At 37.6% G+C, this 288,358-nt stretch overlaps 3 protein-coding genes and 1 long non-coding RNA gene across 5 annotated transcripts in view; 1 reads left to right on the forward strand and 3 right to left on the reverse strand.

Annotated features, from left to right (window-relative positions):
• The window catches only part of LOC119774413 (integumentary mucin C.1-like), a 1,978-nt gene extending 435 nt beyond the window's left edge, over positions 1-1,543 (reverse strand). Inside the window, exons 1-3 of the mRNA XM_038271927.1 lie at positions 1,301-1,543; positions 1,092-1,209; positions 1-734 (exon numbers count right to left, since the gene is read on the reverse strand). The exon at positions 1-734 is cut by the window's left edge and continues 435 nt beyond it. Coding sequence (XP_038127855.1) covers positions 1-734; positions 1,092-1,209; positions 1,301-1,367 — 919 coding nt within the window. The 5' untranslated portion in view covers positions 1,368-1,543. The remainder of the gene's footprint in view (positions 735-1,091; positions 1,210-1,300) is intronic.
• A 29,079-nt stretch (positions 1,544-30,622) lies between these two features.
• Positions 30,623-155,771, forward strand: epha4b (eph receptor A4b). 2 transcript variants are annotated; one of them, XM_038270944.1, is made up of 19 exons: positions 30,623-30,899; positions 55,696-55,760; positions 67,275-67,475; positions 68,476-68,583; positions 69,912-70,263; positions 93,522-93,677; positions 98,283-98,618; positions 100,221-100,333; positions 102,212-102,374; positions 105,056-105,164; positions 120,194-120,261; positions 120,862-120,987; positions 122,520-122,705; positions 134,416-134,477; positions 137,954-138,163; positions 148,672-148,821; positions 148,950-149,143; positions 154,701-154,841; positions 155,336-155,771. In XM_038270944.1, the coding sequence occupies exons 1-19, from the start codon at positions 30,638-30,640 to the stop codon at positions 155,433-155,435; spliced, it is 3,102 nt and encodes a 1,033-aa protein (XP_038126872.1). In that variant the 5' UTR covers positions 30,623-30,637; the 3' UTR covers positions 155,436-155,771. The 2 variants fall into 2 exon arrangements, with proteins under 2 accessions (XP_038126872.1, XP_038126882.1); XM_038270954.1 differs by having other exon boundaries at positions 154,704-154,841.
• LOC119773807 lies at positions 144,156-145,256 on the reverse strand. The gene is made up of 2 exons (XM_038270967.1): positions 144,987-145,256; positions 144,156-144,912 (listed from the first exon to the last, which is right to left on the reverse strand). Exons 1-2 carry the CDS (start codon positions 145,183-145,185, stop codon positions 144,422-144,424), a joined length of 690 nt encoding a protein of 229 aa, XP_038126895.1. The 5' UTR covers positions 145,186-145,256; the 3' UTR covers positions 144,156-144,421.
• Positions 155,772-277,399: 121,628 nt separating the features above from the next.
• LOC119773812 lies at positions 277,400-278,259 on the reverse strand. Its single transcript, XR_005279458.1, has 3 exons — positions 278,216-278,259; positions 278,047-278,133; positions 277,400-277,480 (listed from the first exon to the last, which is right to left on the reverse strand). It is a non-coding gene; the product is annotated as an uncharacterized LOC119773812 (long non-coding RNA).
• Between the last annotated feature and the right edge of the window lie 10,099 nt (positions 278,260-288,358).

Genomic DNA, 288,358 nt, shown 5'->3' on the forward strand with positions numbered 1-288,358 from the left:
AAGCTTTTCGTCTGGCCATGAACGTTGCTCGTATACGATCACTTACTGTCCTTGTACTAGGCACAGTAGCAAGGTTGTTTGGTCTTGATGTTAATGGTAATATTGCTGTTAAAGTTGTTGACGGTGCTGAGGTTGGTGTTGAGAATGTTAATGTTGATGGTGCTAATGTTGCTGTTGATTCAGATCCTGGGAATGATGATGATGAGCTCAATGTTATTGTTGATGACAGTGTTGATGTTGGTGTTGACGGTGGTTGGGATCTTGGTACTGTTGTCTTTGATGTTGATGTTGTTGATGTATGTTCTGAGCCTGGGAATGATGATGATGATGATGATGATGATGATGATGATGACGACGATGAGCTTAATCTTACTCTTGTTGATGACTCTGCTGATGTTGTTGTTGATGTTACTATTGTTGATGACTGTGCTGATGTTGGTGTTGATGGTGTTTGGGATCTTGGTGCTGTTGTCTTTGGTGTTGATGTTGGTTCTGATCCTGGGAATAATGTTTGGCTTGATAGTTCTGTTGCTGTCACTAATAGAGCGTCTGTTGGTGTGGATGATGGCTCAGTTTCTGGGGCTGATGTAGGTGTTGACAGTATTGAAGTTGGTGATGCTGGCGTTTTTGATCTTGGTGTTACTGTTGTTTTCTGCTGTCTTTTCTTCAGCACATTTATTGCCCACTTGTTATCAGGTTTCGAGCATATCAACTTTCTATTCGTTAACCAAAACCTGAAATGATTGTTAGGTGTTAAAATCAATATAATCTAGTTTTAAATAGATCTATATCTTTTTTAATGCAGTGTTCATCATTTTGGGTGAAAAAAATGCTTCTCTCTCCCCTGGTAACATATCTGATAGCCCACGCTGCTATAGTTGTGTTTTTTGTAATGTTGCAAGGACTTTAAGAATTGGAAGATCAAATAAAAAATACTGTCGTGCACTAAAACAAACTGAAGAGCTAAAATCAAAACTTTCTTCAACACAAAAATAATTTGTTTTCTTTTTTGCCCCAATGGAAAGAGATATTTCCATGAGATCAGGTATCATTGCTATGTTTAAGACAGTGTTAAAATGTTGATTACTTACGCAATTGCTTCAATAGTACAGATGCCTTCCTTCTGTATTACGTGCCTTTCAATTTTAGAATGATGGACTATTGTTTCAGAGACGAAAACACACGGACATGCATTTACAGGTCCCGTCACTGAAAAGATAACAGAGACAGATTAATAAGTATTGATATTCAGGCTAGTCAATTGATTAGCATTTTTCTATTAGTATTTTTTTGTACTTACTTGCTTGTACCAAGTTCATCCATGTTGTGAAAGAAAGAATAGAGAATAAAATCAGGCTGAACTCCATTTTGGGCAGAGTACTTTGATCCTAAGTGGTTATCCGTCGATTTTCAGTGAGCACCGTTTCTTTGTAAATTATCCCCCCGTTTGTTGAAATGTATACAAGTGAGAAGATTTCAACAAGTCTTACTCAAACAGCAAACACGTGGTGAATGTCTTTCAAGCTGCAGAGTTCTTTCACTCTCTGAAACCTCGGTTTTGATCTGAGCTCGTCTTATACTACCCCTCTCCCTCCCACCTTAACCATACCCCGCCACAAGAGGGGATCGTCACGGCAGCCGCATGGTGGGAAGGGGAAACAATGAGCTGACCTTTCACACGTCACTGAAGTGACATCGTCTGCATACCACTACTGTGGCCACACTACACATATATTAGCCGTAGTACTGCTAGCAATACATATCTAAACAAATAATCACCTCTTTCCACCACATGCACTGTGAAAATTTTGATATACTTCTAATTTGAAAACCCCTCGTACTTTGAAATAGCTTGTTCCCTTTAAACACAAAACTATTTATGTCAGTAATAGTAGTTTTTTTTTTAACATTGCAGATAGTAAGAACCAGTTGTAACATCTCACATTCTCACTTAGAAAGAATAGATGTGTAAATGTAATTTTAGTAAATGTCAGACAAACAGCATTGGCCCAGATATGTTTATTTCTAGAATGCATTTGAACTAATTTAAGGTTTCACAGTTTTGCAAACTATTCTGCATCAAAACAGAAAGTCATGTGGAACACTATGCTGTGTCTAAAACATATTTAAATATCATGAGGCTTGATACCAACATAAAAAGTTTCTATAGATTTTACCAAGTTATCTTGGCCCTGTTTGGCATTCAGAAAACATTAAAACTCCAACCACCCCAACAGCCACACCCACAACCACCTACACAAACATACACATGTTGTGTCACACTATCCTTGTGGGGACATTCAATGATTTGAATGGCCTAACCCATACTTTTAGCCTAACCATTACCAACACATACCTAACCCTAAACCTAAACTCAATTCAAACCTTAGTCCTAAACTTAACCCCCACCCCAAAAAGAGAAGTTCTCCTAATGGGAAGCCGTGACTGGTCCCTACAAGTATCTATAAGTTTCCTATAATGTCCCATATGACCACCGGTACTAGGCTCTCTCTTTTTTTAAAGGGGTCATTACCAGAAAAGAAAATGGGGGGGAGGGCATGGGGACTTTCAATTGTTCTATTAATACTGAATATAGCATCTATGAAGACCCGCAAACAAGATGTGTGAATCAGAACGGGAAAAGTGAGTCAAACTGAATCTTTGCTTGGCCATATCGTACCTCAACAGTTTCCCCATATAAAACCCAATTCACAATGAAAACACACTTTTAATATTAACAGTTGGCTCTACAGTTGTTTTGTTGTTCGCTTTTCTGTCATTGCACTGCATTTAAACATTTATTAAAATTATTTAATGTATTTAATATTACCTAAGAGTCAGGAATACACATTATGACTCTAACCAAAGGCCATGCTTAGTTATTGTGTCAACCATTTCGGATGTGATCAACTTTTAAAAGCTGTTATTAGTGGTTATCATTCCATTAGAATGGCTTCAGGTTGTACCTCCTCTAACTTTGAGTAGTTTTCTTATGGCTGATCATATGCAGCTTATATTTTATCTAAGGAAACCCAGCTGATGGAGCTGGCTTTCCTTAGATAAGGAACAATTACCCCCAAAAAAGGAAAAGATTTAATAATGTTTATTTTTAAATATCCAGAATTCTTCAATCCCTTGTGAACAATAGTTTTTAATTTTTTTTTTCATATTATCATCCCACACTTTTTGTTTTGATAGGATCATAAAATATTGGTTTCATGGCAGCATATATCTAAACGGGGGTTTGACCTTTTCGTATAGTTAAATTGATTTTGATTCGAATTAAGCTTAGTTTTTAAAGCGGATCAGTAACTTGTGATTTTGGTGCATGTTGTGGTGCTGATGTTGCTGATGGTGTTTGATATGATGCTGTAATCAGTGTTGCCATCTCCCCACACAGTCACTATCGCCTGCTAAAAGGCAATAGAAGATATCACCACCTACTCTACATTGTACAGGAGATAGCTTTGTTTTCTTTGGTTGTCATTCAAAGTACTGCAGAGAGATTTTATGATAGCTGGAAGGGAAAACCCCTGCACTCTTCCTCCTCCTTCCCCAGCTGCTAATCCTCCACTGCAATCTTCTTCCTCCGACTGTAGGTGGCGCTGCCAGAGGATTGCCACGACCTCCCCGAAAGGTCAGCCTGATGCTGCCACTTCTTCTATGGTCAGCCTGATGTCATCATTTCCCCTCCTGTGAGTCAGATCAGATTCCCCTGTCCTCCTCGTACCCTTTCACGTCTTCTCTGTTATCATTTTCAAGACCAACAGCTTCCCCAAATATAAGAAATTTAAAATCAGATCCTATCCACATAGCAGACCAACCTGGCCCAGATCTGGCATCAAGCTGGCATATCAGTCAACGTCTGTCATGGTAAATGGGATGTCAGCCAGAAACGGACCAATTCTGGCAGTGATGGTACAGTTCATATGTGGCGTGCCAGATGTGGGCCAGTTAATGGTTTAAGTTGCTGTCAGCTAGATGTGTTAATGCAAAATGCAGGACAGTTTTGGAAGTAGTTACCTCACTCATGTTAAAGCAATAATGCAGTAGATAAATAAATGTGTGCCTATATTCCCTAAATGAAAGGCCTTAGGGAATTAACCCCCTAAATGTCAAGTTTATGTAAGTTCCAAAGATGCACCATGAACCAGAGATTACAAAATCATCATGAACACCTCCAACTTTAGAATAAACATCAGTCTCATAATAAGACTTTGAATAATGATATAAATTTTGATACATTCTTGTTTTTTGTGTAAATACTTTTGTAAAAATCCCTCCAAGTTATAATTTATTAAAATCTATAGTCCTTTTTGATCGAATGATAATATTAATAATCAGCTCTATATTTCCTTTGTTTTAAAAATTTTTTTCGTTTTTACTCTTACTTTACATGAATCTATTTAACTACCATGCAACCTAATCCAATAGCCTGTTCAGCCAGATTGAAAATGTGTAACACACTCCTTTTTGCACATTTTTAATCTGGTTCTGATTCTATTGAAACCATTTAGGGAATGGAGCAGATCTCTCCAAGCTCCAATTTAAATAAATTTTTCTAACTTTTCGGCTGAGATCTGCACACCACATAACAGGAAAGACATATGCTTCTGGAAAAACCTGTTTGCCGGAGCGCAAATACTTCCAGCTCTGATATTATAAATTTTAAAACAATGCTGTTTGGTGCCGCTGTGATTGAGTTATCTTAAGATTCACTGCCCACACATCACTTTTCTAACATACAGTATAACTGTTTTCTCAATTCTAAAAAAAATCTTTTAGGGGCTTTTTGTTTTCAATTCAATTAAAAACTACTTTATTAATCCTAAAGAGATATTGAGAGCAGAAATGTTGTAGTAAGTCATATGTTTTTTTTTTTGTTTTTTTTTTAAACAGCTGGTGATAGCTGTAGGCAGCAAGAATCTTTGGTCTTGCACTGGCCTCTGACTGAAGACACTTTGTTGTTGTTCTTTCACAGTTTGGTGCAGATGATGCTCAATTCTGTCCATGACTCTCTTCACTTCACTTCATGAAGATTTGTGAAATCATCTCCACAGTTTCTATAACAGTTCCTAGAACAGAGCGGGTCTTCTTTACCAGCTTGTTGGGCTTTTTTAATTAATTTGCTGTGATGCTGTTACCTCAGCAGATGAGAGAGGAAGAGATCAAACTCTCCACAACAGGATATGTAGTATATTGCTGCAAATGCTGAAGGACATAATCTTCCTTTAAAATAGAAGTCCAGTGTGCTCTCTGTCCCTGTTTGTAAAGGGCTTCACAGTTGAACCAAGGTATTTAAAGGATTCATTTTGTTCTTGTTACTTTGGGAATCGACAATCATCTCCCTTGCCTGTCCTGTTTTCAGACTGTTACCTGGATTCCGCCTGTTATCGTTCTTGGACCAGTCTTCTGACCTTGGCTTGGATTTGTCCCTCTGGATCCTTCAATTCCTCTGCCTGTTTTGGCTGCTGCTGGTCGCTGTTCCTCTTCTCTGATGGATTTCTGGAATCGGCTCAGTTACACTGCTCTGGACTTCACTCCTTCTTCTGGGCTTCGACTGAACGTTTGAGCTCTGGAGTTACTGACCTGAGTCTGAGTATCTACAGAGAATCCAGTGAGCCCACCCCAGCTGACGAGCAGCCGCACCTTTGTTTAAATAAAAGTTTGTTTCAAATCTGTCTGCTTGAATTCTAGATCTAACATCCTGAGCTCCTGACATTTTCTATGCGATTATTAATTGATTCATCGAAAAAAAATAATCCACACATTAATCGATTAGCAAAATAATTTTTTATTGCAGCCCTAAACGACAGGAAACATTCCCTTCAGGCGGAAACCACAAGCAGACCATATCCACACAGCTGATTTACCTCATAAGCATTTGTAAGGGAACACAGGCATGGGGCCCTCTGAATTGAGAAGACAACTCACAATACAAATCCATTCTAGACATACAGACATTTTAATAGAATAGACAAACATTATTTTCTAAATTTTGACTACCCTTAATGATGTTTTATATTTTTATATTATGCCTAGGGAAAAATAACAGTTCAAGATATATTTAATCACATTTTAGAGAGTCACACCGTTGTAGGAAATCTTCAATTTCGTAGCAATTTCTCGCATGGAATAGCCTTCATTTCTAAGAACAAGAATAGACTGTCGACTTTCAGATGAAAGTTCTCTTTTTCTGGCCATTTTGACTGTTTAATTGACCCCACAATGAGATGCTCCAAAAACTCAATTCGCTCAAAGAAAGGTCAGTTTTGTAGCTTCTGTAATGAGCTAAACTGTTTTCAGATGTGTGAACATGATTGCACAAGGGTTTTCTAATCGTCAATTAACCCCACTGAGCCAATGAGCAAACACATTGTACCATTAGAACACTGGAGTGATAGTTGCTAGAAATGGGCCTCTGTACACCTATGTAGATATTGAACCAAAAACCAGACATTTGCAGCTAGAATAGTAATTTACCACATTAGCAATGTATAGTGTATTTCTTTAAAGGTAAGACTAGTTCAAAGTTATCTTCATTGAAAAGTACAGTGCTTTTCCTTCAAAAATAAGGACATTTCAATGTGACCCCAAACTTTTGAACGGTAGTGTGTGTATATACCTATATATATAGATATATACAGTATATATATCTATACATATATATCTATATATAGATCTATATATATAGATCTATATATAGATCTCTCTCTCTCTATATATATATATATATACACTCACCGGCCACTGTATTAGGTACACCTGTCCAACTGCTCGTCAACACTTAATCTCTAAGCAGCCAATCACATGGCGGCAACTCAGTGCATTTAGGCATGTAGACATGGTCAAGACAATCTCCTGCAGTTCAAACCGAGCATCGGTATGTGGAAGAAAGGTGATTTGAGTGACTTTGAACGTGGCATGATTGTTGGTGCCAGAAGGGCTGGTCTGAGTATTTCAGAAACTGCTGATCTACTGGGATTTTCACGCACAACCATGTCTAGGGTTTACAGAGAATGGTCCGAATAAAGAAAAAACATCCAGTGAGCGGCAGTTCTGTGGGCGGAAATGCCTTGTTGATGCCAGAGGTCAAAGGAGAATGGCCAGACTGGTTCGAGCTGATAGAAGGGCAACAGTGACTCAAATAAACACCTGTTACAACCAAGGTGGGCAGAAGAGCATCTCTGAACTCACAGTACGTCGAACTTTGAGGCAGATGGGCTACAGCAGCAGAAGACCACACCGGGTGCCCCTCCTTTCAGCTAAGAACAGGAAACTGAGGCTACAATTTGCACAAGCTTATCGAAATTGGACAATAGAAGATTGGAAAAACGTTGCCTGGTCTGATGAGTCTCGATTTCTGCTGCAACATTCGGATGGTAGGGTCAGAATTTGGCGTCTACAACATGAAAGCATGGATCCATCCTGCCTTGTATCAATGGTTCAGGCTGGTGGTGGTGGTGTCATGGTGTGGGGAATATTTTCTTGGCACTCTTTGGGCCCCTTGGTACCAATTGAGCATCGTTGCAACGCCACAGCCTACCTGAGTATTGTTGCTGACCATGTCCATCCCTTTATGACCACAATGTACCCAACTTCTGATGGGTACTTTCAGCAGGATAATGCACCATGTCATAAAGCTGGAATCATCTCAGACTGGTTTCTTGAACATGACAATGAGTTCACTGTACTCAAATGGCCTCCACAGTCACCAGATCTCAATCCAATAGAGCATTTTTGGGATGTGGTGGAACGGGAGATTCGCATCATGGATGTGCAGCCGACAAATCTGCAGCAACTGTGTGACGCCATCATGTCAATATGGACCAAACTCCCTGAGGAATGCTTCCAGCACCTTGTTGAATCTATGCCACGAAGAATTGAGGCAGTTCTAAAGGCAAAAGGGTGTCCAACCCGTTACTAGCATGGGGTACCTAATAAAGTGGCCGGTGAGTGTATGTGTGTGTGTATATTTTTATATATTCCACAAATGGAATGAGACGTAGTTTGTCAACCCCACAGACACATGGGCAGACTTGACAGCTAGACTGACTTATCACAGAGTTCCATTAAATGTGTTAGACACAAAATTCCTCCTTATCAACTTTATGTGAGAAACACTGTTTCTTCAAACCACAACTCATTGTGGCTTTGAACATTTCTACTCAAGCATGACTCACAGAAAAAAACTGGTTTAGCCCTCAATGGGGTCTTTTGAGCTACATTAGAACGGAAACCAATTTCTATTATTAGTCTGTAGCAGAGGAGTTGTACTATAATGTTTAGTTAGTTGCATGTTACAAAAAAGAATGTCAGTTAAAAAGCTGCCTGATTAGCAGAATATATTTGGCTGGCTTTGTCAACTGCTGCTTGGTAAAGAATAATCTCCACAATGACCAATGTTTCATTCTATCCAAAATTCATAATTTAGAAATATAATTAATTCAATTTTAGATTAAATTGTTAATGTCAGACATCCGTCCTTACAAAAGCTTTCCCTGAAGCCAGATGTTAAGAAGGTGTATGTCAGGACATATGTTTAGATGAAGATGGTGTTACAATTTAATGAGGAAAATGTACAGATGGAAGCAGCTCAGTTTTAGATGTGGAGAACTGTCAGTACAGCAACAAACACCAATCAATACGTCAACCCTAATAGTTATTACAAAGACACAGGCGCCGTGCAGTGGAGGAGGAGTTACATGACCAAGGGGAACCAAAAAGCAGTCATAACTTGTCCGAACGGTCAGCTATCTGAGTTAAATATAAATATTATAGATAATATATATATATAAATACAGGTGCTGGTCATAAAATTAGAATATCATGAAAAAGTAGATTGATTTCAGTAATTCCATTTAAAAAGTGAAACTTGTATATTATATTCATACATTACATACAAACTCATATATTTCAGATGTTTATTTTGTTTAATTTTGATGATTACAAATGACAACAAATGAAAATCTCAAATTCATCATATCAGAAAATTAGAATATTGTGAAAAGGTTCAAAATTGATGGCCCCTGGTGCCACACTCTAATCAGCTAATTAACTCAAACCACCTGCAAAAGCCTTTAAATGGTCTTTCAGTCTAGTTCTATAGGCTACACAATCATGGGGAAGACTGCTGACTTGACAGTTGTCCAAAAGACGACCATCGACACCTTGCACAAGGAGGGCAAGACAGAAAAGGTCATCGCTAAAGAGGCTGGCTGTTCACAGAGCTCAGTGTCCAAGCACATTAATAGAGAGGCGAAGGGAAGGAAAAGATGTGGTCGAAAAAAGTGTACAAGCAAGAGAGATAACCGCACCCTGGAGAGGATTGTGAAACAAAACCCATTCAAAAATGTGGGGGAGATTCACAAAGAGTGGACTGCAGCTGGAGTGAGTGCTTCAAGAACCACCACACACAGACGTATGAAAGACATGGGTTTCTGCTGTCGCATTCCTTGTGTCAAGCCACTCTTGAACCACAGACAGCGTCAGAAGCGTCTTGCCTGGGCTAAAGAGAAACAGGACTGGACTGCTGGTGAGTGGTCCAAAGTCATGTTCTCTGATGAAAGTAAATTTTGCATTTCCTTTGGAAATCAAGGTCCCAGAGTCTGGAGGAAAAGAAGAGAGGCACTTCATCCACGTTGCTTGAAGTCCAGTGTAAAGTTTCCACAGTCAGTGATGGTTTGGGGTGCCATGTCATCTGCTGGTGTTGGTCCATTGTGTTTTCTGAGGTCCAGGGTCAACGCAGCCACATACCAGGAAGTTTTAGAGCACTTCATGCTTCCTGCAGCTGACCAACTTTTTGGAGATGCAGATTTCCTTTTCCAACAGGACTTGGCACCTGCACACAGTGCCAAAGCTACCAGTACCTGGTTGAAGGACCATGGTATCCCTGTTCTTAATTGGCCAGCAAACTCTCCTGACCTTAACCCCATAGAAAATCTATGGGGTATTGTGAAGAAGAAGATGCAATACACCAGACCCAACAATTCAGAAGAGCTAAAAGCCACTATTAGAGCAACCTGGGCTATCATAACACCTGAGCAGTGCCACAGACTGATCGACTCCATGCCACGCCGCATTGCTGCAGTAATACAGGCCAAAGGAGGCCCAACTAAATACTGAGTGCTGTACATGCTCATACTTTTCATGTTCATACTTTTCAGTTGGCCAACATTTCTATAAATCCTTTGTTTTTATTGGTCTTCAGTAATATTCTAATTTTCTGATATGATGAATTTGAGATTTTCATTTGTTGTCATTTGTAATCATCAAAATTAAACAAAATAAACATCTGAAATATATGAGTTTGTATGTAATGTATGAATATAATATACAAGTTTCACTTTTTAAATGGAATTACTGAAATCAATCTACTTTTTCATGATATTCTAATTTTATGACCAGCACCTGTATATATATATATAGAGTACAATATATAGGGCGGGTCTTTTGAAAAAATCAATAAAAATCCTCCACAACACCTGTAATGCATGTAATACATTAAAAAAATGTAAGGACAGATGCTTTAGACCTTATGCTGGTTACTCCACTACCCTATTAAAGGAACATTTTTCTATAATTCTGGATTATAACGTTCTTATACTTTAACTTCTTAGTTTGATAACTAATGGCAACACTGTCAAATTTAACTTTGCTTCATCTTTTGGAATTATTTTGGTATGTGGCAGACAAAAAGTTGATGCAGTACCCTGTCCAACCACAAAGAAACTAATTATTTTGGATGATTTTTATTTATTTTTCTTTTTAACTAACAACAGTCCATAATTAAAATGATCTCAAATGAAACAAAACCAATGTTTTTATTGTTAAAATGTGAGGTGTAGAATGTAAAATTTTAAGAGTAGAAGTAAAAAGTTGTCTAAAAAATGATTACCGCAGTCAAGTATAGATAGTCACAATTTCTAACTAAGTAAGGTAAGGAAGTATATTTACTTTGTTACTTTACACCTGTGGATATGGTAAATTTAAAAGGGTCATCCCAAGAATTAAACTTCTCACAAACCAACTCTCATCTGCTATCTGAAATTGGAAGAGAATGATACAACTGAACAACTTAAACTGGTAGGATGGCTGGGAAAAAAAATCTCAGATGAACTTTGAGACCCAAGATATTAATAGAAACATTGGTGATGAACAATCAGATCTGCATTCATGTAAACTCCAAGTTACTCTGCTTGGGGCAAGCTAAGCTGTACCTCCACCCCGTGTCCATGGTGCATGAACGTGTAGAGTGGCAAGCCGTTATTCAAATATTCTGATCTGCATTTTTACATGACACATTTTTGGTACAATCGACTATGTCATTTTGATTACTTGTGTCTATACAAAAAGTACAGTCCAATGATTTTTCGCTTATTTTTCTAAATTCAGTTTAGTCTGATTGTGAGATTTTGTATATCTAAACAGACTGGTTCAGATTAAAGCATATTCGTGCAAGAAAAGAGTAATTCAATGCAAAATCTGTGGCAAGACAGAAATTTTGAGTTAGGTATAGATGAACACAGCGAATTTATCATTTTTATTTGTAGAATATACGAACAATTAAACAGTACATTGTATTGATCTGTCACACAAAATCCCTGTAAAAACTAAGTCTCTGAGAGCCTGTGCAAAAAGAAAATACTGTAGGTTAAAACAATATTTTTGTCCGGAACTTATGATAAATGCTGTTCTTTTCTCTCCATGATATGTCACACATATAACACAAGGTGTTAAAGTGGAACCAATGACTGGATGGTCATCACACAATAAGGGTCAGTGACCTTTTTTTCTAGGGGCCCCATGCATTGACCCGGTTTTTTTTTCTTCCATACCAAGGGATGAACTCAAATCCCAGATGGAGCTGAGAAATGTCATTTACTTTCCAATTAATATTTCAATTAGGCAAGTAATGCCCAATTCATTTCCTGAAACTGGTGTATTTCAAATGAAGCTGACCTCATGCCCTGGTATCAATCCCATATCAATGCCTTTCTATGAGGCTTGAATTGCGGATCAACCGTCTTTTTGGTGAGGGCGTCAATAATCGACCTAAACCGAGGGGAAACATTACCATATGCATTAGCATAGACATTGCTCTCGTGGTTCTGAGATGATTTCAATGTCTGTGAGAGTGACCGACTCACGGTTCAGGGAACACAGGAGCGCACAAAGTCTAATCAATAAGCACTTTAATTATGGCGGTCCTCAGCATGTGGCTCTTCACGGTTGGGAGACACTTGGTAGCACAGCTGATCCAGCATGATCATTTCAGATGGAGTCACTTTTTCACTGCTTCAGTAACCAGTCTTAGGCCAACATCATTATAGGCAGCAAATTGTCCACTCCTCTCCATGGATTTGGTAAAATAGGCCCATTAGTTGCAAGGTGGCAGTTTAGATTTCTTTTATTTTTTGTTTCTGTTATCGTCTGTGAAATGAAACTGAGTTCATACTATATTTTAGAGCCTCTATTTGTTATAAGAGTCAGTAATCAAACCTTTTGCAAAAGATCTGATTTTCAGTTCATGTCCTGACCTTAAATTATAAGTACTGTAGTCACTCATCTTTTATCAGACATCATTTCGTAACTACATTATTAGGTGAGTTAACAATAAGCAGGATTTTGGATGATGCATCTAACACTACAGTTATCAGTGTGAGACATTTGAATGAAGCAGCAATTAATTTAGGTTTACAAAACATCATGTTGTAATTTTTAATGAGCATCGTCTTTAAGGATACTGGATTGCCTTAGTTTTATTTCAGAATTGCCCTTTATTTGGCTGCTTTTTTCCAATTAACTATAACAAGCTTTTCACTAAAAGCATCAGAAGAGCATGATGCAACCAACACAATGCTTCAGGATTTGTGTTGTGTGTCCAGATGGATGAGTGGTGCTATTTTTCAACTGGGGGAATACTTTTAGAAAACACTGTACATTTAAATTAACAAAATTAAGTGGTCAAAGGTGATTGATGACAAAATAGAAAATGAGTAACAAGCTATTTTGCACACTTCAGTTGAACTATTTTCGTATCTTTTCATCTTAGTTATGAGATTGTAAAGCTTTTGATTATTTTTCAATGTAAAATAAACTAATAAACATGTTGCAATAAAAACAGAGCTTAAGATTAATTAGTGACTAATCGTTGTGTATGGTCCTGTATCTGACAGCTCTTTCTTAAAATCTTACTTGGAGATTTTTAGAAAAAAGTGGACCAAAAAAGTAACTAATTTTCCTTAATATTTTTAAAAGATTAGTTTCATTCAAGACTCTCTACTTTAGAAAGTAGTGCTACAAAGTTTTACCTGAACATTATTAGAGGTATTAAAACATGATCTGCTGCAGGCCCTTTTTCATTTCAATTCTTTGTGGGGTTGTATTTTTGAAGTTTAATTATAGATTTTTTCTCTACTTAGAAGTCAGATAGAAGAATAGGTAAGTGATCTTTTTGAAACCCTCTTCTCACGAATGGATTTAACACCACACTCTTTATGCTTCACTTATTTTTGGGGCACAATGACTAAAACCAAATTGCTGTATGTAGTTTATTTCTGGTGCACTAGATGGTGCACCTTTACTACAGTGAACAAACAAGGGCTAGCACTCTGACAGAAAGAAAATCCTTCAGTCTAAATGGGATAAAATGCAACCACTGAAACCCTAAGGCTAAAGCTGACATTATTCTGCACTTCATGGCAATAAAATGTCAATTGATCCTGACTAATTTAGACTTACTTGGCAAAACCGTTGACTTCTAGCTTAGCACTGTGCATTAAAATAAGCTGAAATAGGGCTAGCTAGCTTCATTAAAAAACTGTTGATGACTTGACTGTTTTATATCAGTTTGTCTGTCCCGTTAAAATGACGGGCAAATACGTCAGATGAGGTTCTAACTTAGAAAGGTCAAAAGAGGAAGGTCAAAAACCCTCTCAGCAAAACTCAGCAAAATCTACCTCTGATATGGTTTCAAAGGGAGTATTTGAGAAACTCCTTTTAATACATAATTACATTTAATACCACATCCAGAAAGTTACAACATTCCAAAAGAGAAAAAGACAGCAAGTTGAGACACAAATAGCAAAAGAAATCACCAAAAGTGACTGTAATGTTACCCTTATTTCTTACAGTAACAACAGATTGCAGCTTACAGATTTACACTTTTGTTTTTTACCTATAAGCATATCACTCTGTACCTATTTATTAGTAAGTCAAGTTAAACATTATAAAACAATATTAAACCAAAACCAGGCAAAACAACCAAAAACTAACAAAAGGGTGTAATTGTACTGTTACAAAGGTTTCGCCTATGTTACCCTTAGGGCAGAGAATTGAGAAGATAATACAGTAGCCATTCAAGAAATGTGAATACTTTTGAAAAGTTAACATATTAGTAATATACTGTAATACACTAATTAAACACTAAATAGATTTAATACAAACAGACTGTTTTCTAGCCTTTATTCCTGTTCATTCTAATGATTTTTAGGATTGGAATATTCCATGCACCAACAAAAACAGTTTAATACAAAAATGTAGAATCAGTGAAAAGAAAATTTGATACCTGCTTAAAGCTTATAATTTTCAAAAAGTAATTCTAATAAGAATTCATAATATGACTTATTGCATAGCTCTATATGTAAGGTAAAAGAGCTTGAAAACTATTTGCATTAAAAGTGTGGTTGAACAGTTGAGGCAGTGCAGGTTCTTAATCCAAATGCAGCGCTCGATATCATCTTGGAGGAAGTTCAGTTAATTTTCTTCTGAATAAAATGTCTGTTGTATACCACAGATTTTAACACTAAATCTAAAATTAAAACATCAGATATTAAATCCCTTTGAACAGCAATAAAAGCACACACACAAAAAGTTTTTGGATTGTTGTAATAATAAGTACCATGAAGTGTCTAACTATGTCTCTTTTCTAATGAAAACAGCAATTTATATCCCAAATATCAACCTTAGCCAAAGCAGATTCACATTTAAACTTCTAGTGATCATCTTAATACATTTCTGAAATACTTTGTTTAGACCAAATATCTAACAACTTAACGTAGACCAGCAGTTCTCCATCCTGGTCTATAGGCCCAACTGTTGTTCATGCTTTAGATGGGTTTCTGCTCTGGTAAACCTTATTCAAATGATGGCATTCAGCATGGAGACAAGTGCTACAGAGGTTTGTTACTTACTCATGCCCTTAGGTCATGTGCTTGGTGGCTGCAAAACATATTCTTTAGGGCTGGTGTTGTGTATTTTTTTGTGTCCCCTGCCCTAAACACCTTTACATCTAATATACCTTGTACTTTTATTTTATTGATTTTATTATGAAATATAGCTATTCTTAGCTAGTCTTACTTAGATAAAATTAATTGCAATCCTACTCATCACAAGTAACTTCGTGAAGTTAAGAACAAAATGATTTTAATTTACTCAAGACAGAAGTTTTTAATCCATCTTACTTGATTGTACATAAACAGTATTTATTTTATTTGGAAGTACTTTAACCTGTTCTAACATTTGGAATTCTGAAAATACCGGAAATGCATAATACATTTTGTCAGTTGGTCAAAATTTTACAAAATACCTTTCTCTCCTGCCTGGATATTTTTTGGAATGACTACTTTTCATTTTACTTAAACAAAAACATGTTGAAGTAGCGCTACTCTTACTAACCAACTCCATTGGTTCCTCTACCTACGGTACTGTATCCCTGGGAGTCCATCTCTGCTAAGTTTTGCTGATGAGCTGATATAAGAGCTATTTGGAGGAGAGATGCATCTTAATATTACAGGAATTAAAACATGCAGGACAGTGGGCCCTGAGGACCATGACTGGGAACCACTAACCTAGACCATTCATGCATTAGTTAGATGTATTTTCTACTAAAACAACACCCTGCATCCTACTTTTCATGTCTTTTTACTTAAAATGACCCTGTTAGTCCCAAAAAATATCCTCTTCGCCCCTCTATTACCTCTGTGAGACTTTGTCATTTGCTCTTCGGTTGGGTTAAGCGGGTCATATAATCCCTAAATGTATGTGTGCGTGTGGTTGTGTGAATTAGAAAGCCTTTTCCCTCCTGCTTTGGCGAGATTATTCCAAGTTCCTGACCTCTCGGAGGTAAAAGGGGCCTATGTTTGGTAACCCAGTCGCCTGTCTTTGTCTTTTGAACCCAAATGGCGGGGGCCCTCGCCCAGGGGGGCTCTATCTCCCTGAGAGCCTTCGGACCTTCTCAATCTGTCCCGGAGCTGCCATGTGTACTTTGAATTTTGCAACAGCCATTCTAATGTGTATACGCCTTGATTAAACTGCCAGCTGGTAGAACAAACCCAACAATCCCTCGACACACTTTAGCACACACAAAAAAAACAACAGCAAGAGTTTGGCTTGCAAGCAAAAACATTGATCCAGAGTCCCCTCACAGTGAGTCAATCTGCCCCCGATAGCCATTCAAGTGTATCTGCTTGATCTGATGTTTTCCGATAAGAGAAATTCCTCCTGGGTCTGAGTGTGTGAATAAGAGATATTGATTGCTGAGTGTCATGGTGGTATAAGTCTTGAGCAGCTGTAAAGGGGTTTAGATGAGGCCTGTGGCATATAATTAAAATGCTAAAATATTGTTAAATGAGATGCAAAGAAAGAGTTGGTCCTTTTTTAAAATATGATAAAGGGAGAAATTAAAAAATGATGTGAAGACTTACGCTCATTCTCATCACACTGTCATAGTGTTAACATCTCAAATCAAGTAAAATAGTCCTGATGATTGCTGTCAGAATACTCTGACACTATATTACATTACTTTATGCTCTTAGAGAATGATTTCAACGCACACACAAGATACATTATTATCCTTTCTTTATTTTCAATAATTTGTTAGTAGAGTTAAACCATCCATCCATCTTTTCTCACTTATTCTGTCAGGATAGTGGTATGCCCGATGCAATATCTTGAGCAGTCTATGGGTGAAAGGCAGGGGACACCCTGGACAGGTCACCAGTCTGTCACAGGGCAACACAAAGACACAGAAATACATACAATCATGCACACAAACTCACACCTAAGGACATTTGAGAGAAGCCAATTAACCCAAAAGTCATGTTTTTGGCCTGTGGAAGGAAGCCGGATTTCCCGAAGAGAACCTATGCATGCATGCAGGAATTAAACCCAGAACCTTCTTGCTGCAAGGCAACAGTGCTACAAACTGTTTCACAGTGCAGCCCAGAATTAAACCAAAAAACACAAAATTTTACGTTGTATAATGAGAAAAGGGAAAAGGAAAGGAAAACTGTTTCATACTGTTTTCTTTAAAGAGTGAGCTGAACAAGTGGCCTTGGCAAATGCTGCACTCTATGAGCGTCATACTTTTTTGTTTTTGTCAGTCGACTAGATTAAATGAAAAAAAAAAAACTACTAGAAATATACTGGTCAAAGTGTGAACATTTTATACAGGAGAATATCCAAGCAATGTTTTTATCTAAACCTCTAGTTTGATTGGTCCACTTATTTTTATCTAATATTGTTTTATCTAAAATTTTTAACACATTTTTGAAACAATCTGTGCTCACTGTTTTAAGTCATGTTTCAAAAAGGTATCTAATAAAATTAGTCAGGATATAAAAAATACCATTCAAAAATCTTTTAATCTCCCAGATAATCTTTCTATGCTGTTCTAAAACATTTTTCTTCTTCAATTATCCTCTTTAATAAAGAGTCTATAAAAAGTTTCCACCATGGTGTTGAGTGATACATTATATAAGTTTTTACTAAAAACTATCTTTAAAATAGCCTTTTTATTTCATCCTTTATGACTTAAACATCACTTGATGAGCAGACTGACGCCTCAGTAGTTTAACAGTGATGCATCAATAACCCTGTAGCCTATTTTTCTTAATCTACTTTGGGTTTAGAAGTTCCTGTGCTGTTTGGCAGATGTGACGTCAAGCGCGTCCACTTTAAAAGGGTCTGACCTAGTAAACAGTCGAAGTGTTATTATATATTGTGGATACTCAGAATCGACAGGCATCTAGCTCAACTCAGACACTAACTGCAATACTGGGTAAGGTGAAAAGGGTACGAGAACGAGCAGAAGAGTGCTGCAGTTCTGTGTTTCAGCCAAAGATGGCATATAATTTATAATTAGAAAACTCTGTAATGCCTCTTTAAGCTCTATTATAGAGTAATAATCAAAACATTTCTACTCTCTATAATCATACCAAAACACGTTTCAAGGTGCTGTGTGAGCACATTCTTCAGTGAGTTTGCCATTTCACCTAAATGGATTGTGACCAACTACACATAAGACACCTTGTTGCTGTCTTTCAACCAGCCCATCTTTTAAAAAGGACAGATATGTGAAGGGAAACTGGGATAGTTGTCAAATCATCTGATTCTTCCACCTTGAAAAAACTTCAATTCCTCCAGTTAGCATGGGCCTCTTGACATCTTCTCTAATCCATGCCACCTTTACTAAGTCAGTCCAATCAATTGGGTGATGAGTAGACTTGGACCTGTGCCATGCATTTGATATGACAGATTGAACAGAGCTCTGTGATATTATACAGAGCTTTGAACTAGCTTAACCAAACTCTGTTTTAAGCTTTTATACAAATTTGTCTCCAATCTGTCCAGTAATTTTCTTGGACTTCACGATGCACTTTGCTTACTACTGTTTTCCAGCAAATCCTTGAGGCATTCACATAACAGCTGGAGTTACACTGTTATTTAGAGTGATGGCAATTGGCTGAAAAGCTCTCCATACTTTTTTTTAAATCTTTCATAAAGAAATATTTTATTGATATGCCACTATGAGGCAGCATTCTCATCAATACAATGTCTTATAAGATGCAGGTTAAGTGCACTGTCTATACTTTCCATCCTCTGCCAAATGGGTAAATAGTTTTTTAATTCATTTCAGGCTTTTATTAGCCAGATAATGGCTGAGCTTAAATTAAATTGTGAAAAGACTCACTATGGAAACATTCTTGTCTTGATTCCATTTGTTGGAATATCACAGAATTTATATTAATAATATGCCACAGAGTATGCTTGAATCAATGCTTCTTTTACAGTATGAGAATATTATCATCCGAGAGATGCTAATAGACCTCAATGAGCACCAATGGAAACCATCTGAACTGTTTATACATCAGGTTTTGGTTTATCTGTGATCTATACTACATCTGTGTTGTAATCCAATGTGTTCTCAGCAAAAAGCAACAAGTTTCCCCTTTATACAACTCACTTTGACGATAGTAATTCCAGAGAGAACTGTCAAGGCTGCTACAGAAAGCCTCCATTCGCTTTGACCATTCAGACACATTTTTTTCAGCCTTGGGTATTTGAATGGCGGATCTTACACACTAACTCCCATTCTAGATGGCAGAGGTGTAAACTGTGTTAGCACAGGTAATGTGATCAGAATAATGTGTTTACATCATCAAGGGTGTGACAGGATGAGGAAAAGTGAGGGGAGGGCAAACAGCGTAGTGGAAGGACTTGAAGTTGTGGACCATGCAGAGATCAGAAGTGTGAAAGAAGCATCTGGGAGGAGGGACGTTAAGAAAAAACAAGGTAATGGATAAAAAACGATGAGAAAAAGAAAAAAAGACAGAGACCAGGAGGGAGTCTCCATGTCAATCAGATTATGAAACAATCATTTGACACAGAATTGCTTTGACCTGAAAACTGCCAGATCGCATTTGCTCCAGCGTGTACATACACACCACTTGATGCACTCAGGGTCATTTCCACACAGCTGCATGGAGATAAATGTGTCTCGCTCACATCCACTCTGGTGTTAAGTGCACGTATTAGGCCGTATCAGCATTCATGTATGGTCTTCGTTTGGGTGTGTGAGAGTCTGGGTGTAAGTAAGTGAATCAGTAATGAGTGAGTGATGGATGGACCATAATGCACATTTGGCCCCTCTATGAGGCGCACGGAGAGCTTAGATGTCTGGCCAAGCTCACACATTACTCTCACAGATTTGTGTCAGATAAGACAGCTTTCTCACTTTTTTACAGCAAACTGGGAAAAAAACACTACTCTCCTGCCTGCTTCTCTGCTTTTCTACGTTTATCTTTCACTACATGTATCTACTTTATCTCTTATTTCTGAGCTCTATTTTTCTGTTTCCATCTCACCCTAGCTGTCTGCTTCTTAGTAATGGAGCTAATTTATTTAGCTGGCAAAGAGTGTCTGTCCATTAGTGTAGGCTTGTTTGTGCCAATGGAGATGGTGACAAATCTAGCCAGCATGTGTATCTGATCTGTGTACATTATCATGAGTCAGTAAAGAAAGACGGAAGAAGCAAGACTTCAAAAAAAGAAACGTGTCTGTCTACCATTACAAAATGATTTATTTCTAACACTAAGTCAGCATACCTGTGCATTGAGCTCTCAGCTACTTAGAGCTCAGCTTTTAGGTTTCCAAGACTTAAAGTGATATTTACAGGTTGGCACACTCTTTCCACATCTGTTGGTTTACTCTATTGAGTTACCTTGAAACAGCAGGAAACCTTGTGTAATAATATTATGTAGCTCTGTGTTTTTGTACAAAGTAGACTGAACAGAGCTCTAACAGCTTAAAGACACCAAGCAGTTCAGCTTTCAGTGTTATACTGTGGGTCAAACAGTCAGGAAAAAAAGTGTAACACATAAATAAATCACAATCACCCTTTTACTGTAAAAACTCAGAAATAATTTCAAAAAAGATGTTTTTACTTTTGACATCCAAGGGCCTGTGATTCCACAACTCGTCAAAATTGAAAGTATGCTACTACACAAGGCATCATAACTTCCTCTCTGAAATAGCTAAGATAAACTGCATAATATTAAAAACAAAAAATGAAAGTAATTTATTCCATTATAATTATTGGAAAATCCTTAATTGGCATTGCATCCATCAAATCAATAAAGGCTTTGCAACATTTTGGATGTTCTTACAGGTATCTCGATTATGTCTTTTTGGTTATAAGCTTCAAGTCTTTACTGTTGGAAAGTCCCCTTAGGGCAGGGTGCAGGAGTTCCCCCTGCAACGTAAGGGTGACCAGTTCGAAACCTAGTTTAGTCTATCTCAGCTGTTGTGGCAAGACACGATATTTACCCGCACTGCCTACTGATGGTGATCAGAGGACCGGTGGCATTTGTATATGAAAGCCTAACCTTCTGTCAGTGAGCCCAGGGCAGCTGAGGCTACAATGTAGTTTGCCACCATCTGTAGGGGAACTACTGAATTTAGTGTAAATCGCTTTGGAGCCCCCTGACTTGAAAAGGGGCTGTATAGATTCAGTTTATTTACTATTTAAACCAATAAGAGCCATGGATATGAATAATTTTTGGTGCAACTACTGTATACCTACTACTGTATACATGGTAAAATGGATGTCTGAATATGTAATCAAAGCACACGAAGGCTCCTCTATGAAGGTAAAATTTAAGTTAAAAAAAAATCAAACAAATAAAGAGGATGGGTTTCTCCTCACCAGGCAAAAACTATCTGGATGAAACACCCTTTGACCTTTGATTATGAAACATGTTCCAGGTCTGCTTCAAGAGAAGGAAAAACAAAGGTGGGGAAAAAGGGACAAAACAAAGTTCCTAACAAAGAAGCTACTGCTATTTCTGCAGTAATCAGTAGCCAGACCATAGACTAGACCAGCGATGGATTGTTTTTTTCTGTCCATAAAAGACATCTGATAATATCAATGGATAATGGACATAATAAATTAAATCAATTACCACCATGCTGTTAAACAATACTTGTCTGCAGAGACAGCCAAATGAAGTTAAAATTTCATATCAGTTTTTTCTCTATTCCAATCTCAATGACATTTAGATCAACTTTCACAATTACTTATTATTGTGCAGTTAAACCCTCATGAGGAAAATACAAACTGTGTAAAATGGAGGCTTTAAGCTGGTATCATTCACTCCAGCTGTGTTTAGACATATCACAACACAGCTGGCTAATACACTATGTTGGTGACCGTTGCTGGGAGTAATTGGAAATGTATTATACATGCCTGTTATCATTCGCTCAACCTTACTTCTCCTAACTGAAGCAAGAAAGACGGACATAATCACAAGACATCAAATAGAAAATTACAGATTTGAACAAGTTCCATTCCTCATTGGATGCAGTTTCAAAACGATCAAGGATCCATCATCTGTTTCAACAGATTGTTTCAACAATATGCCAAGCATATATCAATCACAGAATAGCTCATTCTGATCAGGAAAGAGACATATCTGTTTCCCGGAGATAACCATGTTGTGGGTGTGATTTCTTTTCTTCTTTGGCTGTAGGCTGCAAAGAAAAGTAAAAGATGATATTAAAGATATTTGCTAAAACAATTAGGGAGTGTCATTATTTATGGAGAAAGTAATCCTTATTAACATGAGTGGAGATGACACTCAGTAAGGATGAAGCCATTACTCTGAAAGTAATATAAGCAGGCCCGATAGCAGTTGCCAATGCAGTCTGCAGTCTATGATTGATTGGTGGGAAAAACAACCTATCTAATCGGTAAAACCAGAATTGCTTAGATTAACAAATATACTGGTCAGAAATTGACTAAGTCATTGGTTTTGGATCAACGGATTGAATTGGTTAACCAAACAACCAACGAAAATCCTAAACAATTTGTTCAGAATAATTGTATGAATTTGGCCAAAATGACCATTTATACTAAAAAGTGGAAACTTGCAAACAACACCAAACCAGTACCATGGTGACAAGTTGGACCAACTTGTCACCAAAAAGATGTTATCAGAAACCGAAAAAAATAAAAGATTTGTAGAACGTTGTTGCAGCATCTCAAGTAAAAAAACAGGAATTTAAAGATGAGACAAATATAGTCATTCTTGATAGACAATGACCTGATACAAGTGAAGTATCATGCCTAAAAGATGGGAAAGCAAGAATTCCGGACTGTCAATCAGAAAAAAGAAAACGGTCTTTTTATACAGTTTATTTAAATATCTATTTTCAACTGTATATTTAAAAGTGAGTCTGACTTCATCTTCTACTTGATCTCTGCTATTGCCTTTGACACAAAACTCTCCTGGAGTGATAGATTTCCTAGCAGGGCATCTCTCCTACCCCTCTTTGCCAACAGACTGACACTGTTTGGGCATGCTCCAACTCATCATGATGACTACATTCTTCTTTCAATCCATCCATTCCTTTCTCCTGTAACACCTTTTAAATGATGTGACACTGGCTGAAGAAGATGAGAAGATAATAAAAGTGCCCTGTCTAGCCTCTGTTTCATTACGTTTGTTATGTTCAAAATTGATCTTGTGTGGAACATACAGAGCAAGGAGATAAGCCAAGAAGAATGTTTTCCTCGTGACCTGTTTTTATGGAGTACAAAACATTTTTTGCCTTTCCGCAGCAAGTAAATCTACATGTTTTCTATTTTTTTCATCATTAGATAATAGGTCAGCTCCACGGGGAATGTGATATGGGAAGGCAAGGTCAGTTGTCATTGATTGTTAAATCATTTTTTCTCTTTGAGCAGAAAAGACACTGACTGCTGCTCCACACTCAGATTAAAAATGCTCCCTTTCCTGTGTATGCCAGCCTATAATATCCATCCCTCTCAAATCAGCATTTTTGGACGTTAACTTGGGTGCTGGTGTGTTTCCATTTAAATATACAGCCCCAACGATTTAGCAGAACAATGAGCAGCAGTAAAACAGAAGACACTTGGAACGATGTGAATGTCCCCCTCTTTCACACTTTGTCAGTTTGTCTGTCTGCCTCTTTTGTTTGCTTCCCTGTCTACAAAGCTTGTGTCAGTCTCAAGGAGAGCCTCCTTCTCTTTCCTGGGCCTCGTTGTTTTGTGGGCAGAGCTGGCAGATACCAGCAGAATTTCCTCCTTGAATAGCCCTTTTTATAGCCCTTTTTATCTCTTTTTCACTCCTTCTATCCTACAGTATGTAGACAGTGAAAAGACAGTCTGGATAGAGTTTAAGTGTTGTTTTGAGTGCTGAAAAGGTCTGACGCTAAGATATGTCCACTACAGCAATTTATTTTAAAGAAACAGTCATTTAATCTAGGAGTGTAAATATGGAAACATATATCGAGGTTTAAGGAGACTGATTGTGTTTTTCCAGACGGGGACCATGTTGGCAACTGGATGGGCGATGCTGAAGGAACTCCTGGTGCGCGTATGCAATCGAGACGATGAGACAGACGGGGGCAGGGAGGGCTTTGTGCACCCGCCCTTTCCCACACTCCCTTTAACCTTCTGTTGTGAGGAAGGACCGGAGCTCTCTGACATGACAAATCACTCTCTGCCTGCCTAACTGAGTCAACAGTAGTTGGAAAGTAGGGATGATGTATAGAGTACTATGAATACAGTGGTTGGCAAAAACCCCTGGAACTTATCACATTTTGTGTCAAAATGTGATAAGTTCCAGGGAAAAAAATAAACCATAAACTATCATAAAGTTCAAAAGGTTTGAAATAACATTTCAGCACACTCTAAATACAGCCCTTTACTTTGAAACATGCTGAGGTTATCATCATGGTCTGGGAATCTACATCTGTAACAGGGACAGGAAAATAAATAAGTGGTGATTTTGAGATTAATTAAGCTAAACATAGATTAATCATGTCGCAGACTTGATACTGAGACAGAGCTTACACTTCGAACAGCACAAAAAAATCTAAATAATCCACGTGTACAATGGAATTGTTTAGATCAAAAGGTATTAATGGGTTACAATGGCCTAGTCCAGCGTTTCTCAATCCTGGGCCTCAAGTGCCACTGCCCTGTATGTTTTACATGTTTCTCTGTTGCATCACACCAGATTCAAAGGATTAAATAGACTCCTCAGCAGCCACCAAGTGCTACACATGGCATTCATTTAAGTCAGGTGTGTGGCTACAAGAAGACCAGGGCAGAGGTACTTAAGGAACAGGATTGAGAACCTTTGGCCTAGTCAAATTCTAGAACACAGAACACATTTGGCAAGTCCAAGGGATTGGTGACCAGAGATAATCCCTGTTTCTTTTAGCATTTTGAATAACAGTAAATGGATTTAGCCTGAGCAAGACAGGTCAAAAACTCCTAAACAGTTGCAGCTGTAGTTGCATTCTACAAAGTCCTGTTTTAAGTTGTTTGGAAATATATGCAGTACATGGGATACATTTGTATTATTTTTGTTTTTATTAAAAAAAAGAAGAATTATGCACGACTGTTTATTTTCTGTTTATTTTCTATGCAGTTATATATTTTGTCTATTTTTAGTAAATAACATCTGAGTTAAAAACTTTGTATATCTAGTGTGGAAAAAAAATAATTTAATGCATTGGTATTTTTGCAATCCTTTCTTTACTCTCATTAATCAGAGCGCTAACTTTCTTCCATTCAACATCCTGCAGATCTTAAAACCAGCCTCTGGTGGTAAACTTAGTGACTCAAAAAATTCAAAGTCTAAATGTGCAGATACTACAGAGGCCAAAGAAGTCTCAGGCTTAAACTCTAATGGAGATGCTCATATGCACACCCATGCCTCTGCCTAAATGCCAACACCAAGCTGTTGTCCATAAAGCGTTCAGGCTGTCACAATAGAGACATTACCACATGAGTGAGTGGTTCTGAATGGGCTCAGGGTGTGTGTGCATACAGAAAGGGTAGCTGAGGGGGAGCTCCTGGCAAGGCAGACAACCCTGTCATCACCTCTGCCCCATGTCAAACAACTGATCAGCATCAATGGTGCATGCATCAGGCACACGCATTTGAACAAACTCCTGCTGCACGGCCTGTTGCGCTTAAACAAGTTTGTAACTGCCTTTTTCCCTTGACTGAAACTCCCTACATTTACACTGTTGCATGTGATCAACTTACAAAGACAAACAGTTTAGCTAGTTTTTGAATAGCTGACCCAACCAGGCCAAGCAGGGTGAGGGGTGAGAGGGAGAGGTCAAAAGAAAAGGAACCGTTGAGAGAAAAGCTTGCAAAATAACTGAAAGGCTGAAGACACTTCAGCAGCAAGTTGAAATGAATTCCTTCTTGTTATGGAAAGGGAATGGTGCAAAAAAGCATAAATGCATAAGAAAGACCAACAATACAATGTTTATCAGGGAACTGCCGCTCTGCTCTGTCAGCACTCTGACATTTTCTGCAATGTGTTTGTATGAAGCCTAAAAAGTCATCATGCACAACAGGCCGTGGAAAATGTATGTTGGGGTGTGTGAATATGTAAGATCGAGGGGGGGGGGGGGGGGGGGGGGGGCAATGTGTTTTAGGCGCTGTGTTACCCCCTTCCCTGCAGAAGTGCATGATGCCAATGTTTTGTGATTGCTTGGATGAGCGCAGCATCATAAATCGAGAAGATGTAGGGAAAAAAAAGAGAAAACAGGAAGGTGCAGTAAAAGTTTTAAGGAAGAAATATGTTTAGGTGTTTTTGCTTAGTGAGCAAAATAAATCTATTGTAAAACCATTGCAAGCTACAAATCCTAATTATTATTATAATTGGAACTTTGACAGTCGTATCTAAGTGGTTCTCTTGCATGCACACACAAACAATTCTGCAGAAACACCCATGGCTTAGAAGGGTTAAAAGAGGATTTTGCCATAATTCAGAATGTCTGACAGGTTTATAGCTCTGTCAGGAGCCTCATTTGGGACTAAAGCGTGATAGAAGAACGTTACTCGTGGCAAATATAATTGTGGTCATGCTCTAACCATAAATCATGGCATGGATGGATCCCATTTGCCTAGTAGCTGCATGGGGGGTGGATTCCAATGCATTAGGTGACCTGTGGGATGTCAGTACACACACCTCCCCAACGTTCACAAGGAAGAGAAATGCCAAAGTGGATGTGAATGGTTGCTTTCTATTATCTATTTAGAGGTTTTGCAACAGTAATTTCTGTAAAGTTGCTAAGATGATAGATATCATGATACCGATTTTGTTATTTAACCTAAAATACCCTCCATAGCTACAGTGGGCTTTTACGAACAAGACTTGTCGCATTCAAGAAACATTTAACTTCAGTAAAAGCTCATGAATGAATCTCGTACACTTGATACACTCCATCTGTACGTAAGTTAGCGCGAGTTCCCAAAAAATTTAAATTTACATAGTTAGCACACAAATAATTTCATATAAGGCTACGAACACCTGTGTGTTCATTCATATGCCATTGAAGACCAAGAAAAATGTAAATCAAGGTCTGTTGACTGAAAGCATCACAATTAAAGGACCAATAAAAAGCCAAGCAGTGGGAAATAAATTGCAAAAGCTGTAAATGACGTGGTCGCATTGCTACAGCTGTAAAAATAAAATAAAAGCATAAAAATAATATAAAAATAAAAATCAGAAAACAGCAAGTGAAAACTACTAATGGAGGTAAGAGGTGCAACATGTTATGTTAATGCTTAATATGAGTTCGCCAAATAAAAAAACACATCAACATTCTGCTAAATCTTCTTTTAAGACAAACATGTGCTGTATATTTCAAGAGCACAACATATATATATTGTTGACAGTAAAACTCAAATTCAACAAAGTAAGACATACTAAACCCAAATATTCCACATATAGTGACAAAGCCAAGGTGCTGCAATGGAGTGAAATTAATGCAAGTCTAGATGTTATTTTCATAGTTGCTTAATCTTTGGTTGAATCGCTGTTCTTTATTTTGACTAGATGACAACTAATTTAACTAATTATGTCCTCTGATACTGAAATCCCAGCTGCAGGTGTAGTGACCAATAATTCTGTCATCGGCGATTAAAAATGTAATTTTTCATAATATATTCATGATATATAATGACGTAGCTTCATGAAATTGCTTCTAAGTAAAAAAAAATGTAATTTAGTGAAAAGCTAGGTTTGAATAACAACTGACTGAATAAGCAAGACTCCTACGTCAAGTCTGGAGCACTCATAAAATTTAGAAATTATTAGAAAGTAGATCTATAAGATTAGAAATAGGAGGAAAATTGTGGATGCGACATTTTCTCTTAAATCACTCATACGAACGATTTAGGAATGATTTTCTTTGTATGAATGGTTCTTGCACGAGGTCCATTATTCTTACTTGTTTAGGGACAGCTACATTCACTAAGACAATGCACATGCAGATGTGTTGGCCGACACTTCCATGTAGCATTGAATGAATAAATCTCCATAAAGCGACTGCATTCTCTGGGTTTCTGAGGAACAGCATCAACAGTTGGGCAAAGACCAGGAGAAGGATGAGGTAAACCAAGCAGTAATTGCCACAAGCTGTGTCACTCATCAAAATAATTGACAGCATTTTCTTTAAAATGAGAAGACTGTTTATCCTAGTGATTCCAGCCAAGTGGATTGGTAATAAGGCTCTGGTTTTGTCATGTTTGCTCTGGCAAGCATTGCTCTGGATCCGTGGGTGTGAATGGTTTTTCAGTTTTGTGAAGGGTTTAACAACACAATAGTAAAACTAATCTTATATTGTTAACTGTTCAGTTGTTCAGGCAACACTTTAATGTAATTCATAAAAAACGTTACTTTAAAAGCTACACCCTAGGAACATTTTTACAGTGTTTTATTACAGTAAATTATTTTTGTTTTTATGTTCCTATGTTATAGAGCAAAATAGATCAGCACATATTTGAGATATTAAAGAAAATGATAAATCATTTTTCAAAATGCTTTCAAAATTTAAAGTTAAAATTTAAAAAGTTTAATGTTTGATATTCATCATGTTGTTTTTTTTATGTAATATTGATAAATAATTTTCCTGAAGAAAGTCGGACAAACAGGGCAATGTAAGTGAGGTCTTTATCAATGTGTCTGGCCCTTTTTTTATCCTATGCAGCAGAAACCGAGTCCAGATCCTTTGAAAACATCCTACATTCTTGTACACCCTAAGTCCTTCCTCTCATGTGTCAGTTGTGGTCAAACAAGTTTGTGAGCAGTTGCGTAGAGATTAGAAAGTCCATTTTAGGCCGGTGAAATAAACAAGCATTTTTTGGGCCTTCTTCAGCAGGTGTGAAATGTTCTCGGGAGTGGTCAGAGGAATGTCATTAACATAATGCTGTCCACATGCTCTACCTGCTTCACTTGTTTGCAGAGAGGAGAGTGTCCAGTCTCTTGCTTTCCATTAAGGCCTCCTTGATTTTACTACTGTTCAATCTGCTTGCTACTGTTCAAGTTTTTTCCTTGAGCACCACTCTATCAGATTGTGAACCACTTATCTCTAGTTGGCCTTAACATTGTTAGGTTTGCAACCAACCACAGTGGTGTCACCCATAAACGCACATTTTGCAGATAGCAGAGCAGGGGGATGTAAATCGAGGGAAGAGGGCAGGACTGAGAACACCACCCTGCGGCATGCCAGTGTTAACGATAAGTGGGGAAGATGTGATTTACTGATCCAGGAGCAAAGTGACATCAATAACTAAAGTTGGGGAACTACACAGCTCAGCCAAAAAATAAATACATAAAAAGGAAAAAGGTAAAAAGATAACTAGGTCACATACTTAAAATCTGCCAAAGCTAAGAATTCCTGTTTACAGTTTTCTACAAGGCATTTAGGGAGCACAGCAGTCATGCAGGCTAATGTGCTCTGGTTGACCTGGCATAAGCCAGATTGATACATATAGTTCATTCAGAATTCTACACATTATCCATCTGGATGTCCTACTGTAGAAGGTGTTAGCAAAAGGGAGCGACATTTAGTATAACTAATGAAGCTGAATGAGTAAATCACAAATCTGGATCAAATCGGCGCAGCTATGATTATTTTACTTTAACCCCTTCTGGATTAAGCATCGATGTCATACATGTAACTGCATTTCATGGTCCGAAACATTTATATGCATCAGTTAGCAAGATATATATTTGGGAGTGATCTCACAAATGCCCTGCAATGGACTGCCGACCTGTCCAGGGTGTACCACACCTCTCCCCCGCTGGAGATGGGCATCAGTACCCCTCCTGACCCTGCCTTTTTGGATGGGTGGATGGATCTCATAAATCTTGCGACAATTCATCTTTCTTGCCAGGTAAGGCTCTGAATAGAAGAAAAAATGTACTACAGCTTTTCGGCCAATATGGTTTGTGGACAACTAACAATGAATATCATGATAAACAAACCATCCCTACAGTAGACATGTTGTGTCAGCATCATACTATGAGGGGGTTCCTATTGTTAACAGGGTTGGGTAAGCAGCTCAGAGATAGAGATCAAAGTTGGGGCTAAATAGGGGACAATCTTAGATGAAAATATGTTTTCCAACAAGACAATTAGATGGTTTAGATCTATTCCTTTGATTGAATGGCTCTGTCAGATTAATTTCCCAAATACAATTCAAAGTTTTGCTAAGGCTTAAAAACTGCTGCTTATATATTCCTTTCAATTTGACTGAGACTGGTCTATTATGCAAATTATGGGCAAAAATTAATTAAGATTTAACTAGCCGAAAGAAGATTTCATACAGAGTTTGGAGATGAATGGATGCCACACTTTCCAGATAGATTCTCACTTTACAGCCATATATAATATCATATATTTCATTATATATTTATCTTATTTTTTTTCCAATCTTTTTCTGTGTGTAAAACTGGCAGGTCCCCACAGGCCTTTGTATCACTTCTCAGGCAGGCGACTGATTGACAGGACCTTGCTGATGGTGGACCCTCCTTCCCAGCGTCTCCTCCTCTCTCTCCTCTCCTCTCCTCCGCTCTATCCTTTCCCTCTTCAATCGCAAAGCTTCGCTCAACGACTCGACACCGCGATCAGGGATGCAGCGAGGGCGCAGCGCAGCCTAGAAATGGCACCACCACGCGCACCGTGGATCTATCCATCCCTTTCCCTGCTGTCTTCCCTTCTCCTCTTTTTCCAAGCGTCTCCGCCGTGCACAGCCTTACGGAATTACCCGGAGAATGAAGGTGGGTGAGCGAGCCTTAGGGAAGGAGTGGAGTTTGGTGACCCGGGTGTTTGCGCTCTGTGTCAGCGGCGGATGGGAAGCCCCATCCAGCCGGTGGTTCCTCGGAGCGGAGCGGAGCCCTGCGCTCAGCCGCGGCGCAAAGTGCTCGTCCCTGTTATAAATCATGCATGGAGAAAACCCGGAGTGTTCGTCACGTTTTCCTTTCCCCGAGCATGCTGACATAAAATTTGTATTATATGTGCACAGAGACAGATAGAGCTCTGAGGTCATTTGACTTTCTGACACAGGGAAAGGCTTTTTTACGTTACAAATCTTCCCCTGACTTAACTTATAATGATTATACCAAAACAACATTGGCATCTTTCCCAAAGTCTGTCTTAATTATCAGTATCTTCATTTTTACATACTGATAAATGATGATTTTTTTTTGCTCCTCTTGCCTCAGTCTGCAAATGAGGAGCAGCAATTACATTAAATTTGTCACACGCTGCTGCTGAGCCTCTCCGGGTTATTGTATTAACATCGATGCTCAGTCTGTAATTTGCCCATACATTTACTCTCTAACTGTTCCTGACTGCTTGTTGGAATGAAACATGGGAGCTGGGCTGTTTTTAATGGAAGTTGAACTAAATGCAGAAGTTTTTTTTTTTTTCCCCCAAAACAATGAAGCAGTTATTTTCCCTAAGTGACTTGATAGAAACTGGAAGAGGCAGCCTGATTGAAGATGATACAGCTGTGAGTTGTCACTCTGTGAATCATTTCGTTTGACATTCTCTGAAAACTCCAGTCAGTCTTGATCTGTTTGCTCAACAAAGCATCCTCTCCTTGTGATGCTTCCTTTTCTCAACCACACAGAAATATCAACTCAGGACAGATATACCAGTCAAAGAACCTACATCACACAGTGGAAGGTGTAATGGGACCTTCTGATTTAGGCTGACTCAACAGCATAAAATGCTTTTTGCATACATTGTGCTGCCTAGCCTGGAACTCCACACACACAAAGCAAATACTCAGGAGGATATGTTGGTATGGAGGAGAAGGAGTGGTTAAGGCGCACGATAAAACACGTGAAGGAGACTATAAAAGATTGCTGAAATATTAATTGAGACGAGCATGCACGATGAAACCATCTGGAAGTCATAGGAAACTCCTGTTGATTTAGATAAAAGCTTTAAGCCGTGGGAGTCTCTGGGATGTTTGTTATTCTCAGTGTATGTGTGAACTTCTGAAAGGTGCCAAGGTTTGAAACAACAACAACAACAATAATAATAATAATAATAATAATAATAATACAGGTTTAAAGACCCTTTGATGAGTCAAAAAAGCATACCAGTGAGCTGTGTTATCTCTAATTTTAATGGAGCATAAGGTAATGCACCCTGCACTTGTTGTGTCCTTTCCCATTGTGAAACATGGCAGTGCCAGCAGCATCATGTTGCAGGGAAGGGTTTTTTTTTCTTACAAAATTATAGGCTTTAATAGTGCTGCAACAAATCAGGAAAATATGCAAATATACTGTTTAAGAAAATTGCAATGCCCCCTCTGCTACTTGAGCCATCAGTCGCTGAAGATGTACATAATGTGGGCATTAAAGACAGTTGCAGTTTAGTTGCTGGATTGTATGTAGGTAATTATCTGTCTGTAGTTTTTCCTAGGTCAGTTAATTGGCAAAAATTGCACCTCTAACCCCAAAGCACATCTTGTGTTTTTAAAAGTTTTAGTAAAGAAAGCATTTGTGTGATCCAAGGGGAGAATTATTCAATAAAACACATTTCAGTCACACCTTTTGGACTCCTAGTTATGGTTGTGACCACACCTTTATACCGTTTCCATCTTGTTCTTATGTTTGTATATTTTGCACTCATGCATCTCAGTGCATTTTGCATTCAAGAAAATCCTCCCTTTGAGTCTGTCTAGTCAAAAAAGAATGTCTTAGTAATAAAAGGGAGAGAGGAATATACTGCCTATTGATTCCATAGCTAGAGCACTATAAGAAAACTGTGATGCTTTTAAAAGCTTCCTTTAGTACCTGCAATTGATCTGCTCCAAAACTGTTGGCATTTACAAGGAATTTGTACCTAAAGGTGGATTTGGCTGAAGGAGGAGTTCTGACAGAATTACTCGAATGTAGGTGAGAAAATGGTGCAGCAGGAATGAATCATTTCAGAACTTGAGAGAGGGAGTGGTTTATAGTACTCTGAAATCTTTGTTTTGAATGTTGAAGAGAAGTGGAGGACGTCAGTAGCAGGGGTACACCAGCAGAGGGAGCCCTAGATACCCTCTGTCTGGACCCTGAGGGCTTGCTGATGTAATCAGAGGCAGGATACTCACAGGTCTTCCCTTTTTAGGAGTGTCCTCATCCCTTCGCTGTGTCCTTACTCCCTCAACCAAACAGGCTATTCTCTGACAGATGTTTTTGTGTGGAACCATCTTATTTTTGCTAAATATTTTTTCTTTTATTTCACCTTATGCAGCTAAGAAATAATAACTGTGTAAATTCATTAAAAGGAAATGAATAATTTAATTACTCAGATGTACAAAATTGCAATTGCATTAAAAACGGGAGGGTGGGGAAAAAATACAACACAGCATTTGAAAATTTTACATCGCAGCAGTTTAGAAAATACAGCTTTCCACCGAACTGACCTCAGGCTGTTCAGGGAAATTGCTTTATAGCCTCTTAGGGTCAACATGAAGGTGAGCAGTTTTAGTGCAAAGGCAAGCATGTTTTATGTTAAGCCTGTTCTGGTTTTTAGCCTAACACACACACAGGCACACACCTACACACACATCCAAACTCCATCTGATTCAAACAAGAACCTGACTACGGTATAATGCCGGGTCAAAGGTCTCATCTGCTTTAATTGCTTCAATCTATAATGGCTGCTTGTAGTTATCGGCAGAGCCATACCTCAGTGAGCACGTGTGCGTCTGTGTGAGTGAGGCCGAGAGATTGCTCTGCTCCCATGTAACAGCCATGACCTTGGACCGAGGAGGATATAGATCTCCCCTCTCATCAGAGAGCAGCAGACAGAAGCAGCAGGAAAGAGCATCCTCTAGTTCCTTTTTATTTCTCCATTTTCTCTCTAATACCCTCTTTTTATATCTCCCCTTCTCTGGTTTATTTATTTGCCCCTTTCATTCCTTCCATGTCTTACCTTTTACTTGCTTTTACCCTCTGTGATTGCCTTGCTGCATTTATTGTGACTTCGTACAGAGCCGTTATTCCGAACCTATGGTATGGCTTTTGAAATGAGACAGAGGATATAAATGGATCTAGACATGCTCAAATTTGAATTTTGTGACCAATTTTTATTATAATGATGTTTTAGACAATTAACAACAGTGAAACTAAGACTTTGTCACTTGAAGAGTTCTGGATAAAGAATATTGACAGATGAAAAAGTTGTTTTATATTACATGAAAAAAAAAATCTATATATATTTTTATACAATTTTGTTTTTTAACAATTTTGGTTTAATGTTTTCTCATAGTGTGTTGCTCTGTCAGCTAAAGGCGTGTTTTAGGTTCTCTATTCTCCAGTGGATGATTACTTGATTACTAAGTTATTTTAATATTATTTCAATAATAGATTAATCACAATTAATTTGGTTAATTGTTTCAGCCCTAAGTAATGCATAGAACTTATTGCATTTCAGATCATGAAGTAATGTATGACCTTAAGAAGATTATAGTGGTATGTGTATAGCAAAAAAATAGAAATCTTAGAGCTGCTCCACTGAAGCTAGGGACACACTTGGATGCTGCGAAACTTAAGAACTGTATGACAGGAAACTTTGGTGGTTTGGTAACCATAAAATTTTTTTCAAATCAGTATGCCATGAAATGGTTAACCAGCCCATTTCTTGTGGCATGTTTCAAAGTTGAAAACTAAGAAAAGATAGAACAGAAAAATATTATTTGTTCTAAACACTTTTACAATTTTTCCATCTCCTTATTATGAAGGTAGCTATTGACGTTGCTTAAAGTAGCCAGGAGTTGCTAAATGAACACCTAATTCTTATATGTATTCGTCACCCTTTCACTTTATAGAATGATGTAAGAGAGATCTGCATAGATGTGTACACATTTGCCATGTAGAAACAATGTCCTGGGCAAACTCCATGCAGAAAAGCCTTTATGAACTTAGCATGTTCCCACCATGCATGTATTTTCTCTGTCTGTATATGTCTGTAATCCCTCCTACAGGCCATGAAATTCACTCGAGGTTATCTGGCATCTCTAAGTTAGTCCTAGGAGTAAGGTGTCTGTTTGCTTGATTTTCCAAGAATTTTATCTTGAAATGCTTCAATATAGCGAAAGAGTTGCCTGCATCAAGTCTGGTCTCTCTCGCTCTCTCTCATCTGAAATGAAAAGCAGACACTTTAACACTGGGAGTTCCTTTCACATACATTCCTATGTGTCAGGGCATTTGTCATCTCTGAATTTATTTTCAAACCTTTAACTCACAATGAAATCTGCTAACTGTGGGCCTTTAGTATTTAGCCGCAGTTTCCAAACTGTGTTTGTTTGCATTCCATGGTAATTGTTCGGTATGTATGTATGGTGCTTTAACTATTGACAAAAAGATCTTGCTCTTAAGTTTTTTTTAATCAGCCATTCACCATTCAGGGCCGATAATTCTGGAACTGTTAAATCCTTGTCTACCACCAACGTTGTGACATTAGAGGGTGACATAGGCATGGATCTTCATTTTTCATTTTCCCATCCCACTTTCACAGAAAAAGAATCTTGTCTTATTGCAATGCCCGGGGACAGAAAAAAAAAAAAAAACTTGAATGAAATGGTTATCACTCCCAACAGAATCCTGAGTAAAAAAAAGTCCTAACAAGACAAAAAAAATGGCTTAACCTTTTCCAAGTTCTGTTTTTTTCTGTTTATGAAAAGGTATTTCCTCTGCCTAAATGTATCCTGTAATCATGCACATTTTTTGATAAAATTCTTAAAATTTTAGAAGCTGAACATAATTATATTTTTCTTCTTATATATTTGTCTGTCTGATTATCTAATGTTCAGGTATTAAATGCAACAATTATTACACCTGGTAGATCAGGCTTTACCAAAAAAATGTATTCCCCTCTTGAGTAACCTCTTGGATGACTGCTCCTACTTTTACTAGAAAAAAGTAGGGTTTAAGAATTTCTATTTTCACTTTCACACCATTGTGTTAAAAAACAACAAAAAAAGTATTAAAAGGTACCCAGCCTGACAGCTCTCCACCTTCTCTACATAATGTTACACATTGACACATGTTGTTTTCTTATAACAGTATGATTGTTAACTTTGATTTTATGGATATATATATTATTTATTACTGTATGTCAGTACCCAATCCCTATTCCTTTCCAAAGCTGCCTTAATGGTTCATTTTTTCTTGTGAGACAAATTAAGGTATTTGTGTTTCTTCATTTAATCTGCTAGTTCTCACATATTTGGCTGTTACTCTGTTGGAAGGAGCCATTCTGACCTCCTGCACGATCTGTCCCACTGGGTCCCTTCTCTCTCTCTCCTCCTCTAAATCTTTCTTCTTCTGTTACTGCTGCTGTTTATTACAGTGGCAGTAAAATTAACTGCTCACTTGTTGGACTGCTTTAACATCTGATCTTGACAGTCCCGTTGCTGCATTTGTTGTACCAAGCATGCCAACGGTGGTTTATCATGCATTTCCACATACTACATGATATGACTCCATGATATGACTGTTATTTCTGATAAAATATTCTGATAAATACTTTCATCAGAAAACACTGCTTCCTCCCACTCCTGACTCAGGTAACTTTTCATCCTGTACCATCCCAATGACATGATTATTAAAGGTATAGGGGAAGATTTTCCTGATTTTTAAAAAGAACCACTCCACTTAAAAAAAAAAAAAAATTGCACATGCACCCTGTGCCTTCTCCAGAAAGGAAATGCCTATTAAACGTGTTCAATACCATGCACAAGCCCATTTCTCCTTGTGCACACTGTTTAAATGTTGGTTTGCTTCGCTCATCCAAGCTTACTTGTACACTTTCTCATACGACCCTTCGCCATTTTCAAAGACGCGCATTGAGAAAGGTGAGCTTCAATGACTGGCTGAAACCGTAGCTCACCATACATATACAACTGAAAGTGCACATGCGCAGAAAAAGATAGCTACCTTGGGATGAGCATGTAGGATGTACTTATCTAAACAAATCACCAGAATGATTGACAATTAGGAGGACCACTTATTTTGAATAAGAAAAGCCAGAAAAAACACATCCTTCCCTATACCTTTAATAAAGTTCACTCCCAAATGTCAGTCTTTACTGGGCTAAACAAGTGCAAATGGATGTCTCTTCATAAGACAGACATACTGTTAGTATGGTGTATTTGCAACCAAACACAGACTTAGAAGCAAAGAAACTGCATTTAAAAAAGAACTGTAGAATCTGGGATGAAGTTTAGTTTGAAGGTGAGTCCAAAGTACTACGATACAGAAACAAAAGTGAATCTGGCATTTTCAGCACTAACATAAGCAACAAGAATCCAGAGGACAAAGTTACCCTGACATTTTTTCTAATGTCTAATTTTGTAAGTTAACTGAATAATGGTGTGCAGGAAGCTAGGAGCAAGACCATCTGGAAAATGCAGACAGTTAAAGTCAAACAAGGACACAAGCATAAAACCATAAAACCAATTCTAATGGAAAACAAAATACAGACAAAACAAGTAAATGAAAGCAAGAAGGGAAGAAGATAAAATCAAAAATACTACAAACCCCCACAAACCACAGAAGCAAGACACACATTCATAACTACACCCTCTCATCCTTTTTTAATGTATGGCCGGGGGGCCGTTAGGTGGTCAGAGAATAGTGTCACATAGTCCAGGGGCTGACTGATAGATAGGGTTATAAATATGAGCCAGTGACAGAAAATGTTTCTGCCACAAGGGCTTTGCCTCATCATGAATTCATTGTGCTATGTGAGCATGTTTGTGTGCTTCTGGGGCGGTACAATGCGGTGCTGAGGGGATGCAAATCAAAGAAGAGAAGGACACGAAGAACAAAGACTGACAGGTAGACCAAAATAAAATAAACAGTAAGGCTTCCTTACTGAGGCTTTATGTCTTAGTGTTTGCACAAATGTTTCTTTCACTGCTGTGATTTTAATGTGTAGATGTTTAAGACCATTTCTATTGGCATTCTTTGTAAACATTGCCTGGCAATGCTTCAAACGACATTACCTCCAAATCTGGACAACAAAACACAAAAACGCAATTAACTCATTAACTTAGCACATCAAACGGCTGCTCGCGGTTTTATTTGAAGTTTATGGTGGTATACCTCATTGTTGATGGGAAATAACTGCACTGAATTTGGTACGGCACATAAAACACCCCCATAAAGCATATATTGTAAAGATGCAACAAGTCATGCTCATTAGAACCTATTGAGGTGGCAGACTAGCAGTTGAACCTTCTTTTAGTGTTCATTTCTTCTTTGTTCATCTATAAGCTAATGATCAAAGTGCCTCGGGTCATTTAGGATGGAGAGCATGAGAACATTTCTGAGGAGTGTTCAGTTCACCTGCTGGTACTCTATTTTGAGAACTCTTGTTTTGTTTCAAATCAAGTAAAAATAGAGCAGAGGATTCATATGGTAAGCGAGTAAAATTAAGAATGTACCAATACAGAGATCGACAAATATGTTCATCAGCTGGCTGGTATTTTCAGTATTAACATTACTTTCAGGTATCTGCTCTCTGCCGATACATGAAGGTGTTCCCCTATTCATTAGTGCATTCACCTGCCATAGAAATCATTGAAGGAGGGATTTTTGCTGCTTGTATCTACTGTATTTGCAATCCATGTTAGTGTTTTCTTTGATTTGTTCCTTAATGCTTCTTTTTGTTTAATTTGAGACTTGTAAAAAAAATTTTAATAATTTTTATCATGTAAATGGGGGAAGAGAAAGTAATCAACAATAGGGATCCGTGAAACTGATATTCAAATAATCAGTAACTGCACGGGCCCTTAAAACCTGCATACTGCAGCTCTGCTTTTATAAGATTAGGCTCAGTAGACTCAGTATTCAAAAGTGCTCAATCACCTTGTTATAGTTATTTTCTAAGTGTTTTGATAAAGTTTTGCCCACATTTGTTATGATTCTCTTCTTTTGAACTTTGAGTTTTCCGTAAGTCATTCTATTTTGTTGATCTCTGCTTTATTTTCCATTTTGTATTATATTTAAGCTGTGCTCTCTCTTGCCCCCTTGTGACTGTCTCCTTTCACCTAGCTCCCTTCTAGTCACTCCTATCCACACCTGCTCCATACTGTATCAGCTGATTACCCCAGTCTTTGTTATGTCTCCCATATACACACTCCATGTGCAGTTCTTCATTGCTTGTTCCTTGTTGTTACGTGGCTCGTCATGTGTGTTTTCCGCTGAAGTCTCCTGGCTTTTTGGTTTGATACTTGGATTTGTTTCTGTTATCTTTTTATTTCATTAAACCTACAAGAATTCATTTCAGCCTCTCCCATCTCTGCATTTGGGTCCTCAACCAACCTCCACCCCCATGCTGACAAGATTTTATTATTGAGTTCCTTTTGTTCTATGCCGTTTTATGAGCACTTGTTTCTTGCCACACCATTTCAGCTTGCTGTCTGGACTAAGCAAGTTATCTCTTCCATTAGTCTGATTTCTTTGTCACTCTTAGAATATTGGTATATACAGGAATTTGTGATTAACTGTTCAACTGGCAGGTGTCCAAGCCATGACATTGCAACACAAGCCCACATCATCACACCTACATCATTAGAAGCAAAAACAACTGGGGCTTGAACTGTCAACCATCTGGTTGCAGGGCAAACTCTTTTCAGTCAACACCACTGTTGCCTCATAAAATGTGTAATGTTATGAGCCTGACACCCACATTAGTTTTACACTGTACTCTACACGTACTAATGATTAAATAATGAAATAGCTTTGGTCAGGAGGACCTAGCTGTGACTGTAATAGGACAATTAGCATCTTGGACAACTTTACCTTAAATATTCATAGTGGGCTGTATTTAATATAGTATTCTAGATACCGTTATATGTTGTGTTCTATGTTCTGATCCAAAAATATTCTATATAACATTAGTACTGTTGCACAAAATATGATAAGTTTGTCAGAGTAACCATTTGATATAAGAAGATTGGTATTTTATTGATTAAATGTGTAAATCATTTCAGCCTTAACTTAAAGGACCACTTCAATTCTCACAGTGAGGGAACTCAATGATGTCTTGACAGGTTTTTATGGTTGAATGATTCCTGTAGAATGCAGTGTTCATTAATGTCAGAAAAATGTTGTGTCCTTTTCTGATGTGTGATGGCTGTGCTGAGGTTTGATATAAGTGGGCTCCCACCTCTTCACTATCACCACACTTACGGACCCCTTCCCCCTCTCTGAACAAGCCCTTAACTGCTGCTCCAATCACTGATCAGTGGGCCTTGACCACTGTCAGGCATGCCTTCATCTATTTTTTTATTTATTTTTTTGTCTTGCTCCCAGTCCTGGACATTTTTCTTTGAATCAAATTTGTTTGCCTCCCTCCTTCAATTCTTTTGTTTTTCCTTCTTTTTGATAAATGGGCTTATCTTGACTCAGGCCGTGTGCCATGAACGTTGTGATTCTGATCATAGTTATAGTTTATAGTATGCCTTTTGGAAATCTGATAATTGAGGCAATCGTCTATATTCTGTTGAAATGGTTTCGCTGTCATTTTTATCAAGATTGAGCAGACTGTCTCTCTGGGGAGTGTTGGTGGTACACTGAGGGATGTGAGGCGGGTGGCTGTTTCTAGATATACACCATAACTTACCTTAGGATCAAAGTTCTTCTAATGTCCGTTCATGTTTTTGTCTCTATGCATTCTTTGACCGTCATCTGAATTCACAGGCACATTTTAGAAATACCACAGTGATACTAAATATGTATTGCTAACTCCAATTATAAAGTACAATAAACCCAAGGCTTAGAGGTAATCTGAGTCCTGGTGGTAAGAAAAAAAAACAGTTAAAAAATGCTAACCCTGCTGCTAACCTCTAAATTAAGTTGCTAACAAAAAAATATTTTGTCCCGTCTTTTTGTGACTGCTCTCTCACACATTTCTGCCTCCGCTGGCATTATAATTTTATATTAATTGATTAAAATAAAAATAAACAAGATTATTTAGAATGTTGTTTACCATAGCTTTCAAAGCAAAATGAGAATCAACATAAATCATTGTGGGGGCATCTGAGTGTGACAATGCCATGACCAAATGAATAGAAGACAAAGATACACATAATAAACTATTTAAAAACAACAACAGCAAAAACCTTAAGGTTAAATTGTAGAGTAGAGGAGGGGACAAAAAATACTTTTAAGATGACCAATATTCTAGTTAAAAGATAGAAAACAGTTCCATTTAAGAGAGAGATGCCAAAAAATGATCAATGGACACAATTGTAAAAAAAACAAAAACAAAACAGAGCATGTAAAATAATTCAATAGGGTTATAAACATAGGAAGTCTGCTCAAAACCTGTAAAAGGCATATTAATATAACATGGTACAAATTGAGTCCAAGAACCAGTGCAACTAGTATAATGTTTTTACCACTTATTTAGTTTGGTGGGAGCAGCAGAAACTATGAAGTGTCATAGCAGCTTGGAGAAAGAATTTACTTAAATTTTCCTGTGTGCAACTAATGCAACAGGCTGTCACTGAATCAACTCTCCAGCTCTACAGCAACTTCATACATGGGGTGGGAGACATCATCATACAGTGATTTTCTATTCTCCTTCCTCCACTGTGTCCAGAAGCATCCTAAGACAGAGAAGGCCCTACTAATGAGCTTATCCAATCACTCCCTCTCAGCTGAAGATAAGCTGCTCCAACATCCAGCCTCATTAAAGATGGCTGATGTCAACACTGAGTCAAAGAAGGTTTGTCGTCACCCTCATTGTACTCCAAAAGGTCTCAGTTGCCTCAGCATGTAGAGGCCGCTTATGGCCATTCTGTAAGAAGAATCAGTGTAGTCACTCAAGTCCAGCTTTTTGTTAAGATGAACACCAATGGTGCAACATAGTATATTAGAATATTAAGCAGCAACATTTCTCTTTAGGGTAAATGCTGATTTTGAGGTGAAATGGAACTGTAAGTAATAAGTACTGAGGTCAGCATACAGCACAGAAGCTGGCCTGAGCACACTTTTATTGGTCATGTTCGCCCATGCATCTAACCCTGTGGCTAACTGCAAAGACTCCAAGCCAATTGACCCTCTTGTGATCAACCACTGTGTGACAGCTCTCTGTGCCTTTGTGTGTCCTTTCACGTTTGTGTTATAGTGGGGGTGGGGGGGTATATATGCTCTTTCTGTAAGAATGAAATGTCTGAGGACAGAGCACCAAAAAGGTCAAGAAGAACTGAAAAAACACATTTAAGTAGAAGACATTAGAGACATTCCTGACTCATTAGAACTAAATCATACTATATTACCTCTTATTTTCTTCTCTAAGCTCTCAATGAGCTGTTTAGTTCAGCTGAGCAGAGATACCTCAGTGCCTGTATGTGTTGGTTTACATGGGAAGTTATTTCTGTATTCCCAAGGCCTTTCCTTTATGTGGCAATATTTTGTTCGTGGGCTTGTTTTTTTGTGTACCCTTGATGAGTCATTGACTCAAGGAAGAAGCTTATTAAGAAAAAAACAAGAGTTTGGATCTGACTGGGTGTCACAGCTCAGTATTGTAAGCATTCAACAAGCATGCCCACACAAACCAAAGACCCCTACACCCCTCCCCACACACTCCAGAGCCTCTTCAAGCGACAAACTAGTGCAGTGCTCCTGTCATTGTCTGTAAGAATATCCTCTTTTCAGTCCTGCGAGCGCTGTCAGCAGCACAGGCTAATATGCCTTCTGCTTCAGTGGTGCTCCAGTAGTGCAAACTTTTCTTATTTCCACTTATTTATTTATTTACTTAAGTAGATTTTACTTATGTAGATTTAAAATGAATATATTTAAGGTAAAAAAAAAAATGTAAAAGACGACCATCACTTGCAACTTTCCAACTATCCATTGTACAGGTGCTGGTCATAAAATTAGAATATCATGAAAAAGTAGATTGATTTCAGTAATTCCATTTAAAAAGTGAAACTTGTATATTATATTCATACATTACATACAAACTCATATATTTCAGATGTTTATTTTGTTTAATTTTGATGATTACAAATGACAACAAATGAAAATCTCAAATTCATCATATCAGAAAATTAGAATATTGTGAAAAGGTTCAAAATTGATGGCCCCTGGTGCCACACTCTAATCAGCTAATTAACTCAAACCACCTGCAAAAGCCTTTAAATGGTCTTTCAGTCTAGTTCTATAGGCTACACAATCATGGGGAAGACTGCTGACTTGACAGTTGTCCAAAAGACGACCATCGACACCTTGCACAAGGAGGGCAAGACACAAAAGGTCATCGCTAAAGAGGCTGGCTGTTCACAGAGCTCAGTGTCCAAGCACATTAATAGAGAGGCGAAGGGAAGGAAAAGATGTGGTCGAAAAAAGTGTACAAGCAAGAGAGATAACCGCACCCTGGAGAGGATTGTGAAACAAAACCCATTCAAAAATGTGGGGGAGATTCACAAAGAGTGGACTGCAGCTGGAGTGAGTGCTTCAAGAACCACCACACACAGACGTATGAAAGACATGGGTTTCTGCTGTCGCAATCCTTGTGTCAAGCCACTCTTGAACCACAGACAGCGTCAGAAGCGTCTTGCCTGGGCTAAAGAGAAACAGGACTGGACTGCTGGTGAGTGGTCCAAAGTCATGTTCTCTGATGAAAGTAAATTTTGCATTTCCTTTGGAAATCAAGGTCCCAGAGTCTGGAGGAAAAGAAGAGAGGCACTTCATCCACGTTGCTTGAAGTCCAGTGTAAAGTTTCCACAGTCAGTGATGGTTTGGGGTGCCATGTCATCTGCTGGTGTTGGTCCATTGTGTTTTCTGAGGTCCAGGGTCAACGCAGCCACATACCAGGAAGTTTTAGAGCACTTCATGCTTCCTGCAGCTGACCAACTTTTTGGAGATGCAGATTTCATTTTCCAACAGGACTTGGCACCTGCACACAGTGCCAAAGCTACCAGTACCTGGTTGAAGGACCATGGTATCCCTGTTCTTAATTGGCCAGCAAACTCTCCTGACCTTAACCCCATAGAAAATCTATGGGGTATTGTGAAGAAGAAGATGCAATACACCAGACCCAACAATTCAGAAGAGCTAAAAGCCACTATTAGAGCAACCTGGGCTATCATAACACCTGAGCAGTGCCACAGACTGATCGACTCCATGCCACGCCGCATTGCTGCAGTAATACAGGCCAAAGGAGGCCCAACTAAATACTGAGTGCTGTACATGCTCATACTTTTCATGTTCATACTTTTCAGTTGGCCAACATTTCTATAAATCCTTTGTTTTTATTGGTCTTCAGTAATATTCTAATTTTCTGATATGATGAATTTGAGATTTTCATTTGTTGTCATTTGTAATCATCAAAATTAAACAAAATAAACATCTGAAATATATGAGTTTGTATGTAATGTATGAATATAATATACAAGTTTCACTTTTTAAATGGAATTACTGAAATCAATCTACTTTTTCATGATATTCTAATTTTATGACCAGCACCTGTATTTTTAGGTCCACTTCACATTGTTAAAAGATCTGTGGTTTTAGCACAGACAGCAGAAGTGTACCAACATGGTGGGTGGATGAGGGTGTTTTTTTGTGGATGTGGTTTGATCCAGGGCTTCCCACAGATGTTTTGTCAGATTAGGATATGCACAGGAAATGTGTCTGGGTGAAATTTAACCAAATTATAGGCATTTTTTACTCAAATACAGATAACAAATTAGCTCGGAGTACAATTGACTGGAATTGACTGGAAAATCTACTCCTTGCCCAGCTGTTATTATTGTATGTGGTTTTTCAAACTTAATGCATGGAGATTTCTATGTAACCAATATGTTTTTTATTTATTTTCATGTTTTGCCTTCCTCCAGATACTCTCTTTAATATTTTGCTGAGTCCTGCATTTCGAAGTAGCATTTCTGATCCGCTTCAGATCATGACATTTTCCAAAGATTGGTAACATTTAGTCGAATTCTTGACCTAACTCAGGTTTTGGTCTCTGATGTTGGTTGTCAGATTATGAGGCGCATTAGAAGCATGAAAACGGCTCGATTATGTGTAATGTAGTTTTTTTTTAATTATGGTGTTTTGACTTATTAATAGCTTGCATAAATATATATTTGAACACACACATAACTGGCCAATCCAAGGAACAAATAGACTTCTGAAGCATTTTGTCTGTGCCTGCTGTTGACTTGTTCTTATACAACTATTAAAATGTTGTAGAACTGATTAAAGAGCAGCTGAAACGTTGCTCTGTAACTTTTACGATCTTCATTGTAGAACCAAAGTTACTGTTTCATACACTATAAAGCAGCAGCCATTTTTTCTGTATATTTTATCTGCATACAATTCACCCTTGCAGCAATACAGAAATAAGATAAACCCCAATTCATATGAGAAAGTCTTAAACTTGTTAGCATAAGAAATGTATGTATTAGCATTAAAAATCTGTTGCTCTGTGTTTACAATAACTTAAAAAGAAATACATGTATTATACTACTATAGAGCTATTTACGTTTTTTTTTTTTTACTACATATTGTACTGTTTAACCAAAGAGAAAAATAAATCTTATTTTTCATGTCTTTTCGCACATCTGCTGGGTGTTGTTTACATGCTGGGCTCCATTATCATTTAGACATTATAAATATTTATGTCCTCTACTTGTTTTTACTAATTGCGCTCATGCAACTTCGTACCTCTGGTCATATGATGTTTATCATGATTCATTCACACAAAACACCTTTGTTTACTAACAAATAAAGAAAATAATGCATGAAACACAAAAATCAAATATAAATATAAAAAACCCAAAAGGGTTTTTATATTTGTGTGTTAATTTAACTAAAACACCTTTGTAACCTGCACCTTTGCTAAGCTAATGGTGTAGAAAACCTATAAAATCGTATTATGTGAGTAGACTTCTTTGAGGAGAATTGAAGGTAATATCTTGTCTTAACAGAGGTTTTATTTTATGATTTGTAAGCTGTATGCCAGACAACTAATGATTGTGAAAGCTCACCCCCATTTATACGTGCAAGGTAAAAGTTAATTGAATTTTCTTCAGCAGAATCAGCTTTTACACTCCGTAATCTGCATGCGTCTTATGTAAATAGATATAAGCCCCTGTGATATTTCCCAGCACGATTCTTATTATAATTGATTTTAATTCTCTTAGTTTAGTCCTGGCCAAATTGAAATTTAATTTTCTTTCTTGCAAAGGTTTACAAAAACTCAGAGAACATATAAGAGGGAAAGCTGTGCACACTGTGGTAAATCAAAGCCAAAGCAGAATTAGAATTTAATTTCAGTTAATTAAATTATTCATAAATAGATTCAGTTAGCAAAAAGCCATTAGGCTGTAATAATATTTTTTCCTTTGAAATCAATCTAGATTCTGTTTTTCTCCTAAAAGAAAATATTCCCAATGAAAATGAAATGGGTATCAACGTTTTGGTGTGAAAATGTACTTAAGATATATTGAGAAACCACATCTTAAATACATATTTTTAAAAACTTAAATTTGAAATAAATGATAATCACTATCCAGTTAGGCTTATAACTGGAAAATCTTTTGATTTGCATCTGTTTATTTTCTCTGCAGGGATTCCCAAAGTGGGGTGTGTGTACTCCCAGGGCTGCACGAGACAAAAATGTAATGGCGATCTGAAAATTACACAATAACACATTTTCCTCACACAATAATGATGTTTAAACACACATTTTCCTGGTAAAAAATTTAATTAAAACTGTAATTTTATTAAACAAATAACAATTTATTCCCAGTATATGTGTTTAATTGGAAGAAGTACTTTTCTACTCCTCATATTAAGATGCATTATAGAGATCATTATCCCTTGATGCGTTGTAGCAGTCTGTGGCCTCTGCTTTAAACAAACAGCGATGCCTATGGTGCTGTGACTCTGATTCAGCTACATCGATGAGCACATCATGCCCACACTGCTGCTGTTGGTGGGAAAATTGGAGGTAGATGCAATTTCTTCACTATGTTCATGCACAGAGCTGTAATACGTTTCATTGGATAATGTGATTCGGATAGGTGCAGTTCATTACAAAGATGCAGTTTTACCCGTATTCAGACAGGAACAGGGAAACCAGCAACCGCTTGCAATGGGGGATGAGAGTATCTGAGAAGTGGGGCCAGGTCTTTCTGCTGAATATAACTTTGAAAAAATCTGAGAAATATTTTTTAATTTATCTGAGCAATAACAGCTTTATCAAGGCCGCCGCTTGCTCTTTGTTATTGTTAATCTATCGACCTCCACCAAAGTTCTATCTCTCTCTCCCCATATTGGACACAAAACAAGTTTAACTATTTATAGTTATTATTTGCTGTAACCTGGCAGAAGCCAGGTTGATATGTGTAGAAGTGAGTTGAGTTCAGTCTGTTCATGAAAATGAAGGATATTTTGTACAATACTTCGAGCTGATTTGGTGACGTGCCAGCTAGTACCCGCCTTCCACAATACACATTCAGGCCACCGTAGTCCAGAATTGTGAAGTTTCGTAAGCTTATAAATTAAACTTTTTCCAAATCCTGTCGGAAGAAAAGCGCAGACATCTTTGCCATCAACAAATGCACAAAGTTCTTTTCTTATCTCCTTTTTTTAAATGAGAAATAGTTGCTATTTTAGCTAAACCTGAAAATTGCAGTATCTACAAGTGAGCCCTCCAGAGTAGCCGTGTTGGTAATGCCACGGCAAGGCCCTTCTGACTGTTGTCATTCCTACATGTCCCGCCCCAATAAACAGTGCTGGCATGTCATTGGTCTGACTCGTTGGTTGTTCGGAGGCGGACTTATTAGCAGGAGTCTTTCAAGATGGAATCGTTATCAGACTGAAAACTCAGATCTCACGATAATTAAGCTTGCAGCGCAAAAATAGGTTATCTTTTTTGGTGTGTGAATCCACCTCCAGCAACATTTAAGGTTTTCTGAGGAGGTTTGACTGATCTAGTGTCTCTTTCCTTCTCTTGCTGGACCTGAAAATCCAATATTGTTGTGGATGCTGTGTGTAAATTTATTACAAATTAATTCAAATTTTGTTCTAATTTGATTTAACGACAGGGTTGTAATTTTAGCCATAATTTGTTTTGTTTTTTTCGTTTTTTTGATGTGTGAACTGGTTATATGATTGAACAGAGCATATTTAATATTGCTAGAAAAAAAAGGTTTGTTTTGTTTAAAAAGTATTTTGTTTTTTTTAAACTGGGGCAGATTGAGGGTGCATCAACCTAGTTACACAGCCTAGGGACACAGAAGAGGGTGCAAATCGAAAAAAGTTTAGGAACCGCTGCTCTAACACAATTGTCAATATTCTAAATTATTTCAAAACTTACTATATATGTTTTGTTACTTTTTTGGTTGAAAAAAAAGGATTAATTTTGACAAAATATCACATAAAGCAAAAGTCACTTGAGATTGGTGAGATATGCTGCAATACACGGCTTCAATAAGACGAGATGAAGAGAAGATGAGAGTGTGGACAGAATGAAAGAGCTTGAGGACTGATTGAGTGTCTCTAGTGGTTTTTGGATGAGTGGAGAGTGGACTGATGAAAAGACAGAGAGTATAGCTGTCTTGGTACGATGCCCATTTATTGCTAAAGTTCAGGGCTCAAGTCCTCCCACTTCTTCATCCTTCTCTCCATCCACTCATTTGTTGCCCTGACAACACAAGCGCCTGTTGAACTGCACTCACACTGGAAAGAAGCAGGGAGAAAGGTCTGTGTGTATCGTGGGAATATTCAGAGATATTAAAAATGTGTCTGAATGCTTACTGGGGCAGTTTCTTAACGGGTTTGAGGTGTTTAAGTCTTATGATTTTCTTGTGTTGTAAGGTGGTAAAATTGAGCAAGTGAAAGCATTATTCATTCTACTAAACACCCTAATAATCTCACCAAAAGCAATAAAACATGAGAAGACTAATTGATTTTGAACAGTTTAAGTAGTTTTATTGCCTGATATCACACATGGTTTTCAAATCACTGTATAACAATGTGAGAGTGGGATTTCATGCTAATCACAGAAGACTGGTCCAAAGGTTTATATTAACTTGTGTCATTACCAATCATGGTTCTAGTTTCAAGTGATTGGCTAATCACTGGACATTTAGTCTGTGTATGGGGGTGGGTGGGTGTCCTAATAAGACAAGCCCAATTGGTATCCTCAACCACCATGTTTCAAGTACCTTTATTTGTGCTCCTTCCTGTATTGAGATCATTAGCTCAACTTAAAATGTTATTTCTGTTTGAAAAATGTTTCATTTTGAAGATAAAATCCAGCTTTGTCTATAATATGAAAACATTAAATGATTCAGTCGAATTTAGTGCATCATAAAAATGATAACAGGGGTAGAAAGTTTGTAAGTTAAGTGAAATCTAAAGTAATATATGTTTTTTTTTATTTGAGAAAAACAGCACAAAATTGAAGACCATGATACACAAGCTAATGGAAATGACTTTACTCATGCTATTTGCAAAGCACACACTATTGTGTTGTTGTTTAACTCAAAATGAATACTCAGCAATGTGTTTACATTTCCGTTAAATCTTTCTGTTAGCAGAAGTTTTTCATTGCAGGACCTTGATTACTCCAAGTTCTCATTAGCATTTTCTTGCAGCAAAAGCAAGTTGTATTGAAGAAGGAGAAATTCTCCCTTTCATTTAAATGGAAACGATTAAAGTCTTGCATGATGAGCCTAGTATATTTTGCTTCTAAATTTCTACCTGCTTATGTTTAGTCCTTGCTTTAAATTAAAAAAAGATCTAATGAACTCATTATGCAGTCACATATTGTGCTCAGTGCCGCGGCTGTGTGGTGGTCTTATTGAGCTGTCTTTGTCTTTGTGGCCCTGGCACAGACTTAAGGTGTGTGTTCACCATGTTTTGTGTGTCTGAGTGTGTGTAAGCATCCTGGCTTTATTGTGTGCCAGTCTGGCTGTTGGCAGCTTTGTTTAATATCTGGCGGGTGGATTGCAGCTTCTCGTGGCCCAGCTGAATCCATGGAGGGTGTCCAGTGAGAGAGGCAGAGAGACGTAGAGTACAAAGAAAGAGAGAGCAAGAAAACTAAAATTGGAAGACACAGACACCCTAGAGAGAGGAAGATGCCGTGAGTAGAAATATAGACGCAGAGGGAGACGAGGAGACAAAAAGACACTTGGAAGTTGAGGTTTCAGATATTTAGAGCATTTGTAGAGGAATTCGTCATTCAAAGGTTCACACCATCCACCCCCACCTCCTCCTCATCTTTCACTCCCAGAATGTAAACCTCACAGTTTGATGCTGAAAATCGATCAGACAGCTTGTCTCTCTGTAACCAAACAGCCTTTGCAGTAAGCAGGTCACATGTGTACATCCACAGAGCTAAGTGTTTAGTTACTTTGGTAAAAGCCTGGGAAAATGCAAGTAATGTTTGTCCATGATTCAAAAGAAACTAAAGTGTGGACGTTACATGTAATATATGGCTGCTAAGCAAGTTTACTAGATGTTACTGATGTTTACTAGATGTTTTAGTGACAAAGCCAGTTGTAGTTGGGGATTATGTTTTAGATTTTTAGAGAGATATTCCGAAATCAGAAATTTTGCTGCAGATTTTTGATCTTGGTGTTTTGTTAATAAATTCATAAGCAAATTTTAGAACTTCTCTTTACGAATCAAAGCATATTGGATGTTAAGTAGTTGCCTTATATGACTGTGGTTATTTAAAGTCATATCTAAAGGGAATTTCAAGACCGTTTGCTAATGCTTCACAACTCTTCACACATACACTGGCATGTAGATATTGGTAGCTATTAAAAGGCTCTGAAACATTTTTGATGCTGTGAATAAAGCTGATAGCATCAGCCAGTCTTACTCTATAGTAGGGGGTTTCAGTTTGAGTTCTTTTAACCAGTTAAATGAAAAGTCAGATCAGCTTCTCTGAGGATTTCTTCACTTATCTAAAAACTCACTGCAAATCTGTCTCCCACATTTATTAAAACTGTTATTGAAAATATCCTCAGTTTGACCTTATGTAAAAAATAAAAAACCGAATCATCCCCTTAACTTAGAGATGTTGAAATGATTGCCAACATTTCCAAATCCATCAAGTTTCATGAGAGAATCTAAAAGCTCAAAGGGATAAAACAGCAGCTTTGTGGTAATACATCCAGCCTTCCTGTTATCAGCTAAAGTCCTATCTCTCACATTGTAAATGAAGTGTAACATGTTCTAACATTCCTCTGTGGAAAATCTGGTCTCATTTAAATGGCTTCTTGCATCATGTTTTTCATCTTTCTTATTTTTTTCAGTAACTCATTAAGGGCCTGATCTTCAGAGGGTTTTCTAGATTCAAAACACGTCCAAACTTGTTTTTGCCTAAATCAATGTGCAGATGACTGAAATTGAGTATTATGGCATGTTTTATTGAAATTAAAAATAGAATATTGAAAGCCAAATGAGAATATTCATCACAATATTTGTAAAGGTAGGGAACATGATGCTTAAATTGTGCATCACTTACTTGTAGCAAACATTTTTTTTCTCCTTCAATGTACACTGGGTCAAGCAGCTGTTGGGAAGAGTTGATGGAGATAAATCCAGATTATGCTCTAAATCTGACTGCGACTCTTTCTTGATCAGTGAGAGGTGATGAAGGGCGGTAGCGGGAGGAGGGCAATCAGCACACAGAGACAACTTTCTCATGTTTTATGTTTTTTTTTTTTTTATTTAACTGAACCTTTAATTATTTTGTTGTATTATTATTTTTTTTTGTTTTGTTTGAAGCATTTTGAGATGAGATACATTTGTAAAGTGCAATACAAGTAATATTTCATTTTAATATAATTATTGTTTAATTAATTAGTCTCATTATTACCTACATCCTAGGTGCTTAAAAATTCTTCCTTTTATGGACACTCTCAAACTGCCTAGACTACACACAATTTGCCCCTTTTAACAAGAAGGTACCAAATTGGCTTACAAATCCAAGCTCAGAATCACCAGCCGAATGCTCTGTGAATTTCAATGGAGTCTTCCATCACTGTCCAGGTTTACAGTTCCTATTTAATAGCTTTCCAACAAAAACACAGGAAATGAGAGAGAAAAATTAAAAGTAAACACTTTTGTTCAGGGCTTCTTTTATTTGTATGGCCTGAACCTAACTTTCACACCTAACTCCAAACCCAAGAAAAACCTTTAAGTCTCAACAAATTAGCATATTCCTGGGAAATTGGCCCTATACTGTCACCACAAGGTAGCAAACACAAAGCCACAAACAAAGGGTATATGCATACTGGCTGTGTCAGCAGACAGTAAACCATAGGTATTGCATTATTGATGAGTCCAATCATTGATTACAAGTAATAAGTGCTATTGATGATAGGTGTGAAGAGTAGAGAAAAAGTGTTGATGTGTAGGTTTATGTACAGCTGCATTTCCCAACAGGCTGCAAAATGGCTTTTGAATATGTAACGACTTTTGTAGCACTTAAGGTTAGCTGATGGATTTAAGATATGGCATTAGAGGAAAAAAAAGCTTTTCTAAAGAATTCACACTTAACTTGAAGGTGCAGATTGGATTTTAGTTTAGTAAAGTGTTATAATTATTAAATCTGCAGTTCAGTATATTATTGTCTCTTTTGCACGTGAAGTCCTTCCTAATGCATTTTGGTTATTCTTAATGGAGGCAGAATAAATAACCTGATTAATACATTTTATTACTAGACATAACTGCAAGGGAAGTAACAGACAGTACAGCACTTACTAGAAGAGTCAGACAGCAGTAGAGAGTTAATGAAAGATTTATACAGACTCAATTACTTTTTAAAACAGTTGCCAAAACAATGACTAGTTAAACAAAATCAAAACTTTCAGTCTTCAACATTTTGTTGCGTAATGAGGTACACACATATCAGATCCTCTTTTATTTCACTATTAGTGCGTAATCTACGAAATTAAATGTTGCTGCAATGGGGAAAGCAAGCAATGAATATCCTTATGTAACGACATGAACCTTAAAGATGAGAAAAAATGTGTTTAAAGTCGTTATATGAGCCATATACTGCAGATTCTTCTCTAATCAATTTAAATCTTAAATACACTTCCTGCAAGAATGAGTTGTAATCTGTAAAATTATTCAACAGCTTCATGAAAACCCGCTGACAAGCCTAAATTCTTTTAAGTGTATCCTCGACAGATTATTATACCAGGATCCCTCTTTAAAATCACATATGATTAGACTATTATTTCCCATTTTAGCAAGTCAATCTGAAGCCCCGAAACTGGAGAAAAACACTCTAAATGGTATTTAGCTGCTCTAATACATGCAGCGGCTGGAGGTCGACTCTGACCTTTCGCTGCACAGCATCTCTCCTCCACTATGATGGTTACATCCCTCTCATTTAATCTGTTGCTCTCTGGACTCAGTTTTACTGTGCAAGTCTGCTTCATTATACCAAGCATATGATTTTATGTGATTTTTATCGCGAGCACACGCAGACACATGCACAAATACGAAGTGACATTTTTACAACTAATAATGCACATGTACTTACAGTATATAATCCCAGCATCACAGCCTATCCTGCTGTCATGATGTGATGGACAAAAAAAAGCTACTGATGACAGCATGAGCTCAAGGAGCAGAGAAAATATAGCAAAAAGGTAATTAGATATATCAGCAGAACAATCTCACTTTTAAGTCTCTATCAATGCTTTGTCAGATCAGCAAAAGTGTTCTTTAGATTAGTGCTTGTCTGATAAATTGCATTACATCTTTGATCAAAGATCTGGGAGTTGAAGATATTGGCCCTCAGATTTTTAATGGAGAATAAATTACCGAGGAGAAATCAGAGTGTGTGCCATTGAGAGAAATACTGAGGTAAGAGGGAAGCAGCAGACTCTGCAGATGGATGCTGATTAAATATTGAAGGTCAAAGGTGTTGATTAGGAATGAGCCCATTCACCTTAACAGATAATAACAAGCTGCACACACAAGCCTTGACCCCCTCTCTACAATTTGACCAGAATTTCAAAATGCTTTCCACAGGTTTTTTGTGCTTCTTTGTTTCATGTTTTTTTTAACTTTTATGCTTTAGCAACTTTTTTCCTATTTGTGCTTTGTGTCACATTTGGTTCATGGATAAGTCTGTTCAGCTTAGTGAAGCAAAGAAATTAATTTAGCTTCTATTATAACATGAATTTTAATTTAGAAAGTGTCAAAATCAGCCAAGTAATTTATTTTGTCATTGAAATGTTTTTGTTTCTCTTACAAATAAAATTATAAATGCAGTTTGTAAATAGTTAATTGCTCTGTAAGAAAGTGCTATGCCTAAAAAAAAGAACCTGGCCTTATGTGAAACAGTAGACACCTAATTAATCGGTTTTCTGATTGTTGCTGTAAAGGGCTGTGGTGCAGTTTTAAGTTATTGTTGAGTCAGGAATTTTCCTTACTCCTTTTTGAATAATTATTTTAATTCAGTCATATTCCAAATGCATTAACAGCCTCTTTAAAGCCCTCCCATATCATTTCGATTGGACTTAAGCCGTGACTTTGACTAGGTTAATCCAAAATCTATCCCAAAGTTTGACCTGCTGTCGTGATGATTGGGTCATCGTACTTACGCTGGCTCCCACTAAATGTGGTGCTGCTGCAGTATGGGCAATCCAAGGAATAAATATCACTAAAATCAAAGTTTACACCCACATCTGCAACAGTGCAGTTTAAGTTTTGTGGCTGATCAACAACATAATTTCCCAAGAGGGAAGCTTGGCCGGATGCTGCCGAGGCCTCTCCATCAAGCTCCTGACTTTCATAAGCCAAACAGGAAAAGTTAAATAAATCCACCAACCTATGCAAAATTTAATAGCAAAAACAAACGGTCAAAAGAAAGCGTTTGGAAACATTGGAGGATAAAAATGGATGTGCACTTATAACGAGTTTTGCCCTTGAAAAAAAAAACCTAGATTATCAGTCTGTCTCTCCTTTAAACTCTTGTTTCATATAGTCTTTTTTTAACTTAATTTTCTTGTGGTTACCATAGTAGGCTGCCTTATGATGCAATGTCAGATGACTTTTAATCATCCATATGAGGTAGTGCCTTTACATTTAAAGAAGACTTAATACAAAAAAAAACCTTAATTGTTTTGAAAAATGTGTTCTAAATCTTTTTATGTGCTTTGAAGAATAATCGGTAGGCAATCTGCAAAAAGCCAATATTAACCACATATACTTCAAATATATTTTTTGTTGTTGGTTTTCTTGGCAGTATAATATGTTCTATTTACTGGTGAATAAAGCAGTTTTCTGTTTTTTAAGGTTTCTCATTCACTATCTTTTTTCCTCTCAAACTATAACAGCTGCTACACACTCACTTTAATATAGAAGTTAAAAATAAATGGCAAAACTACTTGTGATTCCACTGTAGCCATACTCCTACATACCCCTCATATGAAACATGGAAACATTCTAAAGCATTTGTGTAGATGGCAATGAAACCTTATTTTTTAACTAATGACAACATATATGTGTTTTTTCTTCATGAACATTACAGCTTATATGTTTGTTTTATCCCGTCTTGTTGCAGTTACGTTGCTAGACTCCATGTCAGCACTGGCCGACCTCGGCTGGGAGGCTTACCCTATTGAAGGGGTGAGTATCTGCTCTACACACACACACAAACACATCCTATTCTTTCTGCTGGAGCTGTTAGCAGAATTATGTCTGATAAAATCCATTATGTTGTGTTTTCCGTTTTGGGAAACTGGGGAGTAGTTCAGAGAGCAAAGGGGTCTAAGTGGCTGTTGCTAAATTTGGGCGCTGGTGGGGGGAATTTTTCATATTATTCTGCTATGCTGAAAACACGACGGCTGTGAAGCATCAATTCCTAATGGGGCTGTAACTTTTAGGATGGAGTAAACGGGACCAATATAAGGGGTGTAAATATTCTTACGTAAAAGAAGATGGTGTATAAAGGTTTCTGGTATTCAGAAGAGCAGCATGCTGGGGATGTTGCATAACTGGCCTTTTTCATGTACCAGGACCAGGGGAGTCTGATGTGCAAGCACCATGACTCAGAAAATGACAGCCAAAAAAGAGGAGAGCAATATACAGAGGAAAAATAGGGAGGACAACGTTAGGGCTATGCTCAATAGAGTTAAATCTCTATATCAGTATAATACCATAGCTTGTTGAATGACTATTCTGTTTCCTCCAGATTTTTGTGTTTCCTCCGTGTCTTCCACTTTTAGCATTAGTATGTTAAATTGCAAGATGTCACATGCGGTTACATGCTTTGGTGCTGCTGAGACTCCGCTTAAGTGAGCAGAGCTAAGTCATGTTGCTTTCTCAAGCAATCAGGTGTTTAAGGTTATCCTGAGTGTTTTTGGGTCATACAATGGATGTTTGTGCATGCATTCTTTAATATTCCCATGGCTCCATATTGACCAATATCTCTGATAAAAGATTCAGTATAATTTAGAAAACATAAAGGTGACCTATTTTTTTGTGGTGAGTCTGGACAAAAAATACATGATTTGATTAGTTTCCAACTAAAACCAAATATAAAAATAAAATAATTACATTTATTGTTACTATTTTTCCTCATGAAATGTCGACATTGAGGTCAATTCCTTTATGATTGTTCCATTAACATTTGTAAAGATATAGTTTCTATTGACACACCTCTTTTGTTAAACAGAAAAATACTTAAGAATGTCACCTGAAGGTTTTGTGATGTCCAAAATGTAAATTAGCAGCAGCAGTAGAAATTAAGTTATAGACTTCATAAATTTTAGTGTATACACTGAAAAACTGGACTTTTTGGTCCTGTAAATATTACCTTGTTTTTTATGTAAAATATACTGCGTGCCGCCATGTAAGTGCCTTTACTTCAAAATTACACCTTTTATTTAATGTGTTACTCAGAAATGATTTGTAAATCTACAGTACAGTATATCCACAAAAAGACAAGTAAATTAAATTAATTATACCAGGAAATACATCTTACTAGCAAAACAGAATTACATCATTTGTTGATAATTTTGTAGTAAAATTGACCTGATTTTGTTTGTTAAATCAACTCTTCTTAGTAAAATCTAATTTGATTTTATTGAATATAATTTATAAGGAATATTTTTTATGGAACAAGTTACCTAGTTTGTTCTAAGTAAATGGTACCCCAATTTTTTTCAGTGTAAAGTATAGACAAGTTTCACAGGCATTTCCGGTTTTCTTCCACCACTAAGCTGATTCTGCCTCTTATTTTGGTTGAATGAGGTCAGTGTTTATTTTCAATGGATAGCGATTGCTCCAAGTGGGTATACTATAATTATTTATTAAAGAAGGTGAATTATCAATTCCTCATCCTGCTGTGATATTAAACTGAGAGGATAATAAGTCAAAATGGCCTGATGTTACAACCAGCAAAATTTTTTTGTACCTTGTTGAGTCGATGGCGGTAGATGGGAATGCCAGACAATCTGAAAGACTTGGAAGCTTATTACTGTAATATTTACATATAAAGGTGTCTGCATGGTACCATGCATGATGGCACATGCTCAACCAAGCCAGTGTTTCCGTGATTCCTGTTTGTAATTCTGATTAAAGAGGATAGAAAGCTGGAGACTGTGGGCTGTAACCCTACAGACCCGACTGATCATGCAGCCCCACAGCAGCCATCCTGTGATCACAGAGTTCACCCTTTTGACCCAACATGGTTTGGAAAAAAAAAGAAAACAATCCTTCTGTTCATCCATGTAGACACATGCACACTTAAAAACACAAAGAAGGGTACGTTCTGTGAAACCCGTCAATAGGGAATCTCAATTAAATCTATAAATAATTAAAGTTTTATTCAGTTTATTATCTCACATGTCTGATAAGGCTCAACCCTCTGATAAAAAAATACAAAGCGTTAAGGTTGGTGTTAACCTCCTTTTCATTAATCCCACATTTTTGTATTAATTAGCAAAGAGAGAGTGATGTTAGTTCTGCCAATGCATGAAGGCAGTAAGTAGGGAATGCAATTAAGTACATCTGTGGTTATTTAGCTGGTTTTGGGCCTAGGGCAGGGTGCTGTATAATGGAGAAAACAGCATAATGGATTTTCTTGGTTAATAATCAGTTTTCCCTTCCAAAAATGTAGATGTAAAAAAGAAACAGCTTTCAATCCGCAGGTCCTATTAAAAAATGTAGAGGATTAATAAATATTATGGTGAGACGGACTGAGATTATGTGGATATTTTGGCAGTAAGAGGTTGGAAATAAGTGTTTAATTAAATATTATTTTTTGTAAAGAAGTGTATTACTAAAAATAATTTCTCAATACTAAAATTATTTCTTAGATTTCACACTCAAAATAATGTAAATGGGCTTTTAGAATAAACATGGATACAGTTTTAAATTTAGCCATTTTAGGTTTAATACTTTACATTTACAATGTGACACAATCATAGCATCTAAATAGTTCTATGCGGAACAAACTTTACCTTGTTAAGAAATTTTGTGGTTTTTTAACATTTTGGAATATTGTGCAGAAACAGTGACTTACATGCCTAGTTTTTTTTTCTTTTTGATAGGGCTATATTATTTTAAAGGCTTAAATAAAACATGCTTTTGTGGCTGATTTTTTACGGTATGAACAGTACAGGAAGAGTTAGACAGTTCAGCAGATCACAGGGACTTTTTCTTGATGCCTTCTCCAGTTTGCTTTGAGTAAAGTATTTCTATGGCTGTATGTTTTTTTGTTTTGTATCTTTATAGTGGGATGCATGTCTTAGTCCACTTTAATCCCATGGAAATAAGACATTAACATATCTCTACTGTAAAAAAAAAAGAAAAAAGAAAAAACAGCACAAGACAAGGAGAAATATGTGTTGGTCACAGGATTAGGGAGATATTTTGCTCAGCAGGGTAATGGAATTTCTTCAGAGCTGAAGAAATTGATGAAGAAGGATGGAGCTGTTAAGTTTGACTTAAATGTTTTACTTGTTTTAGACTGCACGACAGAAGGAGTCAGACTGAAGATCAGGCTTTCGTCTCTGCAATAGATTTTATAGATTGTCAGCACAAGTTTAGAGACTGCCTAAGTTTTAACACTGGGAGGACAATGTTCCTACTGCATGTTATTGATGGTGATTATCATAGTAAAATAAAGCATTTATGTCCTTTTAGAGTTGTCATAAGACCAATCTTTAAAACAAAGCACTAAAATACATGACCAGGAACACTATAAAACAGGATAAAAATTAATTATAAAAATCACATAAAACCAATTCTATTTAGTTGGGTTTGAATTTGTGATTTCAATGTGGATAAGTTTTTACAGCAACAGATTTGTTGTGGGAAGTTCCTTGCGGGGAGCAGCTAGAGAGGAAACTTAAATTCAAATTAAATTGTATATTGAGACATTTCAGTTGCTGTTTACAAAGGATTAAAATACAGATTAACCGATCTTGAGTTGTTTTGCAAATAATAATGGACAATGCATAGTACTGGATACAAATATAGTCCACTGTCTTTAGAAAAAAAGGTTTTAAACCAACTTTTGTTTTTCTTTACTTCCACTTTATATGTATGCATGCTCTACTTGCATATATCTATCACATGGACTAAAACAACACATCAGATTTTGCTTTTGTAACATGACTCAATATAAAACAGTTACAAGGGAAGATTAATGGTCTACAGTTTTGCCAACAAAGATATGAGGAGTTGCCATAACTGTGAGAAGCTTCTGTGTTTCATATCAGAGGATTATCTAGTTGACCTTTGAACCATAATCCTGGGGATTATTCCCAGTGAGAGCCAATTCCCACTAATATGTGACCAGTGTCTACCTGAATTAGTCCAAAAGGACACTTGACCCTCACAGGTCACTGTTAATCCAGGTTGTGGTGGACCGGATATGGCAGAGACTGAGCGGAGCGACCCACTTCTGTCACCGTTTGGCGGGGGTTGCTCCTCACGAGAGACATAAAACAGAGACGTCCTAATGATGTTGGAAAAAGGAGCCCCCCCAGCCTCTCAACTCCCCCAGAGGCTACTCAGCCTTTTTTTCCCTCTCATGCGCTATCTCTGTTTTTCCCAAACTCCTCATCCTCTGCTAAGCCAGAGTTTGTAGGCCAATTATGTCCACGTAGGTGTAGTCATCAGATGGATGCAGGAGGATGGATTTTAAATTAAGCTTGTGAGTGGGTGAACTGAAACCTCAATCTGACATCTGTGCCTCACTTCAAAGTAATCGGACAAGCTTCAGACTGATGGGGCGAGGGGAGCGATGTGTTTTTTTTGTTTTTAACTATTATTATGAAAGTTAATGATGTTTGGAGAGAATAAACACTGGATAGTCTGAAGAATTCATGAATGGTATGCTCTTGAGGAGGGGATCTAAAGTACAGAAGGAGTCTTAACTTTTGACCCTCTCCACACATTTCCCAGTTGTATTTTCAGCTCTCAGGTCTTCTGCCCAGGAGCTTTTGTGTCATTGGCAGATTTTGGGTGCGAAAAAGTTGATTCATACCCACCTGCGCTTTACACCAGGAATAAGTGATGATAAACAGACTCGCCAACTAGGGAAATAAGTCGCTCACCAGGAAATGGCAGTAATCCAGCCACTCCAAACTCTGCTTACAAAGAAATAAACAAAGACATTATTATAAAGCCCTCTTTATCCCTCAATGACTATTCCCATAAATGCTTTAATCACCAATCCCTAGGGGTTTAGCTCTGTGCGTTTGTGTGGGTGGATGTGTGTGACCGTCCTGTGATGTCCGACTGCTCTCAGCTCTGCACAGATGGGTCTGTTTAGCTGCCAGGCGCCTGTAATTTACCAACACTTATTCCACCCCCTTCTTTCTTCTATCCATTTTTCTTCCATTGTCTTGTGTGTGTTTTTTTTAATTGAATCAAGTTTTACAGATAACAATAGCTGTCAGTTTGTGTGCAAAAATAACTATTAGATGTTTATACTTTGTGTTCTCATTCAATTTAAAAGTTGGGTCCCTGTCTTTACTTCTTCATCTGTTTCTGGTGGAAAGCACTTGGATTAAGAAGAAGCTGGTTTTGTTTTGGCTCTTATTCATACACACAGTGGAGGTTGAGGAGATTTAAAACATCTGAACACATTTTAAAGCAAGAATGTGTTTCAGAGTTAGAGACTCAGAGGAAATTCATCAAATGTTTGTTGTGTTGCGAGCACTCACATTAGATTAACTTCAAACATTTTATCTCGGCTCAGACTTAAAACATTTAAGGTTTTCTTTGAAGCAGTGTTGCTGTTTCAATAATTGTTTTCTAATTTGATTTTTGTCATTGTAGGAAGTTTTTGAATTAATCTATAAATTATACATTTTCCACTCTCTTCCTTGATATTACATCAAACTTAATTTGAGATTTGATTGCGCCTTTGGCAAACTTTTCTTTAAAAAAAATTAGTTTGGAATTTAAGAACAGGGTTTTGTTAGAAGGTTAATCATACTTCCGTCAATAATTTAACTGCAGTGGGTTAACTTTTGTATTTTATATACAGTGCCTTCTAAAAGTATTCGCCCCCCTTGAACTTTTTGAACTTTTGCCACATAAAGATACAAAATTGTACTTTTATTTTTAATACTTTTTAGCGCCACCTTTTTCTGCGATTACAGCTGCAGGTCGCTTGGATATGTCTCTATTTGTTTTTCACATCAAGTGACTGAAATTTTTGCCCATTCTTCCTACAAAAACAGCTGAAGCAAAGTGAGGTTGGATGGAAGGCGTTTGTGAACAGCAGTTTTCAGTTCTTTCCACAGATTCTTAATTAGATTCAGGTTTGGACTTTGACTTTGCCATTCAAACACCTGGATATGTTTATTTGTGAACCATTACATTGTAGATTTTACTTCATGTTTTAGATTACTGTCTTATTAGAAGACAAATCTCTGTCCCAGTCTCAGGTCTTACAGACTCCAACAGGTTTTCTTCCAGAATGCTCCTGTATTTGACTCATTCCATCTTCCCATCAATTTTACCTGATGAAGAAAAGTAAGAAAACCGTGATGCTGCCACCACCTTGTTAGATACAGGGGATGGTGGGTTCAGGCTGAGGAGATGTGTTGCTTTTTCACCAAGCGTAACGTTTTTATTCACTGTTGCCAGAATCGTTCCATCTGACCAGAGCACCTTCAACCACAAATTTGCTCTGTCTACCAGGTGGCTTATGGCTGACTTTAAAGAAGACTTTTTAAGGATATCTTTGAGAAATGGCCTTCTTTCATAAAGGTCAGTTTGCGCAGTATATGACTAATTGTTGACCTATGGACAGAGTCTTCCACCTAAGCTTTAGATCTCTGTAGGTCATCCAGTGTTCATGGGACCTCTGGCTGCACGTCTGATCAGTCTTCTCCTTGTTTGAGCTGAAAAGTTTGAGGGACCGCCAGGTCTTTGTAGATTCACAGAGGTCTGATACTCGTTCCATTTCAATATTATCACTAGCACTGTGCTCCTTGGGAAAAGCTTGGGAAAATCTTTTTGTATCCAAATCTGTGGTTAAACTTCTCCACAACAGTATCGCCATCCTGCTTGGTGTATTCCTTGTTCTTCATGATGCAACAAACCTCTAATATTATCACAGAGAAGGTGCATTTATACTGAGGCTTGATTACACACAGGTGGATTCAATTCATCATTATTATTACTTAGTGATTGTGTCCAACTTATGTTTGATTCTTCACAAAGGCAGAACTAAATCTTTTGGTCAAAGCCTAAAATGTGGCAAAAGATTGAAAGAAACTTTCGCAAGACACTGTAATGCAAAGTTTATTTTAAGACAGTAGAAATCTGCTTGAGTGTCTTTTTTATATATTAGCCTTTAGTTTTCATCTTTCCAATCCATCCAATTTGTTTGGATTTATGCTAAATGCCAATACCAAGAAGGCTCTGCTGGTAAGATGCTAAATGCTAAAGCCTATTAAAAAGAACCTAACTGCAAATCCTGAAATGCTTTTAAGGGTACTGACATTAATTCTGGCTGTTTCCCCTTGTCTTCACCCTTTATAGAGCAAGTTACTCTTTTCGATCCCTTGCATACCCCTCACAAATGGAGTCCCCCCCGTCCCTCAGTGAGGTCTAGAAGCAAAAGATCTACATCAAGCCATTCAGCAAAGATACTGCTGCATGGCTGTACATCTTATTTTGGCATTTGACCAATTAGATAAACCCTTGAATAATTTATATTACCTACTGTAAATTAAGTTGAAAAAAAGCTAAGTCAAGAAAAAAAGGTAAAAAGCTAATTGAAAAATTATAAAGTAAAGTTCAAAAGTTAATAAGCCTAGTTAACAATTATATTTAGGTTTATAAACTAAAAAATCTAAGTGCCAGTATCAGAATTAATGCCTCTAAGGTAATGCTGTAGCACAAAAAATGTGTTTCTTTCACTCTCAGGATGTTTTTCGTGAATTTCTTATAGAAGCACTGTTGTTATTTGTCTGAATATGTTCGGGCAACTTGGTGTTTCTTGTTATTACATTATTTTTGCTATCAAAATATCCATATTTTTTTATGCTACAAATGTAACAAGGTCTTGTCCTGGATTACAATAACACTATTGGCTTGAAATTTTGATTTTCAAAGGATTTCACTGAGTACCCTATAAAGGGTTTTAATAGACATGTGTATTTGAGTACTTCAAGTGTGTTTATCAATCATGGCCCCAGTTAGCTAATGTGCAACAGACACTAATATGATTTTTTTTGTGCTTGTAATAGGTTAATAATGTATAATATACCAGATAGTTATATATTTTAAGCAAATACTTTCATTTGTGAGGTTGGTGATAGCTTTTTGTTTGAAATATTGTACTGAGGAATCTGTTCATTGGATCCTTGAGTCCAACTAGTTCAGTTTCATCATTAAAAACAGTTGTGATCTCTTTGATATTTTCAATCTATAGTAGTGTGACTTGGCTAAAACCTCCTTATATTGTTGCCATATGTATAAGTTTTTCTCCGTAGGTTTTGTCCTACTTTAACATTTTTTTGGCTGTTGTAGTGCTACCCCAGCTGAGAACGTTTTATTCTTATTCATGCCGCCAATTCAAGCTGTTGTTTGGATTTTTACTACACATGGCATTACAAGAATTACAAGAAAACTGTCAATATTGTGATGTCTTGGTATTCTGCTCAATCATTTATAGGTTAGGAGAGACCTGGGATAGATTGATATTTAAGCTCCTGCAGGTGCATGCATATATGCATGTGCATGGCAGATTTATTGTAAAGTTTCCAGCTGTAGGTTGAAGTGTGCCCATCACTTTAGGGGTCAAAGCTTCAGCCATAAAATGATGACAGAAGCTCAGAACAAAGATGGTGGTCCTCTCTTCTTGTTACCACAAACCAGGACTCGTCCAGATGGTGTCTAAGAGGTTTAATGTGTGCGTGTGTGTGTAGGGGAAAATTCATTTAGCTTGCACTTGTATGGATCATATAGCTAAAGTCACTGAAACCACATTGGTTTATTTTCGCCTTTCCTCTTGTTTTTTTTATAGAATAGAAATGTTCTCTTCGTGTGCGTGGATAGAAATGTTTTCCTGTTCATGCAAGAAGTGTTCTCAATTACAGCCTTAGTCAGAAGTGGAAACAGATGGTAGCAGATGACAGTAGACAAAGTAGCTCTGTCCTACCTACCCCTTCTCCTCTCTCTACCTCCTTCTCCAGGTTTCTCACAGTGCCTCTCACTCATTCAGACATTTTTGCCTTTCAAGCTTCAAACCACGTGCTCCCCATCTAGAAAAACATGCTCAGTCTGAGCACATGTGGAGCATGGACAAAGACTCCTTCAGTCATCTTGACACAGATCATCACTCATATTCATCCAGACATGAAAACAGAACATGCGGCCTCAGTGTTGGTTTACTCTAAACCACAGTTCAATGAGCTTTGGCCAAGTTTTCCCTGCAGCAGTGTCTGAATTACATTGTCTTTGTGTATTGAGCAATGATAAACAAGATTACAGTCGAGTGGTGCTGTTGTCAAGCAAGTCATGTGCATCTGAATGCAAATCTAGAATGCTTTAGCTTCATTGACTTGCTCTTTAATTAGAGATTTATGTTTTACTAAGATATTTCCACTTCGGCACATATGTTTCTCTGCAACGCTTCTGTTTGTATTCTGTTTCTACATCTCCTCATCCCTTACGCATTTAACTGAATCTTCCAAACCAAGTTTAGTCATATTTTCCATTCTTATTTTCAGTTTTTACATCCTACTTTTTTCTTTCTTGTCGCTCTTCTTTAAATTCCAATTTACAGCTCGATAAATTAAAATATCATTAAGGTGTTTTAACCTGTGCAGTGATTTATTGCACACAGTGTTATTTTGAGTGTTATTTTCTTCTTTAAATTGTTATGACCATAGCCTGCAGCCATGCATTAAAAAATGTTTTGCATGCAAACAATACAGTACCAAGTCCTGCTGGACTCTAAAATCATAAGTCATTAAACTTGCAAAAATATCTTTGCTTAAGGCTGTCTTGACTTTGAACCAGAATGACAAGTTTTCATCACAAGGCTGTGGTTATCCCTGTTGTTTTTTTGCCATATAGTATGTACCGCCACCCTCCCTTTCACTCAACTTTCCACTATGACGCTTACATATATCCATCTGTGAATTGCCAGATTTTTAAGGAGCTGCTTGTCACCAGCACATGATAAAAACGAACAAAATCATTGCTGATTTGTGGAGACATCTGGGATTCTAGTCCTCTTCACTCTACCTCCAGGCTCAGGGAGCTTCCTCTTCACATGAAATGCAAAAAAATTGCACAAATCAGAAATAGTCTTTTTCTTTTTCTCCTTTGCTAAGAAAGACATTTCCTACATTTTAGACGGTATAGGAGTAGGTTATCTTACGGCAAGCAACAGTCATAACCCATATCCTGGAAATGTCTGTGTGGTTACCCCTAAAGCACTGTCACCCCCTGCAGTTCATATCTTTTGAATCCCCACCCAACCTCTTAAATTTACTAGCTTTATAGTCCTCCCAAGGTTGTGATCATCCCTTTTGCATGTGCATTTTTGTTTACATTTTCCTTACACCTAACTTCCTATTGCTATGCATTATTTGAAGAAACTGCATCTTCAGCGCCAGCTTTTTTAGACTCTTTACTCTTTGTTGAAGATATCTTTGACTATCTGCTCTATAACTGTCAAGTGAGCACTAAAAACATCCACATAAAATAACACGTTGAAAATATATTGTCTCTGTAACGTGCCTTGAGATGACAAGTATTGTGAATTGGCGCTATATAAATAAATTGAATTGAATATTTGTTTTAATTGGTCTTATGTTATCAAGTTTGCTAAGAAATGTTGTATGTTGGGTTTTAATTACATTTAATTGAAATGAACATGACTTCGTCACTTGATGAGTAGTTTATCTACTATACAAAAAATTGGTTTCACTTGTTGAAAATAATTACTAGTGGTAAGTTGGGTTTGTTGTTACAGTAATTAAATAAGCTGCTTCGGATGTTATCAGGCAATTAAATGGCCACTACTATTTATCAGTTATATGCTTATCAGTCCCATATTTTGTGCCTCTTATCTCCCAGTAGGCTCAGTAGTTTTTTTACTGTATCACCCAATAAATCCTAACTCTAAAGCTTTGTTGTTGAATTAATTAATCTATTTATGTGTAATCTGAACATAATTTTAGTAATTCTTCATCTATTGTTAAAAAAAGGATCTGAGTATTGCTCATATTAAACAAACAGAAAAGAAAACAACTCATATCCCTTCAACTGAGTTGTTTTTAAACACCACCTTATACCCGTATGACAGAAACATGTGGAAATCAGTTGAATTAAAGCTTTAAAATGCAGCTTTAAAAAAGAATCTGTAATAGACAAAATGCATAAAGTAGGTAAATTGTTAATAAAACAATTTCAGACCCTACTGAAGTATCTGTTATCAATAATGAGCTGCATATTATCAGCCATAAGAAACCTACTAGAAGGTAGAGGAGGCACAGCCATGAAGCCATTTTATGGGATTGATAATGGCTAATAACGGCCATTTAATGGATGATCACATCCAAAACGGGACTCTAGATACACCTATCCCTGTAAAGGTCATCTGTGAGATGTAATTGGAACAATAAGAGAATATATCTCTCTATTTATCATTTTCAGTGGGAGGAGATAAGTGTGATGGATGAGAGGAACACTCCGATGAGGACCTACCAGGTGTGCCACGTAATGGAGGCCAATCAAAACAACTGGCTGCGGACGCGGCACATCAGCCGGGAGGGAGCGCAGCGAGTCTACATTGAGATCAAGTTCACCCTAAGAGACTGTAACAGCCTGCCTGGGGTCTCTGGTACCTGCAAAGAGGTCCGTATCATTCTGCAGCCTGACAATAACAAGGACACCAAGACAGCCTGATATACAAGAAATGAGTCTTGATCTTTCCCTTTTCTTACTTTTGTACTCTGTTGGTGTGATGAACTCTGGCCAGCTTCTTGGCTACCCTTTTGTAACTATTTGTTCTTAAGTGAACAATGCAAAAATAAAGGTTTAAATATCACTGCCAGATCAAAAGCAGAGTTAAAGACTACATGATTAGTGTTATTTGGCTTGTTTTTGACATTTCAAATGTGGGAGAGCATTTTATATTTACAAAGGACGTGTCATTTCTAAAACATTTAGAAATTAGAACAAATTAATCTCTAAACCCATGCAACACAAACTTCAGAGACAGAATATAAATTTTTATGTTGTGAACTAAATTGAGCCTCTCAACAGTAAACAAATATTTAATTCATTATACAGGCTCATTTCTACATCATTTTGCCTATTTACCTTCATGTAGGCAGCACATTAACATATTTATTCATGTCAGACTCGTGGAGAGTTGACTTGAATTGTTTGTAATTTAATTATCACTTGAATGAAATTAGTTTTTCTCTTCAGCGTACTTCAACATCACGCTGCAGAGCAGGAAAAGAGCATTCTTTTATTGTGTCAGCCTTTTATGTTAAAAAAAAAATGAAACAAACACATACAAGGTGATGGGAGTGATGTGCACTTTGAATAGATGAGTAATTGATAAAAGATGATGAAACAGCAAAGCAAATTACAAAGAAAAAAAAAACAAAACAAAAAAAGGCATTCCTGAAAACCGTCATGTATTTGAATGCTTCTTTCCTTTTGTCACTATAAAATTAAGGTGAGAGTTGTGATTAAGAACCTCAGAGGGCCGGGAGGTTATGTTCACTATTATTTTAACACATCAACGGACTTTTAGGAAGTCTGTCTAAAGCGTACAAGTCTGTACCAACCTGTTATTTATATGACCTAAATAACGACATGACATTTTTTTTTTTTTTTGCAGACTTTTAACATGTACTACTACGAGTCCAACAATGCCAACCTGTGGTTCATCAAGGAAAGCCAGTATGTTAAGATTGATACTATTGCTGCAGATGAAAGTTTTACACAGGTAAGCACACACACTGACTGACAACTGTAAGGAATTAATATGCATGAATGTAGAAGCTGTGGCATTATAGACGGCGCTGGGAAGACACAGATAAGAACATTTGGTATGTGATCCTTATCCAAAATAAATACTGTCTTTTGATCAATATTGCACCATGATAAATTGACCAAAGTGCTAAAATAATAATTAAATACCACAATCCTGCACTGTACCACTGCAATTGCCATACAACCAAAAAAATACCACATGACCAACCCCCTCCCCTCCTCCTCTTTAAACACAAATTGCTAGGAAATATTAATATTAAACACTGCTTCATTATACTGGCCCAATTTTGCTTCTTGTAATCACATGTCTGTGTTTAAAAAACGATCATTATTGTTCAATATTAATTACTTAATGCTGATATATAGCAAATCCTAAGCAGACAGACTGTATACTAACTTTTAACATAAAAAATGTGGTCATGTATTTACATATTTTTGAAAAAATTAGGCAATATCTCATGTAAAGGTGCATATTAAACCTTTTCATCTTTTAAAATATATTAAGGTAAATGTTTAGCCTTACGTTATTCTGTTTCAGTTGGCTGTAAAAAAAAAAAAAGAAAGAACCAATGCTTGTAGGACTTAAAATACATTTATTAGCCATTTTTCTTGGCAAATGAACTTTGTATAATTTTCCCAATTTAATGGAAATGTGCCGCCATACTTTTTGACGATTTGCATTCACCAATAGTGTTGACTAGTTTATACTAGGTTATACTCTTCTTTTAAAAGCTAGAGAAACTACACAGGCTTAAATAATTAAACAGCCTAAAAAAATCAATTAATTAAAAATAAGAGTTGCTTGTTGCTTTACAAAATCTACAAATTGACTGTCCTCAGATTATAGGACAGAGAAGTATGCCAACATAAAGCCTTGCTAAAATAAACAGCATCATATATCATTTCTCCTTAACAAAACAAAATGTAAGGTTATAATAAGTAATAGTATGCAGAAACAAGGAAAAGTACAACATCATTTTTTCCTATATAACCCAATCGAAATATATAAAAGCTGCATCCAAATTGACATTTGTGACAGAAAGCTCTTATTTTCAGTTATTTGTTAGGCTTTATATTTTTTTGTTGTTGTTGTGTCTGATTATGAGCCATTTATTTAAGACTAGACACAACATTTGCTTTAATGTAGATGAGAGGGCATTCATTGTTACATATGATTGTTTCTTGACCTTTGCTTGCTTTATATTTTATGGAGTTTTAGTGATGCAATAATCTTGTATGCATTTTAGAGAAACCATTTCGGTTTATGCTGCTCATCCACAGGTGGACGTTGGTGACCGAGTTCTGAAGCTGAACACAGAAGTGAGAGACATCAGTAACCTGAGTAAAAAGGGTTTCTACCTTGCCTTCCAAGACCTTGGAGCATGTATCGCCCTGGTCTCAGTCAGAGTCTTCTACAAGAAGTGTCCTCTGACAGTGCTCAACTTGGCCCAGTTCCCTGACACAATAACAGGAGGAGACACAGCTCTGGTGGAGGTCCATGGGGTTTGTGTGAATGCCTCGGAGGAGTTTGAGCCGCCCAAGATGTACTGCAGTGCGGACGGAGGCTGGCTAGTCCCCATTGGGAGATGTGTTTGCAAACCAGGGTTTGAGGAGAACAAGGACATCTGCCAACGTGAGTAGGGTGGGGCTGCTGAGAACTGAGCGGGTAGGAAAGAGAAGTGTGCAAATGTGTGAATTTCAGTAAAAAAAAAAAAAGATGAAAATATAATTACTGATAGTTTTGTATTGCAGCTAAGATTATACACTCATAGCTTTTATAAACGTAGGTTTGTCATTTACTGTACTCTGTCTGATGTGGTGGTATGAGCAATGGTCAATTATTGAAAAGTTTTTAACTTGTTTTTGCTTATTAATTCTTCTCACAGGGTTTAATACACATATATAGAATCATAGTTTATAAGTTTTCTTGTGATCTAATCTTACTGATATCTTACTGATATTAGCAGCTAAGGTGGGCTTTCATTGTGTTTTAGAAATCTATTAGAGTAAAAAAAATCTATCTATCTATCTATCTATCTATCTATCTATCTATCTATCTATCTATCTATCTATCTATCTATCTATCTATCTATCTATCTATCTATCTATCTATCTATCATCTATCTATCTATCTATCTATCTATCTATCTATCTATCTATCTATCTATCTATCTATCTATCTATCTATCTATCTATTCTAACTAGTTACTGTAGGCATCTCGTAGCCATTATAAAATACATTTTTTCAAACGATTTTTTCAACAATAACCTTTTTATCTGTAGGCCTTCTTTCACTTGATTTTAAAGACCTAACTGAAATTTGGAAAATCTAGATAATTTTTTTGTCAGTACAATCATCCACACTAAACAGTATTTTGATTTCTGTGATTGTAGAGCCTCTACTAATGTAATTGAGCCTCTGAACTGCCAATCAAGCTGAAAAATAGCAGGGCACACTAATATACTGAGAAGGAAGCGATGATACTTTGTGTGTCATCACACCAAACAATGCTTAGACAGCAAACAGAGAGGAGAGGTGCGGTTTGCTTTAAAGCATTTCAAAGCATTAAAGCATGTTTGTGGAAAAGAGAAGTGTGCATACTGTGAATGTTTTGTGTATGTGTGTTTGTCTGGATATGAATGAAGAACGGCTTACAGGTTTGTGTCATGGAGAAAAAGGTATGCCTTGTGGAGATGGATTATTGAGATGTAAAGCTCCCCCGCTTATTGCGTGGGGTATATGCGTTATGCAGTATGCGGTTTGTGCATGCAAGCGTACTGTGCATGCGTGCATTTGGAATTTAAGGAAACCGTATTATGCTCATGCTGTCACCTGTCCCTAAGGACTCACTTCCCTGGGAAAATTGGAGCACAGATATTCATCTCTGCAAACTAAAAATGGGTGAGCACGATGCAATTTCACTTGTTTTGGAGAAGCAGCCGCCAAGACACTCAGAAAAAGTTGGCAGTTGGTCCTTAGAGACAAGTGAATTAGAACAAAATGTGCTTTGCAGTTTGCAGACTGGTAATGCGCACAGATCGTGGCAGAATGCTGGCTGCATCTCAATCATGAGACAGACTGCTTAGCTGTCTGCCTGTCTGTCTGCCTGCTGTAGTTATATCACAGGTGATCCTACTGACAGGTTTTAAATGATTTCACCCGCTGTGCCAGTTTATCTCCCTTTCTAAATTGTCAGACTGGGGTGAAGCTTTATGGTCAACCATTTATCTGAAATGGTTGACCCTGATGAATTCATCAGCTGGATCCTTTAGGCTCATCACTAATGAGAATAAAGACAGGATTTAACAAGGTAGTTTTAACTTAATAGCAGATGAATAGCTCACGTTTGGCTTTTTGCTTGAAATATTAAAGATTCAATTATATATAATAGGACTTATTGGCATTTAGGTAGGGGGTTAGGCAATACATGTGGCCCCTGTAATCTGAGTTAATAGGCAGACTGACATGTTGGTTTGGAAGAAACGTGATGAGATTTGCAGGGAGACCTGTTAATAGAGTTTTTTTTGTAGAAAAAAAAAGATACACCATGTGCTAAGCAGACCTCGATGCTCCATATCATGGAAATGTACCTTCACAGTGTTGAAAAGGAGGCTTTGACTGGTTGTAACACCTCATCTACCAGAGACAGTTTGGCTTTTGATTTTTATTTTGATGAAGCTACTGACGGGGTGATGGCTGTTTGCATTTTGGATTTGTACTGTAGAACGTTAATGTTGTATTCCCTAATAAGGACATTTCTAAGGAGTTCTGCAACAGCATGTGGTACCTAGACAGTTTTTTGAGGTGGACCTGAAGAAGGATGACGTAGAGCCCCTGTGGCTCCTTATTGAAAGGTGTAATTAGTCCTTTTTTAAATGCCCCCTTGACATTCTCCATTAGTGAATTTTTAGGTCTGTGGCAGAACAGAACCAGGCCTGGCCTCCAGAATGAACTTTCAAGATGTGTCTTTGGAAAGAGATGTTTGTATATCTTCTTTCTTTTAACCTCATGATGTGATCTTGGTTTAGTAAAAAACATTGTGTGGTAAAGGTTGTAGGGTGGGTAGATGGATGGAAGTTCAAAGTAGTCAATATTGAGTCATTCACAGGCCCAGACATACTCAGACCCCATCACTCTCACTCCATTTTTAAACCATAAATCTCTTGCCCTGATACTCAACCTAACCCTTAACTTTGACACCTAGCTCTAGCATCTTAAGCCCTTCTCATACAGCTCTATAACCTATACGTTGCTATATGTTTAGTCCTGAAATGAAGGACAACTTTAAAAGGTTTCCTTTCTGGCATCCACTAACCTAAAAGAACATTGTGTATTGGACATATTGGACTGTGGCTCCTCAGCATAGTTGTAAGTCTTAGATAGGTGAGGAGATATTTCAGCTTTAAATAACTTAAATGTTTTGATTCTATCATTCTGGGAAAGATTTGGAACAGTGTTACAGTCTCACAATGATGCAATGGTTTGCTATCCTTCTTACAATATGCCAGCGAAGAAAGTAACATCTCACTGCCACATTAGAAACACAATTTGTATTGTTCTGAATCGCAATAGTGCTTGTACTTTTCTTCTAAAAATGTGTTGATATTTCTATTTTTTGGGGTTTTCTCCTTTTCCTGTCAAAACTCCCGAAGCCAGCTAAATGTAGCTGCATCCATAATCAGTTTTCTTTTTTACAAGCAGATTCATAAAAGACATAAGAGGGTGCAGAGCAGTAAGGCAGCCTGGTTAGTTGCACTTTAATGTGTCCCTGTGAGAAGGAAGCCTGTGCTTTTAAAGAGCTCCTCTCAATGCTAGGCATCGGCTCTGAACAAAAGGTTCCTGCCCTGACACAATCTAGGGGTCTACCACGGGACGACATGCGCCACTAATGCATTCAAATGATTCTCTCTAGTTTGCTTTCACACAAAGGGAAGAGTTTGTGAGTGAAAAACAAAGAAAGACCTGGACTTGCATATTTATAATCAACATGGAGGTGAACAAGCCACCTAATGGAGGGACAAGTTTTCTCTTGTTCTTTTGCTAGGGCCTGGTTTCTTTCTTTTTTGCCCTTTCGTTGCTCTGATACTCAACTTTGTCTTGAAATGTTTTTTGTGAATCTTGATCTCTCAGCATCCATCTCATTTACACCCCATCCCCTCCACTCCCTCCATCTCTCCCTCTGTTTCCCTGTCTTGGTCTGAAGCGCTAATGGAGTCATTACTGGCCTCTGTGTGTTAGATAAACACCAGACACCTCCTATTACAGCTTTTTTCCCCCCAAATCTCCTGCTCTTTCCCCTTTCTCTCTGTTGTTTTCTGGCTATGCTCAGATGTCTGCTTCTATAATTAGACTGTTCTCCACTTCTTGCTCTCTACAAGCCACCCATTTCACTTCTCACCCATCTTCTCTGGCATTGTCTTCCTTTTTCACCTCGCCATTCTTCTTTTCTCTGTTCTCCTTCAAGCACGTCTTATCTTCGTTGCCTTCTCTCGTTAAACATTTATGGATCATGGGTTCATCTTTTTCCTTTTGTCTTTTCCAATGTGATGTTTCATAATCTCTTTAGGGGAAGCATATATAACTGTGTGTGTTGATTGGATGAATGGCTGCATGGACAAAGATTAAATCCCATAAACTGGTACCATTTTTTCCTTATAAAATCAACTGACAGTTAAACAGGCAAAAGCAGGGTTTATTAAAACCTGATGAACGGATTCATGTCATGTAATTTACAAAGGTACTTTTGATAGATTTAATTAGTAATCTCCCATTTTCCGGTTGCTTTTCCAAGGCTTTTGGCGTTAGAGAATCCGGAAAATGTTAGGAGAGGACAAGGCCGCTGGAAATAAGCAGCCAGCTGGCAGGCTCAGAACAGTGGTTGACATTTGCTGAGCTGCTGTAAGTATTCACAGAAGGCCGATTTGTAAAGACTAAATTAACAAAAAATTACAATATAATCTTTGTTGGAAAAAAAAACAAAAAAACCCAGAAAAGTCATAGTTTTTTAATGTGTAGTTCTGAAGGCACGCTGTTCAGGCATTATAGTCTCAGTGTTCCATTGAAATCATGCTGCTCTGCTTTGTTTGCTGCCTCAGGAGCTTAGTAATTTATTTCTTCCTCTCACTCTAAATCAAAGACATCCCTTTCTTCTTTACATTCACACACACTTGTCACTTCTCCTCCATCTCTCTCCGCCCTGTGCTGGTGAAGCCCTCCGCCTTTTCCCCTCTCTGACTTTCTTTTCTCTCCATGTGTGTCACTTGTGCATTCTGTTCCCGTTTGCCCTCTCTGTGTCTGTCTGCCGCTGTTTCCTCCAGCACCTCCGTTTCCACTTGGTACTCCCATGCCCTCTCCTGCTGTCTGCATCTCTTACAGCTGGTAGAGAATGTAGTGAATACTTCTCTAGAACCTCTCTTTCTTTACGCCTCCAGGGGTTCGCGCTGAAAAGCTGGATTGTTTGTGTGTCTTTAAGCATCTTTAACCACGTGTATATTTGTGTGTTTTGTGTGCCTGATAGCTTCAATTACTTCCTCACATACCAAGGAGGTGGAGTAGAGCTTTTTTAAAGGATGGACACTCATCACTTTAACACTATTTTCCTTCTTTCATTTCCTCTTCCTTCTTCCAAGCAGGCAAACATAATGTGGGTCAGCATGACACGTCTATCTGTACTTGCTCCTACCGGCTACAGCTGTCTAATGGGTTCCCTTCTCTTTTTGTTATTATTCATTTGTCTTTTTGAAGCTGTCAGCATGAAGCACAAGCTTAGTTTTGGAGAGTATCCTTTCAAAGTTTGAAGTCACTAGTTCTACTTATGACTCCTGCTTTTCTTTTTACTACCTAAAGTTCAAACTACTCTCAGGAGTCCAGTGTGTATTTAGGTTTGTGTGAATGAAATGCTTAGCTGTAAATGTAATCAGAATGAAGTTCTATAGGTTTAAGAAATGTAAAATCTACGTTTGAATTCAAGCTTTGCAAACAAAACTTTTTTTTTTGCAATTTAATGCTAATAATTCCTTCTGCTAGCCTGAAGGCCTATTAGGGACATTGGTTGTCCGTCTTGACTGCTGCTAACATGTGCTTGTTCTCAATGAAAATTTGTCCTTTCTACCTTGATTTGCAACTTTGACTTCTGCTCACTGGTGGTTAAAGAAAAATCCACAGACAAACTACCTTCACATGGGTCAAAGCATGAGATAAAATAGCGGTTTATAGTCCGGATAAAATCCAGATGATACTACATAAAATCCTAGTTGTTCTATATTTTTAGATAAGTTAGGTAAAACTAAGCAAACAGCTGCCTTTCTTAAATTTGATTTCTCTTTAGCGAAAAAAAAACGTACATTTAGGATAGCAGCTGTTTTCTTCTGAGCATTTTCTGACTTAAATAAGTAAATTTACATCTGTTCACATATGTGTCACTTGTTGAAGAAATCAAAACTAAGCCAGCCATTCTGGCAAGAGACTTTTTTCATGTTTCCAAGGTTCTTTTCTGAACGATATTTTCTTTTATCTTTTGCATTTCCAAATGTGGCTAAATTGAAATAGCCTCTCTGACATCTCATATTCATTAGCCCTGAAAACACAAGTCACAAATTACATATTGACTGTTCCTAGACTTTGAGATAAACTTAAATGTTTTGCAAATTTCAACTAAATTTGTTTTGATTGAATTGTTGGTGGTGACACTAACCCTGTCTTTCATGATTTTACAAAACATTTTTTTTTTCAAATGAAATGCTACTAAATGTTTTATTTTGCTCATACACTAAAATGCATTAAATTATGTACTTTTTATAGGCTTCTATCAAGTATGCCAATAACAATGAAAGGCACAATACTTTATCAAAGCTCTACTAAATCACTTATTTCTTCATCTGGTCCTGTGTAACAAACCATAAGAGTCAGATTACTTCCTAACATCAGCTTTGTTTTATATCTTTGAACTTGTGTAAACTGTAATGTAACACATGTTAATGTTTTTGAGTGAATTTATGTGTGCATGTTTTTGTTTTCTGGAATACTAGTGGAAATCTAAACCAAATGATATGCTCAATTGAAACCTTGTGCCAAAGCAACACAGGAATTCTTTTATCGTATATAAAAAAAAAAAACATTGTTACATTCTGGCTTTAAGGCACAGACATGAAAAAAAAAACTGTCAAGCAGTACACAACACGCAGCAATCAAAGCTCCAGTACTCAGCTGCTCCATCAATCAGACCAAGGTCTGACGGCAGCCCAGCAGGAAAGGAGAGTTAAAACTTTTTTTTTGTTTGAGAGAAAACTTTCTCTGAAAAAACTGCTATAAGGTTTACATATTCAGAAATAAAGCAAAAAATTATTAATTTGACTAAAGATTCTTTTAATCAGGGTGTATTCCTGGGGCCATGCACACCATGCCATGATAAAACCCTCCATTTACTTCAACTAACAAAAAAAAAAAAACTTGCATCATTATACTATCAACTTCCTATTTCACACCTGTGCTTCAGTAACTCACTTCCTATCACTTGCAATATAAATCTAGTCTATGAATGCAAAACACCAATCATTTCAACTTTCAAATCTTCTCAAACTGAATGCAAGTTCATTTTCTCACTTTAGGTTCATCTCTCTATGATATATGTGTACAAGTACCTTGTAGCTGTTGCAACAGGTTAAAAGGTGATGTGGTTGGGTGCTACTGAAAAGTGTGTTACTAGTATCCACTTTGCAGAGAACCAACTTATTACTGGTCAATGTCATAGCTCTGCTAGGTTTGATTGGTTGAGAGCAGTCTCAGTATAATACATTAACTAAAGTCTTAATGTAACTGCTAAAACAATATCGAGTCGATCAATTGTTTACTCTCATTTTCAAACTGAAAATCTGCCGGCATTCAGACAGAAAACTTGAATCTGTTCGTATTTGCTACATATTTGCTAGCTTCAGCTTCATGATTTGAATTTCCTTCCTCGAGTGCATTAGATCTGGTCTGCAAATGAAATTCATGCTTACTGTAGCCTTGGTTTTTTCTTCTTAGTTGAAAGTTAAGGCGATGGGTTTGGTGACCTGCTGGTGTAATCCAGGTGCTTTGAGGATCAACATGTAGTTCATAGAAATGTCCTATCCTTTGGTAAAAAAATATGATTATTTGCATCACTTTTGCCTTTCTGTCATCTACCTATAATCCTCTTACCTCTGATATTAACAACCAATGTTTGTCTATGCGAATACCCTTAACTGAATACGTTTTATTTCAGACTGTTCGCTGAAACCCTCAGAGACAGCAAAACAGCAGTTTAAGACTAATCCATCTGAAATCAACAAATGTAGCAGTCAGAGTCATGTAAAACCAATGTTTTACACTCACTAATGTAGGGATGTGTATCTATTGTTTATTTAGGGTTGATGTGAAAAAATACTTAATAAACATTACTTTATCTAATGATGTTTAGATTATGGCTGCAACAAATGAATATTTTGGAAATCTAGTAATCTGTCGATTATTTTTTCAATCAATTGAATAATAATTGGATAAAGTGGCCTCTATTATCACTTTTATAGCTCTCAAAATGATTACCACAAAGTATGTTGATCAGACTTGAAGTTCACATTGCCCACTCATGTCCATTATTGAGTTTGAACTTCAGTCATCTTTAACACTTCCAGATAACTATACATACATACATTAATCTGCCTATTGCTGGTTAATTGGCTGAATACAAATACACCTGATAAATAGTCTGAAGAGTGCATTTCATCAATGATGCAATCATCAGAAAAACAAAAATTTAATTGTAATACCTATGTAAGGTGTGTTTGCAAAAATCAGCTGGGAGTCTCTTTTTTTAATGGCAAATGGGGTTGTAGCTGTGCTTGTATTGGTCTGCCTGTGTTTGCCCCAGTATGTAGATCAGAAACAGACAACTCTGTAATAAAAGCCACCCTCCAGTAGCACTTATCATGCAAAAAAAAAGAAAAAAGAAAAAACACAAGCATGCTTTTCTCATTTTGTCAGCTTAGAAAGCTTGAAAGCACATAGGTGTGTGTAGGAAAGTGGTGGGCAGCTAATAGAGGGATTTAGGGCGCTTGTCAGGACTTTTCTGTGGTGTATACAGTCTGTGCAGTGTGTGAATGCATGTGTATGAATGTACACTCCTGCAGGCTTTGGAGCATTAAGCTGTTGAGGTGTCAGGCAGGGTGGTGTAATAACAAGCCAGATGTACTTAAAGGACAAACGGATATATGGACCTTGTAAAGGCCAGTCATCTGTCCTCCACCTGTCTGTTAAAGTCTTTCTGCCCATCTGCTTGTCCAGATCCATTTATTTGCTTAACCATAAACACCCTTTCTCCTCATTCTCCTTTATATTCCCTCTTATCTCCTCTCTTTCACATGTCCCTTCCCAATTCCATCCCTTTTCCCACTTTTCTGCCTCATAGTCTCTCTTTTGTGTTTGAAAAAATTTAACAAAGCCACAAAAGGCTTAGGCTCTCACCATATCCTCCATACACACAAAGTCCAAGTCTACATACCCACACTGCACTGACCCAGATAATGTCAATTTACACTGACTTTCTACAAGCACAAGCTCCTCTTTTTCCATGGCCGATCACTTGCCACGCATAGAGTGAGCTGAGGTTGCCCCCTTAGCACCATGGGGGGTGTCTGCTTCATTGAGATGTTAGCTGAAACCAAACGTAAAGACAAAAAGGTTGGCTTTGGAGGGGAAGGGATACCATGAAGCTAAGCTGGGTCTGGTGCAGTGGTTTGAGCTGCGTGAACAACCCCTGGGAGAAAAGCAGGAAAAAGCAGGCCAAGGACTGAAGAACTGTTCATGCATGTTTCAGCTCTGCACGTCCTTATATAGCTCTACTCCCCACAGGCAGATGTGGTATGAGAGGAGAGAGGTGTAGAGGGTAGAGCGTGTTGCCTTTGGGTACACTTCTCATTAATTGGTTGTGTTCCATATGCTACTGAGCTCCAGTTATGAATAAATATCTACATACTGATGGGAAAGTTAATAATTTTCACATTGCTGCAGTGTTAAATCCATGTTAATTCAAATAGCAGAGGGGATTGCTAGTCAGTTTGGAGGGCAGGAAACAGAGGGACAGGAAGGCAGCCATTGACCCTTTACCCCTCCGTCTCTCTTCTCTCACTTTCTTTCTAGTTTACGGATGGCTTCCAGATGTATGACCAGCCCATTAGGCTGGATCTGCACAAAACAGACCGGTTTCTTTTTTGTTTTGTTTTTTTTTTGCAAACAGATGTGACAGTGTTTGAAATCCAATTTGTTACTGTTTTTGAGTAAATTACAGCCACTCCTTTGTTCTGCAGCCAAAAGAAATTATTCATTAATTGAAACAAAGAAATTGTTGAATCAAATGTTACTCAAAGACCAATGTGTCATTATTAATAAGAGTCTGTAGAACCCAGAGGCTTTGAGGCGCAAATATTTAGAGGTGCTTGAACTTGGGGCTAAGTTATGCTCTGGGTGTTTATGGCTGAGTTTTCTCTGCATAAGGCTTCATGATCTGCAAGGGAAACATTCCAAGGACCGGATATAACATAATCTGGCCAGCTCATTTATTTTTATGCAGCACCTTGCAAACTGATTTGTCCTTTATGAGTCTTTTCACATTTACAATTTGCTGTATCGGAATTTTAGGTGATGCATCTCTGAAGGCCTCTGAGGTTTTCTTGGCAAACATTCCTGGGAATCATGGAACATAGCAGACAGACCAGGGAAAAGGAGTTAGGTTAAAGAAATAGAATTCCACCTTTGAACATTTCCGGGAATACTTTAAAATCCAATGTATTAGAATCAAAATAGGATGGGACAAGTGAAAGCCTGTCAAAGTATGGCTGTGCACCTAAGCTGATAGATGGGAAGAGGAGGACGTTACTCAGAGAGTGGCCAAGTGACCCTGAAGAGGCTGCAGAGATCCACCTCTCACGTTGTAGAACCTCTTAACCATTAATCTCAGTTATGCATTTTACAAATCAACCATACATGGAAGCGTGGCTGAAAGAAGCCACTGATGACAGAGTTTACAGTTTGCTGAAAGCCATAAATGAACACAGCAATCATATTGAAGAGGGTGTGCTGGTCAAATGAAACCAAAATATAATATTTTTTCATAATGCATTATGGACAGTAACTATACATAATTAACCGTAACACCCCACGGCATGAGCATGTTTCTATCATGCTGTGATGCTACTTGAAAAAATGTAGTTGCACTTTACAGTTAAAACTGCCCTTAAATACTTTTGGGGTAATATCGGTTATATTCCTCAATTGTGTCACACTTCATGTAATTTAAACCAAATGTTACATCTTAAAATCCCAGGGTAATTAATAATCATCCATAGATATGGTTCTTAATCATTCTTTATTATTATTATTATTATTATTACTCATCAGTTGGTAAATAAAAAAAAAAAAAACAGTTATTTGCTCCAATAGTTTTACAAGTGGGTTTTACTGGAGACTAAGAAGTATGTACTATGTACATTTCAAAATGAAAGCGTTTTCAAATACAGCTTGTGCATAGCTGGATCATTTTGATTCTAAATGGGCTTATGAACTAAACAGAGACAATATTGTTTAAGGTACTGCCCTCTACTTAAAGGTATTGTGGAGGATTTTTGCAAATTTTTGAAAAGACCCACACTCTCCGCACATGCACAACCCTGTACCCGCTCCAGAGAGGGAAAGCCTATTAAATGTGTGCGAGAGCAGTAGTGAAATGGATATGTCAAAATAGCTTGCCAAACTTTACCTGTTAAGTAGATCTCCCAAAAACACTCTGGTCTAGTTTCTTTCTTCTGAGGCCTTTTTCTTCTTCTCATAAACTTGGTAGACACTTCTGCTCTTATGACTCTCGGCCATTTTCAAAGAACCGCAATGAGAAAGGCGAGCTTCAATGGCTGAAACCGTAGCTCACACATGTACACCTGAAAGTGAGCATGCACAAGAAAAAGATAGCTAACTTGGGATGAGCACTTAGGACGCCCTTACGTAAACATATCACCAGAATTATTGACAATTAGGAGGACCACTTATTTTGATGATCCACACTGAAAAAGAACATCCTCCAATATACCTTTAAGATGACATGTTTTCTTTACCCATTCTTTCATTCCTGCCTTGAAGTGTTAAGGGACTGCATCAAGCTCAGTGGGTTCTTTTACCTCCCAAGACTGCAATATCAACAGAATCATTTTGGATTTTAATAGATTTTCTAGGATGAAAAAAAACCTTAGCTGCACTTGGTTTATCACAAAGGCTACATGCAGTGGCAATTTTCCTCTTTTGTATCCAGCATCCTTGACTTCCAGCAAGCTGAATGAATGCACCCGGGTATGCTTCTCAAAGATGTATGTAAGAAGTTTTATTCATTTAATGCTTCATTCATTGAAAGGATGCTCTGCATTGGCTGGTTTAGGATAACTTTTGCGGCTTGCAGAGTCATTCATACTGATTCGTAGAGATAACCAGCTGGATATTTTCCCTTGATCTGTCCCTACCAAAGCTATCTGACACATTGACTCTCATTTGTTGCCTTAGTGTTAGTTACATCTGCTGGGGAGGTCATGTTTTGATTTTCTGTTTGTTTGCACTCTATGCTGACAGTTTCTGATATATTGAATTTTCAGCCTCAGTGGATTCCATGAAAAGCCTGATTCTTTATTTTTCTTTCATCTTCACCACTATTGGCCCAAATCTCTACACCAAGCCTCACAAGAGCAGCCATATGAAACTTTGCCTTTCAAAAGCATTTGTCCACCACAGCTAAATTAAATTGGCAGCCCAGCTACCATACAGGAAGTGAGATCATTCCTAAGTGTGGCTTTAATCACTAAGCTTGGTGAGCAGATGTTGAGCTGAATTTTAGGGGGAACACAAACAAATTTGCAGAATGTCATCACTTGGGGGTGCTGCAAGAGTCACACTTTGTCTAATGACAGTTGATGTTGTTCTGCTCTAACTTACTCAGGGGGTCTCCTAAACAAGACAAACTTTGAAAAGCAAGAGCACCAAATGCCAGTCTAATACTAATACAATTATATGAAATTTTACATTAAGTCACCATGATGTACATAGAAAGAACAACACTTTTGCCCACTGTTTTACAGTACAAATCCAGCCATCAAAACATGTCAGTTTTAGACCTTTTAGTCAATGGACCAAACATACAGGCTCCGTATGGAGAGAAAAAATGCCCTTATTGGACTCTACCCTTCACACAGACATGGTAATACATGATGCTGGCGAGATCATCCCTTAGTGGCTCATATTCATTAGTGACAACACAGCTCGTAAAAGTTAATGAGTAAATTAATAAAGCAAAATACAGCACTGTCTCCTTATAAAATCGGTTTTAGTCTGGAACTGAAAGCTCACTGTTAAGCCGGATAACAACCCCAAACATACAGTAGATGTTACAATAGAATTGTTTTGATAAAAGCATGCTAATGGCTCCCTTAAAGAACATACCTAATTGAGAGTCTTTGATAAGGGCCGACTCTCCCTTGAAGAACAGACAAACATTTAAGTGTCTACATGTGTTAAACTGATAGAAACATGCCAGGACTTGCAGCTATAACTGCAGAAGAAGCTGGTTCTAAAAAGCATTAAATCAGAGGCGTTAATTAAAAGTTCTTGCCACAGTTATCGGATTTGTATGTATTAAATATACTCTACTATATGTTATCTAATACACTAAAATGTGTCTTAGTTTATCACATAAAATTTAAGTGGATAAAATGTTTTTAGTGTTTAGTTGCATTGTGAAAAACGTAAACAGTTCAAATGGTTTGGATGCTTTAGCGAGGCCATGTAATTCTAATAACATTAAGTGAGATAATAAAAAATACATCGTATCACAATTATTGTTTTGATTCAGTTGGGTATTCCTTTAGCCTAAGGGCAACAAGAATATGGCTTCATGCATCCTATGCACCTCAGATACTGAGTGTGTGTGTGACAGAGAAAAGTAGCATGGAGCTCTCTGTTCCCTCTCTGCTTTAGAAGATGAATTATTGAGAGTGATGAACTGAAAATAACGTGGATGAGGAAAAGAGGTGCACTGCTCCTCGTGCACTCCAACAGTCACGTGTATGTAGGGAAACTCTGTCAATAACATACATTTAAACTGATTGGATATAGAGTTTCGGGTTTTTAATGCTATAAAAAACACATTCCTTTCATTCTGCTGGCCTTTTACCTTCAATGCGTTACAGAAAAAGAATAAGTTATTCCGCCTTCTAATTCCCAACAGACCTCTATAGGCCTGTCATGTTTTCTCCCTCCCTCCTTCTCTCCTTCGCCATCCATGACCCCTTGGCATAGACTCTAACAAACACATGCACCTGGTATCAATTTAATCTGTTTTTAGACTGCAAGGTAATCATCTGGACCTAAAATTAGTGAGCCATCAGCTTGGGTTACAGCTAGAAAAGTGTCTGTCTGTGTGGATGTGTGCTGCACATAATTGCAATGAAATTGAGCTTCCTCTCTTTCCCAGTGATTTTGTTCTTCCCTCAGAGGGGTTTATGTATGTGTGTGTCTGTCAGCACCAAAGTAAATATTTGTGCAGGAGCTCTGGGGAAGGTCAGGGTCAAAGTATGACGGACAGCCCAGTGGGAAATAAAGACACACACATTCAAAGGCAGACTCACGTGACACAACTAGAGATGATCAGGGGGTAAGTAAGACAAGGAAGGCCCAGACAATGGCCGAAAAAATTTAAAATTGACAAACATTTAGAAAAGCAGAGTGATAAGGGAAGACAGGGGCAGAGATAACATGGAGAAGAGACAGATATACACGAGGTTTGTAGACAAGAATGCCACATCCTTGTAGTTCCCCTTGGCTGCTCACAGTAATTGGCTGGTATGAAATAGACAGAGTGGATCAGAACGTAACCAGAATGAACTCATGTACTTCATATAGTGGTCATCATGAAGCATTTCATATGCAGTCTGACCCTATGTGCATGCACGTGTGTGTTACGGTATGTGTGTGAAGCAGTGGGTGACTGTCAATCATGGGAGGCTATAGTGTCCATGTAGTCATTGGTCATGTTCAATCTTTACACATGTGGAGCTAACCTGTTTGTCTCTGATTACTGTCTCCAAAGAAGAAGAGGCAATTCCTGTTGTACATCATGTGCCCGTAAGCTACTGTCACAATGTTTCAAATCTTGGCATGTGCTTGACAAACGTGAGGGAATCCAAGGGAATTTGTGGAACACCAAGTATCTATCTGTCCGTCGGTCCATCCAGCGATCCATCCATCTTAGTCTGAGAGTCTGAAAATTACATTTTAATTCTTTATGAGTGCCCTGGGCTGTTGGTTGAAATTACTTTCCGATTAAACATCTATTGGAAGCTGGGTTAAGGTAGGAAGGTCAGTAGGAGGTTATGCTGCAGTTTTATTTTCAAGCATCCAACTTGCTGATGTCTAGATGTCTGCAGAGCCTAGCAGAGTATCAGTTTTACTCTTGGATTAAAGTCAAATAGATTCTTTAGTTGTGTTGGACCAAAATCATTAATTAAGTAGATTAATTAAAAGTAATTTTCTATTAAGGCTAAATTAATATACATTTTCTTTTTGGGTGGTCCAGCAAAAGTACAAAGCTGGTAGAGATTCTCTGGAATTACCTAAAGATTTGAGTAATAGCAAGACAACCTTTAAGAATTCTATCCCATTGCTAGAAATTAATTCTCATATTAGCAGTAAACAATAAAAAAAGAAACAAAATAAATTACTATAATTCTTATGAATATATCTCTATTGATTAATGAGAATGGTGTAAATTGTTTATTTTAAGTAAAACCATTTGAGATCATTCTCTTTTACATTTCCTAATATCTGTTGAACAATGTTTGTCCTTTTTTCCTATCGGAAAACAAAGTTAGTTGAATGAATATCATCGATAGGAAAAGTTAGATTCCACTTTGCTGAACAAACACCAATTCAATCTGATGTTTATGTTGTTAATTACACATTAAATGGTTCACCGGCATGTTAATTTTCAACCCATACGGAACACTGCAACTTTTATCAGCATCTGTGCAAAGTTCATTCAGTACAATGTCAGTTCGATCCGAGGCATGTACACATGGGCACAGACGCACATAAACACATGCAGAGACGCGACCTCGGTGGCCGCAAAGGACGTCAGACTCAATCTTGTAAGATCTCTCCACTGACGCTTGATGTATCAATTTTTAAATAGCTTGCCTCAACTAACGCCTGTATACCCATACACACACACACACGCACGCTCATGCACAAGCTCACAGGCTGCTCTGTGCTCCAGGAGCTGTGCCACTCGAGGGGTACTCGAAGGGTTCCATCTTGAAAGCCTGTTGCCATAGTGACCATTATGGAGCTCATCTCCCATGGGCCAGCAGGCTTTACACAACTTCACTCTCTGAACACACACATACGTACACATAAACGACCTAACTATAGCCCACCACCTATTTACAAACACACATAGACATCCTTTCTTTGCCCTTTATGTTAAAGCCGGCACCAGACCAATGTTTGACTTGAACCGAGTGCCACAAAAAGCAGGAAAACAGATCAATCAGAGCCTAAACTAGGAATAACATTAGAAAGGGAAATGGAGGAGAGTGCTTTAGTTGTAAAACCAAGCAGCTGTTCTAAACATTGCATGCAAAGCAGCACAAAACTGATTAATTTTAAAGTAATTTGTGAACACTTACTTTTGAAAATACCAGATTTGTGTTTCTTAGGGTTATGTCTTTGTCTATATTGGCTTTATTGCTCTAACAGGTTGCACCTCTTGTGAAACATCTTATGGTTTTTGATTGTGTAGAACCCACCGGGGAGGTCATTATTGATATAAACTCATGGACTAATACGTTATAGCTTAGAATCTTCAAGCAATGATCACCTTTTAGGTTCAATAATCTTTCATTTCCCCTTAAGTAACTAATGGCTACATTTTGCAAAATTATTGTGCTTAATTGTCATTTGTTTCAATAGGGAGGAGGTGGTGAGGTGATCTGAAAAAGTTCAGAATGTCAGTTGCAGTAAACTCTATTGAATTTTCTGGTTTCCTCTTTAGAATAATTAGGAAGGTCATTTAAAATAAAACTGCATTGGCTACCCATAAATTGAAAGATACCAGTGTTACCATTAATTTATTTTATAGGTAATATTGCATAAATATACTTATTTTTACATTTAAGAGTGGAAAGAAGAAAATTTGTTGCCTTTTTTTTCTTTATCTAAAGAAGGATACATTCGGTGGGATTTTTTTCTGTATCAATTTCTGTATTGGTAGAGATGTTCATAATTTTGCGGATTTTAGTCAAATGAAAACAGTCAGATCAGCTTTAAAATTGAAATGTTCTTTAATAAAAATATTTTCCAATCCATATTGGGTTTAAAAATATTGGAGTATTTCCAAAAACACTAGATTGGTCTTTGTGTTGTGTTATTTATTCTTACATGAATAAATCAGTAGCACTATTAGTTATACTGCTTTTATTTTATAGCTTTAGTTCTATTTCATAGATTAACTTTCACATTACATTGCATTTGATTCTAAACTACTTATTGGAATGATGTCAGAACATATCTTTAAAAAAGGCTTTTGGGGGCTTTTGCTGTAACACCAAACAGTTGCCCAAAAATAGAGTTGCCTACTTTAGTAAATTAGGCATATGAATGGGACACATTTAACTACATTTGTCATTATTTCGTTTACATCCATTTTCAGGACTAAAAGCTTAATTATTTTACTCCCTCCTTGTTTTCTGGTCTATTATCTTATGGCATTAAATGCTGGACAGGCACTATCAATTCTTTCAAGAATGTCACAAACGAGACCCATTCTGTGAGATTTTCAGCACAAATATTTTTTTTTTGCAATAAAATCCTGCTTTAAAGCTATCCACAACTTTCTTTCTGGGCTCCCTGTTGTTGATCTTGATCTTCATGGCTTTATTTTCTAATAAACCTTTGAAACATTTAGAGAATAGCTGCATTCATGCAGAGATTGAATTACAGCTGAATCCAATTTACCAGTTAGGTAAAATCTTGAGGCAAATAGCGGTACTGGGTTTCATTTAGGACTATCAGAATAAAATGGGGTAATCTACATCAGGGTGTCCCAATCCATTATGAATTTCAGAAATCGGCCTGCATCTAAAATCTCTGAAATTGTCAGACTGGTAGAAACACTCTGCTTCTATTTGAGGTTTATTCAACTCATTGGTTAATATTACATGAATAACTTGTGCTCATTCCTATTGTTGATGACTATTATTCTCTCTTTTAATACCTAATATGAGTTGATAAAACCTTTACTAACATGCTGCATTACAAAATAAGTAATACAAGGTGGTACGATTAGTGCTGATATCGAATTGGGTCAATATTGGTATCGGTCAATTCTCTAAGCTGCAATATTAGTATTGTATCGGAAAGAATAAAGTTGTATTGGGACACCCCTTAAATCTCTATGTATGCAACAAAAACACAAAGCAATGTAACATTATCTTTCTTCCACTTTAAAATGTGCAAATATTTTCAATAAGTACAGTAATTCTATACCCTTCAAACTGTTCTTAAAATAGAACAGACCCAGTAGCAGTAACTCTTCTGATCTTTTAATACAGAATTCCACTTCCTGATTATATGAAAGGTTAATGGAAATATTTTCAGACTTATGAAGAGTAGAATATTTTAGAAATTAAATTAACAGACTCCAATCAGTTTGTAAAAGCAGTGTTTTCTCAAGGGAAGTAGTTGGTCTGTTCCCATCTCAATCCGTTTGGGGACTAAGGGTGTGTCTTCAACAGCAGCACTATATCATATCTAAGAGCTATCGATTGGCATAAATACACTTACTCTCCCTGGAGACTACATGAATAATTAATAGGACCCTGCATCTGAGGAAAATCTTTGTCAGGGCTATAAGAAAATAATTTATTTGGCAAATTTCCAACATGATCTTGGGGACAAAAAGGGCAGAAGCTTTCATTTAGGTGTTTTCCCAGGTATTGGAAAAGAATAGAAAAAGTATTTTGTTTATATTTAAGAAAATTTACTTTAAATTCATTGTCCATCCATCCATCCATCCATCCATCCAATGGAAAATTAGTAATTGGTTTTCACAATTAATAGAATTTTCTAAATGAAATGAAAAGCTTTAGGAAATAGTCCACTTACAGTTGTGATGACTGTTGTGATGAATTTAAGATGAGTATCAATTGCTGTAAATTTAAATATGTGCACCTTGGTCTTGTATTATTCACTTTTACATCCTTTTAATATCCATTCATTCTGACTTAACATATATCAAGTACCACGTATCATATTGTAAGGCAGTTTTACCAGAAGATTATGAGTATATCTGATAACTAAAACTGAGTTATAGTTATTTAATAGATCCTTCAAATTGAGGATATAGCCAATTGTTTGTTATTAGTTAAATGATTATAACTGTAATTTGCTTACTCACCAGTTCTTGGTCTTTTGAATAAGGTCGGACTCCTGGACCAGCTTATTAAAATCGAGTTCCCGTCAACAATTAAGTAATTTAGGCTATGGCTATCAGCAGAGTTATTGATCATCAACCAAAGAAATTGTCTCTGTTCATTCTAATGATACTCAAAGGAGGATGGATCTGACCCTGAGTGATAAATCGTCTACTGCATAAAATAACCATAGAATAAATCTGATGCAGAGATATTAAATGCAATCAAAACAGTGAAGTTTCACTCAGCTCAGGAATGCATTAAAATATGGTGATGCTGGAAAGAATAGGTTAGTTCAGCTGGTACCAGGCAGTCCAGTCCCAGGGCAGGCTTTCACTACCCAATCTGTCCCAAAAGTAGGATCCGGGATTCTGTGCAAACAGAATAACTTCCGGGTAGGCAATACTTTTTTTTTCTTACTTTTTTATTCTTTTGTCTTTTTTCCAGCGGGGGGTTCCTTTTTGTATATTGCATATTTTTGTATTTGCGTAAATGTTGCATATTCTAAAAATGAAAAAAAAAAAAGCAATAGCCTACACTGAAAAAGTCTTTCAAAGGTTACTGTGACTGCTCTGAGCATGTCCGATAAGGATGTCACGCAATACAATAGAGAGAATGTAAAATGTATCAATTTATTCCAGAAAAGTCTTCAATATTTTTTATACCATGTAGTTTAGCATTTTTTTTTTATGTTTAAAGTATATAAATAATTATTTTCAGTATGTTAGTATGTAGTTTTTCAGCCATCCGGATATTAATCTGTTCACGCATGTGCAGGACGGATTGTTCTTCTTGGATGGATCGGGTAGTGACAAGGCCAGGTAGAACAAAACTGGGATCAGAGGACTCACAAAATGGCTGTTACAATAGGGCTGGCAATGAGGTAGCTTGTAGCTGACGTTGTTAAACAGTCCAAACGTAGTAGCCCAACTTGTCAAACAAATGGAAAAAGAGGAAATAAGCAGACAGTAACACACAACATGGATTGTTCAGTCGGGCTCAGTGAGCATTAGCATTCAGTTTAGAACTCTTACTTAAAAACCAGCAGCAGTTAAATCAACACCACATGTAAAAAAAAAAATATCTATTCTACCTATATTTCACCCAAGCAGAGTATTTTAATAAGAGGGTATAAGATGAAAAGAGGTGAATGGAATGGAGGGGTTTGGTTCAGTTTGGGAGTCCGACTTGGTTCAGTTGGTTCCCTTCCAGGAACAGTTCGGGCCCCAAGTTCGTTTGTCCAACAGGTAGCTCTCAAAGAGACTTAAATTACTCTGATACCATCAACAGAATGAAACTTAGCAGGCTTAATTTTGTCTCTCACAGCAGCCTTAGCACAGCATCCTGTTAGGCAATGGGTAGCTTATCGCAGTGGCAGAACAACTCTGAACAGCACCCGAAACAAATGGGTCATAGTTCAGTTGTTTGGCGGTATTTGGCTCCTTGGCAGAACAGCAATTGGACCAGGCTGTTCCGTGGGTCATCCAGAACTGGATAGTTTTTCATCTGCTTCAGCAGGCGGGTTAAAACGAAACTGTGTTCAATCTGGTTTGAAACACTGTACAAACATAACACTATGTTTAGCTCCTTGAATTGTAGGCGAGATGCAGTCTGATTCGCCATCGAACACAGACTCTTCTACGGAGGGGTTTTGGTGGCTACGACGTAGCCTTAGCAGAAAAACAGCTTGTGTCTCCCCTTTGGAGGCCCGAGAGTCGCAGGCAAGAGGCAGTTGAATGGAGTCGGCTGCTTAAGTGGACTCTGTCGCAGGGATGTGACATCAGCGGGGAGCTGCTCCTGCTTACATCATTGACATTTGGTCCTCAACAATAACACGAACAGTAGCCAAAGAAGTGGCGTTAAAGACATTTTGAGGAAAAGAAGAAAAACTGCAGTGAGAGTCAGGTGGAACAGTAAAGCAGTGAGTAAAAGTTAAGTTGAACCCGGCTGCACTCTGCCAGTCAAACCACAGTTGTTCGGTGGCCAGCCCTGGCATGTGCTGCCCTGTAGTGAGCAGTGAGATTCTTTGTGCCTTTCTGGCTGGACAGCCTGGACTCTCCGGATGCATAACCTCTAGAGAAAAGCTGCTTTTTACGCCGTGCTTCTACAGCCCAGCCAACAGGAACACAAACACGGTCACCAGCACAGCACACAGGCACCAGCACAGCACACAGGCACCCCTATACCTAAGAACCCGACAGGAAGGAGGAAAGAGTTGAAAGCCCCTGAGAATTATCACTCCCTTTCTCCCTTCTTTTACTTTCTATTTCCTCTCCCCCCACACACACATACATTCACAGTTATTCTTTTTTTCCGTGTTCTTTTAGTTCTCCTGGGGATTGAACCAGTGGACTAGGCTCTAGTATGATGAATGATTTGCCTAAAAATACTGTCTGTAAAGCAAGTACATCATCCAGGTGGAAAAAGTTCCAGCAATAGGGACAAATCATTTTACTTTAAGTCCCCTTTCTCCTTTCTGCCATCCCTTGGTCAACAGCAACCTCGAGAAAATTTATGTAAGTGTGCGTGTTTGTGGATGGGTGGGTGTTTGTGCTAATGTGAGGATCTACAGCTTTCCTGCGAGAAACTGAAGTGTCGCTTGATTAAATCCATGACCTTCAACAGCAGCACAAGCAATCAGCAGGCATGTTCACACACCTGCTGCATGCTTAACATCTTCCTGGTACACAAACAAGTAATCAGTACCTGGTGGAATGTGTCACATTATCGATCCATGATCACATGAAAACTGTATACGCATATATATTTATATATATGTATATATATAATACTTGTGTAATCTGTAGTCATGATACTAGAAACTACAGACAGGAATTCCATGTCTATCCCTAGGATGCCACGGGGAAATAATTCCAGTCCTCAGGCTGCTCCCATTAACTGAAATCAGGGTTTTCCCTGTTCACTTTTATGACTCCGCATAATGACTACTGTGCAACCAATGTAACACCAAGCGACACAGTGATGCTATGTTGTTGTGAATGCTGCTCCACATTATTGTTTTCCTGTTTCTCAGAAATCTAATTCTTATATAGGAGGAGCTGAACTGCTGCTACATTGTACTATTGTAGTGTAGCGCCCTGAGGTTCTGCCAGCCTTTAGCCTGATGGAGAAAGATTTCTTGTAGACCTCATGTCACAATAAATTAAATCAAACATTGCTTTGTTTCTCTTTGCCGTGGGTATTGAATAGGCCTGTGTTTTTTCTTGTGGTCTTCTTTGTATTGCTTTTTTACCTCATGGACCTATTCTTCATTCTTCCCTACGCCTTGTTGTATTACTGCAAACAAAACCTCCCTTTATTTAAGAAATTTAGATCACCACTGTTTTTAATGATTTTTTGTTTTATTCATTCAATTTCAAGCTATTTTAATTTTACATTTTTAAATCTGTCACATGATTAACAGCAACACTGACCAAATGGGAAAGCTTTTAGATATCTGATTAGGCTAGAGATTTTTAGGATTCTCAGATATAAATGAATGAGCAATTTATGTTTTTTTGCAGCAATACACAACCTTAATCATTATTTTGTCCAGATTCGCTGGATCCAGGTGCTAGAGGGACCAACACTGAGCAGAATTGTACCATCCTAAAACAACTTCAATCTAAAGAACATCAAAACTTCTTATTAATAATAATCAGTCTCTTTGAAATAAACAATCCAATGCTAAAGTGGCAAGGCTTAAAATTATCTTAAAATAGTTTTCCATAAACTATTTTGACAGATTCTAGTTGTTTTGAGACACTAGAAATTTGGTCTAAGTTCCCCTAGCTAAAATGTTCCAATGAGTCCAAATAATCTATATTTATAACAAACAAAGATATTAGAATGTTATTTGTTGTTATAAATGAGCTTTTAATTACCTTTTTACGGGACTTGACTTTCTTGTTTTGTTTTTGCTTTTTTATTTAGTGAATCCTATTTTTTTTTTTATTATTATTAAAACATTGAAATACCCTTCAAATTAAATTATTTTGATTTTCTTCAGAGAACCTGTAATCGCTTTTTGGGGTAGCAGGATAAAAAAGGTTTCTATGCAGAATTACTGAGATTATTAATCAAATTATGAAGAATAATATTACTTCATTTGAGGCTGAGTGGAACAAAACTGCACCTGCAGCACTAAAAAAGGAGCAGTACTTATTTTAACTCGTAAACTAATGCATTGAGCCTCATAGTGTCTGGTGTATTGACCATCCAAAACAGCAGGGAAGCATTATAATTACATTTTTAATGGATGGAATAAAATTCTTGGACTGGTAGAGTTTAAATTCTTTAGCAGATGTTGCACTGCTGATATTTAATTTCTAATCAATAAAATCAATCATTGAATTCTTTTATTCTCTTTTGCAGCGTGCAGACCTGGAACATACAAAGCTTCAGCCACAGATGCCTACTGCACCAAATGTCCTCCGCACAGCTCGTCCCCACAGGAACAGGCCATCGAGTGCATTTGTGAAAAAGGCTTCTACCGCGCAGAGACCGACCCACGCTCAATGGCTTGTACACGTGAGTAAAACACTTTGTCACATGGACAACTTGTTTTTTTCGCAACAGTCCTAATACTCTTTGTTTAATGTGCTGAGGTTAAGATTTTTGCTTTCATTGAATTAATGGATTTCATCTTTTAATAGGTTGATGATATAAGATTTTATAAGATTTTACAGTGCATGACTCTTTGACCGTTCTTAATGTGTACTTTTTATAACCCATACTGCTTTTCACTTCATAAAACAGAGGCTCACATGATGATTGTATGTTTTGTGGTTACAGCAAATACATTTCTTGGTAAAATTCAAGCTTAAAGGAAAGATATTATTGTGTTGTATTCATCTATTTTGCTTGTTAAATTCTCATACCCCAAAGTAAGTTTTTTAGTCTTTCATTTCATAGATAAACACACTTAGTATATCTGTAAAGTGGATGAAAAATGATTGGATTTACAATTATTTTTGTATTCATGTTGCAATGTTTGTATCTGGCCTTAGACCTCTGGGCCATCTTATATAAGAGGCTAAATTTAACACAACATTTCCAAAGTCACAAACCATAATGGCAGCATTACGTCCTGAACAAATAGAAAATTACATTGTGAGACCGTGGCACTTAGAGCTCATTGAGAATGAAGTTAGATAAAACACCCGTTATGATTTTCTTCAAGTCGGCTAGTGTAGCTTTGACCACTATAGACCCCAAGGCAATTTTACCTGGAATATGCAGCTATTCAGCAACAGTTTCATTAGTGTGACAGGAAGAGAGATGCGGTTTCAAAGTAAAACACATTTGCTTTAGGGGTAACACAAAGAAAACATCTCTCAATTGCAAAGGAAAACGGTTTGCTTCCTTTAAAATCACACAGAGCGTACACTATATAGCACGTGCCTCAGTCTTAGCTGCAGAATACTTGGACTTAGGCTAAAATGAATAAAACATTTTAATAAACAGAATACCCATGAGAGGAGGACAGAAAACAGATAGACAAAATTTAGTGATCCGTTTTTAGTTCTCACAAACATAACGAGGGATAATGCAGGAGATGCGCGGCTTATCAATCTCTCCTGTTATAGTATATAAGTATATATAGTAGATTTTGTTAAATGCAAGGCCGAGTCCTGAGGAAAACCTGTTGAAGTCCTCAAGAGTTTGTGATAGAACTTTACCTCTGAGCAGAAAAACATAATAAATAGACAGCAAGGGTTATTGTAGAATGTTAGAAAAAAAGTTGTAAGTAAGATGGCAAAATTTCTGAGAATTTGTTATGTACAAGTAATCCGACTGAACTAATATTTTGTGATGTAGAATGAGATGAATTGGCCAAGAACAGTCTATCAGAGAAGCTGATAGACGCAACGTAGCACAGTGCTTTTGACTTTGATCTAAAGCTTGACTTGTATATTTACATAAAAATATATGAGAAATAAAAATTACATGGAAAGGATTTTGTTAATCACAGGTTTAGACATTTTTGAGAGAGAAAGTACAGCGGAATACAAAGGTATACCACCGGTACACGCAATCAAGCATGGAAAGCTATACACTAACGCATTATCAGGTTATTGTATATTATACTCATTAATTGTGGTGGCAGGTAGGCTATGACAGGTGTTATCAGTTAGAAATGAGTAGCTGTTTTATTCATTTATGGCCACCGCACACACACACACACACACACCTCTTACATACGCTCACACATGTGCTCTGCTGAATGGTTAGGAGGACATTTTTGAGGTTTTAGAGTGAAAAATTGGAAAAAAGGGAGAAAAGGTGAAATAATTATTCATAAAGAGATGGATAATGACACTCAAGACCAAGGAAAAGAATAGAACAGGAGGGGAAATAGCGGTCTATCAGAGTCACATAATCTAAGTGTCATAAAAGTGCCATAAAAGGCTGATCAGTAGCAATGGTGATGATTAACTGTCGGATCACATATCTCTGAGGGGAAGTTGGGGGACAGAATTAGCAGCGCACCCCTTTCGGTAAATTTATGACAGACAGTCTCAATTATGCCTGGTAACCACCCCAAACACACCCATTCTCATCTTGCTGATGAAATGAGGACCATGTATTGACTCCCATTGATTCTTTAGTTATTTTTAACCCTTTGTCTCCCCTAACCCTGAAAATAACCACTACAATACATACACTATAACCTAACCTGAACTTAATTCAGACCTTTGTCTCTAAACCCAACTGTTAGCAGAATAGGAAGTGAGGACCTGCAAAATATATTTGATTGTGACGTTGGAAAAGGGTCCTCAGCTTGATGCCAAAACAGGAACACAGACACACACAACGTCTGTACCATGGAGAAGCTCGCTATCAAGAGGACTAATCAGACAGAGTCCTGCACTGGTGACCCCCTGGGGCTCGCTGCTCAGTTGGGACCTGATGAGATGTCATGAGAAAATGGCATCTATGTCCAGCAGATTTTTTATGTGCCTGAAATTCCAGCACTGTAAGCAGCTAAAATCAATGAATACCTCATGAAAGGCTTTCTTACAATATTGTAGAATATCAGTTCTTAGCACAAAAAACATTAACAGTTAGATTCTGCTCTACAACAAATCTAGGACTGGAATGCTGAAATAAACAGAATAAACAGAAACATCTGTGATGAGAATTGTAAGATATTGATTTTTTTTTTTAATAATAGATTTAAATAGAAATTTATAATTTTACCATTTCTTACTTAGTAGTGTAAACCCAAAGTAGATGAGTATCAAAGGCTACGTTCAAACTGCAGCCTGAAGTGACCCAAATCCGATTTTTTTGCCCATATGTGATCTCTTCACTCTTTTGTCCATATCTGATCTTTTCTTTTCTGTCTGAACAACACAGATCCGATTTTTTCCAACCCAACCCAGGCCATATGGCTATGTGGTTCTGAATCAGATACGAATCTGATCTTTCCAAATGCGACCTGTGTCTGAACGGCCAGGTCGGATTCTGACCTGAACGTCATTAATACCCGACAAAGGTCACTATTCTGTGTCTTGCTATGAAGAAGCAGCAAGAAAAACAACCATGGCAGATGATGATGCGAAGAGCAGTATTTATGTTTAACCATATTGAAAAGATTGAGTTTTTATGGTTGGATAAGACCGCTAGATGTGCGCTGGCACTACTGTCAATGTTTACTTCCGTAAACATAGAGCACTCTGGCCTGTGACGTCATTGTGTCCTGACATTTGCGTTGTATGACTGCAGTTCACACAGGAGATCACATACATGTCGCATATATTTGGAAATTTGAACGGCAATGCAAGAGAAAAACGGATTTCACAAAAAAATTGGAATTGAGCATCAAAGCCTGCAGTGTGAATGTAGCCAAAATAAGTTTTTCTTCCAATGGTTACTAAAGCAGAGTTGGGATCATTTTCAAGGAGTTTTGTTGTTTTGTAATTTAAAAACATTCCTCATTGGTTTAATGCTTTGCACTTTTTGAAGTGCTAGAAGATACAATTGAATCACTTTTTTAGAAAATGTAAGATTTTTTTTACTCTTCTTTCATCCACCGCCTAGAAAGAGTACACATTACAATAGTAAACAGGGCTTTTAGTGTAGTGTTATATCCCTACCTGAGACAGCTATTTTTCACTCTCTGCTTTGCTTGCTTATATTGGAATCTCCAGGAGCATTGGCCTCCCTGGTGAAAATGACTTAAAAATAAATGCACCTTTAATGGATGCCAAATACTCTGGTCCTGATGCTTCCTTATTTGAGCACATTAATACAGTGGAGAATAAAATGCCACAGTAAGAATCATTGTTTTTTATTAAATAGAACTGAAGCATTTCTGTAGTTTCTCTTTAAAATACTGCATTCGATCAGATAGTTAATGGAAATTTATGGAGTAATCCATGACTTTTCTCAGTCCTGCATGGAAAACACAAGATGGTAAACCATTCAAGTAAGGTATATGTTTATTCTATTAATAGACTCTGTACTAGCAGACATGATAACATTGCAGTTATGTATTGATAGGGGAATAATGAGAACTCATGACATGAATTTAATGTAGTAATATAAGCCTAAAGTAGCTGTACCTAAGCAACAGCATCTGATTCTTGTAACTTTGTATGACTTAGTAGTGGATACACTGCAGCCTAGATAGTAGATGAGGAGGCTGTTTTTTAGCTCATTTTTCAGCAGTAAAGGGCAACATTTACTCTGTAGAAGATAAACACTCTTCTTCAAAATGAAGGAAATGAAATTTTCCAACATGTTGCTATTTGAACTGGTGTTGCAGAGGGAATGAGCTTTCAGTGTCTCTGTAGCTTACTGCTTATATCTGCTTAAGGCCAAAGGCTGGAGGCTACATCACATATCATAAACAGTGTCTGGTGGTTCTGTTATTGGAATTCACTTTAGGCTATTCTGATGTGTTGATTTGAAAATTCCGTTTTTGAATAATCTGAATAGCTAAAAAATAATGTGATGGGGAATAACAAATCAGCTGGTATAAAAGATAAGAGAGAAGAAAATTATTTTCTTTATCCACAGAGAAAAACTCAAATTTCCCACAAGGTTTTAAATTTTTTGTTTTCCAAGTTCAAACGCAATGCTTTTTTCCACATAAAGAAACCTATGTCCTCCCTTCTCTTTCATCAGGTCCTCCATCTGCTCCAGAAAACCCCATATCCACCGTGAATGAGACCTGTGTCTCGTTGGAATGGTCGCCGCCCCACGACACAGGGGGCAGAGGAGACATTACCTACAGCCTCCACTGCAGGAAGTGCTCCGGTGATGGTAAAAAGTGCGCACCATGTGGGAGCAGCGTCCATTTTGTCCCAAGACAGTTTGGACTCTTGACAGCCAGTGTTATGATCACCGACCTGCAACCAGATTCTAACTACAGTTTTACTGTTGAGAGCCAGAACGGCGTGTCAGACCTGAGTCCAACCCCCAGGGGTACGGTGGTGATAAATGTTACGACATCGCAGACAGGTGAGAACAAACTCATTCACTGGCTTAATTATGTCTTCATTTAAAAAATGGCATGATAAAGACTGTAGAAACACCTTTAATAAAAACTAGATTTTGCAGTATTCCAGTGATATTGCCTGAGCAAAAATGTTTAACCATTTACGAGAGACTTTACAGTGCCTTACAAAAGAGTTTATAGATTTTGATTTCAGAATCTACCTACATTTTAAATGGAACAATAATTTAGAACTGCAGCTAAGTTTCTGTAATTGCTCTTGAGTGCTCTTGAGGTTTTTAGAAGACCCAAGACAAGACGTAAGTTGAGGTGGTTTCTTGCTAATTTAATAAGTTGTGGCAATAGAAGCATGAATCCAGAAATAATTGATAAAGAAACACAGGAACCAGAAAAAAGGGGAAAACAAAGTAATGAAGAGAATCCAGCACTGATGAAGAATGGAGTAATCAACTGATTGGGAACAGGTGTGGACAGAAGGATCTAGAAGGGATCTAGGGGGAAGGAGATTGACACAAGATTGCAACAGAGAGTAAACAAGAAATACATGAGAACTTAAATACAACCAGCAAATAGAATGACATAATTGAAATGAAACCAATAAATTAGAAAACACAGAAAGACATAAATCAAAGTGTAACTGAAAACTCAAATAGAAAACTTAAACAGAACCAAAAGGTGCAGAATCATGACATTGAGCAGCTGCATAGAGCCAAAACTGGACAACTATGTCCTTTCAACAAATCTGGCCTTTATCAGGGAACTGAGACAAATACAAGTCTGACTTTCTAGATCTTGATATAAAAACCTAAAACCAGGTAACATTTTCTGTTTACAATTCTGCACTACTTTTTTATCAGTGTAGCTAAATGAATCCCATAAAGGTTCACTGACATTTGTGGTTGCAAAGTGACAAAATGCCAAACACTTTAAGGAGTTTGATGTTTTAAAAAAAAAACACATTACCATAGTTGCATCTTTATGACAAGCCCAGATTTTTTAGCAGTGGGGAAGTACACTGATATGATAGACTGGCACTCCAGCATCTCTGCTCACACGTGTACTTATAATAGAATGTGCATCTGCCACTAAGATTCTTGTAAGAGATAGGTGTACATGAGAAGGTGTTGATGAGTAATAGGACGCATATGACACGTGTGGACGTGTGTGTAGTGGAAAGTGAAAAGGGGTGTAGGAGGTTGTAAACCACATTACGTTCTACACATGCTTTTCACAGCTATGAGCCTGAGTTTCACACATCTACACAAATACAGTCGCGGACGAGTAAACCCACATCATCATCCCACAAGAGCAGGTGTCCCAGTGTGGAAACACTGCACAGGAAGTCACAGTTTTTGTGATTTTTGCATTGAAGAACAAGGGCAGAACACACAGTGTTCCAATGAAATGTACAAATGTATGCTTCATAAATTATATACATTATTTCCTTGTAGACTGATTAGCCTTAATGCATAACACAGTGAAATGTGCAAAGTTTTCTTCATCTAAACTGTCCACTTTCTTAGTACTTTATTTTCGTAAAAAAAAAAAAAAAATCAATTTGATGTATCCTCTTCCATGCTGTTGATCATGTTTCTTTTTCATTTTAGTGAGTGTAGTGTTAAAAGAAAGGCGAAGTAAGGACAGCGTAACTTTGGCCTGGCAGGGTCCGGAGAGACCTAATGGAGCGATTGTGGAGTATGAGGTCATCTACTATGAGAAGGTGAGAGAGACACTGACAGTCTATCTTCTCTGCTATTAGAGACAAAATGGTGGGAGTCTGTTGTTATGGTTAAAAGTTTTTGTAAATTTTTTTGTATAAATTTTTTTTTCCACCAAATAAAAGTGGTGAATCAACACATGATAGGCTCATCATTGCTTTGTTGCTCCCTCAAAACAGCCAAAGAAATCTGTTAATTTAGCACTTTCTGTGGCATCCCATTAGAATGTGTTCTTGCTGTGAAAATCATATCTAACATGATTCCATAACCCTGTAAACGTTTTTTATACCTTGGTATAAGTAATTAACCCACAACTAGTGCGAAGAGTTGATGATAAATGTCCATTAAAGAGATGCCTGATATATGTAATTATTTATGTCTCATGTTCATAAATGCATAAAAAAAATTATGTCTATGAGGTCACATTTGAAAATTACTGCAGCAGCCCTTTTTCAGATTTAATTAAGAATCCCTGTTTTCTTGCTATCCTCCTACATATTGGCAGGATATGGGTTTAGCCTAAGGCTACGACTCTAATGACTTTTTCATCACAAACATGTTGCTATCTCTCTGGTTCCTCTGCCTTTTTTCCTCACTTCAAACTAATTAACTACACATCTGTTCAACAAACCTTGTAAAACACAGCCAAGGTGATGAAATTAGATCTTGGTGTGTGTACTGGCATGTGTTAATGGTAAAATACTGTTAATCCGTATTGTAGAGTGTCTTTCATTAAGTGAAGTATCAGCATTTCTGCAGGGAATCAGCTCACTGGCAGACAGACTTGTTCTCTATTCATCCTTCTACACACGCAGTTATCAAAGTGTGCATACACACACCTAAAAGGTAATCAAGAACCAAAGTGGAACAGGTTTAGTAACCACACATTGCCCCAGAGTTCTGAGAAGATAGGATTTGGGACTTGGCTAATGCTCAGATACAAATGTGACCAAATGGTCCATTGTGGTGCAAATAAAAACGTCATAAGGATTGAATTAGATTCCTGGAGACTTCTAAATGTAACAATTTAAAGGTGTGCATTACCTTAAAGCAGGGCTTTAGGTGCAAAAAAAAGTGCTGGTAGTCCTCTTAATGCCATAGAAATGCAACAGAAACATGGACAATATTTTATAGAGATGTTTCCATCGATCTATAGATTAATAGTTTTATTTTAAAGAAATTGTATATCCACTTTCATTAACTTCAAACCTCATTATGTTAGCATGGAATGAGAGATATAAATATAAAAAAAAGAAAGACATAAAGAATTGATAAATATGTCTTGAGTTTTCAATAATCTCATTATTATATAGATTTTCTTTATCTCAGTATTAGGCCTTGCCTTAACACACCCATGCAACTTTAGCTATACTATCTCCCGTATCCCACTGTGGCAAGGGCATCAAGCACTGAGAGAGGCACCAAAAAAAATTGGCTTATCAGTGGCTTAATGAGTGGCGCAGTGGGTAGCACTACAATTCCCGTCTTTCTGAATGGAGTTTGCATGTTCTCCTTTTGCATGCATGGGTTCGCTCCGGGTACTCCGGCTTCCTCCCACAGTCCAAAAACATGACTGTTAGGTTGATTAGCTTCTCTAAATTCTCTTTAGGTGGGAGTGTGTGAATGAATGGTTGTTTGTCCTGTATGGCTCTGTGTTGCCCTGCGATAGACTGGCAACCTGTCCAGGGTGTACGCTGCCTCTCACCCATAGACAGCTGGAGATGGAAGGTTGGATCATAATAACCACATATTTAAAACTATTTTATTTACCCTGTCTCCCTTACCTTCACAGCTCAGATCTCCAGATGATTTTTTTAAATAGCTTTTTATGTCTCCCTTGCTTTGATTATTTATTTTATCTCCTTAATGCTCCTCGTTAGAACCAGCGGGAACAGAACTACACAGTTCTGAAGACTCGATCAAACATGATGACAGTGGACGGGCTGAAACCTGGGACCACCTACGTCTTCAGAGTCAGGGCTCGAACTGATGGGGGATACGGAACTTATGGGGGCGAGATTGAACTGGAAACCAGTCATGAAGGTAAAAATGAAAAAAAAAAAAAAAAAACCTTTTCAACTTGGAATTGTACCTAAATAGGCATCTTTCTAGTTCATACAGATTCCATAATAGTATAAAAAAACAATAAAGCCCCACACCCAAAAAAGGGGATAATTCAACCAAAACAAAAGTTTAATTCAGTAAAGCTTTTAGAAATCACCTACAGATTTTACATAACTGTACATATCGGAGTCAGAGACTAAAATATCACTTATTTAAGTCATTTAAATTTATATCAATATTTGAAAAAGGCTAAAGGGGATTAATTCAAAAATGTTTTTTTATGTTTATATTTTATTAGTTTCTACAAATGGAATTACACACATACTTAGAATGAACTTTTAAATGTATGCATTCTTCTAAAGTCTTCACAAGCAATAGTTTTCTGGAATTGTTACTCCTTATTGCTCTGAATTACACGGACTTTGCCTACAAATGTGGTAGCCACTGTAAAAGAAATTACTTTGTTTTCTATAAACCGTTTTTTTTACTGAAATACTTGAATGACATAATTGATAATTCAATTCAATTCAGTTTATTTATATAGCGCCAATTCACAACACATGTCATCTCAAGGCACTTTACAGTTCACCAGATCATACTAAATCATTGTTAATCAGATGTTAATAAACATTTCTATGTTAATAGACATAAGAATGCACACATCCTCAGACGGATGTATTACTCCTAGAGGGCTGCCATACCCTTTTTGATGTCTTTCCTGAGTACTTGCATTTTTGCCTGTTGCTTTTTATCCCCAGATGTTCCTGTTATGATGTTATGAACTTGCTCATTAGGAGCTGACCAAGGCATGACATCATCATCTGGTCAATCACATTTGTTTTTTAAAGACAGTAATCTTAGTCTATGTAAACATTTATTCTTATTAATTTATTTTACTATATTTTGGTAAAGAAATAATTTGGGTAAATTTGGAAAAAGTTGGACCTGATCTAATGTCAGACAAGGATGGAAATAAGATACATATGGCATTTTAAAGCCTTAATGTCTGACACACACTGATGGCTTGCATTGGATTTACCAATCAAAGTTCTGACGGATATTGATTCACTTTATGTCACCCTTTGGTTGGCGGTGATTTCGGTTATGTCAGATATGATGTTTTAATATTAAGCCACAAGATCTTTATACCTACATGCTTCCACAATAATCAGGATTAGATACAACCCATCCTTGCCAAAGTTCAAAGTTTGATGAATTAAAAAAGTTTACTGCTTTAAAGTTTATTGCTTTTATCCAAGCCCTGCTGTCAGGCAGAGATGCCTAAGCAGCTCCATGTTGTTGACAGTTTTCTAAACCACTGTCTAAAATACTTTTTAGGTAAAAGAAAAGACAAACCAGTCTGGCGAGAAAGGACAAAGTATGCAGATTGAAATAAGAAAATTTAAAACAGACTTTTACAACAAAATTTAATAAATGAAAAAGGTTTTGTCCAGCCAAAGTCAGAACTAGTTCAGAGGGCCTTTATTGTGAAATACAAGCACACATATTTCAGACTAAAGAAGACTCATACAGAGCTCTTGCATAACATGCCAATCTTCTATGATATAGTTTTCAAACTCTCTGTCACATATCCATTTCACCACCTTTAATATTGCTTCATCGTGTGCTCTTGGAATTTTTTTTCATTCCCTTTAATGTTCCTTTCAAAGTGATTATTGATTTCAGACAGGCAGGGAGAGTGAAGTGAATCAGTAAATGTGTAGCGCTGCAAAGTACATTGACTGTGCTGCACAGAAAAGGCATGCATTAGCCTATAAATCATTCAGCTGTCAATAAATGCATTTCAGAGCTTTATTTCTGCTCCTGTGCCGCAACAAATATCAGTAATTTGATGCCTCAACATGCTGCGTGAGTCTCTGTGGTTGATTAGCTCCTTACACAACAGGTTCTCATCAAAGTCAGACATTGCAAAATGCAAGAATGGAGGATTTTGTACCAGTCAGGTGAAGTTTATCTAATTAGATCTGTTGTTTTGATCGTTAAAGAATGATGTGCTTGTGTGAGCCTCCATCTCTAACAAGAGATCAATGCCTGGATTATTATGACTTCTCAAGATGCCCACCGATTAATAAGCTTATGTGCTGCATGCAACACTCTCACATAATTACAGAAAGACGTGGATATCCGCTCATGCTTAGCTAAGCCAGATAAACGGGGGTATTTGTTTTGAGTAATGGCTCGATTGGCTTGGCGTAAAAATCAATGCGTCTTCGCAGAAACTTCTCAGCAGTAGCCTTGTTATGTGCAATGTTAACATATCCATTTGGACAGCGCAGCTGAATGGGAATTGCTTTCACGTCTCCTCTTGTAGCCTCACAGGCGATACCAAGAGGGAGAAAGCTTTTCATCATTGGCCTTACTTACTATTCCATCAACCTCCCTTTTCTCTCTTGTGCCTTGTGCTCCCTCCCCCCCTACAGCCTCTATCTTTTATGTCTTTTCTAATGCTATCATTTTTCATGCTCTCTCCATCTTTCCTTCGCCACGTTCGCGGTATCATTTTCTGTCTTTTTACTCCCAGCCTGCCTTAATCTCACCTTAGCTCCTGCAGAAAATGCCCTGGGCTTCGTTCCATTCTCACTGAGGTTTGCTTTAATAAACTTTTATAACATTGGCTTTGTTTTGTTCTGGCTTTGCAGACGTCCTGGCCATCGGGGACCCAAACCAGTCTACTATTTTGGTTGTGTCCATTGCAGGAGGGATCGTTCTCCTCATCTTCTTGGTGACCTGCTTCGTCGTTAGCGGACGGTGAGGGCAGCACTCACACTAACACTAAATAAAGTACAGTTTTCATCTAGAGAACTTGACAGAGTATTTTATATGAAAGTTCAACACAAATTAGGTTCGTGTAAGATTGAAAAACTGGAAATTCATCTTTTTCAACCATAAATATGAATTGTATGTATTGGCTGGTTTTGTATTTTGCCTCTCTGATTAAATACATTTTAGATCCGACTTTTATTGTAATAGTAAGAACTTTGTGTGTGTGGGGGTGTGTGTGTGTCTTTTGCCTTCCATTTCTTTGCAAAAACACCTTTCATCTTACCACAGATTTGCAAGTTAATTTGGCTCTAAACTTTGACTGGGATATTTAGTGTATATTTGAGTTCTTTTATTTTGTCGGGAGGTGAGCCTACACTTTAGTATTAAGTCCTTTGTGTTAAGAATTTCTTTTAGTATTATTTTGTTTCACTCCATTCTTAGCATTCATGTATTATGATGCTGCCAGGTACTTTTATGAAGACTGAGGTGCCAAATAGGAGAGGGATAAAGCAAGGGAGGGAAGTCTGAAGCAGGGTTAGGTTGTGACACAACACAATGCCAAGCTTTGATTATCTCTGAGAGCTCCGTTCAATCTGACATCTGAAAATGAAAAGACTGAGCATTGTGTTTAAAGTACAGCTATTAGTCATGCTTGTTTGTCTCTATACTGAAGAAAAACACCTTCATAGTATCTACTATTTGCTACAATCCTTTAAAGGAGAACAGCAAACATGATAGAAATGTTGGTCAGATAAGCCCAGAATAGGAAAAAGGTTTTTTGCTTCATGGTCGAGGACTTTGACAGCTTATCATCCTGAACAAACCTTACCCACAGTTCAACATGGTGTTGGCAGTATCATGCTGTAGGATTTTGTTTTTGTTGAAGACATAGCAGCTTTAATAGTGTTATGTAAAGAGCTTAAATACCCAAACTGCAAACTTTTTGCTCCAAACTCATTACAATGTAGTATTGTTCATTGGTCTTAAACTTAGAAATCTAATGAACTAGATTTAAAGAGAAAATCTACTTATTGAAAATCACTTTTTGTTTGCAATGCTCTAAAACTCGCTGACCCTTGAGTGCAACTTTTACTGCCAAGAGCAACCATGTCTGCTAATATGAAAGCACATTTATCTATTTATAATCTGGTCTCTCCTCATATCTCTCTCCGTCTGTCTGCGAAGAGAATTACGCGTGGGTGTGAAAAGGGAACGCGTCCATCTCTGACATTTACAAAAAGTCTGATTAAAGGTTGAGTTACGCTGATGTTACGAACACGGGCGCTTTTTGGTCACTCACTTTGAAGGTTAGACGATTTGTTAATGCTTGGCTTCAATGCCAAAGAGGAGAAATGGATGAGAGGGAGGATAAAAAGGGCCCTGATTGCTAAGAGGTGACAAGATGAAAGCATCAGGTGTTAGGTGAAAGGCTCTTTGGAGAGGAAGAAACGGAGCAGAGAAGACCAGTTCCCACAGCAGCTGTAACCAAATGTTTATTCTCCATGACTTCGAACTAGATTACCCACATTTCAGGAACAACACACGGGCAAACATGCACATACTTATGTACACACGCTAAAAAGATTAGTATTGATTCATGTGATTGCTTATCAGGCTGAGTGCTCTATTCACTATTGACTTGAAGGGATGTAATCAGCAGAGACTGTTCTAGGTGCTGTTGAACACACACGTGTACACACACAGCACTTAGGGCATGCGGACGGGAAACCATCAACATGTTTTTAATCAGACATGGATTATAGGTCTGACCCCCCCTCCAAAAAAAAAAAAAAAAAACCTGTGAAACATTTCACGTTATGAACACATGTGATGACACAAACACAAACTCACACTCATCTAATCAGATTTCACAGGCTGCCGAGGTGTTAACTAGGTTTTACGGAGAGGTCGATGCAGTATCATCAATTTTGGGTCTTCCTCTCCTCCACCTCCTCCTCTCTCTCGTTTTCTATCTTCCATCAGGCAAGAGGTTTGGATGCACAGGAGGAAGGAACGATGATGGCTGCTTTCTATGAAAGTGCATCTGTCGAAATATGTGTGCTCACAGGTGGGAGCGTGTGCCTCATTTGTGACCAGAGAATAAAGATCAAAGCCGAATCTCAAGAGAGCCGACAAGCGTGTGTTTGTCCGTGTGTGTGTGTTTCAGGAGGTTCTGGGGTAAAGAAATTTGGCAGGATGGACAGAACCAAGAGGAAGGGAGAGACACAAGTGGAGAATAAACATATTAAAAAAGGTACTAGGATTGACGGATTGCATCCAAGGGGGAGGGAGAGGTACATCTGAGGCGTAATGGTGCCGCTGGAGAGCCACATTTTCAGATGATGTGAAAGATAGAGAGAAGGAAGTACAGGCCTGAAGGAAATTGATGGAGGAAAGCGAATAGCTAGGGGAAAGAAAGCAGAGGTGCAAGGAGGAGAAGATGAAAAGGCAGATTGCGAGATTGTTTGAAACAGGAGGAGAAAAGGGTAAGGGGAGATGATGGGTGGGCGATTGCGCTGTTAGGCGCAATAGGACTGTCATCCTTGAAGCTGGTGAGGAATTGGGGAAGAAATCAAAAACTAATCTCCTCTTCTGTTGTCTATTCCTCCCCTTTTTCATCTCTTTTCTCTCATGTGTCATTCAAATTCTCTCCCATTTTACCCCCTCTGACATTTTTTCCCATTCTTTTTTTGTTCTGACACTCCAGCTTTAATTTCCTGTTCTTTCCTTGAAATTTACATTTGGATGAATGTATCGACAATCAAATGTATTCAATGTGGCCGGCTTAATATGAACAATGATTGGGCTAAAATTGACATGGAGAGGCAGCCAGGTTTTAATTGATTTTTCCACCAGGCGTTTGTAAGGCTTGTCTCTGCCAAAATGTCAGCTGTTTAAAAAATCATTAAACTGAATAAAAGTGCAGAGGCTTTTTGTTCTTTTAAAGTTTTTGAACCGAATGATACAGTGCATCAAAAAAAGAGTCTGTCCTTAAAATGTAAATTCATTCTAGTGATTACATTTATATACTAAAACAAAATTTATATTTGCAAGTGTTTATTTTATCATTTATTATTGTATTTCTCATGGAGGACCAGCTCTACCATATTGAAAAAAATAAATACAGAAATAAATAAATGTTCTATAAATAAATAAGCATACAATTAATTCCCCCCAAAAATACAATTAACAAGTAAATGCAGGTAGAAATTAAATTATACAGTTAGTCAGAGACTAAATAAATATGCTAATTAAAAGATATATACATTTATTTCTCACTGTATAATTTAAGTTCTACCTTCATTTATTTGTTTATTGTATTTTGGGGGCAATTAATTGTATGCTTATTTATTTATTGAACATTTTTTTCTGTATTTATTTTAAATATGATAGAGCTGGTCCTCCATAATGTCTGTCAGTTTTGATGATTATAGTTTCTACCTTATAATGACCACACAATCAGTTTTCTTGTTTTATATGATTATTACACAAGCAGTTAAATTATAATATAACAAGAATTTTAAATATGTTATGGTATGGACAATACAATTATGGAAAAACACTGCTCCCTTTACAGTTGTTCAGCAAAAGCAATTGAGAAGTAGGGTAAACTATTAAAGGTGTGTCCTAAAATAGGCCCTTTTCAAAGAAATGCTCACCTTGTCCAAATAATAAGAAAGACTATTAAAATTATTTGAAGCTAAGCTTAATTTTTTTGGATTTGGAGATATTTGAAGTCCATTGACTGTAGCTGGTTTCAGAGCTTAAAGAGCCACTACAGAAAGGCTTGTCAGGACATAAGCTATTGTGCAACTTGATTCACTGACTTCTAAAGCATCAGCAATGTAAAAAGTGTCTTACATGGCAAAGTGACTTGACTCCTCCTTCTTTTAGTTTAGCTAAATTGAGCTTTTATTTATTTATTTCTGAAATCCTAGTCCCGAGTCTAGGAAGAAAAGGGGGTGAAGCTCAGCATCTAAGGTGTTTGAGGGAGTGTAGTATATATTGATGGAATATTTCAGGAGATTCATGATAATGAGCCAAACTGCCTTTATGCAGCAATTCATGCAAAGGGAGCCTTGATCAAAAAAAAGGAAAAATACTATATAGCCTACATGGACATATTTTTTTACTTCAAATTTTGCTGGAAGACATAATAATCAAAGTTTGCAGAAAGAGAAACTACGATATTTTACTCTGAAAATAATCTATGCAAAGCTTGAGTCTGTCTTTTTAAATTGAATTACTGATATAGATTCGTTTTCTTCAATATCATAATTTCATGAGCTCCCATATACTACACCAATCCAATCGTTCGCATTTAGACACTATGCATTTTTGCAACCTTTTCGCTGCCAGGGAAAGCGAACAACTACGCCTCATAAACAAGCTGATTTGCAGGCGATTCTGTTCTCTCCTGTTCTCATTTAATAAAACGCTGTTATGCTATTCTTACAGCGGGAGGGAAAACATGAAAAAACACCCAAAGCTACTCAGAAACAGCACGCTGCTGACAGATCACACCATTTATTGCTGTGTGAATGCCATTATTGCTCAGCCCAGCGAGCTTACATTTGTAAGCATGTCTTGTATCTGAAGTTTTGCGTATTTGTCCTCCTGAGGTTCCCTTGGCAGGCTGGCAGGTGCAAACGATAAGGAGCTACTAAAAAAATTGGCACTGCCATGGATTCACCAGATGGCCTTTCTCTCAGAAAGCATACCCCCCTTCGGTCTTTACTATCTCCCACTCCCTGTTAAACATGTTACAGCTCCTGCCTCCCAGCATCTGCAACTGTGTGTGTTTGAGTCCAGGTTTGGGCCCTAGTTTTGTTTAGACTCTAATGATCCTACGGCTGCTCAAACATCTCCTTTTCTTAGCTGCTGCAGGCTTCGGTTAAAAGCCAGATTCCGATGTTTTTTTCTGTCTGCATCTTTTCAATGTGGGAGTTTTGGAGACAAGTCGGCATAAATTTGTTCTTTCTTTGTCAAGGCACATTTTTTAAAATATTTTATCTACTTCCTTCAAGCCAGGTTTTACTGAATGATATATTTAGGTCGAACTGCTAATGATTCTGCAGGGGATGAAAGCTATCAAAGTTAATTGCTCCAAATGATATCGTCAGACTTTTTTATTTATATTTTTTTCAGACTGGCACTGTATTTACTAGCTAAATTTAATAACATTTAAAATCAAATTATACCTCCTTGAACTTTTCCACAAGTTTTCTCTAATGTATTAAAATAGGATTTTATGTGACACATCAGAGCAACCTAGCACAAAATAGTGAAATGGAACCAAAGGCATTGATTGATTTATTTATTTTTTTTCTGTCAAATAAAATCTTTGCATTTGTATTAAGCTCTCTGCACATGATGCAAAGCTTTGCTTTTATGGATTTGGTGTCTTTTGAATGCAACTGATTGCACTGGATTTTAGTTTAGAGCATCATAGTTACGAAGTCAGGATCCTAATAGAGATATTTTAATCCTCACTGGTGCAGAATTAAATCAGACTGGTTAGGCAAAACCTTAAACTTTACAACTTCAACTTTCAGGAGAACCAACAGCACTATTAAGGCATTTAGTTTTATCTAACTTGATATTTAAAACCTTTGATCATTTCCCCAATTTTTGTAGTTAGATTTTTTAAAACTAATGTGGAATGTGCCTTCATAGCTGTTGCCTTGCTCTATTATAGAAAATCCTAATAAAATACATTAAAAGCTGTGGTTACAAGGCACTGTATTTATTATGTAAATATATATCTACAACACAGACATATTTGTTTCACAATAGTAGAGAAAAAAAAGCAGCTCCTTTTAATGTCAGACTTCTGTCTCTCTAATAGACAGCGTGAACTGCGGTAGCTTCTTAACACATTAACAAGTGTTGTTTCCAAGCTTGTTTGTTTAAGCTCTTTTACCTCAGCAGCAGCTGCCGTGCAGCCCAGGGTTATTCTTAAAAATGTCAGGATACATCGTGGAAAGGGAGGGAAAAGAAAGGGAAGCTGTCTAATGAAAACATGCCTCTAAGAAGAGCGAGAAAGACGCATTAGGAGGTAAAGGTAAAAATCAGCCGATATATTTTCTTCTCTTTGGGTGGTGTCGCTGTGTTTGCCTCATAATAGAACTAATAATGACTTGGCAGCAAAAAGATCCCATGTTTACGGATTGAGAATAAAACAGGCCAGTGTTTAGTGGTATGTGTGTGCGCTTTTACTTAATGATGGCAAGGTGCGTGTAATGTCATTAGCCAGATTTTGTGTGTGCCGACTTGAACGATGGTGTTTTCAATTAATGCGACTAAGCTGCAGGGTGTAGCTAAATACAGCTTTGTCTGCAGAATGCCTGGGAAGTAGCTAGAGAACAGCACAATAATAGCAGGTGCAGAACTTTTCTCCACACACACTTTATGCAGATGAGCAGATGCTGAAGGGGGGAAAAAATGGTTCAAATGTCCAGTAAACATGACAGAAGGAGAAATTTGTCTGCGTCTTGTTAATGCATTTAAAGAGACAAACCAACATGCACAGACGGACATGTCACTTGGCCTAATCGAGTTGTGTGGGTGTTGTAGCATCTGTATCATTAGGAGAATTAGTTTCAAACGGACTTCCACGCATGGATCAGTTAGCAAATCGTAAGACACAATTCGATTAATGACACAGATCACATGCTCCTCTTTTATTCTCTCTACCTTCTACCATTTGACCTTTCAACCAGGTTGTTAAAACTTCTGCTACATTACACCAATTACCCCATCATAGCTCTTTTCCCAACCCCCTCACCCTCTCCTTCTGCCTTCCTTGCTTTACCACTCTCTTTAATGAGCGGCTTCCAAATGAAATGTTTCCAAACAGGGTGTTAATGAAACATGGACAGATTTATTAGTAATAAGTCTCCAGCTAATCATTTCCCCTTCCTAATAATTAGGCTGAGCAGAGTAAATCTTTTTACACTGTGGTCAGAAAGTGCTGAAAGTGCTGAACCATTGCCGTGGAGACAGAGAAGCTCACTTCTGATCCGCTTACTTACATCGCCTCGACTTTTTGTCTGTTTTTTCATTCCTATATTTTTCACGCTCCTCGGGTTTCCCTATCGGCTCTTAGCACCAAAGCAGCAAATGCACTTTGTTTTTCAGGTGATGAAAAGAGGCTTAATTTTTGCTGTGGAATAATGAGAATGAATTAAATCCATTGATTTCATCACTTGTAATTATTTTTTGATTCAATGGCTTGATATTAAATGAAATAACCATTTTCATGAGTAATGATGAGAGCAGATACCCACAGCAGGGTGTAGGTGTGAGCGCGGATGTGTGTGTGTGTGTGTGTGTGAGGGAGAGAGCCAGGCAAGATGGATGGAGCAAGTGAGGTAGATGTGTCCGTATTTTATGTCATGCTGGAAGGGTGACTAATGAGTTACTGATTTCATTTTTCCAGTTATTTTGATTAGTAGGGAGAAAATAATGTAGAAATACAGGAAATGAAGAGGAGAGGAGGTGATTTTAGAGGTGGGAATAAAAAGGAAAGTAGAGTAGGATATGAGAACAGAAGGAGGTAAAAAGAAGAACAGAAGAGTTGTGATCTTGATTCCCAGAGGATTTGCCAACAAGTCAAAGTTGGATGTGTTGTGTCTAACAAATTAGGCTGGAGATAAGTAAAGTTAAAGTCTATGGTCAACAGGTCACAGATAATCATTTACATTTAGGTTTTTCCTTTGACTGGGTTAAAGATACGCTTTAATCTCATCCATTCTGTTTTATCTATTGAACAACGGATCTCCCTCGCTGTTATTTAGCTTCAGGCATCTTTGCATCAACTGACCAGTTCCTGTTCTTGCACAACACAATCATTACCACAGCTTTATTGATGTTTTTTACTATTATTATTGGGATGGTACATTCAGTATTATATAGAGTATTTGATCTTCACTCCGTACGATGATTTGCATACAAGCCAAAAAGAAAAGATTTTCATTCAATGTGATGAACAAAGCAGCTCTTTAACAGAGCAATGGTATTTATAATATTATGTCCACAGTTCACTGCAGACTCTTCGTCCTTTTAGATAAAACATTTCAACCCTTATGTTGTTTTGTCTTTTCTTTTTCTTTTTCCACATTTTTTGGAGCTGGTAATATTGCTCAACTCTCATGCAGCTATCACCTGACCTGGTAAAGAGAAACAAACTTTCTTTTTTCACTACATGTTCACAAGGTTAACCTCACAGGGCTGGTGCTTCTTGCCAATGTCAAGATAACTGAATAATCTTTATTGTTATTTTTGAGGTAATCTGGTGCTCATCTTATGATGGACTGGCTAACTGCCCGGCATATTTCCATGACTTCTGGGTAGTGCTTGCTGGGACTGGATCCAGCAGCTTCCTGTTATCTTAAGCAGGATTAAGTGGACTGAGTGTTGCTGTTTTACGAGGGTAGAGTTAATGAAAGTGTAATGTTAAATGCTTGTTCTCTGGCTGGTTTTATGCTCCACAGTTTCTTGAAACACTGTGGGCTAATGTGCTGTACATTCAGTGATTTTCACAAGCAATATTGCTTTAGAAGTAATTGCTTTACTTTTACAAACTTTTATATATTTTAATGGGATGCTGTCTAATAGAAAGAAGAGTGCACTTGTAAAGCAAAAATAATTGTATTTGCTTGTATTTCCTTTTGTTTCTAAATTTAAACACAAAAGCATGGCTCATATTCACCCCCCTTTACTGTGTTCCCCCGAAAAAAGTCCAGTGCAACAAGCTGCCTTCAGAAGTCAAACATTTCTGTGTAACCTGAACTCAGTATTACCTCAACTGTTACGGAAAGATTTCAGAGTTTTCTCACAGAATACTGGTAATTTAAACAAGATCATGAAGACCATAGAACAAAACGGACAAGTCAGGAAGAAAGTTGTGGAAAAGATAAAACAGTGTTATGTTAAAGCTTTGGAGATCTCATACAGCTCTGTTTAATCAAAACAACAAAAATAGAAAGTGTATGTCACAACTGCAAACCAAACAATATATGGCTGTCCTTCCACATTGAAAGGTTGAGGCGGGAGAACATTAATCCGAGAATTAACTGACAATCCACTGGTAACACTGGACACCTTAAGTAGAGACTCTTCAAATCTAGTTGTTATGGAAAAGTAGTAAGAAAAATAAGCCACCGATGAAAGAATCATGCCAAGTCTTCCTTTGCGATGTATCAAAAGCCATATTTAGGACGATGCAAACATGTGGAAGAAGGTGCTTTGAGAAATCTTTTATTAATTTGGGACAGAGCAGCTGGTCATAGCTATTACTAAGATGGATAGAGTTAAACACCGAGGAAGAGCAACCACTAACTAGCAAAAATAGCAATAGGTGACTGCATGCCTAATTTAATCAGGAGGGTTGAATACAAGCTCCTCCTCCATGTTACGGTCATCAAGTATGCATTTTTGGTGTTTAACATGAACACTAAATACAGTGTAGAGAGTTTGCGTTTGTAAGCTGAGATAATGTGAATGAGTTTGAAGAATAGAAACACTTTCTCAGAACAGGGCATTACAGAAAGAAAGGTTTTTGGTGGGTTTCTATTAGAGCAGCTCTTCTTTACTTTTTTTTTCTTCTTTTTTTGCTCTACCTATTCAGGGCTGAGTTATGTACTGATTACATTCTGCTTGCCCTCTGTTCTTGTTAGTACTTGATTTACACAGCTCGCATTTGACTTCTACATCCTTCTTAGTCTCACTCTTCCCTATTAATAAGATTTAACATCTCTGCTTTTTTTTTTTGCTATGTATAAGTTTTTTCTTCTCAAACCCTGTTCTTGCTGTTCTTGTTGCCACAACACAAACACTACCTTGCCTTTCTTTCTGTCTACATCCCTTATGGTACCCTTGGAGTTTCTATGCCTATAGCTCTAACCCTCCCACCCCCGCTCTTCCCTCCATCTGATTGCTTGTTAGTTGGTATGCAGCCTCGAACCCCTACCGTGTGTTATGCCTGTCATCACTCTCTTTTTCCATCTCCCTCCCTCTCCTCATTCTTTTACCCAGCCACTCATGTCCACTCTTTAGAACAAATGGGAGGAAAGCACAGCTGCACAGCTGCAAAAGGGCAGCAGCGAGAGCTTCTTTAAAGAGGATATAAAGAGGAAAGAATTGTAGCAAAAATAAAAGGAGAATCAGTGTCTTTTTGCAAAAAACAACTTCATTGCCAAAAAGGAAAAGAATTTAGAGAGATAAGGAGCAGCAAGTCAGGATGTAAAGTAGTGGCAAAATGAAGGAGGGGTACAAGTGACGATAATATATGGATGGAAGCTTGGTAGTGGAATGACAAATGGGTCTCAAGCGACAGAGTATTATATTAAAAAGTAAATTGATATGCAAATTTGGAGCATGTGGCTTTGGAGGACAGGGATAGCCTGTTGTCCTCGCTGAAGTAGAACAGAGGCAGAGAGAAAGGTGAGAGCTGGGCTCTGATAGCGATACAGCAGCCCGTTCAAGTGTGTGCTTTTGATTAATCAATGCAAGACAGTGTAGTTCATATCTGGGTGGGATGTACAGCTAAACATTTGGATGTATTGGTGTACTTACAGTGCCAGCCTGCTACATATACTACAGCTGTATGATGGTTAAGTTGGATACCTTCACTCACTTCCGTAGGTGGTAGTGTAAATATCTTTGGAATAAAGCTATGATCACATCTCCCCTTATCCAGTTCATACCCATATTATACCTGTATTCATACCTACACCCTAACATTTCCTTTGTTTGTACTTCATTTTCCGTACAAATATGATCCATGTATTACAACTACGGTGTACCTGTTTATTTAAAAAATAAATAAAAGGTATGTAATTAAAATCTGCAGAAAAAACATGTATAAATGTTTTAAACTTTACTTATGATTTAATACTATCTGATAATGGATATTAACTGCTCCTATGGTGGTTAGCCATGGAAAACATGCACTGCGCATAAAAAACTGGTCTTAAGACAACCCAATATGGATTATTTTATGCACCACTTCTGATTTTATCTAACCCAACCCAACAAACAAGATGTCATAAACATCTTTTTTGCCCCAATATTTATTCAACTTTATATAGATTTACAGAAATGAAACAAATTTAGACTTTTAAGAATAAATCTTTAAACAAAAGAAAAAATACCCATTACAATGCACCCATTTCCACTGTAGAGGTATTTTTATTTTGTAATTATGTCTAGTATAGGAATTTATAAATAAGTTGCAAATAAATCCAGATTATTAAAAGTAGGTTTGAATCATATATATAACCCTATAATTCGTATCATTCATGTGATCTTTAGTCTTTGCTTGCACTGTTACTTTTTTTACTACCTAAATATTTTTTGTAAGTTTAAGGCAATTAGTTATAATTTGATTGCTAAAATTTGCTAAAAGTATCCATGATTATTTATCTATACTGCAAGAAGATATTGAATTAAAGCAGTGTATTCTCAAGTTATGCACAGTAATTTTGTACCTTTTTTTTCGTCGTATTTCGTCGTATTTTTAGGTCTTGCCTCGAGACAAGATATCCTTGCGCATGCGCATCTTATGCACCATTCAATAACATAGAATTTAACATACAATTAACCCTAACCCTGACCCTAACCCTAAGATACAAAACAGCAAGCAACCTAGTGAGACATCAAGAATTAATTATTGTACTGTTTTTCCCAGTTTTACGTCCGTCCGCGGATCTGCTTTTTTCGTCTGGCTGGCTGCGCATGCGCACTGATCTGTTTTTTCGCGGAAAAACGTCAAAAACGTACGAAATACTGTGCATAACTTTTCGTACGATTTCATACGAACTGATAATGACAATATGTTGATTAAAGGGCTGTGAAGACATCAACAGAAACCTAAAATTGGATGTTTTACCTTGCATAAGTTACACTTATACAACTTTTATTGTCATTTTGTATACACAGAGTGTATACAAAATGACAATTTCGTTTTGTACAGCTTTCAGAACATTTCCATTTCCATTCTATAAAGTGCAGCAGTGATCAAATGTAAACAGTGTGGGAGAAAAACATGGTGCAAAAACGCATTGATATGGAAGTTCAGACCATCAAATATAATATGGCACAAAATATGTAGTATTTTGGTTTGGTATTATTAGTGTGATGCAGAGTCTGTGCCATGATTTATAGTTTTCTCAACACTTAGGTAAGTTAATTGTAATTTAAGGCAAGTTAAATATAATTTAAAAAACGGATATGTTAACTTATTGGAAGGTGTTTTAGGTGTTTTATAAGATATGCAGATTGTATAATGGGTTTCAAAGTCTAATAAAAAGCAAAAGATTCGATTCACTGAAGCTTGCAGAAACCCTTTGTATGTGAGGAATAGAAATAAGAAAGGAAGTACCTATATTGGCGGAAAATGATCTTCATATTGTTCTCCTGAGTCCAATTGTAGTGTGTTTAACAGATGAACCAAAGGTCAGCTGCGTTCAGTTAAAGGTATTAAATAGCTGTTTGGAACATATATACCCAGAACACAGCTGTCGAGGGAAACAAAAAGCATGTCCATGTCAGATTTTGCGCCATGTTTAAGACTGCTGCGCTAATGAGTCATGACACTCCTAACTGGAGAGGAGGAATGAGCTGCTCTCTAATTACTATGGAAATGTGTTCATTTCCCATCAGACACACATATAAATATGCAGCCATGCACTCACTGAGTCACACACATACATTAACACACCAGGCAGTGAAGGAGGGGAGAGAAGGGGGGTGTTTCCAACATAGGTTTTGCAGAACATGCGCATTCATATGTGTGCGGGTGTGTCTTTGTGTCTGGGTTTGACTTTGCATCCTTGGGGGATTCACACAGTTGGAGCAGAGGTGTCACCTATATCCCCATTCCCCATATGTTTTAACACACATGCCCCAGAGCACTGAGTATATGAGACTGGGAGTCAAGGGGGTAATGATAGTCCCTTGGTGTTTAGCTGGGTTGAGCCATGCTGATAAGCAGGTGGGACCAAACAAACCCCTGTTAAGAACATTAACCCCACCCCCCATTCTCAGATACAAACCAGCAGTTTCAACCATTTTGCACATGTGCCTATGTGCCTGAGAGTTTGTATTCCCATAGCAGACTATTGATGTCAGTGTCACAGCAGACTCAGCTGTGTAAAGTCAACAGAAGGACTAACTAACTTAAGGACTTACTGAGCTTAGTTAGACCCCACCCTTTCCCCATCTTTGCTCCTCCATTGCATACTGCACTGCCTGCTCTGTTTTATTCTGTCCGTCTTCATTTCATTTCTCTACCCCTTTTCTTTATAAGATCTCTTTTCTCTGTCCCTTTCAGTCTCAGTTTCATTTCTGTCCTCCTCTCTACTGATTTTTTTAATCACATACCGCTTGAGCCACGTATTCCCAATTACTTCTCGTATTGAGCTCACTTCAATTTATCTTCTTAATGTACTGACGTACTGGCTAGATGCTTTGCTCATTGTACAAGGAGGCCTTTAGCCTTTAAGTAGTTCCTCTGTTGATAAGGTTTCAGAAAATTACCTTTAAGAAATTCAGAATAACCCGTCAAATGATCATATAGAACAATGCTCAAAAGAGAAATATATTTCAAAAATAAGAATAAGAAAATACAGAAATTACATATAATATAATCCACGTGTTTATATTTCATTATATTTGGTTTGAAGGTGTTTTGTTTACGAACTGAGTCTGAGCAAATATCTAGATTACTCTGAAACATTTTATTGAAGGAATTTATAAAATGTATTCTATAAAGTAATCATGATGTTTATGCCCAAATCTACAGCAGAATGAGCAATCTCCAGTGCAGTGAGACATTGTCAAATTTCTGAATGGAGATAACAGGAGTTGCTTTTATTTTACATCTAGCCAAACAAAAAAGACAATGGAGATTTTAATTTCCAGCCAAAACAGTTTCTTCTTCTCCTCTGTCACTGCATGCATGCTTAGTGTGAGGGATTGCTGCTAATTGATAACAAATGTGAATGTCTACTGTGGTTACATGCTCATCCCGTAGGAGTGAATTCTGCAAGTATGACTAAGGTTTTGGTAATATGCTTAATATTTCCCAAATGTACAAAAGTTTTATACAGCATTCAGTTGGAGACGTCAATGCATTCCCCATTATAAAGTTAGAGCAAATCTACAATTTTTATATTTCTTTTTAAAAGATGAATATGCCTCCTGGGTTTTTTTTTTTTCCAGGCAGGAGTTTCACAGAATCAAAAAGAAAAAAAAAAAAGATATCAGAAATGCTCAGGTCTCACACAAACACGCACATATCCTGGCAGTGGATTCCCGCTGTGAGGGCTGCAGAACACAACAAGTGAAATACTTCCTCACAGCTGCACTGCAGGATTCAGCTGATCAATTTGTCAATGTAGTTGTATTGATCTGGATTGACCCAGGCCTGAAGCCATGCTTAACTACCAGGAAGCAGAAAAGTAACAGAGTGGGTCTGTATTTGTGTATGAGATAACTGCTTCTATAAACAGTGTTTAAATATAGACGTTTGTGGTACAAACATTAAATCCAGATCAGGAAAAATGAATACAGGTTATTAAATGTGTGATATTACTTTTATATTTTACCAGAGCAGTCACATAAATTTAACTTTAACTTTAATGAATAGATTAAAACCTGTTCTGCTCTCAACAACATAGAAAAAGAAAACACACAAGACATTTCATTTACATCCACAGCACATCATGGTTATTATTTACGTTAGTTATTAACCTATTTACTAACATGTTACAAACACTTTTAGCTTATTACATCTATTATTATGGAGGGTTGTATTATGACCTCTAGCTGCATGGTTTTGAAAGGAAACCCTGTTAAGTGAACCTTCAATACAATGTGAAAAAAAGTGAACAGAAAAATCCTTAAGGGTTGAGAGTTTCAGTCTTTTCTAATGCTTTTCAAAAGGTTGGCCAGGTATTAGTATAATTGATCCAAGACTTGAAAAATAAAGCTATCCCTTTCTATTGCAGGCATTGTGGATACATAAAGGCCAAGCAAGACCCTGATGAAGAGAAGATGCAGTTCCAGCATGGTCGAGGTAAAGACACTCACATATTCATTTAGAAATCATTTCAGAGCGACATTTGTCTAATAACAGTCTTAACAGTCACTTATGACGTTAGTTCTTTATGTAGGGCAAGCAACTTAGTGAGGGAGAAATTGCCTGGTGTGACAACCCTGTGTAATGCAGCTTGACTGTGTTGTTTGTTTGCATACAAGAGTCTTACTTTCTTTGCTTGTCATCTGATTTGAAAACTTTGCAGCGCATAGACATTGTTTTTTCACAGACTCTTATATTAACGTCTCTTGGCAGAGTGCTGCTCTGTATTGGTTTCTGTTGAAATTGTGACTCATTTTAGTAATGCTTCTAACAAAATGTTTATTTGTGTGAAATATTGTTATGTCACATAGCGAGCTTCTACAATAGAGCTCCCATGTCAACACTATGATACAAGAGCTCTTGGAAATCACAGAGAAACCACAATTTTTTGAGGCATAAATATTTGTCCTTAAAAATCAAATATCAATTGAAAGTTTTATGAATTAAAGTAAAGGTTTGTTTTTATCTTAAAGATTTAAGGAATCATGTAAAAACATTGAATTCTAAGTTTTTCTTTCTCCTTTTCTGTTAATGTAGTGAAGCTTCCAGGCAGCAGAACGTACATCCATCCTCACACCTATGAAGACCCAAACCAGGCTGTCCGAGACTTTGCCAAAGAGATAGATGCTTCCAACATTCGCATAGAGAGAGTCATCGGAGCTGGTTAGTTGCCACGGAAGCATCAAAGAATTACAGAAAATCTGTTTAACATTAATATTGCATATATTTTTCTTTGTTTTACTGCTTTTTATGAACACATAGTGCAAAGCTTTTTTTTTTTCTTTGCACAATGTCGATTTGCCTTGAAGATTTCTCCATTTTGGTCACTAATAACCATAGATTTTAATGTATTTAAGGAGATTTTGAAACAACTCTAAACCTTCACTAATGTGGTCATCTACCTAAACTGACAGTACTGGCAAGGAGAACATTAATCAGACAAGCAGCCAGTAGGTCCCCAGGAAATTTGGAGAATCTGAATAGATAACTGGGGATCTGTTAACAGGACAAGTATTGGACTCTCAATCAAAATGTCTGGTCTATATTGACGTGTGGTGGTTTTCCTAAGATAGAAAACTTTGAACTGATCTGACTGTGTGACCTGGTTGAATTGTATTTGTAAAGTGCATTCCGATGACATGTGTTGTGAATTGGTGCTATATAAACTGGATTGAATTGAATTGGCAGAAGAGAGCTTTAAAAAGTTTAAAAACCCAGCATACATTGGAGTTTCAACTTGATATCTATATGATCTTTGCATTTAAGTCCACTATTTTTAACTGCATTCTTGGTAAATAAAGAATATAATTATCAAAACCATGTTTACAGGTATAGAAGAACATGCTCTTGTCAAATAGGCCCAAATTTTCATGTTTTAGCCAACATTAAAAATGCTACACTATCCACATGGTAAAACATGGTGGCAACATGATGCTGTGGAGATACTGGTCTTAAAGAGGGACATGGAAAGCATGTTAGAATTGGTGACGGATCAAGCTAAATATTTGGAATTACTGAAATAAAACCTGCTAGACAATAAAAAGAGTTTTGGGAGGGTTCACCCTACAGAGTTACAATAAAACTGTTCCTATATAAAAATAAATGTGTTACAAGGGTCCAGTTAAAACAAGTGCAACTAGTATGCTGCAGAACTTTTGTCCAAATACATTAAATCATCAGCAAATAATTTACTCGTGATAATAATCACCTTCATTTGTCATTGCATTATTTTACATACCAAAAGAAAATATGTTAAATAATCCATCCCTCAGGGAGCACTGTGCAGCTTGCAGCGTCTGGAGTGCATTTTGGGGTTAAGGGATTTGCTCAAGGACCCAGGGTGACAGATCTTATAACCTCTCCAGGATTTAAATTCCCTGTCCTGTAACCACTAGACTACATCCCCCACTCCTTAGACATGTTGGGAACATGTCCTGATAGATTTTATATTTCACTGTAATAACGTTATGGTCTTAGGGAGCTGATTATTGTCTTGCTTTATAAAATGTTTCAAATTTGAGAGTTTTCACAATTATGTGCTATTTTGTGTAGGATTTTTTTATGTTGTTGTTTTGCCTGAAATTGCAAAAAAATTGGTGTAGCAGGACAAATCTTTCAAGGACCAAAGTATCTAGGGAATTCTTATTAATTTTTATCAGTAATATTATACGCCTTTGTGTTTGTGTGTTTGTCAGGAGAGTTTGGGGAGGTGTGCAGCGGTCGTCTGCGTGTTCAGGGGAAGAGGGAGATCTATGTGGCCATCAAGAGTCTGAAGGCAGGATACTCTGACAAGCAGAGGAGAGACTTCCTCTCTGAGGCGTCCATCATGGGACAGTTCGACCATCCAAACATCATCAGGCTGGAGGGTGTGGTAACAAAATGTAAGTAACATTTTGCTTTTTTTTAATTACTGTAGATGTTGCACGAATCATGCCCTACTTTTAATCCATCTCCGCGTGAGTAGGTGTGAATGACTGTCTGTTGCATACCTGTTTGAAGCACAGCAGATGTGGCCTTGATGTGAATAAGAGCTGACCCTGGATCAGATAAAAGCTCCATTACCATGGTAACACAGCTGCGGTGCATTGCATGGCAGCGTAAATGTGATGTAACTGTCCACCACTCAAACGACCACTTGTTTACTTCACATGATTGTGTTTGAGCAATTAGAGTAAGCGTGTGTGTCTCTGAGGCAGGTGAGACACACGCAGGCCTGGTTCAACAAGATAGCTGATGTGTTATCACTGCTCTCCCCAGTTATACAGCCTTCCTTCGCCTATCTCATACTCCAGCTCTCTCTCCCAGTTAGTGTCCACATAATCGTCTTACTCAGTGGCTGGCTGTCTCTTGCCGTTTCTTGTAATTTTTTTCCATTCTTAGCTTATTGCTCTATTTTTTTCTTCATTTTCTATCAGTTTCAAGTATAAGTATGCTAAGCTGGGAAAATTTGAATTTCTTTTCACTTTTCTTGCTCTCTAATTCACCCAGTTAGAAGAACACAAGAAAAATGTTGATATATAACTTTATCTTCCTTTCAGTTGAATTAGGAAACAGCAAAAATCAGGTTTTCATATGATCATGAGATGCAAAGACAGGAAATAACAGATCTAACATTATAACTTTTATTTAGTTTACAAAAACAAGGAAACTTTCCACTGTGCAAAGTCATTTACGAGATACAAACTGAGAACAGTGCTAGAAAGAATCTAACAAGACGGCACCGCTCTGTGTTCGAGGCTGGAAATAATTAAATTTCTTAAAGAGCAAGGACTTTAAACACAAAGTTTTAGTTACTGTTTTTTTTTCCATGCATAATATTTTTGGAGAACTTTTGAAAAATAAAACTGTTAAATATTAAATGAAAGCGTCAACCTTTTTTGACAACATCAACTAATTTTAGCCATACACATGCGCCATTAATGAAACATACAGCACCCTCCACACAATTCACTCTTGCAGCAGGCAAAAGTGAAGTTATTGCCAAATTTGTAAACCCTGCAAATAACTGAATAAGATTTTTCTCATCTCAAATAAACAGCATTTGAAAAATAAAATAAGTATTTGGCTGATTATTCCATTGTTGGTAAAATTAAATATTTGAAAATATAATGCTGCATTTCTTGGAAATAAAATAATTTAAATTTAGCTTGACAAAAAGAGAGTGAATGGTATAGCCTGAAATATGCTCATTTAAGGATATGCTGAATTTATGTTTCTTACTTTCATAAAGGATAGAAAGTTTTTTGTTTTCTTAAATATTTAAATTAGTGCATCAGTTCTGTAGAATGACTTTACTCTTAGCTGTAAAGTGCACTTTAGAGCTAAAAAACAAAGCAGAATGTTTTAGAATTCAGAGAGACATCAATGTTTGAACTCTTTCTGTTAAAAAAGCAGATTTACTTTTCACACTCACTATATTTTCCCTTGAAAGAAGCATTGCTACTAAGTCAATTACTTGATGCAGTTAATTGGAATTTCTAAGATATTTTTTTGCCAAGTTCAATTGCTGTAATAAACTGAATATGACAGTAGGGCAGATGTTTCACTCCAGTGTTCATTGTTTCAATGTCCTTTAGTGATTGCTTGTTCAGAGTCCTTTGTTACTGTTATTTTTTGTGTGAAAGTGTTTATTTGCATCCAGCAGTGAGTAGATTACCTAAAGATTTTACTTAAGTAACACTAGACTCTAAACTCTACTGCTTACTGTGTATTTCCTAGCTCAAGTTACTCAGGGTTGATAGAGTAATCCGAAACTCTGCTCAAGTAATAGCAATACTATTTAAGCAATATTATTTAAGTTAAAGTAAAAAGTACACAAAGGTATTAGGTACTAAGTTGAATTACTCCTAAAGGTATTTTTTCCCCCAAAGTTCCTTAAAAGTATAGCGGAGGATGTTCTTTTTCCGGGTGAATCATCAAAATAAGTGCTAATAACTAGTTACTACCTACTGTACCCATGATTGCATTCATGGTTCTGACTTCTAGCTGCAACTATTTTTCCTTCTGTGGCAGCAAGTGTGTTATCAGCATCTTAAGGACTGGAGTAAGATAGTCCATGTCTTAAGCTTGCTAAATGTAAAATGTATGCAATTATTTGCCCAGTCTCACCGTATTGCACTCTATTATGACTACATTTAAATTTGAATATATGTAAATTAATCTATACCTGTAATTAGATTGATTGGGTTTAAGATTTATTAATATTAATTTGTTTTTTTCTCCTGTAAAGTTGCTCATTTTTTCAGACTTGTTGTTCTTCTCACTCCAAATAGCGTCAGTGACAAGAAATATGACATCAGTTCACAACATTGATAGCAACATTGACAATATGAACAAATAGGATTTTGCAAGTCGATTTTGAAAAGCAATGGAATTAGATTTAATCCATAACCTGTTTCCAAACTTAACCGCTCTACAGTACATGGGTATGCCCTCAAATCATTGCACTTTTTTCTTTACCTCTTTAGGTTTTCAATAAAAAAATAACTTCTTTTTTTATTTAAGGCCTTGAGTGCTTTGAGTTCCATTAAATTTAGAATGTTTTTGAACAGTTTTATTTGTTAATGAAGGACTTTGTTCCTTAAGAAATAAATATATCACAATTCTTATTTTTTTCTGCAAATATGCAACTACAATAAGAAATAAATGTATTTTGAAGGTTTGTTTTTCACATCTTTACCAGAGGGTTCCAGTTATTCTGGAGGACTCTGTATTTAACAACATGCAGAAAAGTCCACATTTAAAAAATTCTTGTTTTTCTCCTCCAAATTATTCCCATACTGAGGGTATAAAAGTACTACTTGTTTGAACACAACAAGTCTATTTAGATTAGAAAAGATGCTGTCAAGTACTGTACATTCCCCATCTCCTTTTACTCAGTCCCAAAGCTCTGTCATTCTTCTGATCTGACATCTTGTTATGCAGATGTTTGTGAGAGATCTAGATGATAACAAAGAAAGCCGGATGGAGAGAGGCGGTACAAAGAAGCTGAATTTTCAAACATCCATGCAGACAAACGAAGCTCCTTTGCCCTCGTCTCCCATCCTTCTGCCACACATGCTCAGATCTTCAGCCCTTCATGCAGGAGTGCCCAAACAACAAAAGAGAAAATGGATATACGCTTGCATCGACCATGAATATTTATATTTAGGGAAGTTAATTGGCTGTGTTTTTAGCCTCATGAATATTCAGCGGCATGTGTATTATGAATGACACCATACTGAGATTCTTATTAATTCCTTCCTATTGTTTCACTCCCTTTCTTCCTCTTCTTGGAGATATTAAAGAGACACGCAACACGTAGACATGTAATTATGGCAAAGTCGCTTGAATAGCTTACAAGTCAGATTTAAAAACACCAAAATAAATCCAATAATTACTGTGAAGTGCTTAAAAATCTTCGACAGCAATGACATGGTTGACAGCAGTAACGGCTAAATAACTGAAAAATGAATTGACAAGCAATTTATTTCAGCATAATTAAGTCCTCTGTTGTGTTCTTTGAATTTGATTATTTTGTTTGTGCTTTTCTTATTTCTTTTTATATATAATGAGTGCTTGTCTCCTCTTTGCATGCGTGTCTTTGTGTTTTCTTCTCACCTGCCTTCACGGGACATTGACGAGCTGATAAAGCCCTGCAGAAACAAATCTCACTAGCAGAGCAGTAATTTCACAGGTCACAGCTCAGAGTGTGCCTGTGCGAGCAAAAGGGGGTTAGAGTTGAGATGGGTCAATAATTCCTTCAGGCCCTTTTACTCTGGCCTCAGCTGGTCCTCTCACACTCCCCTCACTCTAATCAGACAGGCCGACCTGATTGCTCTGGACTCAGGTGTGCTGAATTGGTTTGTGTAGGTGTGAGTAGAAGTAGACACCATAGTAGTATTGGTTTAAGTTGTACTGGGAGTAATTGCTTTTCTGCTGCAGTGGGAGTAAGAGTTATGTTGAAGCCAGTTCAGCAAAAGTTGAAAAAGCTGAAGTAGCTCTGATATTATATCAAGCAAGATGAGCTAGAATACATCTGGCATTATAGGAGAGAATGGAAAATCCTTCAAATTCGAGCAAAAAAAAGGACAAAACATAATTTTGAATGAGAGGAATGGTATAACAAGTAAATACAATAAAACCCGAGGTAGAGCTTTGTCTGACAAATGTTTGGAAATGGGAATCAATAGAGCTGCATTTGCTCCAAGTCAGTTTGTCTCCTCATACATTCCCATTATAGCACCCACAGCTAGTCATTTTTTCCCTTCCTACTTCTAAGTCATGCCCAGAAATAAGCCATCTTTTTATTTGTAAGAAAGTATTTGCAAGATATATCTATATTTCTTTACATAAAAAATCTCAGTTTTAGATTTGCATATATTTTAAATATATTTCCAAGACTTTGTCCTACAATATTTATGTATTTTTTTTAAGATTTTGACCCCTCATCAAACAATGATAATTACGTAATCTGCTTCCAGGGGGTGTTTCCAGTGTTGGCCAAGTGGGTTAGAGCAGTGATGGGTGATGGGTCAAAATGCAGAGAATGAAGTTCCCCATTGTTGGACAATAAAGGTAGCCTGATAAACCAGACTAAATGTGAGATTAAATGTGTAATTTAGTCTGGCCCAGATGAATGAGACATCGGAAGATTTTTGATGAGAACAACCTGTTGTTTTTCAAACCATGTCTGTGCCTATTGGCCAACACGCTGACCAATGAGTGCAACAGACTGTGATGTAGTAAGCGAGACAGAAAGCTGGTGGGGGAGTGTGAACAAACAGCCTGTGGGTAAAACAGTGAATACGTCCTTCTTCTCACGTTTCAACCTAAACCCCAAGTCTAATCCTTCAAAAACTGATTCCAAAGCTGAGTCAAAAATCGCCATCACAGCCAGCGGTCCTTCACACACGACTATGCCGATAGTGGGCCACTGCAGACCTGCTGCGGTTAGCCCTGGCTGCCGTTAGCCTCGGAGTTCCGCTGGTTGCCGCGGTCCTCTCAACTTCGGTAATTGTTTTTTTAAATACGGGGACCATATAGTGACGCTTGAAAGTATATTATGCTTGCCTGAAATGATCTTAAAACGTACATTCATTGAACAACAGCAACAGAAAAGAGAACATTTAACTTTCAATGGAGCGCTCCATTGAAAGCTGCTGCTGCTGCAGTGCATGCTACTGTTCAATAGTTGTTGCCATCTTCCATGTTGTGCTTTCTCCAGCGTCGCGCAGCTTTGTCATCACGCCCTCAAAACCCCACCCACTTTGCACCCAAAAATTCAAAACACATCTCTGCGTTGTGATTGGCCCGCCAGTTCTAGGGCCTGGGGCATTGATCGAGGCTAGACCAAACTCGCAGGCAAGAATGATTTTGGCCGCTGGCGGGTGGGGCTAGTTTACTAGGCTACAAATAAAGGGATTTACACAATCAATAGGCAAAGCAGATAAAAATGCACATCACTTAATAGCCTCTCTTTGTCAGTTGAACCACATGATGATGTTCAGAAATGCAGATTTTTACTCCAGCCTCATGAAGGACTGTGATTCCCTCGTTTGTCAGTCGTCTTCTCCGAAAATATGACCAAAACAATTATTTCTCACCAGACATCCTAGTTAAAAATGTTTGTTTTATCCTTTACCTTGCAAGATAAAATATCCAGGCTAGCTGAAACATCTGGATCAGCATCACTGATGTTGTTCAGCTTTTAGTCTGGTTCTGCTCATAGATTGGCCATGGCTGTCAATCAGAAGAAGATTTATGGTTATAAAAAGATTAGTGCAAACTTGAAATGTGCTAGTGGTATGATTAGTATGTTTGTAAAAACTTTGTTCTGTTAAAAACATAAAACTGAGTTTCTCCAAGTACATGATAAAAAAATGTATCTTTTTATGAAACAATATCCTGTATCCTCTTTCCTCATCAACTTGGCAAGCTGCTACTTTTAATGGTACTGCAAATTATTTAATATAATTTAGATTATATTGAAATATTGGTGACTTTAAAACTAGAGGCAGCCCTTTTGGGAATGGTAATGTTACTGGTGCCTGTTGTAAAAAGATTTGGAAACACTCTGTAGCAGTTATTGGTGCAATAGTTGTGGCAAATGGTGTTCTGATGTTTCTTCTGTTCCTGCTCCATTGTGCAGGATTGTGTTAATGCATGAGTGTCTTTCTCATCTGAGTTATCCAGTTCCAGGCTCTGCTTGTCTAGGTGGGTGGGTGAATGTTTTCTGCTTAAAACCTCATAAGCCCCCAGCTGCTGCCATGTGTGGCTCTAATAACCTACTCTGCTGTCTGTCACCTGATTGTCGCCATTCTTATGGTAATTAGACCACTGCATGCAGAAAAACTCTATCTTTTCTCTATCAGGCTTTTTCTGCCCTCATCCCTGCCCATCCCATCCCTTTATCTCCCCTGTCCCTCATTTCATCCATCCGTCCTTTATGTGTCTTACAATCACTGCAACAATCGGCTCATTTAGAAAACCCTCAATTACAGAACTCAGTCTCTTCTGACACACAGACACATGCACACTCTCATTAAATAGCTGCTCTACAAAGGTGCTTTTAAAACTGTTAAACTTGTATTTTTTTAGGTGTCTTCTGTCTGAAAAAACTAGCGACTGGCTTTAACTTTGCCTTTTTGTCTGCTGAACAATGAGCATTTTAGTGTTTCCTGTCAGTGTTTTAAACCATTCATGCTAGAATACACATGTAGATTTGAAGATTGGAAAGCACAAGAGGAAATGGGACGGACATAAAAGGTGACGACAAGTGCGGGATTGTGGGAAGAAGGGGGCATGCGGGGATGAGATAAGGTATAAGAGTGAGGAGTTGAGCGAAGATGAGCCCTGAGTTTAAATTATGGTGGCATGGGAAGTGGGGAGATGCTGAAGAGACAAACAGGAGGAAATGAGAGGTAGAAGGAGAGGTGAAGAGAGGAGAGAAGATAAGGTTATTGAGTTTCTGTCTCTCTGCGTTCTCTACAGCCCCCACAGCAGTACATGGCCCTTCCCAGAACAGAGATCTGTCCTGTGTTAAAAGCTTTGTATCATTTAGTCCAGACCCTTAACATTAATCAATACAGCAGTTATTTCATTTTCTCGTTTGTACCTTGGGCCGCCTCATTCAATAAAGCAGTAATGTGGTCCAGTGGCACAAGCACAGATATCTACTTGTAATGTAATTGTCCGGATGTATACAGAGTCTATCACTTTCTATTACGCTCCCCCCAACACAAACTAAAACCACCTCTCATAATGTAATTTGCTAGACCGTATGCTTAGTCTGCAGACTTATAAACGCATTCACACATAGGTGCCACTCCTAAATGATTAGACCATTATCAGAGGAGGGCAGCCCTCTTTTACCCACACTAATAAAGTGCTGCGGCAAACTAAAAGTTCTTTGATGTCTATTAGTAAGTGAGACATCAAAATAAGAAAAGCAAGGATTAAAGCTGTGTGAGCTATTTCGAGTGTCCAGTTTTTGTAAAGTCTTGATTTTTTTTCACCCTTATTTTAGACAACTCAATTTAATTCTGTCAAATGTAATTAGCTTTAAAATTTCTTTATGCACAGCTCACTGCTGTTAGAGGTCAACAGATGTTTAGATAGGAAACAGAGGCGACTTCATGCTGTACTTGAATAAAATTGCTTTAAAAAAGGATCTTTACTATTTAAAAAAGGACATTTCAAACTATCTTTAGCCTTTTTTATTCCATCCATCCATTTTCTGTCACGCTTATCCCTGTTGGGGTCGCAAGGGGTGCTGGTGCCTATCTCCATCAGTCTATGGAAGAGAGGCGGGGTACACCCTGGACAGGTCTCCAGTCCAACGTCTGGCAACACAGAGACACACAGAACAAACAAACATTCATACACACACTCAAATCTCAGGAGAATTTAGAGAAGCCAGTTAACCTAACAGTCAGGTTTGGACTGTGGGAGGAGGCTGGAGTACCCAGAAAGAACCCATAGATGCACATAGAGAATATGCAAACTCCATGCATAAAGACCCTTCTTGCTGCAAGGTAGCATTCTTAGTTTGGAAAGTCGTCTCTATATCAGTCACCTTAAGGAACAGAAGGTTCTCCTGTATTTCTCTGATTTCATTTTGAACACCTTTGAGTCTATAATAACAACTATAACAACCTGCATAATAAAGAGTGTGTCCTGCTTGTGCTTAATTGTAGCACTTTCACCAACTGGGGAAAACAAAGGTTGGTTATTAGTTGCAGCTGGTCAAGCAGGAAACATGTCTGTTCTCCTTTCAGTCAGATTTATACCCACTGCTTCATTTGCATACAAAACAATCCAATTCCTGTCGCCAAGCAGTGTCCAGATGAATTCCTAACCAAAATCTCTTTTGGCTCCAGAGCCTGCACACACTGAGTGTCTTTTTTTAGAAGCAAAAATAGCAGCTTTATTTCCAAGCTGATGAAAGATAATAGACTGCAATGAATATCAATGTGATCAGTTAATTATATGCTTTCAGGAGGAAACTGAAATGTGCTTGTCTTTGGCAGAAGACAGCTCCATGACATTCTGAAGTGGGTGAAGTCCTGTCTGTGTTTCTGTGTGTGTGTGAGAGAGAATAGAGGCTTGTGTTGATGGTGCAAGATGTAAAAATAGGTAATTGTGGGCAGGAGACAGAAAAAGACAATCTTATATATTGGGCTAATTTCAAATGACAGATTATTGCTAAAAACATGTTTTTGTGAGGAACAAACTCAAATCTTGTGGCTCGTGAGCTCAGACAACAGATAAATGTGTTTCATTGTGCTTCTCTCTTGAGCGCAGCTAACACCTTGAACCTTGAAGGCAATATTCTTTGTCACCTCCAACATACATGCTTGCTCTAGCACACATAGTCACTCATAAATTGGTTTTAAGGGTATTTTTTACTGTCTCATTTATCATGATTTTAACTTTGTACAGTGTAATATTTACATGAACATTTACGATAGAAACACCAACAAGTGATGAAACGTACCAACAGAAAGCAGTGAGGAGTCTGTTCTCCTTTCACTCAGCATTAGACCCACTGCTTCATTTGCATACAGAACACACAAATGTTCTCCCTCTCTAAACAGAGCTTAAATCAGCCTGTCATTATAGCACCATCCGTCCCCACTCCTCATGGCCTGAAACCAGCTCTCCCCTGTATAAACACACACACACCCACACACACAGTGGCTCCGTGTGGAGATAAATGTGACCAGCAGTCCTCACCCCCAGCAGAAGAAAATCCAATTCTCTTTCACTTTTATCCCTGAGACTAATGTTACTGTCAAAGAAGACACCACCACTGGAGACCAGTTTGTGTTTGTGTGTGTATGAGGGTGTGTGTGTCTGTTTTCTGTGGTGAGATAGTGAATTCATTTAAGGTGATGTATTGCTGTCTTTACCTACAATCGTACTGTAGGCCTTGGTGGTGTTGTTGCATGCTGTCCATGACAGGCGTGTGACCGGCCTTCTCCCTCATGTCCACCCTCTCTCCTGTCTCCTATCTCTCACTTTTTCTCCCTTCTGTTTTTCTTTCATGTTTTTCTTCCAATTCTTTGTAATTGCATCTTCCTTTCACTTATTTGCTTTCTCATTTTAATCCTCTTCGTGTTGAATTCCGTAGTGTTTTATTACAGTTTACATTCATATGCATGATATATTTCCTGCAACGTTATTAGAAACTGAAGCTATACAATCTTGCTTCATGGAGACAAAATCTTGGTCCAAAGCAAAAAAATAATCTTAGAAAAATATATAAAATAAAATTTTTTATTATTATTTGATTGCATTGCTTGATTGATGTCGATATATGCTTGGGGAAGCCGAAGGAAATTCTCACTTGGTAACTGTTGCTTAATTGCACAAGTTGTCTTGTAAACTAAAAATGATTGTGTTAACTTAATCTTCTTTCCCCTCCCTAATGTTAAGGCGCTCTTGGGCAAAGCACTTAACCCTACCGATATGCATATCAGTGTTTGAATCTTTGTGTGAGCGCTATGTTGTTGAACATGGCTCTGCTGCAAAGCACTTTAAAGTAGTTATTATATAAAAAGCGGCATGCAAATACAGTCCATTTACTTGAACATTAGAAGCTGAATTGAATTTTTCAGATATCTGAGTTAGGAAAGTGGTCTACATTCTCTAGAGGATACACATCGAGGCTGATGCTTATAGTAAATAACATGATTAAATTATTAAGAAAAAATATAAGCAGCTAGGATAAATGTTGATTTTCCATACTTGCTTTTCCTTCTTCAATTGAAGGGTAAAAACTAAAATATGCTGTTAGATGCAGTTATTTTTTACATTTATTTATATTTATTTGTCATGATTTTTCTTTGATATGCCACACCACAAGTTGGTTTTAACATTTAAATCACACAAAATTAGGCTTTTGGTTTACGGATTTAATGTCTATTCAAAACCTTGAATAAAGGAAATTTGAGCTGAAACAGGACTTTGTTTTTCTATCTCTAGTTTATATTCAAATCAGTTCATTGGAATACTGTAGAAATACCTTTTGACTGAGAAAAAAATGCACTATTGTTTACTACAGCAGTTTCATTATTGTGTAAAAGGGAATAAGATCAGAGGAATAATCCTCCTCAAGGAGACCAGGAGGATTCCTGATTCTCAGTTATATTTTAAGTAAGTACATATATTACATTTACTGCTTGCTAAGACATGTTATAACACATTACCTCTAAGTATTTATCAGATAATACGATGACTATTACACATAGTTCTCTAAAAAAAGGGTCATATTAGAGCTTTGCAAAAACTTTTTGATCCATTTTATTTGCCAAATAATTTAAACTGTATCTATCCTTTGTCTTTGGTTAAAAACATTTATAACAGAACTCCTTGTCTAGACATGTTGGGTTATCTTTATCCCTCCCCCAGGACTTTCCCTGCCTCACAGAGGTCTGATTTGGAAAACGTGAACTATTCATTACCAGTGACATAGCCTGTGTGTTTACAACCCATGCTTCATCATTTGTAGCTGCACATCGAGTGTTTGTTTGGTGATTGGCAATGCCTGACTGCAGGGGGGTCAGGGTGTTTTCGGGGGAGGGGGGGCTGTAAAACAGGAACAACTGCTGTTTTTCATGTGTGTGGGTGCATACATGTGATTGCAGGTACTTTGTTAATCATTTGTAAGCCCCACCAGATGCCAAGCAGGGGATCATAGGGTGCAGGGGCTGTCAGTCAGCCTCCCCTTCATCACCCGCAAAGCTGCACATGAACACACACTTGTGCAGGTGCACAGCGATCAAACTAAAACCCCTCCCTTCCCTTGAGACTGATTAGTATTCATGAGATCTCAGGAGACCCCTCACACACACACATATATATGTATTGTGGTGGATTGGTCTATTCTAATTATCTCCTTGCGTTTATGGAGAGGGCTGATTAGAAGCTGTCAGTGTGACTGATGACGACATACCATGTTATCCCCCTGAGATAGGCGCAGAGACGAAAAGGGAGGATGGTCACAGCTGCAATCTCTGATTCTTCTCTGTCCTCATCTTTTATAGTTTGTGCATTTCTCCCTTGTAACTGTGCCCTATTAACGACTGCCTTATATTGTGCCTCATTTAGGTAAGCCTGTGATGATCATAACCGAGTTTATGGAAAATGGGTCTCTGGACACTTTCCTGAAGGTGAGTCATAGCTCAGTAAGACAGAACATTGCACTTCCAGGTCCTTCTTGGACTACACCACAATACTTTAGTGTTTATTATAACAAAATGCTTCCCTGAAAGACAGAGTTTCTTCAGTTTCTTTCATCATGTGACTTGAAAATTATTTAAACTATTAATTGCTGCATAAAAGAAAAAACTAAAGGTGAGTTGATAACAAGCATGTTAACACTATTTCCCTTAATTTCTGTAAATTGTAAAAACAAACATGTATTCCTGTTGAGGAATCAGTTAGAATGCTTGCATATATTTCCCTATAGGAATAACTGAAGTCACAGACAATTGAATCAAATCAGGGGCATATTAGTAAAACACGGTTACTCGGTACTTAAATCAAGATTTGTTGTAAACCTCAGACATTTCGTTTTTGGTATCCTCCTCACTGTATAGATGTGGACACCATGTTGATATAGTTTTCCTTCAGAAAAAGGATTGTAACAGTCTTTAAATCTGATATTTAAAAAAAAAATAGTTTCAGAAAAAAAATAAATCACCTCCAGACTCGTTTATACCACCATGAACAAGTTTGGCTGCTCCAGCTTGCTCACACTAAAGTAGTGCATAAAATGCTAAAAGAACTATAAAATGTCAGACAAAGTCTATCTGAAGGCTCTTGTTGTGAAAGTACATGTCTGTATAAGCAGGAAGGCACTGAAAAAGTTTAATTCCCATCAAAAGTATAGAGGGAGGAAATTTGTACTTTTGCTCCCTTGGGGAAAACAGCAGTAATTCCTCAATAATGTTCTTTGAAAAGATAAGTCCAACATCATTTTTGTTTTTCCATCACAAGAACAGAGAAAAGGTTTGATATCAACTAAGTACCGCATATCAAGAAAACAAGTTAATACTAAACTGTGTAGCATACAGTTAAAAGTGTTCAGCTTTTGGCATCATTTGCTACAGCAGGACCCAGTCAGATCGTTGTTACTGAATCAACAATTAATTATTATTTATCACTATTTATCAGAGGACCTTAAAAAAAATGGAGTCAAACAGAGCTGGACACAATGGTCCAAAACACAAAGGACTGACTGAGGATAGAATGGAAATGGAAAGTCCTGGGTTGAGTCAAATCACATATCAAATAAATAAAAATTGTAAAATAAAAAAATAAAAAAGTTTTGATAGTGAATCAGTGCATAAGTACAGTATTGTAAGGATGATTCTACATTTATTTGATCCATATAATCCAATGAATTACTTAAACTGGTGCTATAAATACACATTTCTCCAATCCTCTCACATACTGACCACAGGCCACCAAAATTAGATTTGAAATGTCCTGTTTTTGTTAAAGAATTAATTAAGACATGCACCCAAATGACACAACAGAGCCTTAGCAGGCCCACAGCATCACAGATCCCTCACAATGCTTAGAAATTGGAAGTGTTTCCACCTTTCATCTTTTGTTTTATACCAAAAAAAAACTGTTGTGCTTGTTACTGAATCTCACCTAACCAAAAAACACAATACTAGAAGCAATTACAAAACTTTACGTTTTGTGTTTGTGATGACAAAAAAGGCTTTTTTCTAGCATCATTCCCAAATGGTGAGCATGTAAATACCCCCTACTGGTCATTAAGGAGACCTCTGTGGCCCCAGTATCCAACTCTTTACCACAGTTCACACAGTAAGCTTTGAAGACCTTCCTTATTGTCTTCCTCCCTTCAGCTACCAGCCGCATAAACTTGATTATTTTCAAGTTTTGTGTCCAAGGTATAAAATAAACATGTCAGAACTTACTCCTAGGTCTTAGAAACTCTGATTGTCTTTGAAAAGGACAATAAAAAAATAGATCAGTTACATTTAATGTAAAGGGACCAATAGCTGTTCTTCAAAACATTTATTCCTCAACATCGGATTACCCTCCTCTTTAATAAATGTATACAAAAGGATGGATTCTTATCATTTTTTGCAGATGCAATACAAAAAAATAAATGTACTTATTATCAGGGGTGCAAATGAATATGCTCAGCTCTTTGTAGCGTTTGAAAATGTATATTATGTTTTCAGCTGTGATCATCAAAGATGCTGTATTGATTTAGCCGAAGAACCTTGAAAAAGATTTTGCATAAACCCAGATAAATGGCCCACAGCTCCTAGTGCGCTTCATGTTCGACATTCCCTTGATTCATATTCAGCCTTGTTTGTCAGCCAGTAAAATCACTGCACCGCTCCAGAGCCATTAAGGCTACAATGATGGCCCTGTTTCTAAGTAGGTGCAGATGCCATCTGCAGCACTGAAGCAAAATGAAGTGACAAGGTACAAAATGACTTAAGGATACTGTTACCAACCGTACCCACTGGTGAACACAATGTTAAATCAGTCAAATTACATGTTTTTTACATCACTGCCTGTGGAAAGGGAGGTTATAGGGTGTCCATAGAGCCCAGTTGTTATGGTTTAACAGCTCAACTGTGGTATCTTTACAGTTTGTCTTTAATTATGAACATTTATTAGGAAGAAATCCCTCTGAAGTAACAAAACCAGCTTCTGTCTTAGTAGTCTAACACCCGCTATCATCTCATGAAGGTTTTATCTAAATATATGTATAAAAAAATAAGCTTTTCTTTTTTTTAACCTTACCTCTCTACCTCTTTTCCTGTCATTCCTTTCTCCTTCCTGGCAGTACAGTGTGGTGGGCAGATTGATAGAGGAAGTTGGTAGATTTGTTAGACAGTTCAATCAATCAGCATCTCACAAAACCACCAGCTAATTAACTTACTGCACAGCTGCTGAGGGACAAGAGAAAGACAGGCTAAAGAAAAGGAGGAGAGAGGTGCACATAGGCAGAAAGATAAAGAGAGACAGATAGACAGAGGCTAAATTCAAGTGCAACTGAGCTCTTCCCCCTCTCTGAGACAGAGTGAGAGACAAGAAGGAGATGGATGGAGACTAGAAGGAGACAGAAGAAGGAGAAATGATATAAAGGAGAGAAGGTGACTGATAACACGAATGGCTCTTTAACAGGGATCCTTGGCCCAGGTCAAACATAATCAGCAGAGGAAAGTGAGCTGGACTATCATCGATCAACAGGCTGCTAAGTCTTTGCCAACCACAGCTGAAATATTAAATCCAAGGAAAGCTGGGCTTGCACGTGCTCGGTGTTTAAGAGGACAGTTTTGTCTGCCATGGCAGGTTCAGTCCTCTGTAGGTAGCAGTTCTTTGTTCCCGTGATCCTCCCATTGATCCCTAGGAGAAGAAATATATCTTGTCTCAGCCACCTCCCGGACTGAGGTCAGAGTGCAGGGTTAGCAGGAGCTTAAAGAATTGCAGGGACCCTTGGGGACTCTGTAATGATTCCAGTGCAACTGAAATCCTGGTCTAAACCTTAAATTACAGCTATACCTGTTATCTATGAACCAGCAGACTACAACTGTATGTCAGCCGAAAAAATGACGCAAATCAATTCAATTTAGTTTCTTTCTCGCTTTAGAAACATGACGGCCAGTTCACAGTGATCCAGCTGGTCGGCATGCTGCGTGGCATCGCCTCAGGTATGAAGTACCTCTCAGACATGAGCTACGTTCACAGAGACTTGGCAGCTCGAAACATACTGGTCAACAGCAACTTGGTGTGTAAAGTGTCTGACTTTGGCCTGAGCCGAGTTCTGGAGGACGACCCAGAGGCTGCCTACACTACAAGGGTAAGACCTACTCACATTTCGCAACTAATCAAAACTAATTGATACAAATGCTGATAAACTGGGTTTCATTAGCTATATATGCAATAGTGATAGATGTGCTGAAAAGTTAATATTGTGAATTTTTTCGTATCAAACTTTTCCTATAAATGGCACCATCCGAAGGTGGAACCAAATGTAAAACTGTGAGATTTAACAGATATGTTTTTATTAAAAAATATAGAAAATGAGCAGGAGTTTCCAGTCTGCTCAACACAGGATCATTCTTGTTATGTGTCACTGAGCAGTGTTGGGGGTGTGCCCCCATCACCTGACCGCTGCAAGCCTCTTAACGTCACATGTGTTGAGCTTCAAGGGAAGCTCAAATCATTTAAGTTGTTTCTGCTTGTCAATGTGATCAGAATCACGGCTTACCTGGTGAGTTTTTGCAAAGTTTCAACATAATTTCGTTTTACAGTTAGAATCAGAGCCAGGGAAAGTAAGAGTTTAAATTTAGGTACAGTTTAGAATTGATTTAGAATAGTAGTTTAGAATAATACATATGAGATCCAACATTGACGGACTCTGGCAGACACACAGTACACAAAAAAGAGGCATCCACTGATTCGCAACAGATATTATCAAAACACATCTAAATTCAACCTAATATCACTACAACTGTCGAAAAACAATCCTATGAGTTATGACATTGAATTTTCCAAGAGAATAAATGAAGTATTTTTTAATTGAATTTAATTCAAAATAGTTTCGGTCACCGATTATAGTTTAGGTAATAGACCTGAGATTGAGTTGAGTGACTGAAAGAGTAGTGTTACTGTGTTTTGTTGAAGGTAAAGATGCTTAACTAGTTTTCTGTCACACTGGACAATCCGTTGTTGTCAGGTTCGAGTGAGGCTTTAAGACTTTTTTTTTAATTTTTCATACAATATACTGCAAGTTTAGTCTGTTTAGTTTTAGTGAATATAAATAGTAGTCACATGTATTTTAAAATGGAGGGCTATATTTAAGGCATATTTTTTGTGAAAAGAGAGAAAGCCTGGTGCTGCAGGTAATTAGACACGAGTAGAGCATGCAATTCGCACATGAATGTTTCCCTGCCATTCTGATTAATTTCTCCAACCACCATCACTTGATTGAATTGGATGAGCTCAGAGTCAAGATAATGAAGTCCGTCCCGCAGCTGTGGAAGGGCAACAGATAGCACATCTGTCTGCTCAGCTACACCCTGCGAGTGACCTACAGGACATGCACACCTGGGTAGTTAATGCACGCTGTTTAGGCCACTGTACTTTGGTTTAACTATAGCATTCCTTATGTGCACAGTCAGTGGTGTGGGACAGACGGACTGCATTTAGTAGCAGTTATAGCAAATAAAATATATTATTTAGTGTTTTCTCAGTCTGTGGCCCAAAATCTAACTGTGTAAGCTGTTCTGTTATTCATTTTTGGGAAGGTCAATTATTTTGCACGAAAAGCCGAAATGAGTCAGACATTTTTTATTTATTGTTCTAATTTGTATTACTAATATGGAACAACCATTAATGTCAACATTGTTCAGGATAGCTGTTCAAAACTAGTTCTCATAGCAATCCAGAAAATATCCCCATTCAAAACAGTATCAAATGTGTTGAAGCAATACGTCAGGTTTTGATTATTTCTTTTGAAATTGTTCATTTTCCATGATATTTTGAATCTTCCATCACTAATTCTAGCACAGATGCATAAAAAACAATTTCTTAAATAATACTATGGAGAGAGAGAAAGAGGGGAAAGGCAGGCAGGTGAGGCAATCAGGAGGGAAGTGGACACAGCTGGGGAGGATCAAGCTAATTAGCTGAGGAAGATGAAGAATACTAAGCTGAAAAGGACTTGAAGGAAACCAAACAAGATAAATGTGTAGCTTGATCTAACAAAAAAAAAAAAAAAAAAACTAAAGATCACAACAGGAGATGTAAAACAAGAATAAAAAATAAAAAACCAAAAAATACCAAACAATACCATTATCCGATATTGCAGACATTAGAAATAACAAATAACTGCAAGAAATAATACACTAAACAATAACCCTACTTAAAGAGGAAAAAACAACTCCCTAACATTTTTTGCATATATGCAGTGATCAGTCTTTAAAGACTGCAGCATCTTCCCCAGCCCTTAGTGAGACAGAAGGAACTCAAACATCAATGAGGCAAACCACTGTGGAGCAGCTCATCAAAATTGTCCACAAGGAGATATCATTATTCATATTCATAAGAAAAGTTGGGGAAGTTATTCTTAATGTGGCATTAGCATTGCCCTAGGAGGAGTGGATCAGCCGCTGACAGCACTATAGCAATCACACACAAACTCTCACTGATGTCAATAGACCTAGATGAGGAGCTGCAGGCGCTGATGGAGGAGGGAAGAAAAGGCTGAGATGGGGATAAGAAAGACAGAGGAGACTGTGATCCATGGGGGAAGAAGAGAGAGAGGAGAAGGAAGGGGAAGAATAGTGATTCAAGGAGAGCTGTTAAGAGAAAAAAAGATGATATTGGGTAGGGGCGGACAGGATGGTTGTGGAAACAAAAGTACATTGCAGTGCAACTTGGCAGCTTTGTCTTTCATTTGACTTTCACCAAGCTGAGGTAGGGAATGCTAGGTGGTGCAGAGGCAGCTGCCGCATGTTAAAAAGCTGAGGCGAGCCTATAGAGGTATGATGTCTATGTGCGTCAGACTAAACACGGCAAGGGGGGGATGGGGGTAGGGGGGTCTATACATGGAGGTGTGTGTGTGTGTGTGGGGGGGGGGGGTATCCTTTTTGATCTCTGTGTCAACAACAAAAGCAGGGCGAGCTTGGGGAGTTTATCCCAAATACTGTTTACATACATCTGCTATCTCATCAACTCTCACTAGTCAGAACATTGTGGCTGTTAGCGCAAGGTTTAGCATTTTTGATACTCAGACATACCAAAAAAAAAAAATGCACTATTAGTACACATTACTACAGGAGTTTTATTTCTACAGTTTTAAACATGGTTTAAAACTCCATGTTTTACAACGTCTGAACCTCCTGCACCTTGAAATGTATGGTTTGTTTCTGACTATGTACATTCAGGGGCTGTTCTCAATTCTGGGTTGCTCATTATGCCACTGCTTTTAACAGTGCTAGATGTATTGCACTCACTTGTCATTTGGATTGTCAGACAAATGTAAAGGGCTGGTTCCACTCCCCGCAGTGTGTCGCAGTGAGCTTGTTTCAGATATTTTTTATTTACCGTATTTTCACGACTATAAGGCGCACTTAAACGTCTTTTTTTTCCCTCAAAATGTGCGGTGCGCCCTTTGGTGCGGTGCGCCTTATGTGTGTTGTAACTGCGACTTTTGAGACCACCTCATTGAGGAGATGATGAAAGAGTGGCTGAATGTAAGGAGACCAGGTGTTTTTTTTCCACTCATCACCATCGCTGTTAATATGTAACTCCATGCGTGCCCATCTCACAGCTGATGTGAAAAACATGGTGAAACAAATTAACGCTGTGCTCGCTGTTCAACCGCTCGACATCGGTGTGAACCAGACCCAGCAGGTGCAGCAGAAGCAGCGAGTTTACATGCAAAGTCAATGGTCGACGCGCGTATAGATGCAGCAAAAGGTCCTGCAGCGCGTTTTTGAGCAGCAGGCGCATCTCGAGCTGCTGCTCGAGATGGAAAAATTGAAGTTTTGCTGCTGGACGCGCCGCATCAACCAATCAGAGAAGCTGATCTGGGAGCTGGCAGCGAGACAGACACAGCGCTCTGATGACATATGATATTAACGCAAATGAAAAAGGCTGGATGAATGAGGAGATGATGCAGGCAGGTGTATGTGAGGAGACCAGGTGCTTTTTTCCACGCATCACCATTGCTGCGTGCCCATCTCACAGCCGCTGTGAAAAAAAGGTGAATCAAATGAACGCTGTGCTCACCGTTATCCCGGGGGGTCTGACAAAGGAACTTCCACCGCTCGACATCGGTGTGAAGCGGCCGTTCAAAGTAAGGCTGCGAGCTGCGTGGGAGCGATGGATGACGGACGGAGACCACAGTTTCAGGATAAGTGGAAGGCAGCGCCGGGCAAGTTACGCCACCGTTTGCGGATGGATTGTAGATGCTTGGACTAACGTGTCTGCTGGCTCTAGTTGTTCAAGCTTAGTTGTTCAAGCTCCCTTAGTTGTTCAAAGCCGGCATTATTTCTGAGGAGCTGCGCTGCACGGAAAATGACTCTCACAGCGAAGAAGGGGAAATTGGCACGTCTGATTTAGCGCAGCTGTTTAATTCAGAAACAGAGGATGATGACTTTGATGGGTTTGATTAATACTTTGTAATAAATACATGAATAAAGCACAATCATACTCAGTTTTGCTCCCGCTCTATTTTTCTACCTGAAAACTTAATTCAACAGCAGCCTCTGGGCGGGTCTCCTCCTCTTCAGCGCGGCGGCTGGCAGGTGTTTTTTCATCTAAATAATCTAAATCTTGCAGCTATATTTGCTGTGATCAGTGGGAATAAAGTAGTTTTAATATGTTTTTAAGTGAGAAAGTCCACCTGAAAACTTAATAATTGCAGTCAGTTCATCCAGATTATCTATTTCTGTCGGAGGCGCTCAGACCCCCACATACCAGCGGTGCACCGACAGTAAATCCCTTCAACAGCAGCCTCACCGCGGCGGCTGGCAGGTGTTTTTCATCTAAATAATTTTAACTGCAGGCACCAGGATACCGGCAATAAAAGCGAACATATTCCGTCGGCAGGTTTCAGGATTTTAAGTTAATTTAGGAGTGATCACAGCGCTGTGTCATCTGCGATGTGTCTGACTCACGGCCAGCTCCCAAGTTTGATTAATACTTTGTAATAAATACATGAATAAAGCACAATCATACTCAGTTTTGCCCCCGCTGTATTTTTAAATATGCAGTAGAGGTATTTAAAGGTAGTAGAGGACATGTACCTGTATATAAAAAACGCACCCTATAGTCCGGTGCGCCTTATGTGTGTGTTAAATACAGATATGGCACACATAACTGAGAGTGCGCCTTTTAGTACGGTGCGCCTTATGGTTGTGAAAATACGGTATGTCCAATTTTGAAGCTATGTTATTTCACGCCACAACGCAAGAGGGAAAATCATGAACTAGCTGTGGGTCTAGATACGGCCGAGGCGGTGAGGAAGTGGGGGGACATCAGGGCGAAAAAGGGCGGGGATCCAGGTGGAAAAAGGGTCCCATCGTTCTCGCCTACCTCGCTCTTCTCGCTGGTCCAACTTTACGAGTCGTTTTCCACAATGGCGGTCATACAAATAAAACAAGCCGGTAAGGTACCAAACATGAAATAAGGATTGTGTAGAGCGGATGTAGATTTGACCAATCAGAGGCCTCCTGTCTGCAGCACTGTCTGTGGTCACCTACAATTTTGGAGAGGTGCAGCAGAGTGTCTGAGTCAGGGGCGGAGGCACATTTGAATTCACTGTGACACACGCAGACGACCTTGTTTCTATAAATCAGTTTTAGGAGGGAAAAAAAAGGCTTTACTTTGCATATTGTACGAGGGCATTTACTGTCTATGTTATGGTCCGGTCATTTATGGACTTCTTTTTGAGTTTTCTGGGGGGGGTTCAGTTAAACTGTGATTTTGTGTTTTGTTGGTCATTAGTTTGTTTTCCATTTTGTGTCATTGTAGTTGTTTTCTAGTTATATTTAAGTAGTGTTGTGTTGTTTGTCTTGCTTTCTGTTGCCCCCTTGTGCCAGCCTCTTTTCCCCTAGCTCAGGATCGGCAACCCGTGGCCACGGAGTCCCCCTTGCAGCTCCCTGGAGCTTTTTCAGAAATTTATGAAAATGTATTTATTTTTTTTTTTTTTGGTCTGTTTTAACCCATTTAGGCCTAAAACGCCTGGAAAAAAGACCTTAAAACCTATGGCCGATTTTAAAAAAATACCCCTAAAACCTGAAGTTTTTCTGTACATTTAGCAACTGTGTCAACATCTAGTAAATTATTGATATCTCAGCTTCTGTAGCAGATAGAAACAAAATTCAAAAAGTATTTGAAAGCTTACACCTGTGGCTTTCCTGTGAAATTGAGTTTATTTAGATACTCCTTCACAAAAATAAACAATGTAAAAGTAAAGTGAACATTAATATTTTCAATCAAAAATAGTAAGAAAAAAATAATAAATAAGTAATATCAACTTGTGTCAGTGACTTGATGAACTGTTAAGAACAAGAACAGAACATACTGATGACTTAAACAGTCTGATTCACATGTAACGACGATAGTGCTTGCCGAAGCACTCAATGTGCAGTGGCAGGCTGCACTGTTTACAACCATACACAGTTGGCCCACCTACTTTTTCAGTGTCCGAGACAAGCAAACACTCCCTACACTGTTTGCGCTTGTCATAGACTTTTCCAAAGTCATGTTGTGGAGGAGGTGTGTCTACTCTGCTACCTGCAGATGGAGCTGGAGAGGGAGGAAGACTAGGAGATGGTGAGGCAGGAAGAGAAGATGGAGGAGTCACATTAACAGCCCTGGTCCTGTGCGGTGTGATGAGCTGCTCAGCCAGGTCCTCCAGCCAGGGTTTGTAGCCTCTGTACTTGTGTCTGAAGGCTGTTCCTCCAACAGACCTTGCAGCAATGTAGGCATTGTGGCAGGACATAGCCAAGAAAAAGAAAAACACCCTCCTCCACCACTTCTTTGATCGATGCTTGAATCCATAATAGCCAATCATTTGATCAAGCAGATCGACGCCTGGAACACACAGAACACTCAGTTGACACACATGAAACTCAGACATTTGCACTCCAAAGACCAACAAAACAAACCTTTCATGTGCTTCTGGTAGACTGCGAGGGAAGCTGGCACTTCCACCGGGACGTGGCTGGCTCCGTCTTTTTTTCGATTCACTGTCCCTGTCTGAGTTGGATCGTGATGGTTGGAGAGCACCATGACGGTTTTTGTGTCTTGCCAAATACAGAACGTGAGGTCGTCCTTCTGAGCTACCCTGAACTCGTGCTTTTCCATTGAGGTGTTTTTTCTAAGCCTCTCATTCTTTGGGAGTCCAGTCCGGTTGGCACGAACAGTGCCGCAAGCGTTCAACCAATGGATCTTCATCTCGTCAAACAGAGTTACCCCCGTGTAAAAATTGTCCATATAGATGGACAGGTAAGACCCATAATATGGTCTGACTAATTCCATCACCCCACGGTGTGCGAGACCCTTCTCTATAGCGCCTTCACGACCAGCATACACCTGGAAGTTGGTCACATATCCTGTGGAGCTCTCTGCCATTATCCATACCTTGACACCCCACTTTGTCGGCTTCATGGGGAGGTACTGCCTGAAGGAGAGGCGCCCTTTGAATTTGATCATGCTCTCATCTACAGACACGTTGCCATCTACCTCATACAGTGCCTGGAATCGGTCAAGGAGGTAATTCAGAAACCAGCGCATTTTCCATAGCTTGTCATCCTTGTTGATATCTGCTGCCTGGTTATTCTGAAGGTGTAAATACCTGAAAATGCAAACATAAGTTATGTTTTAGTTTTATGTGAAAGCATCACATAAAATATTGTCAAGCTTTTCTAACACATTTGGCATACAGTTGTTTATTTTTTTTATTTTCAACACTATTCACATTGTAGATTATGACTGAAGACACATGTAATTATGTGATGAACAAAAAGTCTAAGGTAACTCAAAATATATTTTATCTTTGAAATTCTTCCAAAAAAAAAGTGAAAAGCACTAATCAAAAAGAAAAAAAAAAAATTCAACCTTTTATTTTTTCCATATGTGATCATGTCTTCATTGAGAATGTGCAATATAAAACGTTTTTAAAATAAAGAACAAACATTACATAAATAACTATCTGATGATTACTTATTAACAGTATTAATATGCATAATAATGCATATGTCTGTGTTATAAATTGCAATACAACTTACCTCCAGATGGCCACAAATCTGTCCCGGGACATATTTTGGGGGAACTGCGTCCTGAAGAGAGGTTTACTCTGTCGCCAATAATCTCTTCGTACTGGCAACACAAGAAGTCCCATGCCCATACACAGCCCAATAAATGTCTTCATCTCCGTCACAGTCACGGGTGACCACTTTGCCATCTTTGCTCTTGTTGGAGTTTGGTTTGTTTGGTCACTGTACCTATTCGTCTCGGTAACAAGATGCATCCAAAGTTCTTCATTAAAAATATGCTCAAATGCCTGCAGCGGTGTGGCGTCTGCAGGCAAATCAACTTTCACTCCAGGTGTGCGGTTGAAAACACTCCGTGCATTGCGGTGGTAGTTCTCCGTCTTCCAGTCACTATCAAAACTTTCAAACTCATCGTCGCTAGCGTCCGGCTCGTCGTCTTCGAACATATGTCTTAACCACAAATCCCGGTCGATTTGTTCAGCGCGTTCAAAGTCATCATTTTCATCTATACCGTCATCAAAGCTGACACACTCCTCAAAATCACTGCCTTCCGACAACTCTTCTCTGTCAAACTCCTCCATGTTTGCTTGAAAAAAACTTCTTTCTTCTTGCTTGACTTATATGCTCTCCCGGCGTCAATGGTAGAATTATGCAACAGCGCCCCCGCCTTGAATGGTAGAAATGCGGTAATGCTTTCCCGGCCTAAATGGGTTAATATGGTGAGCACGAGGTTAAAGCAAAAAAATATTGTGATTTCCAATGCTGTAAACATTTGTATAATAAATAAGTTTAAACAATAATTTGCGTCATAGCCATAGAGATCAGTGGTCAGAACTTGCAACCAGTGTGGCACGTTGCCACGCTGCGGGTGTGTCTTGGACCATGGATTCCAAATGGAAAAAAAGATAGCTGATGAGAAAAGAGGATTCAAATCATTTGCTTTCATTATCAATGCGGAAGGATTTCCTGCATTTTTGCTTTGTAATGAGAGGTTGTTAAAAAATAAAAAATTTGGAAAGGCATTTCCAGGGAAGGCATGCTAAATATGCAGCCGACCACCAAGCTGGGAGTGAGAGAAAAAGCGCGATTGCAGAACATTCTTGATAAATTAGAGGAGCGCAAAGATAGATTTAAGAACTGGATTGCATCTCCAAACTCCACTACTGGTGCTAGTTTAGTTGCAAGGATGGAAAACTGTCCACAGATCAAACAGGTAGGGCTTTGATGCAAGGATGACTCAATCGACTCCTCCCAACAAACACCTCAATTCCTTTATCGTGTTTTTTATAATTTCATTGATGAAACAAAACTTAAACTGCGCAGTAAAGGGTGGTGAAGCAGCGCGCGGTGAGAGCATTAACTGCTCCTCCCTCATCTCCTGCTACTATGTGAAATTTGCTCCAGGATAAACATTTAATCATGAATACTTATAATACTGTATATTTAAGCCCACATAGTTCTTTTTTTATAGTGGGCTAATACACTTCCAGCCGTGTTGTCATACGAGGCTGATAGAAGACTTTTACATTTTTGCGGCTCCAGACAGATTTATTTTTTGTTTTTTTGGTCCAATATTGCTCTTTGAGCAGTTTGGGTTGCCGAACCCTACCCTAGCTTCTAGTTACTTCTATCCACCCCTGCTCCATGTCAGCTGATTACCCCAGTCTTTGTTCTGTCTCCCATATATATACAGTACACCTCCTTTGCTTTTCCTCAGTGCCGGTTTCTCTTCATTGCTTCAATCCTCTTGTGTGTTTTCCCCCTGCCGTCTTCTGGTTTGGATTTCTTGTTTTTTGATCCTGGATTTGGGTTTCTGTTGCCATCTGCATCCAAGTTAAATGTGCAAGAACTCTTCTTTGCATTCGGGTCCTCAACCAACCTCCACCCAGCCTTGACAGTCATTAATATCTCCTGTGGTTATAATCCACCAATGAATTTGACAATGGCTAAAGGGTACAAAAAGTGTGCAAATTCATGAATTTACAATAAATTCAAGAAATACTGCTGAAAATCTTTGTCAGACTGACACAGAATACATGAGAAGAAAAATACTGCAAATAATAAATGCTGCTATCACAGAAAACGGAGAGATGCAAAGTGTAGATGAGCAGCAACAACACATTTTAAGGCAACAAAAAAATTTCTGTTTTTTTATGACAATGGAGGTTGTAGTACAACGGCACGACAAACTTTTCAAATTGCAAAAAAACATGTTGCAAAAAATATAAAGACTAATTTCTTCTGTCCCATTGTAATTAACAGCCATTTGTGATCAAAGGGTTTGGTTTAAAAATACTAGGCTGTATGATTACATTTGTAATATATTCTATATGTAAATACAAAAAGAAGTAAAGGTTCTTGCTCAATGTTGGGATTGATTGTTGGGAAGGAGCTAAGATTGCTAAACCAACAAAAAAACAAAGAGAAAGTAAGGTTATGCTTAGAATCCCTGTCATCCATATCATGTTGATTCTGTATGTTCTTATTTTTCAAGTTAAATTTGGCCTAAAAAAAGTCAAGAGTAAACGTGGTTTTAGCACTCTAACCAGAGTATTTTGTTTATGTCTTTGCCTTCCAGGGAGGAAAGATCCCCATTAGATGGACAGCCCCAGAGGCCATCGCCTACAGGAAGTTTACTTCAGCCAGCGATGTTTGGAGTTACGGTATTGTCATGTGGGAGGTTATATCATACGGGGAGAGACCGTACTGGGAGATGTCCAACCAAGACGTGAGTCCATAACCTTCGAAATAGAAATAAAACTTTGCTGCATTTTTATCAGCATGTTTCTAAAATACAAAATGCACTCATCTTGAGTAATCCAATATCATAAAATGTATTTCTTCATCTCTGTACAGGTGATAAAAGCAATAGACGAGGGTTACCGTCTTCCTGCTCCTATGGACTGCCCAGTGGTGCTGCACCAGCTCATGTTGGATTGCTGGGAGAAGGGGCGCAGTGACCGGCCAAAGTTTGGACAGATTGTCACAATCCTGGACAAGCTCATCAGAAACCCAGCCAGTCTCAGAGAGCTGGCCAACAGCTCAGCATGGTCAGTAAAACAGACAGTTTCACAGATATAATTTTCTGGTGGGATTGGGGTATTGGACAATGTACACATTAAATATGCTAAAGAAATATTGGGAGATTTGTAAACAAGGAATTACATTTTTAAAATATATATTGCATTCTTTAAAGTTGTTTTTCTACATAATATCTAGTTCTGAAAGTTGCAAATGGAAGAATATAAGTTTGGGGGCTGGCATATCTTCCCTCTACTTGTTCAATTTAGACTTTCTGAATCCCCAGCTGAATTGCACGCTTTGAGAGAATATCATTATTTTTACATTTACATTTTACACCTCAGGCGCTTAGCTGATGCTCAGAATCAGTGCAGCATACAAAAAATATTTTTCACAGACAAACACTCTAAACATAAGGTGGGAAAAATACAAAGCTCAGCACAAGGTATCAGACAGAAAAGCTAAAAAAAAGGGTTAATCTCCGGGGAGTTTAGAAGAGACTAAATGAACTGAAGGACCAACAGCCTTAGATTAAAAATTATGTGATGGAATAATGCAGTACAGATAAAATATAAGATACAACCTCTAATTTAAACACGTTATGTTTATGTTATAATGCTATCCAGGTTTTGGAATGATATATATAAAAAAAAAATCTAATCCCAAGTTTAAGTCATTTGCAAACCACAGATTCCTGCATACGAATAAAAATGAAACTTTTCTTTTTTTTTTTTTTTTTTTTAACTCAGGATGCTTTCAAAGCACATAAACCCAATCTTTCTAAGGGTTGTATTCCCAATTAATGTGCTTCTGTTTGCACTCCATAAATAATTTTTCAAGGTTTTATATAAATTAATGAACTCTATGATAATTTTAAGAAATTTATAATTAATTAATCTAAGCAAGTAACTCAAAAGGTTGTGTAAGAAGCAAAGACTACAAATCGTAGATAATATTTATCCATTGATAGAAGTTTGATGCAGGATTTTGTTGGGGTTTTTTTTGTTGTTTTTATTTTTGTAGAGACAATAAAGATTTAAGTAAGCAGAATCAATAGTTACGTGTTTTTTGTTAGGAGCATAACATGAACATTTTTATAAAATAGAAAAGGGTAATATGCTATTTTTCTAATAAAAGAAAAAAAATTAAAACATTACACAGATTTTTACATGTCTGAAGCTTGTATTTCCTCTTAATCAGTTTCTCAGAAAATTAAATATGACATAAGACCCTTAAGAAAAAAATTACACAGAAATTAGGACCTACAAAAACTTAAAGTACTCCCATCTTCTGTGCAGAAGGGCCACCATTACCTATTTTCTGTGGGGTATGCAGAAACTTTTTAGGTCACCCGACCCCCTTAGATTTTATTTTATTTTTATGTTTACATGTGTATATATATCTCAGTCATTCATGGACTACTGAATACAAGACATTTATTAGACTTTCTGTATATCTTCTTTCTTATCTGCATTTCTCTGTCTGCTGCAAGCTGGCAAGTCTGCCGAGTTCCCTGTGACCTAAGATTTCAATTAGTCAAAAAGTATGCTTTTATTGGTCTAATGTAGGGATACATAATAACCAATATCAATACTTACACACACTGAATTGTTGTCCTCCTCCTTACCCGCAAAGTCCTTCAAAATAATCCTAAATTGGCCTGCTTCTGTGTTTAGCACGCACGTCTCATGTATAGAGAATAGAATAGAAAAGTTTTGTTGAAATATGATTTTCTATTAAAATGTGGTTAATTAGATACAGACGCTGTAATTAACTTTATCCAAACTTTGAATTGTGTCCTGCCACTAATAAAAATAAAACTTGCTATTAAGAAGCTGTAAATTTGTACCTATTATCAGATCAACCTGCTGCCTTCCTCTGTCCATCCCAATTCCTTCCTTTCCCAATTCCTTTCTCTCTTCTTCTCTTTCCTCCATTTGCTGTATGTAGCTACAGTAATTTGCTGTGGAGTATTTGTTAAATAAACCAGACACATATATAATAAAATGACATTTGAAGTTCAAATTTGATCTTTGTTGAATAACAGTTACCTTTTGGATACCGCCTTCACATGGTGCTGTATCTGAGTGAAGAGATTTAAATACTGAGTTACTACCAAGTTCACCAATGTATCTGCTTAATGTTTTCACTCTTCATCTAATAAATAAATAATAAAAAAAATACTAAAAATTAAATAAGCACAACAAGCTCCCCTATTTTTCTTGTTAAAGCCCCTGTTACACCTTGATGTTATGCCTGACATATGAAAAATCTGGCAGAAACGCTGGCATATGTTTGAAGTTATGGATGCATTTTGTATAAGTTCTAAGCAGGCTGAAGTACTCTGAAGTACGCTGGCACACGTCGATATTTGGCAAGTATGCCAAGACATATGCCAGCGTATGCCATGCATGCGGCATAAGTTACAGGTAAGTTATCTGATCGTTGACATATGTTAAGTGTAAGTTACTCATAAGTCTTTGTTGTCAAGCTTATCCAAAGCCTATGAGTAGCTTGTGCATAACTTACACGTAACTTCTTAAGATCTTATCTCCAACGCATATCAACGTATTTGACGTGTTCTAGATGACTTATAATGTCGTATTGGCAGCGTTTTGGTATAAAAGGGGGTTCGTAGGAGGAAACCGTCAGTTCAACTCCAGACTGTATCCCCATCGTAGGATGAGGGAAAAGGTGGGTGTGATGGATCCTCACTGCCTTCACGCCAACAGCCATGAGCAACAATCTTCCTAGCAGACATGACACTGACTCTGCTGCGACTGCAAACTTGCTTTCTTTCTTTTTCTTTTTATTTATTCTCTTTTTTGGGGGGCAGGCGGTAAACAGCAGCTAGGCTAATACCACGATCAAAGGCATGCTTTTATGCTGACCGGGCACCTGAGGGAAGCAGCTTTAACTGATGCTTTGTAATGCCCATATAATGATGTTTGTGGATAATTTCATGGGCATTGGCCTGCCATGCGTTATACATAAGTTAGGCTGTCAATGAAGTTCTGGATTCGTTATGAATACGGTATGTATATGCCCAAACTTGGAAAAAATACATAGAAAGCTGAGTGTATGCCAGCATTTTAGGAGATTTTTGGCAATGGGCATATGCTGCCTAAATCAGCAAGGTGTGACAGGGCCCTATGATGAGGTTTGAAAATTACTAATAAGGGTGACCAGTGACAGAGATAGAGTGTACCTGAAAAAAAAATCATAAAAATTAACTTCTGCTCATTGATTGTCAACCCCATCTAAACTGGTTAAAGAGACATTAACGATTTAGTCGCTGATTGCCAACAGTCAGATGTTGCAATTGATCCTGAACCTTTCAACCAAGTTGGCTTGAGCTTAATGACGAAAACTGACAAAAATGTGAAGAAAAAAACCCAAAGCAGAATAATATCCTGAAAACAGTATTTCTCCAGTAAATCCTGGAGCAGTTGTATAATCTGTTTTCTTTTTCTCTGGAAAGAACATCCCCCGTCTTCCCCTACAGAATTGCAAAGCAACAGTAACTTGTCACTTCCCCAGCAGTAGCTTTAGCTAATATTTACAAGAACTCTCCCCTGTCTTGCGCTCACTTTAAAATTTTCATTCATCCCTAAAATGTCTTTATCTTTCTTTCTATCCCCTTCTCTTTTTTTTCCGGCCATGAGAGCTTTCTTTATGTCTCTCCAGCTTTAGCTACCTGTCATTGGATGAAATCAAGAAGGGCGCATAAAGAAGGAAAGGTGAAGGATCATAGGGAGGTATATTCAGTGACATGCTCCTGTTACTGATCATACCACATTCAGAAAGCAGTTGTAAAATGCTATAATGGCTGTCCAAAAAGGATTGCCCTGTCATTGTTTTGGCAGCCCCTCTAGTTTGGTACCCCCTATGCTATGTGTATCATGCATACCCACTTTTTACATCACTGCTGTACAGTACGTATATGTCCTTATGTCCTTTTCCACAACTCACAGTATCAGTGTTTTGGATACTCCATCAATTCCTAAGATTTAGATCAGGCAAGCTTGGAGTTGTACCGTTACAGCAGGTAAGAGTCCTTGGACACTCTGGGTTCAGTTGCAAGTCCTGCTAGAAGTTGAAATAAGCATCTCCATAACGTGTTTCAGTGGAGTGAAGCATGAAGTTCTCTAAAATTTACGAATAGGCAGCTGTGTTTATTGTGTACTTAATAAAACACAATGATCCGCTACAAGCAGAAGACATAACTCCCCAAGCCACTGACTGTTGCAATTTTACATTAGCGCAGGAAAAAAACGCCTGGAACAAACACAACAGGTGCTTACTACAGTGTCACTGGAAAGTGTTGAATAATGTAAGGGGGATAGTGGCCTTAAGGTCAGAGCAGAGCACTTGCATTCAGAAGTAGGCTGAAGAAGCTGGTTTGATCCCAACACACTACCATTCTGGGCCCCTGAGCAAGACCTTTAATGCAACATTGCTCCCTGCTCCATCAAATGGAGAATATATGTTTTATTGCAATGAAGAATATAGTTAATAATTAGCAATATATAAATAGTTCTTAAAACCAACCAAAAACATCATAATTAATTTAGATAATTTTGGATTTTGTATCTTGTCTGTCTTTGTCCTGTTTTGAAAACTTTAATTTCCAAAAGATGTGCAAAATTTCACTTCCATATAAAAAGATAATTTTGGACCAAGACTATCAAGTTTTTCCCCTTTTCCCAATTTAAAACATTTCTGTTGTTGATTTGGTTCAGGAGAACTGGCACATTTTTAGCCCACATGCTGGTTACACCTGTGCTGACTCTTAAAGCTACATCTAGAGCTGCACTCTATAACTTGTTTCCCCCAAACCCTTCAATTGGCTTTGCTTCAAAATCCTGTCAAGGAGGCTGTAATCCCTGTTACTTGTTCACCTTTTTGTACCACACTGATTTGTTCTTTCTGTGAAGAACCAGATACTTTAGCAATGAGCTTCTGTGGCTTACCCTTCTTGTGGAGGGTGTCACTGACTGTCTGCTGCCCATTTGGCAAGTCTACAGACTTCCCTGTGACGATATAAGCCATAACCTCAGATTTTAATTAATCAAAAAGTATGTTTTTATTGGAGTTGTTTTCCTCCTCTTAACCTCCAAAGTCATTAAAAATAATCCTAAGTTGACATGTTTAGGTGGTGCATTGGTTAGTGCAGCAGGCCCATGTATGACAGCCTTAGTCCTCAACGTGGTTGGCTCGGTTTTAAATCTGGCCAGTGGTCTTTTGCCGCCTGTCTCCCCCCCCATCTCTTGTACCCCTTATCCTGTCTCTTTACAATAAACAAGCCACTAGTACTGAAAAAAATAAATAAATAAATAAACAATAATCCTAATGCCTTATATCAGTAAGTTATATTTCCAATATGCCCAACTCTTAATATTTGATTTTAAACCTAATACCGGTCAATGCCAATATCATGCCACTAATATAATGCATCCCTAGTTGGGTAAAAATTTTCAAATGTTCTGTAAACCTGCATTTTGGGTTATTTTGTATTTTCTCTAACTTCTAATAACATAAACTCTGTTTAGTCACAGCTATATTCAAGTTTGCTTACCATCTCAGCAGGGAGGACCCACCCACACCAGAGTTCAGCGTGAGCACTGTGGATGATTTGTTGGACACCATCAAAATGGGCCAGTACAAGGAGAACTTTTCCAGTGCTGGATATATCAGCTTGGACTCCATCCTATACATCAGTGTGAGGTACAATCACATGAGATCTTATCCTTTTTAAATTTAAGTAGAGTCATTTTATAATCCTATAATTCTCATTTTAAGTCTTAAACCTTGGTTTTAAATAAAATTCTCACCACCCAATTGCTCTGAGATGGATTTTCTTAATAGCATCTGATTGGTGACTGTTAGAATAATTGCAAAATTTCCTGTCTATAAATCTGTCAAGCAAAAACATGTCCTTTTATGGAGTAATGTCATTATTATTATTTATTCTATTATATATATTTTTTTTCATGTATTATATGTTTTAGTGATAAACATTTCAAACAGTGAAAATCTAAATGAGAAGATCAGACCTCAAACAAATCGTGAAACTGACAGTAAAAAAGCCTGAGCAGTGCACTCTAAGTTAAAACCAATATTAACTGCTGCTGTGCAGGATTTTCCCTGCATTATAAAACCTTTTTACTATTTATAGCATTATAATCCTTTTGCTTGCATTCTTTTAATCTTCCTTTTAGTGAGCTGACTAAGATGGGAGTGACGCTTGCTGGCCACCAGAAGAAGATTCTATCCAGTGTGCAAAGCCTGCAAGCCCAGGGGACACACGTCCAAGTATAACAGTGTCCACATAAACACAAAGAGAGACAGAGTGGAACTGGACGCTCTTGTAAGGAGTCTCCCCCCGCTGAAATGGAGCTGTAATGGATACTATGTGCTTGGGTCTCTATTGATTTTTTTGAGACACACTAAGATGGAGACAACATTGACGCTTGACTCATTCACCCTCCCCTAATTCCCAACCTGGACGGGCACTTCGACACTCGGACTCTGTCCGATGCCGCTCACCAAGATGGGGCAGCAGACAGACATCAAAGCTGCACACAAAGATCATTTCATGTCATGTCAACATAAACGAAAAAGAAGCAAAAAAAATAATAACATACTGACTAAAAACTGAATATAGTGCTCACCACCGTTTGTCAGGTGTATAGTTAGTTTTACCATCATTTTGTTTGTTTTACCGTTTTTTAATGAAGGGTTTAAAAGGGTCATAAGATGTGTAGATATATGTTTATACTGGCTATGTATGCCGCAAGCATAGAGATGGACCTAATGTTTGTATCGGTGGTTGCACTGTGTTAACAGCAATTGTCGTATATGTATGAACTCTTCCACTGGTGTCAGCTCACAGAAAGCTAAGAGATTATGGATGACATGAATGTGAGGGGAGTGGGGAGATAACTAAATGGACCTGTAGACATAAAGGGGGATGTAAATTATGCTAGCTTGTGTATGACGGAAGTATATTTTAATAGTCTATTTGGCCAGGACAAGGGCTTCCTTAGACAGTCTCTCAGACACACTTCCATAGAGAGTGGATCCAGAATACATAAGCCTGTTTATGTGCACTTACTGTATGATGTTACAGATCGCAAAGAAATTACAGAACATGATGAAATGCTACTCTTCCGATATCTTTTCCAGAATAAGCATAGTTTACAAAGCCTTGCAAAAGTATTCATACCAGTTTCTTCACATCAACCACAGCTTCATGTATTGTTTTGGGCTTTTATCTAACTACCTAATGAAAATTTGTGGACGGTTGTTAAGTGGAACGGGACAAAATATAAGGCTTTTTACATGTCTTTAAAAATAAAATAAAACGTCTGATAAGAATTTGTTTTTAGTCCTGCTAAGTCAATGCTTTGTTAAAACTGGGTTTTATGAATCATTGGGGAAAAAGAGGGACTAGTGTATTCAGGTTAATTTACAACATTTACATTTCTACCACAAAAAGCCTTTTTTTATGTTGGCAAAAAAGCTGGGTTCATCATCATTAGTGCTTTGTTCCACATGTTTGTTGTGTCCTGTACATGGCTTGTGGCAAACTGCAAACCTGACTTGAAACAGCTTTTTTTAGTCACTCTTTCATTAGGATTATATTTGAACATTGAGTGACTTATATATGTCCTCTAGATGGATTTCTCCATATAGGTAGGAAGTATTTTGGCTGATTTACAGTTCCTAGCCTTTACACAAAGCTTTCTTTATTCCTAAAGCAAATTATTAATGGCTGTCCCTATATTTCTAGCTACCAGGCATTTGAAAGATTACAGGAAACTATTTAAGACACTTAAAGCATAATACAGCTGCATCATATGGCCTGCTATGTTGTTCAGATTCTACTTGTGAAAAACAAATCGTAAAAAGCTTTTATTTTTCTCACACTGTGTGTCAGTCCTTTTAAATGCTGTTACAGGGTTCCTCATTTACAGTCATTAAGGTCCAACGTCCTGCACCTTTTAGACGTATCTCACACATCCAAGTCAAATAATCAGATCATTGAAAGGACTCTGGATAAGCTGGCTGCATGCCGAGGCGGTAATCCAGCCATTTCTTTCAGATGTGGAAGCAGAGACACAAATAAAAGGTACAGGAACCCTGTACTGAACCCTGAACTAGTTTGTGGCTGTGGGGTAACAAAATGTGAAAGATTTCAATGGATTGGTATGAATCCTTTTGCAAGGAATGCAAAGTATATATGTTTTACAACATAATGTAAGGAATAACTCAGTTTAGGATGAAGCCTTCCAATGTTTCAGGTGTTTTAAGACGAGTGTCTGTGAGGAGCGAAGGTGATGCAAGCCAGTGACACCTTTGAGAACGTCTAGCTTGATTTTACGGGTTTGTGCCATGTACAGAAATATGAAAAGTTAATCTCGAGGACATACCTTAATTCTAGCTCTGCACTTTTATTTTCTCTGTCCTTATGCCTGGATGCTTCACAGTACTGTCACAATGATTGTAGAGTTGTGTGTTTCTAACATCATTGCTTGATAGTATTGTCCCTTTATCGACCAGGTGAAGTGTTAAATATCTGATGTGCCACCATAAGAGGGTAAATCTTGGATAACAAATAAGCATTATTTGTGCATTGTGTACATTCTCACTCTAGTTACAGAGCTGTTTTTATCATTTAGCTTCAGTCACCGTCCAATGCTTACAAATTTACAATACAATGTTTACAAAAATAAGCAAATATGTCTGTTGATGTTTTCATTAATTACACAATTAGATGTTGAGGGACCCTCTTATGTGCACTAAATTAAAGGCACTGAATTTGCATTTAGTGTTCTCCAAAACCCAGTCCTAATTAATGTGGCGATCTTTAGGACCAACAGTGACATAAAGTACAGTATTCGATTGTATCATAGTGTAAAATATGTACAGTGTTAATTTCCAATATTAGAATGTTTGTAATGATAACAATGATGACTTTGATGTGCTTTTAATATGAAAAAGAGATTTTTGAAGTTTATGTTCAGGGGTGTGTCATACAGGTGAAGGTGAGGCGATTCATAGTTTGAACAAAGGAATGTAGCAAAGAGAAAAGCTTCAGCTTTGAAAGAGACAGTGACTGCAGTTTTTATGACAGTGTTAGAAGAATAGAATGAACTTTCTGGCTTGTTTCAAATGCATATCAACCTTAAACTGTAATCACTCCCTGTGCTTCCAGCCATTCCTTAATAAAGCACTACTTTTTTATGACCACTTCGGGCATAAAAAAAAATCAAGATGGATAAAAAGAAATCAATACTGAAACCACATTTCTTAGGGGAGCCCCTTACCTTCTACTTGGCTACAACAATAAAACAGCTTTCCGTTTGAAATAGACTAGTCCTACAGAAAACATGCAAATGCAGTATATAATTATACATATATATAAGATAGCATAGGAAACACATTTTAAACACTATAATACACATTTTAGCTGTTCTAAGCATTTTAAGTATTTCTGCTAGCTAGATAACAGAGAGCTACATAAAGGATTAGAAGTATACCAATAGCTTAAAAATGATAGATTATTCAATTACGGATAATAGTGAAACCAGAATAATAGAAGACATGCAGACATGTTGGTTTGTAGACTACACCAACATGTCTGCAAGCAGACTGTCACTGCCCGATCCATACCCGAAGCACGATCCGTACCATCGGCTCATTTGAGCCTGTGCAAGCAGATATTCATCCAGGTCGCCATTAATAATGTAATGATGGTACTAAAAGTACTTATTTCTATCCTTAAATCACTAAAGAATGCTAATACAAATCTTTAAAAACAACTTTTATGACTTTCCTGAGACAATTGGATGCTTTTAAAATTTTCTCCAGTAAACAGCTTGTCTGACGTCATCATCAGACATGCTCAGAGCTCAAACCATGTTTATCTTTTAGTTCTTTCTTGCTTTAGAAATGCACTATATACTATATACTGTATGCACAATATAACATAAGTTCAACATGAAAGGAAAAAATAAAACTCTAAAACACTAGATTTATGTTTAAATCCAAGGTCAAAAAAGTTAGCTCCCAGAAGTAGCATAGCACAGACAAGTGATAAAAATTAAAGAACTTTAATGCATTTATTTTCTTAGGAAATACATTATTAACCTTTAACACATAGTTTAGTACGGAGGTCTTCAACAGGGGGTTCGCGAGCCACAGAGGTACTGCATGGGGTCGCAAAAGTTTTGGTTGATTAGACAGTTTTTTTGTTTGGGTTTTATATTCCCCCCTGCAATTTTTTTCCACTTATTGAAATGTCTTTAAATCCACATTAACATGAATTCAACACACTGTAGTAAACAGATAAATGGAGGCAGAATATTTCTTTCAGTCATCAATGCACACATTCAGCGACACACAGGAGCTCTTTCAAGCTGGGCACCGTTTCATTCACAACACCTGTCCCATCAACCAGGAATCACAATCGGAAATACTTTCCCAGGGCGAAATTACTTTCATTACATTACTCCATCTGTAATAGGGTGACTATAGGACCAGTTTGATATCACACACTTTCACACAATATCAATAATCAGGGGGTCCCTGCTCCATCTCGCAATAGTTTGGGGGTCCTTGACCTGGAAAACTTTGAAGACCTCAGGTTTAGTACACTTACTTTTCTCAAGAAGGAAAAGCATAATTTAAGTCTTTTTTACAAAATAAAATCGAGGGTCACCCGAATGTAATTCTGGATGCACAGGTGCAAATGAGCTGGTGTTACGGCTCGTGCTTCCAGTACGGATCAGGTAGTGACAAAGCTTCTATATATACAGTAGTATCAGTTTAAAAGTTCCCTTTCAGTCCGAGGATTCAATCAGATAAATTTTGGTGATTTTCCTGATCACAATCATGATCCAGGAATATTTTTAAAAGATTTTGTGAACACAGGTACTTATGATAGAAGTCATAATATATCGGATGAAATTAGCTACTTGGCAGAGGTCTGCGCTTTCTGACTGCTTTTCTAGTTTTAAGTCTGGTTTCAGAAAATGGTCCACAATAAAAAAATATATACATACACAGGTTTATTTTTGTTCTGCTTTCTCATTGTTTACAGTGTATATTTTAAATTGAAGTAAACTGAATTGTACAAAAGGAAGAAGGGAAACTGTTCATTCTATTCTTTCTAACTCTGTGATTACACTCTGGCGGCCAATCTTGTACCGCTGGCCTTTTAGATGCCTTATTTACTGAGTTATATATGGTCATTTAGAGGTGATATTAAGAGTAAAGTGTATATAGAGGTGTATTTATTTGCATTACTGATCTGACCTCACATAAGCACCCATGTTGTTCATGGCCTCCACAGAAACATTCCCTGGGCCACTTCAAACAACCACAGTAGTTTTTTTTCTCCTTTTTTTTTATTTTTTATTATTGTTTATCATTGTTTAAAAGTCATAAAGACCCTGATATGAGCAGCTAGACTGGAGAATTTAAAGAGCTATTTGAATTATCCAAATGACTGGCTGACATTTAAAGAACAATCTTAACTGTTTGATTGTTTTCAAATGTGAAACTCTACGGTGAATGCATCCTCAATAATTGCTCAAAAGTACCGTAATAGAAAATGATCCCTGTGCTTTTTGGATTTTTGTTTGGGTTTTTCATCCATACTTGCACCCTTTTCCAAAATCCCAAATTACTGTCACTCCACACACACACTTTGCCAAGTTTAGTCATGTGGATCGGTTGTCTTGATCTGAAATGCTGCGTTTCTTTCTCTTTCTCACCAAGTATGACTGTAAGTGTTCATCAGATGTTCAGTTGAGGTTTTTGGTTTGCCTCTCTCTCCTCCATTCCTCTTCACCATCTCTTTTGTTGCCCATCAATAAAGCTTATTTGTTCCCATGCTAATCTTCTCTTTGCTTGTTGTAAAGGGTATAGGCATTCTTATGTCCTTTATGTTGCTGTAATAAATATGCTAATATTTCTAATTTCTCACCTGGAGCCTGTGCTGTCTTTCTTTATTTCTTCTACACATTCTTTGCTCTTTTATTTTTTTCTTTTCTCTTTAAAACACTTTTTTAAAACAGCTACAAATGCATACCACTTATGCTTAAATATAATAGTGATATAAAGTATCTCTTCATATCAGAGAGACTCAAAAGCTCTTGTGCATTATTTCTCTTGTTCCATTAAGTAGGTGAGAGCTGCAAACTGACATAGGCAGATAAATCCTAAGAGTTTTTCTTTGCATTCTTTTTATCACTTAATTAGAGTTTACAAAGATTTGGCAAAGCATTATTCCTACCTGCCAAAAAGGGTATTGGTTCATATTTTAACCATAAACAATCCTATCTCATCAAGACATGGACTCAAATCAAACCGTGAAGGTTTGCAGTGCAATGCTTTCTATTTTCTTTTTACTCTCACGTGCATTCCAGTTCATACTTAATGGCCATAGCAGAAATGTAATTATCATGGTAATAGTCTTGATTGACAAAATATAGCAGTCTGGCAACCACATCTTCATTATCAGTGTGTGTAGTATGTGTAAGTGTGTTTCATACTGAAAGATAATTCGGTCTCAGGGGAGGAGGGAGGTCACTGACTCCTAACCTTGGTTAACCCCTTAATGCACTGGCTCAGTTGCTGTCAGTCTATGTTACCGCCATTCCGCCTCATTTAGCCCATCATATTAGGCTTCATATTCCCCTATTGCTCACTCCTAGCCTCCACACACACACAAACACACACAGACACACAGCTCGACGTCCCAAAAAAATCCTGGACCTTCTCTCCATTTCCACAGTATCTATCTCATCCCATTGCCCTCCTCTTTATCTCGCTCCTGGCCTTGTGATGTTCATTTTCCCTCCCATTTCCTATCCATCCTGTGCAGACTGACAGTAAGGTTCTAGAGTCTCCTCTGACCTTGACTATCCTATTATCTCCTTCTCATTGCTTTCTACCCATCATCCAGACTCCTTTCTTACACTGAGCCCTCCATCCAAAAGTTTTGTTTTTTTCTGCCATGTGTGAGGTTTACTACCTGATTCACGCCCACCACCACTTTTATCCAGTCCTACAATAGACGTCGATCCATAACGTCCGCCTTTTGTCTGCGGGTGTCTCAACAGGCCGAATGTCATCTCACATGTTTACTTCGTATAACAGAGGCTTCCAGGAGCCATAGGCTTAGGCGATTGATTCATCATGCAGCTGCTATTGACATCATGCGAAAAGGTCAGATGTCCCCACAGAGAACACTTTAAAAGGCCATTGGTGACTGATGAGGCTGTCATGTTTCTGCAGCAAACATGCACAAGTAGTGTGTCTTTCATTTTCTATCTTCACTTTTCTATCTGTTCCTCTGCTTTGCTCTTTCCCCATGTGTGACACACACTCTCTGTCTCTGGGGAAAGGTAATTGGGCCCCTCTGTCATGCTGTCAGGTATGTTTTTGAGTGTCCCCCTCATGTGCAGTCATTATAATAACACAAGAGACCAAACAGCCATAGATCAACCAAAACCTCTGTCAAAGGTTGGCCATATATGTTGGTGCATGTCTGCAAGACCTGGGATCATTAAATCCATGTCCTTTTCATGCTTGAGTTTTTAAAACTTTTGCATGTGTTAGAGAGAGCCAAGCAGGATCTCAACTAAAGCCATCACAAGCCCAACAGAAAATACAGTCTGTTATCAATAAGGTTTATGTATTACACATTAAAGTGTTTAAAGATACATATTAAGATTATAGGAAAAAAGACATCTATAGTCATAAGTGTATTTAAAATCTAAACAAGAATATGCATTTATAAAACGATAAAGCCTTGCAGTTTGTGATTTAGACCAGCGTTCCCCAACCACCGGGCCGCGGACCGGTACCGGTACCTGGGTCATTTGGTACCGGGCCGCACAGAAAAAAGCATATATATATAATTTATCGACGATCAGAGTCTGAGTGATGTTTTATTTTGAAAAATATAAAAAATTGCGGCATTCCCTCCCAATTACATCACTCGGTCCATCTGTGCCTCTTGACACAGGTTAATTCAGTGCAAGACTCATCCTATCTATAACATCCTATCTTTGTGAAGCGGGATTTTCTACGGTTCAGCTCTCCGTCCATCTGTCCACCAGCCGAACCATGGCTCCGTCCCTCCTCCGGTTTGATTCCGGTGACCTGGCTGCTCTCCTTCTGGTGCGTCCAGCTGCTCCACCTGGAGCCCGCGGTGGGAGAGAAGGAGGACTGGTTCCCCGCCGCGGTCAACATCACCTACCTGGACCCGGTCAGCCTGCAGGTGTGCGCGGAGAGCACCCCTACCGCCCCCCGGCCGGTCCCTGAAAATATTGTCAGACATATAGTGGTCCGTGGTGCAAAAAAGGTTGGGGACCGCTGATTTAGACTACAAAATTATTCGGAAAGCACTTGAAGTTTTTTTTCTCTCTCTTTCTCCTTTTTATGTTTTCATATGCAGTCTACTTTTATATGTTTTATATGTTTTGAGCACATTCTAAAAAAAAACAAAAAACGGACTGTTTGTATTTAAAAGTTAATGTAAAACCGTGAGTATGCCGAACAATTGGAATATAAGAGATCATCGGTGAAAGAGTAGCATAGTAATTTTCTGATTCAGTTTTCCAGTAGATCTGTAGATACACTGCATATATTTTAAATAAGACATACAGTCAGATTTTAACAAAGACTAGCAGACTTAGAAAACTGCATATAAACCTGCACAATTGTCAGGTCAAATTTTGCCCAAATGACACATCATTGGTCCACATTATTAAAGAACACTAAATTGCTTTGGACGGATGAGATCCAACTGTTTATTTATTCTCCCTCACTATAGTAATTTTCCCAAAAGGTAATAATCATCACTAAGCAAACAATACTGCTCCACAGCAGGAGAAGCAGCAGAAGGGCCCTATGGGGGTTCATTTACAAATGCAACTTACATCTTTCATTTACATTTTACCCATGCACTATTAAGAAAAACAGCTTTTATCTAAAACAGCATCTAACCATAGCTAATGTTCTTACATCCCACAATGAACATCAATGAAACAGTTTGAGTCACTTTCCTCCAATCCCTGATTTACTCCACTACTTGCTAAAGGTTTGGTCTGTAGAGAAAAATGTGTGTTACTTTATAGTTGGAATCTCAAGAGCATAAGAGAAAATGAAGAAGGGAAGCTTAAGCAAAAATATTGGAAGCAGATACATTTGTTAATATCATTTCTGTCTCATTTCACTGAAAAATAAAAACATAATGTGGAAAGGAAAACTTTACATCAACCTGACCACACCATCCCCCTGGTGGTGGTGTTATCATGGTACGGAAATATATGGAAATATTGGTCTCTATTTGATGTATGTTTTACAGATTGTGCTCCTGTATGGTTTTAGTTCTACTGACACCCCTGATATGATACAGAGAAGAGATTTTATCAGTTAGTGACTAGATTTTCGGGATTTCCTGCTTTGTCGATTATGTCAGCATTGTGTGCATCTCCTCTAATGAAATTTGGTCAGGTTCAGATTGGCCCAGTGTTTGCCTTGCGCACACTTGCACACATCAGTACTCTTGTGTCTCATGAGGTTTTCGTTTGCTATCAAAGCGATTTCCTGTCTCAAATTTTCATCAGTAATCAAAGTTCCTGATTGAATTTGAAAAGTGAGCCCAGCTCCATAAATCACATTATACGCCTCAATCCCATCATGCCGGCTCTCATCAGCCACTGGAATGAGACGCCACCCTGGGTGCATGTCTGAACCGCAGTCGCTGTGTGTCCCCTTGAGGATGCGGTGGAATGGGAAAATGGATGCTGACAGGGTGGAGATTTGATTCGAGTATTTCTTTTTTCCTTTGTTAAAACTAGAGCAAAGGATGTTAAAATAACACACCTGAGTCTGACTGTGTGTGGGAGCAATATTGGCCATCTGTTTTAGTGTCAATCTGATAGCAGGTAAGTTGAGTTTGTGGAACTAAAATGAGAGATAAAGCCAGACACAGAGAACCTCGGTAGGGAGCAGAGTGAAAAAGTTTTGTTGATTTGATGGATCACTGCTCCAGAAGAGACATTCTGCAAGGTATGTCTAACAAAATCCACATCAGTGCAGAAGGTTGCATTAAATCTATACCAGATATAATAAGAAATGTTTCTGGTTGGATATTAAAACATTCCTCATTTAACTTCATGTTCTGATTAGAAAGATATTCAATTTAAAGATTTTTTTATATTTTGACAGACGGATAGATCGATCGATAGAGACTTAGTGTTTCACAAATTCCCCATGATATCTTCAAGTTTGTCAGTGACCCAAAATATTACAGTAAATGCATCAAACGAACGAATACCCTAGGACAAGTCAAAGCTCCCTTCTTGATCACAGAGATTATAAATGGTAGATTCCTAATGAAAGGGAGGAGTGTTACAGAGCTTTTTTCAGGTTCAATGGCCTAAGTTTACACACAAACAAGAAATTTGACTCTAGTATAATTTTTCTCTCAATAAAAATATTTGCAGAATACAAATAATGAAATAAGATAATAGACTTTCCTTTAAGTGTTGTAAATATGTATATTAATATGTTTCTACGGAAGAGGAAGATAAAGGTGGACTTGTCCAAATGTTTGCAAATGTTTGTGAAAATGATCCTGACACAGATTGTTAAGAGTTATCAACCATGCTCTTCCTGACCCTAGATCTGTTCAACCCCTGATTGGAGAGAAAGTCACCGGCAGTGATTCTATCTGCAGACCCAATTGTTTGATGCAGTGTTGACCTGTTCTTTTTTCGGATGAGTCAAACCACACAGTTAATGGCTGTGAACAAAACAGACTGAATAGAAGGGAACAGAATGAGCAGCAGCCCCTGCAAAAGGGTACCTCCTCTAATAACTCAGGAAGTACAGCTTCTGCAGGGAAGCTTCTTCTTCCAAACTGTGTTTATATTTGTTGACCGTCTAAGGTCTGGAGAAAAGGTGGTTTCTAAGAACCGAAAATATTCTACAGTAGATTGTCTCTGTTGATAAGAATGACCAGTGACTGGTAGGTGACTATGGAAAACATCTAACAAAGTTATTTCAGTTTAAAGTGCCTGTGGCATGCTTTTCCATCAAATGAAGAAAATGTAAGAAAAGCATATTGATACCGAATTGATTTTTTTTTATAAAGGAAGGTGGTTTCATTTTCTTTTTTCATTTCATTTTCTGTTGGGATGATGTCAAGAGATGAAAATGCCAGAACAACCTGTAAAGCTCGGAAGCTTACACTTACATAGCGACAAACTCAGCTGTGTGCTGCTACACAAACTACAATTTGAAGACAGATGTTGGACCAAGGTAGAGTGATAATAATTCCTGCTGTAACGCTTGGATAGTGGTTATAAAGGACGTATGGTTGGAGAATATACTGCTGGACACAGCAAGTCATGCAGCCGCTAAGCTGTCGCCTTATCAGCAAAGAGTCCACCCCATCAACCCAACGAGCTTTTGGAATAAAATAAATAAATAAATAAATTCTCTGTTCATTGACAGCTCTCTTTCTCCCTTTCATTCTTGTTGGCTAGTGCAAATGTTTTGGTTATTATTAAGATAAAACAAACTTATGTTTAGAGGTGTTAGATATTTTACCTTGTTTTAAGAAAAAAAATGAAATCTTCAACCTGCTTATTTAAAAATCTTAAATCAAGAACTCTTTTTAAGTAAAATTCTCACTGTATGAAAAAATAATTTCACTTGGTTTGAGTAGCCTTTTCCTGGATTAAGTTTTTTTTTCGTGCTCTTAGAGATTCCTTTTTTGCATAGAAGACATAGAGAAGGGGACATACATGCTGGTGCTTATGTTAACCGGACCACTCATAGACATCAGCCAACAAGGCTGATTAAGCTCATTAAGGACATAGATTACTTTTAATCTAATTGGTGAGGAGTTGGATCCTCTTAACCTTCCTCATTCTATAATAACCTACCAAAACAGGGAAGAATCTGGTATGGTGCTTGCGTGAAGCTGGTTGTTTTACGTAGGGGTAAGGGGTAGCTGATGCAGGTGGAGATGTTGTGACACTTTAATGGCATAATTTAATCAAATATGGAGTTTCTTTTTTCAGCCACAACTCAGTTTTGTTTTAAATTAGGATAAGTGTTTTTATTTTTTTGTATGAAATTGGGCTAAGCAAAGAACATAAGTTGGTTTAGAAAAAACACCACTATTTGTTAGGATTAGAGATGTCTCATTATAATGAAATCAGTGTTATTAATCAGAATGGTTTGATATCTAAGAAAGCTAACAGAATATTGGTGCCAAATGTAAAAGAATCACAATAAAAGATAAACATAATAATTTAATATAAATAGTATTCAAACTCATTAAAATTATATAACTCAGAATTGGTTCGCATTAAAAGAAAACCTACATGATACAAGCACACATTTATTTATCTTATGTATTCCAATTTTTTGCAATAAACTTCCAAAGGTTGCAGATAATTTTGAAAAAAAAAAAAAGGTCTGTATTTTTTAACATTTTGGCAATTTAAACCCTGAAAAGCGTGACATGCATTTTCTTTCGCTGGCATCTGCTCTGACAGGCCAAAATTAAATTGAGTTCCCCCTTCCCGAAATTTTCAGAATGCACCTTAATATTAGATAGAGTCCACCTGTATGCAAATTAATCTCATCATAATTATAACTATTCTGTGAAAACAGGTATTTTGGAGAACACAAGTGAACATCATCACATCGACCCACGAAGACGCCAGAAAAATGTAAAGTTCTGGAATCTAGACAAGGTTTACGGTAACTGTCATGGTGCTACTAAAGGCCAGACTTGGTTTATTCTTGAGAACAAATTTTAGAGAGTTGGTCTTGTCTCTAACTACAATTTAAATTCACACATACTATAATACTGACTAAAACCAGCAGAGACAATTGCAATTTCATCTTTACTATGAATTAGTGTGAAACTCTTAACTGAATTCAAATGCAAAAAGTTTATTTAATTTTCAAGATTTCTCTTTCTGTCATCCAATCTGAACCATTGCCTTTTCTAATTCCTCCTGCAGTTACTCCTAAATCAGTGATTTACCTATTGAATTTGTAACCAGAAGGTGAGATTTATGGCAAGCATTTAAGGAACTCCAAACTACCCAAAGTACCTTTGGAGGAACTACAGTGACATATCAGATTTTAAAATTCACTTGCATTCCAAATCAGGTCCTCATGATGAAAACTATTTGTGTGTCTCTAAAACAAAATGGTGACACTCTAGGTTCCAAATTTTCTTACTTTATTTGGCTTTACTGTTATCTCACAGCAAACTATAAGTGCCTGTAAAATTATTTGAAAAATGCAAAACAGATAACCCCTAACACAACAGTATCTTAGAAAATCAAGCTCTCTACATTCTGCAGTTAATTCCAAGGCTCTACCCTTTTACAGGGTCAATAAAGAAAATAATGGAAATGTACAAAATGCAAATATTTTCCTGAACAGTGCATCATAACTTTACTTTAAGATATATTTGTAAAGCCTTTTTAAATGCACATATTCATTTTTAAAATGATATTTTTTAAAATAGCTGGTTTATTTCTACAAAATGAGTTGTCATGAGACCCTCCTCCAAGTTCTCCCAATCATTGGCCAAGGGAGAAGGCTAAATTTCCCGATAGCCATTGATTCGTTTCAATTCCTGTTCCACCTCCTTCTCTATCCCCATAATGGCTGCCATTGACAGGTGGGCATTACTACTATTGATTGGCAGATGTGTCCGGAAATACTTCACACACAACAAAAATAATCATGCATAATTAAGTCATGGAGTTAATTGTATTTCTGTCTTTAGGGATGTTTATTGATAATAAGAAAAACTTTAAAGTGATTAAAGATTTAAAAGTTTAGAATAAATAAAATGTTTAAAGTTCAGGACATCATGTTTCAAACCTTTGGATACTTACTTAAGGAAAAGGTTAGTCGATTCAAACTAAAAGTAGTTTACTTTTTTGGTCAAACGTCAAAAGACATTTAAAAGCTCCTCTGCCTATACATGTATGCCCTTGTATACAACTTTTTTTATTTGATATTTTCAGACCAATACTGAGATCAATCTAAAACCATAATCAGAAAATCTCATCAAAAACATTCATAATTTTTGAACAAATTTTCAGGCTAGGTTTTAATAGATATATAAGTACAGACAAATTAAAGCAACACTGTGTAACCTTTGACCCAAGTATTAGCTTAGTTTGAAGTATATTAAATTGTTTCCCAGGTCAATATGCAACACTTGCTATTTACTGATGGTCCATGCAGATTGCCCTGCTCAAAAACTGACTAAAGGAAGTTGAGAGGGTCGAATAAGTCACTGAATAAGTCATGTGACCTAGAGCGGTGTTTATGGCTGTCTGAGCCCCCCTTAAATACACTGACATACACAGTAACCATACACTGCACATTCTCTGATAACTGATGTTTGACCACACAAGATTCTTTTTAAAGAGAGAACACAACCCCTCTTGCGGTCTATCCACAAATAATGAAACCCATTTAGGCCTTTTTGTTTGTCTACATCTATATGCTGCAATCAGTGTGATGTGAATAAATGTTTATTGTTTGTTTGGTTTTGTTTTTTTACCACAAGTGGGCTTTCTGTGGTACATGTGTGTGTGTGTGGAGGGTGCAGTCATACACATGTACACAGCATATGCAGGAATGAAGGTGGATGCTAAAACTCTAAATCAAGCGCATGCTTACTAACAGAGGTTTGACCCAAATAACAGCGTAATTTATGAGGGCTTTTAGGCTTCCAGGCAGCCATGGAAATAGAACAGAGAATAACGTGAGTCTGACCGGAGCTGCATCACTTCAGTTTATATCCCCAGTCTTTTACTAGGACACATGTCTGTGCTTCTTAATGATATAGAGGCACTAAACACAATGTTAATGGACAGTGGGTTAACAGAGATATGCCCAACTGCAATTGCAAAGTAGTGCATACAATTATAAGCAACATGTGTTCACAAACAAAAATAATGAGCAGGTGCAGGCACTGACAGGCAGGATTATAAATACATGCAATCAAAAGGAAAAGTAGTAAACCGAGGGAGAGGGTGCAGTATAAATGAGGTAGATAAACAGCAATAAAGGCAGTGAAGAATCTATGAGAGATGAATGAAAGGGGGGAATGAGACAGAACGAAGAGATCATTAGAGCTCCTCTGTTAGGTGTCGACCCAAAACAGGTGGGGTTAGCAGCCAGGGTGGACTGTTAGGAGCTGCTTTAAAACATGACATCTCAGGTGAACCAAAGGAGAAATTGAGATATGCATCTTTGTGTGCCATAATCTGAGCATGCATTTGGCAGCACATGCTCTATCGGGTCATTTGCCTTGACACTTGAAGAGGAGAGCATCTCTGAGGATCGGGATCCTGTCACCCTGCCACTGATCAGAGTACAGGGGAGAGAAAGTGATGGGATTGGAAAAAAAAAGTCAAAAACAAGCAAATAAGATGATAGGAGACCTTTCATCATCCCTGCATCAAATCTGTATAAAAACAATCTGCTCTATGTGTCTCTTTGTTGCCCTGTGACAAACTGTCCAGGTTGTAACTTACCTTGCACACTCTGTCCACTGGAAATAGACATAATGGGTCAGTTGATCCTTTCCTTGTTTGTTCCTGCTGGTTGAACCTTTCCTTAACTGGAGCTTTTGAGGGGATTGTTTCTAAGTTTTCGAAGGTTGTGCAAAATACTTTTAACAGTAATTGGATAAAGCTTTCACAAATTCCAATTTGACCAATTCCACTGTGGTTCCAGCTGAGTGCTTGCAGTTATGGTACCGCTGGGAAGGTTTAAGACTTTTGGGGCCTTTTGTAGATCTTGAAATAAGTCCTGGAAATAAGTCTAACCATCTTCCCAACAACCCTGACACCCCCGCGTACTTTCTGAGCCCAGGTATCCCCACAGCAGGAGCGAGTCACAACCATATTTTACAGCTTGTATGCTGTTTTTAGGGTTATGTGTTCTTAATTCTGTGCAACTTAAAAATATTACTTGTAACCCACCTCTGAATTATGTATTATTAAACTAGGTCTGCACAGAGATCGATTTAATTAACTTCAACAGCCACAATTCCAAATATGAACTTCACTTTAGTAGAAACTTGTCGACATAGAAATGGCTGACCAAGGCTGCCGTTCACTGCTACCCAGAATTTTGATTGCCCTCTATGCTATTTCTTCTATTAATGCTCTCATTGCCCTCCCAGTCAGTTAGTGTTCAAGTTTTAAATGAATTGAATGACACTCTGACGAGAGAATCCAGCCTTTGTTTCAGGTGTATTGGAGCAGGTATTTACATAAAAGTTGTAGTATCCAGAACTGGGGTTGGACACCCTGGGTTTAGGTGGATGGCCATGTCGTGGTAGGCTTCCTGTTGAATGCCACAAATTACAGAAATTACACTATATCTGTTCTTGGAAGAGGGATTAAGCACAGCTCTGTGGGATGTTTAAAGCTTTAGATATTGTTTTATAACACAAACCTGCTTTAAGCCTTTCACAACCTCTTATCCCCAGATTTAACTTCTACCCAGAATTGATTTTTATCAGTGTGATGAATTTTAAAAGCATCTTATTTCACAATTCAATGATTTTATTTACATCGTGAAAGAGGCTAAATATAAATACATGTTTCACTTTTGTTTGTTTTTCTTGTCTTTTCATTTTAGTTATGTGCTTCTGAGTTGGTCAATCACATAAAATCTTCTTTAGTTGCAATATAGTTTTGACTTTAAAATATGAAACGAAAGAAATCAAGAAGAATTGATCATTTTGCAATTCACTGTTATATGATAACCAAGATGACAGGAATGAATAAAAGCCCAGAATTACTGACTTCCTACTTTTTCTAATGCAATCTATTTTTTTCTTTTTTATAATAGCACAAGATGTAATACCCTCTGTGTGTTCAGGGAGTCAAGCTATTGTAAAAATAGCTGTGTTTTTTATTTTACAGTAGAACTGCTGTTTTGCATAATGGCTGTTCACTAACAGAGAGCTTTGAGAATTAGAAGAGCCAGAATAAAAAACAATGTACTGATATCGCTGTTATACCTTTATTTCAGAGCCAAACATAATTGAACTACTGCTGTCTGTTCGCTTATGACAGATATGGAGATGAGCATGAAAAGAAGAGCCAAATTATAGAAAAAAAATACAATATAGGAAGAAAAACAGCTGATAGGAGATGAAGTTAGGGAGAATAGAAAGATGGCCAGTTTGTGTGTTCCCATATTTTTCACTGACTTATCATCGCACAAATTAGGTGCTGCTTTCTGCTGATAAGGTCAGCTGTCAGTCTACACTTATTTAAAGGGATGAATATGCAAAAACAGGCACACTGAAGGCTGAATGTGGAGGCTCATTGTGAGGCTGATATTGTAAGATTACAACAGACACAAGCGCAGATACAAAGAAGCATGCCTGTGTCAAACCAGGGAACATAATGCCAGCACACTCCCACTCTCTGCATAACAGAAATGGTGTTGCTGCATTCTGCTTGTTCTCTTTAGAGTTATTTCATGTCCGGGTGTTCTAAAAACCTCTCCCTATGCAATTTACAACTCCTAAGCCCATGACTCATAAACTGCAAATTAAATTGCACAATGCAATCCGTCCCTATAGAATTGCTCATCTGCGCTCCTTAGTGGAACAATGACGCTTACAGACAAGTGCCTTTTTTGAGGAGAACTGTTCCCATATTCAGGTGCCAGGGCTTGTCATTCTGGCATATTCATTCTGTCTGTAGCAGAGAGGGAACCTAAAAGGTATTGCCAAAAGCTAAGCATTTGTTAAATGAAGATGAATGGGATGGATTGGGCTGAAGGTGATATTTTATTTAGGATCAGACACTTTCTGTTTGGTAATGCAGCAGCCATTTGTGCAATGACATGACAGCTCGAGGGAATGGATATTGATTAAAAAAGGTTGAGGCTTTTCTCCCCTCCCTCATTTCTTCCCCTTTATACCCCCCCGCATGCATTGCTCCCCATGATTTGCTCTTTTTATTACTCTGTCGCCCTTCACAGCTGACAAAGAATTTCCACCATATATGCATCTTTTGCTGCTGCAGCCTGGAAGGTGTGATGAGCTGTTTAGCTTGATGAATGTTAAAAGCTGTTGTTAGTGAAAAAAAGACGACAGCAACTGAGAATGAGTCCTTTGATTAATATTAACTGGTATTTCATAGAATTTTTATACAAGGCTGTTTTTTACTTTTCTTTCTTTTTCTATCTATATTATCAATTAACTGGTTTTGATATCTCTAGTTTTTATTTTTAATCATTCGTACATTATTAGGTTTGCCAAGGTCTCTCTTAAAAACGAGATTTGAAATCTCAATGAGACATACCTGGATGAATAAAGGTTAGAGTCATTCATGCACACATCTTACAGCAGAGTACAGACACTTTAGTGATATCAAAGTTAGTGTTTGTGGGTCTGTGAAAAAGTATTTACACCCCTAAACATTTCCTGCTCTTAGTCCATTAAAGCAACAAAACTCAAAAGACATTAATGTTTAGTGAGAATGACTAGCATTTTCTAGATGAAGGTCAACATCAAGCTCCGGAAAAGTTTAGAGAATTCATCTGTAAACTCACTTTTGCCCTCTTGATGAATTGTGCATAACTGGGCCTACATCAACAAATCTGGAGGCAATGGTTTTGCTCATGTGAAAATGTTCCTACTTTTTCTTTTATCTCCAAAGTGTGTAGGGGTCCCCAATTGCAATGGATCCCATGATATTATAACTAGGATAGCACAATGGAGATATTGTTCAAAGAGACAATCAGTACAGTATATCTTCAGGTTTTATAGAAGGGATGACCCAATGCAATATCGATATGTCTGATATCAGGCAAAAAACAATTATCATATTGAAGTGAAAATCAGGATATCACTAGTTAATGAATATATTAGAGTCACCACAAGTGGGCAACTTGGGGTTAATTCAGTTCAGTTGAATTAAAACATACTATGCAGTTTAAAAAAAGGCATGCCACAAATATTTTTGAATGTCACCAGATTAAGAAACATCCATCCATCTTCTCATGCTTAGTCCTGTCAGAGTGCCAGTTGTGCCGGTTCCTAGATCCAGCTGTCAATGGCCGAGAGGCAGGGTACACCCTAGGCAGGTTGCCAGTCTGTTGAAGGGACACAGAGACACACAAATATGCACACACACACTATGTAAGGACAATTGAGAGAAGCCAATTAACCAAACAGGAAGCCGGAGTACGCGGAGAGAACCCACGCATGCACGGGGAGAAGATGCAAACTCAATACAGAAAGACTCCAGGCCAGGAATCAAAACCAGAACCTTCTTGCTTCAAGGCAGCAAAGCTACCCACTGACCCACCATGCAGCTGAGATTAGGAAACATTCAAGTGATTTAGTTTTGACTCATGACAAGTCACATTTTCTGCCTGGAGTTCTTAACTTTACCTGTTAATGTATAATTATGTTTGGACAGATACAGTAAATTGTAATGTCTGCAAACTTTAGACACTTTGAACTGAATTTTTTTATTTCAAGAAACTTCATAGGAAGCAAACAAACCTCTAAGCTATCAAAAATTTGGTCATCTATAGATAAGGAAGTTTACTTAAAAGTCAGTTGTGAGCTGATTCTTGATTTAAGTCTAAGTAATGCTCCATTCATTTGCTTTCCTACTTCCTAGACTCAATCAATGCTCTTTCAGCTGTAAGATATCTAAAAAAATAAACATTTGCTTAACAAAGAGAGAATCAGTTCTTCTCATTCTCCCTTTGTCCATATGTTCCCTTCTCTTCAGTTGCTCCGCTTGGTCAGATCAACACCTTGTAATTAGAAAACGCTTCAATTTAACAATTAATGAGGCCACAGAACTCTAGGGAGCAGTGAGAGCTCTAAAATGGTTTTACACTCTTACACTGATCCATGATCCACCACAGTTTTATCAGCCTCTTGGGAATAACGCTTCTTTGTGATTTTTGTTTGTCTAAGCTTAACCAATTCAGTATGAGATTGGTGAGCTCCAATTAAGGTCTCAGTACATCTCAGGAGTAAATAATTTAGCTGTATCTTGAAGGATCTGACAAATAATGTAACTACCTCTTTTTGGAAAAGTTAGATTAATAATAAAAAATGTTTTGAAGTTGTTTGAAGGTTTTATTTTGCAGGAAAATAATGATGAAAATATGCAAATTATTGTTGTTGGATATTTACATAATCCTAGCCTCAAAGAAAAAAAACTTGAATCTGTACCCCTTTTTGTCAGTATGTTCATCAACTTTCTTAAAATCTCTCAAGACAAGCCTTACTATCCTGAGGAGTCATGTTACTAAAGATGTAAAAGATTTTTCTTGCGGCCAAATTTAAAAATATAGTGGAGGAGGATGTTCTTTTTCCGGGTGGATCATCAAAATAAGTGGTCTTCCTAATTTTCAATCATTCTGGTGATATGTTTACGTAAGGATGTCCTACGTGCTTGTCCCCATTTTCACTAAACGGTGTTAGTGAATTACCTCCCCTCTCCCAAACTGATGAGAAAACAGATTGAAATATGAACGCAAAGGGAACTTTTGAAACATATTCTGAATTATTTCATGTTTCTTATGTGTGGATGCCCTAAAATTGAGAGCTTTGGTGGACAGACAAATTCGAATGAATAGGATTTTTACTTGTATGGAGAGATGTTTCAGTCAATGTGCTACAGTCAGTGTTCGATACCGAAATATACTGTATTCTCTGCTCAGTGGATAGCATTTCCCTCTTTTGCTATCATCACCATTCTATATCATTTCTGATAAAACATTAAGAATATGCTCAAAAGTTCCCTTTTCATTCATATCTAAATCCGTTTTCTCATCAATGTGCGAGAGTTTAGGGCGATGCATGCTCCCTTTACGGGAGGAAATTCTAAGCAGGCAGGCATTTCTCTGCATTTATATATCCAATAAACTCTCAATTTTAGGGCATCCATGCATAAAAAAATATGAAAACATTAGGTTCCCTTTTTGTTTATATATCAACTTTTTTCTCATCAGTGTGCGAGATGGGCAGGTATTTCTCAGCATAAGACCGGTGGTGACTCTGACATAGTGAAAAAATTTTAAATCTTCTTTTTGAAAAGTAAGCTTGTATGATTGATGCAAACAGCAACTTTTAAATGAAGCGTGCACGAGGAGAAATGGGCTTCTGCATGCTTTCCCACAAGTTTAATAGGCGTTCCCTCTCGGAAGCGGGTACAGAGTTGTGCATGTGCATTTTTTTTTAAAGTGGAGAGCTCGGGTTTCTTCAAAAATTTGTGAAAATCCTCCATTATACCTTTAATGTTCAAATGCTGAAGGAGTTTTTGTATCAGAATATGATACTAAAACGAAATTGAATTACTTTAAGTCTTTCGACCCAACATTATGATAGACATCATAGCTTTGATATAGCAATGATTAACATGCAGTATTAACATACTTTATGTTAATCAGTTTGTGGTTCATTTGTTAATAATTTCCAAAATGAATATACACATGGGCTGAATAAGGCTGAGGAGAATCCTGTATTGGACATATGTACATCATGCACGCTTTTTTTTTTTTTTTTTACTTCATTGTTCACATTGCTTAGCTTTCACCCATGACTATTGATTTTTTAAAGAGTTCTTTATGACAATAGTAAATTTCATTCAAGTAATCACATAGAATAGGCAGAATAAAAAAAGGCTTGGAAAAATGCTTCAAAGATCCTAAGGTCGGAGAATGAACTTCACAAGCTCCATTGAGGAACTTGCTTTAACTTATTGAGATCTATTTTTGTTTTACAATACCAGAAATTTGCATGAAAAGCATGCAAAACATTTATTTACTGTCTTTTAAAAGAGGTGATTTTATTATCAGGAGAAAAGGCTGCACAATGCCAACATTTTAGAGTAGTGGCTGTATAAAAAAGATTGTTTTAAAAAACGATGTCTTAGAATCTTACTTAAAATAATAACAGCTGGGAAGTTTGGCAGCAGATTCCATGAATATTTCTCAGAAAAAAGTAGATTCTGTTTTTAGCTGTTATATTTCCAAAGGGCTGCCAAGATCCGGCATGCTCCATAAGGGACAGTAGATAGAATAAAAAAAATCAACAGAAAAATATGAAGACTTTGTTGTAGTCCTTTTGGCCTTCCTGTTATCTGCAGAGGCTCATTAGTCTTCCCACCTAAATAAACTACAGATATGTCTGTACATGTGTTAGAAAAGGCAGTCAACTTTTTTTTTTGTCGTTTTCTATCCCCATGTGTTTCCTCTTACTTTCATTTTAAACACTGTACTTTTACTAATTCCAATTTTCACATGGTTTTCACAGTAACAAGTGAGAGATGGTGCTTTTTACCTATCTGATTGGACTAATAATTAAATCGGGAATTTTGAATTACTGGCATAAGTCAGCAGTCACTGAGAGTCAGGACAAACAAAAAATGCTCTGAGACTTTGCAATGAAAAGCTTAATAGTGGCTATCTACCTGTCAGGACTGGCTTACTGAACTCCTAGGATAAAAGGCTGCCTCTTTACCCATTTAATTATATTCATCCCTAAGTCTTGGCACATTATGACTTTTGCCACTGTAGTTACGTGTTTATCACAGTTTTTCTCAATGCCTTTTTGTTGAGGACTCACCTTGTAGTGGCCATTGTCTTGTTTACAAGTAAGCACTAACAATGTAATCAGAAAACAGGAGCTTGCAAGGGAAAAGAAAAGAGCTCTATTGCTGAACAAGGGTTTTCTCCACTGTTTGTGAGGTTGCTATTAAAATTTCAGACACAATAACATGGCACACTAAGACGTCCAAAAGGACAACATAACAGCTGCTCACACAGGGACTCTGGTATTATCTCCTGCAACCATTCAACCTCATTGCTATTCTGCGCTGATAGCTGATGATAACCTCCCATGTTCTGGTGCAGCATTGAGGTGACCAGGATTGTGGCTTTTCATGAGTTCAATTAAAAGAGAACTAACAACAGCGATTGACAGCATTGATTAAACATGGCAAGGAAAATCATAATTGAATGGAGGTGAAAGGTTAAATAGCTTATGTCAAATCTTAATAGGCCGTTAAACCCTGATAGTGTTTTCTCCTTTTGGCTCTTTTCACATTATATTTACTCTTCAAAGGATAATTGACTCCAATTCCAGCACTTGCAATTACCTGTTATTTTTTATGTCTTTACAGTGGTAATTTCACAGGAGCTGCAATTGTAGGACAGACAGTAATCAATGGAAAGTGGTGGCCTTATAGCAAGAGGAAACATGTATTGACTACATGGACTAAATATATGATGTAACAAAAAGGAAAAATCAGCTCTCATTATTTGTGTTCTGTGTGTTTGCGCCTTTAATAAGTTATCTTGTGTTTTTAGGTGTGATGTTTACAATTCTGGCATCTATAGAGAGATTCGCTCATTCTTTTAATCATTGTCTGGACATAATCTTTGCTTTGATGCTGGCTAGAATAGCATTGTATTAGAGGGACTGCACTTGATTGAATATGAATAACTGAAAGTTGCAAAAACAATTAAGGGAGAATGATATGGTGAGAGGGGCATAAAATGCAGGTCTGTGCAAGAACCAAAGCTATTTCAGCCAAACACTACCTTTGTCCACTCAAGGAAGGCTGTTCAGCTTTGGCATACAATTTACAATGATGGGTGAGGTGTGTGCATCCTGTCACAAAACAGGCCTCAATCAATTATTTGTTTTTTTGTTTGTTTTGTTTTTGTTTTTAAAAAATCTTATACGCTAATTTGGCACAGATATAGAGAAAAATAACAGTAGTAGCTGAAGGAAATTCAAATACCCCAAAATACCTATTATTTTAGGGTTTATTAGTTTATTCATTCTATTTTGTTATATAGTTCACGTGAAACAATTGTACTGAATTGTACATGCCTTGCCTTGCCTTACTTTGTTTTAGTCATAAATTGACCTAAAGCTACTCACAACCAATTTTACACAGTTTACAAATAAAGTATTGTATACAGTATGCAGCTATATTGAGTCTATTTTTTCTTGATACAATATAGTCTAACATTAGTTGGTTAACAAACATTAAGCAATCTAATATACACTACTTATCTTAAAGTTTTACAAACTACAAATACAAAATTAAGGGAACAATTATAAAAGCAGAGCAAATTTCTGCATAACAACAAAGACATTACAATTATGACAATAGCAGGTATTGAGAGTTGAAATTAGTCTGATACTGATCAAAAAGCCTTAAAATTGAACCTTCGCAAATTTGTGAGATGGAATCAAAAATCTCTGATCTAAAGGGTTACTGCCTTTTTAAAATAGGTATTAAACTTATAGAGTCTTTCTAACACTTTAGTTACTGTAATGAACTATTATTAGCATAGGATGTATATTGTAGTGCTGAGTAATAAAAAAATCACTGTATGCGACATGTAGCATGCATGTCTTCTTTTTATTTGCGTTCAACAAGTATAACAAAAGACAAAGAGAGGCAACCTTATACGCTAGCAATTATAACATATAAAGAAAGCGTTGGTATTATTGAGGTGTGTCTGGCTGCAGTATTGGTGGAAGTATTAGTGCTCAAAAAATCTACTGCAATTTGTTAAAACAACTGCAACATAATTGAAATATTCCATACATGTGATCATAGTTTTAAAGTTTAATCACAGATATTCGAGCAATTCCAAAGAACTTTTTGTGAATGTGTTAAACAGCAAATGGACATGCTTGCAGTGTTGAGTGAGAGGCAGATGGGTTCAGGCCAGCACATGTTCTCTTGTAGCCTCAAGTGCGTGATCATATATAAAGGCCATGATAGAGATGGACCAATTACTCCACAACACACACCTGGACTCTCTTTCGTCTCTTTACTGAAATCGTCTGCTCTATTGAATGCTATTCAATGATGAAAAAAAGATAATTACTCTACCTGAGATGAAATATCATTTGATATTCTAAACTGTCCATCATTGTAATAAAAAAGACAAAGTAAAATAAATGTTTCCATTATAGGTGCAGTGGGTACCTTTCAAAAAAATTAATTTTTACATATTTCTTTTTAAACTGCCACTATGTTCTGACATTGAGACATATAATCTGAAAACCAAACAGCTCTTGTTGCTCCTCCCATTGATCCTACTGCCTTTTGCAAAGATATAGCATTCCCGGTCAGAAACAGCCAATCAGGGATTTCAGTGTACAGGCTGCTAACACTCCCCCCTGAACAGCAAAATACAGTTATATAATCTATTATTTCGTCTATACCAGTTAATGCCCCATAGCTCTTTATCATTGTTATTTTTGACCCTGATTTCTAGCCTGGGGCTTCATCACAAGATGGGAGTGTGGGGGCTCTAATGTGTTTCATATTAAGGCCACATCTTTTTCAGAACTCCTCACAGCAGCTGTTAGTCAAGGTATCCATTGTACTACTTCTGCATGACTTTAAATTCTCTGTGTAAGATATGCCTGCCAAAAAAAAAGCCTGCTCATGATCTTCCTTGCTGCCCTAACTTAATGCAGCTGACATCTTAATCCTCTCCCCAGTTTTCCCTACAGTTATGCTCATCTTTTGTACTTTGCCCTGAGCAGCAGCCTTACTAAGAGGTGAACAAGATGAAAGGCAAATCCAGACTTCTTCTGCAGGTGTATTCTGCCCAGCTGCTCATATTTGATCTGCTCTCTGGGTGAAACATGTATCTGCAGCTTTTGGAAAACATCAGGAGTAAAAAGCATTGCATCCTCTCACATAGATTGAAACACATTATGTGAAATGGTTAAAATAAGCACTCCAAAAATTCATTATGTTAAGCATATTGTTTCCTGTTCCTATTCAAACTCTACACAGGTATAAAACTGCATATTGCAAAGACTAACTATGTCTTTCTGCAACTGTTGTAGTCTCTTTTATCATTGTCATGCAATTTTTAATCATCCAAGATGTTAGTTAAAAGAGCTAAGCCTTTAAAATAACATAACTAAACATAAGCTAAATTGTGGGAATAGAGGAATCTGCTCTTTTAATATTTCCTTTATGGTGACTGCTAAACGACTTTTTTTATGCACCTTTTTGTTGCTTCTCCCTTTTTCACTAATTTCTTTTCTATGTTTTGAACATTCTCTATGCCTAAAAAAATACTTTAAAATGTTTCCCTCCTGTTAGTATACATTTTTTCATTTAATTATTGTTTTAATTACATTATTGTTCCTTAACCTGTTTGCTGCTGCTACTCTGAGCTGAGCTGTGGAGGAGCTCTATGCTACTGGTGCTACCGCTACTCCTCTACCACCAGGCCAGGCATCAGCCTTCACCACCAGGCCAGGCATCAGCCTTCACCACCAGGCCAGGCATCAGACTCCACCACCAGGCCAAGCCAGGAGCCTCCTACATAAGGCCAGGTATCTAAAATGCCACCTAAAGGATCAAAAGCAGAAATGAAGACAGATGAGGAGTATGTGTCACTCAGCCAATTAACCGAGTTGATGCAACAACAGAAAGACATGTTTATGGCTCTGCTGCAACAACAACAAGAAAATTTCAAAGGGTTTGTCTAAATTATTATGGACTCGACGAACAACAGAATGGAGTCATTGACAAAGGACATACAAGAAGTGAAAGTAAGCCTACAGTTCACACAAAAAGAAGTGGATGGTCTGAAAAGTGACAGCAGAAAACATGCTGAGCGATGTGAAATCATGCAAGCAGATATCTACAAAGTTTGTGAAAGTCTGCTGAAAATAACAGATAAAATGGAATACTTGGAAGGACAGACAAGACGCAACAACCTCATATTTGAGGGAGTACCTGAGTCACCCAGAGAAACCTGGGCTGAATCAGAGGAGAAAATCAAGAAGATACTGGTGGAGAATTTACAACTACAGCACAAGGTGGAGCTGGAGAGAGGACACTGCATAGGGAAACCCGTCGGAGGCGAAAGAACTAGGCCCATACTTGTTAAATTCCTCAGGTATAAGGACAGAGAGACCATATTACAACGTGCAAAGTCTCTCAGAGGAACAAAAATCTACATCAACGAGGATTTCACAGACACAGTCAAGCAAAAGAGGAAAGAGCTGATGCCTGAGCTGAAAGCTGCCAGAGAGAGAGGGGACATTGCCTACCTACGCTACGACAAATTGGTTGTTCATCCACGCACTAGCACACCAAAACAATCGTAAAGACATTGGACAATGGTATGTTGAACAACTTTTCATATGACACTTGAAACTACACATCCGAAATCGGAAAAATTGTTAAGAAAACTTGTTGAATTGAACCATCTGGAATTAAATACTTCAAAACATACTGCATACAAATCACAGGCCAATCAAATTGATATTGACCCAGATATATATTTTTTTCTTAATAATGATGACTGCCAATATTATACTGATGACCAATATAACGACACTTTTAAGACTGAAAATAAAATCTCATTAATCCATATCAATAGTAGAAGCTTGTATGCTAACTTCAGTAAGATTAAGGACTATTTAAATCAATTTACACAGTCGTTTAATATAATTTTGGTATCAGAAACATGGATTAATAATGAAAGGGGCATGGATTTCGAACTTGATGGATATGAGTTGTTGTGTGTGAACAGGAAGAACAAAAATGGTGGCGGTGTAGCTATGTATGTGGATATGAATTATAATTATAAGGTGATAGAAAATATGTCAACTGTGATAGATAATGTGCTTGAATGTATAACAATAGAAATAAGTCGGACAAAAAAGAAAAATATCATTGTAAGCTGTATATATAGAACACCAGGTTCAAATATAGATACTTTTAAAAACTGGATGGAAGATCACTACACAAGTGCAAACAATAAAGTCATGTTTATTGGTGGCGACTTTAATATAGATTTGATAAATCCAAATAAACATAAGATGACGGATGAATTTATAAATACAATGTATAGTATTGGGTTACATCCCAAGATTACCAGACCCAGCCGAATCACAACTCACTGCGCAACGTTAATTGATAATATATTTTCTAATGAAATGGATAATAATACAGTAAGCGGATTATTAGTAAATGATATCGGGGATCACCTTCCAGTCTTTACAATCTATAATGATGATCAAATTAAAAATAAACAATAAATAAATAAACAGGGTAAGATAACACTGTACAGAAGGGTGAGGTCTGAAGAAACTATGGATGCATTCAAAAATGAGTTACTAAGACAAGATTGGGAGTTCTTGTATCAAGAAAATGATACTGATAAAGCATACAATGAATTTTTAAGAACATTTAAAATATTATATCATAAAAATTGTCCAATAAACAATACTACAGAAAACAAAAGTATATGAATGATCAATGGATGTTAAAGGGACTGAAGAATGCTTGCAAAAAGAAAAATACACTATATAGAGAATTTATAAAACATAGAACTAAGGAAGCAGAAGATAAATACAAGAAGTATAGAAATAAGTTAACTAATATTATGAGGAACTGTAAGAAAGATTATTACAAGAAGTTACTGGATGAGAATAAGCACAATATAAAAGGTATATGGGATATTTTAAATAGTATAATTAGAAATAAAACTAGAAATATTAATTATCCACAGTATTTTATAGAAAATGAAAAAAATATAAATAACATAGATGATGCGGTTAACAAGTTTAATGAGTTTTTTGTAAATGTCGGACCAAAACTTGCAAATGAAATTGAAGATCCAGTGACATTCAATGAAGATAATTTAATAGATAGAAATCCAAGCACAATGTTCCTTAAACCTGTGGATGAGAAGGAAATCATAGATATTGTTAGCGAGTGTAAAAGCAAGACATCTACTGATTATGATGAAATAGATATGAAAATAATAAAAAAGGTTATTCATGGGATCTCCAAACCATTAATGTATATTTTTAATTTATCATTACAAACCGGTAAATTTCCCAATAATATGAAAATAGCTAAAGTTATTCCTGTGTACAAAACTGGGGACAAGCATCATTTCACAAATTACAGACCTGTTTCTCTTCTCCCACAGTTTTCAAAAATTCTGGAAAAAGTTGTCAATTACAGGTTAGACAATTTCATAGAAAGACATAATTTACTCTCAGATAATCAATATGGATTCAGAAGAAATCGATCAACATCACAAGCATTAATTGAACTAATAGAAGAAACAACAAATTCCATAGATAGCAAGAAATATTCTGTTGGGGTTTTTATTGATCTAAAAAAAGCATTTGATACTATAAATCATGATATATTAATTAACAAATTAGAGCAATATGGGATCAGGGGACTGGCACTAGAGTGGGTAAGAAGTTATTTAAAAAACAGGAAGCAATTTGTGAAGATGGGAGCTCATCAGTCAAGATGTTTGGACATTGTGTGTGGTGTACCACAGGGGTCGGTCTTGGGTCCTAAATTATTCATCATGTACATTAATGACATATGTAAGATATCACAAAAACTCAAATTTATTTTATTTGCGGATGACACAAATATAATAGGATCAGGTGAGAATTTACAGCAACTTTTGGACACTATCGCCTCAGAATTCATTAATATTAAATACTGGCTAAATAAAAATAAACTGTCACTAAATTTGAGTAAAACAAAATATATGATATTTGGTAACAAAAAAAATAAATCATCATGCACGGGTACAGATAGGAGGGGTTGATATAGAGAAAGTATATGAAACTAAATTTCTCGGGGTGATAATAAATGACAAGATTTGCTGGAAGTCTCATATTAAATACATCAGCACTAAAATATCTAAAAGCATCTCTGTAATAGCCAAAGTAAGATATTTTTTAGATTACAAATCACTCCATGCTCTGTTCTGTTCTTTGGTCTTACCTCATTTAATTTACTGTATAGAGGTATGGGGAAGCACATATAAAAGTTCACTAGAGCCACTGTTCATATTGCAAAAAAGAGCCATGAGAATAATTCATAAAGTTGGATATCGAGAACACACCAACACACTATTTATAATGTCTAAAATCATGAAGCTTTATGATATGATAGAATTCCAAACAGCACAATTTCTATTTAAAGCTAGAAATAAGCTATTACCAAGTCACTTGACAAATTTGTTTTATGAGAGAGAGGGGGGGTATGATTTAAGGGAGATAACTAATTTTAAGATTCAAAGATATAGAACTGCAAGGAAAAGATTTTTTATAACAAATAGTGGAGTGAGGCTATGGAACAGACTGAGCATGGATTTGAAGCAATGTCCAAACATCAACCAGTTTAAAAACAAATATAAACAAATGATTTTTATATGATACAGGGAGGAGGGGACTTGAGGGGGAATAGAACTTGCTCTGCCACTATGAATTAAAATCGATAAGAAGTCAAGAGAGATGAAATAATAAAAAATAAAAAAAAAGTGTGAGAGAAAAGGGTTTTTGGTTTATGGATATGTATGGATATATGTGTACGTATATGTAGATAGAGATATGTGTATACTGTCTATAGTAATTGGGGTGTGTATGTATATGCATGTATGTGTGTATGTGTTTGAGATACGGGTGTATGTGTAAGTATGCATGTGTGTATATGTATGTATAGGTATCTGTGAGTATGTGTATGTATATATATATATATGTATATATGTATGGGTGAGTGTGTGTGTATATATGGATATGTATGTATGCTTAAACATAGGTAGATGTTAATATAGAACAGGGGTAGGATTTAATAAGTTTTATTACTTCTTCCTACTCCTTTTCGAACATGATGGGATGTACATATGTTTTTTTTTTCTTTTTCTTCTTTTTTGTTTGTTTTGTTTTGTATGACTTTAATAATTTACTTATATTTGCTTTTTATTAAGTGTTCGAAATAAATGATCAAATAAATAATTTTCTTGGGTCCCCTCAGTTAACTCCAATATTCCATTCCTTCTATCAATTTCCAATTGTCTTCAAATGTATAGTCTGGGCAGCCATACAAATTTGCTCCTGAAAAAGGAGCAGGTTGAACCAGATTTAAAAGGCAAGAGTAAAAGAGTCAGCAAACACAGTTTAGAACTAATCAGATGATGGTATGGTGGGATGCAAAAGTAACAAATCCTGTGATGCTTTCCAATTAAATGAAGTTGCAAAAGTCTTAAAAAGAAAAGGAAAAAAAAGTTTTTCACAGACCATCAGTTACTGTAGGACTTCATCGCCTGGAAAGATCTTATCTGGGTTCTTGACATTCTGTGGTTTCATGTGTTTAATATCTACCAGTGACATTCCACTTTATATCACAGTACTTTGGTTTGTGTGGATTACTTGAGTTATGACTAATAAATGGCCCGAATTTCATGTGATTGTCACAAAAGGAATACGTATCTTCTAGTGTAAATGTTCACAAGGCAATATTAATTTTACTCAAAAGTTGTTGTTTTTTATGTCCTCAATAAAATAGGCCATACAAACAATAAAAAACAAGTTTCTGTAGCCAATAAAAGCAGGGTTTGATTCATATTGCAATGGGACTTATGATATAATGCCCTTCAAAACCCATACATTCAGTGGATTCTAATTCAAAATACAAAAAAAAAGGTGAATCATATACAGAACTGCATAGTAGAGACTGTGCACCTACATTTAGCAAAATCTTCAAGCAAAAAAAAATCCTGCCTGGGTCTCATTCAGCACTATCACCTATTAGGATCTGTGTGTTCCTTTTTCTTTCCTGCACTCAATTTTGTTTTGTGTGTGTGTGAGGGGGGCATAATAACATGTGAGTGTGTGTGTGTGTGTAGAGCGAGGTCAACATGTACCCAGAATCACCATGGTTCCTTGTCAGAGACAGGGCACAGAGGCTCCTGGAGGTGTTACAAGGGACAGCGGGGAGCACAAAGAGGGGACTTGGGGAGAGGACTCTTGTGACATTTGCACAGTCGGTACAATTGGTCACAGCATAATAACAAATGAGTTCTGCTTTTAATGATGAAAAATAACAAAAATCTGAATGTGAGAAGAAAGTTTATAAGGAAACAACTCTGTGTCATGAATTTTACAAATTAGAATGAATCAGTTTTAAAAAAGAAATACAAAGAAAATGTATGCAAAGCTGTTCACTTGCAGTATGTAAAGGTCCCTATGCATGTGTACAGCTAGACTAAAAATAAATAACAAAAAAAATAAAATCACCAACAAACCTCTGGCATGGCATACTGCATATTGACACAGTCTTGACCAGAGGCTACAGTGAACCATTCAAGCTAAAGCTTTGTCCCAGTTTGAAATGTCTATTGGCAGCCTTTCTGACTCTCAATGACAGATGTCCCTGGGCTTTCCATTAACCAGTGTAGCAGTCATGAATGTCTAAAACTGTTTGTGTTAGAAATTAAAAAGAATGCTTCACAAAATAATCATGGTATTTTGTTGGGTAGGGAAAAAGGACAAAAATATATCTTATCCTGGATTGAATGACATAAAAACATGGATACATAAACAACAGATCACAAACCATCCATTTTTTTTACTGCCTTATCCATGTAAGATCATGAAGGAGGGGCTGGTGCCTATCTTCAGCAATCAATGTGAAAGAGGAAGAGGATATACATTGGACAGGTCACCAGACAATCATAGGGAAACACACAAACATTCTCAAGGGCAATTAAGAGACACCAATAAAGCTACTGTAGCATGCACAATTTTGTGCAAAGAGTCCACAATAAAAAAAGAAAAGAAAGAAAACTCCTGGGAAAAAGCTAATGGTCATTATTTAAACCAGAGATCTACTGTATATGACAGTATTTATTATAAAGGAGATTGTATCAAATCATCTGGAAATCATTTATGAGCCCTGTAATATAATAGCGATAATAATTTAAAAAAAAACTTTTTTCATATATTTTAAAAAACATTAGAAACATTTAGCTATAACAAAACCAGTATTTGTGTTAATTGTCCAAAAGGTCAAATTCATAAAAAAATGTACAGACTTGATTTAATCAAAAAGGTAATTAGTCTCAATGTAAAGACCTAATGCAAATTTCCAAAAATGATAGTTGACAACAGTTTCTTTCCAAACAAGGTTTGGTTGAAAAGATAAATATAAAAATTTAAAACATCAGTTGATGTCTAAAAGGGATAGAGCATTGTGTACGTAGATTTGGTAATAGATCTGTATTTTAAATGTATTAATCAACCTGCATTTACGCAAGATGTATTTAAAAAAAGATTTTTCTGCATTAAATAGGACAAGGATAGGCCAATCCTAAAAGGCCATTAAAAGCGCACCATTGTCCCTCAAGTGTTTGAAGGAGATAAAAAGAGACTTAAAATCATGTTTGAAAATCAGATTTGATCTCCCCTTTGGTTGATCACTTCTTTTAATGGATGCTAACATGTTAATAAGAGAAATTGTCTGTATGAAGTGATTAAATTAGATTGATGAGATAAGAAAGATTTCTAAAAAAAATATCTTCACTGACCCTTTGGCAATCAGTCTATCACAACATTTAATCAGAGTATCACCAAATGAACCACCAAAGATAATCTTGTCACTCATTACTGTGGTCTGAGCTATTTCACTATCCTAAGAGACTTTGAAGACATCCCTAAGAGCTCCTCTGAAAATATAGCAAATTTATTTCTGATGTTGGAGATATTGGAAATAAATCTGTGGGGCAGAGTTTTAGCTGTTGCTGCTGTGTACTCGTCATATGTCCGCAGTCATTTATATACAGGCCTGCTGCTGCCTTCACAGCTATTTCCATTGTATTAAGGTGGCTACATAAGTAATCAAATAAGAGCATAGCTACGAATACCTGATGGTATCTGCGGAGTGGTTAGTCTGTTAAAGGAGAAATTACTTACATACAATCCTGCAGAAGTTGTCTCATGCTTACTCGCTTAAATTGAGCTTATTTGTGTATAGAATGTACGATCACATATAGAAGGGGACACAGAACGTGGGAAAACCAGGTGTTGGGATATCTGTTCCCATGCATAGAGATGTCTGTTGCATGCACTCACTTAACATAGACCTACGTAATCCTACAATAACATGAATTTACAGTTGATTTATTGAAAATGCTTTTCAGTAAAAGTCAACAGCAATAACTCCAATAACAAACGATAATTTAATTCAAAATGTATTTATTAATAAATGCTTAACAATTCCTGTAATGAATGAATAGCACAATGAAAGAAATAATGTCTCATCTAAACATCCCTCACTTAACAATAAAAGTTAACTGGGCAAAAGTTAACAATAACTCTCAACTCCCAATAACAGATGATACTCAGCCTCAGCAATGAATGAAATAATGTCTGTTCTGTAGGCTATTGGAAAATATAAATTAACAAATGAGCTAATTAACAAAAATACCTCTTGTGTAGCAAAAGTTATTAAAAATGTACCAAAAACGAACAAACATATCAATAGACTATCTTTACTTTCGGTGTCCAGGTGGCTTTTCAGATTCCTTGCACCTCCATTGGACACCGAGACATACACTATATTGCCAAAAGTATTTGCTCACCTGCCTTGACTCACATATGAGCTTAAGTGACATCCCGTTCCTAATCCATAGGGTTCAATATGACGTCGGTCCACCCTTTGCAGCTAGAACAGCTTCAACTCTTCTGGGAAGGCTGTCCACAAGGTTTAGGAGTGTGTTTATGGGAATTTTTGACCATTCTTCCAGAAGCGCATTTGTGAGGTCGCACACTGATGTTGGACGAGAAGGCCTGGCTCTCAGTCTCCGCTCTAATTCATCCCAAAGGTGTTCTATCGGGTTGAGGTCAGGACTCTGTGCAGGCCAGTCAAGTTCATCCACACCAGACTCTGTCATCCATGTCTTTATGGACCTTGCTTTGTGCACTGGTGCACAGTCATGTTGGAAGAGGAAGGGGCCAGCTCCAAACTGTTCCCACAAAGTTGGGAGCATGGAATTGTCCAAAATGTCTTGGTATGCTGAAGCATTCAGAGTTACTTTCACTGGAACTAAGGGGCCAAGCCCAGCTCCTGAAAAACAACCTCACACCATAATCCCCCCTCCACCAAACTTTACACTTGGCACAATGCAGTCAGACAAGTACCGTTCTCCTGGCAACCGCCAAACCCAGACCCGTCCATCAGATTGCCAGATGGAGAAGCGCGATTCGTCACTCCAGAGAACGCGTCTCCACTGCTCTAGAGTCCAGTGGCGGCGTGCTTTACACCACCGCATCCGACGCTTTGCATTGCACTTGGTGATGTATGGCTTGGATGCAGCTGCTCGACCATGGAAACCCATTCCATGAAGCTCTCTGCGCACTGTTCTTGAGCTAATCTGAAGGCCACATGAAGTTTGGTCTGTAGTGATTGACTCTGCAGAAAGTTGGCGACCTCTTCGCACTATGCGCGTCAGCATCCGCTGACCCCGCTCCGTCAGTTTACGTGGCCTACCACTTCGTGGCTGAGTTGCTGTCGTTCCCAAACACTTCCATTTTCTTATAATACAGCTGACAGTTGACTGTGGAATATTTAGGAGCGAGGAAATTTCACGACTGGATTTGTTGCACAGGTGGCATCCTATCACAGTTCCACGCTGGAATTCACTGAGCTCCTGAGAGCGACCCATTCTTTCACAAATGTTTGTAAAAACAGTCTGCATGCCTAGGTGCTTGAATTTATACACCTGTGGCCATGGAAGTGATTGGAACACCTGATTCCAATAATTTGGATGGGTGAGCAAATACTTTTGGCAATATAGTGTATGTGCCTGCTTTGCACACTGTGCACAAGGCCTCCCGTTTGTCTCGACCCGGTCTAAAAGCGGGGAAACTCTTTTGTAATCGTCGGTAAACATACATTTGCGGCTTTGCATGTTGTTGGCGTACTGACAGCCACGCAATCTATATTGTGATTAAGAACAGGGCTGCCTGCACTGACGCGGCTCAGGGATTACGTCACACGTAGCGTTGTGCGCAGTGCCCTAGTGCCTGTAAATTTAATGGTCCAATTAAGGTAATTTAAAAAATCAGGACATTTCCTCACTTTCTAAAAAAAACCCGGGACGCCCGGGACAGGACGTGAAATATGGATATGTCCCGGGAAATACGGACATTTGGTCACCCTAAAATATGATATATAATGAGCTTTGGATCTGCACCGCCCATCACTGAAAACTGTGGTTTGGAGAAAAACACAGTAAATGACCATGATAATCTGTGGAGGGTTGATTATCCATGTGAGTCACTTACCTGGTTTAACAGTTCAGTCTATATCCTTAAAGCGAGGAAGGATCCAGCCTTCTGGTTCACTCTTGGCGGCGCCCAGAGTGAACCAGATTCTGCAGCCCCAGTGAACAAGCAGGAATCCAAGCCAGGTCAGGGAAACGGTTCAGAACAGGAGGGCTCAGAGATCCAGGAGTCCGTAGTCCGGTCAAGGGTTCTGATCACAACAGGAACAGACTGGTCCAGGGTTCCAGGGGTCCACAGAGAATTCAGGCAGAATGTTCAGATGAGAACAGGCAAGCTCAGTAGTTGAGAGGCAGAACAAGGCTGGATATCAGGAAAATTAGGGTACGCTAAATCTCGCTTGCTCCACTGAGCCAAGACAGGAACAGGGCATGCTCAGGGGATAAGAGACAGGACATGATCAGGAATTGTACTAAACACTAAAATCCTCTCACCACTGGCCTCCAAAAAGAGAGCATGAACTATGGCATCATCAATGAATTCAAATTCAAAGCCAAACTCAATGATCTGGCCCAAAAGGCTGGGACTGAGCCATATATAAAGTACCAGGAACAGGTGGAATGGATAAATGTTAATTGGAAACCGGGAAGAGTTAGGTAGATGAATGAAATAAGGAATTAGACCAGCTCTCAGATGGATGATCATAACAATTTGGATCCCTTTTCATAGCTTTTTTTTCCTCAAAAGGATAAGTGTTAGAATTTGACTTGTTGGTATAGCTACATCAACATGTAACAAGAAAGGAGAGCTCTGGCAAAGCATTTTGGGATCTTCTCGTCTAGTGACCATAGATGATCACTACTTTTCAAGGTGCATTGTGGGAAATTTCATGTAAATTACTTTTTCATCCGCTAGACGTGCGGACACTCATTTAAAATGGTGTAATCACTATATAGTGCCCTATATATTGATTAGGGCGGACGTTAAGAAACGGCCTCTTAGAATAATGAGCGAAAGACAGCTCAGGATTGCGTTAAATGTCAACAACACTTTTCACGGTTTTACGGCACTTGTTACAGCAAATAACATCACAGACCAGCATGTCTACTGCTAGCACTAGTCTGCATGAAATGCTACTGTATGTGTGAACTGAACATTGAACTCATTCTTTTTGGCAAAACATTGAGTAAGAGGCTACACAAACAATAACTTACTGCAGATGCCACATGATGACTAAAGGATGTCAAGTAGTGAAAACAAGGTGAGCTTATGTTAGCATCCTTCCACAAAAAGCATAAACCAAGGAGAAGAAGTAAAAATTGCTCGCTACAGAGTAAAAGTTTGGGCTTGTCTGGTCTGAACAAAAGGGCGTGCACAAACTCTTTTACTCTTCCATCCTGCAAGGTTTTAACTGAAGCCATACATTAACATATTTATTTTTTTTTTTATTAAAAAAAATAAATTTTCTGTCAGAAGACACCATTAATTTAGATTTTGTACAAAACAAAATTAAAAAGGCTTATAACTAAAAAGATGTGGAGTGAAGCAGGACTCTTAGAGATGAAGAGACTGCTGACTAGGTTTCAAGTACCACAAGGGACAAACAGGCACACATTCAAGAGGAGCCACTGGCTAAAGGCTGTACAGGACAGAGGCCAGAGAGAGAGAGATGAGCTGGGTATTGATCTGCAGAGTTTGAGTTTCTTTGTGAAACAGGATCTGAGGACACAAGTGAGAGCCTTACTTAAAAGTCTCCCTATTCGCATCCATTTCTATTGATCCATGCACACTTTCATCCAGTTTTAAGTAAGCTACTGGTTGCCATTTTTTATTTTTTTATTCCCTTTTCTTCTAACTGTACAGGCTCAAAACACACCATTTTTCAGTTTCTTTCACATTCATTATTTTCTCCAGTTTCCTCTTTAGATTTAGGATAACATTTAAGAAAAAATATTTTACCGGTAATTAAATTTCATGTAATTCATCTTTGATTGATTGAAACCATATATTTTATGGATATTTATTTGCTAAATAATATGCTTCCAATAACGCTCCTCTTTTCTTCTGGATCTTACCACTGACAGCAATAAATCGAAAAGATAGACTTATTGTACCAGAATTATATCAGGCAATGACAAGCAGGTTTCAACACACACATAAACATCCACAACGATTTTATAGATTGCATCTCTGTTCTGTCATAGATTTGATTCTTGCTGTTCGTTGGCAGGAGTTATAGATGGCTGTCATTATTGTGCTGTGATAACTTACCTTGTAAATCTCTAAGCCATAGGAAGAAGAAAAATAAAGCCTTAGGAAACCTTTTCATAATTTTTGCAACAAAAGGAAAATACTGTTGTTTTTTTTACAAGGAGCATTACAACAACACCACAATGCTTTAAGGCAACATCTGTGTTGCAAAGCGCTGTCAACTTGGTATTAGAATGTGGCTTCATCTTGTGAAATAATCAGGTATATATATATATTCCCTGTAAATATGTTTACATTTTTTTTAAAGAAAGCAGATATCTGTCCAATTACTGCCATGCATTGTGCACTGTATTGTGCCATGCATGCCATGCCATGCATTGTGTACTGTAGACTAAATAAAACATAATGTTGGTCTGATTTTCAATGGCTTTTTTGAGCTAGGACTCCCATATTATTAAAGGGGAACACCGGTTTTGTTGTGTATCACATCATACACACTCCGCTTTGTTTTTAAATCGCTTTACTGTGAAGTAAGAAGCAACCCCTAAACTTTGAAACTCTAAAGAGAGTGTCCTCCACTTTAAACAACCAGTTAGATTTTGTATAGAAAGGAATCCTTATTCTTTAAAAAATATAACTTCTCTAAACATGAATCTAGTCTCTTCTAACAATAATGTTTTGTTTATGTCTCTGCAGTCAAAACAGGACAACAAATCCCTTCCTTACATTTCATTTGAAACTAATTGAAAATGTTTCTAAAGATTAAAGCTGTTCTTTTTATAGTTCTATTTGGAAATAGTTTTATACTGATAAATTATTCTATGTTTTTTGTCCAATACCGACGAACACGCATATCAGAAAATGGAGCTTTAGCTAAGGGAAGAAAAAATTTTGGTAGGTCAAAAACCTGAAAGATTGTCAGGCCTAAGGAAAACTCCTGGAGAAATCTGCTTGTGATTGGCAGCTTTAACGCAACGTTTGATCACAATTGAAATGCTGCAAATTATAGCATTTTGCTTCTCCGGGTCAAAAAGAAAGGACTCTGTCATGCTTAATGATGGAACTCTGGACTGCTGGGCTGAATCCAGTTCTTAGTCTTATGGACATGATAGAAATGTACATGGATTATGTGTCAAATTTGGATAACAGCAATTAGAAATCAAACTACAAAAATGCAGTTTATACAATAAGGACAACTGTTCTAGAGACAGATGTCCTTCCCACAAACAACGAGTTTGTGAACCAGTCATAACGACATAAAGTGACAACCCCTGAATAAGGGAGCAGCCAAAGAACACAAACAAATTATTTCTTTTAAGTCCTGTGTAATATTCCCGAGAAAGGTTTAGGATTCAGATTCATACAAAACTCATTTTATCGATAGGTAATCTGACATATCTAATTTTGACAACATCAAACTCATTTAATCTGACTGATAAGCTACATTCTTCTAATTTGTATGCCAACTTTCATTTTTACATTATCCACTGCCTTCAGTCCTCATATTTTAGTACATCCTAAAATCTATTTTACCAAGAGCTTTAGTCTTTCTACTTCAATTTATCCCCCCTGCCCCGACATCCCCTTCCCTCCCTCTCATTCTTTCCTGCCATCAGACTGCTTCCCAGCAGCAGACCTCCACTGCTAAGCGCAGTACAACTGATAAAGTCAGCCGTGCTGTAGGTGACTGACAGCTGGGTAAAATGGCCTTGGCAGCACACAGAGGCATGGTGAATCCTTTTTCAGGCTGCACCAAAATCAGTACCTGGGCCCATCTGTCAGCCCAAACACAGCAGCATGAACTATCAGTCCCAGCTGACCTGCAGTCAGCAGAGGAATGGGATAGGGGAGGAGAAAGGCTCAATGCAAGGCAAATAAGCATGAAGAGCAACAGATGGCTGTCTGTCAATCATTTTCTCTTTTCAGTTTAGTCTCACACCACGCCTCTTTTTTGGTTAGCCCCTTTTAACTTGTTCTGAACCAATAGAACTATAATTTGATCATCTTTTATACATTATTTTATTAGCATCTTAAATTGTGGTTTAACAGAAAGTTAGGGTTGTCCCCCCTTTGCAGCTTAGATTGCTATTATTAAAATCAGTCCATGTTTGTTCACTCCTACTGTAATTGGAAGTGCAGGGAATGAAAGTAAGGTTCTTGATCTCATACTTTGAAGTGACTGACAGCCAGCAGAGAGCTCATCAAGCTGAGATAAGTGTTTATGAGTGGTGTGGAATCTGAAAAGTTGACTGTCACATTAAATAGTGACTGAGGTAACCAGTCTGCACTGAGAGTCGCAGATATTTGGATAATTATGCCAAGAAAAGGTCTATTTACAGTCGTACTCTGCCTCGCATTAGGAACCTATAACGAGGCCTTGACACTGTTACGCTCTGTGGTATCTCTTGTCTCAGCTTTTAAAGTGCAAAGCATCATGTCTGGCACCTTGTTAATAATTTGCAAGTTAAGCTCAAATGACAACAAGAAGCATACAGTCTGAATGCTATCATGCTTTTTTGTGCTTACAGTTAAATTTGGCTGGTGTTGAACCATAATCCTCCTAAAAGAGACGCACTTATAGCTATGACAAAAAAAAACTATATGGCAATTTAATTTAGTGTAGAATGAACAGTTTTACATATTACTGTACAAGATGCAAATTAGATTTCTCCCCTTGAATAATCATCCATCTAAAAGGCTGAACCTCACTGGGAGGTAATTAGACTGATCTCATTATTAAATAACCTCTGCTCTCTCTTACAATCCCATCTCTCCCTCTCTCTGCAAGCCACAAAAGCCTTTCTGTAATATTTTACTGACAATATACCGCCAAGGCAGTTTTTTTTTTTTTTTACAAGGTTTAATGCTTACCCTCAAATGGATAGATAGATAGATAGATAGATAGATAGATAGATAGATAGATAGATAGATAGATAGATAGATAGATAGATAGATAGATAGATAGATAGATAGATAGATAGATAGATAGATAGATCAGCAGATTATCAGCAGTCAGAAATTGTAGTTGTAGCAACACTTTACAGCACAATCTTATTGGTTTTTTTCAAAACATTTTCCTTATAATGTATTTTCATGGTACTGTTGATTATAATGAGGCCTAGTGAACCAGTAAGGCTCCGAGCATGCTTTGATTTATGATTTTCCCGGTTCTCACTTAATCTAAAGATACATTAGAGGTAAAAATATTCATATTGTACCATTTTTCTTAAACCTGGTTTCACAGTTTTTAATTTCTAATGTTTTTTATTTAGTGCTACAGCTGCTGTTACAGTTTCTTATTTCTTCTTGCCGCATGTTGGTGTATAAAAAAACTCTAATTTCATACAGGCTTAAAAGTAAAGAAGCACAATTAGTGAGCTATCTAGACTAGAGATAGCCCGTCTAGAGAGCACTTGTGACACTAATGATGCACATGCAATATGCATGATGTTTTTGTCTGTTGGGATAAAGGCAGATACACTTAGAGTGGTGTCATGTTATTTATTTTTTTTTTTAATTAATCACTGGCTGATAATAGTGGGATTAATTACAATATAATCTTGGGTTGTAAATTCAATGCTCAAAGCAAATCATATAAAGGATCATAGGTGATTGCATGATTAATACAAAATATATTGTAGCTATACTTATCAGAAAATTGACAGGCTTGCTCTCCTGGGTCCTTTCTTCAATATCTGAAGCATTAAGATAGATTTTAATTCAGTAGATTCTGTCTGTGGTATATATGGACTTACTGGCTGCCACATCATGCAGTAATAATGTGTGGTTTAAATATTAGAAGAAGTGTGAGTGTGAATGTGTGCATGAATGGTTGTTTGTCCTGTTTGTCTCTGTGTTGCCCTGCGATTGACTGGCGACCTGTCCAGGGTGTACCCCGCCTCTCGCCCATTGACTGCTGCTCGCGACCCCACTTGGGACAAGCATGTAAGAAAATGGATGGATGGATATTTCCAGGCTTTAGAACTTTGGGTAATATTAAACTTTTGGGAAGCCATTTATGGTAGAACCATGGATGAGTCGAATAACATAAAAAACCGGTCTGTCAATGACAACTTCCCTATGTTGCCTGTGTGCAAATATGCAATATAATCCAGACAAAAATTTTTTTATCAGCTAAATCATACAGACTACAAAAAAAATGTTTGTGGCATACACTGTAAAACAGTGCAATCAGTTGATTCTATTCAGTGTAGTTAAGTTATAATTATATTTAGGTGTAAAGCATCTAAACCTTCTCTGGCCACTTAAAAATATTAAGGTCAACACTTATGAACATCTAGAAAATCTGAAATCCATTGAATCTTAATTAAAAAAGCTCCTGGCGCCAGAATAATTACTTACATAATCAGGCCCAAATCTTAACGGGGGTCATAGAATGCAAAACTGAGTTTACATTTCCATACATTAATAAAGATAGTTCAGTGGGTGAAATAGATGTACAGAGAAGTTCAAACCCCATTGACACCTCCTATCTCTGCAAATCTCACAATTCTAAACTTCCACCATAAAACGGTTGAATTCAAACGCAGCACCGAATTGACGTCAATATGGGGATGTTGCCTTATTTGGTTCTGGCCTGTAATTTTGTCAGGCCCCGAAATTTACATACAGACCAGCCCACTGGTTCACTGGCCTAAGAACATGAATAGAAGTCCGAAGATGAAAGACACCAGTTTGGCTGTGTAGCCTACAGTTGGGTTTACTTCTGCAAGAATTACAAAGCATGCAGTTTCTCTATTGAAAATGAGCCAGAACCAAAGGTGCAAATGCAGTGTTCCAGGCTTATTTTAGAAAGTGGAACATTTTCACAGTCTTGCCAAGGATCCAAGGCATGGACTCGACAGGCATGGATTATTTTTGTCTATCAGAAGATCCCTGCAAAGTTTGATGCTCAGCTATTCATTTGCTCTAAGCATTTTACCAAAGACAGCTTTCAAAATCTTGAACAGTTCAAAGCAGGATTTGCTAAACTTCTTTTTACTTAAACGAGGGGCTGTTCCGATCGTAAGGCCATCGCAACCGCAAGCTGTAAGTATTATTTTGTTGCTAAGCTGGTGATAGCAATGCTAGCATATCAAGGGTGACCAGATTTGGGTTTCTGGGGGTGGACTGCTGGGCCGCTGACTGGACCGGACCAAGCATTCCCAGCGGACGGGGGCAAAGAGCCAGCCGGGGACGGAGCGACCGAACCCGACCCGGGGTTACTGCCTTACCGGGCAGGCAGGGCCTGAAATTCCTGTGTCCAGGCTACCGTCACCTGGTCGGGTTTGGTCACTCTGTTGCCTGCTGGCTCCCTGCCCCTGTATGCCGGGGTTCCCGGACCAGCCCTGGAGCTGACAGCTCAGTTCTGCTGCACTGTATTCGACCAAAATACTGGACAATTTTGAAATTCCCCCCGGACCTTTTTTTAGATGTCAAAAGTAGGACATGTCCGGGAAAAAGAGGACTTCTGGTCACCCTACCATATCAACAATTTAATGTTTCAGTGTGGGAGTGCTTGTTGCTATAATGCGCCTTTGCTTCACAGCTTCGCTCGTTGTAAACCAACCAATCAGCGCACAGCTAATCTAAATATTGATGTGCATACCATAAAAGGAAGAAAACGTCGATTTGTACTAGGACTTTTAACCAGGCTTAAATTAGGGCTCATACAACAGCAAATATGCCATTTACAGCCCAACTAATGTTACACACTCTATTTAGAGACCTTAAGGACCAGCACCAAATGCCATATATAATCATTCTATAACCCCGTCAAGACACACTACCAATACCCCTGTTTTTTTTTTTGGGGGGGGGGGGGTTCTCCTAAAAAAAAAAACAGATTACAGTGAAGAGTGTTGAGGTAAAAATAGTGCCTGTGAAGGTGCTCTGGATGCACTGTTTATGGCATCTCTTGTCTCGCAGTTATGACACTTCAAAATCATCTCCAGCTGTCACAGAAAACACAATCCCTCAGACAGATCAAGGAATGGAGACCTTTTTTCAGCTGAAGAAGTCGTGTGTTGTGTTGAAGCACATCTGTTAAGAGAGAGCTGTGTTGGGTTCACAGTGAGTGACAGCCTATTTTCTCTCTAGTTCCCTTCAAAACTTTTAAAGAAATTGATTGGGAGGCAATACATAGATGAGAGGGGAAAAGAGGAATGCATTGCTTTGTATATTGGGCTAATGTGTATAATGGATTTAATCAATGTCAGATTTTCCTTTGCCAACTGTGGATTTCGGTGAGGCAGATCTTGACAGCAAGACTTCCATGAAAATAAGTGTTTGTCAGGATACCCCGACTGTTTCTCAACTGGCTGATCCACTTAGACAGATAACAGAGAGGAACTGATGGAAAAGTGGGATGTACCGTTTAACATGCAAGAACGATAAAATGGTGATATAAGTGGGATATTTTAGCTCATGTGGTGGGACGAAAATAAAAAGAAATTTTTAGATTTAATTCCATCACTGCACACAGTCTACTGTTTTTTTCTAAAAAGAAAACATATTCATTAGCAGAGTTGCCACCTCACTGCAACAGTTAAACCACTTTCCCACTGCCTGAAAAAAAAACTTTAAATCCGGGAACAATCGGCTTTTAGTGGGAGTGGGAACAGCTCGATGATGCATGTCTACCCAGGTCAAATAACTCGACATGCAATGCATGTTAAAATCACCCAAGTCCTGGGTTGGCCTGTTAATTTGAGTGATACTATTGAGGGCAACGTAAGTACGTCAATACACCGTGCCAGTCGCTTATGATATAACAAGCTGAAACAACTCTGTTTAGATTCGATAAACCTGCCACAGCACTGGTGAGAGGGATTCGGAGGGATAAATGAGCAAAACAATAAAGCACAATGACTACACCCTTGCTGCCTTACATGTTGCTCTACATTATTTACATTCCTGGTTTCTGTCATAATGGTGACATCATCACTGCTAACCCTGCGTAATGGTGTCATCAGATACGCAGCTACTGGGGGGACCCGCAGCTTGCAAGCTACGGGTAAGATACAGCTTTCTTTGCCAGTGGGAAGCGAGCTAAATGCCGATTGTTAGTGGGTGCTGCCATGTATTAAAAACCCAGGTTACCTGCTATTTCCAGGTGGAAAGAGGCTTTTTACTTACTATGGAAAGTGTACTACCAGTTAGTGCACCATGATTCTATTGAATTGTAAACGACACTCATTTATAAAGAAACTAAAACCAGAATAATAGTATAAATTTCATTTGTTTACTGTCAAAATATTTCCAATATGATACATTATGCATTATTTGGAATACAACTGTATGTATATATATATACATAAAAGTGTATGTGGTCCATTTGTAGTTTTTTCCTTTTGTTTGATTTTGCTATATAATATCTAATGAAACTAACCTTCTTGAAAAGATCACCTATTTAGTGAATAAATTCCACCTGTGTGTAATTCAGTCATATTAGAAACATACAGTTGTTTTGTTTTGTTTTGTAATAAAAATATTATAATATATATATATATATATATTGTTTTCTACAAGTTACTGTTTTTTTTTTTTACTTTTACAATGTCTACAGTTGTAAGTGGATGTTATTCACAACCATTATGGTTTCTCCTGAGTTCTATTACTTTCTTCTTTTGGAAAACAAATCAAATTGAAAACAATTTGGTATGCATTTGAAGAAAACCACATTTCTGTTATATCAGTAGGATTAAAGTTTGCACAAAGAAAATTGATTAAATAAGACAGCACTGGTGCTTGTAAAGTTGATCTCTATGCACTTACAGGTTGTGTATTATATAGCTAAAATAGAACCTTCAGTTTACTGACTGTATTGAGAAGTAAATAAACTCAAACGGTTCAGATATGAGAATTTCAAAGTAATACCTGAACAGCAGCCCTCTTTATTCACAGAAGACTGTCCTATTCCAAAACTCATTATACTAGTTGTCAGAGGAAGGTCAGCGATGTGTCATGAAGCTCCTAGCTGCCTGAAGGAATTAAGTATGGATCCCTTTCTGCAACATGCAGAGCTCAATCTGGGCTGTCATCAGGCACGATGAGGCAGAAATGCATTACCAGCCAGCATAATATGCTTCATTATAAGTCTTATATGCCAGATCACGTTGCCTCTGGGCAATATGAGGAGCAATTACAAGGCTAGGAATGTCTAGTTTGTGTGTAGGTTTAGACACAAACACACCTGCCAGCTTCTAACTCTTAAAGCCAATATACTACTAATGCATTATTTTCAAAGTCGCATCCATTTTTAAAATGTACTTATGATCTTCAGTACAAGGACATAATCCTTATCTAGCCACAAGTAAAATTAGTGTTAGCTCGGGGAAAGAGTGATTGCGGTCCACACCTTATAACTTTTACTATTTGCAGTTATAACTGTCATCAAGCATTTGTAATAAATGGCAGTATTTTTTTTTACATTGCTGTACACCACTTTTCGTTGACTGTTTTAATAAAGCCATAATGGAAAATTTGTGAGCATGAAGGAACTGTTTAAAAAATACAAATGTCAGACTCAATAGATATTTAGTCTGGATTTTGACTAACTTAGATTTTTTGAGCCATTATAAAGTGAACCTACTTAGATGTCCCATAAAATCACACTACCGCCTCCATGCTTCACTGTTAGCATGAGGGTGTTAACAGATATACTGTTAGTTTCATAGCAAATGTAAAAAGAAAAATACGCAATTTGTCTTGAAGGTCATCAGAATATTTTCCCTGTGGTGCTGTCAATTACAATTAATTAATAATTAATTAATAAACATAACATCTTTTTTTGGAACCACTTTGTTCTTTTCGGCCAGCTGCAGTTAGTGCCTGGACACGGATATACAGTATAAGTGAGACAACTGAGTCCTGTAGTTTTTAAGATATTGCTCTGGGTTTTTGAGCACCTGGAAGTACATCAAAATTCTGTTATTACATTTTGTAATTTAATTAATGGTTTATATGGAGGGCATTATAATTTCTTGCTGAGGTTTGTTTTGATTGCTGTTTCTTTTTATAAAAAAAATAAAGCCATGATTTTGAAAACAACTTTTTGTATTTTCTAAGATAATTTTTGCCCGACTATGAAATTCACTGATAATATTGACTGATAAAATGGTAGCGATAATGACAAAAAAAATAAATGAACTTTATTGATCTCACATTGGAGAAATTTACCTCTGCATTTAACCCATCCCAGTGGGCTGCCATCGTGGGGCACCCGGGGGAGCATTGTGGTGTTAATGATCTTGCTCAGAGACCCATAGTGGCAGTCTGAGGGCGAGGGGCTCGAACTCAGAACCTCAGTATTCCAAGCTCTATGCCCTAAAAACTGGGCCATGCCTGCCCACTATGGTGGACAAAAAAGGAATTGTTTAGTGTGCTTTGTGTTCTATGGTATTATAATAGTCATTTTGCTATCTGTTATAAATCTAAACTTTCATAATACAATTAAAATATCTGGGTTTAGAGAAAATCTACTTCTGGAGATTTTGCGTAAACTGACACACTGATACGTTTTTCTTTTAAAGAACTTCTGTGCTTTTGTTAGATAAAATAAAGTTTCCGGACCCTTGACAACATAACAATAATCTGCGCTGGACTTTAAGTTCCACCTGAAAATAACATTTTGAGCCAGTATTAAACTCCAGCTTTACTTGTCTCTAACACATAATAAAAACACATTGTGTATTTTCAGATAAGGGAACTACACAAAAGGCTAAATCAAATATTCAACCCAGAGTTCCCCGTTGATTTGTAATCTCCTGTTTTCATTTTACCACTGTCTCTCCTTCCCTCACTTATTCCCCTGCTCCCTCGGTCCCCGGTTCTATCTGCACGCATGTAATCATTTTGTGGATATGGAAAGAAAGAGAAGGGATAATACCTTAACAAAGATACAAAGCCATTTACTATATTGACAGAGCAACTATATTGATACTTATCTCCATGTGTTTGCAGGAGAAGTGTTTGTGTTTGTGCGTCCATGTTCATCCTTTTCGAGTGTATTACTACAATATGTTTTTACCCAAATGATTTCACTGACATACAAAGTTATTGAATAATTTTCTTTATCTTTTAGATTTGGATCAGTCTAAGATTTTATTGTACAATTAAAATGGCAAGAACGGTCGGTCAAAAAAAAGAAAAAAAAAATGGCTATAAATGTCTTGCCAAAAAAGTAGGTAAGCTGGGAGCACACAGCATTGTACTTGTTTGTGCTGGCTCTGTAACTGAAGGTTGTAGTACTGCGTACTGGCTTTGCTCTGGATCACAAAACGGACAATAATCCCTAGCTGGACAAACCGTATAATAGCTTTTAGCGGTTCTATTTTCCCATCTCTACATGACATATGGGATAAATCTGTAGGTCATCACAGTAAATGGAGAACCTGTTTATAAGCAGAATGACAAAAATGTCACTTATCAGGCCTTTTCAATGCTAAGTTGAGAAAATTATGCTGATATCACCATGTTTTATCTGTATGTATCATAATAATGAGGTTTATCTTGGCGACAAGGTTTATTTTATCTGTTTTTTTAAAGCGGTATTAATGAGAATACATTAGCTTTTTTGGACTGTTTTGATGTTTAAGGGCTTAAAATCATTCAGGTGCCTTTTAACAAATTCCCAGTTGGATGTAACGTGCCTTTCAGTGAGAAATGGTTTTAGTCTGGCTATTCTACCATAAAGGCCTTATTGGTGGAGCCAAAGAGATGACAAGCCTTTTATAAGATTGTTCCATTTCTGGAGAGACACTCTGAATCACATTAAAATTGAACATTACGTGAGATGCATTTGTCAAACCAACAGAGATGCTCTGGTAGGCTCAGTAAGGCCTTATATATTTGCTGATTTTAGGCTCCTTTTAAGAATTTGCATTTTTTTTTTTTAAGACAAGACTCGCTTCTTCGTCATTTATTCCTTTGGTTTAACCCGTTAACTCAAAATACAGATAAAGATGTGTCTTTCATGATTTTGTTGGTGAGTTAACTTAGGCACATACAAATGTATTAAAGTACTTCACCTGAAAAAACGTATATACATATAAGTACACAGCGGAAGATCAGAGAAGCTTTCCGGGCAGCCAGAGTGAGGTGAGAGAAGGTGGCAGCTGGCCGTTGTCTGAGATGGAGATAGGACAACAAAACAGTCCTTCAAGAGCTAAAACCGTCTTTTTTAAAAGCCACACAGAAACCTCTTAAGAGCATTCGCCACTTCATTCTTTGACAATTTTGATTTTAGTAAAAAGCCTTTTCCTCTGTCTTAGCATGGGATGTATCTTATGTACTGTATGTGCATACGTGCATTAAACTGTTTTCCAACTCCACAAATATGAATGTGCTTTTTCAGGCCATTGGTGGACTTGGTGTTCACACCAAATGTGAAGCCTGCGGCAGTTTTGATGGTTTCACCTGCTTCTGATCACCTTGCCTTTGCTCACCTTGATCGAAAGCAGGCAAAGCTAGTGGAACCGAGCTTACACCGGATCAGTGAATGGAATTGCACAGCAGGAAAAGGCTCTTATGTAATTCAATATACCGGTTTTTGGTTTCACATGAACATGGCAGAGATGGACAGACTTTTTTCAATTTTTAAAAGTCAAAAAGGAGTATATGAGTCCCTTGGTTCATAAGGTTCCCAGGGATGTCACTAGGAAGACAGAGCGAGGAACGGATACAGCTGGCCAGGGCTAGATGTAGGGGATAGCAAGAGGATAACTGCAGGAGATGGAAGGAGGGCAGTGGAGAATCAGAGAAGCCTGCTTGGCAGGCAGCGCGTGGGAGAGTGTCTATGATGGTGGTAGATTGAAGAAATAGTCCATCTAGGGCTCAATTAAAAGCCACTGACAAAACTCTTGAAAGCATTCCATTTTCATCCTTTTTCAAGATAATTTTCTTTGTCTTCCTTTTTGATTTTAAAAAGCTTGTCCACCTGCCTCCTTCATGGTAGGTCACAGTCTTATCTAGTTTCTGATTGTATTTTGCAACACGAATGTAAACAGGGATTAGATGTTTCAACTCCTGCAAATTTTGCTTCATGTATTTTGCAGGGCCGGAAGTGATCGAAATAGCAAATATTGCGCCTTTCCTGTCGCTAAATTTACCACTTTCACCTTGCCCCACTTGCCAGTGGTCCAGAGCCACCCTCTACATAAGTATAATGTGTAAATCCTTTGCTCCAGCTGCAGAATTTGCGATGTGTGTGAAAGTACCTTAAGCCTGCTCAGCTTAGGTTTCCACTCTGAAGTTAGACTCTATCTGGTAGTTCTCAAGGTCATTTAGGCACAAAAAACCCCTAACCAAAACAAAGGGCAATCACTTGGCGGTACACACACACTATACACAACAAGACAAAAAAGATACTGTTTATCCAACATTCAATAAGCAACAAAGTTATCTTATTGGTTGGCCATTATGCATAATTACTGTAAAATAAAATGAACCTAATAACAATAAACACATAAAAGTGAAATGATAGTATATATATATAAAAAATATAAAAAAACACAAAAAGATTTGGATTTGGCTTATCACCCACCGAGCAAAATTGCTAACGATGTGTCAGGCAGGACCCAAAAATTGGTTTTCCATAGATTTCACTTATTTTAAAATGCACCTTGATACAACTAGCTAGTCAGGCTCATTTGCATTCATTTGGCCATTTACCAGAATGTGTGGGGAATGTGTTTGGGCTCACCGCTGACTGCAGACAGACAGGAGAAAATAATACTCATCCAGCATATTGCACAGAACCTTTATAAGATATTTAGTTATTTTTTTCAAGGATTGATTTGATGGCACAACGAATTACTCAAGATTATAACACAACACACAGAGGCAACTGTACACATCTATGCTAATACTTATTAGTGTGTGCTTCATAAGGGACTTTGTTAAAGTAGGGCAGAATGGAGAAAAATGGGGTAACAGGAGGGCAGGAAGTGATCCAAGTCAGAGTATCAATATTAGAAAAATATTTTCCATTAGGACATTAAAGGATATGTGAAATAAATGGAAGTCATGGAAAAAAAAATATACTGTTCAGACAGAGGCCCACAAGAAGAGGAGTAAAATGCGAGTTGGATAAATCAGTAAGAGGATGGTGAAGATGTATTTTTGTTGATGGGTTTTGTACACTGAAAATCAACTACATAAAAGTTTACCACACTAATCTGAGATAAATAGGTTGGTTGACTGTTATGTTAAAATTGTTCATACCAATATCCACCTCTCATCTCTGCCATAGCAGCTGATTTTACCAACAAAAATTATGTTTCATTCTAGAGTCAGCAAAGCAGGCCAAAGTATGATATGTAGGGTCAAAATCTGAAACATAGATGTCAACAAGTCATTATCTTTGCTTTTGCAACTTGAACAAAACCAAGAAAAAAGAAGTATTGGTGCTCTTACTTATGAACTTGTGATGTTTCTATAAATTTTACTTCTGCTGCATGCATCCTTTCCTCTACAAAAAACATGTAGCCTGGTCAGCTAGATTGACTTAGATCATGCAAATCAGTATGGTAAGGCTTAAGACTCTCTGTTCAAAAATAGACTTGACCACCAGAGATGGGAAGTAACGAAGTACAAATACTTTGTTACTGTACTCAAGTAGATTTTTCTGATATTTTTACTTTACTTTACTACTTATTTTTATGGCGACTTTTTACTTCTACTCCTTACATTTGTACACAAATATCTGTACTTTCTACTCCTTACATTTTAAAAAATTGGCTCGTTACTTAAGTTTGGAATCCTTTCTATGGAGTTACCGTTATTTTTTTCACGATTGAATTAGAATTCAATCTAATTTGATGGGAATCTACGTTGCATTTGACGGACCACCACAAAATGAATCGACGGATTCGGCGGTATTCATTTGCGGCAAATCATTGCAGCTTGGTGGCGGTGGCGTTAGCATAGTAGCATGGACGACGAGATGATTGAAAATGATCGGAACGGAGATCTAGTCCTATTGGCAGACATCCATTTAAAATGTAGCGAACGGCATGAAAAAAGTGGTTTCTACTTTTACTTTTATACTTTAAGTAAATTTACAAGCCTGTACTTTGTTACTTTTACTTGAGTAAAGAAGTTTAATCAGTACTTCCACTTTTACCAGAGTATTATTTAACACAAGTATCTGTACTTTTACTCAAGTACGGAAAGTGAGTACTTTTGCCATCTCTGTTGACCACTCAGTGCAGGGGGACGGGCCCATAATGCAACAGTGCCTTTTTGTCGCCATAACAGTTAAGACTGGGGCTGCAACAGAGAAATGTTTTATTGATGCTCTTTATTATGCCCTGGGAGAAATGTTTATACTATTCAAATTTTGACTACTGGCTGCCGTAAAAAAAAAAGAAAAAAATGTTTTTACATCACGTCAGTAGTAATCTGAGTAGTTACAAACTGTTTTTGATGACTCTGTTAGTCCAACCTTTGAATAGGGTCACTCCTCTCCAGAATTATATGGTGAGTACACAGCTTTAGTAAGTCTGTCTGGCCAGGATAAAACCTGCGTATTCCTGCGTATTCCTCTGAAGGTGCTAATTTCCCTCACTGTACAGGAACTCCACTAAGGTTACCTGCCAAACTATCATCAGGCAGTTTAAGGGAAGTCTGATCTGTCCAACATGATGTTGGTGTGTGTGTGTGTGTGTCTTTTGCTTACAAGCTGCTGTTAAAGAAAAATGATTATTTTTTAGACTTTATTACAGTTAATCTTATGGCATGTGTAAACACTCTCACTTGAACATATTTCTTAATTTTGAACAAGGCTGTGTTAGAGATTTAAAACTACTAATGGGTAAGTATTTAGAGCACCATACCATAAAATGAGTATCTCCTGGGGGCGAACATTATTTAAGCCTGCAGGAGAGATTTCTGCTTGGTTTACAGAAGGTCAAAAGTCTTCCAGAATAAACAACCAGAGATCGTGTGAAAACTGAATCAGGAAAAAGGCCCCCGCATTCCACAAGCTGTCTGTGGAAGCTTATCTTGTGTTTTATGACTTTAAGAATTCTAGATGCCAGGACAAGCTTTCCGCCTTTTCTTGTTAAAACAAAGAAGCAAATGACCCCAGATGTTTGCAGTAAATTAGGTAAAGTTTTAGGCAGTGTCAGAGATGGCTTTTGGTTGGAGGACCGAGGGCCAGCCCTTTTTGAATGGATTAGATACAAGAGGATAAAGCTTTCTAAATAGAAGTTACAGATCAGATTTTGCTCTTGCAAACTCTCCAAAGATGTCTTGTACGTCTTTGCTTTCTTTCCTCCTATGTCAGGTAATGGAATGTATGTCTCTGTTGTTCTGCAGTTTCTGGTGTAGGTTTGTGCATTGTCTTATTTCTAAGTTTATGCATTGTCTTATATTGGATTAAACTCTGTAATTCTGTGATGTCAACACGCCTTGCTGATTTTCATATTACCAAACGCAGCTCGCCGGGTGGACCTGGAGAGGGAAGAAAATGAAAAGCCAACCTTTTTCCAAAGTTAACTATGTTAGAATATTTTCTTCCTTTACAATTGGGGGCTCGTGCCGGTTCTGGAATCTCGGCGTGCGGCTGTTTGGTCCTGATTGATCCGTTTCGGCCCGACGCTTCGGTGTGGTAAGACAGTATTTGATTATTTTTCAGTTGTCTGAAGCGCCGTGTGGTCGGACCGGGGCTGATTTGCTGTGTGCGGCCTCACAGAATTCAGAAGCTGCAGAGGTAGATAGGATCCCTCCTAAATGAGTCGGTTGTTTAAGGATTTGAATAAATACACATTACAGGGAACTGTGGCTAGTTCAAACAGAGCCTTTACGTTAACTCTGACTTAAGCTGGGTTTTTTAAAAGAAGGTTTTATTGATTGATTAATTAATTAATTGATTAATTAATAAAGATTAATTTATTCTTTTTACCCTGAGGAGCAATGCCTGGGCCTCTAAAAAAAGTATTTTGGAAATTTGTGTATTGGTTAGTTTTGGCTTGTATCAGCCGGAGATTTCGACTCATCTCCAGTGGACTTATAATTATTTGAGTTAATTGGATCGAGTTGTATCACTCATGGAAAAGGACTAATAGCAGGTTAATTGGACCGAGTTGTATCACTCGTGGAAAATAAAGGACTAATAGCAGGTTGGATCACCTTTCTTTGGCACCCTTAATCGGGTTGCTTATAGTATAAAGGACTAAAATAGATTATTTGATTTAGTATGGGTTCAATCGCTCTCCCCAGCTGAAAAAGAAAAAAAAAAAACCCTTTTGTCACTGGGCGGATTGATTGATCGAATAAACTAAATTGAGGCTTATTTTCGCCTCGAGCTTGACCCAGCTCTGAAGTGTTGGACTGAGAAGTTGAAATGAGAATAAAAGGGATTTTTAAAATTGAAATTGGACAATTAAAAGATGCGTCATACATTCTTTTAGCCGGCACCTGACGTTTTCTTTTCTTTTCTGTCTTTTCTTAGAAAAGACAGAAAGACAGAAGACAGAAACGTTGTAGTTCTGACTGAACTACAACGTTGTCTGTGTTTCTGTGTTTTGTATGTTTCTTAGTGTTTGTGTGCGTGCTTGGCTGCGGGTTGATTTATGGCTGTGTGTCTGTCTCCCCCGTTATACAGTACTGCATGTTCCACCACGCGCTGCTGTCTATTCGTCTGTCTGTGTCTGAATTGTGCTGAGATTGTGCGGAAGTGATTTGTGTTTCAAGATTGTGTTATGAAATATTGTCAAATGTTTTTGCTGGATGTTGTATTACTAACTTTCTGTTAAAATGTGCTTCTGTGGGACAGAGGTGTCTCCATTTTGGTTACAAGTTGTGTTTCATAGCAGGGGGACTGATTGACCCCCCTTATTTGCATTTTGGGAGTGCTTCAGTTCTGTGCTATTTCCAGCTCACGCTTTCAGGATTCTTGGATTTTGATGTGAATTGCTTTAGGACTGTGTTTTGTGTTGAAATGAAAAGTACAAAATAACAGATTTACAGATGTTTTTACTTTCTCAGCGGGTGAAATGTGTTGCATCAGTTCCAGGCTAGAGCACTGGAATGATCCAATTGTTTATTATAATACTGTAACATTGACAATCACTTAAATTTCTAGGTTTCCTGACAGGAGGGAACACCCTCACTGATTGTAAGAGAACAAAAATGAGAACATATGGATGTTTTTCTGCGTAACAGTGTTTTCTACACTGTTAATGTGGGACATGTTGAAACACTAATGAATGACTTTGTTTCTTGTAGGACGATCTTCGTGTGCAGCCCATTTCGCATATTACATGACCACATGAACGGTTTTTGGGTTTTCCTACAGGGGGTCTAGGTAGCCATTTAATAACAGTGGGCTATCATGAAATACGGTTGTGTGTATAATTTGGAGTTTTTAAAAAGGTTCACTCAAAACTGAACAATATTAGAACTATTGGATAATAATGTCTTTTTATTATTTTTTTTCAACCATGGTGTTATAATATTTGTGTTTAAGACTTTTACAGGATGAATTTTGGTTTGAAATCTGGGGTAACATCCTGCATCTTTCTTACAATGTGTTGATGAGTCTGCTTGAGTGTGAATGAGAGTGAATGTGTAGGCAGATGGCCTTTGATGGGTTTTAGGATGCTCTATGTAAATATGACCTCAGTTTAGTGTGTAGCTGTGTGATATTTTTCTTATTTTAAACTATTTAGGTACACTGAAGGTTTTGTTTCATAAATATGTTTTTATTACTGCTTTAAGGGACAATTTTAAGGTAATGACGATTTCATATTTTGGTGTCACAATCTGGTTGAAGCTGAATCATCTGCTTGTGCAGTGAAATTAATATGAAACGAGAATTCAGCCTTGGCTTAAAGCAGATAGATGTAGTTATTAGGAAATTGTGTTATCCACTTTGACTAACAACACTAACAAACTAACCTAAATTCTAACTAAATAAACTTGGTTTATATTTCATATGGGTGACTGATTGGACATGTTGAAATTTTAGCATAATGGGGGTAAGTTCTTCCATTTTTGTTTTTCCACCTCTAAATTGTTTTTCTTTTGGAAATAAGAAAACACAGGGGGATGTTATAAAGATAAGACATTACAGATGGAACTTTGAAATTTACATAATCTCAGTCTAGTTTGAATACTAGATGGAAGATTTGGAGAAATGGTGGAACATCTTATGATATTTTGGTTTTTCAGCAAATTATTATATAAAAGTGACATAGATTCCAAATTGTTTTCAAAATGAGAATTTTATTATATCAACAGGGGGAGAAGCAGAAGTAGACCCTAATTCCTGGTAAATTTTTGGATATGGTTAATGGTAAATTAGTTAATCAATAATTTTGATTTTTTCGATTCAACAATAGTGAATTATGGATGTCTTTAATGTAGAGTCATATGGCCTTCCTGCTTTACTACAATATGGTGTATGTGATATAGAAGCTTCTACTAAATTAGATTTGATCATCTCAAATTGAACGGTTTCAAATAACATCTATGCCATGTCTATTTACATTTAAAATTGTTGATAGATTTCTGCATCACTGCTGACTTTGATTATATACAGTTGGGTGTAAATTGTTAATTTTGAGGAAAATTTTGGTTAAAACTGCTATGAAATTCAGATAAAATGTAAAGGATTTCTGAAATTTTGAAATAGGACTTTGTCTTGAAGCGTGGGACAATGATAAGGATGTTTGGTATTTAGTAGAACAATATGCAATTCATAATTATTTGACCAAGGGCAATTCCATCACAACTTTTATAAGTATCAGTACTTGGACATTCTAGAGTTTGTTCTAATTCTTTAATGAGTTTGTGAGGTTGTGATTTTAGAATTTGTAGTTGATATTTGGCACAAGCAGAGTGAATGTCATCGAGGTATTGACGTTTATTGATTTTGAACAGTAAGTGTCATTATTTTCTTAATTCTGGCACATCCGATCGTGGACTATTTTAACAAATTTCTATCTATTCTTTTTGCAGTTCAGGATTTGGGGCAGTTGGCCGTTTGTGCTATAACAACAACAAATCTAGCGCCACACGGGAGGAGGCATCACAAGATAAATTTTATTTATGATAGTGAAAGTAACAAAATGTGGCAAATATAAGTTTTGCTTTTTAATTACTTTGTATTATTTTTTCTCTGGCAGTTCTCCTTCCTTCTGACTTGATGGCAATCTTGGGGGAAGGGTCTTTTAAGCTCAGAGATCATGGGAAGATGTATTTGAAGGGATCTTCTTGATTACCGCATCAGGCCGCTGTTGTTGCTGAACAAAGACATGATGATGCTGAACTGTGCCCATCTTCTGCTGGACTGCTGTATGAAAGCCAAACGCTGTTGAGCGATTACGAAGGTCAGTGAAAGCGAACTGTTCTCCTGCTGTACATGATGATGCTGCACGTGATTGCAAAGTGCTGCTCATAGGACCTGGCAACAGATGTCTCCTTTGACTGTTGCTTTTCATGCCTGGCTGAAAACAAAAGGGACTCAAGCGTTATCTGTGGGAGTCTTCTATGGCTGGGAATCAGCAGTGAGTCGGGACCACAAAGATCATAGACAAACCCGGACGGGGGTTTCAGTAGATGACTGGTCTGCTGGTTTCTATGTCCTGCTCTGTCGACCACGAAAGGCTGACCAAAGTTCATCAAAGCGGGACTGTATCCAGATGTTTCTGCACTGCTGGAATGACTGCTATTCTGGACACCTTCTGATTCAGCAGATATAGAATGGGGCATGGCAAGTCGCTCAGCGGTGGTCCTGTTGTGTGTTCTCATGTTTGATCCTGGATTCTCACCTCTGATCATGTGACCTGGGCGCCAGAGCCCACTCCTGGGGTTCCCTTCAGTCTGCAGATATAGCACTGAGGCGCCCTGTTTTCTTCACGTCCTGCAGCCCTGCAGTGTAATTCTAGGTGTTGAGGACAACCCCATCTCCTGGGGTCAGAGGTTTTACGATGCAGTTAGGGGTTGGTGTGCACCAACTGTTACGACACTGCATTCCTCCATGATTCACTCTGTTTGTCTCACAAAATGCTAGTGTGTCTTTTTCCTTTCCTGCCTGAAGAGAATGGGCAGGGACTAACGATTGCAATTACATTCTTTTTTAACTATAGCTGAATTGCATTGTGTGTTACGCTTCATCTACTAAGGAAGATGATCTAAATTTTATTTACATAGTACAGTGGCTACCATTCAGTAAAACTAAATTTAAATTTAAATGGAATTTGAAATTAAGGTGTTAAAGTGGATTGATGGGTGTCTATTGAGCTAACTGAGCTAAAGACACCAAGTTCTGTGTTGATTTCATAAATTTAATCAAACATTAGAATTCTTTGATTGAGGTGTGCAGATTGTAACAGCATCTGGGACACCATGTTTGAATTGCATCCAACTGTGGTACATGAGGCTAAAGTTAGTGGTGATAGCGGATTTCATCTCAATGAGTTGTATAGGATTTTTATTGTATTCTATGACAGAACATTTGTTCTGTTATAGAAACAGGGGGACATGAATGGAATTGATCTGATAGGCAAATTTTTAGTTTGGATCTCTCTTTACTTTTCGGAAAAAGAGGTTATTGAAGTTAAATCAAAATACATTAAATGTTTTACGGTGTATTACCAGCATTAAAGATGAGCTAACTATTTGGATATGAAATAAGTAAAATGTATAAATTGAATATACTAAACAAAATATTGACTATCAAATAATTTACATAAAATAGTGTTCTTAAACTAAGGAAGGTGATCATTGGATTGTTGTATCTCTATTCATATGTTTTAAAATAAGTTGTTTAACTAAGACATCCAGGAAGGTCTAAACTAAAGATTTACATCATTTAATAAATTTAGCTTTATTGAATCTCTCTCCAAAACTGAAAAGGCATTGATAATTGATAAACAATATAAAAAGGGTAATACATTATTCAATTAAATATTTTATAAATAGGTTTTCAAATGAATAAATGGATCAAAGGTAAAAATGGTTGAAATTTTTGGGATTTAAAATATGATTGGAATAAAGTAGGTCATTTTTGATATTTAGTGACTCATGTAAAGCAGGCTGATCATTCTTTAAGGTTTTAAAAAATAGAAAATATGATGATTGAAATTAAATTGGTCTAAATTGGAGATTTACAAATTAACAGTTATGGAACTGCTTCTAAAAAATACAGTTAAGTTTTGGGTTTAACATGATAGGAAACTTTCATTTCTCATGTAGGCCTTATATAAAAAGAGGGTCAAAGGATTGATAAAATACAACTCCAAAGTAGCAGATTTATAATACAAAAGGAAGACAGTGAAGCTGTCATAAAGTGTAGGATCAATCATTAACCAATCAACAGGGTTCTCTCCATATGAGCTCCAGACAGGACGGATGTTTCCAGGACCTGCTACCCGCATTCCAGGATGGAAAGGTAAGCTTGCACATTTATCTCATAAAGATTTCTTCAATGAGTTACAGGTCCTGGCAGCAGAATTTACAAAATACCAGACGTCACAGGAACGTCCAGGCTCGGGGTCAGTTCGGGGAATCGACTGGGTGCGCCTGATGGTCATCAAAAGAAAGTGGTCTGAACCTCGCTTCGCCAGACCATACCGAGTCGTGGAGAGTACATCTCATGCTGTCCGTCTACAAGAGAGAAGGAGACACGTGGTTCCATTGGAGTCAGTGCACATCAGCTGAGGAGCCACGGCGCACGCTGCAGGGCATACAGGAGAATCTACAGTCTCAACCTGCGGTCGAGGAGTGTCTGAGGGCCATCACAGCGCGGAGGAGGATCTGCATTTCCGGGCAGAAGTCTGCCAAAACCACTTCATTTTCCTGAATTACAAGGCTTAAAAGGCCCAGACAGGCACAATAATCCTGTTCCGGTGTCCTTCCATTGAGAAAAGGAGATTGCACCCTCTCCTTAAACTCACTGTTAAATTGGCATAATACTCCAATTTTCAGTGAGCAACGGACACTCAGGTGGAAAACCTGAGGTTTACAACCGAGGAGGAACACGTGAAGGATCCAGCTACAAGATCATCATTAACTTATCTTCTTTTTATTGCGTGTTTTCGTTTTTTGCGAACTCTTCAAGAACATTCGTTTCTTTTTGCGCGTATTTTTGGATCGTTTCCTGACGAAGAATTCATATTCATTTTTGAAAGACTATCGAAGGAGCATAGAGACGAACTCTAACTTCTTATTGTTGAATTGTGAAAAAAAAAGAAAAAAAGGTCTTTTGTAATTTTTATGTGTTTATGATGTATTTTTTATGTTGTTATTGTTTTGTATTGACAAATTGTAATTTTTGTGGCGAGTATTGTCTTTTGAGTCTGCTGAGCATTTTTTGGTAATTTCGAGATATCTTGCTTTGGTTTTCTAATTGTATACTTGGGCTAATATTTCTATTGTGTGTTTTCTTCTATTGACATAACTGAGTTTTATGATTTTTCATGTTTGATAAGTGAAATGTATTTTTAGTTTAGTTTTTACTGGTTAAAATTTTGTGGTTCATCAGGTGAGTATTAAATTGTTGGACAGCGCAAGATACATTTGATAAGTTTAGATTATGGAGTTCAGCTTCAGACACATGACCTGGCAGTGGAACTAGGAGGTGCTGTTTAAAAAGGGGACTGTTATAAAATTGGGCTAATGCTTTAGTTTTTTTAGTATACTAAATAGTTTTTTGGTTCCTCTATTAGAAGGCTTAATCATTTTATTTGTGAGGTCTGTATGTCTCAGACCTCAAAACGGGGACTGTTAAAGAAAAATGATTATTTTTTAGACTTTATTACAGTTAATCTTATGGCATGTGTAAACACTCTCACTTGAACATATTTCTTAATTTTGAACAAGGCTGTGTTAATGATTTAAAACTACTAATGGGTAAGTATTTAGAGCACCATACCATAAAATGAGTATCTCCTGGGGGCGAACATTATTTAAGCCTGCAGGAGAGATTTCTGCTTGGTTTACAGAAGGTCAAAAGTCTTCCAGAATAAACAACCAGAGATCGTGTGAAAACTGAATCAGGAAAAAGGCCCCCGCATTCCACAAGCTGTCTGTGGAAGCTTATCTTGTGTTTTATGACTTAAGAATTCTAGATGCCAGGACAAGCTTTCCGCCTTTTCTTGTTAAAACAAAGAAGCAAATGACCCCAGATGTTTGCAGTAAATTAGGTAAAGTTTTAGGCAGTGTCAGAGATGGCTTTTGGTTGGAGGACCGAGGGCCAGCCCTTTTTGAATGGATTAGATACAAGAGGATAAAGCTTTCTAAATAGAAGTTACAGATCAGATTTTGCTCTTGCAAACTCTCCAAAGATGTCTTGTACGTCTTTGCTTTCTTTCCTCCTATGTCAGGTAATGGAATGTATGTCTCTGTTGTTCTGCAGTTTCTGGTGTAGGTTTGTGCATTGTCTTATTTCTAAGTTTATGCATTGTCTTATATTGGATTAAACTCTGTAATTCTGTGATGTCAACACGCCTTGCTGATTTTCATATTACCAAACGCAGCTCGCCGGGTGGACCTGGAGAGGGAAGAAAATGAAAAGCCAACCTTTTTCCAAAGTTAACTATGTTAGAATATTTTCTTCCTTTACACTGCCCATGCAACATAATTTGTTTGTCAGCTAATTTCATTGAGGTCATATCAAATTTCATGTACTAAGACTAACCATTTAATATTTTATTTAGCCAACAAACAGATGTCTGGATTGACCCTATTTTGTCAACGGATCCAGTCTGTTTTCTTTTTTCATGATAACACAGTTTTTTTTTTCTTATAATGGTCTGTCATTTTAGGAAGTGCATACTTGTATGAGTGGTATTTGTGATGTAAATCCTTAATGAATAATAATCCGGTTTTAGGTTACACACAAGTTTCAAGGACAATTTCCTTTACAAACCTCACCATTGTGTAATGTACTGGATTCGGACCCACAACAGTTCAGTGATGTTTAAAGTATAAAAAAAAAAAACAGGGTTTAAACCGTGCTGGCTCTCGGGCGTGCAGCTCTTGATAACGGGCCGGAATGTCCTAGAGGCAGAGGGACAGGTTAGAGGCTGCAGAGGCAGGTTAGAACTGAGGAGTTGAAGAAGGACTAAATTGGTAATGAGAGGAGCCAGAGTGCTGAGTGTAAGCCTGAGACAGGCAGGAGGCTTCGGGGACTGAGACGTCCGCTTGTTTGTGGGGGCAGACCGTTGAGCGGTCGACAAACTGTGGGGGCTTTCCAGGGGCTTTAGTCCAGAGGCAGTCCAGGTTCTGTAACTGGGGCCAATAAAACACCAGAGGTACAGGAGGGGGTAATTCAGTAGATATTTTCGTATTCAGTTCCAGGTCCAATCACCTGATAAACACAGAGAGTAAAGGGGCAAGCAGGCTCAGGTACCCACGGGCAGAAAATGGTTCAGAAGCACAGATGGTCAATCCAGAATCCAGTGTCACGACTCAGACAGGCAGACAAATCCAGAGAGGGATCAGGCCGGCTCAGAATCAGGGGACAAAGACAGGTCAGTAGGTAGGCAGGTAGACAAGTTCTCAATGTTAAAGGCTGTAAGGTTCTTACCAGGCTGGCTCGAAACGATCTGGCACTGGAGACAGATCAGGACGGAGCTACATGTAGGTGGCAACAGGTGAGAGCAGTAGAGGTTAATTGCAAGGAGGGTGGAGACTGAACCAGAGTGAAGCAGAATCAGCTCCAGTGCCAGGATCATTACACATTTTTAGGATTGTCAAGAGACAGATGACTGTAATTAGTGACCCAAAAACACAATTTCAGTTTGGAAAACCAACCAACAGTCAATTAGCTATAGAAAGGGAATTAATTTATATTTAATACTAAGAAAAGCAAACTCACCAGGAGTCTATATGAAGCACATATATATAGCAGAGGACATGTAGAGCCATTAAGTCTCCCTATGCCATGTGTTTGTTCTGCCAAGCCACTGAACCAGGTGAACCCAAACTGCACAATGCATGAAATTGTGGAGACTGGGAATACCTAGTTCAGTGGCATGCCAAATAACTGGCATGGAAATTACTTGCTGACTTCACATCTCCAACCTTTGATATATAGCATACAGTTATTCCCTCTAGGAAATTCCACAATCCAAAGTTAAGTCTTTCCAACCTTAGCCTTCATTTGCTACAGGTGTTTTTGTCCTGCTGTACATGACGTTTGGCGCTTTTGTTATTATTCCAGAATGTGCACATGTGGCACTATCGTTTTATTCTGAGAAACTCTCATCTTACAACACTACTGTTTTTGATCTTGCCCTTCTGTCCTCTATAAGCCTGTTTTGAATTGCAGACTTTTTTTGGATCTTGTATATGTTGTGTACAGGCATGCTTGTCAACTCTCTCCCTTTAAAGTGATACTTCCTATTATTAATGTCATCTCCTGCCTAACTCCCGATCAGTAATTTAACTCCCTAATCTCCATATTTTTCAATGAAGGAAAAAAGTTAGCTTGTGGGGTATAAATGTCGCTGTATCTGTCAATCCCTATATCCCCCAAAAGCTTACTTTTCTACTGTATGCACTCATGGATGTATCTCTGCTGTTATCAAATTAAACAATTTTGAATAAGTTTTCTTTTTTTAATTACATGAGTTAGTGACTGTGGCCACTTTTCTTCATGGACACAGATAATTAATCCTTTAGATGGTGGCCCTAAAATTGCACTTTTCAATTTTATCTACAATACTGAATACTAAATGCGTTGAAGTGTAACTGCCTTATTATTTAACCTTCTTGTACTAATTTCAAAGGCTAAAACTTTTTTTCCCCCATTGTCCTTAAAAATTAAATGGAGTGTCAAAGAAACAAAATTTTCAGATTAAGGTTCCTTCATCAGGTTTAAAATAGAAGGCAAGAAATGACATAGTTACTCCCTAGGCCAAAATACAGATTATATAAATCTCCCAGTATTTCACAACCTAAGTGGCAAGTACAGGATATGTGCGTTTGTGGAAGCCATGTAAAGCGGGTTGTAAACACAGCCATGGATCATCTCTGTGTTTATATGCACCACGTAGTTGCTTAATTTGGCTTGGATGCAGTTGCTGCAGAAAGGGACAATAAACCTTTGATGGAAAAAAACTGCTCATCCAAGAATAAACCCCATCTGCCAGCTGTGGTTTGTTCTATGGGCAAGAAGACCGCAGAGCCTTTTTGGATTAATACCCACTGTTAGGATATCTACTTTAAAAAAGAAATTACCATTTCTAGTTACTAGTTATTTCTCCTAACACGTAACTGAGTTACCAACTCATGATAAATGTAATACACTTATTCATAATGTAACAATCAATCAATTAAATACTTAATGATTAGGACAACATATCTGAAAATTCTATACTAATCTACTCCATTTTGGTAAACAAGGCAATAAATCTATATAGATGCCTTTATTATTTTTAAATGTTTTTTATAAAATAGTAAAGTTAAAAGCTATAAATAAGCTATGTTAGAACTTGATTTTTATGCACACTAACAGGCTTCAACTACAAAAAAAATATATTAAACATTGTTGTGCAATCAATTTACTTTCAATGATGATATGTCCCGCACGTGAAACAGCGAAAACCTCTGCTATGCTCTGGGGCTGCTTTGCTTTATCTGGAGCATGGTTACATGAGTCTCTGAAGTGTACAATAAAATCTCATGACTATCAAGGGATTCTAGAGGAAAATGTGCTATGCAGTGTCAGAAAGCTTAGTCTCAGTTTATGGGTCCTGCAACAGAATAATGACCCAAAACACAACTAAAAACAACCATTAATGGCTACAAGGAAAAAAGAAATTTACCAGCAGTGTCCAACAGAATTAGAGAGACAGGGGTAAAGTAAAAGCACATCCAGATTAAGAGAAATAAAGAGTAAAATCTCTGAGTAGAATCAGAAGCCAACCAGGTTTGCTCATATGGAAACACAGAGGGCCAGATCTATCAAACAAAATGTACAAACTGATCTATCAACAGCGTGCTAAAAGGATTTGGTCTTTAAAACGTGCTAAATAGCGCCTCTTATCCATTTAGTACTTTTTCTGCAATGAACATGCAATATGGGGCGTTTACACGCAAACGTGCGTCTTGTGGGAGGAGAACATGTAAATATATTAATTTAGCACTCGCAAAGTGATTTATTAAACCTGAACGCAATTTTGCTAACGGTATCTGACTCTATATTTAACACATTTCAAAAGAAGGTGCAAATGGTCTGTATGCGTAATTGCGCACACATGGCAGCGGTTATTGTCGCAAGAAGGAGACATCGAAATGAAGCAAGGAGACGCAGAGAACGCATTTTTTCACTCCGTGTGAATATTTTTGCAATGAATGAGGAAACAATCATCAAAACATATCGTTTATCCAGCATTGCCATTTTGGAGCTGTTGGGGGAACTCCGAATGGATTTGGAGCCAGCCACAAGGAGGACCCACGCAATACCAGATATCACAAAACTCCTTGCAACATTGCACCTTTTTGCATCTGGGTCATTCCAGCGTACGGTTGCAGCGAGAGCTGGGATCTCCCTATCTCGTTTTTTCAGAAGTGCTGTCCGACGGGGTCGGGGTTCTCCCCCTGCGCCTGTGGAGCAACATGCCAATGCTGCGGGGATTTACTGCAGTGAAGTAGAAATTCAGCCACATACCACCTTAGGGAATAAAGGTTGCCAAAGTTTTTTCTTTATATATATATATATATATACATATATATATATATATATATATATATATATATATATATATATATATATATATATATATATATATATGTATATGTTGGGGGTCACTGTAAGATTTAAATTTCTTAATGCACTAGTTTGTACAAACTAGTGCATTAAGAAAACTACTTTGCCGCAAACCAAACAAAACGCGCAAAACCATCATTTAAATAGGGCGTCTCCAACAGTTTTGCACCTGCCACCAGTTACTCAATCACTCTTGTTAACTAACCCGCAAACCATGGTTCAGCCCCTCGCTCAAAATTCCAGTTTGCGAGCGCAAATTACTGCACGCAAAATTGGATCTTGATAAATCCGGCCCAGAGTGTATACATAGCAATCAGAGCAGTCCATAAAATATTTAAATAAACAGTGTACTTTACCCTTGGTACTGGAGGAGCTTAGGAGAACAGATACAGGGAAATAGGGATCCTCTTTTAGCTTAAAAAAATACAACAAGTAGAGGGGGACAATGTGGCATACATGAGGCTTATCAGGTCTCTCTAAATGAAATTGATATGCAACTTTTGCAATTTTTTATAAAAAGCTCTCTGAGAATCATCATTTTGTGGCTCCATTTTCTTTCCTTTGCTTTCATCATATTGTGTATTGATTACAATAATTTATCTGTTCTGTTTTATTTTAAAAGCAACTTGCTCAGGTCGGTCCGCTTTGTTTTTGGTTGACTGTGCGACAATGACTGCAGCTCTGCATTCTTGGTAGTTAATGAAACTGCCTGTACAATAATGATTTTGACTTTTAATAATGCGACCCAATCAAATGCAGGACACTGTTTTAATTTGTCAGACACCGAAACAGAAGGAAAAATGCAGAAAAGCCCTGGACAAATCAGGACATGTGGTCACCCTTTTGGGGAACCTCTCCATGTTGTCTTTGTCAAGAGTTGCAAGTAGCAGAAGTGCTTTGAAGACATTAAAACCATAAAAGAGGGAGCGCCTGGAACAGGGTGTAGAGGTTAAAAGTTGTAAAGAGTGAAGAATGAATTGAATGTCGTTGTAATCTCTTGGTCCACTTTATACAGAGTCTTGAAAACACTGATGGCTTGGGGAGTGTAAGTGGAGGAAGCTTGCGATTCATGACTTGGGGGAACGAGAATAAAAGAAAGAGAGCTTGAGTTTAGAACTTTGGCATTTTTCATATTTAACTTGGCAAAGAGGTGTGAAAGGTGAGCCATCCAGCAGTGTTCCAAATCCATTTAGCCTGAGGTAAATGATGAAAATTGGATGCACGGGGCTCCACTCTGCGCACCATTGTCACCCCTGATTCATATTTATGCAGCCTCTAGCAGAAAATCAAGTAGGTGTATGTCTGGAAGTGTGTGAAGGGTTCTGTTTCCATGTGTCTGACTGTGTGAGCAGGAGGGAAAGAAAGAGAAACTGGCATTCAAAGGTGTTCTGCCAAAAGGCTCACTTTATAAAGTTTGACGGAGCTTGAGTGTGTGTGTGCATGCATTTATGTGCATTATTCTGCAATCATCAGAATGTATCTACATATATGCAGCCAAACCTGTTATTGATCAAGTACTTGGCTCTTCTGAGGAATTTAAAACCTCTAGGTTACCATGCGTGCTCATTGCTGGCAGAACTAGGCTGTTGGAGTAGAAGTCTTCAACTGTAGGAGTAGGAGTTTGCCCTGAAATTGAAGGGTTGGCAGTTCAAGCCCTGGCTCCGGTCGTTGTGTCTTTGGGCAAGACACTACCTGCATTGTCTACTGATGGTGGTCAGAGGGCCCCGTGGCGCCAGTGTATGACAGCCTTGCTTCTGTAAGGGCAGCTCTGGCTACAATGTAGTTTGCCACCATCAGTCTGTGAGTATGTGCGTGAATGGTTGAATGAGTGAGTGTAGTGTAAAGCGCTTTGGTCAAGTCTCCTGACTTGGAAAAACGCTATATAAGTACAGGCCATTCACAACAGATGTGTTCCTCATTGAGCTTGGAGCAGTGACATATTCATTTGGAAATGTTACAGCCTCCTGCCAAATAATGCAGTTCATTTCTATTCTTAAAGACACTGATAACAAACTCGTCACGTCAGAGACAAGGGGAGTGTATCAAATGCTTGCATGTGTGTAAACACACTGACAGTTTACCTCAGTTTTTATCCCCATGAACAAGCCTCTCTGTTATTCCTTCCTTAATGACGCTAATTAGACTGTTCCCTTTAATTAATCTGTCCTTGATTAAGCTAGTGTTTGTCTGTGTGGGATTTCACGGTGGCTTGCGTACGCTTATGTGTGTTTGCTGCCTTTGCAATTCACCAATCTAGACACTTTGCGACTGCGACAGGAAGCAAAATGCCTCGTCAAGTTCGACTGAGCATGTGGAGTTATGATCAGTGATTTCTAGAAGCAGATTGACAATTATCAAGGTAGACAAAGTACAAGTGGAGTCCGTTAAAAAGCTCTAATTACTTGAAAAGCTTGCAACTAACAAAGAACAATGTCAAGGAAATATGAGAGCATGAATAATCTGATTTGAAATAAAAAATTTAAAATCTGATCTGAAGTTACAGCAGCTTTATTTTTATTCAATAAAATGTACTACTTGTTTTGTTTGTTTCATCCCCTCTTGTTTATGCCTCCCTCAAACCATCAATTCAGTAAATTTCAGCAGGGATAACTGCAATAAAATTTTCGCACAATGACTTTGTGTTTTCCATCAGCTATTGTCATAATTAGACCATCCATCCATCCATCCATCCATCCATCCATCCATCCATCCATCCATCCATCCATCCATCCATCCATCCATCCATCCATCCATCCATCCATCCATCCTCTCCCGTCTATTCCGTCAATTTCGCCACGGGGCTGGTGCCGATCTCTAGCAGTCTATGGGTGAGAGGTGGGGTACACCCTGGACAGGTCGCTAGTCTGTCACAGGGCAACACAGAGACACACAAGGACACACAACAATGCACAAACATGCTCAAACTTATGGACAATTTAGAGATACCAGTTAACCTAACAGTGATGTTTTTGTACTGTGTGAGGAAGCCAGAGTACCCAGAGAAAACCAACACATGCAGGAGGGAACATGCAAACTCCATGCAGAAAAACCCTGGAACCTTCTTACTGCAAGGCAACAATGCTACAAACTGTGCTACTGTGCAGCTCCCATGCATAATTAGACTCAATTTTTCATTCCTTCGTCCTTTCTATTTTTTTTTTTTTGGTCTTTTTTTTACACTTTTGTTCTCTGTTACTGGTGAGTTGGAAAGTAATTATGTCTCAGTGTTTAACCACTAGACAGCACACTCCCGATACTCTGATGAGAGATGACAGGGAGGATGAGTATAATTAAATGGAATACATTACAAGATGTAGGCAACAAGCCTGGTTGTTGAGCTCTTCAGCTCACCAAAAATGCTCTTACTAAAATCTTCATACAAAAATTCCACTTAAATAACAGGGCAGAATTTACTTATGCTGCCTTCACTTTTTCTCAACTGGCTCATATTAGCAAGCCTGGGGTACTGCGATCATCGGCACAGTTGTTTTAATCCCACGAGGAGCTGCGGGGGAAATCTTCCAACTGTGTACGTTTTTGCTTCTGCTTAATGACAGCTTCAATATATCACACAACACCCAAGATGATTGAAATCCCAATTTTCTTCCAATCAAACTTCAGACTTAAGTGGCACTCCCCACAAAATGCACTTTTAGTTCCCCTCTTTATCTTCATGAAAAAAGAGTAATTAAGGTCATGGAAATATAGACAACAGTGAAAACCCCAGCCTGTCTCAAGGATTCTCAAAATAAAAGAAGAACAACCTCTGGAGGGGGGATTTTGTGTACTAACTAGTATGCCTAGTAAAACCTGCAGAGGTTCCTGTTATTAGCAGTATTGAGAACATTTGTACGGATACAGCCTGGATTTCAGTTTATTCGAATTTTTAATTAGTTTATTGAGGACAAAAAAAAAAAAAAAACGTTCTCACTACTCCTCAAAATATCACTTAGATATATAAAACAATTCAACAGGATAACTGGTATTTATAGATTAAAGTTATAGGATTAGGATGGTCTGACATGAGTTGTGCAAGAGTAATAATTTCGGATGGATTTAGTTTTCTTCTGACAGCCTAAGATGTATTCTGTAGCTTCTCTTCTTTAGTCGGATATGCTAGACTACATAACATTAACTCTCAGTGAACTTCTACCTTAAAGCGGCATTTATAAACATGCAAATTGGCTTATGCAAAAGAAACAAAAAAGGACATATATTCCAAAGACAATTTGATAAATGCTTAAGCAAATGTTTTTAAGGGTAAAAATTACAGGCAGAGTTACCAGCTTTACAGTGAAGCTTTGGATAACTTATTGTAAAAGTTACCAATACCTCTTAATAAGAGACAGCTAAAAATTCACGTTTTATTCACAAGACTTAAAAACTTACAAAACCCCTTTTGTGGTTTTATTCTAAAGAACTTTTTTGGTTATTATGAGCGTAGACATTTTTGAGGTGAGATTCATCTGGGCAAAGTAATAACACAAACAGAGTTAGTCTAACTCCATATCAGGTAAACAATTCAATTTCAATTCAATTCAGTTTATTTATATAGCGCCAAATTCACAACACATGTCATCTCAAGGCACTTTACAGTTCAACCAGATCAAATTGATACAAAGTTTTCTATCTAAGGAAAACCAGTTGATTGCATTGACTCATTGACTCAAATACAATCCCCCACACTAAGCATGCTTGTAGCGACAGTGGAGAGGAAAAACTCCCTTTTAACAGGAAGAAACCTCCAGCAGAACCAGGCTCAGTGTGAGCGGCCATCTGCCGAGGCCGACTGGGGTTCAAGGAGACAGAAGCAGAGATACAAAAAGCAGCTGTAAAAGGCGGCCCCGTCCAGGAAACACACAGCCAGGCAGACGAGCTCCAAGGCAGCTCCCATGCCAGAGGACGAAGAAAGCACATCCACTCAGTCACGGTCAGAGAAACAGGACCACACTGGAAAACAGGCCGATCTCCAACATCTATAAACAAGGGTGTTGATAGAAGCAGCACAGCTGATGTTTCTTTCCAGGATGACGTCACAGCCAAACAGGAACAGACGAGGCAAAGCTACTCTGAGGAAAAGCAGAGAGAGCAGAAGGTTAGAGATTGAACTAACAGATTCTGCAGAATAGGAGAACAGAGAGAGAATGAAGCAGAATGATGAAATGGGGGTCCCTATGTCCTCCAAAAGTCTAAGCCTATAGCAGCATAACTATAGAGATAGCTCAGGATAACCTGAGCCACTCTAACTATAAGCTTTATCAAAAAGGAAAGTTTTAAGCCTAGCCTTAAAAGTAGACAGGGTGTCTGCCTCACGGACTAAAACTGGTAGTTGGTTCCACAGGAGAGGAGCCTGATAACTAAAAGATCTGCCTCCCATTCTACTTTTAGAAATTCTAGGAACCACTAGTAAACCTGCAGATTGAGAGCGAAGTGCTCTGTTAGGAACATAAGGAACAATCAGATCTCTGATATAAGATGGAGCTTGGCCATTTAAGGCTTTATATGTGAGAAGGAGGATTTTAAATTCTATTCTTGATTTAACAGGAAGCCAATGAAGAGAAGCCAGGACAGGCGAGATATGATCTCTCTTTTTAATTTTCATTAGAACTCTGGCTGCAGCATTTTGGATCAGCTGAAGGCTTTTAACTACAGTTTGTGGACTTCCTGATAGTAAAGAATTACAATAGTCCAGCCTTGAAGTAACAAATGCATGGACTAGTTTCTCAGCATCACCCCTGGACAGGATATTTCTAATTTTTGCAATGTTCCTCAGATGAAAGAAGGAAATTCTAGAAACCTCTTTGATGTGGGATTTAAATGACAGGTCCTGATCAAAAACAACACCAAGATTTTTTACTTTATTATCTGAAATCAGTTTAATCCCATCCAAATGAAGTGACTGGCTAATCAGTTTCTTTTTCAGAGACTCTGGTCCAAAGACTATAACTTCTGTTTTGTCTGCATTCAGAAGCAGAAAGTTAAGAGTCATCCAGGTTTTTATGTCTTCAAGACATGCCTGTAATCTATGTAATGGGTTAGCTTCATCTGGATTTATAGACAGATATAGCTGGGTATCATCAGCATAACAGTGGAAATTAATCCCATGCTGTCTAATAATTCTACCAATTGGGAGCATGTATAAAGTAAAGAGAATTGGTCCTAGCACTGATCCCTGTGGTACTCCACAGGTAACCTTTGAGCGTGTTGAAGATCTATCATTAACATGAACAAACTGAATTCGATCAGATAGATAAGATTTAAACCAGTCTAGTGCTGTTCCTTTAATTCCAACAAAATATTCAAGTCTTTCTAAAAGAATATTATGGTCAACTGTATCAAATGCAGCACTAAGATCCAACAGGACGAGCACAGATACAAGTCCATTATCTGAGGCCATGAGAATATCATTAGTGACTTTCACCAGAGCTGTTTCAGTGCTATGATGAGCTCTAAAGCCAGACTGAAACTCTTCAAAAAGTTCATTATGGTGGAAGTGATCGCAAACTTGTTTGGCAACTACTTTCTCAAGAATTTTGGATAAGAAAGGAAGATTGGATATAGGTCTATAATTGACCAAGTCATCTGGGTCAAGAGACGGTTTCTTAAGCAGAGGTTTAATTACAGCAACCTTAAAAGCTTTAGGTACATATCCCTGTAACAGAGATAGATTAATCACATCTAAAATGGAGGAGGAGATCAAAGGGAATACCTCCTTAAATAACCTGGTTGGAACTGGATCTAACATACAAGTTGAAGGCTTAGATGAAGACAATAATTTTGCTAATTCAGAGAGTTCAACTGGATCAAAGCAGTCTAAACCCAGTTCAGATTCCATGACTACCTCAGGTACAATCGCGGATAGAGGAGTGCTTATGATCTTATTTTTAATAAGATCAATCTTATTTATAAAGAATCCCATAAAGTCATTGCTGCTAAGAGCAGGTGGAATGGACGGTTCAACAGAGCTATGGCTCTGGGTGAGTTTGGCAACTGTATTAAAAAGAAATCTAGGATTATTCTTATTCTCCTCTATTAATGAGGAGAAGTATGCTGCTCTTGCTTTACAAAGGGTCCTCTTATACAGCAGTAAACCATTTTTCCAGACTAGGAAGGACTCTCGCAGGCCTGTGGAGCGATATTTTCTCTCCAGTTTCCTAGCATTTTGCTTCAAAGTACGCAGCTCTGCATTAAACCAAGGAGCAAGCTTTCTATTTTTAACGGTTTTCATTTTCAAAGGAGCTGCGTTGTCTAAGGCAATACGCAGAGAACTAGCAACCCCATCAACAAAATCATCAACCTGTGAAGGGGAATAAGCTAAACTTTTGCACTCTGCAGCACTGCTCAGTGACACAGAGGAGAGAGAAAGTGAAGCAGATTCTTTAAAATTTATAACTGCACTATCTGATAAAGATCTACTAAAATTGAACCTTCTTTTGGGGGAGGAGAACTCTGTTAAAGTAATCCTGAAGGTTATTAGAAAGTGGTCAGAGAGGACAGGGTTGTGAGGAAATACTGTTATTTCTTCACATTCTATGCCGTATGTCAGCACAAGATCCAAAGTATGAAGATGAGAATGCGTGGGACTATTCACATTTTGAACAAAGCCAATAGTGTCTAAGATAGCATTAAAGGCTGCTCTTAAGCTATCGCCTTCAATGTCAGCATGGATGTTAAAATCTCCCACTATGATGACCCTGTCAGTATTTAATACCAAATCAGAAAGGAACTCTGAAAACTCATCTAAAAATTCAGAGTAAGGACCTGGTGGACGATACAAAGTTACAAAAAGAAGAGGTTTTCTTGCCTTGAAATTTGGATCAGGGAAATTAAGGGTTAAATGTTCAAAAGAGTTGTAGGTATTAACTGTTTTGGGAGTAATCAGTAAGTCAGACTGGAAGATTGTTGCTACTCCTCCTCCTCGCCCAGAACTTCTGGGGATGTGAAAATTTAAATAGCTTGAAGGAGTTGCCTCATTTATGCTCACATAATCCTCTTGCTGCAGCCAGGTTTCTGTAAGGCAAAACAAGTCAATGTGATTATCACAAATCAAGTCATTAACTAGTAGACTTTTAGAGGAAAGCGATCTTATGTTAAACAGACCGCATTTAATTGTTTTAACTTTTTCCCCAATTTGAGTTATTTTGATTTTAATTAGATTATCATGATTTACTCCTTTGGGAATCTTTGCTAATTTATTAGATTTTGGTCGTGGGCAAGACACTGTCTGGATGGAGTAAAGAGTGGGTAACAGTAGAGAAGCTGCAGAGATGTGTGTTAAACTACAACTCTGCTTCCTGGTCTGCACCCTGGGTGGTCAGGGTTTTGGAGGACTAATAAATGTGGCCAGATTCCTAGAAAGAAGAGCTGCACCATCCAAAGTGGGATGGATGCCGTCTCTCCGAATCAGACCAGGCTTTCCCCAAAAGGATTGCCAATTATTAATGTAGCCCACGTTGTTTTCAGGGCACCACCTAGACAACCAGCGGTTGAATGACGACATGCGGCTAAACATGTCATCACTGGTCAGATCAGGGAGGGGACCAGAGAAAATTACGGAGTCCGACATTTTTTTGGCAAACTTACACACCGAAGCAACACTAATTTTAGTGACCTCCGATCGGCGTAACCGGGTGTCATTACCACCAGCGTGAATAACAATCTTACTGTATTTAACCTTATCCTTAGCCAGTAGTTTCAGGTAGGATTTGATGTCGCCCGTTCTGGCCCCCGGCAAACATTTGACTATGGTCCCTGGTGTCTCTAATGCCACGTTTCTGACTATGGAGCTGCCAATCACCAGAGTGGGCTTCTCAGTGGGTGTGTCACTGAGTGGGGAAAACCGGTTAGAAACGTGAACGGGTTGGTGGTGACCAGTGGGCAGAGATCCACGACTACGCTTTCTGCGTACAGTTACCCAATCGCCTGGCTGCTCAGGCACTTTTGGAGGACAGCTACGTGGGGGGCCTACTTCAACAGCCTGAAGCCTGGATTCTAACTCTGACACCCTCGCCTCCAAAGCTACAAAAATACTACACTTATTACACATCCCATTATCACTAAAGGAGGCAGAGGAATAACTGAACATCTGACACAGAGAGCAGGAGAGAGGAGAGGAAGAAGGAAGAGTTGGAAAAGAGTCAAGGGAGGGAGAGAGAGAAGCCATAGCAATGCTAAGCTAGCGCTAGCCTAGGCTAGCTACTCCTTGCTATCAGAAATAAAACCGTGTGAAACTGACAAGTGCTCAGTAGAAAAGTGCAGCAGAAGGTGCTATGTTTTAAAGTAGTCAGTTAGAGTTACTTAGATACAGAGATATCACAGAGAAAATAACTTAACTTCAGATGGAGATCCTCTGAACAGCTGCACACTCAGTTAATCCAAACAGGAAGTGAACAGGTCCAAACAGGAAGCAGGAAGCAAAAAGATATCAAACATGGTTAGATATCAGAAACAGATATTGTTTTTGTATAAAAATATTCTCTTCATGTTGTAAGCTGGTTTAAGTAGGGCTGGGCGATATAGAAAAAAAGCTTATCGATAAAAAAAAAATGCATATTGATCGATATCGATAATTATTGAAAAGATTTGAAACCATATTTTATGTGCAGCTCTGCCTGGATTTTTTATAATATTGCTAAATGATTTAATTTTAATAAAAAACACAAACACAGACTTCGAATTAAATCTTTATTTAACCAACTTTTTTAACCATAACAGAATTGTTTTAAAGAAAAATAACTTAAGAGACCTGAGTTATGTTATTAAATACTGACAAAGAATAAACTAAAGTGACCAGAAAATTGACCAAAATAAATATAACAAATAAATAAATGCCCCCCCACCGCCGCCCCCGTTTCCTGCTTTAACCTGAGTTATTACTTTGAAGTTTCTGGCCCCTCAGCATTTTTATCTCAATTGTTAGAACTACGTGGGAAACTGCCCAGAACTGAAAATATATATATATTTTCCCGAAGATTCCTCGGAGGAGAGCCGCACCGGGGCCTACACAGCTCGTACTCCTGCGGCTGTGAGCGGCCGAGATGATTAAAAAAAGTTTGTTTCGTTATCAGACTGGTTTTCACTGGTTCCCTACACATTTTACAGATGACTGTGGTTTGTTTTTGGTCCGACTTGCCATGACCGAAATACTGCCAGACTGCCGAACTACAAAAACCTTTCTTTGAAATAATTTCCTCCGCCTCTCCTTGCTGCACAGCTTCATGTGCTCTGTGTTGTGGTTTGAGAGGGCGGCGCTTGGTGACGGCATGCCTGGGTCCGCGATTGTGATTGGTTGGGAGGAAGCAGTGACTAGCATAAACCTACATGCTAGGCTACAATGAGAAGGAAGGAAAACTGCGTTTCTTTTTTATCGAACTTTTATCGACCCTCTTTTTTTCTATTGCGCCACACGTCTATCGATTATGGAAGCCCGTTTCCGCCACTCTGTAAAAAAAAAAAAAAAAAACTATCTCAATATAATGAGATAGTATCTCATTATAATGAGATAGTATCTCAATATAATGAGATAGTAACTCAATATAATGAGATAGTATCTCATTATATTGAGATAGTTTTTTTTTATTTTTTACCAATTTTTTAAGTTAAAATTGAGTATTTTTGGTCAATAGCTCCCAGGTCATGTGACCTATTGACCCAAAATCAGTGTGAAATTGTTCTACTAGTCTCTGTAGATGGGGCACACTTATTTGTTTTTCATTTTAACTCTTTTTTTATTTTTTAGCAATTTTTTAAGTATAAATTTAGTATTTTTCTTCAATAGCTCCCAGGTCATGTGACCTATTGACCCAAAATCAGTGTAGCCCATTATAATGAGATAGTAACTCAATATATTGAGTTACTATCTCATTATATTGAGATAGTTTTTGTTTTTTTACAGAGTGGCGGAAACGGGCTTCCATAATCGATCGATATATATCGTTATTGAATTATCGCCCAGCCCTAGGTTTAAGCTGCAGCTACAGTAGCAGCCATTCAAAATGGCCCTTCACAGTCACTAGAGTGACCACCTCTTGAATATTGCTTTACTCTGATCCTTTCACTGAATTACAGGGTCTGACCAGGAGTTAATGCTTCTTTTTAGATCTTAATGTCCACAAATCATGACAGAACCTTTTGGTACAAAGCTGGATATTTATAAAAGAATTGTAGGGGATCAGCCAAGGGCCCATCAAGGAAGTGGAGAAATTTTGAATGGCTACTACTGTATGCACAAGCTCAGGCACCTTCAGAAAGGTCCTAACATGAGCAGTGATAGCTTTTATTCTTTTGATTGGATGCAGAATTTGTATGCTTGTAAGTGATACGAATAGAAAAAAGCTGCAGAGCATATTTAACTGTAATAGAAAATAAGGGGAAGGTGTATTTAATACATATAATTGGAGCACAATGAAATTATCAACCAATGGGTAACTGTAAGATACAATCTCAAAAATTAGGTTAGTGTCATTGACTGTCTCATTTCCACTTTAACCTAATGTAGTTCCTTATGCAGTTAACTGCAGTAAATCCAGTTTTTGAAGCCTTTCAAATTTTGCAAAGGTTAATTTTTAGTGGTCTTAGACACATAGGATCAGGATCCCGCAATTTTTCGAGGCAGCCCAACAAACTTGAAACTAATAGTCAAAATACTTTCTCACCATGTATTCTAATCCTCTAATACCTGCTAAAGTTTTATTTTTCTATTTGAATTTATCGAAGCATAAAGACATCTAAAAGTTGAAAGAAAAAGGGCCCTTAAAGAAGTTTCATATGCTTTAGCTAGGGGGATAGATTCCTCCCTTACTTCTACTTTTGTATGGTTCTTAAGTCTTTATAACATGTTTTAAAGTAAAGATTTTCTATGGTGATATTCAACAGGCCAAATATGCTTTCAGGCTCTACCCTCCTGTTGGTCTTGTTAGTCTATACCATCTTGTTCCATACACAGCAGATTAGTACAGATAAAGATGAGCCCAAATAAATATAATATTGGTGTTTAGATGTGGAGTATTGTGAGAAATAAATAAGAAAAAAGCTTTTAGGCACAAATGAATGACTGAAAAATTGCAGTTGCTTGGGAAGGTGCCCCCTCTGCAGCCACCATTCTGCCACAGAATGAAAGAAAAAGCATCACAGCATCAGCATACAAACACCGCAGTAATGAAGCCCCGGCAGTCCTGGGCTCTAACCACACAGACCTATCCATCTCCTCCATGCATTATTCACCGCACATAGCCATTTTACCGCCTCGTGCAGCCGGCAAAGATTGGTTCCACTTTTTATTTATCTGTTTTCATCCCCTCCCTTCTTTCCCTCCTCCTTCCTTTCTCCAGCTTTTCAATTAAATTAAGGCAAGCGGGACACTAAATCCATGCAGCAGAGGCTACCCACATGACAATTAGTCTGTCAGCTAGGAAGAGGAAGGGAAAAGAGCAAGTAAGTGTAGACAGCTCAGGTAACCTGGCAGCATTGGAATGCTCATTTAAAAGAAGCAATCCACGGGGCAGACTACATGGAGCAAATGTTATTCTTTAAGATCAATTTGGTTTATCTTCAAAGGGCAAATTTAGTATTTCAGTTTCAATTAGTTTTTTCAAATCACATTGTAGTAACTGAAACACATTTCCACACTACCTAAATCTAGATCAATACTTTACACTAATTGAAACTATTGATTGTACCCAGAAGACATTTTTTGGCTGTGCCAGATTGACAGCCTTTATTTGAAAATCATCAATTGCAGTTCAAATCTGAGAGAGACATAGAGCTTCAAAGTTGGCATCAGTAGCTAGAACTGGATGCAAATGGCTGCAGGAGCGCCTAATGAAGTCAATATAGTTGGAAGCTGACTAGTTACCATTTAGGATAAGTCAGTTTAACTTTATTAGAGGTCGGAGTAATAAGGTAAAAGCTAGCTACTCAGGTAGAGAGTAGATAGATTCCAGAGGAAAATAAAACAAAATCACAATAAATAAATGGAGTAAGGTTTGTAGAAAAAGAAAAATTTAATTTATTTAGTTGTTGTTATTTTTAACTAGTTGGCCAAACCTAATGTAGGAGCTGCCCTGCTGTTCTCTACCGGACATAACAGATAATCTCAGTGACAAGTGGTGGTATTTTGTTTGTTTTGTCTATTCACTCATTTTTAAAGCTTTTTTTATTTGGTAAAAAAATATAGTATGTAACTTCTTTCAATATAAGGAAAATAAAATGAAAAGGAAGGCATCAATCGTGAGTCTTCAAACTTGAGAAGTGAATAACTGGGAGGGGTTATACTTGTTCTAATGCAACTCATAGGGCCTTTCAATTTCATGCAGTAGCTGTAAAAAGCTGTTATGACTCAAAAGATTTAAATTAAATTTATTGTATTTAGGATAAGTTAAGCTCTGGCTTGGACATCCTAGTGTTGGAGAAAACAATTATTGATTACAAGTCTGATACAAAAACATTTTAACTATTTGTTTTATCATAGTCAACAATTAATTAACGATGGAAACATAGAGAAAAGAGTCATTGATTGGTACATCGAAGCTGGGAACTCACCTGGAACAAGGCCAGTGATAGTTTTTCATCAGCGAGTGCATGGTGGTCAAGGTCCTCCTCATGAGACCATCACACATTCAGGCCAAGTCTGGATAAGTGATGCAAGGTCATCCTCCAGTGGGCCCACCACCTGCAGGTGGAATCATGGGGGACTGGTGCAAAGAGAATTGGGCAGGGGTCAGAGGCGAAGGCCTCAGCATCCTGATAACAGACACTCAAACTGGCCCTGGAGGTGTGGAATGTCTACCTCACTGTCGGTAAAGAATCCTGTGCTTGTGTGGGAGGTGGAGTGATACTAACCGGAAATAATTGGGTTCTCCTCTGGAATCCAGCTCCCTGAAGAAGCCTGGACTCTCTTGAATCCAGAAGTTGCCCGCGGGGTGAGGGTTTTTCATCATTGCACTTGGCACCAGGATACCATAGGCTGGGGGTCAAATATTAAGCATTGCAATTATATCTACTATAAAAAAAAAAAGCCACTGTTATCAACTACTAAGACTACCTGCTTTTTTGGATCTGCTGTTTATAGATATTCTGAGAGCGGTCAGTGTAGAAGACCTAAAGTTTAGCAAAAATTTTTTTTGTAAACATGGTCCCCAAATGATTCATTTAAAACACACAAATACATAAAAAGATGAAATACCAGTAAGAGCAGGAATGATATGTGGAGCTGAAAATACATTTAAATGATTATTTTTAATATATAGCAAAAGGGAAACACAGGCCAGACATATTGTGATGTCATTATTAAAAAGGGCATATTCAAATAAAAGATTTAGTGTTTAAATAAAATAAAATAAAAACAGCCAGATTACAAAATGTTATGAAAAACTGCATCAAACACTTTTAGAGCAGATACGATTTTGCTCATTAAAGTAGCTACGTATATGTATACTCAAGTAAGAGCAGTTGACATAAAAGGTATGGAAAGGTATTTACACCACATATAAAAGCACATTTTAAATGTTGCATGATGTTGCTCTGACCTGTTTAGCTTATCACAAAGTTAATTTAATATGTTAAAAATGTAATTAAATATATAAAAAAATATTTAATATGTTAAAAAAGCATATTTGGCATTAACATCACAGAAAAATATAAAGAAATTAGCCAACACATCAACAATACATTTGCAGACCTCTATTAGGAAGTTTTTACATGTTCATTTTATTCCTGAAGGTGCCATATTTATTTGTTCAAACAATCACATCAGGGGATTGCTTTGCAGGGTTTTTTTTCTTACAGAAACAAATCTGGTGTGAAAGGTTTTTGAATAGGCAAGGCAAGGCAAGGCAATTTTATTTGTATAGCACAATTCAGTACAAAGACAATGCAAAGTGCTTTACATTAATAAAATATAGGAAACTAAAACAGAATCAAAGCAAGTAGGAAAAAATAAATAAAATAAAAAATGCAGAAACAAAAAAGAACATTAAAAACAGTTGGACTAAAGAAAATATAAAAAATTTGAACTTTGTGGAAATAAAGTTGAATAATTGCTTTAATTGTTACATTAAATTGTGATTTTAATTATGATTATTTTTTATAGTTTATAACCAGTAGGGTGTGCTGTAACAACCTCCACACTCTTACTTCTTGGGGACTTTGCAACAGTTCTGTATAAAAAAAAACAAAAAAAAAAACAGCTTCTGTCTAATCTGCCTCAACGAGCTAAATGATTTTATGCTGGAAATACAATTATTTATGTATTTTTTAAAATATATATTTATGGTTCCTGTTTTCTATCTTTAAGTCTCCCTAAATGTTTGCCATATAGAAAACATAGCTGGAAATATTTAAATATAATACAGCCTTAAATAAACAGGATCCCCCAGATATGTTTTCCATGATTAGAAGATCAGAAAGGCATTACTGAGTGATTTCATGTGGCCAAGAACAATTAAATAAATACATAAAAATGCTTGCAGCAGACACTTGTTTTCATGGGTTTTTGGCTCAAAGTTAGATTGAGCAAAACAGTACAATGATAGTTGTTTTACAGTTGTGGATAGATGGGCTGTTCACTGTGACAGATAATGTCATGTTTTTTTGCCAAAGACAATCGGGAGTCAGCAGTCATTTGAGGGAGACTGCTGCTCCTGAAATGAGCACAGACGGAGCCTAAATCAAGCAATTAAAGGAAAGGTCAGGCTGGATAGATAGTCACCCATTTTAGCAAAGAGAAACACACAAACACTCATAATAAAATGTATTTAGAAAACATTGCATTCTCCTTATCAGCATGGAAGAGGATCCACACCTTTGTGCATGAAGACACGCAGCAACAAACAATGCAGAGGTGTTAACACAAGGACACATTTTCAACAAACAATGACATGGAAAATACATCCATAACTACAGATTTGAGAGCCAGTGTCCCATGTCCAAGGGTAATTACAACAGGAACCTTTCACCATTTCGCCTTAACAAAATGTGAATCTTATAACGAAGGCAGAGAATGGAATTTGCTGTATGCAGTGACATCAGTTAACATGGGGAAAAATCAGTAGGAGGAGTTCAATGCACAACCTAAATTTAGATGCAAGAATTACGGCATGTATTTTTAGTTTCTTAAAAATGCATTCATACTCCGTAGACTTTTTAACTTAACAAAAAACTTGAATAAATTTTATTTAGGCTTAGGTAAGCAATAAATACTACTACTTTTACACATGTTATGTGAATTTTTATTCTGCTCTCTGTACCTGCTACTCCTAAAACAAATCCAGTAAAGCACACTGCCGTCAGAACCCCCCTCAGAAGTACTGTATATACTGTAGAGTTTCATTTGGTACAATTTTTGAATTTTTAGAATTTAAAAAAATATCTTAAGATTTGAGCACTTCAATGTCCAATTAGTCACTAGAAGTTAGAAAAAAAGAGTGACACCCAACTGCATGCCAAACAAATTTCACTTTCCACCTAAACTGAGGCAAGGTTACTATGCAAGTAGCAATGAGGCCATCGGTGTCATGTTGGTTTTTGAACCAAAAACAGAACCAGTCACATGGAGAACCAGTGAGTTTTATAATTCTATTTACAAAAGCAACAGATATCTGGGAGGGGAAGTCAGCTGTACTTCCTGTTTGGTCCGAGAAAGCAGACTGATCAGGAAGGAGTTGGTTGTTTAAACTGATTGATTTGCTTAGAATTGAAGGTGAAGTAGCAAGGATCTTTAGGGGTTTGATTCAACAGGCTTTGCAGACTTTACCCAGGAGGTCCAGGAGAATGTGAGTGAGATCCGAGAAAATTGGTACTTGCAGGAGATGTTGTGTTGGAGAGCAGCAAGCAGGTGATGAAGACTGAGAACTGCTGCACACAAATAACACCTTTTCCATAAAGATCCGAGACGAACTGCGGTTCACTTGGTGCCTGAAACAATAACAGAGTCCACATTAAAAGAAATTCCCAAGAAGACAAATTTCAACAAGAAAGATATTCCTAGTTTAGGGGTTTCGCTGAAAAAACATCAGGGGTAATAATCCAGCAAGGAGAGATGATACTTCACCTCCTTATACACAGTCACCCTGAGCGAGAAATGTTCTCAGGTGTGCAGTAACATTAGTTGTCCCAGCCACCAGCAAAGATCCTCTCTTTGACAAGAGACACTCACACCAGAAAAAAAACTGAAAAACCCCAGAGACACTAACATATGGTAATTCTAAAGGAGCTTCAGAGATCCACTTCTCAGTTAAGGGAATCTTTTCATGTTAAAACAATGTTTAGCGCATTCTTAAAATCTGATCTGTTCTGTTTAAGAAGGGAAAGAATAAAGCCTTAAAAACCAAAATTGATATATTCCAAAAATGTATGTCTTAAAAAGACACAAAGCTTATATAGATTCTAAGGATTGGTTAATGGTGGAGGAATAATAAGAAAGCAAAGTGTCAAAGTGGAAGGAGAAAGAGGTCAGCAAGAACTCAGAATAAGTCATATCCTAGATTCAAGTAAAATCTGATTGCTGTTGGTGTACAGGTGCTGGTCATAAAATTAGAATATCATGAAAAAGTTGATTGATTTCAGTAATTCCATTTAAAAAGTGAAACTTGTATATTATATTCATACATTACATACAAACTCATATATTTCAGATGTTTATTTTGTTTAATTTTGATGATTACAAATGACAACAAATGAAAATCTCAAATTCATCATATCAGAAAATTAGAATATTGTGAAAAGGTTCAAAATTGATGGCCCCTGGTGCCACACTCTAATCAGCTAATTAACTCAAACCACCTGCAAAAGCCTTTAAATGGTCTTTCAGTCTAGTTCTATAGGCTACACAATCATGGGGAAGACTGCTGACTTGACAGTTGTCCAAAAGACGACCATCGACACCTTGCACAAGGAGGGCAAGACACAAAAGGTCATCGCTAAAGAGGCTGGCTGTTCACAGAGCTCAGTGTCCAAGCACATTAATAGAGAGGCGAAGGGAAGGAAAAGATGTGGTCGAAAAAAGTGTACAAGCAAGAGAGATAACCGCACCCTGGAGAGGATTGTGAAACAAAACCCCTTCAAAAATGTGTGGGAGATTCTCAAAGAGTGGACTGCAGCTGGAGTGAGTGCTTCAAGAACCACCACACACAGACGTATGAAAGACATGGGTTTCTGCTGTCCCATTCCTTGTGTCAAGCCACTCTTGAACCACAGACAGCGTCAGAAGCGTCTAAAGAGAAACAGGACTGGACTGCTGGTGAGTGGTCCAAAGTCATGTTCTCTGATGAAAGTAAATTTTGCATTTCCTTTGGAAATCAAGGTCCCAGAGTCTGGAGGAAAAGAAGAGAGGCACTTCATCCACGTTGCTTGAAGTCCAGTGTAAAGTTTCCACAGTCAGTGATGGTTTGGGGTGCCATGTCATCTGCTGGTGTTGGTCCATTGTGTTTTCTGAGGTCCAGGGTCAACGCAGCCACATACCAGGAAGTTTTAGAGCACTTCATGCTTCCTGCTGCTGACCAACTTTTTGGAGATGCAGATTTCATTTTCCAACAGGACTTGGCACCTGCACACAGTGCCAAAGCTACCAGTACCTGGTTGAAGGACCATGGTATCCCTGTTCTTAATTGGCCAGCAAACTCTCCTGACCTTAACCCCATAGAAAATCTATGGGGTATTGTGAAGAAGAAGATGCAATACACCAGACCCAACAATTCAGAAGAGCTAAAAGCCACTATTAGAGCAACCTGGGCTATCATAACACCTGAGCAGTGCCACAGACTGATCGACTCCATGCCACGCCGCATTGCTGCAGTAATACAGGCCAAAGGAGGCCCAACTAAATACTGAGTGCTGTACATGCTCATACTTTTCATGTTCATACTTTTCAGTTGGCCAACATTTCTATAAATCCTTTGTTTTTATTGGTCTTCAGTAATATTCTAATTTTCTGATATGATGAATTTGAGATTTTCATTTGTTGTCATTTGTAATCATCAAAATTAAACAAAATAAACATCTGAAATATATGAGTTTGTATGTAATGTATGAATATAATATACAAGTTTCACTTTTTAAATGGAATTACTGAAATCAATCAACTTTTTCATGATATTCTAATTTTATGACCAGCACCTGTAATATCATACGAATGTGATCAATTTCCTATTCCAAAGGCCGCTTGTCAAAGTTTTTCATTGTCTTTCTCAGCTATTTACTTTATGCACAGGTCTATATGTATACCAGTAGAAATTAGTTTGATTCAATCTAGACAAAAAAAAATAAAAAATGGTTAAACAAATGAAAATAAAGCTTTAGACAAACAGTGTGAGGCAACAAGATGGAGAGACAAGATATCTATCAACATGAGTTTTGGAGCACTGAGTGACAGCCTATTTGTCTGGAGATTATTAAGATATTTTCATCTAGGCCGCCATTTGCTGTGTTAGTGCCTATGACAGCCCGTCAAATCTGCTTCTGCTTGCCTTCCTGTTTGCACACTGCTGCTGTGGCAAACACACATATACATCAGCACGCTCTGTCTCCTCAAAGATCTCAACAGGTGTGTATCAATGCGACTTTTTCTCTCACTCAAAGAGAAATAACTCACTTTTTGAGCACCACTGCAGGCTGAACACCTCAGACCTGAATTATTAAAGCCCAATACACACACACCAATGTATGCACAGGGTAATTGCATTGCAACCAAACTTTTTGTGTTCTCTCTTGCTTCTATGAACAGGGGGAAGAAAAGTGGTGACATTTCAGCATAGCTATCACAGTGTATAGTAAAGCGATAAAAGCTCATTTAAAAAACTTGAACAGATGAAACCAGTTTACATACATGTTCTAACTCTCAATGTTAAGCTAATTTCTTTGCTGAATATCAGCAATTGAAAGGGAAATGTTCAAATGTTACACAGCTTCACAGATTTAAATGCATAAAAACATTTGCTTTAGATTTGGTAGTCTTGCTCATACTATACTGAGCTGGGTATAATATTCTGGTTGTCCTCTTACTAGTTTTTCACAGAAAGCAAAAATGTATCTAAGAATGTCTTTTTATTATTTAGTGGCAAATAAAAAATAATAATATAATTAGTCCTATTATGTATTTAAAGTGAGAATCTGAAAGAAAATACATTTAATATTTTTACGTAAAAAGAATATGTTCTTATAGAGTATGAATATTTGGTTTTAATTGCATGCTTTATTTTTTTATTAGCAGGAAATTATGTGGTTAAACAAATGTTGCACTGAATGAAAAAAAGACATTGAGACACAGAAACAACAGATGGGCATCTGTCACAGAAGTAAAAAAGTACATTAAAGTAACAATAACACACAGATTTTGACACGCTAATTGTCTCTGCGCGCACAGTTATTACCCTGAGATAATGTGGGTGGCTTTTAGGGAGACTGGAGGCTTAGAACTGAAGAGAAACACACTCACACATGCTATGTCTCTTCCCCATTACACGCGTTACTGTAAGAGACATAGTGGAGACTGTGAACTCTGATTGAACTCAAGGTTGAAGATGAGGTAAGAGACAGTACATTGCTCTCGGATATACTCATAAACACATAGCACAACAAAAAAAGAGAGACCAGCTGGTGGTACATACAGTAACTTTGGAGACAAATTGTACACATCCAATGTTTGAAATTTAATTTAACCCACAGAGAATGAAAAACGCTCTATCACAAACTGTGTAGGGCCTCGACATTTCTGCTTACTGCTGGATTCACATTACCCTCCTCTGAGCTACCTTTTCTGAATCCACTCTAACTGATGTCTTGTTTAAAATTATGTATTAATTATTAAACTTTATATTATACAACAGCACACAATTTGGAAAACATATTCTGATCCACATTTCTGGTTTGAGTTTGTGATTGTAAGTACGCCTTTAATCACAATACACCATACCTAGAATTTCTTACAGTATCCATGGTGATATTGTGGCAGACTGTTGTGGCTGTGGCAGGATTCCCTTAAAAGATTAATGTGCAACTTTGTATGACCCTGACTCACTAGTAACCTTGGCCCTGGAAGTGTTCACCAGGAGCTGTTAGTCATGGCTCACCACACACCTGTGCACACACACAGTACGAAAGATGGAATATCTCATTGATTGATAAGCAGAAATAGCCACGCACAGAGTATATCTAAAATATACTCATACACACATGGACAACATTGTTGTTATCCCCTCATTTACTGAAAGAAAAACATACAATGGATACAGAAATAACTTGAATGCAACAAAAGTGATAGTATTAGAAAAAATTATAAAAATATAAAAAAATTAACAAATTCGAATGCTTCAACAAAATGATAAAAAGAAGAAAGAATTCATGAAACAGGTCTTGAAAATATGCCCTCTAAAAAATGTTGGGTTTTATTACACTGTCTATAATGCTTCCGCCTTTCTGCCTGCTCAGATGCATCTCTCCCTCTCTACTCCTGTGCTTAGGTTTTTCTCAATTTTTACCTTATCGCTAAGCCAAGTGACAAAAAGTTATACAAAACTATTTTTTTTCAAGGATCCTCTAGTTAGACTACTATTTAAACATGTTATGTTGTTTTGACCATACAGCAAAGCAGGACATATCACCAAAATCCCTTCAACCAACAGGACTTGGACAAGGTTCTACAGCTTCAACCATTATTTGAAAATAGTCAGAAAGAGGGAAATAATACAGAATTGACAATAGACAAGCCAAAATTATTTATGGTTTACATCATAAATTGCAATTTAGTTTTTACCAATGGATAACAGTTTCAAAGATTTATTAAGAATCTCACAGAAAAACCAGATGTTATTTCCATTAAGGAAATTTGTGTTAAACCCATGCTAGATTTAATTATTTCAAGTTATATTACCCTAAGAAGAGCTAGAACAGAGGGAAAAGGCAGGGGGTGTATAACATTCATTAAATAAGTATTGCAATACAGATTAAAATGTACGGGTATTAAGTTAGAGTATATAATAGCTGATGTTTCGAGTGAGTGGGAAAATTTAAATATTACATTTCTACAATCCTTGCAACAAACTTTCTATAAAATTATAATATGGTTGTTTTGGATTTAGATGGAAATATTATTCTTGCAGAGATTTTAATGCACATAATACACTTTCACATTATGAGTAAAATGGAAGGTTTATTGAATAATTTATGGATATGGAGAATAAGAATTTAGTATGTCTTAGTGATGGAAATTGAAAAAGAATTAATACTAGAAATAATTCAGTCAATGTTGATCTTACGACGGTTTCTGACAAAATAGCAGCTAAATTAACATGGTAGGTAACTCTAGCTACAGCAATTGGACCTGATTAATATCCAATATTTGCATAACTTTCAGAATCTAACCAAGTATAGGCTGATGTTAGGAAGACAAATAAAAAAAAAAAAAAAAAAAAAAACAGCAGTTCCAAGCATCCTTTTGTTATTTGGTTGGAAGGGAACCTGATATTAGAACAGTCTGGGGAATGGTTAAAAAGATTAATGAGATTAAAAGACAGTAAGAAGTTTTACGTTTCCATAAAAGAAAAGGAGTTTCAAACCAGGAAAAGGCTAAAAAGCTGGGAATACATTTTAGTTTGCTTCATAAATAAGCATAGAAATACAGGGTAGAGGAAAAAAAATTGTCAATAATTAAAATTGATTAATCCAATATCACAGAGTGTCAGACTTGTTAAACGTTGCATTTTCAAAATCATAATTAAAACGAGTAATTCATATGTTTAAGGAATCTGCACCCAGCAAGGATCAGATCAGTTATACAATGCTATACCATCTTAGTGAATAATCTAAACATTTATATCTAGCTTTCTATAATGAGGGATGAATTTGACTTAAACTTAGACTTAACTTTATTTATCCCTTGGGATTACTCCTTCAGGGAAATTTTAGTTCCAGTAGCTTATATAGAGTACAAAGGGCAGAGTTAAAGCAAGATGCCATTGAGATAAAAATACATCAGACATATAAAAAAGTGTACATGGTACTAAAAAGCTTAAAAGACAGTTGTAAAGTCCTGAAATATGAATAGAGGATATGAGGACACCCATGGGAGAAAGTGGAAATACCACAGAGCTGGAAAGAAGCTCTAATTATTTCAAGTCAGGAATAGAAGGTTCCAATCCAGTTAGTTACAGTTAGTTAGTTTTAGCATCAAATATCTTTAAGGTCATGGAAAAAAAATATAAACAATATATTGACATAAAGTACTATATAGAGACAAAAGGTTATTTAGCTAATTACCTAAGTGGTTTTAGGGGTCTTACCTAAGTGTCTGCGGCACTGTCTGCGGCCACCTACAATTTGTCAGGGGTGCAGCAGAGTGTCTGTGGAAGGGGTTCACAGCATGTCACCAAAGAGCAAAATGACCACCTTTAGCCCTATACATATATAGGCCTATTGACTGATTACAAATTTGGGGACACCTGTGATGCTAATTATTGTACAGACTGTCTCTGTGGCCACATTATTTTCAGTCTTTTCTAGGGGTACCACCATTTTTACCTAAGCCTGTTTCATGAATTTATTTTATTAATCATTAATGTGGAAGCATGATTGAAAAAGCAATGTCTGAACTTTATTTGTTCATTTTCATATAATTTTAATATATTATTACTCTGTCAGATTTAAGTTATTTCTGTGACCATTGTAGATTTTTCTTTTATTAAAAGAGGGCTTCTGAAAACATGGTCCACATTTGTATAAGACAGGCATTGGGTTTCACCTGAGTACACATGCTGTCAAGACACATATGTAAAATACTCACAATCTAGCTGGTGGTTGATCAAGCCAATCTAAATGCTAAACAAGAGTTAATCTCAGGAGTAAACTAGCAATCTTTACCCTGAAGGTGCTAAAGAAGGGCACATAAATAGATGCACACGTGCATTTAATTATGTGTGTGTTTGTGCATTTTGTGTTCTGTTTATTTGCAGCTTTAAGACTCCAAGGCCATTGTTTTACAGATAAAGAAATTTGCAGGACTTGCAAGACATTAACTCTTCCCTTAGTATGGTTGTTTGAAAAAAGAAGGTCATGCATGCAAGCACCCAATGACTTATAAAGGTTCCATAAAAACATTTCTGCAGATAAATCAGACAGATATTCATTAATGATGGTCAAATTTGTGTTCTTGTGCTTGAGACAAATTGCACACAAGCATTCATGAGGATGTTATCAAGAAATAATTTTTAGAAAATAAGATTATCTGCAGACCACTTATATTTCTTCCCATATAGGAAGACTACTTCCAAACAATGACAGCTAAAAGAAAATGAAAAAAGGTGTAAATGTTTACGACCAGGATGAAAAACAGAAGTCAATTCAAACAACACCAAACAGTAGCATGTTAGTAGCATGAAATATAGTGACTCAAAGCAACAGAAGAATATTAAAGGTCATGTTTTTAGTGGTAATCCTTCCGGTACGAAGTATTCTTCCCGGCGTCAAATGGGTCTCTTCTAATTACACATATTAATCTACTGTTGCTCAGAGGTACTTTAATGTGAACATCAGGGTGCAAAATTATTTATTTAGGGCTGCAGACCTGGCTTCAGCGGACAGTAACTTACAGTAAATGAATAAACACACACACATTAGGGATTGATTTTTACCATATTTATCATCAGCTGTATGCTGGATGTTGAGACCATCATGAATACTTTAGCACTTTTTACAGCCTCATCTGACAACCATAGTAAGATAATACATGTCCATCTTTTAGTATGGCAATTTATTTTAACAAAATATTATCAATGATTATTATTTAAAAGACTATTTACTATTTCACCCCAACTGGTACACAACCCACTGAATTAAATAAATGAAAAGGACACAGATCACCCTTTCCTTGCAAGCCTATTTATCACTGTTAACTTTTTGCAAGAATACACAAGGTGACAACATAAACATATGTAAAACTTTCTAGGGTCTGGTATAAAGGACCAAACAAATTGCTTTTGGGGTAATGGGGGCAAAGTACAAACACTAGATACAGAAATCCCAAATTGAAAAAAAATAATTTAGGTAGATGCTTATTGAACCTGCACAATGATGAGTGACAATAAAATGAATGACACGCCGGCTCAGACGGTGCCCAAAGAAGGTCTGTGTCCTGGTGTTGGGGAACTTTGATGAAAAATGGCCAACTTCAACAAGGAGGAAATGAGTGAGATGCGATAACAGGGTTCTGTTGGAATGCTACTTCTCCAATAACCCTAGTCAGGGGGAGAAATGGTCACTGCGAAACCCACAGTCCAAGCTCACAGTGAAACAACTAGTAACTTACTGTTCTAATATCCATAAACGGCAACTACTCGCACAACTTGAGATTGACGAGGTACAAAACCACTGTTCTGGCAAGGGAGAACCAGGACCCTAGGTCAGAGGGTAGTTAACACCAAGCCTCCCCACCAGAGATTTGGTTCCATGCCCCAATAAACGCAACCATGCTTAACGAGACAACTACTGACCTGAAAACTAAGATCATGGAAAGAATGTCCACCAGGCAACCCCGAAGCTAATTACAGAGAATAAGTGAAGTACCATAAGAAAGTCTACTAGAAGATGTGAATGCAGCCCTACAAGCAATTTCTACATAAACCATCACTGAGACCAATGATCACAGCAGCAGTGATCCTAGAGATGCTTGGCTACAAGAACAACCATGTGATGAAATACCCACCATGGAAAAGAAGGCTGGAGGCTAATATCAAGGCAACACAGAGAGAAGTGAGTCAATTGACTGAGGCCCTAAAAATAGCAAAGAAAAAGTTGCCCATACCTGAAGCACTAGAAACTGCCAAAAAAAGGCTCAAAGCCTTGGCCAGCCGCCTAAAGAGGTACACTAGAGACAAAGAAGCCAAATGTGTAAACCTGCTATTCCCATCTCAGCCAGCAAAAGTTTACGATCAGTCGCAGGGGAGCAATAGTAGAACAGCCCCACCAAGGCCCGAAACTGAACAGTACTGGAAAGGCATATGAGAGAAGGAGGCAGCACACAACAGTGATTCACAGTGGTTGGTGGCTCTGAGAGATGACCTCAGCAACCTCCTCAAACAGAATCCAGTCACAATCACCGTGGCAGACTTCCAAGAAAGAGTCTCAGGTATGGAGAATAGACAGCACCAGGCCCCGATAAGAATCTCAAAGCACTCCATGAATGCTTGGCAGCACAAATTTACCAGCTGCTGAGAGATGGGAACCCCCCTGAATAGCTAACCAAAGGGTGCTCAATCCTGATCCACAATGTGGAAGCTCATGTTTAGGATCATAGCGGCTAAGATAAGAGGCCACATGGATCAATTCATGAGCACAGCTCAGAAGGGAATTGGTAAAAGTTGGATCGATTACAAGAAAGCCTTTGACTCAATGCCACAAACTTGGATGCTTGAAGCTATACAACATCAACATGACTCTAAGAGCCTTCATTGCAAACTCTATGAGGTTGTGGATAACATCCCTTGATGCCAAAGGCAAGACACTTGCACAAGTCTCCATCAAATGTGGCATATACCAAGGAGATGTGCTGTCCCCACTGCTGTTAGGCATAGGCCTGAACCCCCTCAGCCAAATAATCAGCAAGACTGGCTCGGGATACAGCCTCAGGAACAGGGCCACCATCAGTCACATCTTCTACATGAATGATACCTGTATACTAAGAATGTGCAAGACATCAACTCACTGATCCATACCACCCGGATCTACAACAAAGGCATTGGGATGCCATTCGGACTAGAAAAGTGTGGTCGGATGGTGACTAAGAGAGGGAAGGTAGTCCACACAGAGTGGGGTCTCACTCCCATAAAGAAGGACAGTTACAAGTAGCTCAGAATCAGACAAGCAAATGCCAATCTTGAAAATGTGACAAGGAAGTGGCTACGGCCAAATATATTTAACAGGAGGACCAATAACAGGACCAGCAGCTCAGTCATTATGTCATAGGTTTCTGTAGTATCTGTACAAGCTGTTGTTGTGCAATTTTACTTAATGCTTTAAAAAAAAATATTAGTTGTGTTTATTGTAATTTGATCTGTATTTTTAATGCTGCTGAAATTGTAATATACCCAAGGGACCTTCCCAAAGGAATTAAAACTGCTTCTGTCTATCCATATATTTTTTCCCTACAATTATGTGCTATTTATTTAAATTTTCTACTTATATTTACAATATAATTAGGTTTATTTTAAATTAATGAGAATGAAAACATGATATCCTTAATTATAAGTGCAGTAAAATTAAAAAAGTCTTTGTCAGAAAGTACTGCAAGTCCAAAGTGGAGAGTCCAGCAAGACCCACATTCTACAGAACACACTTTAAAAGTTTAACTACATGAAGACTCACAAGTCTGGAGGCGGTTACAAAGTGAATGGACACTGGGTATATTGTTAAGAAAAAAAAATGAAATGCAGGGCAATGGAAAAGCCATTCTTCTTTCATGTGACGTTTAAATTGCAATTCCCTCCATTTTCTTGGGTTCAAGCACACCTGTATGCATGTATATGTGTTTGTGTTTGGGCCAATAAGAGCACACAGAGGACGGCATAATGAAGATTGACCGGTGGAGTAATGAAAAACCACTGTAGCCCTCCTTTAGAGACACACAGAGGGGAAAGAACGAGAGTGTAGGTAATGAAGGAGCAAACAGCTTGCTCTGTAGCGAAAGGCCTGTCTCTAGAGGACAGAAGAGAAAATGGCAATATGGATGCTTTGAAGAAGAGAGTTTGGATTACTGAAGCAAGACACTGGAAAGACAAGAAAGAAAATGCATGTTGAAAAGACTTTAAAATTACATATACACTGTAAGATATTACCAGAATCTAACCTTTAACTCTGTTTCACAACAAATTTTTGTATTTTCACATTGCAAGATTCTATTCTAATATTTGCAGTACACAGTGAGACTGTGACTTAGTAGTGTAACACTTCTCTTTGAATCTTGATTGGTGTTATAACAACTATATCCCTCCACCAGGCAACATTATACTCACATCCCTTCAATAGGGAAATTCTTAACAAGAAATATCATTAAGCAATAGATAAGGAACACATTTAAATTGATGAATCTCTCTACAATTTATATGGTAGACTTTAAAGAAGATAAAACGACTTTGAACATTGCTTTTGACCAATTTTCTAATATTTTACTGTAGGGTTAAACTGTCTGTTAACCTGGCTAAGCTGTTAAACTGTCTGTTAAAATACTGTATTCATACTATCTTTTGTGAAAACTACACCACTGCATTGACATTTTTATTGTGCTTGAAAGGTGGTGCATTGTGGGACCAAGACAGAGCAGCTTTGATTGTCCATTATTGTACATGGAGGACAGATGCCAATACTGTCCTTCGCCTCCAGATAGTTTTGCTCAAAGTTTCATGAGTTTAGAAAGATTAATTTGTCAGAAACCTGTTTCAGCACAGCTCCTCCTGTGACTATGAGTCTAGTAGTTAGACTTAAACTTCGGGAATAAATAATCAGGAAGGAATAATTTCAGATAATTGTCATCGTTGTTTTATTATAGGAGATTGCTTTAATATAAAATTTTCCTTGTGGGATTAATACAACTTATTTCCTATTTCATGACTGAAATTCTTTAACAATATAAAACTTTAGTATTGCTCTCAGTCCATAGCTCATATATATATATATATATATATATATATATATATATATATATATATATATATATATATATATATATATATATATATATATATATATATATATATATATATATATATATATATATACAGTATATCCAAACTTCAGGTGATTCTTTTGGATCAGAAATGAAATACAGTTGAAGTTGTGCTATGATTGAGCATTCTGTTGATTGAAATGACTCAAATTCAGCAGGCCAACACTCCTCAACTTTCTCCTTTTTGTTGGCGTGGCAAAGAGTATACAACCACTGAGCAGCCGACATGTTATCCTTTTTGGTGAGTTGATCTGCTGTAAAAAAAAAATAGTTTATGAATGTCTGTTTAACTTGGGTGTCAACTGATCTATAATAATGTCTATATTTTTGTAATTGTTAAGTAATTTTTGTTTGTTATTAAACGTTTTGAAACCTCCCATTCACTGACTCGCCTGGAATTCTGGGTCCCTCTGTCCCGTTTATTACATTTATAGCCAGCAATTCACTGTGAATTCACATTAAATGTGATTGTACACATTTAGCAGATAGAAAAAAGTCAAAAGAAAAAGATGTACAGTCGGGAGTTGTGGCATGTGGCCACTTGGTCAGGTTGTTGTATTTCAGGGTATTTTAGAGAGTTGTGTCTTCTTTTTTGAATATGGACATCTGGGTCCCGTTGTCAGAGTGGCCCACTCTGCCAGTGGTATAATAAATCCCATGTTGACCATGATCTATAATTCATACTGACAAATGGAAGTAACAGCATAAGGAACACAGATCCACATCTATAAGTACACACAAGTGTTTAAAATCCACCACACAAACTCACTTTTCTATGCAATCTGTGGAATGACTACATCTCTAGAGGTTTAGGCCAAAGACCCTTTGCTACGGTGATGGAGCTTTGGCTCGATCAAGAAAGACAGATGATATAGGGATGTTCACCCTCCAAAGATGGCCATAAGGGGAAAACAGCCGCCAAATAACACTGGTGTCTTGAGGGCCTGAGGCCCTTTCAATTTGGGAAAAATTGTTGCTTGCAGCAGCCTAACCAGATATTTGTCACATCAGTGGACAATCCAGAGCTATAGAGCAAAATCGATTGAACTGGTTTACGTGACATGGCTCATAGGAAGGTAGTGCTGTGTGAAATCACTATGTCAGCTCCAGTGTTGTGTATGTGACAAAGAAGCTCCAGCCTATTAACCTACATGCTGAGGGTACTATTTCTTCGTTGTCAATACTGTCTAAGTCTATTTACTTGACAAAGATAGACTAGGCAAGAAGAAGCATTGATCCAGTTAGGTCAAAAAATAGATGTGTTACATTTGCCTACTGTGCTGGTTGTTGTTGTTTTTTGGCATTTACAGGTTGAGTAGAAGGTTTGAAAAATGAAAAGATTTATAAAAATAGTTTAGAGTTAAAGATAGGGGGTCTGTAAGATTTTTTTTTTAAATCTAGTTTGTATTATATTCTTTGCCTTCTAGATACTTATTAAGGTAAAGAACCTTCAGGAGTTAGTTCAAAGAACAGTCCAAATGAAACAATAAAAAGTTTAACACCATTTTTTTTCAAAGATCATCCTGTCTTAAACCCCATTTGGCCTGATCTACTTAGATCCCTTATAAGAAGAACTAAATTGCATGTGCTACAAAAAAAATTGAAGTGCCATTAATTAATGCTTTGCGGTTGCTAAGAGTTTATACACAATATATTGTTCTTCTGTGAGGTCACATATCCAAATTCAATCTGTCACCGATTACCATATTCATAGCCAGAATAGCTTTAGAAAAGGCTGAGTAAATTTGACAACTGAGCAGTATTTATGTTATTTTTTTACACAGAATCTATCTATCTATCTATCTATCTATCTATCTATCTATCTATCTATCTATCTATCTATCTATCTATCTATCTATCTATCTATCTATCTATCTATCTATCTATCTATCTATCTATCTATCTATCTATCTATCTATCTATCTATCTATCTATCTATCTCTCTCTCTCTCTCTCACTGGAACCACTGGGCCCCTCGACTTCCATCAGCAGATAATGTGGTAAAGTGCCTTGCGCAAGTCTGATAGACACTTGCAGTAGGATGGTAAAAAGCTCATTAAATTTTTTGTGATTTGTTTCTGCTAATAACGATGTTCTCACCAACCTCAGAACCAAATGCAGAGGGTGCTTGCTCAGCAGAGCCTAGAATGATGCATGAATCAAATCTGTTTGAAAGCATAGGTAGCTGTGTGAAATTATCATGACACTGCGGACCAGAAAGTTTTAAACACATTGAAATGAAGCAGTTTTGAAGGTAACAGAACTTCCAAGTATCGAGTAACTGCCTTGTTAAATTTAACCAGTGAGTGTAAGCTATTTTTGTAGCTTATTCAAGAGCTAGACCAAAACTGTTCTAATATATACTATAATTTAGAAATCAAATAAGTTCATAAAATATTTTGTCATGAAGTTTGTCAATAAAAAAGCTTCAATAATCAGTCAAATGTAAAAATATGTATAAAAAATAGTATTTCTTAAGAATCTATATAAGATCCAAACTCAGTCGTGTGTAAAACCTAAAATCTCCAATATCATCAGATAATTTACAGACTAAGGAGATTTTTCAAGGTACTTGAAGTTCAATATGATATAAAAGCTGCTGTCTTCGATAACTCTCTTATAGCCATATATTTGTAACTTAATTGTGTTGTGCATATTTTTTTCAACAGCAATACAATAAGCAGAAGTTTGGTGCTCTAAAGTTCGTGAATTATTATCAAACATTTTTACAACCCTCTCCAGAGGTTGAGAAATGTGGTAGGGATAAGGTAGGAGGGGTAGCAAACTTGAAGGAGGGGTATGATACATGCCTTGCGATTCTTGATGAATATGCTCTGGGTGGCTAAACTATTTATGAGCCTCATAGCTAAATTCTTCCATGCGTCTCTTCTCTTTCTCGCCTCAAAACCCAAATCTAATTTGGCCTGGGCAGAATACACACATGCATGTGCGTATCCCTATGAATACACATACTTAACACAAAACCAGCAGAAATTACAGGAAGGCAAAATAGGATTCACATGCGCATTTATACATTTTCACAATGATTAGCATTTGTGCCAGCCTGTACACAAATCCATATTTCATGAGAAAGGAAAGAAGAAGTGTTTAGTGAAGCAGGTTCAGCTCTCTTCAGAGACCAAAAATCAACACCAAGCTCATATTCTATTATCTTTACATGGCAGGGTTTTTCCTCTGGGTGATTTCTACCCTTTTAATAGATAGTGAAGAGCTCAAGACTCCAGATTATTAACGTGGTGATTCTTCATCTAAACACAGAGTCCTTCACAGCATTTCACTCTCTGCAATCACAATCAGTCAAGTAAGAAGACATTTTAAACTTTAAAGGTAAAATTGTAGATTTATTTACTGATCACAAATGTTCCTGGTTTAAGTGAGTCAGAAGTACTTTGAAAAACTGGTTAAATCCTAATGGTTTGGGGCACTTTTCTTTCAATAAAGAAATGTCTTTCTATCAATTATGTCAAATAAAACACACTATTATTTATATCAAACAAAACATGCTGCAAGAAGATCGCCTTGATGATTTAAGCTCTATAATATACACTATATTGCCAAAAGTATTCACTCACCTGCTTGACTCGCATATGAGCTTGAGTAACATCCCTACAACAATATGATGAAGGGCCACCATTTACAGTTAGAACAGCTTCAACCCATCCCGAAAGGCTGTCCATAAGTTTTAGAAGTATGTTTATAAAAATTTGTGACCATTCTTCCAGAAGCATTTGTGAGGTTGTAATTAGATGTTAGAAGAGAAGGCCTGGCCTTCAGTCTCTGACATAATTAATTTAAAATTTCAATGAGGTTGAGGTCAGGACTCTATGCAGGCCAGTCAAGTTCATCCACACTAGACTTTGCCATCCATGCCTTTATGGACCTTGCTTTGTGCACTCATGCACAGTCATGTTGGTAGAGCAAGGGGCCAGCTCCAAACTGTTCCAACCAAGTTGGAAGCAAGGAAATCCACAAAATGTTTTGGCTATGCTGAAGCATTCAGAGTTCTTTTCACTGGAACTAGGGGTCCCAAACACACCTCCTGAAAAACTCCTCAGCATAACTCCCCTCCAACAATCTTTCAAAAAATATTACTATTACACATTATTACATACCATGGTGATTCTTTCTTTTAAGCAAGTGGTCGTAGATAAAGTTGCAGATGCCTCTGACTGCTGCACAATGCTCATAGCACTGCTTCCTCATGGTTTCCCTGGCTGGTGGTGGACCCACTGGGGGATAGCCTTGCGTCACTCATTTGGGCTTGGCCCACTGGGACCTGCAAGAAGGAACTCAACCATCAAGTGTTTGCAGACGAAACCCGACCTCAAGCTCGGCTCCAGTGCAAGGTCCCAGCTCCGATCCTGGCGACTCTGGGAGAGACTTGTAGTAGAGCTGCAAACATGACTCGGTTGGATAAAGAACAAGATAACAAGTAAGTGTTGTTAGATTATTAGAACAAAAATTAGATAAATGATGTATAAATGTATTATTTGGCAGTTTAAAAAGGTTTGTTGATTCAAAATGGGGTTAAGAATGCTTCAGTGATCAGATGCTTATATGTTTTCAGAAACAGAACAGGTGGCAAAGTAAGAGCAGCATCTGAAATTACTGAAAGGGATAGAAGGAAGACAGTTATCTAGATAGGATGTGGCCTTATAATATAATATCATATAGTTGGCTCATTGAAGAACATAATGGATAATAACTTTAACAAATTAATCTGGGACAGTTAAGAAGTACAAATGATAGGCAGAGAAAGCCTGTGTAAATCACAAAGAAGCTGACAGAGCCAAGGAAAGCGGAGTTTTCTTTAATACACTGGTTATGTGGAGTACTGATTATGACCAAACAGACAAAGTGATAGGTTTCTCTTCTCATTTCCTCTGTTTCTCCTTATCGCTCTTTGTGTCTGTCTCTGTACTCCACTCCTATGCAAGGTTTTAGGGACACTTGGCAGGTGTGTAATGCATGGGGCTGAATTTCAATCAGTACCATCTTAGTTAATACACAAGAAGCAAAGGTAAGGGGTGAGTAAATCATTCAACCAGAATTCAATTTCTAGGGCTCACACCATGTTTGTTCACTATCTGAGCTTTGAAGGTTAATAAAGAAATAAAAAAGACTGAGACGCAGGTGAGTGATGGAGAGAGATGCTGTCACAGCGAATAGAGGGAGGATAGATTGCAACGCTGGGAAAAGATTGTAAGAAGAAAATAATGGAAGAGTAATGATTTTCCAAAGTGCCAGGTTTGAAAGATGAAAAAATTGTGAGAGAACAAAAGGTGTGGCTGCAGCAAATGGAGGAGGTAAAAATCTTCAAACCATACCTTGCACATACTTTACACAACCTATTGTAGAGGAAATACTCTACATTAAACTCAATATGTTCCTTATCAATCTAATATCATCTTGATCCCTATTTGATTCCTACTCTCCTTCCCAGCGCTCTGCCTGTCTCTCTCATTTTCTTCTTACCCGTCTACCTCCCATCGGACCATTTGTATGTTTGCATCTCAAATATTCTAAATGAAAGGGTGTTGTTTTATTCCACAGGTCGAAATTGCTCACAGGCATGCTGTGTGTAAGTCTGTGTGTGTGTGCGTCAGATACAAGCAGAGCATGGCAAAGAGGTAATGAATTCTTCAGTGAAGCAGCAACACACAACAGCTTGCAGATCAATTTTTAATAAGAACTCTGCAGTTCACAAGTAGCGCAAAAACTGGGTTCGTGTGTGCATGTTTGATAAGAGCCCTGGAGTTAGCTTGCAGAGTAATAAACATATTGTAATCAGTGGCTTCTGACCGAAAACCTAATCCCACAGTCTGGATGTGAATGTTGCTGTGTACTTATATGTGCACCAAGTGGGGAGAGGCTAATCAGCTTGCTGCTTTATGTCTGCATGCCTCATAAATGTCATTTGACAAAACAAACACTGGAAATATCATAAGGTAAGCTAAGTTAGCAAACCTGTTATAAAACAAGTTATTTCCTCAGTAACATATCAAAATTGTGTTATCTACACAATTTGTTCAACAAGAAGTATATGTAACACAATTTGTAACTGCTACCTGACAAGCCAACATTATCCAGCTTATTTTGCTGATTTAGATGACAGTATATACATACAAAGTAACTACTGACTAGACCAAGTATGCCATAAGCAGAAGTAAATTTCTATCTCAGTCTTCTCCAGCACATATGTCGAGCTGAACATTCAGGGGCCAATTCTGCCGTGCCCCAGCAAAATATCTGGCCTCAGAAGCCAAAAACATGCACATCATGTCATAAAAGGCATACGTTTTTTAAAAGCAAGACAAGTTTTTTTTTCATAGCACATACCAATGGAAAGACAAAGTCAACGGTCACTCTAAATGAATACATTTTTAACCTTGATTTAAAGCATCTGAGGATTTCAGAGTTTCTACTCTTTCATCTGCGTTTATTCCAGATTAGTGGAGCATAAGAACTAAATATGCTTCTCCATTTTTGATTCTGGGTTGCAAAATATATCTTAGCCAAAGGACCTAAGAGGTCTGGGTGGTTAACAAACTCACAAGTCTGTAATGTATTTTGGAACTAAGCGATTGACTGATTTACAGACTTGCAGAAGTATGGGAATGTATATTCTAACTAGGTAAAGTGCAAAATTGGTCTAAAACAGCTCATAAATAGAATATTGAATAGAAAAGTGAGCCTTTTGTTCATGAAATGATTAAATCAAAAGTTTTAAGGTTTTGATAATGCTGATATGGCCCAATGTGAATAGATCGACACCCTAAAAAAAGATAAATCGAAAATATTAAGGTGAAACTTTAAGTACCTCAAAATGTAGTTGATCTTTGAAGGTTTTCTCAAAATTTGGCTTTTTTTTTACATCTGAATATGTCACATAATCACCTCTATGTTGACAAACATGACACATTTTGTGTTTTGATTAGATTCAATTATGTTTAAAGAACTTAAGAAACTTTATTGTATAGAAAATAAATTCAATAGCTTTGCTGGATCTAAGTATTTGCTCCAAATTTTTATCCTTGAGAAACTGCAGCAGCTGCCCCACGGCTACAGGTTTATGAAGATTAGCTACAGTAATTATTGATCTTCAGTAGAGTTATATAAAAATATTACATTATAAAATGTATCTTTAAAATCAGCAAAGATTCTTGGAAAAACAAAAGAACACTTACAGTGAAGAAAATAAGTATTTGAACACCCTGCTATTTTGCAACTTGTCCCACTTAGAAACCATGGAGGGGTCTGACATTGTCATCGTAGGTGCATGTGCACTGTGAGAGACATAATCTAAAAATGATTATTTTTTTTTTTTACTATTTATTCGTATGATACAGTTGCAAATAAGTATTTGAACACCTGTCTATCAACTAGAATTCTGACCCTAAAAGACCTGTTGCTCTGCATTCAAAATGTCCACCTCCACTCCATTTATTATCCTAAATTAGATGCACTAGTTTGAGGTTATCAAATTTAGCTGCATGAAGACACCTGTTCACCACATACAATTAGTAAGAATTCAACTATTAACACGGCCAAGACTAAAGACCTGCCAAGCAGCTTGTTGAGAAAAGGTCCACTGTTGGAGCAATCATTAGAAAATGGAAGAAGTTAAACATGACTGTCAATCTCCCTTGGACTGGGGCCCATGCAAGATCTGACCTCATGGGGTCTAAATGATGCCATGAAAGGTGAGAAATCAGCCCAGAACTACTAAGGACAAGCTGGACAATGACCTGAAAGGAGCTGGGACCATTTGTTTCCAAGAGCTGTTTCCAAGGTTACTGTTGTAATTACACTAAGACGTCATGGTTTGAAATCATGCATCGCATGGAAGGTTCCCATGCTTAAACCACAGCGTGTCAAGCCCCTTCTTAAGTTTTCCGATGACCATTGGATGATCCAGAGGAATCATGGGAGAACATCATGTGGTCAGATGGGAACAAAATAAAATTTCTTGGACCCAGTTTTTGAGTCAGACAGATCAGCTGAAGTCGAATCAAAACCAGGTTTACAGACCAGAAGATCAGAGAGTCGAAGAGGAAGCAGAGGAGAATCCAAGCTGAGGTAAGTAGCTCAGTCCAAGTTCAGTTAACCAGCAGAATCCAGAAATCAGTCCAAAACAAACAAAACTGTCATATCAGACAAGGGCAAGGCAAAACTTGGGTATCCAAACGCAAAAATCAGGTCAGAATCAGAACTGCACAACAAATATACGATCGCTAGAGTTACTCTCACCAAACGAATAATCTAGCACCGATGGTAGGCAAACAGGCAGCATAAATAGAAGCAGGAACCAGGTGGATAAGATGAGCGTAATGAGCCGCTGGGCCAATTAGACAGGTGACAGGAGTAAATGAAAATGCCAACCATCAGTGCCAAGACCATGACAACAAGACTATAAGCTTTCAGAGCTTTTTCCTGTTTTTTTTACTCTTGTCATCCTGCTAGAGTATGTTCAGTTGTGCAGCCAGACAAACAGTCTGTATTCAGAGACTTCACTGTACACTGGCAAATACATAAAGAGGAACCCTCACAGTGCAACAAAAATAATGGTAATAATTAAAAATGTATTTACTGATTATCTTAATTATGGGGATAAAATATAAAAACTCAGTGTTCATTTTGAATGCTTAGGTTTTTCTTTTTGAGAATAGATATATTTTCTTAATCTATTCCTCATATTATTTTCATGACTTGTGCAATTTAGGATTCCCATCAAAGAAGTTACGCTTCAGGCAGATAGATTTCTAAAGATTTCAGACTAATACAAAAGTACCCTTATAATTTATTAAATGAGACTAATAGGAAATTTGATACATGTGTGTAATTAAGCAGTTAATCAAGTGCTACAGGTTAATGACCTATGTTCATTAGCCTTGTCCTTGCACTACATACTATTACCCCCCATTCACTACAGGAAATTCAAGATACTTAATATAATTAAAATGATCGTTAACATAAAATATGCTGAAAAAAGTAACATAAGGATGTTCACAATATGAGGTTTTCTGGTAAAATAATAAAACCTAGGCAAATGGCAGACTAAACAAAATTGTCCTTAACATTTTTTTGTATCATTATTTTCAACTAAACACAGTTATGGATGGAGGTCATAACCATCACCTGGGGTTAAAACCTGAAAGACTTGAACTTTTTGGTCAACACAGTTTGTGAACAAATAAAGAAAAACTGTATTCTGAACATAAGTTGTAAGCTGGGTGGATAAAAAACATGTGCCTGATCGTTACACTAATTACCAGGTGAGGACTAATAGATCAAGGGAAATTCTGAACCATTCAGACAGCCAGTGAAATTATATGAGGCAAAAGTGGCATATCTTTTTTGTTTCTGTATTGTGTCATTGGATGTGCTTGTCTGATTTGTTTTTTCATGTGCTTTTCACAATGAGAAATACAGACATTCTAATTCTAATTTATAATGGAAATGACAGATAAAGTGCTTAGCTTTGAGGTAGGCAAGAGGTAAGGAAACAATATCATAATTACTTAAATTACACCTATACTGTATATAGTAACTTTATTTGCATTAATACATTAATTTACCTTGGCCTGCTGAATGCTTTGATTGGCACACATGGGAGTTGAGTTGTACCTGGTTTCTGAACAATTTACCTCATCAGAGGAAAACAGTTTATATTCTTTCAGCCTAACTGTGTTCTGTGATCTGTAAGTATGTGGGGATGGAATAAATAGTGACACTGCTGCAACAAAAGCAACCAAAATGCAAATTACTCAGCCGTTGCACTGAATGGGTAGAGTTTATTATAAATTACTCATAATCAATTTGCTATAGTGGTTAAACCGTAGGCTGGTTACTCTTACTGTCAAGTTGTGGGTTTTCTAATTGTAGAAGAGACGTTATTTGTCACTTAGTAGTTTTACTGAGTTCTGCTAAGTTTCAACAATGGACTTCCCCTGTGTATGGTTCTGAAGAATACACAGGTAAAACAATAAGGATAACCAATAAGGATATTTTCACATTTTCTGAGCAAAATATTTATTACATCATTTTATTCAACATGAAAACAAGGAAATTATTATTAATTAATGATATGTAGTAAACTTATGTTACCTTCAGAATGCAAGCAGCAGAGGCAGCAGAATCAGCTAGTTTACATGCAAAGTCAATGGTTGTTGTGCATCTTGACACAGCAAAAGGTCCCGCAACCTCATTTGTGGTCAATCTTCTAAGTTAGCATACCATGTAATATGTACTTAAAAATGCTTGGATGATGAAAACTGTGGATTCAAGGAATTACGATACATCTGGACAATAATTGTGACACAGAAATATAAAAGGAGAAGTTAAGAATATATAGAAGCAAAGGCTTCTATATGTTATTCTCCTTTTCAGGAGAATAACATTAGCTTCCAATCAGCCTTCCCAGCTAGGCTGAGAGTTGTCGCTAGAGCAATGGCACAGTGACATACATAATAATAAACAACTGGAAGATGGATCAGAAGAAGTTTCAGGAAGTGACTTTGGGCACCCAGATATTTGAGGGTAAATATTGTGCATTGTCTCAAGAGAGGACCATACCAGATGTAAATTCAGGGTTATAGAGTCATTACGAAGAAGAAAGAATGTCCAATGACAAGTTACAACATGGTGGAGACATATATATATATATATATATATATATATATATATATATATATATATATATATATATATATATATATATATATATATATAGACATATATATATGTCTAGCATATATATATATATATATATATATATATATATATATATATATATATATGTATATGGGCATATATGCATGTGGGGGCAAGCAAATTATTAATAATCATTTTTATTGTTATGTCTTTTTCAACCCAGTATATTTTGTTTTGGTTGGGGTTTTAAGGGCATTATAAGGGTGAGCTGGAATTTTAATTTAGCAATATGTTTATTGAGCTGACTGAAAAGGTTCTGCAGCCTTATAATTTAAACATGGATTCACTATGTTACAAATGTTTGCACTGTTTTGTGTGTAGTATATGGGAGTCTGTTTCAGCACTTTTCATTTTATGCTGAGAAAGGAACCGTGCTAAACCTTTTACAACTGCATACCCCTTAAGAGATCCATCTCTGTCACTTACTTCCTAACTGGGTCAGAAGTAGACTTCATTTTTTTCTCAATTGCTAGTTTCACTTGTAAACAGAGAGACAACCTAACAGCCACCTGTGTAATTCTCTCCGACTCAGAACAGTGGTAATAGCAGAAAAACGCTCCAGGGCTGCCCATCACTGACACAACTCTGCATCAGTCCAACAAGAACCCTGCTGTGTTTGAGTACGGAGAGAGACTGTGTCGGGGTAAAAATGTTGGTTTTGATGGAGGAAAACAGTTTTAGAACTGTTATAGTAAGATATACATGTATAGGTTTACTGTAGACTGACATAAAAATGGCTCACTGCTAAATCAATTGCACAGTTTCAATTCTACAATACATAGCATAGGTAAAAAAAGGTTTTCCCTTGTTTGAGATTTCTTTTACTGACTGGTAACTTACCTTGAAATGACTTGTACCTGTTTGGAGCACGAAACCAACTCTCCATTACAAATCCTGTAGATGAATTTCTGGCCGTCAGTTCTTGATCTTACTGTATGCCTAAGCATATTTGGGCTAAGCAGCAAGTGTGGTTGATAATATTACCAATGTACAGTACATCAGCAATTGAAGCAACTACCATAAACAGCTGACTTTGTCACAGGACAATATTCTATTGAAAACCCATATTTATTGCTATTTTTATGCCAGCAGATCAAATTTCTAATATATCAAAATGGCCCTTAAAATACCCATTCACAAACTATAGGAATTGGACAAATTCCCCTCTTCTACAAAGTCCCCGACGATATAGTCATCATGCAAGGCGGATCAAGAAATAATAAATTGAGATGTAGTACCAAACCAGTTGCTAAAATCTCTGCATATGGCTGCCGAGGAACCTTTCAGTCCTTTCGTCTGTGTTGTAACTGTTCAGAGCTGTTTGGGTGGAAAAAGGACCCTCCCTGTATCATAAAAGTGACTAGATTACAATGCTATATCTGGTAATGATTGCTGCAGAATTGATCTTATCTCCATAAGTGCCACATGTTTTTCTATATCCTAACCATGCAGAAATAGAGTCCTATAGTTAACCCACTAACCTATATCCGAGCTGCTGTGTCTAGCATATCTACCTAAAAAGCATAGGTTACAATCTCTCTATGGCCTATTTCACAGAAATGACATACTGAAATGACAGTTCTGTGTATGAATGAACATAATCCTTTACTATCATTCCCATGCATCAAAACCCTATAAGTTAGATTAAAGTAACTCCTTTTGTCTATGGAATATTGTATGTGTTAACATATGATTTAGAACAAAAGAAAAGGTGGTATAACTGGATGAAGTGCGACAGTTTCATCTGTATGTATTAGTTAAACGTTTACTATATCTATTTACTCTCCATCTTATAAAATTCATAGCTTCTCATACAGCAGTTGTTTATCATCACAATTCTGTGACACGAAGTTCACCCCGAGCTCAGGGGATTTTTTTGCACCACTAGCTTAAAGGGCCAGACATATTTGAGAAGCAAATGCTAAACCATACAAAATGCAATAATTAATTTCTTTCTTTGACAGAATACTGTAACTACTTAAGAACTACAGTATATAACATACATGTAGATTGTTTTTTCTAGTTCCATAGTGCTACTAACAAGTAAAATAACTCTAGAGAGTTAATGCTCCTTGTCACCAACATTCAATTTGTATAAATCTGATTGAATTATATGCACATTTACATAGAAAGCTGGGCAGTGAGGAAATTTTGGTATAAACAAAATGCTTGATTTAAGTTTCTGCACATGCTTTGATTTTTGTGTTTCATTTTATGACACTTGACTTAGTGAGAGTAAAGAGGGTAAAATAAAGGACATAGTGTCATCCTGTCAAATAACTTAATGTTACACAGCAATTAAACTGCTAAGGTTAGAGCTAAAGAGCAGTGCAGGGTGTCATACTGTCATTTTAGATAGATTAGAATGACTAAAGAACAAAAACTAACAGTTAAAACCCCTAGTCAAGCGGTCTACTGACCTAATTATGACCACTCACAACTAACTGAAATGAAAATTAAATAAAAACTGAATTATTGAGTAAACATAAATATGAGTTGTTTTATTTAGCAATTAGCAAATTGTATTGTTTTTTAAATATCGCAACCATAAATATGTCTAATGTTTTTGTTGAGTTCAGTAAAAAAAAACAAAAAGTAATTCAACCAACACAATGTAATTTACAAAAAAGTTGAGTGAGAAAACGGAAGGCATGAACCAGGGATGAATGACACTAAATCAGCCAGTCCATGCAGAGGCAGAGCAGAACCAGAGTAGCAGTCAGATTCAAACTTTATCCAGTAGGCTACTGCAGACAGAACCAGATGTGGCTTAAAGCAACACTGAGGTCAGATTTGACTTAACGAAACACAGAGGGTTGAAACAGCAAAGGATTAAACATGGTTCAACAAGAAGCTGAAGTCTTCCCATTGAGCCAGGGTAACAGGAGCAGGCTAAGCGACAAATACTGGGGAAAAACACATGCTCGGAGAGGGACTAGATGAGGTTTTCTGGCTGGTATATAAAAACAGGGGACAAGCTGAAAAGAGAACAATGTTCTTGTTACAACAGTTCAAAGAGTACACAGCTAAAACTTGGCCAAATTAGTGTTGAGGTGAAGGCCACACCAACCAAGACCAAGGAGTACTGAGACAAGGCCAAGACCTTAAGAGAACAAAACCAAAACAAGAACATGACATTTATGTACAGGCAGCAAACAAGAGCATGTAAGGTCTATGTATTTGTCTTGGTCTGGGCCTCTAAAAATCTAGGCATTGTCTCTGTCTTGTTTATGACAGGAATCTGTTTATTTTGATGTGTGCTGGTTCAAGTTAGACTTTTTTTTAAGTAAATGATCTCATTTTTAAGTTTAGCTAGATGAGCTCTTAAAATGATCCTCCATTGGTTTGGTCTAAATCCATAAGTCTTAAAATCTTTATATAAACGAATATTCTGTTTAATGTAACAGTAGCTACGTTTACATGCGCAAAATTTCCCCGATCCGATCCAAACCTTGGTTGATCGGAAATTCAAAATCTCCGTTTACATGGACACTAAATGAAATGATCCGATCATGACGTGTGTATACATGTACCAAGCGTTGGATCAGATTAAATCTTTTAAGCATGCGCAGAACTCCCTGCCAAACTTGGCAGTTCTGTCTGCGTCTGGTTTTTGGGAGGCCTGACAAACGATGCGCTTGGAGCGAGCGGAAAGAAAAAAGGAGAGAGGAGGAAAAAAGCGCTTGGCAGCGAAATGTCCGAGAGAAAATGTAGAGAATGAGCGATTGAACCGGCGTGGGAGAGCGAGTGGGCTGTGGAGAGAGAAAAGAGGAAGAGGAGGAGGATAAATTCCTGCTTCCTGCAGCTTTAAATGAACTTGAGTGTATAAGTCGGCGTTCCTAGACTCCTCCCGCCATGTTGCTCACAGCGAGAGCGAGAGCGACCGGTGGTTTCCTGTTGTTGACAAGGTGGAAAAACGTCACGCTGACGTCGCACACATGCGCAGTGAAGATTATTTTACTCTTAAGATCCGAATGGGTGTTTACATGGACGCCAATCGGAATGGCAATCGGCAAAAACCACCTCTCTCATTCGGAATTAAATTTAGATCCGATCGGACCGAATCGGATTAGAATCTTCAGTCTGACATGTTTACATGAAACATTTTTGATCTGATCAGGCCTTCAATCCGATTAGTTGTGTCCATGTAAACGTAGCTACTGTAACTTTTAGCCCCTAGAGGTACTAGACACGTTGCTTCTATATTTAGCTCCCTGGAAAACGAATAGCAACATTGCACTGTCACTAAATTGAACAGATTCCCCATAGGTGTCGGAATCTGACAGCAGATCAGTGGACCAGCAGATTAAGTGTGACGGAGTTACTTGTAAAGACAATACTACATTCATTAAAATTCTTCAGGGATCAATGAACAAAAATATGACTCATCAGGTAACCATCATATCTAATTTGTTGGCTAACAACTTTTAACTTAGTTAGCTCTCTTGCTTAATGGGTTCAGGCTGTCATAAAGTGGCACTCTGGGTCATACAACCCATTCACTGACAGATCTGTCCCTGTTAAGTTACACAGTTTTTGAAAAGAGAAACCTGTACAGAACATCAGTATGTGCCAAGTGCTGCATATTGACCTAAAAAAATAATTTGATCTGTCTCAAAATTAGCCAACACTTGGGTCAAAGGATACCCAGTGTCTTTCTACAAAAAGAGTTGGATGACTTTTAACCCCCCTTAAATATGAGAGCGAACTATATTAAAGTTGTTAAACTCCACCACACTTATTAGCTGGTATTTGGGAGCCTGGACTCATGGCTACTAAACTCCTTTTCATTTGTAACAGGGAAACATTACTGTGGATGAATTACAAACCACAGATAAATGTTAAGTTCATATAAAACGCATATATGCATACATATGATACATCACATCTGCTGCTGCGTTTGGATAAAGGCTTGACATGGGAGGAAAGGGGGACTTGTTGATTCACCCCATTAGCTCAAAGAATTGCACTGAATGTCCCTCCCTTTTGTGAATACTTGCCACATAAGCCTTTCCAAATGGATACTGTATAGACTTCAAATTGAACTATGCATATCAAACTGTCTTATGCAATAATAGGTTTTTTTGTTCACTCAAGTCTAAATGGTAGACAGAGTAGGCTTCAAAAATTGACACAGGATAAAGAGATGACGATGAAGTTTAACTGTATCTGATGCAAGGATTCCTCCATTTGCTGAGGTGTTAGGGTAGTCAAAACCTCAGGTCCAAAGACACAATTTAGTTAAATGAAAGAAGACACAAGAAGATCCTTGCCAAAAATATGGTATTAGCTCGTCAGCATATTTCTATCAATTGCATACATTTCAGAGAAAATTACTTTTATAGAGCTTTGTTAACTTTCATAGAGCAGTAATAAGAAAGCTATAAACTCAATAGCAAACATTCCTTCTTCTCTCTAAGTTAGACCAAGACTTAGAAAAACTTTATTGTCATTTTGTTTACACCCACTGTAAACAAAATGAAATTAAATTTCTTACAGCTTACAATAGTGAAATGAGCAGCTTATAACAGTTTACAACAGTGAAATAAGCTGTCACTAGATCTATTATTTGTGATTAGCCTTTTTCCTGGTGACTTAAATAGAAGAAGGAACAGGTGGATTTGATTAGAGATGTTGAGTATGGGGCAGAGCAAAACAAATGACAGAAAGAAGAGTAAAACCCAGCTTAAGGTGCCAAGATCAGAGCAGGTTTCACAACAGTTGTTTGAATATATTGAGAAAGATATTTTGACTGGTTAAATTTGTTGGAAGGATAATTTTTTTCGCTTCAGTCTAACAAACGTTCGTTAAATCCTCAGGTTGATACACTAGAATGCCCTTCCTCCTTAATACAAAAAGAAATAACAAATGACACCAGCAAAAACACAAACTCTAACTATTTGTTTAAAAACCTGTGGATGTTTTTATCCCAAAAAATTTTTTGGGATAAAGAAGACAAATAAAATATTTGCCAGTCACAAGTACTGGTCATACAAGTGTTTCCAGAGAGTCTTACTGGGATGACACTTGACCTGCCAGCCTACAGTACATACCAGTTGAAGCATGCTGGTCTCATGTTCTTCAGTAATGTATATAAAAAGATGAGTAATGTTTGGGAGGTCATACTGATGTAGCGCAAAACCTTCATAATAATCTTTAAACTAAAATAGAAGACAAAATCTGAACATGAGAAAAGACGAAGAACATTCACTTTACAGCATTACAAATGTAAAAGTCTCGAGATTTCTGATGAATTGAATACAGTAGGTCTGGATGGCAGAGAAAAGGTTTGTAACTAAAAAACGAAAGATGAGGCCCAGGATTAGAGGTGAGAGAAGCTAAGAAAGGAAACAAACAAGAGTAGAAAGGCCAAGAGGTCTCATAAACAAGAGCCATTAGAAGGCAGAGCACAAGCCACAAGATGGGCACATATGCTCGCTTATATAGGGGCTCCTTAGTAGGCTGGGCACATACCCTTGATAGCGCATTGTGATTAATAATTCATAGGCTGTCTGCTGAAGGTGAAGACAAACAACAGATACAATGAACAAAGGTAAAGACAAAACTGAGAGAAAAAGACAAGCACAGATTTTTCTATTTAGTTGCAAATAGATTAAACGTAGAAACTTTGCATGTTTTTATAGTGAACAAAAAATAACCAACTGACAAGCATTGGTCTTTGTTCAAGAGCTAAAAAATGTGACAAAGAAGGTAGCAGATTAAAGTCTTGTTTAACCAAGCTAATTCGGCAACATGTTTATCCACAAGCGTTTTGTGTCAGTTACTTATGTAAATATTAACTACAGCATAAATACAAGTATAATGAAAAACAAGTTGGTCATGCGGTGCACAAGGGTTGGGCTGTTCCGCTGGTGGCACTGGCTCATTTCCAGCCTTTTGTTTTAAGCATGGTGTCTGTGGCAGTTCCCCAGCGGCCACCCTTCTCCACCAACATTTATAAAAAGACAGACACGGTAGAAACTGGCTGAGAGGCATGGGGTCTCTTGAGCCGCTTAGATCAATGGGTCTCCTTTGGGCTTCACTCCATGTCGGGAAGCACAGCGTCCAAAGAAGGAGGGGGAAACAGATTACCATTACATTAATAAAGCAAACTAGAATCTGAGGCAAAAGTAAAAACAAAAGGCTGTATCCCATGTTTTCCCAGAGGAAAGCAGTGTACTTACCGTTGCTTCTAGTAACATACACAAATGCAGTTGGACTCTAACACGAACATGCCAATTGTATGGTATGGTAGGATGCAGCCATGCTTGTAATGGCTTTGTTTTCTCAAAAGGTTAATTCATCCCAATTGAGAATGCTGTGATTGAAGCAGGGAAGAAAAAAAAGGTGAAAGGAAGAGGAGGGGAAGAAAAGAAAAAAAGGCCTGAAGGAAGCACAGAAATTCACATAATGGGAAAGAAGGATACACCATATTATTTGCTATTCTTTCCAGGCAACAAACTTACAAATTAATATAAAATTGTTTTCAATTTAAATGTATTTTTTGTTTTTGTGCATGAATATGTCTGGACTGACAGGAGGAGAAAATGACATTACCTACCCTGCAGTAGAACAGCAATAAAAATAAAAGATATTGTTTAAATTGCATAGAAGTAACATGATTATTATACAATTTAAACAAATAAAATCTATGTATTTGGAATAAATAAACTGATTAGTATTAATTTTGAGAGTGTATAGGCCTACTTTATTAATTCTGAAGACATAAACCTGACAGTTATTGTTTAAATAAATAAGCTGTATTAAATTAATAAATATGCATCATATGAGGTTTATTTAATGAGTCTCTTTTAAAATTATAAAAGAAAAATACCTTTAAATTTGTTATGTAACAGAATAAAATAAGTTTTGCCGAAACATTTTTGTCGGTGCAACATGAAGAGCAATTTGTGTTGTAGTGAATGAACAAGAAAACATAAAAACACAGAGCTGGATTCAGTTCTTTGAAAGCCAAAATGTTTATGCCCATTGCAGTGATCTGTGTGTGACTTAGGCTATCTCTGTGTATTCCTTAGGACAAAGGTTAGGTGGACTGGCGGAAATAGCTCAGCATCTACTTAATCTGTCTTGCATTCGTGAAAGTAAATAATGCTTACAGTTTGAAATAAAAAAATCTATTTCAAACACTGACCTTAACCCAGACTGTTTTTTACAAAATTTTTTTAACCATGTACTACCTGCCTTTATGAAATAAATGGAAAAGAAAAATATATATATATATATATTAAAAAAAAATCTTTTATTCATGTTTTTTTTTACTTTTATAAAGTATTTTTATTCAATTCTGCAGTGGTAATTTTATTTTTTTCTGCTGTTATTATGCTTGTCCTCTTTTTCTTCTTCTAATAAACATTTTCAAGTTGATGACGAGGAAATGCAAAGCTGTTATAATTCCCTTTCAGTTTCAAAATGTCACGTTTTCAAATATGTTTACTGAATACCTAAAAATGAAATAACAGGAATATCAGAATACAGAGTAAACTAAGGAAAATTCTCTGCTGCAAATCTTAGGTTTAACTTTGCACACTAGCATTTTAGATATTGAATATTTTGACATATATTTCAAGATTATAGTAACTGCTAAGAGCTGCTAAATTGTTGTTGATTAAACACATTTTTTATCCTATAATAAATCAAATTAAAGCATTATGCCAGAAGAAAGATAAAGATATTAAACTTATATTTTTTTTTTTATATTTTTAGGATTGAAAATAATTCACTTTACTATTCTACCTTTAAGATATTTAATTTTATAAGTCTCAAATAAAAATAATAAATTACTAAATGAATAAAATCTAATGTGCTACTATACTTTATCTCTGAGGTGTGTTTGTTGATAAAGCTGGCTAAATAGCCTAGTATGATTAAGGTATGTTGGTTTTCTTCAGAAAATACAAAAAAATCACCTAATCAGCGTTCAGTAAGTAGGACATTGACTGGACAATATTATGAAGCTACAGCTAACAAAAACAGACTGTGGTAAATCATTTAAAGCCTACAATGTCCATTGCTCACCAATAAATCAAGCACACCATTTCAGGAAAATATGTTCCGGCAGCGCATCACCCGTCAGATGCTGGTTAGAGTTTAATAACTAAATATATGACATTTGATTTTGAAACCAAATGTCAAAACCGTAGGTTTAGAGACCTTGGTTTTGCCTCATGTGTAAAATACAGGGACAGCAAGATTGAAATTAAGTCAACATTTCTGTTCTGTTATGAATATTTGTAAAAACCGGTATTAATTCTGGACTGGCGAACTGTCCATGGAAAACCCCGACTTTCGCCCATAGACTGCTGGAGATAGGCACCAGAACCCCTCAATGGATGGGTGGATGGATGGTATTAATTCTTTGTTTTGTAGTTCTGCACAGTTGTGTTTTGTGCTTTGCTGTACTGACAGCAGCCTCAGGCAAGCATGGAATGATCAGCATGGAATGGCAATTCACCTTCACTAAGTCACTGTATAACCTAGATTCCCTTTAAATTCCACATACAGTTTTCTACATATTAAGCTTCACAAAGATTTCTGAAAATAGAGAAAGGCCAAAGGCTTTCCTTGCTTTAACTTATCGTTACTCCTCTGGCCTAAAACTGCACCTAAAAATAAATGCTGTTGTAAAACAAAGACAAAAACAGAAGAAGACATAACCTGCATTGTCCAGAGCAGCCACTGTGAGCAGAAGGTAAATGAGTGCAATCTTATTGTGATTCAGGGTTGTTGTTGGTTTGTGTACTATACTGAGCCTTCTGCTGTGTCTAGCGCATATGGCCAAGCTTAGTCAACTGGCACATCTTGCTGCCCTCTCATTGAACTTCACCAAATGGACTATTTCTTTTACATATTTATGTTAGTGAATACAACTCATTTAATACATATTAAATTATCAAAAAAAAAAAAAAACACCAGCAAGTGGTGACATCTAGTTAAAGACTCAACTGGCATTTGTTCCTGACACAGGGGGAAACTGCTGGATGGTAAGCCAGATGGTGTGTCCAATTGTCATAACTGTATTCCGTTCCTGCAAACGTCTTAAGTAGGTTTCCCAATAAAACATGTTTTTCACAGAAATGAAATGTTATTCCAGAGACTGTTTGAACACATGTAAATTACAGAAGCCAGAGCCACTGTGTTGCCACCATCTGAGTCTTTATTTGTTTTCTATGATGAAAATCATGTGCAAATGGATTTCTGCAAAGCCAAGACAACCTTTTGGTTTCCAAACAACCATGCTTTCCCTTCAAATTTACTTTTTTATATATTTTTTTCTCCCTCTGTTCATGGTTGAGGGTGATAAGTATGTCCACTGTGTGTCAGAATATGAAGTGAAGCATTGCAGCCCTCTTTCAGAGATTTGAAAAACTGTGGAAAACGGACTTTTCTTTGCACTGTTAGATATAGATGAAATGGGCAAAAACAACAACGAAAAGAAAGAGGTCGAGGATAAATAAATGAGAAATTGATTGGTCAGGGTAGCGACAGCAAGCGGAAGCAATTTGAGCAGGTAAGGCCGAGCCCTTGAAATCATGGGGAAATTAATTTAGCCAGGAGTGGGCTGTCAGAAACGCTGATAATACCAAGGCGTGAGATGATGATAGCCTTGATGTGGAAGGGCTTACTCAGGGCTTACTGAGGGCTGTCATAGTACACTCCTGCACAGAAACACATGCATACATATATAAACGAGGTGTTTTCTTGCTGAGATCTTACAAAAGATTTTTTTTTTCTTTCATATGGCCTCACATGAGCATTTATGACCAAAAAATCCTGTTTAATGCATTTGCAATATCCTCACAGCTAAGTAAGCAAACCCTTCATATTTGTTTTTTTGAGAAAGGGATTTTCTGTAATTTGCCCCCTTTCACCGATGTTAAATCTGGTGGCAGAGAGAAGTCACATTAAAAGGAAGATCCAGCAGATAGCACACCACCTTTACCTAATGCTGTAAAGCTCAAAATGCCCCACAATAATGGGGGGGGTGATGCTTCACAGCAACACATCATGATTGAAGAGGATGGAGAAGGAAATCACAAAGTAAGGGCTTAAGGGAAGAAAAAAAAAGTCTTGATACCTTTACCAAAAAGCATATGTTGCTTGTTGTTCTCTATTATCTTTTTTTTATGCTCTCAAAAGAAACGGCAAATGCAAGATGCGGTTTCTGGAAGACACTGTCACTTTTCCTGGATTCTACTGTTTTACCCCTCCACAAGATTTGCAGAGTGAAGGATGGCAGGAGAAGTGATGGTATCTAGTTTTCCACATCATTAGTAATAGGCATGGTGTGATGTAATGTTGCGTCTCTAATGCCCGTAGCCAGTCATCTTTACAAATGATGTTGAATCACCTCCGCAGGAGGGCCTCCTGGTCCCTCTGGTGATGCCAGTATCGTTGGATAGCCATGCTGTTTTTCATGGGCACAGTTAAGAAGAGGCACTTAGTTGGTAATTATTGTACTGACACAGTGACACTGCTATGGTGCTTTACTGGTAACAGTGTGGGCAACTGTCACCAAGCACTCAGGAAATGCCAGTTTATTCTTAGTTTTATCTGTTTAGTTTCCACTTTTGTTTGCCAGGTGTAGAGGGTTTGTTGTCAGGCTTTAACTCTCCCATTTTTTTCTTGTCCTTATCTGTCCTTGTTCACTGAGGCATGACAAGGGGGCTATTATGTTGTCAGCTCCTCTCAGTGTATTGTTTGACCTTTCTCTGGCTTCTTTGCTTTTTTATATTTCGAAATTTGCTGATTTGTCTATTTCTCAAGGGACTCTGTGTTTTTCAACAGACTGGTTGCCACAAACTTTCATTCATGTATGTCTACTATTTTCAAATGCATATTGTTCTATTCCACTTTATTATAAACTACAAAAGGGCAAGGGGAACTCAATGGACAGGCTGCAGGCACACCACAAAAAAACAAACGGAATACGAGCACAAAAATAATCAGCTCATGCAACGCTGCAATTCCTTCTAAGCTGTTTAGTATCTTTGTTCAAATAGAAGGATTTACTTTCATGTTTCCTGTTTTTTCTCATTCAGCCACAATAACTTGCAAAAACATTAATAGATTTTAAATATTTTCACATTTTTTTCTTTTACAACCACAACATTCATTATATATCTTTATCAGAAATGTATTTGCACAGAATTGTAAAGTGGAAAGAACCAACAAGATCATAGATCATAAAAATTAAAGAATGGGGTGGGTATTTGTATTCAACCACCTTTTCTGACACTTAATTTTCAGAAAATGGAAAGAGTATAACACACCTGCAAAGACCATTAACATTAACAACCAAAAGTTAAGCTTTGACACAAGATTAGAAAGAAAAAGTAAATTATTGGAAGGAAATTGTAAGAAGGCATGTTTGCCACAGTCGATGTTGTGGTCACAACAAATCATCTTCTCTGATGAGACCACATTGGAACTTCTTTGTTAAAACATACATTTTTTGTGTAGGGAGGTAAACTAACACCTCATTTTGAACACAAAACTCTAAAGAGAAAAACTGTGACCCATGCGCTATTGTGAATACAGCTGAAAAACTGCCAAGCTTAAGAAAGACAGGAAATTAATGGTCAAAGACTCTCCAGTCTTAGTGACATTGAGCAGATATTTTCCGTCCCAAACCAATATCAAACCAAAGTTCCAAAGTATTGACTCGACAGGACAATTTAGACTTTTATTTGTACTGTAAATCTATCATTGTCCTTTCTCTTCTCTATTTTATACCACTTAGTATTGATCTATATTTTGGATCGTAGATTAAAATGTGAGTTTGAGCAAGAGGTATGAATACATTGACAAATATTATATTATTACATTTGTTGTTTTAAAGTTACATTTTTAAAGTTTACACTTTTTAAACTTTTTTGGCTCTGAAATGTCAGTTGTCTGGGTGCTGAAAGCAAGCTGTATTTTAAAATGTATCTATTTAAAGTTGGACTTTAAACAAAGGGCACCTTTCAACTATATATCCAGAATAACTATTATGGGCCTTTTTTATGTCAGTCATCCATTCCCTTTTGATCACACTGCAAAACCAGATAGTAAACGTGAAAGCAGGAAATTTTAACTGAACAAAGCTTTTTAACTGTTAACCACTATAAAATCTCCATCAGTCTATGTTGTTGATAAAAACAGTACAGTCTCCTCTATTAATGTTTGGCTTTATATGATTGAAATCTTTAATGTTTTAAGGAACAAGTTCACAGAAACACTGCAGAGTACACTTTTTAGAGCCTTTTTCCAATAAGTCACCCAATCTTTTTATTGAAAACCCAGTCTTTATTGTTTGGGGGTTATTGTTTCAAGTAAAACTGGTTTGGCTTCATTTAAGTCGCTCAGAGTCTTTATTAGTTTCTTGAAAGTGGCAATTACCCTTTAAAGGTCAAACAGGCAATCAGACCAGTTCCTCCACAACGACACATTTTAATGACCCTGCAATGGCACACACCAATCACGATGATAAATCTTTGAGAGATATTTAGTCTTGTATTTAAATTCAAACAGATTTGCAAGGTGTTTTGACTATGGGAAAATGTGTTTTTATACACAATCATTGTGGTTATCAATAATATAATGGTTCTGTTGAAGCATGTTGCCAGTGACCTAGTCAGATTTCCTTATTGAATTAAAAAGTATCTGTGTGTCTTTTATGCTATAACATATCACCAAATTACTTCTCTTATTAAGAAATTATTAAACGCAAGGTTTGGGAGGGGAATGACAATCCCTCTCTATTCAAATCACTGCTGACACTGAGATCTATTTTACACTATGTAGCTGCCTGCTGTTTGAAATCAAAAAACACATTCACAACTCACTATATGTGAGTCATAGTTAATCCATTATATAGTATTTTAATTTAATCATAATATTTATATTTACTGAAAGAAAAATAAAGGCTCTGGAGTCCTGACTTTACAGTTGTTATTAGAAGGCTTTGGCTGTGGTACGGTATATGGCTGTTGAGTATCGAATGCTAATGACATCTGACATTCGATCCTCAATGAGTGACTCCTGTTCACGTCACATCCCCGTGACAGAGTCTGCTTAAGAAGCTGACTTCATTCAACAGCCTCTTGTTTGCTGCTCTTGGGCCTCTATAGGTGTCATCAAACTTAACAGATGGACCCAGTAGTCAGGCGAGTCAGGCAGTGAGATGTTAAAATGAGATGTTCGTCTCACAAAAGCATTTAATTGGAGGGACGGAGGCACTGGGTTAATTAGTTAGATTAAAACTCTAACTTAGTGACCAAGCCATGTAACAGTTGCACAATGACAAAGCAAGTTTATTTGATTATCAAAATTTGTTTACAAGATCAGATAAGACAAGATATTTTTTAAAGAAAGTAAAGGTAAAAGAAGGAAATTAATATCAAAGATGAGCAATATATTAAAAGTAAACTTGTGATATACATATGACACATACGACACATGCCTCTTTTGATTCACTTTCCAGTTTACCTTACCGGTAAATGAGTTTTTTTTATAATGTTTAATTACAAAACAGAAACTGAATGCGAGCTGTTGTAAATCAGCGGACATGCGGGGGCTTCAAGGGGGGAACCACCCAATTACAGAAGGGAAAAACACAGGTAAGTGAGCACAATCATCTGACGGGAGATGATTATCTGTATGAGTCACTTAACTGGTTAAACAGTTCAGTCCATCCTCTCATCAAAGACAGGATCAGCCTATGCTCTGCCAATAAGATGCAAGACTGAGCCATCCAGATGTACCTGATGCAGCAACCCTAGTGAGCAGGCATAAGACCGATACAGGTCAGAGAAACAGTTCAGAACAGGACTGTTCTGAGATCCAGGAGTTCCAATCCAAACAAGAACTGACAGATCCAGGGTTCCAAGAATCCACAGAGCGTTCAGGCAGGTTCAGAGTTCTAGGAGTCCAGCATAGAGCTCAGACAGACACGCTCAGATGGTGTCAGGCGGGTTCAGTGGTTGAGAGGAACAGCAAAAAGACATGGTACGAGGATAACTGCAGAACTTTAAACTTTACTTATACAGTTATATATACAGATATACAGGAATTAAAACTAGCCTCCTCTGCACTTGGAGCCAAAACCAGAGGGCTAAGCAGAGAAGAGCCGGGACACGATCTGTGGACAGGAGACAAACACTAACACCCTCTCAAACATGAACAGCTACATGAAAACTTCAAATAAACTAAGAATAATGATCTGGCCTTGATAGCTGGGCTGAACTGTATATATAGCACAGGGAACAGGTGAATAAGATGAATTATAATTAGAGAGCAGGGAGGGAACGGCAGGTGAATGAAGTGAGTAATCAGGTCAGCTACTGGGCTGCAATCCTGTCAATAGGAGAGACACAGGCCCCAGGGAAGCTGCGGTTACAATGTAGCTTGCTACCATCAGTGTGTGAGTGTGTGCGTGAATGTTGGAATGACAGAGTGTAGTGTTTTGGTCAAGTCTTCTGACTTGATAAAGCATAAAAAAATAACCGGCCATGTACCATTCATATGTTTTGGGTTTTATAATTGGGAGCTTAATTGCTACATTTGTATAATTATTTTGTAGTTAGAGCTGTAATCCCAATTTAACAAGCATCATCTATGTGCATGTCCACTGTGTAATGACATTCATAAGGCCAAAGTTGTCCAGTGTTCCTTTCTTACCCTGTATAATGTTCTTACTATTGACCCCACAAAAGGCTAAGGCATAGCAGCTGGGAAAAGTATGTAGGAGCTATAGTTTGTTGTATTAGAAAAAAGCAAAAGAAGCACAGCAAAATTCAAGCAATCACAAGAAAATGTACAAGAACATGACAATTACTATTTGCTATTAAAAAATAGCTAATAATCAAATTAACTAAAATGGAAACTATCAGAGAATATAACCAGCGAAATACTGTACAGGTAATTATGAAATCAAAGAAATTGGAAAATACTTCAAGATCATGATGATGAAATGTGTAATTTTTTTTGGCTTAATTTTACATTTTAGAAGCATGAAATTTCTTTAAAAACACTTATTTTTTAGGTTTATATGATATTGTAATTTTCTGGGGTTTCATTAGCTTATCAATACTAACCTTAACTTTTATTAAACATTCTAAATTTCTAAATGCAACTCCAAATATTGCTTCAAGTGCATCCTTTGCATCACTGACTGTTAATTCAGCCCCCCCCCCCCCCACCCCCCGCCCCCCAAAGCACCTTTACATAGTGTAACGCTCTTATTAAATGCGCAGGTCTGACTGCAAGGTTTAATGTTAACCACATCGAATTAGAAGTAGGAACGGCATGGAGTCATGATTGGGTGGATAATTGAGGCAACCAATGCAAAAGCTTCGTTTACATGACCATTTATTGCAGTAAAAATAATAATAATATTAATAATAATAATAATAGTAATAATAATAATAATAATAATAATAATAATAATAATAATAATAAAAATAATAACAATAACAGCAAAAACGAAACAAAAAATAAATTGTTCAAAAGAACCAAGAAGAGGGGGAAAAAACGCCCCAATAAATAAATAATACTCAATAATACTTCACAAAACAAATGTAGTTCAAAAGAAGGTCCAAGAGCAACGGGAGAATTGTTCTTTTCCTTTGAATACTCCCTTAGAGCTTATTTTGTTTCCATTATGGAAAGTATTGTTTGGTTTTCCTGCGTGAAAAGTGTCGTGTGGTTTTCCTGTGTGAAAAGTGTCTTTTTTCCTACCACCAGATGGTGTGTGGGTAGCTCGCCATCCTCCGTCATCAAGCAAGTCGATGAAGGGGGAAAAAAAAAAACCTGACCTAAAAGGCCAGAAAAACATACATTAGGTTCATATATAAATGTTATATTTATATAAGCTAAATGGGGAAAAAAAACAAAACAAATACATACTGCTATGTATTGACTACCACTTCCCATTTTATAAAAATGAGAAGGGGTAATAAAAAGAAAAGTCCTTTTAAAAGGAAAAGTGCACTTCAAAATTCAAGTTCTCAATTTCTCAAAGTAATTAGCAGTCGTTACAACAACTAATAATAAATCAAACCAATCAACTTTAAGAATGTGATTGATCAAAGTAGCTACAAACAAAATCATATTAGGTACCAGACTTCATTGATGCACCAGCATGAAATACAACAATAACCAAAGAAATCATGGAAAACAATCAAATCTAAAGTTGAAAAAGCAAGCCTTTAAATATTAAAGGTGTGGCCTTTAATTCGGCTTTAACAGTATGACTTTTTATTAAGTAAGTAATTAGTAAGTGGACTGAACTGATGTAGCAACTGATTGTCGAGTGGGTAGCTAATGCTAACTGGCGGCGGAAATAACGCCCCATATTATATGTGAATGAATATTTACTCACCGTCGAGTAACAGATTGTCTGAGAAGGTGGATATAACGTCAACTTGTTCTCATCAGAATGGTGTACCAGGCGTCAACAAAGCCCAGCCTGGTGAGAATTGCAGCGGGTATATTAGCGACGCTAGTATTGCAGGTAAATCATCAAGTTCGGTTGGTACTTAAAAACTCACCGCAGATCCTCAAGTTCTAGTGTTTTGTATAGTGATGAGTTGAGCTGGAGATTCTGATTGTTTTATTAACAACAGACGCCACAACCAACAGTGAGCAGCAGCACCGTGGGAAATCCCGGAAATACACATGAGGGTACCAGAATTTAAAGGGACGGCTTAAAGGGCAGGTGGGTGGGCCATGGTGGTAACGTGGGTTACATGTTCCCCCCCTGATCCCATGCACGTCCCCGTACATGGACCAGGTTGAGCATGGATGACTGGCTGGATAATACCAGGAACAGTCATGTGTTCAACTGCCTCAGTCCCTTCAAGAGCATGTGTAAATGCAGTAGTCAGTCCATGAAACAACAACTGGATACTCTTCAACAGCGGGTGACCGAGTTGTGAGTACTGTAAACGTTACGGTGGTCTTCTTGCTCGGGTTGACCTCCGCAAAGATGGTTCTGCTTCAGGACTCGATGGTTCTGTTACGGAGCTTGACGGTTCTGTTTCGGGACTTGATTCTGTTTGAACAATTAAGTCCGCTTTTGGTTCCATATTATTGGTGGAGGGCTCTGGAGTAACAGGTTCAGGAACAGGACCTCCCTCAGCGGCAGGATCTCCTGAAGAATCAGTTTCCGAACTGATGTTTACCGCCTCTCTGTCCACAGGTTGAAATTCCCCTGGTTCCTCTGTGACGACTAGGAGCTCCTGTTCCAAATCCTCTTCTGCAGCAGAGGATGGGGGCTGATCAGGAACTTCAGGTAGGTCTGCAGGTGGAACAGGTTGCTGGACAGGAGGTACTGGTGAATTAACAACAGTGATGAATTTCACAGGCTCGAAGGAAGAAGGATCGTTCAGAGGTGAGATGATCTCATCTTCTGATGAATCTTCATTGTTAGGGTCAGGTAAGTTCACAGGCAGGTGCTTTTTCCTCCTCACAGGTAAGTTTTTTACAGGGCTCTGTTCAGCCAGGAAATTACAGGGCAACAAAAGGTCACGATGGAGTGTTCTGAGAGGTTTATCCTGGTTCTCTGGTTTTACAGTGTAAACAGGGAGGTTGCCAGCCCTCTTTACCACTACATATATGTCAGGTTCCCATCTGTCAGCCAATTTGTGCTTTCCTCTCAGTCGGACGTTTCTAACAAGGACCCTGTCGCCTACGGCAAGTTCGGAAATGGTGATATGCCGATCAAAAGAGGTCTTATTACGGGACATCACCTTCTCTGAGTTTTCCGCAGCCAACTGATGGCTGTCTTGCAGATGCGTTTTCAGTCTTTGGACATACTGCAGGTGGGATGTGGAAGTGTCCTCTTCCAGTGGTAACCCAAAAGCCACATCTATGGGAAGACGAGGTTGGCGACCAAACATTAGTTCGTATGGAGAAAACCCAGTGACATCATTTTTAGTGCAGTTGTATGCATGAACAAGGGGTTTTACAAAATCTTTCCATCGAGATTTATTCTGCTCACTTAATGTCCCTAGCATGCTAAGCAATGTGCGATTGAATCTTTCCACAGGGTTACCTCTGGGGTGATAAGGAGTTGTCCTTCCTTTATGGATGCCAGCAATATCACACAGTTCCTTGATGGTACGGGACTCAAAATCTGGTCCTTGGTCACTGTGTAACCTTTCTGGAATGCCATAGTGGACAAAAAAAATTTCCCACAAGCATTTAGCAATAGTTCGAGCTTTCTGATTTGGTGTTGGAACAGCAACAGCATATTTTGTGAAGTGATCTGTAATCAAAAGAATACTTTCCTTTGCATCTGGCCCAAGACGGGGAAGCCCCATGCACACTGTCTAGAGGTCTTGAAGTTTTGAGTTAACGAGAGGTGCGCCCGTTCTGGTAAGGTTTTTTTTTTTACCACGTTCAAGGTTTTTTTTTTTGTTGAAAAACATCAGTGGACTTTCGGGGCCCAAAAGAACCGGAAGAATAAAGTCTAATTCCTCTCGATCCCAAGGGGCCCATATGATCAGAAGCTAAAACCATCACATATCCCGACACTCCTCTGGTAACACTAGCTGATAGGTAACACTGCCCCCACTTCCCCGCCCCTGAAAAGGGGTTGTTAGGGAGCTCCATTTTATTTATTTCCTCAGAGGGGGGCGTTGGAAGTTCACCCCTCACGATCGGTGGGAATTTCCCCCTCCCCAAAGCTGAGAAATCACATATTGGTTGATAGGATCACCGCTGTTTGGCAGCAAGAAGCATTAGAGAACCGGGGGCAGAACACATGGAAAATTGGGCATCTTTGTGAAAAGCCCAGGGGCTTTCCCCACATGACAGACAAAAGAGAACAAGGGCATGGTCTTGCTGAGCGGACACCCCAGGGGGGGGTCACAGAGGGCTTAAACAATGTGTGGTCAAGGGGGTGCAACCGGGTTTTTCCCCGAATGATTTGAACGAACCAAAACACCCCTCTCCCTTTTTTTTGCAGGATTTAAGGGGTCATCAGGCATCTCAGGATGGGGTTGCGGACAGCCCATCAGATCTGCATTCTGTTTTCCTGCTCGTAAACAATCTTAAAGGTAAATGTGGACAAGCAGAAACCATCTATACTTGTAGCGAAAAGCTTAGCTGATGTCAAAGGGGGGGTCAACGATTGTTTTCTGTGCCCACGTGAATTGTGTGCCTTATAGGGTAGTCATTAAATTTCTAGTAAACCCCCCTTTTTAAAGTGCCAAAATTCAATTTAGTGCGGGGTATTTGATTTCACTTCTGGACAACCTCAAATTTGATAAGACAAACCGTTTTTTTGCCATTATTTTCTTGATAAGCATGCTCCAAGGCCTGAAAACTGGCATCAGTATGGGGAGTTTTGGGCTTCGAAAATCTGCAAATATAAGTACAGGGAAGTAGTGAGTTTTTCAATAATGGTGTTAAATGCATGCGACGGTTTCAGTCCAACTTTCAGCAAAAGGCTTTTTTGGGTTGAAATATTCTGGGCTTTAAACGTGGGTTTTAGTTTTTTTGGTAGGTGGATAGCCAGCAGAAGGTCATGCAAATTTTTAAAAAAATTGCAAATAGTCCTTCAGAAATCGCCGATAAACCCGCAAATCCAAAAACGATCGAAAGTTCCCGGGTTTTTTGGGCATGGCCAAGATGCAAGGGTGGAAAATTTTTTGGGGTCTGTCTCCACCCATCCTTGGACACAACATGGCCAAGATACTTCACTGAATTTTGAAAGAACACCCATTTTTCAATGGACATTTTTGTCCAAAGTCCTTTAATTTTTGGATTTTTAAAAATCTTTCTTCATGTTCTTAAGAGTTGGTGAAAAATGTTTCAAATCATCAAAAAAACCCAAAAACTTCTTTCAGATGGACTCACCCATGCATTTTTCCTTTGGTCTTGAAAAGTTTTGGGCTTTGGGTCCTCCTTGGGCATACTTTAAATTTCCCAAAGCCTAAAGGACAAACAAAAGCTGTTTTTGGTGCTTGTCACTTCTTCCTTTTCTATCTGGTAATACCCAGATTTTAGGTCCCCCAACAAGAAAACCTTTTTCGAGCTCCCAGGCGGTGAACTCTTCTAGTTCGGAAGGGAAAACATCTTTAAATGGTTTGTGGGTTAAGTTTCCGAAAATAAATACGGGGGCGCACAGAGCCTTTTTTTCTTACCACCCCCACAATAGGTGAAGCAAAGGGAGATTCGTTTTCAGGTTTTATTCCCGACTAAACAGTTCTTGAAGATGTTTTTCACAGCATCAAAATCCGTGGATGTAAGGCGTGGTCTTGTTTGAATGGTGCAGGGTCAACAATTTTTTTTTTGTTTTTTTTTCCCCTTTTTTCTTACAACCAAAAAAAAAGGTCATGTTTGGCAAAAGGACCTCTTATCTGTTGAGCTTTGAAATGACCGATTTTTCCATTTGGTGTTAGAGGTGATTCTCCAAAATTGTATTGAAGTGAGGTTTTTTAAAGACTCTGGGGGCTTGTCATGGATTTTGACACTTTGCTCTTTTGAGATAACGACTCTAAAAGGGGGCAATCTCGGCAATTTCTGCTCTCGTGGGGAGATTTTGGAGATCTGCTCATTGTTACCCCCACTGGCGGGTAAAAAGGGCCGAGTTGGGGGTATGTTTTGAGACAGGCTTTAACCATAAGTCCCCCAAGGGCAGAAAGGGGTTTGGGTGTTCAACAAAAACCACTTTCTTTCCCAACACCCGGTGGTCAAACTCCCTCAAGGAAAACAGTTTGGGCCAATAATAGGGGGGTTTGGGGTGACAGGCCCCAAGTAAAAAAAAGGGTGTCGGGTGAGTTTTTGAACTACCTGTTCTGCAGGTCTTCAAAACATTAACCCAAAAGAGTGGGTTTAAAAGTTAGATTTGGGTCTCAAGTGCTTTTTGTAGGCAATGTCCATGTATTGTGCCTACAGTAAAATGGATGTGTGGTTTTGGTGTTTGGGACTACCAAGGCTGGGGTCCACTTCAATTTTGGGGAGCCAAGAAATTCAGGTGGGGAAAATAAAATTTTAATTCAATGTACCCAAGGGAAAAGGTAATTCTGGCCATTGGCGCCCTCAACTTCCAACAGATTTTTTCAAAGACATTATTTTATGGGCAAAGAGGTGGGATTATAAAATTTAATGGGGGACTTAGTGATTGGACCCAAGTCAAGGAGGGACTGAAGTTGGTTCCCTTTATTTGGATTTGGCCCTGCTCTTGTACAGATGAAAACCCTAGGGAATACAAAATTGGATTCAGAAAAGGGTTTGGGACAGGATGGTAGCGCTCCTGGGTGTCCCCTCACAGGAACGCATTTAGTTTAACTGCGACTTACTTTTTCCCATCCCACACTTTTTGTTTCTGACGAAGCTGCTTCTCTTTTGTTTCCCCAAGGGGTTGGGTTTGCTTTGTTCGCATTGGGAAGACATATGCCATCCTCACCCCAGTTAAAACAGTTCCATGGCTTTTGGGCTTCCCGTCTGAGGGAGGTGTTGCTGGTCCTGGCTTAGATTGGGCTGTTGCAGTTCCGATTTTTTGCATTAAAGGTGTCTTTTGGACATGAAGGAAGACACTGCCCTTGGGGTTTTTGAATCTGCTTTTTTAATTTTTTTTCAGTTCTTCATTAACTGGTATGACACAAGGCATACTCTGAGACTTAATGGTCACTTTTTGTTAGATGACTGAAGTGCCCTTTCATTAGGATTCTTTTGCAATTTTTCTGTCCTCCTCGTCCAGAGGACAACAAAAGTTCAGAAAATGGGGGAGGTTTTCTTTTTTTTCTCCTCAAAGGGTTTAACTTTGGGGATGGGCTGAGTTGTCCCAGATCCCCGGCAGAACTGTTTAAGTAAATTTTGTTCTTGTCCTTGGGTATATTCCCCTCTTTTTATTATGTGGAGGGAAGCTGCAACGCTGGAGAAGGAAATGGCCGCTCTCCCGGGGTTTTGGGAAAAGGTTTTAAAAAGAGTGAAAAGCTCCTCTCCATCCTGATGTCTGAAAAGCTGAATCAAGGACTTGAAGAAGATGGGGAAAGGGGGTCAAGGGGGTCAAACATTAATTAAATCTGCAGGGGTGACAACAAACTTTCCACAATTCGCCCGATTAACAGCAATCTAAAAGGCTGGGAAACACGAGTAACAGTTCGATTTTTAGATCGCCATGAGTCAAGCCGCTTATTTCTTGGTTTAGGAATTTTTTCCCGAAAATAGCGGATCTAAGTGAAGATGGGAAAAAAATCACCCCTTTTTTACAACATGCCCACCACAACTCTTTGAACGTCCTTGGAAAAGGTCATTCCCCGACAAAGGAACGCTCGATTGGGGGGTATACGTGAGTGACGGGGGCCAGGGGTGCTCCCTGCGTCGTGGGCGAATGGGTTGGAGGAGCTGAAGGGCTTTAAAGCACAGGTGGAACATCTGCGACTTTGCAAGATGTGCTAGGGGGAGGACCTTCTTTTTTTTTTTTTTCCCCCCTCTTATCCCCACCACCACATCATCGCCATCATCACCATCTCAAACTCATCATCACTCCTGTTGTCTCCAAAAAGTGTGCTGATTTTAAACCATTACACCTTTCAGGACCTCCCAAAAAACCGTTTTTTCCATTCGTTTGGGTATGTTCTTCAGTCATCAAAGTATCCTGGGGGGGCTGCTGCTACCACTGAGGCGCTACTCTGAAGCGGAAGAATAACACGAAATATGCATCTACGTGGTTTGGGGGGTAATTAATGGGAAAAGGGGTTGTAGTGCATTTAATGTAGAATTTCTTCAAAAACCCACAACAGGTTTTTTTAAAATTACTTTGTGGGTCATGACATGGAAAACCTTTTTTATGAACCAAAAACATTCTAAACGACAAAATCTCTTTTTCTCCCACTGCTCTGGGCCAGTAACTAAAACAGATCGTTGCATGTTTTTTAACCCCCCTGGGTAACAAAATCCCTTTTTTTTTTTTTGTTATTGTAATGATAGCAATCCAAAATAAAAAATGCGCGGAATTATTCAATTATTCAAAAACCCACTACAAGACTCCCGGGTAGCTCGCCAAATTAACGCCCCTTATTAAATGGCAGGCTGACTGCAAGGTTTATGTTAACCACAAAGAATTAGAAGTAGGAACGGCATGGAGTCATGATTGGGTGGATAATTAAGGCAACCAATGCAAAAGCTTCGTTTACATGACCCATTTTTGCGTAAAAATAATAATAATTTAAAAAATAAAAAAATAAAAAATAAAAAAAAAATAAAAATAACAGCAAAAACAAACAAAAAATAAATTTCAAAAAACCCAAAAAGAGGGGGAAAAAACGCCCCAATAAATAAAATAATACTCAAAAATACTTAAAAAAAAGGGATTTCAAAAGAAGGGCCCCAAAAGCAAAAGGAGAATTTTTCTTTTCCTTTAATATTCCCTTAGAGCTTATTTTGTTTCCATTATGAAAGATTTTTTGGTTTTTTTTGCGTGAAAAGTTCGTGTGGTTTTTTTCCCGTGTAAAAAATGTCTTTTTTTTCCCCCAGAGGTGTGGGGGTAGCTCGCCATCCTCCGCATCAAGCAAGTCGATGAAGGGGGGAAAAAAAAAAAATGACCCCAAAAAAGGCCAGAAAAAAACATTTGGGTTATAATAAAAGTTATATTTAATAACTAAATGGGGGAAAAAAAAAAAAAAAAATACTACGCTTTGTATTGACAACCCCCTTCCCATTTTTATAAAAATGAGAAGGGGTAATAAAAAAAAAGTCCTTTTAAAAAGGAAAAGGCACTTCAAAATTCAAGTTTTTCCAATTTCTCAAAGTAATTAGCATCGTTAAAACAACTAAAAAAAATCAAACCAAAAAACTTTAAGAATGGATTGATCAAAGAGCTACAAACAAATCAATTAGGTACCAGACTTCAATTTATGACCAGCATGAAATACAAAAATAACCAAAAAAATCATGGAAAACAACAAATCTAAAGTTGAAAAAGCAAGCCTTTAAATATTAAAGGGGGCCAATTCGGCTTTAAAGTATGACTTTTTTTTAAGAAGTATTAGTAAGGGTTTGGACTGAACTATGTACAACTGATTGCGGGGGTTTGTAATCTACGGCGGCGGAAAAAAACGCCCATATTATTGTGAATGAATATTTACTCACCGTCGGGAACAATTTTCTGGAAAAAGGTGCAATTTTAAACGCACTTGTTCTATCAGAATTTTAAAACCCGGCGCAACAAAGCCCCCCCTGGTGAGAATTGGGAGCGGTAATTTCGACCCTATATTGCAGGTAAATCATCAAAGTTGGTTGGTACTTAAAAAAATCACCGAATCCCAAATTCTATGTTTTTTTTTAATGATGAGTTGAGTTTGGGATTCGATTGTTTTATTAACAACCGACGCCACAACCAACAGTGCGAGCACCGGGGAAAACCCGGAATACACATGAGGGGTAAAACCCCGAATTTAAAAGGGACGGCTTAAAGGGCAGGTGGGTGGGCCATGGTGGTAACGTGGGTTACAATAGGGATTACAAGTAAATCAATTGCAGCATTTACATTCTGTCTGAATGTAGCTTTAGAAAGAAAGATGGATAAAGATGACTGAGGCAAAACAAGAATGCTCTGGGAAAAAAAATAATATCCAAAGCTTCTTAACTTGCAAGCAAGATTAATTGATTTGTAAACTCACCTTCAATTCCGAAAACATGTACATCTTGCCAGAAGCCAAAAGATGCATTTGGCCTTGAAAGAGAAACGTTTGGGGCCATTGAATTACAGTGATGTGCATGACGTCAATGTGTCAACCAGAGGCGTAGGGCTAAAGCCAAACAAACATGACTGTATTAGTCTCAACAATACCCCGTTTCTTTTGGAAAAAATTGTATAAGGAAGTAATTTTTGCCCCTGTGGATGTAGGATTGTTGCGCGTTCCTCCCGACAAAATTTGGCGAAAGTTTAATTTTTGCAGTTAACGCAGTGAAAAGATCAAGCGTGTGAAATGTCTAAGCTTCTACTACAGCTGTAAATGACTAAAAACTTGATATGGAAGGCAGGTGCACAATCAGATTGAAGAATTGTACTGAATTTCGTTCCCTTGTGCGAATACTACTGGATGCTTCGTGAACTTCAATTTTAATTCTACACAATATCAAGCTGGCTTGATATTGCTTGCTGGTTTATGCCAGATTCCAAAACTTTATCTAATAGGAAAAACTAAACCTTCAAAAAAGAACATGTTAATAAACTATCAAGCTAAAAAATAAACATTATTAAAAAAAAATCATTTACCGGTAAGGTAAACTGGAAAGTGAATCAAAAGAGGCATGTGTCGTATGGTCTAGTAGTATCTCAATTTACTTTTTAAAATGTTCTCTCTTTTTTAATTTTAAATTTTCCCTTTTTTTTCCCTTTACTTTCTTTAAAAAATATCTTGTTTAAAATCTGATATTGTAAAAAAAATTTTTGATAATCAAATAAACTTCCTTTTTTCATTGGCAACTTTTTACATGCTTGGTAAATAAGTTATTTTTAAATCTAAAAAATTAACCCGGGTGCCTCCTTCCCTCCAATTAAATGTTTTGGGGAGAAAAAACATCTAAATTTTTACATAATTCAGTTTATGTGTCAAAAAGGGGTCACTTTTTAAAAACACTTTCCCTGGGCTTTATTGGTAAACCAGTTTTCACTTAGGATATTAATTCATCACTTGGATCTTTATACAACAACTCTGTGTTAAAGAAAAATGATTATTTTTAGACTTTATTCATTTAAAATCTTATGGCATGGGGAAAAACCACTCTCATTGAAATATGTTTTTTAAATTTTTTGAACAAGGCGGGTTTTTAAAAGATTTAAAACTACTAAGGGGTAAGTATTAAAAAGCCAGGGGGGGGGGGGGGGGGGGGGGCCCCTTAAAAAATGGGGGGGGGGGGGTTATCATCCCTGGGGGGTGAATAAGAGTTGGGGGCCTCGGGGAGGGGTTTCTCCTTGGTTTACAGAAGATAAAAGGTTTTCCCAGAATAAACATTGAGATTTTTGTGATATGAAAAAAATATAGAATGTTAAAATATTTAAAATTTAGTTTTTAAAAAATTTTTCTAAGTATTAATTTCAGGGTTTTTTAAATTAAAAAAGTTGTACTTTCTGTGTGAATATCAGAATCAAATTGAAAATTGTTTGAATGAAATTTTTTTGTTTACTATTAAAAAAATTGTCGGGAAATATATGTTTAATGGGGGAAAAAGGGGAATATTTTTAGATTAAAATATTATTTTTTAAAAATGTGAAAAAAGGGGGAATTTTTTTAATTTTCTGTTAAATTCTTTTGTGGTTTAAGGCGGATTAAATTTTTGGGGGGGGAAAATGGGAAAAAGAGCAAGTTTGGAGCTGTGAAGATAAATTTCCCTGAACCAAAATACTGAATTTAAGTTTGTTTTGAGATTTATGGCGGGAAAAGGGGGGCCCCAAAAAAATCCCACATCGTTCTGAAAAAACTTTTTTTCTCATGACAGCCAGAGGGTTTTTTAGAATCCAGGGGGGGGGCCCGGCCTTTAAATTAGTTTTTCTGAGTGTCCAAAGGCTTCCAATTGGTCAAGGGGGGACGCCCTTATACAAAAAGGGAAGGCCCTTTTAAAATTAAAAAAATTTTGTGCACAGGGGAAAAAATTCAGTTAGCTGCCATTTTTTTTGCTTTTGCACCAGCTCTCCCCAAAAAGGCGTCTTTGCCTCTTTTTTTTTTCTATTTTTCTTT

The sequence above is a fragment of the Cyprinodon tularosa genome, unplaced genomic scaffold, assembly GCF_016077235.1.
Source record: "Cyprinodon tularosa strain WSP-4 unplaced genomic scaffold, ASM1607723v1 ctg12, whole genome shotgun sequence".
Classification (NCBI taxonomy): Eukaryota; Metazoa; Chordata; class Actinopteri; order Cyprinodontiformes; family Cyprinodontidae; genus Cyprinodon; species Cyprinodon tularosa.

Excerpts from the sequence above, each read along its gene's own strand:
- LOC119773807 (XM_038270967.1), bottom strand. The coding sequence starts at position 145,185 with ATGGAAAAGCACGAGTTCAGGGTAGCTCAGAAGGACGACCTCACGTTC. Across the intron at positions 144,913-144,986 it reads CTACCAGAAGCACATGAAAG|GCGTCGATCTGCTTGATCAA; the intron begins GTTTGTTTTGTT and ends TGTGTGTTCCAG.
- epha4b (XM_038270944.1), top strand. The coding sequence starts at position 30,638 with ATGGTGGACCCTCCTTCCCAGCGTCTCCTCCTCTCTCTCCTCTCCTCT. Across the intron at positions 55,761-67,274 it reads AGGCTTACCCTATTGAAGGG|TGGGAGGAGATAAGTGTGAT; the intron begins GTGAGTATCTGC and ends TATCATTTTCAG. Across the intron at positions 120,262-120,861 it reads GCAGTTCCAGCATGGTCGAG|TGAAGCTTCCAGGCAGCAGA; the intron begins GTAAAGACACTC and ends CTGTTAATGTAG.